General features: G+C 38.4%; 3 protein-coding genes across 4 annotated transcripts; 1 reads left to right on the top strand and 2 right to left on the bottom strand.

The window, feature by feature from the left end:
* Positions 1-54148: 54148 nt before the first annotated feature.
* On the top strand, positions 54149-281741 carry CASK (calcium/calmodulin dependent serine protein kinase; the record flags this gene model as incomplete). Of its 2 annotated transcripts, XM_082337800.1 has the most annotated exons (26): positions 54149-54207; positions 116461-116573; positions 149037-149142; positions 158187-158264; positions 159585-159657; positions 185108-185210; positions 197245-197420; positions 199590-199712; positions 202116-202199; positions 203806-203905; positions 218029-218150; positions 234492-234569; positions 235891-235971; positions 243255-243443; positions 243963-244041; positions 248864-248949; positions 250841-250909; positions 256790-256858; positions 258208-258243; positions 261056-261252; positions 262541-262656; positions 267713-267793; positions 267885-267965; positions 271919-272121; positions 274288-274371; positions 280427-281741. In XM_082337800.1, the coding sequence occupies 26 exons, from the start codon at positions 54149-54151 to the stop codon at positions 280601-280603; spliced, it is 2763 nt and encodes a 920-aa protein (XP_082193926.1). In that variant the 3' UTR covers positions 280604-281741. The 2 variants fall into 2 exon arrangements, with proteins under 2 accessions (XP_082193926.1, XP_082193927.1); XM_082337801.1 differs by lacking the exon at positions 256790-256858.
* On the bottom strand, positions 167772-170225 carry GPR82 (G protein-coupled receptor 82; the record flags this gene model as incomplete). The annotated part of the gene is made up of 2 exons (XM_082304947.1): positions 170075-170225; positions 167772-168859 (listed from the first exon to the last, which is right to left on the bottom strand). The coding sequence occupies exon 2, from the start codon at positions 168825-168827 to the stop codon at positions 167772-167774; it is 1056 nt and encodes a 351-aa protein (XP_082161073.1). The 5' UTR covers positions 168828-168859; positions 170075-170225.
* Positions 179352-182727, bottom strand: GPR34 (G protein-coupled receptor 34). The gene is made up of 2 exons (XM_082305054.1): positions 182664-182727; positions 179352-180896 (listed from the first exon to the last, which is right to left on the bottom strand). Exons 1-2 carry the CDS (start codon positions 182668-182670, stop codon positions 179731-179733), a joined length of 1173 nt encoding a protein of 390 aa, XP_082161180.1. The 5' UTR covers positions 182671-182727; the 3' UTR covers positions 179352-179730.
* Positions 281742-288358: the final 6617 nt, after the last annotated feature.

Here is a 288358-nt window from a genome sequence, read left to right as displayed (position 1 = left end):
GCAAAGTGTTGGCTTGAGCAAGTCTTACAACACATCTGTGCTTCAGTCCCCTGTCTGCAGTACCATAGTAATAACAGTGGCCCTATACAATCCTTACGGATTAATTAGTTACCATTTGCAGTGGACACTGACAGTTGTACTGCTGATAAATCACTTTTTTGGAAAGAGTGAATAAACTCCCATACGAAAAACCTAGCAAGTGACAATTTGCTGATATACAACAAACAGGCAGACAGCCCAAATCCAGAAAAATAAAGAATAAAACCCCCTAATTTTGCTCATCCTCCCATTGTGTCCATCACGAGCAGCAGAGAGAGGAAGAAAGGGTTACATTTGTTCCCGGTGAGAAGCGATGAGAATATTCTTGCCTTGGATCTGCCAAGCTTGCAAGGCAGATCCCCAAGCTGGATTTCCTCAGGGAGCAAATGTTAACGAACAAACAGAGAGTTGGACAGGCTCTCTTTCTTGGGAGAAGAGCAGGGCTTCCCTCAATACCACTTTGGAGAAAATAGTTTGCATGAGGCCTAGAGCCAGGGGCCAGAATATAGCCTAATTGGGCCAGAATATAACCTAATTAGGCCAGAAAGGGTGATTAGCTGTTTATTTTGAAGATGTTCAAGCCATGCACTCACATTATACACTGCCCTGGGAGAAAAAGGATGCTGTTTATACTCCCAGATCTAAGGGATAAGCAGAGCTTATTTTCCCCTACAAATGAAGGCCTGTTCTACTTGCATTCCTTCAGCTGAGATCGGATCTGTTTATTTTCACTCATCTGCAGGAAATGGGAATATTTCAGTCTATTATTCTGAGTTCAGGGAAGCAGTTTGTATTGCTTAACCACGGGCAAAGGCAAATTAGTCACAGCTTTCACATGCTACCTCAAAAGATTTAATAGTAGTACCATTAGCGGCAAAAGGATTTACAAAGACCCATAGTGCAAATTCTGCTTCTTGAACCTTTTCCAGAAGGCATGAGAAACTTTGTTAAACCCCCCAGATGACTGGTACTCCATCATGGGAGATGGAGTTGATCAAGTTCTCCCACTTCCCAGCAGGCACCTCCATGTATTGATGCTGAGCTGAGGGGTTTAATGCAATATTTTCAAGCTCTCTGCTTCTTTACTCTGTTGAACTAGCTGCTGATTTGTGAGGGTATCTGGAAGCACAGCACTGAAAAAGGAAAATGCTGGTGGGAGAGAAGAGAGGTGCAATGAGGCTTCCCACACATGGCTTCTGGTCAGACCAGTGGCAACAAGACAAAGAAGTCTTCACAAGAAGTACAGCGTACCCTACCAAAAGCTACAGTGGGATCCCACTTCTGTGATTCCAAATATTTGTTTGAGTCGGCTTCATATTTAATTATAAAACAATCCCCTTTTGCTAGAGTTTGTTAACAGGATTTGTTTGCATGATTTTATCTTTTATTTTTAATCATCTCTTGTGCTCATGAAGCCTTTGGTAAGATTCTCCACTGATAAAAGTGCTCAGAGTATAGCAAATGGACTATGAGGTGACAATGTATCTTAAAGAGGGTTTTAATTCCTTTGAAGTTAAGCTTTTTGTTGGTCGATTAAATCACTTTAATTGTATCTTACTTATTTTAAACTTAAATCAAGACTGTTTTCCAGCTACTGGAACTTAACAATTCCGCAGAACTCAGGCAACTGCAAGCGCTGTGAATGTAAATTTTATCTGTTGACTACATTCAGCGGAAGAAACAATCAAGAATGCACCAAACATCAAATACTGCGATGAAGACAGAAATTACCGGCAGCCAATTATAAAGATATGGAGCAGCAGAAGGTACAGTGTGTTCCATACATTATGGGGCTGCCAGAATAGGCTACTTAGGGATGTACAATAATAATTTAGATTGTTGATCACAATAATCTCATGCTGGTCATAACTGTCTGGCTGTTATTTTATGCTTCCCCAGCCTGTTTGCTGAATCTGTTTGCTGGTTTTTATACTTGTTTATAGTTTGCAAACTGTTTGAGGCAAAGTGAATTTTGCTGTTTGTTTGCACAGTACCAGCTCTCAAGAAGGGGATGAGAACCTCAGTGATCTCCTTCGCTGAAAATAATTAAAAACTCCCTAATGGACGCAGTAAAAATTCTTCTCTAGGAAAAACAAACTCAGCTAAACTCTAGCTAAATTAACCGATATCCCTCATGATCCACCAATTTTCATGACGGATTATGCGGAAGCTTTATGAAGTTCAAAAATAGCACTGTGTTCCTCCCTCCTTCTTATCCTCATCACAGGGTCCTGCCGGCTATCAGAAGATCAATCTGCCGCAAGCAGACCTTCCCCACTACAATGAACATAATCCTCCAGTTCACTGGTTTAAGTGAGTCTTGAAGGATTATTTTTCAGAGTAATGAGAGGTTAGATGCTTCCCAAGATAGCTAGACAGCCCTCATGGGTTTTTAAGATGAGCCAGTACATAAGAAGTTACAAAGTACCATAGCCTTTACCTAGGTATTTTCCCCTTTTCTCGCAAAAAGGCCAGGTGCTCTGAGACATCCACCTTTCTGGGAGCAAGTTTCTCAGGCAGATCCCAGAGAAAAAAGTTCTTGAGGTGCAGATGTTTTTCTTGTTTGTTTGGGCTTTTTACCAAATTCATTTTGTCTCTTTATTCGTCTCTTAATTTTGTCTCTTTATTACAAAAAAAAAAAAAAAAATTAAAATTCTTTTCTGTTCCATTTTCAAACGTTGCCTGTGATTGCCAGGGCAACAAAACATACCAAGGTAAGATCACTTTATTTGCAGGGTTTTCTTAGAATGGAGAAGTGATAGCCCACAAGCTCGCATGCATGGCATAACCATGCATCCCGGTGGCCTGGCACACTGTTGCCATCCCTTGCTGTTTGAACAGCAAGAGGACTCAGTCCCTAACAGACTTCCAAAGATTTTCCAGAGTCCAAAATCACATGCAGGTAAGTCCTCCTTTCATGGATCCTTGTTTTCATGGACTCCTTGGCTAGTCACTGCCTCCTGTGGCACACGTCCTGGTGAAGTGGCTCATGAGTCATGCAAGTGGGAGAGTGACTCCTCAAATGCTCGATAGCTGTATTTTCCAACATGGGAATGCCCCAATCTTGCCCCCTGCAATGCAAGTAGCAGTTACTGCTCCTGGAGAAGTTGAGGACAAGCAGCCACAAAAAGCAGCTCCCCCATCCCCACCTACAGTCCCCCAGCAGAAAAGCTCCTGAAAGGAAGGGAGAAGGTCACAGCTGAACAGCAGCAGCATCCTATTCCTCTCTTCAGCTGGCAATCCCTTTGCCCAAAGAAAGCAGGCATTAGTTAAATAAACCAACACCTTTCTTGTAGAGTTTTGGCTGTTTCTGGTGTCCCCCCTTGCATATGACCAAAAAGAGTCCAACACAGACAGTATTTTAACCAGAAGCTTGATGTGAGCTATTCTGGGGTAGGAAGATTTCAGTATTTCAGATTTTTCTACTGTTCATAGGAAAAAAGTGGTTAAAAGCTGATTAGCTAGTTACTTCTCCTGCAAGACCTGACCCACAGGGACAAGCATTCCTAATATCTACTTGAGATTATTAAGTAATTTATAGCCTCACTAAAAATTGGACACATTTCTGCAGAATTTACTTGTAGGTTTTTTGAAACATTTTGAGAAAATCCATGGGAGTACAGTTGATTTCTCCCTATACACACAGGAATTTATGTTAAATTGGCTAACAAAGCTGCTTGGATTGGAAAACAAATTAATCCACCCAGTCATTTATAAAATGCCCACAAGAAACAGAAACATAAAAGCTTTTCTACATTTAACTTCTGTGAAGAGAGAATGAAACGTTCTTGTCTCCAGAGATCTTCCAGTCCCCACTCCCATCCTTTGAGTTTTATCTTCCCTCCCCAGATTCAGGTTTTGAGGAGCAAAATTAACTGTTTTTATGAGAAGAGGTGATAATGGCAAGAGGGGGTACTGTCAATCAAGGACCAAGTCCCTGGCCACATGAACATCCAGGTCAAAATGCTCAGCGCAACCGGACAGGCTGTCCAGAGGCTGCTGGGGAAGAGCGCCCTGCATGAGGCTCCCCCGCAGCGTTGATGCTTCCAGCAGAGCAAGCATCTGAAGTTCTGATAATCAATGGCAATCTAATCAATACAGCGATGGGGGGTCTATGCTGCTGTCCATCTCAGGCAAAAATAGAAGCTTAAAAGCAGAAGTTTCTCTCCAGTGACTTGGACCTCTTGCTCACATGAAAGTATCTGCATTTAGCAAAATGAATCCGACCCTTTCTTAAGGCTGCTTGTATTTCCTGAGTTGCTCAGGAGGGAACACTCTTTCCTTTCCCTTGCACCGCAGCTGCCCAAGAGGAGGGTGGGTGCTCAAACTTCGTTTTGCAATAGCAGTCCCCCTGACGATGAGCTCTGGGGGCAGCACTTGCCGGGATGAAAGGAGGAAGAAGCTGCGTGTGTTCAAGTTGAGGGGTTCTAGCGGAGTCCAACAGAGACGCAGAGGCTTAAGAAATTCACCTCAGGGGAAATGCTAGGCTGTATTTTGTCTGAAAAAAACCACCCCAGCTGTACATCATGGATGTGCCCGACAATGGAATCTGACCAGCAAAATTCATCCACATCTGCTATCTTTTAAGAAAGGGGCAAAAGTATATTTGATGCGTCATTCAGCTATTTACACTTTGGAAATCCAGCTCCCAGGGAGTTATTCTCTCATTCTGTTTTATTAGTTTTCACTGTCTCCCAAGATCTGTGCAGTTCAGCTCCATGGTAACTCAGGAACTTGCTTAGTTGCCTTACATATTGATGTATACAAGGAAAGCACAGTGCTAATACACTGTTTGAGCATCTCTAAAATATATTTAAAATATCTAAGATGTGTGGCAGAGTAGGATTTATATAAGACACAGAATAGTGCTGCCTTGCTTTAAGGTCATAGCAATTGTTTCTTGGGAAGTTCTACCAAGTCACTCTTGGCTTTGCAACAACTAAAGTTGTGACAAAGTTTTGTCCACACTGTTAAGCAACATTCATTCTCCCTGTCCTACAGAGATTACAATAAAAAAAATACAAAGTGATTAAAAAGGGGAAGAAAGAGGAAAAATTACTTGCCCTACAGTAATTAGCTGTGTCTAGACTTACCAGCTGGGTGCTATTGACATAGCCCAGGATATGAGCCTTGTAGTCCTTATTCTTTGCTCGTCCACAGCACACCCTGACAGCTCAGCCTGCCAGGCCTGGGCTTTTTTACAAATGGCAGCAGTGCGTGATGGGTTGGTGCATGTCCATGTGTTGCCCTCGCATACGTACCCAGACTCAGAAGCACTTTAGGCGACAGGAAACATAGAAAAGCCATAACAACTCTCACACAGATCTGCAGCCAGATCCCTGGTTCCTATGCTTTCATCCTGATGCCCAGTCACCAGGTGGCTAGCTCCGTACGTGACATAAACTGTTCAGTCACTTTGAGTCTCTATGTGTTTCTTTTTATGATGTATGATGCGGTCCAGACAACAAAATGCACAAGCTGCAGTTCTGGAAGCATTGTGGGGATTCATTAGTTAATGCCACAAGGACGTGGTGTGGAACATCTAAAACCTTAGCGGCATTCTGCTCCTTCTCACTGTTGTTAGTTTTGAATATCCTTGGAATTACTTTTTTAAATACCGTAGGGAAGATGACAGGAAAAATATAAAAGACTACCATAAAAAAAAGTTTTTCCCACATGTTTTGAGGGAGGAAATAAAGCTGCATGTTACCTTTTAAATATTTGTATTAAGCATGCAAACTTTCAAAGACCAGGAGAGAGATCAGCTTCTGCTATTTCAGCTGCAGTGAGTGACCTGCATGGTGATAGGAGAAGATGAGATACTTGTCCAAACACAATGGCAAGAAGCTAAAAACCTGTAACAACATGTTCTGAGATCCTCTGGCCTGGTTAATTTTTCAAACTGCAGTTCTACTTTGAAAGCCCGCCTTTGAAAATTGCTAATGAGTAATCAATGATGTCAAAACACACTACCTGTTGTGCCAGTGAGCTTTTCATCTACTGCCATTTGGATTTTAATGACTTTCTGATGTGTGCCAATGCAAAGCAACTCATACCACAAACTAGCAGCTTTAACTGTTGCCATTTAACTTACGGGATAAACCCTTACAGAAACACATCACTCCAAGGCAGCTGGCAAAACAGATGAGGTGAGGTACCTGATGTCAAAACAGAGAGAACAAACACTGAAGAGCTTCTCAGGCCTGTGAAGGCATTTCAGTTGAATATACCTACAGCTGCCTTTGAGCACAAAACCTCTTCCAATAGTGCCAAAGGGTCAGCAATGTGTCAGGGGGCGGGGGGGAAAGACCATTGCGGCTGGCTAAACATGTCGGAGTGAACGCAGGATCCTGACCCCCTCCGCTAGCAGAAGTCAGGCAAGCACAGGCATCAGTCAATGATTTCAAATCTGGAGGTAAAGATCTTCACTTGGTAGTTTCAGAGAGTTTCCAGCTAATCTACGTCATCCTCCTGCTCTGGCAGTCTTTCCATCTGAAAGACACTGCTGTACAACATCAGGGTGACCTCAGGTGAGTTTTAGTTGGTGATATGCAACTTTCTGGCTGCTATAAGGTCATCTGTAATCCTATCAGCTAATTTCTGAAGTTGAAGCAAAGTCAAATGCAGAAAAAGTGAAAATGGTTGTCTTCTATCCATGTTTTAAACTCTATATGGACCTCTAAGATGAAGCTCTTTATTGTTATTGCTATTACTATTGTTATTATATTTTTCATTTTGAAGTACCAAATGATAAGAAAATAACTAGGAGTTCAAAATTAGTTCAATTAAAAGAAGGGAAATTCACCCAAGTATATATGATATATAATTATACAACATGTATAACTATACCTACTACTACAGACAATAAATTTACATGGTCAGGATCCAGATCCAGCCTATGTAGATAAAACCAATGAAAGAAAAGGTACTTTACTCCTGGAGACATCTGTTGTCTGCTACAAAGCAGGGAACTAATTTCTCATTAGACAGATCTTACATAAAATGTTTGGCATTATTTGAAGCATCCTGCATTCTGCATCTTGTTTTAGCTACCTGACTCATCAATATTTTGCTCTTGTAGCTAAGGAGAGCCACACTATGCTAAGGCAAAAATAAACAGTCATCTGATCTGTAAGTAAATAATAATACAGTAATGGTAGTAACCCATTATTTAAGGTTCCAGAAGAATTTTTGCCTTAAAGTTCCTTACATTAGAATGCTTCAGCGCATTTTTCTCTGTACTGCTCCATGGTTAGTTCCCAATCAGAGGAAAATATTTGGAAGGTGCAGGTTTTAGGAGGAGCTGCTCTTTCAGAACACAAAATCAACAATTTATAACCTTTCACACTGAAAGTTTTGCCCATTCATAGTCCAAAACAGACAAAATTGAGCAGAAGTTCTCTCACTGGCCATGCTGACAATGAAGACATGGAATATTTTTTGCCAAGAGCCCTGGGGAGGATTTGTTACCAAAGTGATCTCCACACTCAGTATAACTCCATGAGAAGTTTAGGGAAAGGGTACAAGTACATCACCTGTCCTATTTCAAATTCTATCATACTTTGATGTCTGGAGATACATTATGTATGTCTGGGGACTTATATTAATAAAATTTACATAAAAGTCCCCTGTCTCTGCCCTTGTACCTCTCTAATGGAAAGTGAAGTCCTCAGCCTCCAAAGACCATCCTGAAATCCACCTCTAGCCTATCTCCTTTTATGAATATTCTTGGCAGATGTTGGTAATGAATACACTCAAGCAGTCATTTAAATTCTGCTGCTTTCTCAGGAAGGGAATTTATTATAAATTATATTTGGTAGCCTCTACTAATTCATTCATTCTCCTTCAAATGCCAGCTATAGCCTGATCCCATACCTGTGTTCGTGTGAAAAACTTTCCCTTTAAGACTCCAAAACTCAGCAGTGAAAATACTTGAATTGTTGATTTTATTTTCTAAAAAAAATTATGTTGAAAACAGCACATTCCCATGCAATGTTTCCACCTTGATTAAATTATACACTTTCCACTGGGAAAAAATCCATGAGGATATTAGACATTTTCCACTCTCTATTTATGGAAGCATCAGTCCATCTTCCTGAGGTTTCTCCGCAGTTCAGACGAGGGCAGTTTGCACTTTGCACCAATCAGCTGTTTACTGCCTTAACAAAATTGGGCTTCTATGTAATGAGTCACAGGCATGGGAGATTCAAAGATCAGTTCCTGGGTCCCAACTAAGGGAGCACTTAAATTATGCTTAACTTAATTGTTTAAGTGTATCTAAATGCTTCTCTGGGTTGGAGTTATCAGTTTAGACCACAACTTAACATTCAATGGACAGTAAGTTTCAGTGCAAATACCGTCATGCAAAAAGCAAATGCACGTACTCTGGAGTGACATTTCATGTGACAGCTAGTTAAGAACTTCAACTGATAGATGGCGAGTATGTATGGGCACGGGGGTAAAACTAAGGATGTTGTAGACTTTGCACTGCCTGCTTCCTGGATTTTTAGTACTTGTTTCACCTTTATTAAACACCTTCATTGTTTTGAAGAACAATAAATTCTTGCAATTAAATCTGCCTTACAGTTATCTTGTTTGGGAGGTTCTTTATGGATCACAGTCTTTTCTGAAATTACACTGTGCAAATATTATTACTTGTGAGGTGAAATTATGCTTAGTGAGTAAACCAAATATATGTGCAAATAAATAGACGACCTTCACTGAGCAACTTATTTCTGAATACATTTGGACATATCCATTAATTTGGCCTTCTGCTGGCACTGAACCATAATTTCACCACCTCAATAACACAATGAAGAGCAAACAAGAACATAGTCCCTGGGTTTTAGTGCAGATTGTACAGAGTAGCACCTAACTACAAGGCCACAGCATGAGATCATGGTCCTGGCAAAGACTGGAAGGTCCTGTTCTTTGAAATTAATGATTGCCAATGCTGAGATTTTCTTTATGAAGACTTTTTTCAGAGTTTGTTTCTCCTGTTTCAAGTGGAATATTAAGGAGATACTATTTCCACCAGTATTGTGGTGGTTAATCGAAAGGTTATGAACATTTCCTTCAACTTTCTACCTCTGTATTTTATCCCGTACCCATTCCACCTACCTTGAGATACCTGAGATGTCTACTTCAGAAACCTCAACACCCAAGACATATCATCTGCCATTCAAAACTTCTTGTAGTCACCAGCTCTCCTCACTGGTCCCAGAGATGTGTTTTTCAGCCTGTGACCTGCAGACCCAGAGGCAGCTATGAAATAGTTCTTGATGGGGTTCTGAAAGGTAACTAAGAAAAACAATCCCATAGTCTGCGAGACGAAATTCACTGTAGAAGGGCAAGTTGAAAGGAAAAAAGGCCAAGGAAGACTTTGTCTGCTCTTAGCCACTTCAGTGGCTAAACCTAAGCACTTGATCCTGGCTTTGCTGTGCAATTAGCCAATTCTGGACACTCTGAAGAGCAAAAGACTTCAGCAGTCCTTAGGCATCTTTGTAAAGCTGTCCACATTTTTAAGCAGAACATGAAATATCTTCTAAGCAGACTTCTCACCACAGTTAATTGCATCCAATTGTTCAGAAACATCCACGTGGTTATCATCTCATAAGCACAGTATAACAGGTAGTAAAAATCATTAAAACTTACATTTTGCCTCTACTGAATTCCTAAAATTACCTTATTGCAAAGCTAGTTACAAAACGAAGAGGGAGAAAGCTGAGGACAACTACAATAAACTCTAAGGTCAACATTGACAGAAACAAGGTGGCTGGTGTCAGATTAGATAAACTAACTTGTGATTGCATACCACAATGTGGCTTCATTAAAAACACAAACGAATTTAAGCCTGAGGTTATGAAATTGACCTTAATTTCTCTTCATAATGACATCTAAAAATTTCAGAAAATGTTGGCAGAAAAAGAAACTAAAGACAACACTGTAAAGAAGTTCTTTTTTTTTTTACGACATAATCACAATTAGGTTGAAAATCAGAAATATGACCTGGCTTCTAATTAATTGGGTAAAATTAAGTAATTAGGTAAAAATTAATTCATGTTACCTTGAGCTTGAAAGAAAAAAATATATAACTAAGTGGAGAAACGCACTTTACCTGCTGTGCTCAGCTGAATTCACATTGCTGTATGTTCAAAGGTACTTGTGGGTTTTATATGAACCATGTCATTAAAGGGAAATCTTTACTTCTAAGCAAAAGCAAACCAAGGATCTAGTGCAATCACTGGCCTTCTGATTATTCATACTAGTTATCTCTTAGGTCATTGCCTTGCCAGCTCTGTTTTGGACTGTTTCAATCAGATATTTCCAAGATCTGCTACTGAGGGGCTAGATCTAAGCATTATAAATTCAGGTTATTCCACATAACTCAGCTGCAGTGCCCCCTTGGTTTTCTTTTACTGAGCTGTACAGACGTAGCCTGGCTAACTTGCTTTTACAATCTCAACCTTGCTGCTCTGCCCTCAGTTTTCTAGTATAGCACCCACATACACTACACCTCTGCTATAGTTATTTCTTAGGGACACATCAAAGGGTTTTCTTTAAAAAGTGATCAGAACTTAAGCATGGAAGGCTTCGCTAATACAGCCACATCAGTAAAGACCATACAGTATAGGAATGCTGTTACACTCTTAGCATAAGTATGAATTTTGAAGGTACGGTTAATTTTGCTTGGGAAAGTAGAGCCACAGGAAAGCTTCAAGTGTTTTGCTTTGTTTTAATCAAGCTAAGCTACAATAGCAAAATTCAAGTTTTGTAGCACAAACAGTGGGATTTCTTCAGCTCATTTCCACCGGTTGCACTGTGACACCCTTTTGCTAACATGGTTTTGAGAGCTAAAACTTTTCTCTCTGACACCTAGAAAGCTGGCTTCTGTCTTAGGCAAATGCCACACATCTGAACACAAAGATCATCCTAGTATAGTTTTAGATATGAGACTTCATTATTAAACATTACAAAGGTATTTTATCTCTGTCTGACAAACAAAGAATATTAGAAAAGATGAACTGGAGTAACTGAGCCGCAGAAGGGCCTAAAAGGTTCATTAGATAAAAAATCAACATGAATTTAACTCCTAACCCCAAAAGATAATAGCAGGTTGCTTGTGTTTGCATTTCAGACGGATTTTTTTTCCCAGATTTCTTTACAGGTTAAGAAAAAAAGACTTGGAAACAGTGACTCCTAAAACAAACTGAACAAAGATTTATGTCTGTTTGCAGAAATATTAGTTCTCAGTGGGTATGTCTGCATTCAATATTTTCTATATTATTACATGGTTTTGCTGTTGCCAGAGTCTGTTCAGCTACTCTAAATATTTTTTTTTGCTTAAGGATATATTTTATTTCTGTTGATGGGAAAATCTCAGCCTTGTAACTTCCTGAGCTACAAATTCATAACTGACAGTCAGACATGAACAGAATTTCTCTCTCTCTTCACCACACTCAGAAAGCAGAAACATGGAGACGATATCTTAAGTATTAGCAGGGAATACTGATGTTAAAGTGTTGTTTCAAAAACTGCCAGGAAGAAACAATTAAATTCATAGGTATTTAAGAAAGAAAATGGAGCAAAAAGAATGAATTAATCTATTTCCAGCCAGCAAACGTGACACACATTAAAAGGCCAGCAAAACCAAGCTCATGAAATAGGATTCCTCTAGATGGAACTCTTGAATTTGAAAGATGACAGTCATGTAACAAAAGCATTGAAACTTAGGAAATTATTCTTTTCCTCCACCGATTATTTCTCCTACTGAAACACCTCCTTAGAGGAAAATGGGCTTATCTCACCTACTCAGCCCATGGCACGATGAGACACAGCTCTCCTGTGCAGAAGACTTGAATTTAAAGGACTTGAATAATGTGGTAAAATAAATGAAACGATGACTACGATAGAGATTTTGACAGGTGCAGAGAGCTGTCTATATGTGTAGCTCCTTTTAGAGTAGGATTAAAGCTGCTAATCAAGGATTTTAGATTTGACTCAGCTCTTGCCATTGAACTTCCTACTAACACTTGCAAACCTGCCTGGACTGGAAACAGGATTTATTTTTTTTTTATAATCTTTTAATTATTATGTAAGTGAAGCAATTACACAAAAAATACTTGGGACGTCAATGGGCAACAGAAAATCAAATTTAATTAAATAAAACAGAATCTTTGTAAATACTATGAAGTACTGACACAACCATAGAAGAATATTACTTAGCGACTTTGTCAACAGCATCAGAACAGTTCTGCAATAATCTTTAAGACAAGTGTGATATCTTTTAAAACTAATCATTAAAAATACATGGGAGAAAAAGAAAAAATCTCTATATCTACAGAGTTTCAGCTCTGGAAAAACACAAAGATGCCAGCAGTAACACCTAGACACCACAAATGTATTCAATGAGACCGCAGAAGCAGATGAGGCAGAAGTGCTAAAATGACAAAGAGCTTTGCAGGATAATACATCCCAACTGAAGCACTTGCAAGGTAAAATACAATAATATGAGGCAGCTGCTCCTAAAGCCTCTGTACTTGCACTGAGGAACCAGGTATCAGCTGGATGTCAGGCCCTTGAACCCTTCATCAACACTGCAATGAAAGTAACTGCCATAACCAAGATCTCCGCACTTCAGCACAGCACACGGTGTGGAAATAATAGAGATATATTAGAATGTGATAACAGGTAGCAAATGTTGACTTCTGCCGGTGACAGTGCAATTTTTATTCTTTGCATTTTTAGCTTCACATCTTGACTGCTGAAAAACACTTTTCTTGGGGCTATCTTCGAAACATATAGAGAAATCTTGTCTGGCAGAAAACATAATGTGCATGACCTACTGTGGTACATACAAGCATGCGCTGTACTCTCTCATAGCTACCTGTTTGTTTCTGGCTGTTACTAGAGGTACCAGTTACCCTCCTAAACTTGTACTGCATATGTTACACATTTATCTTCAACAGATCGCTTTTCTCACTGAGTCTCTCACAGCAGTAGCAATGCTTTGCTTCCCTATTTCTGTGAAGTGCTAGGACTACGTCTGGAGATGCCGGTAGCCAGATATCCTCCGTGCATGGGCCACGGTCCTGGAGCTGCCTTTTCCCTCTCAGGGCTCCAAAGAGGATCCCAGCTCCTGCAGTCAGTGAAACTTACAGCTTGGATGTAACTCACAGCAAAAACTGAAAACTAAAAAAATGCATGCACAAAATCATTTAAAAGACACCCCTACACAACACATGCAGCAATAGCATCCCAGCCCACAGGCATCCCAAAACATAGTCCCTGAGAGGAGTAAATTACCACATGTAGGATTATTGCTCCAATGCATAACAAAAAAACTGCACACAGGAGAAAATGATGCAGCAGATCCAAAATATATTAACATCTATTTCTGTTTCTGACATAAACAGTAGGGAGGAGTAGAGCCACCTACATCCCTCTGAGGTGCAGCAGAGACCTCTGTTACTGCTGCCAGAGGAGAGTCTTTGCCCGTGGGTTCCATCTTGCGCCCTGGCACAGCAACTGGTCCCAGCTCCGGTACAAGCTGAGCCAGAGCATGGGGTGGGCCCTGGGTGGCACTGGTCCAGCCCTGGGTGCTCAGCGAGTGCTCCTGCGCTGGCGGGTGCCAAGCCAACCAGTACTGTGCAAAGTCTGTAATTGCCTGCTACCCCGACGCACAGCAGCAGGCGACAGGGGTGGTGATAGTTTTTCAGAAGACATTTTGTAATTGCAACTGTGTGTTTCATACACAGCAGCCAGATGCTTGGGGGGGAGAGAGGGGAAAGAGCTATAAATCTATAAATAAGTAATGGAGCGTTGGGCTATGAAATTCGTAGATTAACATAGGAGAAATTCTCTCAGCGGCTGCATTAACGCCAGCACAGTGTTCAGCTGTTTATCACTTCGAAATGGCTCCTGCCTCTCACCACAAAGGCCGAGCGGGGCTTGCCTGGACTCTTGTGTGCTTTTGTCGTGTTCACCTCTAGCCATAAAGAATTAATTCATCGCTGAGAACATACAGTCAGGATCTCTGGCTCCACTAATGCCCGCTTAAATAATATGACTCTGCCCCACCTACCGCCGACCTCTTTGGTCTCAGAGTGCAGCTTGGTCCTCACTGCCTGCCTGATAAGTTTTGAGGGAACAAGAGGCACAAGGGGCCACCTCAGACCTATTTCTGCTCTCACACGGTGAGACCACACTTCTCATCAGGGACCCGAAGGTCACGGCAATATCCCACATGCTCGAGACAGGTCTGTGAGAGGATTTATCAGTCTCGGAGAACACCATGAGCCACTCCTGGTTGTCAAGCAAGGACCGATTCAAACCTGCAGAAGCCCTTCCAAATACTGCTTTTTCAGGGAGGAATTTAAAACTTCTTAAACACTGCAGCACCCAGCTGCATGCTGTGCAGGCTCAGCAGGTGCCGGTACTGTGTCCTCTGGAGAGCTGCTGCCATTACCTGCAGCCACCCAGCAGAGCCACGTCTGAAGCGGCAGCCATCTTCCCAAAGCTGCTTCCCCACGGCCTCCTCTGCCCCCCACTGCCCAGGGCACCACTGAGATCCCTGGCATCCCCGGGGCAGCTGCTTACCATGGTGAGTGGCTCCAAGCCTGTTTCTAACCCTTCTGTTGCAGGGACAACGCACGCTTCACCTCAGCCAGCTGCCCAGCTCGACACAAGACCTTCCCCCAGGTTTCCTTGAGGAGGGCAGACCCCAAGCGCAGCACGGGGCTACAGGCTCTTGCACAGCACACAGAGGTACCTCGCCGTCCAGCACCTTGATCCTACGGCTCCTCTCCATCTACATTTATCCTGTCCCTTATCCGTTTTATAGTGCTTCTCCAACTGATTATCATCTTCCATCATGGAAATACCATACGCTTTGTAGTTAGTCACTTTATTCCTCTGCCAAGGATGCTCTCAAGCTCCTGTCACTAGAAGCACCCTGTGTTCTCTTCACGCCACAGATCTTTAAATGCAGTAGTTACACACTACTTGAGCCGCACACATTTCTTCCTAAAATAACACAGGCGTCTCCATAGACCTTCACTAGGCCTTTGATGCACTCCAGGCATCTTGCTTTTCAGTCTATTATTCAGCAGCACAACTAAAATAATTGGGCCTTAGTACTGTCTAAGTCTTCACAATTTTTTTGACTCCTAACAGGGTGAGTGGTCAGGTGTGATACAGAGCTCAGAGGAAGCTGGAAGAAAAGAGAATACATGAGTATGCTAGGAATTAAGCTGGTTCTTGTTGTTTGCCTCTGTAGAGGGGTGTAAGGCCTACAGAGGAGAAAATCATAGATAGTACCATTCTGAAAACAAGTGAAAAAGATGAATGAATGGAAAAAATGTAAGTCAAAGCCCACAGAAAGTGTGGAGATCCTGAAGCAGCTTTTCATTCCTCTCAAAACGCTAGGTAAAATCCCTGGAGATTCCCATCTCAAGCAGACCAGCAGGGAAGTCCACAACTGCGGTGTGTGTTCCAGCTGCTTCGCTGGGTGCTGCCTGATCTCGGGCAGGAGCACGAGGTGCCCAGGCATGAGTTACTGAGACATCTATGCTGCTCAGGTGGAGCACTCCCCATTTTCAACCATGGTCCTGAAATCCCAGTTGCCCACAACACGTACATGTTGTACTTTGCATCTAGTCTTGGCTATGGAGCAAATTAGTTCTCTAGACAGGGAAATTTGAGTACAGATGAGAGGCTGGAGCTGGTGGGGACTGACCCCTCAGAGTACATGCATGCTAAACATGATGCCTTTGGGCTGCTCCAGTTCTGCAGGAGTACCCCAGCAAGGCCCTCATCTTGCTGCAGTCCCCCACAGCCCTGAGCTGTGCCCCCAGGTACTGTGACCTAATACAAAAACGTGGTAACAGCAGGCTGCAAACCAGCCTTCCCATTGGCTTCTCGATTTTCTGCCTACACATGGCACATGCGCAGTGTTTGAGACCAACATCTGGAGAAGACAGGGAGCTGCTTCTTTGTGGGTACCACATTTATAGACAGGGATTTGTAGGTGGGAAAAACTGTTCTGAAAAAAATACAGATATCAGGACTCAGCCTATGTCCTTTGCTAGGGCCCAGGAGTATCCTCCACTTGGACAATAGGGTCCTGGCATATCAGGGAAGAATATATCTTGTGATGCATGTGTTGTCATCATTCTGAAGTACCCTTCCACTGCTACCAGAGCTCTGGTGGCTTGGGGTTAAATGTTTATTAATCAAACAGAATAAAATCATTACTATCTTTTTAATGCAGTCAACATTTGAAGTATTACAACCTAAAGAGACAAATAAAAACACTGAAGAGGAAAACCACAGAATATCTGTTGAAAAAGACCCAGGGTTTGAAATAGCTTGTACCAGTTGTAAACATATTCCACCATCTAGCTGCACCACTGTCTCCAAGGATGCAGCCATGGGATATGCTCCTTACGTAGTAAGCTCCAGGAAAACATTTCTGCACTATCAAGGTGCGCAGGCTCACAGTAAAGCCAGCTGGCCAGACTTGCCCTGGAATCACCTCTTGTATGATCCCACTGAAATTAGTAGGGTTGAACACGCTTACAAATCAGGAAAGCAGGATGCCCACTTGTAGCTGTCAAAGTTGAAAACTAAATCTGATGATCACAGCCAGAAATGTATAAAACTTTGGTTAAAACATTACAGAGAAGTCTAGAGATGGTGTGGCAAATGTTCATGCTGGTTACTCCAATAAGCCCAGAGCGCTTCTGTTTAGGTAGATCATTTTTCCCCAAGTTTAAATCATCAGGACTGCAAGCAGAGTTTGGAAAAAGGGATCCAGTTTCGCCTGTGGCTGGCAGATAACTGAAGTCAGGAAGTTTTTTGCTGAAGTCAGATTAGCTGGGTAAGAGGAGCTGGGTGAGGCCATAGGATGGCTCCTTGAACAAATTGTGACGTACAATAACACCCAAAGCGGAAAATGCTCCATCCTAAAAAAAAAAAAAAAGAAGAGAGAATGACTCTTGTTTTATTAGGTGTAAATCAGAGGTGATATTAAATCCATATGGTAAAGGTTAACATGTAAGAAGTATTGCATATTGATCGCAGCACTTTAGAATTGGCCCATTTTTCATTAGCATTTTATCGGCTTCACAATAGGCAGCAACACTGATACCGAATGCCTAAGAATTAACTGCAACAGTAAATGATAATGCAAGTTTTAAAAAGATAATAAGGGTTTTCTTACGCTTGTGATGATAACAAACAGCAGAGATCCCTAACAGCAGCATCAGTTCCATCTCACAAATAAGGAAAAATTAACATGGGAGAAAGAAACTATGCAGATCTACCAATAAAATCATAAAGCTGATAGTAAAATGATCCAGCAGCAGAGGAAAAAGCAAAATCAATAGCAAAAACTTATTAATTAGTACCTTCTCCATTCCACTGCATATATGTCAGACTCCAGTTCTTGCAAAAGCAGTAAAGCTTGTGGTATCAGGGCTCCGGTCTCTGAAACTCATCTTTCTATGACTGAGCAATTGTCCCCGAAGGCCACTAAATTAAATAGAGGGAGACAGAGATGGTAACATTTTTTTTCCCAAGGACATAAGTGGATTGTAAGATTAGACGTCTCCCTGGCACTGCCCTCAATGGAACTGTAATGCCCTGCTTCCCCCATATCTCTGCATATTAACATCCCAAACTCTGCAAAATACCTCCCCGATGGCAAACTGGACGTGGCGGTGTCCCTGCACGCTGACAGGAGTGAGCTGGGATAGGCAGGAGTTGAGCTTCCAGCCCCTCTCAGCCCTTCTGAGGTTGGTGCCTCTTGCAGCACGGAGCAGTGGTTGGTCCTCAGTGCTGGGAATTACCCCACTGCTCAATCCTCAGGCTCACACAGGGGTACCTATGCTGATTTGTGTCTGATTTGCATTTCACAGGCGTGCCTGTTTAAATAGAAGTAACTGGGACTGTGAGCACACAAAGTACACATGATAAGGAAGGTATCAGTGAGTGAAACCGCAGCGTGCAGGTCTACCTGGACCTGGACCTGTGCACAATCCTGTCAGCTGAGCAGAGCCCACGCACACGACCGATGTCAGTCCTGGCCACCGGCACGTGCCCCACAGCAGCCCCAAGGCTGGGGGACTCTGAGTCCCACCAGTGGCCGGGGAGCAGAGGCACTTTCTAAGCCAGGGAGAGCACAGCAATGGCTGGCATTCAACAGGCAGCCGAGCTGAGGATTTACACCACAGCACAACGATGAACTCTATTTTGTTCTTTGTGCCTCTGCCAGCAATTCCAGGCAGATTCTTTTCTTTTTACCTCTTGTCTGCTGCTGAACACTGCTCTTTTCATAATACTGCCTGTTATAGCCCAAGCTCTTTCCCAAGCAGTAATAGCTAGGTCAGACCCCGTTGTTGTGCATGTAAAGCTTGGAGAAAATCTCCATTTGCACTGTTTTCTACCCATCAGCACTGAATTTCACCTGCTGTTTTACTACGTGGTCATTCAGTGTCACAAAATCCTTCTGCAACTCTCCAGACAGCTTTCATTTGCACTGCCCGCGGTAACTTAGTGCCATCAGCCAGAGATGAAGTTACTTTGGCAAGTTATCTGAAATGTCGTCTTCTCCCGACAAAAAAGTCATTCTGTCAAATAAACAGTCCCTCTTCTGTGAGCACGCCACTCCAATTAATGGAGGTTAATTGCGTATAACAAACAACCATTCAATGTATTCATTACACTAATGAGATTTCCTTTTTAGAGGATTTATTAGTTGAAAAATACAGTTTTGTTCACTTGGCTTTTAACTGCAGCAAGGAAATGTGCTTGAATTTGGGAAAATCTTTCATTCCAAGAGAAAATGACAAACTGCTCTTAACAGAAAATGGATATTTATCCACTAGTTGACACTTTAGATCTCCCTGAGCAAAAGATCAAAACAACTACTTACAAATGCATTAATTTACTACGTGTTTTGTAATATATATAGATGTGTGATACTGCAGTTGCACCCACACGTTACATTGACTATAAAGTTTTTTTAAAGCATAACTGACCCTAAGAAGGCAATCTCTCTTCCCATGTCACCACCAGGTTGCCATCACAGAGCTGAAATGACCTAGTTTTAACAGCAATGTGCTGGAAAGCCAGTGGTAAGTAACAGTTAAGACACTTTCAATTCTCTTACTTTAAAGTTTTCACAGTTAAAATAATTTGACGGATTAAACATTGTCCATTAAAATTAAAAGGTGTGTATCATCAGAGACAATTACACTGGGCTGGGTTTGGCACTGCTACAGCCAGACCACTACGTCTTGTTAATTTACAGTTAGGCTGTGTATTGCTGTTCTCCTCTCCATTCATACCCATGTTTTCAGTGCAGACTATACCTCAAATAAGAATCTAGTGTTTTAATGATTAATAAAGGGATATTCAAACTATTTCATAAGGAAAAAATAGATCTTCGTACACAGATATTAGCAAGCCCTTAAAGAAGGAAAGAAAATAGATTGACTATGATCTTTGTCACGTGTTCCTAAGCCCATCCACAGCATTTTCATATCCTGTGCGTATTTGTGCATCTCTCATTCTGTTTGCACAAATGTTTGTGCTGATCCCTCTTCGCTGGTGCATGCCACATAGTAAACTGTTATCATAAACAAGGCTCCATCAGGCCAGGTGTTCTGCAAAGATCTATAAAGACATTTTATCCCAAGAAATTTGAAACTAAGAAATTTAAAAAGTGACCATAGTGATAACAACTTTAAGTCTTATGCACATGGCTTTATGGTATTTACCTGCCACTCGTTTAGATTGCACTTGCCCTCGCATCTGGGTCAAACTCCACCTTGAAGGTAAGGTCCTCCAGTGAGCTTGTCCATGTACATGTGGACATGTAATCATCACTTTTTAAAGATATGTAAAAGCTGCTTGACATCTTATGACGGAAATGCTCTGCAGTACTTAGAGCAATTTTGATTTGATGATAAAAGAAGGCATATATAGGATGGTGAATACGAAGGGAGAGAAATGGTAAAGGAAAGATAATGAGAAGCCCCGGCAAAAAGACAGATTAAAAGCCTCAGGTACTCCACCATGCCAACAAGCCAACTCATTCTGAGTCACCTCCACAGGGCCAGTTTCACTTATCTTTTCCAAATAATGTGTCTTTAGCTTTCAAGAAGGGCTTAGCTGTGAGGACTGAAAAACAGCATGGGCCACAGGGCACAGAATGGTGCATGAATGTTTGTAAGAGCATCCACTTAGAAGTAAAAACTCATTTTCATTGTAGGTGTAGGTTCATTTCTCACTTCAGCTGTGTGTGAAGAAAAGACCATTAAGAGCACAGGCATGAGCTATGAAAATATTTGACTGCAACTAATAAGATGCTAAACTGAATGAAATGTGATGGGAAACACATCTCTTGGCATGGATTCCACCACTGCTCCATTTAGACTGAAGAAAGCAAATACCAGCTTCAACTCAATTAGTTTACTCCAGCAAAAACCTCTGTGACCTTATTCATCCTATTCAATTTGCCTTCTCTTCACGTCTCACATATAGCTCCTGCTCCGTGAATGGAGAGAAGAGCGAGATGCTCCCTGTCAATTTAATGACATGGTATTTTTACCAAAGTTAAGTTCCAATATGCTGTTCCTGATCATTTTGATGCAGAATTAGCTCTAAATATAATCCACTTCTCTCAGCCGCCTTCCCCAAAGTCTCCCAAGTAGTCACATACGCAGCCAGTAAAACAAATACGAAACATTACTCCATCCGAACTTGTATTAACAGATTACATCCTGAGGGTCTGCTGCCACTCGGGGTAGTTTCTCAAAGCTAGCACTTCCAAACCAAACCTTTATCATGTGCCTTGGATATGCAATACCTTCTGGGTGAATGGGGTTAGGAACATTTTATTAATGCTAATTAAACAGCAAGAGTAGAAAAGGCACAAGATGTTCCAAAAATGAAACATTTAGTAAGAGTAAATAAAAAGAAAAAACTGTAAAAAAAAAAAAAATCCTCAATCTCACTTGATTAGGTGATACTTCTTTAATCAGCAAATTGCAATCGTGTTTCAGACTGAAGATTGTTGCTACGAAGAGCATAAGAACAAACTAAATCATCTAGCACTTATTTAAAATGCTGCAACACCAGCAGGCTTATTGTAATATAATAGAGCAGTAGCTCAATTACACTCTGAGATTAATAATTATAGAACATAATCAGGTTTTCCTTATTTAAAATATTATTCAATACATTGTGCTCCTTAAAAGCATCTTCAAAGTCAATCTAGGGTTTGAAATAAGTCTTGACGGAAAGGTATCAAAACCCTGGCAGGAATCTGGAACAATGTACGCTGCCCCTCAGAGATCACATGTGGCGTGGTCCCTGCAAGTCTTGCACTTCAGGAGCAAGGATCTCCCTTTCTGATCTTAAGGAATAAACACAGGAGAGATTAGGGAATGGGTATAAAATGGCATTAAGTAGTTGCTGTGAAAAGGATTTGCAATATTGCCTGGGACAACGGCCGTTCTGTAGTAAGTACCAAAAGAAATCAACAGAGGTCAGATACCGAACCTCACCAGGAGGAGGGAGAGGAGGGTATTTCTCCACAAGCAATCCAAAAAAACTGTGATACTGACATACCAGCAATCCCTGTGAAGCCAGAGCCTCAGACAATTAAGTGTGAACCTCCAGGATGACCAGTCAGTGACACAAGGACGCAGTGACACTGTTCCCCAGGTTTCTTTCTCCCTGGACGGTATCCTCTCTCAAGCAGGAGCTGTTGGTCACCGTGTGCTCATACCGCAAAAAGCCCAAGCATGTCCAGTCTGGGGGAAGGTGTCTGTGGGCTATTGCAACACAAATGGTGTGTAATAATAACTATTATTTCTGGAATATAGTTAAAACTAGCATGGGAGCTCTTAAACTATTTACTTTAAATGTGAGAAAGGTATATGCCATGATTTCCTTACCTGAGTCAGAGCAAGAACGGTGCCCAGATTACAGAAAGAGAGATGGAGCTACAAGGTAACAAATCCCTTACACCCACAGCATAGGGGATCAATGTCTGCTTTCCATCAGTAGGAACTGACAGCATTTTAAGGTGTTAATTGTTAGTACTGCCAATTCTGAGCTCAATGTCTTCTGCTGTAATGAGCCCTGCTTCAAATTCCAAAATGCACGCACATTTTATAATGGGGTGTGGGAGAGTTGTTAATTGCTCAGCTGAGCTCTTCAGGAAAGCATTTCTTACATCTGAGTGTGCATAACTCTTGATCATTTTATTCTTTGCCTTGTAATTCCCACTTCTTTTTACCGTATAGTAAATACCCAAAGTGCTTTATAAACTTTGCACCTAATGTTACTAACCAAGACATGACTTTGCTTTATAAGCATGTGGGAGAGTCCTTCAGTTTCCGTGCCTTCAAGGTACATCTTGCTTATAGACAGGACAAAACTGTCACCGGGTTCTGGAGTGCTCAGCATCCTGTTTCTCTGGTATTAGCAGAGATTCCCAGACCCTGCTCCTGGGACATCGCAGTCTCATTCAGCACCCAAAAGCTGCTTGGTGGTGCCCAGTGGAACCCAGGTTCAACCCAACACCCTCCTCAGATTAGCCTGGGGAAAAACCCCACACCTCTCCTCTCTGGAAACAGCCTGTGACAGCAGTGGAGCAGAAGACAGCCCAACCAAGTATCTTCATAGGGAATAATGATAGGTTACAGCAGACACACAAATGGAGAAAATAGAATACTTGAGATTAAATTAATTAAATTCATTTCTGCTACAGCTTCTGGCTTCAGCAAACTTGGGTTTTTACATCTCACCAAACACACAGCTCTCTGGCCTCCCTTCTTTGTGTTCAAATTGTAAGAAGGCCAAATTTCTTGTTTGTTCGTACCATCTGATCAGCTTCCTGGCAATAGCTGTCAGCAGTGGACTTCTTTTGACATCATTTCACTAATAGGGAAAACTTGCAAAGTATCAGTGCAACATGGAGCAGAAAGCATTTCAGATTTCATTTTAGAAAGCACGGAATAGCATATAGCATCCACTGTGTAATTCCCCTGTACAGTCTCTGTTAGCTGCTCAGACGTGCTCGGTACTTGGGAAAAACTTGAAATAAAAGAGCCTTTCCTCTTGTGACTTGATCCAGACAAGCCTGGGCTGATTGGGGTTACTGGTGGAACTGAAAACAGTTTTGCCCTCTGCCTTTTTTAAAATAGCAGCTAGCCATGTCAGTCCAGCTTTGCTTGTGACATGAGTAGGAGCTACAACGGGGCCACTTTCATTGTTTGTTTTTTAATTTCCCTCCATCAAACTGCATTTCCCTTTACCTTCATATCTTGCCTGGCAATCCAGTGATTCACAAATGTATCTTTTTCATATCTTCAGCAAAGATATTTTAATAAAAATATTAGCTTGACTTAGGTGAACAATGCTAAAGTGTCCTTCCAAATGTAAGTCTGAATTGAAAACCAGGAATTTGCTTTGATATTCACAGTGCCTTTCGTCCTTGTAAATATTCATATAAAGTTTTTTTTCTCTACAAAGGCAACCGATATGTTTGCAAGTTCCTGTGAACACACTGGCACTTTTATAAACAACAACAAGACAGTCATCTAATTACAGAACAAAATAAATGGCAGGGGACTTAAATGGCTATTCCAGCATCAGAAATAATAAAGTACGAATGGATGGCAATATAAATATTACCACATGAAGGGGAATAAGACTGTGACTTGTACTCACCTCTGCCAATATATTAATCTATACCTCACATGTATTATTGTTTTGGTTATTTAAATAAACAGCTGGATTTCTCCATCTTCAGTGGCTAATTTGGAAAGAGAAGATTCCTATTCCTACATCACATGGGTGAAACTAGAGAGGAAAGGGTAATTCTGTTTTCAGAAAACGGACTGATCTGTACCGGATCACTGATTCTGTAATAGAGCTCAACATATAGTCCCACATATCTTTTCATTTTCTTTTTAGCTTTTAGATTTAATTCTTTCTCTTTTTTTTTTTCTTTTTTTTTTTTTTATTTTTCCTGTCTGAAATAATTAGTCATGTTTTGCATGTGAACCTGGAGAGTTCATCAGCTGGAGCATACTCATTTAGAAGTTCAACTAGAAAAGTGCATTCTTGAACATAGACCCATTCCAGAGAGTCAGTTCCTGGTGCCTTGTGGAAGACAGGGAAAACACTTCATGCTTTGCAACTTGCATCTTGAAGAGGGATCGCTCACAGTGCCCGACACTCTTCTGCACTCATAAGAAAGATTGTCAGGTTGCAGACCCGGGAAGGGCCTAAACTTTATTTCTTCACTTGAGGTGTATGAAGTGGGCAAGAAAAACAAAGCACTGTATGGAAGTGCTGTGCAGCACGGGGCTGTGGCAGCTCACGGTGGCTGTCCTCTCTTTCTCCCCACTGTTGCCACAGCTCAATGATGAGCTGGTGTGGTAGGTTGACCTTGGCTGGACTCCAGGTGCCCATCAAGCCGTTCTATCACTCCTCCTCCTCAACTGGACAGGGGAGAAAAAAAACATGACGAAAGGCTCGTGGGTCGAGATAAGGACAGGGAGAGATCACTCACCAGTTACCATCACAGGCAAAACAGACTCAACTCGGGGAAATTAATTTCATTTATTACTAATCAAATCAGAGTAGGGTAATAAGAAATAAAACCAAATCTTAAAACACCTTCCCCCCACCCCTCCCTTCTTCCTGGGCTCAACTTCACTCCCAAATTCTCTACCTTCTCCTCCCGAGCAGCACAGGGGGACGGGGAATGGGGGTCGTGGTCAGTTCATCACACGTTGTCTCTGCCACTCCTTCCTCCTCACACTCTTCCCCTGCTCCAGCGTGGGGTCCCTCCCACAGGAGACAGTCACCCACAAACTTCTCCAACATGAGTCATTCCCATGGGTTGCAGTTCTTCATGAACTGCTCCAGCGTGGGTCCTTTCCACGGGGTGCAGTCCTTCAAGAACAGACTGCTCCAGCATGGGTCCCCCATGGGGTCACAAGTCCTGCCAGCAAACCTGCTGCAGCGTGGGCTCCTCTCTCCACAGGTCCACAGCTCCTGCCAGGAGCCTGTTCCAGCACAGGCTTCCCAGGGGGTCACAGCCTCCTTCAGGCACATCCACCTGCTCTGGTGTGGGGTCCCCCACGGGCTGCAGCTGGATATCTGCTCCACCGTGGACCTCCATGGGCTGCAGGGGGACAGCCTGCCTCACCATGGGCTTCACCACGGGCTGCAGGGGAATCTCTGCTCCAGTGCCTGGAGCACCTCCTGCTCCTCCTTCTTTACTGACCTTGGTGTCTGCGGAGTTGTTCCTCTCACATATTCTCACGCCTTTCTCTGGCTGCAATTGCACAGGGGTTTTTTTTCCCCTTCTTAAATACGTTATCCCAGAGATGCTACCACCGTCACTGATGGGCTCAGCTTTGGCCAGTGGTGGGTCCATCTTGGAGCCAGCTGGCATTGGGTCTGTTGGACATTGGGGAAGCTTCTAGCAGCTTCTCACAGAAGCCACCCCTGTAGCCCCCCTGCTACCAAAACCTTGCCACACAAACCCAGTACAGCTGGCTGTTTAAACAGTGCAGAAGATGGGACCGATTTGTGAAATTCTTTTCCTGTGGATCAAAATGCTTTGTATGCAGTCTTTTTGACAGGTAGAAGCTCCTGTGCACTCCAAGGCTTCCTTTTCTCCTTTATTTAGGAATTCTTGATTTTAACACAAGAATATTGACTGTTGCAACCATGACAAAGGTTATATGGTGTCAATCTCAGATACGATGTAGAAGGAATTGGTACAGAAAAGACTGCAGGCAAATTAATGCACGCTGTCAATCTAAACTCACTGTTGCCAGGCATTTATACCCCGTATCGAAATTATATTAATTTTTGACTGTCCATACTGCCAGCCTGACAGATGACTGGTTCATGTCATAGTTGTATTTTCTTCTCATTAAAAGATACTTGCAAAAGCATCTTTAAGCAAATATACAAGTCGCACGACAAGAAAGTGGTGTCTTTCTAACAACCTTTGCTCTGCACATTTCTGGCAGTTTTTTTCACCACATTCCACATCAATAATGCAACAGCAACCAAAAGGCCATGTAGGCATTTAATCTGTGAGTGCTGAGGGCACACAGCTACCGGCTGAACACTCTGCAAACATTCTCCACCATGTGCTTCCACTCCAGGGAGTTGCCATTGGAGACTCCTCAAAGTGTAAGTTAGATTCATTTTAAAATATAGCACTTTTTTACACCAAATAAAACAAACTCTTAGCTTTATTGAATTATATGAAGTGCTGCAGAAAAAAAAGAAGAAAAATTATGCCTTTAAACCATATCCTTGTCTCATCTGAAAACAGCTACCAGAAGCAGACTAAAACTTCCAAGTGATGGCATGTAAAAGTACCCTTTGTCCAATTTGTAACTTATACATATCTACATAAATGTATATATCATCTTTCTTACTGCACCCAACAGAGCTACATAACACTGATGCCAGCAGGAGAGAAGGAGCAACAAGAGACAGTGCAAAGAAAGGGAGCAAGGCTCTGAAATTAAGAGACTGAAGGACAGACTCCATATCTACTCTCATCCAAGCCGAATGGAGCAATGTAAATTATTTTCTCCAGTGGTGTCTTCCAGACACAGCTGAAGGTGCTCTGTTTGACTTTGACCTATGCTTTGAGATTGTTCACTTAGTTAGACCAACACACAAACACAGAAAGCAATTATTTTTGTGAAACGTGCTTCAAATAGTGAAATATTATTGACTATAACTCCTATCCCATTATATACACATTGCCAAAGTGCAATTAATCATATGCAAACATTATAAACATTATTGTTGTCAACATTTAAAATCTATATAAATGCTTTTGCAGGTAATTAATATACGAAAAGCATTCCTTCAGTTAAGGAAAGAGAACACCTAAGGAATAGTATGGTAATCTTATATTCTCTCAAAGGCAAAACTGTAAAGATTTTAGTGGTGACACTGTCTCTGTAATAAATGTAGGCTGCCTGAGCTAAACACATGAGAATATATATATAGCACGAACTTTTAAATAAAAGTTAGCTTGTTGCCCACAGAAAAACAAGAGGTTTTTCTCCCTTTTCTTGCTTCTTCTGGTACTTTCTGACTCCTGAGTGCCAGGAAGTAGAAAAGGCAATTAATATTAAAAATTATTGTCATTACATAGCAAATAATATAATATATAATGCCCCTGACATCAAATCTTAGATAAGAATTCGGTCCACAAGAGGACCCTATTGGAAATGTTACTGTGCAGCTGCAAAAAGAGAGACACAACCCGTGGTTTTGCTTCTCAGTCCCAGGGGCAGAAATAAAAATAGAAACTCCAGGGGGAGCGGGGACAGAAAAGCTCGGAGGGTAAGGAACTGGGCTGCCTTCACCTCTTCCCTCTTGCAATGTCACAGTAATCTGCTCCTGCTGTTATCCTAAGGATGTGTCTATTGCCACGGGAAGGTCCTTGGCATAGCACAGTTTGAAAAAAAATACTGCGGTTTACCAGAGGGAAAAAATACTGAGAGTAATGAAGTGAAAGGATAGTCCTTTCTGCCCATGTATATACATCCTTATACTTTATCTGCAGTATTTCTAGAACACCCAAGAACTTAGTCTTTGCGTGTTCCTTGAAAAAAGAAGTGTACATAAACATACGGCAAACATGTTCCCGGAAAGAAAGATAGCTGCTAATAAATGGGCTCCGAATTAGGTGACAAACCTGCTGTAGGGGGAAGGACTGGAAAGATCAAGGTATACCCACACTGCTGTCTGTGACAGAGCTGCAACTGCTCCTGTAAGTGCAGCAGTGCAAATCTGGCTTTGTGCTAACTGCTTCTTGGGTGGGTTTGGCAGCCCGAGCTGTACTCGGAGCTGCTACCACCGAGCTACAGGCAGCAGCTGTGAGAGTTAATTTAAGACTAGCTTGAGCATCCTTCCAGTATAGTGCTGCAATAGCACTGACTTCGGTGTACTGTTTAGGCAGCATTACAAAAGTATAAAAGTATCATATATAAAATAATGATTAATGTACAGTACATAGATGGGTGATCCTTATTTACTCTTTCACATAAAACAGCACTAGGACGCTGTCAGTAAAATAGAAAACAGACACACCTAGGACAGACTTTTGCACATGAGGCATAATTAGCTGATAGAGTTCCTCTGTAGTGTGCATTACTATGCCCAAAAAATCAGAAGAATTCCAAAAAATGGTAGACATTTGTATAAACTGTGAGAAGAGGGGAAAAGAGACAAATCACACATAAATATTGAAAAACACTAGTGCTAAAGGCAACAGCAAAAACTCTCTTTTAACTGTTAGGATTTAGGAAGACTACAGACAATAAATTTCATAGTTGTTTCTCACACCATTTTCTAAATGGCTTGGTCTGGGCTGGTCTCAGAAACGGCCAGCATACTGGAATAGAGGAGTTCCCATATGGGATTTGATACAGGAGGTGCTAATGATGCTGGGAATGACCATCACAGTTGTTCAGCAAGCATTCCTCAGACACAAAGCAAGTCTACAGATGCTGCTTGTGAACACAGCTCTCCTTTTGTCCTGAGATGTTGAGCAGTGATACACTCAACAGCTCACTCTTTTACTGTATTGTTTTTATCGTCTTTAAAGGTCTGAATATGCCTTTCCATCTTTCCGGCAGTGCTTTTTCTTTATTGCTTGCATGAGTTGTTCCATTTCATTATCCACTGGCATAGTAAATCTTCCTTGTTTTGACAGGGACTGTTCTGTTACAATTACCTGCTGTCGTTGCGGTTCAAGTGCAGGTGCTGCCAGCTGGACAGAGCCGTAAAGCAACACAAGTGAATTCCCCAATGTTGAAGTTTTTTTGAAAATACAGGAAGCAATTAGCTATCTCTATATTTAGAAGGGTGCTTGTATTGCAATGAGATACTGCCAGCCTGAGGTTGGGGGCAGACAGAGGGTTGATGCTTCCCAAACTTTAGAGTAGTTTAACTCTTTCATCGCATTTAAAAACTCTTCATCTCATCTGCAAAATTCATAACATATAGAAATAGGTGACACTTCGCCATGAAATAACATGGGGATAAACTGTACCAAACCTTTCAAGAACAGTATTCCACATCATTCTTAGAAGGGGAAACAAAAAGTCCATGACAGGCGGCAGAACTGACAGAAAGTGCATGTTTTTCTGAGGGGCTGAGCACCTCTTGTTTCAGCTACCCTGAGTAGGAATCAGTAGGGAACAGAAACCAGGGCTTACCAGCATTACAGGTCTGCATCCAAAAGCAGGGAAAGGAAAGGGAGAGGATGCCGGAGATGGCAGCATGGGCTCATGCAGGTCATCTGCTCCACTACCAGGGATGGAAGAGGAACTCCCTCACACACGTGCTGGAGGGACAGCGGGTGGCTGATGGAAACCACTGGACCTGGACTGCTGGAGGAAAGGCTTAGGACACATGGGACACCTACCATCTCCCTAAATATTTGTTCACACACTGTAATTACAAAAAAAGTAAAACTAATACAGCCTCATTTTAAGAAATGAACAAACACAGCATAATATTTCAAAGTTACTTTTGAAAAAGATGACTGGAACACATTTGGAGGCCATCATAACCCCAAAGCATATTACCATTAAACCAGACTTCGCAACCAAATGTGCAGCTTCGGCAGCAGATGAGTACAGACCAGAAAGGCTGAAGCCATACATGAGAGGCCATGCTCCTACATGTGGGATAGAAGACTTGGAGAAAAAGAGGAATTTCAACTATAACATGATAACTGAAGCTAATCAAAATTTAGTAATTTAGCATGGTTAGTACTTTTTGCCAAATTAGTCTTAGTTATATAAATTATCCTTATTTGCCTTAATAAGACATAGGAACATTTTTTGACATTCTTTGCAACCAGTGTCTGGTGAGCTAGTAAGTCTAGAAATAATCATTAGTATCTGAAAAATGAAAATTAACCTCTTGCTTGTTTGTTCCGTCTAAAAGGTTACTTGTTGATCAAAACTGCAATATCCTTTCCTTTTTGCAGACTATACAGTACAAACAGAAATATTTTCCTTCTCCAAAGCAGCTTGGGTTTTATGGAAACCTAGAGAGATTCCTGTAATTTTTCAACTATTACAGTCCCCAAACATTTTACTCTCGAACATGATTATTAGATCCACCAGTTTTGTCTTTCATCTATGTGTTCCTAACAGATGAGCTGGTTTTGTACCTCCTCATAAACTTACAAATTAAACTCCTACATGCTCTCCTGCTTCATAATTTGGTGCTTTGGGACAGCGCTGCTGTTAGCTCACTTAAGAACAAAACCATTATTCAGATGAGCTACAACTGCCTTGTCTTCAAACAGCAAACTGCAACTTACAAATTTGCATGACACTCAATATTTAGCTTAAACATTGAGTACCACACAATACAAGCTCAACCACTTCAGTTTAACGATATATAGAAGAAATTCTTTCCAGAGAAGAAGAGTGAAATTTCTGTCAGAAGTCTGGGGTAATCTTGTGTTAATGAAGATGTTTTTGATGGGTCTTTTATAGTCAAATTCGTCACCGACTGCCCCTTGCAGCACTGACAAGTGAATAGAGGTAACTATTCTCAGGGGCAGCATACAATTGCCACTTTATACAGTATAAATAATTGCTTTGGCAGCAAAAAAATAGTGAACTGTTGTTCCCTAGACTTTAAACCGGACTATTACTTTTTTGACATAGAGAGATGTACTGTAGCCTCTCACTGGAGTGCATGATCCAATAATGAGGCCTAAGGATAAGGAGGCAAGTTAATCCCTAACTCCTAAAGGCAATTAGGGTACCCAAAAGTACTAACTGCCAGGATGCCTCTAGTGACAGTCTAGTGACGCTCAGTAGATAGCAAATTCAGGGACAGCAAATGTCATGCCTTTGAAAGGTACAACATATGCTCCAGGCCCAAAGCTACCAGCCAGTCTAGGGGAAAATATGGGGGTATTGGTCTCCTTGCTTATGCAGCAATGAAAGTGTGCAGAAGGCAGGCTAAACCTTGCTGTTTCCCCAACCCTGCACACCTGTTAAATGTGGTCAGTAATTCGCCTAAAATATTTAGCTCCATTTTCTACCTAACACTCCATGAGAATAGCAATCTGTAGAGCAGGCTGCAAATGTACACAAGCAATAACTATCAACACGGCAGCAGCTGCTGCCCTTCCAGAGGGATTGATGTGCCCAGGGGAAGGAAGCCGTACTGGAAAAGAAGGTTTGGTCCTTCGGTTTCTTCCTAGAGATAAGAGACACATGTGAAACAGGCCAGCATGGGTCAGCTAATTAAGTAAACTCAATCTCCTGGTGGTAAAGATGAGAGATTAAGCTAAGGAGCCATACAGCCAAGGAGGTCACAATGTAAATGAGACCTTACCTGAACAAAGCCTCCATTTATTTAAATAAAAGTCCTTATAGAGATCTTTCTAATGGACCGATGAACTGCTCCTGTGTCCTAGCAAGAATGACATCCGGACAACCCCGAGTTCACAAAGGTCAGAACAACACTAGGCTGCTGAATGGCATACGGTAGTGAAAGCAAAAAAACCCCAACATGGTATTTGTTATACACTCCGGAGGTAAAAAGTGGAACTTTGATTACAGTAGAAGTGCTCTCATTAAAATCTTGCTCTTTCTGTTTCAAATGCTTATTAGTCGGAATACAGGGAACTACATGCAGGTTTTGATAAATCAAACAGCACTGCATTTATGAGGGCTTATGATGCAGCAATGCCATTTTAATAATAATAATCATGATTATTGTTTTACTTTTGAAAAAAATTATTTCTGAATATGACTTGTAACTCAGTAAATAAGCCTCTTGTCTAGATTGCAATTTAATTTTTCAAAACAAATTACCAACTGTTTTAGAATTTGAATCAGTTGCTATTGAAATATTTGCAGTGCTTTATGTACATCATTTTACACAGGATTTAATTTCATATGGGTATGTATCCTAGGGAAACAATGCCTATTTTGTCTCTTTGGACTGCACTTGTAGGTGACAGGTATGGCTCTTTGCACTCCCACCAAGGAGAAATCAGTTAATCAATCAAATCACCATACCAGAAGGGGTCTAGGTACCCAGCCAAGTTAACAATGTCATCCCAAACTGATGCCACGAAACACAGCACTCAATTCATCTCTCTGAAAGGCACAAGATATTTGGGAAAACGCACTCACATGGTGAATGATGTCTGTAGATGTACATCTCCTTGCCCTGGCTTAATCTTTACCACCCTTAGCTCCAGGAGACCCATTTCCACCCACCTCTGAATTAACAAGCTGTTATACTCACTGCATCTGTCTCCCTCCCCACTTCTCTCTCAGTGTGGATATCAGCTTCAATTTGCTGACAACCCACTTCTTAATCCTGGGATGAGAATTTCTGAGGTTCAAGCATTCTTTTTGCTTTCAAGCCTTGGGAAGAGTAAACATTCGTAGACTGGATGAAGTCAGGCATGTGGGGTTTTTTTTCCTTACTCTGCTATTTTTCCTTAGGGAATGATATTTTTCACATTGTTTCTTCTCCCATGTAATTTTCCTTTACTGCTCTCTTCCAATTTAACTCTTGGATATTAGGTAGGTTAGCAGTGAATAGGTAAACTGCAAGTCATCCAGTATTGTAAAGATATTGTACATATTACTGGCACTTCCCTCACTCTGCCCATTAGAGATATTCCTCATCATCTCTTCAGTGATAGGATACACAGAAAGCATCACCAAGGGTGCTAGACAAGAGAATCCCCAAGTTTAGTGGATAAATCAGAAAAATTAAAACAATATAAACATAAACTTCCATACTTTCTACAAACTACCATTACTGCCAGCAATACGTTTTGAGATGATATCACAAATATCCAGATAACCAAGGCTTGTAGCAATCTTCCTACCAAACAGCCAGAGAGCATACATATATGAATATCTTTTTGACAGTATTTGTGCTGGAGGAAAAAACCAACATTTTTCTCAGGCTTACCAAAAAGCAATTGGCTTTTTAAAGCACAGGGTTTCATCCATGGGGGTTTATTTAGGGGACTTCATTGGTTTTAGTATTTTGCCATTGCATGGTTTGTATTGATACAAACAACATATTCTATGCATATTTCAAATTTTGTCTTTGCTCATTGTGAAATTAAATAGCCTGATATGAAATTTGAAATTACATGCTTTTATTTCTGTGTAAACAGGATCTCCCAATAAAGTAACCTGTAATGTAGTTATGGAAGGAAATTATTTTAGCAATGGCAATTCTCAGTTGAATCGGTCTGCTCCCTTTATAGATTGAGTCACCAAATCTTTGTAGACAAATGTTAGTGTTTACTACTTTTTGCTTTTGCAAGTACTGCATACACCTCTGGGAGCCTAAACTGGGGTGTCTTTATAAATCATTAGACTTCAAGAATTGCAATGAGACCCATTAACTGCATCCTAAAGTCATAAATCCTGCAGGATACATTTGCATCTGACAAAGCAATACATCTGACATAGAAACGACAGAGGCAGTCCGTCTGGAGCCTTCTAGTCACCAATTTTACAGTCTTGTTTTGGTCCAGAGCTGCAGTGTCCTAACAGCACTTTTGGCCAAGGGTTTCTTGAATGCACAGCAAGTTGGCGGCATCTATCAGTTCAGATCACAAGAGCCAGCCTAACCGATCGCTAACCCCCCCCCCCAGAAACAGTGGACTTGGGACCTGAATCTCCCAAATCCTCATCAAATCAGCTGGATTTCTGGGAGGGGAACATCTGAAGTCGGCACCACCAGACAAATGGAGATCCTCCCTCCAGTCTGCCAGACAATGGTTAAAGCGGCTGCTTTAACCTTGCTGAATCTGATTTAATCACAGCAGGTGAGCCTCATCTTCTAATCACTCTGTCATAGAAAAGACTTTGCGGCACCATCTTAGAAACCCTCCTGTGAGAGGAGAGGACAGGTAAAGGGAGAGACAAGGGGGCACAGAACAGCACATGCACCATAGCCCTAAAGAGGCTGGAAGGTCCTTACTATATCCTCATGTCAGGCGACTGCCTTCCCATCATGGTCTGTGGCCTCTTGCTCATGGCATTTGCCTCTGGTACGGCTAGCTAGCTGAACTGAACCACAACAATCATCCAGGCTGAACTGTAGGTAGAGATGTAATTGCACACATCCTGCTGCCACCCTGAAAAAACTCATACACTGTAGGCTGGAGTGTTTCCAGGGCCTCGGGCAGTGTCTCACTGACAATGCTTCTTATGTTTAGAAGCCACTCTCCTTTAATAGCCAAGTTAAAATTCCGTGTAGTACTCTTACAGCTTTCACTCTGTGACTTTTTGATGACTCAGCTATTAAAATCTATAGACTTTACATGCGCCAAAGGTGTAGCTTAAAGAAAAAAGAGACCCCAAACCCCTACTATTGGTAGGTGGTAATGGCTAAGTTAAAAGGGGTGATATTTCTCAGAAAGGATCGCTCAAAGGGAAATTAGGAAACTCTGGAAATCTGAACTATCCATTAAAGAGAAGGTCCCAGCAGTGGGAGTCAGGTGTAACAAGACAGACACTGATGTAGAGTGAGGTTCATGCAGACTGCCAGGTAAGCTGAACAGAGAGAGAAGGGATCAGAAGTAGGTATGAGAAGAATGTAAGAAATGAGTTAAACATTGGAATGAGGCACACGGAATAATATGGGAATATTCTATAGAAAAGATTTTAAAGTTCAAAGGTGTACCTTTGACCAGGACTGATATGGACAGAGAGCCATAGACTCTGAGATTAAGAGAAAAGCATTTTTATTTATAGGTCCAAGTAAGAAATAAAGCTATACATTTTTGGACCAAAGAGAGGACAAAGAAATCTAAGGAGTACCAAAAACCTAAAATTAAACTCTGAAAGGCTGTAAGTATTGGTTTTAAAATACAAAACTAAGAAAAGGCTTGGTATAAATATAAGACTTGTTTCCATAAGAGAAGACCAAGCTCTCAGATTAGAATCCCTTCATATTTAAGGACTGAGGCTGTGAACATCCTATAATAAGGACTCTCACTAACTTACTTCCAATCAACTTCAGGTCTCTCAAGTACAGGCTATAACATGTGATAGAGGATGAAGGTGTTTCTAAATGAGCTTTAATGCCTGCGGAGCTCCAGAATGACACTTTTATTCCTCCAGGAATGCTGTGCAAATAGCTAACTGGGCTTTTGGCAGAGGTAGAGTGCACTTATTCAGTGCAGCTCCATACTAGAGAGCAGCAAATGGCTGAGCAGAAACATGCCCATGTCTTCTCTTCTGCCTAACATCTCTTACTTCCTTCACCCTGGTGGAGTGTGAGCACTCCGCTGTCTTTGGAGCGCAGAGGTGGAGCATGATCAGCTCCGGCAGGAGAGCAAAGGGGTCCCAGTTCAGCTGCCGTGGTGCAGCTGTTAGCTACACCTGAGCGCTCGCTCCTCTCTGGGGAGCTGTAACGCTGGTACATCCTCGGCAAAAGTCCCTACCTACTGGAGAATATAGCAGAAGATAGGAACCACTAGGGGTTTTTTTTTGCGGGGGCAGGAGGGAAAGGATATAAATGTGGACTGAAGAGTTACAACAAGCTACTTAAATGCAACTCTTTAAATGCTAGTTGATCTATGTTTTAAACACAAAACTGAATACTATTCCTCATTATGAGAAAAACAGAAACTCTTCAGCGCACAGCAAGGTCTCTACAACCTTTGCTCTCCATGGGTCCGTGTGTGACCCCGTTCTGCTGAAACCTAACGCTTTCACAGGGGCAAGGTGACTACTTTTAATAAGGTGTTTAAATAATATGGTGGCGGGTGGGAGGAAGGTTTCTATAACACCCAAATTAGGAAGCTCGTGGTTATTTATATCCAGTTACACTGAGCTAGAGGCAGGCCCAGGCAAATGGGGGTTCACAGCTTGCAGCCGGGGCAGCCGCTTCTGTATGATGGTGTAACCTGAGGTACTGCTGCATCATATGTGATCAAAAGGACTCAGGTCACCACACAAGCCCCGTTAGTTATGTATTCTGCCTGTCCAGCACCCTCGACATGTGAATCTCTTTCTGAAGGGAATATATGCTAAGAAAAGTTTTCAAACTGAACCATATAATTGACGTCCTCTCATGGTCTGTACTGCTTAATTTTTGCCTCCACTCCAATTACACCAAAAAGTGAAAGCTGTCTTCCAGGAGATTTATGGCCTTTATATCACATTGCATTGAGCCCGTCAAAATTTAAGATCAATTGACAAGACACAGCGCATGAGACTTCTTAGTTTGTGGAGATCCACACTATTAGGGAAATGGAAAAGACAGACATAAACTCAGCAGTACAAAAGGACAAGACTACGAACTTGGACACATCTTAGGCACTTTCTGGTTTTTTCTTCTCCAGGATGGAAAACCCAGCCATTAAAGCAGACGTGAACAAAACAAAGATGGAGACAGGAGTCTCCATCGTTCTGTGGGATAACCTGTCATTTTGCAAATGATTGTTTGTTTTAAATGGAAATACTTCTGACCTCTGGTTTGTTCAGATAGCTACAGCCATGGTTGTGGTGCAAGGGCAGAACCACTTTGTTCTGATGTTTATATGACAGTTGAGGATTTCTGGTTATTAATAAATTGGCCATAGCTGTATTTCCTTTCTTTTATGAAGTACTTTACTGAGGGAGATTTACCTTGAGGCAGATGGCAGGGATATATAGGTCATGTGCTCTTCAGCGCTGCTAAAGGAACTCCTCTTATGCCTATACGTTGTCTGTCTCCTGCTGACTAAGACTGAGAATAACTATAAAAGCACTCATTATACACTGAAATATCTGAATCTAAGGATAAACATACTGCCTAAACTAATTATTATGTTCAATTTCATATACCCCCTGTGAAAATAAATTTTCTGATTAAACAAAACGAAGCATCTGATTGTCCAAAATATGAAAGTGACACAATCTGCTGGGTTTTTTTCTATTGTTCATACTGATTCCTCTAATTAGCACCTTTGACTTCCAAATGGGTAGACTAGATGACACCATCTAATCTAGGATCATGTCAGCAGCTGTTGCTAGTCCCAGATGCTTCACATGAGGAAGACAAAATCCTCTTCTTTGTGCAGAGATGAAATAGCCAGTCCGCTTATTATTTTAATGTTTAAGTCCCTGAATTATGTTCATTTTTACTATCCTTCCTCTTCAGTCCTATGCATACTGAAGTATGTTCCAATCGAGGACATAAACATCTTTTAACTTCCTCCATCTGGTTCTACTCCTGGCCTCAGGATTATAGTCTGGTATTGCATCCATTGCTATCCATTATCCATTCTGTCTTTATTTAAATATGATAAGTTTTATCTTTTTTGTTTGATGTTTGGATTGATTGAACATATCCTTGCACTTGTATTATAATTAAAAACACAAGAACATGAAATATCTTCCCTTGACTATTTTAATGTGCATTTCTACAGTTAGCCAATCACTTCTCATCTAGATAATCCTAATTTCAAGTTTATATGGAAATTTTTCCGTATTGTTCTTCCCAGTTGCTTCTAAATTCTTCTTTTCTGCTATTCATTCCTTTTGCATGATAACCAGAATGGAAATGTTCCAAATAAACATACCACAGATTTATTTAGCATATAAATCCATACCTTCTTCCATGCCACTCCTAGATTTACACTGGAGTTTTCACTCAGAACTTTCTTGTTTACTGGTTGCCATTAACTTTGAGCACTGACATCTGTATAAGCAGTTCAGGCAATTCTTCCAAAATGCAACACCCACATTAATTTTCATCTGATGCTCGGTGACCTAGCTTAGCTATCTCAGTAGTGCTCTTCGGTCTTCTCTTGTTTTAATTATCCCAAACAATTTTGTCATATTGCAAACGTTGCCACCTCACTGATCATTCTTTTACAGACTGTGAATTATATTAATCACTGAGTACTGGTACTCAGCCTCAGGCCATTCCACCACTTCTTTTGACATTTCTTTTATCTGTCTCACCATGTTTCTATAACAACTTTCTCTTTCCTCACAACAATTAGCTTTTTTCACAGGTTCCTACAAAACATTTTTCAGAAATAAAATATTTTTTATCCATTTCTGTAGAAAATCTTGCATTTTCTTTGATGGAAAAATGTTTGTTCCTACCACATTACATCCACTTAGGTGTCTCATACCTATTCATAATTGTTTAATCCAATTTACCCAGCAGTTAAGGAAAGCTCACAAGGGCTGTAATCACAAGATTGTCCAGAGCACTTACAATCTGTTCAGCTGTCTAATACCTCTGCAGTGTCTCATTTCCCATTTGCGCTGTACCTCCCTGGAATAACAGCCAGCCCGGTGATGCAGGCAGAAGGCTCGGAGTCAACACTGGATTCTTGCTCCAGCTCTGCCAGCTACTGGCAGTGTAACCTTAAGTAAGTTTTCTAACCTTTCCGCATCTCCCTCCTTTCTCCAATGCAGATGGTGCTTAACAACGTGACAGGAATAGATTTGACAGATCTCTGTGCTTGTCTTGGTGCCGATTTCCAGCGGCTTGTTAGATGTCTCCATCAGAGCATTAGAAGTTGGGGTACATGAGTGCATAGCAAGCAGGGTGCCCTGCTCCCCTGTACGTCTCTGAATACCCCACTAGCTTTCCAAGGATTTCCTTTCTGGATGGGACAGGGAACACTTTGCGGGCACCAAGTGGAGGCTGGCTCTCTGGGGCCAGACAGCGGGGCTTCAAACCACACGCTTGCAGGAGCAGGCACATCTGGAAAAGCTACACATGAATTTTTTATGAAGCTTGATTATTAATGTTTTGTAAAATGCTTGGAGATCCTTGGTAGGAAAATTTTACCACCTGCTAAGTATTAGCCTTCTATAAATATTTCCAAGCAGGGCAGAGTTGCCAAACGTTTCAGTTCAAGTTTAACTGTTCTAACGCTGGGCTGGGGGGAATTTTCACGACAACCCAAATCTTCTTGCTGAACAAATGTTCTACACTGCTCGTTTTTCTGGTTTCTGTCTCAATAGTCCCCATTGTTTCCTGCCCTAACCTGTCCTTTAAATGGTCATTGTAATCATGGATATAAAGATTTTTTGACAAATGTGTATCTTCTTTCTCAAAGCCAGAACTATTCAGTCTTAGTATTAATGCACCAGTACACTGCAGATATATTAGTTTCAAGGTCTTAACATACGTAATGTAATTAGAGAATCTGAATAATTTGTTCTGGTATTGTCATTTTAACACTGTATTTGTTTTCAACTTTATGAAGTATTGCACAGGACCCTAACTGCAGAAAGTCTTAGATAAATTAGACCACTTGAATTTTGAATTTATTTACTCAGTCAGTAGCTTGTAGCAAAGTTCATAGCAGTAATTCTATTGGGTAAATTATGGTTGTAACTTTTTGGCAGCTTAATTTAAAATATTAGTAGCTGACATCAAAATTAGTGAAGCAATTTAGTCCCATTCAAAATGATGCAAGACCAATATGCAAATGGAAGACAGGGAGCTTTAGAAATGTAGAACTATTACTATTTGAATACATATGTATTTAAATTTGTATTTAAATAAATACATCACAGAGACACCAGCCAATGCCAGTTGGTCCTCCTACAGTGTAGGCTGGCTTTGATCTCCATGTTCCACATATTTCTTTGCTTATTTCAGCAGAACTCTTGACTTTCTCTCTGCCAAAGCACCATCTAAATGGCTGACTTCAGAGCAAAGTTTTTATCTTCTTTTCCACACACTGGTACTTGAATCAGAGAATATTATTCTGATTTTGTACTATATTTGTGTAGGACACTATTTTTCCCTTATCTCAGTATGCTGTGTTAAAGAGAGAAGAGTAAAATTGTTTGATCGTTCATGCTGAATTCCTGACAACAACCTGTCATACTGTAAAGAAGATCCCGCTTGGGTCACTTTTCACTTAGCATCTCTCCCATAAGCATACTAAGAAGCCAGGGGTAAAAATACACAGAATTGTGTTCAGGAGTAATGTTTTCTTCATGTTGTATCTCCAGTCTACATGACCTGAAGATCTACTCTAAAGGCTTGGTGTTCTGCAGCAAGAAGCAGCAGCAAACAAATAACTACCCAGGACAGGCTACGTGCTGAATTTGGTGGGGGATTCCTCAGTTAGTATCTCTCCTGCATTATCTCCCTCTTGGAGTGAGGTCTTTTTACTGCAGTGGCTGAAAATGAGCCAGGCATGCTTTCAGAGTGTACTTGAGTTTGGTATCACCATACAGAAGGCTGATTCAGTTAAACAGACAAAACAAAGTTTTCAGATACTTAAACATACACTTAATCTTACAGATGAGAGATCCCAAGTTTAAGGAACAGATTATAGATGTGATCTTTCAGTGTGCTGCAGGATTGAACCCCAAGGGTTTAAGATTGTGTGGGAACAAGGCTTTTTCTATGCTATTTCTCCTTCTCAAAATGTTTTCCAAAACATTTTGCCTATCTATCAAAGAATGGCAAAGGTGCTTAAAATTGACCTTGAGTCAAACAAAGAGAAAAAAAGAAGATTTAATTTTTAGTCAAGAACTAAGTTTAATCAATTCTTTTCATAAGATTAATTTAGGAGAGTCTCATGAGCAATCTTCTGCTATATTTAGGGCTACTGTGTCATTTGTGTGACATGAAAAATCAAAGCATAAAGAGGAAAAGGTAAAATGAAAAATCAGGCAAATGCATAACGTAGTATCTAAGAAACAGAGCAAATGATGTTACCAGCCTCCTCTTATTTGAAGTGAGAGGTTAAACCTAAAAGAAAACAAAAAGCAGAAGTTCTTTTGAAAATCTTAACTTTTGATTTCAAATGTAATTCTAGTAAAACAAGGTTATGCTGAGTAACAGCATACAGGTCTGCTGAGGGTAACAGGGCTGCTGAGACCTGTGACATTTTCACATTGAAGATGGAATCCCTTGAGTGTTGAAATGAAAAATTTTTACTTACAATTAAATTGCCAGCATTTTTTGCCTATCCACAGCAAATTATTTCTGTAAACATTTTCAGCATTGGGGAGCATGTTTCAGAGATGAGTGATAGTTACGAGTGCCATCCATAGACTTCAAAGTACAAGACCTGAGAACATTTTCTGCGCCGCAGCTGCTGTTAGCTGACAGTATCAGCTGTAAGGCTGGACAGTGCAGGGAACCGCAGCTTTCCAGAGCTCTGGAAAAAGCCAGGAGCTGGTGCAGAGAGCCAGGTTAAGCCATGGCGGTCAGTGAGATATCAGACAGGGAATGAGTCAGATTGCACTCAAACATCTTGGCTCTATATGCTTACAGAACGAAGCCTGGGACCAAAAATAAAATTAACTAAGGGTATAACTTCACTGAAGACTGCAATGGACAGCATAGATATCAGAGCCAAATTTAAATTAGTGAGCTTTCAGCAGAGCAAATTAACCTGTGCAGAGCTTCGTGCTGTCATATACAACTAGCTTAGCATAGGAACATGCTCTCAGAAATTTAGTCATAGCTGCTTTAGTTTATGAGGTTTAAACTAAGGCATATAATCTTGCAACTGGGACGTGCCGGATGCTTAGGGACCAATAGACATCCATTCCGGTTGCAGCAGTCATGGAAGAAGCTCATGTGTTCCGTCAAAAGGAGCTGGGTAGCTTCAGCAATTTAAATAATAAGTCTTCATTAATCCAGCTCATTTTCTAGAATGGTTTAGGAAATGATCACATGAGGGAGGTTGATGTTATCATTAGTATACCTAGCCTGACAGACAAGAAAGGGTTTAAAGATTCCTTGGAGAGACGAATGTTGTAGGCAAATTTGTGCCTGAGGGAGCCGCCAGAACCAGCTTTCTAGGCCTGCCGCTCTACAAAACAGAGGACACGGCAAAGTGCTTGAGAAATGAGCGCCACCGCTAGTGGCAAAGCTTTTGAGAAGGTGAAGGAGTTAGAGAGGCCTGTAAAAGTAATCACAACACAAAGTTTTCTGCCACCCGCTCCGAGAGAGGCAGTGGCACGAGTCCTCTTTGAGCCACACGGCAGCGGCATGCATGTCGCAAGTGTCAACAAAATGCCACTGCCCTCAAAAGGAGAGGGAGGCAATGGTCGACAGCCCCGCAGCTAGAAAGGTCCACGCTCTCATTCCCCAGAGTTCAGTTTTAGCTGAAAGTGACTGTCAGCCACAGGGACCTTGGAAACAGTACTTTAAAGAGGGATATTCAGCTACAGATATGGGATTTGCAAGTTAAATGTAAACCTAGGAAAGTTTTGGTGGTCGGAGGCATGCTCTCCTATTTAACAGTAGGGCCGTGGTTCAAAGTCCAGAGTCAGATTTTATGTGAACCAGGCAGATAACAAGCAACAGGAAAAACAGAATACGGACTTTGATTATCAAAACTGTTCTTACAAACAAGCTTCTTACAAAAAGTAATTAAAACTATTTACATACTGTGCCCAGCACATTATACTGTCTTCACCGATAATCTTTATTATGCTAGAGCTGGGGGAAGCTCCTAGCACCAGATGGATGCTTAAAGACACTGGAGCAGTCATTTTGAAGATGTTACTGAAAAATGATAAAATGGACAGAGGAAACTCATTTAGGGATGGAAAACTACGAGAAGGACTAGAGATTTGTCCCCATCCTAAATAAATGATGCCATTAAGGAACTGGTAAGATTTGTCACATGGCACAGCAAGTACTTGTTCCCAATGCAAAGGAGAAACAAACTTGCATGTCCTGGCTGGAAAAGGAAAATATGCCATCAGCAGTCCCTTACTCCTAGATATCTATTTAGAGTATTCTCATTTTCCTGAGATAGCGTTGCTAAAAAACATAACCGCTTAGAAAGATGACATCGCAAATTTGATTTGATATGCTAGGCCTGGTATACCTGATACAGTAATGTCTGACATTTATCAGGTTCGTGTTTAACTATTCTGCTCTGAAATATAAATTTAGTCATATAACCACAACGGGCATTATCTCCAGCCTCTGAAGGCTAGCAGAAAATATGTTAAAGAATACACAGGAATGGATGCCAATTCTGATCCATACTTGGTACTGTTAAATAACGGAGTGGTAGCAACGTAACATGACTTGTTACATGCTGACATTTTATTCAACAGAAAATTGAAAACAAGAGTGCCTGCTCTTGAGTGCCTGTTAGGAACTCAGGTCAAAGTCACAGCAACCAGCAGATATATGGGAAAAGAGGTGGGATGGGGGGAAGCTAAAAGGGAAACATAATCTGGGGTACTGGGAGCTGTCACCATTTTGTAAAAAACAACTGTGCGAATATCTATAATGAAAAGCAATGACTGCAGACAGCAATAATGTCACAAGAAATATCCTGTGGTCAGAGACAAACTTGACACACCAGGTGGACATATGCAGAGGAATAAGTGACACTTTCTCCAAAGGAGGTGTACCAACACAGCCTTTTTACCTGAGAAATTCTCACAGCGAACAGCCGCAGCAGGTTGAGATGAATTAGTTTCAGGACACGGCACAACTGGAACTAACAGACTTGCTGCCATCTGATAGCAAGAGTATTGATACTCTGGGAGAGATTTCCAATTCCATGAATCAGTGCAGAGTACCTCAGAGACTAATTGAACGCGTGCTTGTTCATTAAGTTAGATTAAGTTAGTATCTGAACTTCCTTATTATGTTAATGTTTAATTTCAGGATGCAGAGGGAAGTTGCTGAGAACCATGGCTTTAAGAGGTTCTGGCTTGAACCAGTTGTTAAATACAAAGTGCAATGCTCTTGTTAAGAGCTCACACTCCCAGTAAGGCAGATCCCTATCAAACTCCATGGTGCCTGCTGGTCGCAGGACAACCCAGACATAAGGAGACATCTTTTTCACTTCTGTGGAAGGTGAAAGCCAGACCAGGAAAAAAATAATACATTTCTCATTACTTTTTAAAAAGCTAGTAATTTGCTCCTTTTCTTTTAGGGCACCCATTACTATATTAATGGAATAGTTTAAAGCATCCCCTCTGAAAGATCAAAGGCGAAATATCCCTATTTTTTATAAGGGAAACCTAGGAACTTTGCTGGAGCGACTCGCTGCCTCCCCAGCATATCTAGAGTGATTATGCCCCAGAAATGCCTGTATCTGTTGACTGGCTATAAAGGAAGCCCAGATAACTAGCTCAGAGGTAGACCTCTATAGCATTGGTGTCTAAGGTTACATGAGATGATTCGTATCAGAAGCTCACAAGAGGAGAAAACAGAATTAATGATCACTTGCCAAAATCTTGGTTTACCTGACCAGCTGGGCACTGCTGTAGCTCTACAGCAGAGGCAATAGTAGTGTGTTTCCCTATATGTATTCCATTCCTGGTGTGCCTGCCCTTCACATTCTTGAGTTGACATGCTTCTGGACAGGTACAACTACTGTGGGCCACATCTGCTCTGTGATTATCTTCATTATCTTCCAAGCAAAGGCACCAAAGGAGGGACAACACAACCACCATCAGGCCTAGTACTATGAGTCACAGCTTGTCCACTCATGGTACGATTTACCCATTGTTCTGACAATTACTGTAAATAAGTACTTAGCAGTTAATTATTAGATATGAATGCTACATTAGACTTTTTTTCAGATAGCATCTCCTTTCTTTTGACACAAGAAAACACTTGATCGTGTTTTGTTCTTATTTGAAAGAATCAGTTATTATGACTGAATGCAAGCCTCCTGTCTAAGAGTTGTCCTTTATCCAAAACTGTAATGATTGAGCACAGGCACACCCAAACCCTGTGGGTGTGGAGCACATAATGGACACCATGGTATTTGTAAATCTTCCTCAAAGAGAACGCAAACAGAAAGGGAGTCTGAGGGACTTGAATGACACATAGTGACAGCATGGTGAGGACACCAGTGTGTATTCTTGCTCTGGGCTGGCCTCAGAGATGCTTCTCTGTTCCTGTGCCTGTTACAGCACACAGGTTTGGGTGGACTGTCAGCAACAGGGATGGCTTTAATTAGCCTAAAAACACTGCACTGTAAAAGTGGGTAGTTCAGAGTCTGAGTGACAGGCAACAGAGCTATCTGTTCCATAGGCTGGGGAAGATGAGAGATGTTAAAGTAGATCCCCCTTTCTTCATTATCAGAGCCCTAATTTTCTTAAGTTCCTTCTAAAGAATCCAATGCATCCATCCAGAGCCCAGCTCTACAGCAACTAAAGCAGAAATTACTTAGAATTCATCAGAAAGTGTTACTTCTGGCTCTTTTCCTCACAGAGAACATAATTACTCCTAAAGCTTTGTCCTCCTTCATTTACAGTAAAAATATAATCTTCAGAATTTAGTTCTGCTAGATGCTTTTGTGTTACTTGTGCTAAGGACATCACCAGCACCAGACAGAGCTTCTCATTAGGAGTCATCATCCGTAAAATACATACTAAGTTAGAATAGGTATTTGCAGTTCTTTAAAAAGTGTTTATATATTTCCATGATCCTTGGTTTCCCTCCGCTCCTATGATAACATATGGATTTTACATTGGTGAAGGAGCAGAGAGATGTGTTTGATGTTGCTGTACACCTGCCACTGTGAGAAAACTGAGGGCAAAATTTTGTCTCCAGATGAGCACTGATGGCCGAAAAAACCTGAAGCTGAGCATATTGGCCTCACGTATAATCAGTGAGCAAAGCATCACCAGGGACCACACTTCACTACAAGGTAAATAACAATTTGTTCACCTGTGTGTCAATCTCCTGTCCTAACATCAAGATCCTTCTCCCACTTCTTCCCACCTTCTGTTACATTCTCCATTGACATTCCAATAGTGAGAGCAAATAGGGCAGCAGTCCTGAAAATAGTCTCACACATAGCACACAAATGCCTTTTCCAAAAGAAAAAAATATTTTGCCTTTGTGGAAGTATTTTTTCCTCCTAAATGTAAAGGCACCAAGTTACTCATAAAAATCTCTGCTGAGATTCAGCCCATGTGCAGCGCACAGGTGATCATCAGGGGAGTATGACTTGAATTTCTTCAAAATAAGAGTGCCCTTGAGCCCATAAAGGAAGAGATCAAAGAAATGCTATGATGTGCTGGGTTTAGAGAGAGCTATTACAGAGCGTGGTTTTGTTTTTTCTCTCTCTGCTGTCTCCAGACTTCACTTTCACGACAGCTTTTTAGCTACAGCCAGAGTGTCAGGCTCCCAGCACAATGCTGTGTGCAGTGGACACTGCCTGGGATGAGGATGCCCACGGCCAGTCCCCTCGGATGGCTGCCAGAGTGCTGCTGCCAACATAAGCCATAGGAAAAAAGGATATTTTCCTTCCAGTTTCTCCCTCTGACAGACCTGAAGAGAATTTCATGGGACACAGAAAACCATACATCTTTGCCCTCTGGCACTTTTTTCCTGCTAAATTTCAAAGATCTGTTGCAAACAAATCTATGAATTGGATTTCTGCAGGCAGAAGATTTACAAGAAGCTTTCTCAAAGGCAACTTGACCAGTCTGAATCAGGAACTCAATATTAACTCCTCCCATTGCAGATGGTTTTGTTCTTGAAGGATAAAAGAGCCTCGAATTTTGGGTGTGAATAATCACACAGTGTCAGCATAACACTTCAGAAAGGGAAAGCGTAAGGAAGAGGGAGAAGGAAGTGGGTAGTAACTAAGTGGGCAGGCAGAGTGGTGTTTGCTCTCTTCTGTGAAGCTATACCCCATCTGAAAAAAAAGTGGGCTGAGAAAACCAGGAGGAAAGGAAACAAAGCTGGATGACAAAGAGGAAGATTGAATACTTGGCAAATAATTATTTACAGAATTAGTATTCTCTTCTAAAGTTATAAAATGTCATAAGCTTGGCTTACCCTGAGGCTATAGGATAAGTGGTAAAGCCATAACTATGTCTTAGAAGTCTTCAGCTGTAAGCCTTGTCAGCTTTTGGATTGTATTACTGCACATTAATAGAAATAGTGATCTGGGAAATGCAGTAAGAGAAAATAGGTATCATCTCAGACCTCATAAATAGGGTTTGGAAAATAAATTGGTGGCAGAATGAGGACAAAATAAAGGACAAAGTTGGGAATGAAAAATGAAACATAGGATGAAACTGAAAGGCTGAGAATATAAGAAATGCCCTAATGGGTCCATCTAGCCCTACTTACCCAACAGGGGATAAACCGAGATCAATAACGTGGCCTTCCTGGGTAAGGATATTCTTTGCATTCCAGGTATGCTGACTCTTGTGATTTCCCCGAATGTGGAGAAGCTGACTGCATAATTTGTAGTGAAAGACTGTATTTACACCTCTAAAAATGAAAACGGAGCAGTGGCAGTACAAGATAATTTAGAAAGTGCATGAAAGTCTAGCCACTACCTGCAGTCAGTTCCCCTTCCACTTCCCCAGCATCTACATTTGTCATACTGGGGATGCTCCGAGGCACACTCCTGCCTATTCCTTCCAGTATTTGTTTATAATGATACGTCATCCCTGAAATGGTCTAATTCCTTTTTGAACCTGCTGATACTATTGGTGTCCACAGCCTCCTGTGGCAGCAAGTTCTCAAAGTTCACTACCCAGTGTGTGTGTATTTATTTTTTAAAAAGTACTTTCACGTATCTGTCTTAAACTACCTTCCTACTTGTTTTACTGAGCAGCCCTTAGTTTTAGTAGGGCAGGGTTTGGTGAACAACAGTTCTGCCTTCACCTTATCTACAACCTTAATGATTTTGTAAACCTCGACCATATCGTACCTCAGGTGTCTCCTCTGCAAACTGACAAGTCCCAGCCTTTTGCCCTCTCCTGGCAAGGCAGAAGGCTCATCCTTGGTTTCTTTTCCTTGCCCTTCTCTCTCTGTTCCTTTGCAAACTCCTTTGTGTCCTTCTGGAGACAGGGAGGCCTGAAACTTCCCAGCCCTCCAGCTGCAGGTGCACCAGAGCTTTATATGGAGACAAAATGACACCTTCTGCCTTGTTTTCATGCCTGTCCTGACATGCCCAATATTTTATTGGCTTTTTTTGACCATCGCTGCACCCTGCAGCAATGGTTTCAGAGAAGTGCCAGGGTCAGTCTGAGGGCTCTTTCCAGAGCTGCAACTGCCAGTTCCAAGTTTAGCATCATGCAGGGATGGTGTAGATGACGATTTCGTCTAGATGCAGTATTCCTTGCCATTTATCTACACCAAAGCTCCTCTGGGCACTTACTCTGCTTTGCGGGGCCCTTCTGGAGTTCCTAACTATTAGGGTGGCACCTGTCTACTCAAAAGAGCTTAATACATTTCTACAAAAGATAGTAGGAGGGTGAGAAATGCAAGAAAGAAGAAAATAAAAATATGAAAGGAAAATATAAGGTTTTATTTTTTTTATTTCAGTGCTAGTATGTAGCATTTTGATATTGTCATTATGATGTGATTTTTAATTATTTTTCTGTATATAGGTACATGACTGTAGCATATGGTTCCAAATTTCTGTTTAGGATAATGATGAAAAGATAACTGGAATTTTGAGTTGTTTTTATTACGTGGTTTTATCCCCTGTACATCTTGTAAGCTCTTTTTAATTTAAAAAAGTTTCAATAAAAGCATCATGGAGAGATTTCCTCCACAATTCTTCTTATTTAATCCATACCCATCAATGAGGAAAAGCTGCAACTGGGGAGAAAAGAAATAAGCATCTCCAGTAATCCAATCAAGATTGTTCACAGGTACACAGTACGGAAGGAAGGGGAAAATAATCAGAATGGCAAGGAATAGCTCAAAAAGAAACTCCATGAAGTACGGGTTTGTGTTATTTTTAAGTTTCCCCCTCTCTTTTGATGTTGCCAGCTGTTCCTACCTGGGACTATTTCACCTTTGGAAATTTATTTTGAAGGGTGACCGTGAGCTTCTTTGGCAGTATCAGATAGGCTCAGCTGTGGTTTAGTTTACTACCTATCATCTTCAGTAGTGTTCCTGTAATTTATGTTTAATTATGACTAGGGTCTAATTACAGATGAGGAACGTGACTTTTTCCCTTACTATTCCTTCACCAAGACCTGGCTGATTACTTGACCTGGCACTCTGTCCCAGCTGGGTGGCTGGGTCAGTATGAGCCGAGTGTCTGGCGAAGGTGATGTGGTCACCATGTCTGAACAGCAGTGAAAAAGAATTCCTCATTCAAAAGAGGCAGCTCTTAGCCGGTTGCCTGAGGAAACGACATTTATGCTTTCCCATATTCACGTATACGTACAAGCCTGTATCTTTCCCAGGAACTTTTGAACCTGGGGGTCAATTTCAACAGGATTAGATGGGGGCAAGGTACAGATCCCAGAGATAAGCTCCAGCTGTCCTTTGAAGATAGGGGGCTGCAGAAAAGAGACCTGATGATAGTGCGGTTAGTGAGGAAGGGTGGCAGTGAAAGTCCACTTCTCATCGAACAATGGAGAACTGACACCATGGAGGAACTTAAAAAAAAACTCCACTAAGGAGAAAAATGCAGTTGGAGATTTATCTTCCTAGACAAACATCACTCACCTGTTAAGACATGCATTCGTGGGAAACCTGGCCTCCTTAATTACGGTGTGGCACAACTTATGCAGTATGCTACACCTGAGCTCTGCAGCTGCAGACTGCCCTATCACACAGTAGATTGCCAAGCTGATTTAATTATACACTTTTGTAAGAGGTTATCCAGGCTTATTCAAGGTTGGCTGATGGCTTTTTAGGGTTCTTTTGACCGACATTTTTTACAGGGATTGAAAACGTCCATATCTGTCATGATCAAAACGTTGCCTCTTTTCATTGCAACCAAAATACATTTCTATTGCCCAAAATATGAACTATTTTCAGTTCATAGAATTTGCACTCCTAAACAATACGGCGGTTTTTCAGAAATCTGGTAGGCCTCCCATATTCTCTCTTATGAAGTACTAACAGTTCATGCTCATCTTCAGTGTCAGTATCATCCTCAAACTTTGTAAGAGGGGGTGAATTAATACCTGGGTTACAGATCAAAGTACCCAGGGCCCTGTTATAATTGGAATCTGAGGCACAGAATTTGGTGCTTCCTACATCTTTCGAATTATAGAACTCTGTCAAACCCTTAACATTTCTTGTTCATCATCATGTACCTTTTACATCACACTTTTAAGTGGAAACACTATAAAGGCTGTTTGGATGTAACTGGTAACTATGGTTCCATGAACAACCTCTGAACAACTTACCTGCCCTGTGGGTCACCAACAGTGTGCAAACCATACATGCACATCCTGCGAAGACCGCAGCCAAATAAAACTTGAAAACTCCATAAAATTTTAAGAAAGGGGTTTTCTAGTGCCCAAGCCCACACTCAGCTATTTCTTAGGACTTTAAAATAAACTTTTGAATGAAACAACAATAGTGGTTTGCCTAAAAATACACCACCTTAACCTGGCAGTTCAGAATCTGACAGACAGGCAGCTCAAACACGTGCAGTGGTTTGAGGAAGGTTACTAGGGATTGTAAAGCATTTCCTTCCTGCGAATAGTCCGTGTCCTTTTCTTGCTATTTCCCAATGAAGAAGTCCCTCTCCCAGCCCTGAAACGACTGATGACATACTTTTTAATACAATGTTAGATGTGCATATTTCAGAATTTAACTTTTAAATTAAACCCAGAATCTATAAGGAGATGTATTGGATATATGGGTGAAAATCAAGAATGCCTGCCTGTGCAAGGGAAAGGGAATGACTATTGTCAAACTTGTGGCTGAAATTCATGATCACAAGCATATCTGTATATGCGTTGCTTGGATGGTCATACTATTGGGTATTGGCTGCTGCAAACCTGGCAAACTCATGCTCATATTTTCTTGAGCCCATTCAATCTGACACTGAGTTACAGCATAGTTCTCACTTGCTCTAGTAATTGCTGATGTAGTGGTATCCTTGCTGCTTTTGCTGGTTCAGTATGCAACATTTTATGATACAGATCTGCACACAAATCCTAGTTCAGACAGATTCTTCTCATGCAACTGAAACAGTAGGTAGCTCCCATTTTCACTCTCCCCCTGAACGTGGACAGCTGACACGTTTGTAGGCTTTGATAGATTTGCCTTGCTTCTTGCCAGCCAAAGCAATGAATGCTACAGCTGCTCTCATAAACATGTCTTCTCTGCTCCAGAATGGAAAAAAAAAAAAAAGAAATAGGAAGCTCAGCCCATCAGGTGAAAAAAGCAGCTGCTACCCTCCTTAGTGGAAGGCAGTAGGACCCTCCAGGTAGGCTAGATGCCAGGGAATGAACCACCTCTTTTAGGGAAAGCCCATTTTGTTCAGTGTCTTCCCAGAAACTACCTTCCCACAACAGCTCTAACTCTCCAACCTGTGCTCTGAGACCCCGTCCGTTAGCAGAAAAAGCATGTTTATATGTGCTGTGTCACGTCAAAACGGAGCCAACTGCCCTCCAAAGCTCTTAAAGGGTTTGTTCTATTACAATGTTTTGGCCCAAAGCTCCCCATGCATTATGCTTGGTACTCCTTGTTTTCAGTTTAATCGGTCCCACCTGGGTGGTGTGGCCTGGTGTGACTCTTAGCGCTTGGCACCCGGAGGAAGGCGAGACCTCCATGAAGTGACGCTGCTAGAGCGGTAAGAGCATTTGCCTCAGCTCGGGAAGGGATCTGTTACGAGCATTTTAATTCCTTGTGTGTTTTTGTACCGTTTTTTCTCATTACCTTCTAATGAGGGCTCTGCATAGTCAGATGACAACTTCTGCTCAAAATATAAGTGAACGCTCACCCATATTCTAAAACTTACTGCTGTCAGGCCTATGTGGTACTCAGCCCGATGGCCTCGCAAAAGGAAAAAATGGTTGCCCACACGTTTAGCTGTGTGAAATTTAGGGAACAACCTAAATGTATTGGCTTTTTGTTTGCATTCCAAATAGCAGATGGCATTTAAATATTTTTTAAAGGTTTGTATGGTGTAGAGCACAGCCTCGTGGGAATGTCTCTCACCCTATATGCTACCACTGTGCAGGAGATGATAGATAGATGTAATTATTTTCATGGCTTTTCCTGATTTATTTTTTTCTTTTGAATTTGTCTGGAGACAGGAACAAGGTGTTCTTGGGGAAGTGTCGTCAGCTCTGCATTTTAAAGCTAACCCTTAAACGATTTCATCAGATAATTCTGCTTTGACAGGTTTCTTCTGTGTGGGGAACAAATGTATAATTTGTTAATGAGTTTTAAGAAGTTGCATGTGTGCTGAAGTACTTTGGCAAAAATAAATACTTTGTCAATTGCAACAGTTCCTGACTAATTCTCTCAAAAGAGCTTTTCTTTCTTCTACAAACTATCTAAATCAAAACTTGGAAAAGCACACAAGCGCAACTTATATCTCTCTCTTGTATATTGTTTTCTGTGTAACGTTAAAAATCACAGAACACAATCTATCAGGTGAGTACTTGGTGTTTTAAAATTCACCCGGTTGTCTCAGGCATTGTTCCTACGTAGCTATTAAGAGAAACGACAGCCACGACTTACTCGCCCAACTGGAAGAGTGTATCCAAGAGCACTCTGAGAACGTTCTTTTAATTCTCTACTTTTAAGGCTAATAAGAAGATGACTGCTTTCCTCATAACAAAGAGGGATCAAAGGGTGCTCCAGAAAACGCTTATATCCTTTTGGGGGAAAAAAAAAAATAAAATAAAAAAAAAGCAGCACTTTAACCGCCCCTGGACAAATCCCTACAAGCCCAGTTTTGCACAGAGGTTCTTTATTGCTACCGCCGAGTTCGTGGAGAAGCGACGCCTGTCACTACAGACCGCGCCTCTGCGCGCAGCTGAGGCGCCGTACCCTTCGCCTACGCCGCGGCCTTCACGACCCACCGGGCGGGCGCCGAGGCTCCCCGCTCCCCATCCCGCGCCTGCCTGCGCCCCACCCGCCCCCAGCTCCGGGGCTCGGCACGGCGGGGCCGCCGGGCCTTTCTGCCGCCGGGCCTTTCTGCCGCCGGCCCCCTGCCAGCAGCTGGCGCTCAGGGGCGGGCGGGCGGCCGCGGCGCTACGGAAGGTCGGTACCTGAGCCCGCCCGGCCCCGCTCGCCGCCGCTCCCCCCCCGGCGCGGGCCCGGGCCCGGGCCGACCGCCGGCACCGCCAGCCGCCCCGCCGAGCCCCCTCCCCGCCCCATGACGTCATCCCAGCCCGCGCCTGCGCACACCGGCCCGACCGCCCCCACCCCCCCCCCAAACGGACCGTGGGCGTGGCCCCGCGCGCGATTCTGGCGGGGCGGGGGGTGGAGGTGGGGAGAAAGGGAGCGGAAGCGAACGCAGCCCCCCGCGTGCGTGCGTGCGTGCGTGCGTGCCGCGCCTGCTCGGCCTGCCGGCGCGCGCGCTCTCCCCGGCGCCCGCCCCCGCGCGCGCGCGGCCGGGCCGTGACGGCTTTGCGTGACGGCGGCTGGGCGCGCGCGCCCGCCCTCCAGTAAAGCAAGCGCCTATCGCGGCCGCTGCCGCCGTCGCTGCTCCTGCTGCTGCTTCTCCTCCTCCTCCTCGCGCCTGGGAGCGTAATCAACGGCCGCGCCTGCAACTCCCCGCCCCTCCCCCTCCCACTATTATCCTCCCTCCCGGCGCGCGGCCTCCCCCCGCCCGGCCGGGAGCGCGCGGCCGCCCGCTCGGCGAGGGAGCGAGACGGCGCTGCCGCCGCCTGCCGCCGGCCCCTCGCCGCGCCGCGCCGATCCCCTCCATGGAGCCCGCGCCGCCCCGCTAGCCGGAGCTGCCCGCCCGCCCGCGGCCGCTGGGGAGTAGCCGGCTGAGAGGGGGAGGGAGGGGGCGGGAGGGGGGTGGGGGGCGGAGGAGGAGGAGGAAGGTGGGGTCGCGGAGTGTGTGACACGCGCGGGGAGCGGCGGCGGCTGCGGCCCGCGGGAGGAGGAGCGGGGAGTCCCGGCGCGGCCGCGGGAGCCCCCGGGCGGGCGGCGGCGGCGCCCCCGGAAGGTGGCGGTGGCGGCGGCGGGAGCTGCCGTAGCGGTTGGGATTTACCGTGGTGGTGGCGGTTGGCGCTGACCGGCAGGGGAGCGCGCCGCGCGGCGGGGACCGTGCCCGCGGCCCCCCCGCCCCTTCCCTCCTTCCCTCCCGCCCCCCCCCCCCCGGGGCCGCCGCCTCTCGGGCTGATCCCCCCCCGCCCGGACCATGGCCGACGACGACGTGCTGTTCGAGGACGTGTACGAGCTCTGCGAGGTGATCGGCAAGTGAGTCCCGCGGGGAGCGGGAGGCGGGCAGGGCAGGGCAGGGCAGGGCGGGCGTGTGCGCCAGCGGGCAGAGCGGGGGAGGGGGCGGCGGTGCCCCCGGGCCCGGCCCCGGCCCCGGCCCCTCCCGCCGGGCGCGGCGGGGAGAGGGATGCTCTGCTCGGCACCCACCTGAGTCGCCGCCGCCAGCGGGTCCGTGGGAGCGGTGCGGGGTCCGGGTCCCCCCTTTTGGCCGGTGGCAGCGACAGGGCGGGCGCCTCGGCCGCGCTGCCCACCTCCGCTATTGCATGGGAGGCGGGAGGGGGAGAAGTGACCCGATGTTTCCTCAGCCACCATGATTAACCACCTAACCATCATTCAGGCTGGCTGCAGCAAGCGGCAACCACTTCCCACCCCTTTTCTTCTCCTCCTCCCCCCGATATCCCATTCCTGGCACACCCATCAAGGATTGCCTATTGGGGAAGGGAAAGGGAAGATATCTCTGTGTAGATCCACCTATCCACTGGGTGTCTGCACATTTGTGCGCCAGGTGTTGGTTTTTCCTCCTCTTTGCTGCATGATAACCAGCTGGTTAGCGGCAGCAATAGTGGCGCTCGGGTAGCGCTCCGTTTTCGTCCAGATCTTTCCCTCCACTCTCGTTCGTGTGGACACAGAGATGTATGAGGCAGTGGGAGTGCGTGGCCTTTTGAGTCTTATTATGCAACTGCTGTGTAACCGGTGTTCGAGGCTTGTATCAAATCTAGGAGTTGAGGTAGTTGCTAGCGTTCCCCAGCTGCCCGTTTCGGGTAACCACTCTTGTAGGGTGGGTGAAAATGACAATTCAAGTCTCAGTCTGTGTAATCGCACCAAGAAAATGCACAGAATCCCCCAGATCAGATGGTGATAAAGAATTAAAGCTGAACTCCGTTCCCCCCCTCCATATTTTTGTGATTGCCTGGTTTTGAAATCCATTTCTTATTTATTCGTCATCTTTCACGTATTTTCTGTAGTTGTGTCTGTGTTGCAAAATGGACATGAAAGATGTAGCAATATTGTGGCTTCCTAAATTTTCTGTCTGTTTCTGATTCCAAAGCTGAGATTGCTGTGGAAGCCTTAGTAGTGACACTGTTCAGCGTGTTTGCAGTTTTTTCTTCCTGACAATTAATTTTATAAGAATAGTTGTTCACCGTGTTTTGATTACAAAAAAAAATTTTTTTTTTCTGCATGTTTTCTCTTGTCTGGTCTCCACTGGTGTGCTTTTCAGTTTATATCAAGTGCTGTCTACTTTCAAAGCTAGGGCTAAAAATATTCTAGAATTAATCTTTCCTCAGGATTATACTAAAATGCTAGTCTTGGACTTAGCAGGTGACTTTGTTGTCGGCAGAAGTTTCAGCACTCAGTTCTGTCATTTCACAAGTTGCTACTACCTTTCTCTTAACACAAACAAGTTTTTAAAATATTAAGCTTAAAGGGCCTTGTTTGCTTTCATAAATGGTAAGCGATTGCTTTACCTTAATGCTGGTTGTTGGTGAGGAGCTTCTGTGGCCGAGAAACAAAACTCTTATTAAACGTGTTTTGAAGACAATTTTTGGCACACTCCTTTCACAAGTGGTTTTATGCTAACCACTGCAGTTCACACACTGTTTTATTCCTACCTGATTACCGTTAGAAAGAAGGTGCAGTGATTATGCATGACCACACACCCTTTTAGAGAATGGATGATTCACAGAGGTCCAGATGTTTGCACGTCTCAAATGAGTTTTTGTTTTGTGATCAGAGAATTTGGAAGAGAGAGCTCAAAAACTGTGGATTAGGTATTAGCCACAGAAGTTCCACATGAGATTTAGGTAGTATAGATAGTGTTGTGATGTAACTAGATCTAACAGATAAATATTGAATCATAGTAGCATAATGATGCCAAGAGCACTGTAGCAAAAACAGGGTGGATCACTGAAAATAGCAGCAGTGATGGTGTGAAGTGTTGATAGCTCATTGTGATTGCTCAGGCTTTTCCGCACAGATGCCATGTCAGTCCTCTAAAAAAAAAACATTTAAAACAAATATACAATTTCATGTACAGTTGTATAAGTAGTATTCCTGTTTCTTTGCAATACTGCGCAGGTGACTTCCAGGGAACCAGGGATGCAACATCTTTACTGAGCTTACAGATTCTGGGTACCACCTTGCTTGTCTTTAAGCAACTTGAGGAAAGCTGCTGTAAACCTGCTTTGAATGGCTGCATATGCATCTTGCTAAACATCTTTCAGTGAAACATCCACTGAATGTCTGCACGTTCCTGTGATTTATTATTGATTGATACAGTAATTTAGTTCTTGCAAATAGCACATCTGGCCCTGATATGCATTTCAGACACATGAAATATTAAAACTTGTAATTTATCTTTCCTAAATAGGTAGTTACCACTGCTATTTAAGGTAGTAAAAGGTATTTTCACAAAGGGTGTGGGAGAGAGATCTTTGGCTGTAAAATGTCTGAATATTTGTCTAAGAGAAGTCCCAAAGTTCCCATACAATTTACTAGAGAAATGAGGAGATAGTTTCTTAGCTGACAGCATGCGGTCCAATTTGTTGAGGTGTAGTCTGATCTTTAGGATAAACTTTAAATACTTTTAAATACAATAAACTGATAATACTTACTTTGTGTAAATGCAGTGATAATAGCTTTTAGTGTGCTGGAGTGTGGAACAATTACAATGCAATAGTATATGAATCAATTGATTGGAATGACAGTGATAAACTGTTTATTATGTGGCATTTAATGTGTTTAAGTTCTGCAGGCGTGCATTTTTCATTTTGAATGGGTGCAGGAGGAAAGAAAGGCCAGGAGGGATAGAGAGAAATTCTAGTTCATGTTTCCTTTAGAAAAAAATTAAGGGAAATCTTCATTTGCATATGTTTCCAGTATACATTTCCATCAGTGAAAGCTATATAGAGATAAAAATTGGAATAATAATCCCAGTTTCTTGTTGAACTTCTTAAAGTGGCATTTATGACACTAATATTAGTCATGTAGTTTTTCTTTACCAGACGTGTTACGTTCTAGGTTACTATCTTGTCGTCAGACTTGGCTGACACAAACACACTTCAAGCAAGAAGTAAATTGGGGATTTCTATATTGGCCTTCAAAAATGTGTTCACGTATCTTGGGATAACTGGCAGTGGTGAAAACCCCAGGTGTGCCCTTTTTTTCCAAACTTGCTTCCAGGTAACTTTGAAGAGAATCTCCCTGTATATTGCATTTGATTGACAGTTCACAGATAATAGTGCTAAGTGTACTTCTTTACTTTTTACTAAAACCTTCATTCAGAATGCATTGAGTAGTTTATAAAACGTAGTAGGTGTAGAGTTGAAACATCTTGGCTGTTCATCTGAGGTGAAAACTGTTCTGAGTTTATCATAGGAGCTCCACGTACACATAGCAGTAGTTTTCTTTATGTCAAAGAGAGAATGCCTGTCTTTAGTTGGTATTGAGTCTAGAAGACCAAAGCATGGCTTTTAGGGTAGGTAGAATCCTTGTTCTGCAAGGACTTTATTTTACATTATCTGTTTTTGACTTTCTGTACCTCTTAAGATTCATGTCGGTTTATGTTAGCATTAGAGGGGTACCATAAAGATTGTCTGATCTTTCTAACATCAGGATTGCAAGTTGCTTAAAAATGTCTCCAGATTTTTTAGTTGCAAATACTATGTGATAAAGTTGATTAAAGTTTGTTTGTGTTAAAAAGGGTATTTTTCGCAATTGAAATCACTAGTCTTCATATTAATAGTCGCTTAAATTGCAAATTTTTGTAATTTTGTCGTCTGCTTGTGGACCATATATATGTACCATCATTGTGCATAGTAGTGGTGCAGTCGTTGGTATTTTTAATACCAAAGTATAATGTGATGGTTGGTGCTAGTACTATCGTAGCTTTCAGGATGTTCTCTGCAGTACGACTGGGTTCAGTCTAGTCCTTGTCTGCACTGCACACCAAGGATTTTAGTTCATTTTCATCCCTCCTTCCCCTGTGATGGGCTGATTCTCTCTGCTTGGGCTCTTCCATCTAGCAAAGAGGAGTTAAAGTGCCTGGAGCCTGCAGGTGTTCCTGTCTTCCGCAGCCTACCAGCACTGCTGGAACACTGCAGGAGATGCGAGGGGAGGATGCAAGGTCTTGGGGAGGGAAGTGGGACAGGGCGTTTTTTTGCATTAGAGTATCAAGGCTCGTATCCCATTGAAGTCAGACAAGAGGAGGGTGGTTGCTGCTCCATCCTAAGCTATTACCTTGAGATGGTGATGCTTTGGATTTATGCCCCAGTCTGGGAGTGTTTAGGAAAGGGAGGAGAGAGCTCATGGATTCCTTGTCCAAGAATGATTTTAATAATTTTAAGTACTGTGATAACAAAACTATCTAGAAGTATTTTGATGGTTTCAGTGATGATGTTTTTCATTATTGCCTCCATTTTCTCTGCCCAGGAGCGAGAATACTGTTGACTCTCAAATGTACTTTTTCTCTAGTACACCATTAAAATTTTGTATCTCCTGTAAAACTGATGCAAATAACTGATGGGTATAATTTTGACAAACCAAATGAAAATGTGAAACAACTGTATTATGTACTCACTGTCTGGAAAGCGGGGAGAGGGAACGGAACTTCTCAGGGACATGGAAAGTGATTTGTCTGGTTTAGCTTTTGCATTTCTTAGTACTGTTTGAAATACTAGTGTACTAATAAAACATTCTCAGCTGTTTTCTCTGTTACAGTGCTCAAGATGAACAGATTATAATGAATATTTGATTTAAGCATGAGGTCATAATGTACATTGCTTCAGGAAAATAACAGTAGATTATTTGTAGTGTATAATTGCTAGAATATCTCCTTAGCTAAGTTATTCTGCTATGAATTTTAACTGTAATAGTGACCTGTTTCTACTTAAGAGGTTCTGTCTACTTAAGAGGTTCAACTGTAGCTGAACACGGAGTAGAATTAATATACCTAGTTACAGAGTACAACATTTTAATCAGTACTCTCCTTTCCATTTGTGTGGCTTTTTCTAGTGTTGTTTTGATAAGCAGCTGCATTCTTGCATACATCCTTATGATGTGAACAAGACGGCTGTAATGATTGGGAAGTAGAGGCTTGCTTAAGAGGGGTGTTTGAAGGAACTTGATCTAGGACAATACAAACTGAGAAAGATTGTGCGAGGGCTTTGCAAATATGTTTTTGTGCTTAAACACCCAAGAGAAGGAAGCCCTTGAAGGTAAGACCAGATGAGCAAATGTGTGCAGACTAGTCCCAAATAATTTGAGGCTGAAAATTAGAAGTGTTTTTAGACCAATTCACTACTGATATTCTGGAGCAGCTCTCTGTAAGAAGTTGTGGGACAAAAAAAGCTACCTTGTCTTGAAGATTTGCAAAGTTAAGAGTTTGATCTTTTTAATAAAATAGTATGAAACTTTGTTGCCTTCAAGAATGGGGGCTAGGCTTTAGGACCCAAGTGATCCCTGATAATCATTTCAATTCAAACACAATGCTTGACATAAAAAGCTTCAGGATAAAGAAATATTAGAGAAAGAAAAGACCTGTATTTTATGTCAATACCCACTCACCTACTTAGCCTTCTGTCTGATACACTGGCCTTTTTATAATCTCTTATACAGATGTCATGACAGTGCAAGGTAATCGAGCAGTATTAACACTAATATGATGTTTCCAAAGATCACTTTTCAGAAACCTGTAGTCATATGAAATGTGCCATCTAAAGAATGGTGACTTCAGAATTGAAAGTGGTTGTTGTTAAAAGTAGGGGTTTTTATGCCAAATTATGGAGTTAATAAAAAAAAAAGAAAAAAATCAAAACCCCAAAAAACCTCTTACAATTTCTCCTTTTTCCAGGAGTGAGTACTTTTTTTTTAAATATACAGCATGAAAATGTGTATACAGGATATGTTACATGCATGGCCAGAATTATCATCCCTGGTCATTTAAAAAGTTAGACTGATCTCTTAAGATAGTGTACTAATCAGCTAATATGCCCACTGAAAGAACCCCAGGAAACCCTTTTTTTTTTTTCTTTGCATATATCAGATAAGCATGTAAGAGGATACCTAGATAAGGCATCCAAAGCATGGGAAGAGAGAACCTTTACTTCAGCATAGCTGTAAACTGAACCGTGTTTTAGAGTGTAGGGTTAGTAACTTCTTTTAATAAACTTCTGCTGTATTCAGAGTGAGTTACAATGTTTCGTGGGAGATGCCTATCGATAAAAGGAATGCCTCCCTTGTCGGAAACAGAAGTGCAGAGCAAGCTTTGGCATTTCAGTTACAATAGTGTTACTAGTGTTTAAGCCCCATTTTTACCAGAATCTTTGTTTTTCTTAAATGAAAGCAGCTAAAAAAGGTTTGGAATAATTTTTGGAGCTTGAGTAGAAAAGACCTTTGCATTATAATAAGGGTTTAATTTTTCACTCCAGTTTGTATGAGAAGCAAAGGCGTCTTCTCAGAGAAACAACTGGAAAACTGTTACAGGATCAATTTAGGACTAAAAGGACCAAGGACTCTTTCCTAATGTAGCCTCAAATGACAGAAGTGACCCTCCCTTGGTTAACAAGTGCCTCGCTCTTTTACTTTCATAGCTTTTTGCTGGAATAGGGTAAGAAGGGCTAGCCAGAAAGTTACTACATACCTTCTGTCTTTTGTTGCAGTATTCAAGGTACAGTGGGGCTGTGCTTTCCTTCCAGGCTTAGGATTTGTCAGAATTTTTATATTGTCAATACTTTGTCAATTTCTGTATTGACTTAGCTTTTTCAGAACCAATAGTTAAAACATGTCTTCACCATGTGAAGACACTTGTAATTGGTGCATAGTTCTTACACATTGTGTGCTCCTTCAGTTCTGTATGTTTTCCTTCCACCAGAGGTTTTTAAACAGCATTTGGTTAAACAGATTTTCACTTGGCTACTTCACCTGTTTCTTTGGCTACCCAATGGCATGTGTAACTGCTTGCAGGTACTCTGATTTCATTTTTGGCTAACATCCCCGTTTTTTTTTTCTGGGTAGTGTGGATACAAGCAGTTACTCCTAGCGTTTAATGTTGAGTAAATTTCCTAGGATACGTGAATTAAGCAAGCTGTAAAGAGCTTGCCTCTGAACAAGTCTTTTTAGAAGTAAAAGCTGGGGTATAAGTCCTATATGGGCATTTAAACTGGTATAAAATGTGTTCTGTTTCAGTTCAGTTGATAAAGAAGTGCTTTCAGCTAAGCTGAAAACCTAGTTTTATCTCATCAAAGTGTCAATCCTGCTGTAGTTGAGATTGAGAAACCCTTACAATTTTAAAGTGTGGCTTTTCTAGGGAACACATGATTCTTAAGTAACTTGTGACTTCATTGAAACTCGCTGTTACCAGGGTTTGGAAGGTAGTTCACATTCAGAAATTTTTGATCCAGAGAGCTCTAGGGTTAGGGAAAAAAGTCTTAGCTGTAGTGAGGCTGAGGCTTCTCAGGTACAGTGGCCTTTAAGATATTCAGAACTTTATGAAATCTATCTCTAGATGTCATCTTATGTGGGTACATAAAGTATCCATTTTTCTTTTGTGCCTTCAGGATTCATTATGGGCTTTCCCAGTATTAGAGCAGTTGTCTTTTTAAAAAAAAAAAAAAAAAAGCCTTTATAAAGGTGGTCCCAGGTTCATCGTTTTTTGTCACCCTGAAACTTCTCTTCAACTCTTCTACTTTTTTGGAGTACGTATTGCTCTTTCCAGAGGAAAATAAAAACAAAACAACAACAAAACACAACAAAAAAAACCCCAACAAACCAAAAGAAAAAAGTTCTTAGTATTTCTCCTAAAGGGAAGTTTAACTTGTCTTGACAAGATCCTCTATCTTCTTTATTCTCCCAGTTTTGTTTTGAGGACAGATTCTATGCGTAAAACCTTTGGCTGCATTCCTGATGTTCTACCTTAGAGAAGCCAGCCAAAAGGGTCTCCTATTTACTTCCACCCTGCTCCAGGGAAATCCTGCAGCTGTTGCTGCAAATGGAGTTGTCAGCTGCCCACTTTTCTCCCTTTTTTTTTGTCTCCAGATATTTTTTCCCGATACTGAACAGAGGGGAACAGTTCTGAACAGTGGGAAGGCACTAATTTACACTGGATTAGAGGCATCTATACACCTGTAAATGGAAGGGACAGTGAAGAAGTAAGTGAGGTAGTCTTATCTCCCTTCTCCAAACCACCCCCCTACCCTCCTCTTACTGGTTAGGAAAAGATGATGTAGAAGGTGGGGGTGAGGGTAGCCTAGGAAGATTACAAAAAATTTAGGGAATGATATGTTTCAGGGATAGGATCTTTCCTGCATCAATTGTGATCTGACCTAGTAACTTTTCCTGGAACAGCACAGATCTTTGTGGAGCACTTTAGGTTTGCCAGTGTTGAATTTGAATTCAGCAGGACGAGATAGGTTGGGTTCAGATGGGTTTAGATTAAACATCTGTCTCATTAGCACTGGTCTAGCTGTACAGAGCAGCTAACAAGGGTGGGAATTGAGGTAAAATCCTGCATCTCTGTAATCTTGCAGCCTCTTTAAGTATATCATGACTCCTGAAGGAGAGCTATATCGAGTTGTAGCAAGTCTGTAGATGCTGTAAACATGGTGGTAGTAGCCTTTCTCCTCTGTTTGCCCCCGTGTGAGGCACTGTGGGAGTACATGAGTGCAATTTTGTGATGTGAGTTGAATTAAGTTTGCTGCTGCTGGAAGAGGGAGGTCTTGCTCTCTTTATGTGTTTCCATGCCCTGCATGATCCACCCTTCCTCTTTGCCAGCTTTAGCATTCATCTGATCTATATAAGCCAGGTGCACCACAAAAATATTCACTTGTGGATGGGTTATTCTTCTGCTGTTTTCACTGGCTTGACTAGACCTACTAGCTCAAGTTAGAAGATTTAGGGATGGAGAGAGACAAGGTGTGCAGGACTCCTCCCCTCTCCCCACCTTTGACAACAATGAACTATTAAGTTAGGCTGTATCATAAAATGCTTTGTTGGTTTTTTTTAAAGCATGTTTGGCTTTTTTGCATAATAAGCAGGAAGATAGCTTCCAAAGTCTTTCCTGCAATAATCCAGAAAATGGTAAGGAAAGGGGAGGAAAAAAGGGAAAGAGATTTTTTTTTTTTTTTTTGGAAAAAAAAAAGTTGCAAATTAACAAACAATTATTAGCACACACAAAAAAATAACACTTAGTTGCTTTTATGTTCTTAATTTGCTTCTTCCTTTTTTGTATACACAGACGTTCCCCGTAATTAAAACCAAGCACTAACTTTATGTCAGGGTCTCACCTCATTCAGGATTTAAATAGGATACACAGTAGAGTCAAATTAAACTTAGGAAGGCAACTGTAAATCTGGAATTTTTATTTTTTGAATATTTGAATTAACTCTTTGAAGCATATTAGCTTACAACATAGATACTCTTCAAGTGTGCATGTATTTCTGTTGGGTCCTTCAGGACTTAAATATTAGCAGTTGGTTGTACTCTGAACTGCCAGCATGCCTAATGTTTGTCAGTGCTTCTAATATTTGTAGAAACCCAATCTAAGTCTGTTACTTCTGGTTCTGATGTGATTATGTGCAAAAGTACTGATAGCATATTTAGGAAAATTCAAAAAATTCAAAACCAAAATTTTCCTGAGCTGCCTTTTTTCAGATTTTGTTTTGCTCTAAACCTAAATTTAAAATCTATTGCATTGATCAATAACTTGTTTCAATTAAAATATTTGCCTCCTTTTTTTTTTTTTTAGAAGTTCTGTGTTAGTATATCTAGATCAAGTTTAGATTGAAAAGTACCAACTTCTGCTTACAGAAAACAGTTTTCCTTTCTACAGCTCCCAAACTAGAGGTAATCTCTTCCTCCGTGTGTTCCTGCAAGCATTTTAATTCCAGAGCTTCAGCACTACAGAGATGAAAGCAACAAAAGGGGCTTTCAAAACTGAAGGTCAGACAGAACTGTTTTGCTCAGTTACAACTACTAGATTAAGGTTTTGGTTTTTTGGGTGTTTTTTTTACTTTTTCCTCTGTGGAAAAAATGGTTACCTGTTGGCTGGGTTTCTCGGATGTTCAGCCCTTAAGGTTCAATTATCTTTAAAAGCATAAAGTAAACAGGGTGCTTAAAATATCAGGAGCTCTTTTTCTAATCTTAGATCTCAAGTGTGTCAATTTTTTTTATCAGCTGCAGGCACTTCCAATTGGAAAGTATTCAATACTTTACAGCTGCCATTGAGACAGGATGCTTTCTCAACTCTTGCAGATATATCTTCTTTCTTGGATTCTTAGTTTCTAAGTTGTTTGAAGGTTTCAAAAGTTGGAATTGTCTGCTCTGCTGATTAGGGATGTTTTCAAATAGATTGCTGGCTGTAGAGTTGGTTTCCTTGGGTTGTGTGTATGAAATACTTACAATTCTCTCAGAACAGGGACTGGGAATCAGATTTCTTCTTTTTTGCTTAGTGAGTATGATCATCATGGATGCTTCTTTTCCCTTCTTAGTGATCTGGTGAATATAAAATGATTCTATGAAACATCAGCTGGGAGTGTTGAGAATACCTTTGTTTCCCTTATCTTCTAGCCTGGAGAGTGCTTTTTCACGTGCTGTGTGTTAGGGAAGGACTTGAATATGTGCCTCCCAATTTCAGAGTGAATTCCAAGCACTGATGAGTGAGTAGCAGCTGCTGCTGCACTGGGCACGGACCGGCAGGTTGGGTCTGAGAACGTGTCCCAGTTAGTAGCTAGGCAAAATACGTGGCAGAACTGTTGGCTTGGGTATTCTCCTTAGTTGTGAGATACTGAGCTATTTGTTGCAGTTGGACAATGCTTTCCAATATGCTAGGATCCTTTTGTTTCAGAATTAAACGGCAAACTCAGAAGTGGAGAATTTCAGAGTATTCTCAGGGATGCAGTTTAGCAGAAAGGTCAGATCAGTTTATGAAACTTTTGTGATTCTTTCCCTGAATATTTGTCATTTTTCAGAATAGGGCTTAGTTTCCTATATTGCTAATATATTTTTAAAAAATGTGAAGTGTTGTGGAAAACTAAGACTTGAAAATTCTCTTCCTGAAACTGAGCCTATACTCAACTTTTCAGTATTTATTACAGTTGCAAACCCAAGGAAAAGCATGAGAATAATACCTTCCTGAAATGCAGTTTCAGATACATGGCTGGAACATTCAGAAACCAGTGGTGACTTCTGAGAATATTGATACATGGTAGATTTAAACATGCATATGTTGTTGAAAGCGGTTTTAAAATACTTTTTCTGATATGTGCTAAAAATTGATCTGTGAAGTCATTGCATTTAAAAATAAAGCCTTACCATGGTTTACACCTGCTCTTTCTAATGGGTTTCCAATTTTTTTGTCACTGTTTAAAAAAGGAAAAAAAAAAAAAAAAGAAAAAAACAACTTGAAATGTTTACTGTTCGAACAAAGCTGTAAGAATTACTCAGGACTTCCCTTTTCATTTAACTTCTACTCTCAGCTGACAGCTTGAGACTTTGCTGCCATCTCTAGTTTCTTGATGAAATTTATCTTGAGCTGCTATTTGGTCCCACATTTTCATCTGTACTCTTAAAAAGACAAATTTTGGCTGAATTTCATGACTGCTGTTAGAAGAGTTTGTTTTGTAAAGCCTGTATCAGTGAAGAAGGTAGCTGTGTCCTGTGTTTATTTCCTTTAGAAAACATCAGGGAGTTTCTCTAAAGAGAAATATCTTGTATTCTTTCTTGCCTCATCTTCAGATATAACTGTAGTTAATAAGTAAACTTTTAGCACTTTTTTGCTCTCATTTTGACTGTTAAAAATTTGCAAGTCACACTCCTGTTACTATTCTTATATGATACAATGCCTTAAATTTCTAATCTTAGTTTATTTTCTGTAATTTTAAGAGATATTTCAGAAAGATTACAGTTTAGTTTTAGAGGTGAATATACTTATACCACTTTTATGCATATTTATATCTTTTTTTAAAGAGCAGTTGTGTTCATCTTCCTCCTTCCTATACCTTTGAGTGCTTTCAGAATATTTTGAAGAAAAGCTTAGAATCATAGACTCATAGGATGTCCTGGGTTGGAAGGGACCCACAAGGATCATCAAGTCCAACTCCTGTCCCTGCATAGGACAACCCCAAAATTCACACCATATGTCTGAGGGTGTTATCCAAATGCTTTTTGAATATTGTCAGGCTTGGCACCGTGACTGCCTCTCTGGGGAGCCTGTTCCAGTGCTCCACCACCCTCTGGGTGAAGAACCTTTTGCTAATGTCCAACCTAAACCTCCCCTGGCATACCTTCCTGCCATTCCCTCCGGTGCTATCCTTGGTCACCAGGGAGAAGAGATCAGTGCCTGCCCCTCCTCCTTCCCTCGTGAAGAAGCTGTAGACCACAATGAGGTCTCCCCTCAGTCTCCTCTTCTCCAGGCTGAACAGACCAAGTGACTTCACCTGCTCCTCGTACAGCTTCCCCTCTAAACCCTTCACCATCTTTGTGGCTCTCCTCTGGACACTCTCTAGTAGCTTTGTGTCCTTTTTGTACTGTGGGGCCCAGAACTGCACACAGCACTCAAGATGAGGCCGCACCAGTGCAGAGCAGAGCGGGACAATCACCTCCCTCGACCGGCTGGCGATACAGTGCTGGATGCACCCCAGAACATGGTTGGCCCTCTTGGCTGCCAGGTTATAATGCATCTGACTGTGCCTTCTCTGTTGGTTGGTTAGTGAATATAGAACAGTTTTATTTTTTGCTAGTCTCTTCAGTACCAACATTTTCGTTCCAATTTGTCAATATATCTTAATGTTTTTAAGGGTTTCTCTGCCAGTTTTCATTCTTTCAGCATTTCTTTTATAATATAAAGCTCCTAGGTAGCTCTGCCAAAGCTTCTTTCTGGCTTTTTTCCCCCACTTTGCCTTCCATTTCTTTTACATATCAATACTTTTATGCATTGTATAACTGTATGTGCTGGCATACACTGAGATCTCGTTTAGTTTTCTTCAGACTCACTGGCCTCCCAGCAGGCTGTATGATGTTTGTCAATCAGAATTTTGCCTCCATGGAAACTGGCTTGCTGCAGAATTGAACTACAATTTCAGTTTCTGAAATGAAAACTAACAAAAAGTTTCTCTAGTCCTCATAGTTACAAGAACCAGAACCTTTGAAAAAGTGTCATTATTATAGTTTTATCTTTGAATCTGCAGCCAACTGCAGACTGTAGTGTTGTGGCCTGGATTGTTTTCCTTAGAGGGAGTGGTACACAGTAACCTGTTCTGTTACTGTCTCCTGACAGTCCTGATGACAGTTCAGCTATTTAATATGTGATGCTTTGTTTGGTGTCTTTTGTTTTTTGTTTGTTTGTTTGTATTTTTCCCCATAATACTTGTAAAAGCTGTAGGGGAAAGAGCTTTTCTTTTAGCAGGTTGCCTTTGACTCTGCAGCATGGAGAAAGTAAAGTTTTGTGGCTTCACTGCTTCTGCCTAGAATTCAAGGAAGAGAGGTAGTTCTCCGCACTCTAATTGTGTCCCTGTGAGCATATGTGGAAGAAGGAAGTTTACCTAATCTTTTCTCAACACAGGGGAGTAAGATCTTGGCCTTGTTTGAGCAATGCTTCCCTACCCAATTAGTTTGGGGGAGAAGAAGGGTTCTTCAGCACACAAGCATGTTTTATACCTATTGAGTACAAACCTGCTCCAATCTTTCCTGTTTACTGTAACTAGCAGAAAATATTTTTTATATTTTTCATATTTTTCTACTTTATGTAATTTCTGTGGCTTTGGGCTTTTTCTTAATCTTCAAAGAATGATTAAAAAATGCTTCTTTTTTTTTTTTCCCTGCTATTTTTGTTAAGCTGCTGCTGTTTTACAGGATAACTCTTGAAATCTCAGGAAATGGAAACTTGTATGCCTACTGCCCGTGTTTGAGGTCCTGTTACTTCCAGAAATATAAGCCTCCAAGGGAAAGGAGAAAGTTATATCTCCCAAGTCTGAAACTGTAACATGTCTTATAGAGAAGTGTACGTGTTCTGTGGAAAATGTTACGCCAGTAAGCTTGTTTGAAGGGGTGTGATCCTGCCCTGTTAGTAAATGAGAGATGATATCAACACGGTACTTTTTTTTTAAACTTTATCCACATATAAATGGGCTGGTGGTAAAGTTCTTCATTCTTTTCCCCCCGTTCTCCTTCACTTCTAGTGAACATAAATATGATGTGTGGAAGTGTCGATCTGCTGGAGGGTAGGAAGGCCCTACAGAGGGGCCTGGACCGGCTGGATTGATGGGCCAGGGCCAACTGTATGAGGTTCAGCAAGGCCAAGTGCTGGGTCGTGCACTTGGATCACAACAACCTCATGCAACGCTTTAGGCTTGGGGAGGAGTGGCTGGAGAGCTGCCTGGCTGAAAAGGACCTGGGGGTGTTGGTTGACAGCCACCTGAACATGAGCCAGCAGTGTGCCCAGGTGGCCAAGAGGGCCAATGGCATCCCGGCTTGTATCAGGAACAGCGTGGCCAGCAGGACCAGGGAGGTGATAGTGCCCCTGTACTCGGCACTGGTGAGGCCACACCTCGAGTACTGTGTTCAGTTTTGGGCCCCTCACTACAAGAAGGACATTGAGGTGCTGGAGCGTGTCCAGAGAAGGGCAATGAAGCAGGTGAAGGGTGTAGAGCACAAGTCGTATGAGGAGCAGCTGAGGGAGCTGGGGTTGTTTAGTTTGGAGAAGAGGAGGCTGAGGGGAGACCTTATTGCTCTCTACAACTACCTGAAAGGAGGTTGTAATGAGATGGGGGTCAGTCTCTTCTGCCAAGTAACAAGGGGTAGGACGAGAGGAAACAGCCTCAAGCTGCGCCAGGGCAGGTTTAGATTGGATATTAGGAAAAACTTCTTCACTGAAAGGGCAGTCAGGCACTGGAACAGGCTGCCCAGGGAAGTGGTTGAGTCTCCATCCCTGGAGGTATTTAAAAGACGTGTAGATGTGGTGCTTGAGGACATGGTTTAGTGGTGGACTTGGCAGTGCTGGGTTAATGGTTGGACTCGATGATCTTAAGGGTCTTTTCCAACCTTAATGATTCTATGATTCTATGATCTTCTATCCTATCAGCTTAAATGTTATTTGGAAATTTGTTGCTTATAAACTGTCAGAAAATATGCTGTTCTTTAATGACATGGAAAAATCTTTTGATCAGCATTCTTTGGAGTGGCTCAAATGCACAGAGGTGTGCTAAGTCCAAATTCATGTTTGGCCAAGTGCTAATTAAGTGGTTTTCTTGTTAGGAGTTAAGATCCTGCAAAACATGCAAAAATCCTGTATTCTTGTCTGCTTTAATGGATATGAGCTGACTTGTTATGGTCAGTATCTTGCTCAGGAGCAAATTTTTGATCCTGGCGTACTAAATGCATACAGTAGGAATGAGAAAGTGGACGATATTGATCTAATGTGAAAGCATCGTTTATTTTTTGGTGGTTGGGGGGGCGGGTTAGTTGTTTCAGGTGTTTTCTATATGCTGCCTAGTCCTGTTTCTCAGTAAAGAATGTGTAATCTGTTACCTCCTCTTTTGTATCAGATAGGTTGGGAGGGGCTATTGCTCAGTATCAGCAAGCTAGTCATCAACAATGTAAATATGCTGGTACGACTCAGAATGATCCAATAACCAAAACCCTCAGAGTATTTATGAATGTTTGGTGCCATTCAGAGTGGACTGAAAAAATCATGTTCAGCTTCTCAGTATTATGTGGGGGGTGACTTGCTAATTAAATTTGATTAGCATGTGCTCCTTCATCAGTTAAAATGGTTTCTCAATTTACGTTCTTGAAAAAATCAGTCTAGTAGTAGAAGATGCTAACTGTAGTCAGACAGTTGTCATAAAAACAGTTTATTTAAATTATAGTCCATGTTTGTAATGTTTATGTATGTGAAAATCTCACAAATTTACATAGGTAATTCTGTAAAATAGGAATTATTTCCTTGTGAGGAAGTTGACAGCAAATATTAGAAAATGTTCACAATATTAATATTACAGATCAAATTAATCTTCATCTTGTACAGAAAAGAGTTTCTGTCCAAATGTTCACTTTCAAAGAATTTTACATTTCATAGTAAAATGTATATAATGAAGTTGTAAAAAAATTAGTCAAGCAGTGTTCCTTCAGATGTGTTACCCCCCTTCTTGTCATTTCTGTTCATGCTCTAACTGTTTTGGGGCCTAGACTAGACTGAAAAGAGTCAGGATTAAAAAGAGTGTCTGTCTCTTCCCCCTGCCCCTTTCGTGAATTTCCCACTGAGCCATTCTCTTCAGGAATTTTGGACAGTTTTCCAACTACAGCGCAATTACTCTTAAAACCTTATCTGGGTAGGAATCAGGGAGGACCAGAAAGTAAATTGCTGTATGAACAGCCATGTGTCTTCATGGAAACAGTTAAGCCAGGAAACTAGTTTATCAGAAAGATTATGTGTCTTTGTTTTTTAGAAGGAAAGCATGGATGATTTTTTTTTTTTTTTTTTTTACCTCTCAGGCAAGTATTTTCTGCTTCTCAGTGTATTATGTGTGGTTGTCACACGACATGCCTTGGAGCTGGAAAACATTAGTAAGGGAAGGGGCTTTTGGTGTCGGCTCCCTTTCAGTGATGCTACCTTAGTGATGCATGAAATGTGTGATATTTGGAATCTGTTTTGTCACAGAGGAGGTTCATATAGTAAACAGATTTATCTATCCCTTGACTGTCCCACGTGTAGAAATTATTTTGGTAAGCAACAGGCCAGCACCTTCCTTGAATATTCCAAAAAAGCCCAGGAAGAGGAGGAGAAGCTAAAAGGACCAGGAGATCATTAGCAGTTTTTGAATATACATATTTTTTAAAAACTTCTTTTAGTTTGGCATAATCTTCCTCCAGCTTGTATTTGAAGCCACATTCAGACTAGACCCTCAATAATAAAGTAGTGGTTTTAAAGCTTTGTTCAGGGCAGATTCTTGCAGAAAGGCCAAGACTGTAAACGTGGAGTTTTCTAGCCTTCTGAAGGGAGTCCTTTCTCCTTAAGGTAGGAAATGAGCAGTCAAGTGGAAATAATAAATTTTGAAAGTGTATATCAGCCATTAAAAAAACCCATGCTGCTACCCTAGACATATGGTTAAACTATGACGTCTGTGAACTATGTAAAATACGTTCTAGGTATCTTAGAGCACTCTTTTAATGGATTATATATTCTGGTTTTGGCCATAGTGGGATCTGGTTTTGACTGTAGCAGTTGGTGTTGAGTAAGGTTTCCGTAACAAATGGAGGGATCACCTTCTTTATATTCAGAGGGAAAATACCCTAGGTCTAGAGGAGACCATGTCTATTCTGCATTCCAAGTCTGCACCCAGCGGGGAGAAAAGAAGCAAGATTTGAATCTCAAGGGGTGTGCGGAGGGTTGCTTTATTTCTTTCAGTTGCACTTTAACCTAAAAATGAGGAAGGGGTCTTTGATTCAATTTGTAGTATGTGTTTGCATTGAGAATCAGGAAATGGGATCTCCATTAGTTTCATTTGTAGGGGCTAGTTAAGTTCTAGACCTGTTCAGCTCCTTCTCAATTGAACATGGAGAGAAAAAGCAGATAATAGTAGTGACCGTTGTTCTGCCTAGTTCTTACTAACATATCACTGGGTCTTCAGGTAGAAGTAAATGAGACTTGTTTTTTGCAAGGTAGGTTAGATTTGAAATGAATGCTTGGACAAACTGATTAAAGAAAACTTTACGTAGCTTCTGCAAGTCCTTATTTTAATTACTACATTAACTTCTGAAATATGGCCTAAGCTTACCCAGGAGAGTTTTAGAATAAGCTGGTAACTGTCTGTGGGTGAAAAAAGGGCTTGTTCATTTGTTTATTTTTAAAGCATATGCATAGCATAATTTTTAGCATGTTGGGAAAAAAAGGGAGAGTTTTTTAGAAACTACTTGGCAGTAAATCCTTCCTTTCAGCATTCAACCTCATTCCAGCTGTGAAGGTTCATGCAGTACAGCCCTGGAACTTTTTTCTACTTGTTGCAGCTGTACTGAAGTTGCATCTCTGCAGAAGACTGTGTCAGATTAATCATCTGCTACCATGCCTACCGAAGGCTTTCACCACCAGTCAGGATACATGGTTCAGTTCTCTTTCGCCAGTTACTTGTTGCCAAGATTGAGCCTTATCTGCACCCAAACTTGAGGCAGGTAGATGGACTTACTGTGGTATCTGCAAACCTTTTTTTATTCAAAATGTAACTGGAGAGAGAAAACTACCTGCTTAAACACTTTCATGCTGTTCTGTCCAGTCAAAGGATATAATTTTTGCTTTTTTTGTACCTATCACTTATATTGAGCTGCTGACTTATCTTAATTAGTATTCTGCCATTGCTGCTTTAAGATGACTGAAATGATTATGTTTTTCCAAATATCCCCAGTGCAGATGTTTATGAAACATATTCGCATCTCTTATGGGTTATAAGGTATAAAAGCAAATTAAAAGATTGAGCTTTTATATTGTGACAAACTGAAGCGATTATTATCTGTGATTTAATGACACTGAGTTCATAATGGGGCTTTTTGACCTGATAACAGTAAATGTGCAGTTTCTAGGGATGAAGTTCTACATTTAAAAAAAAATACTGCTTAATATTTCTAAAGTGTGATTTAATTTTTTTCCCCACAGAATAGGCTTTAGTCGTATAATGTATTTTCTAAAATTATTGGTCAGTTCAGTCACTGCTTGTATGGATGTGTCCAGGAAAAATATACATCTGTGTGTTAAATGGAATTGATTCAGGACTACATTTAGACTAAGAATCTTGCCCAAATTTTGCTTTCAGAAGCCTAGCAGAGCCTCAGTTGTAGGCTGTGGTTTGCTTTTTATTGTTATTATTTTTTGGTTTTATTTATTTATTTATTTAAAGCTTCGTATGTACTTAATTTCTTGTGGTGTTGAAAATAATTGATACTTACATTTTGGAGCAATAAATTAACAATGTGCTTCAGCAAAGTCTACAAACTCATGCTACAGATCTGGTCTGCCCAGGTAGTTGCTTAGGATTGGTTTGAGCTCTGTTGTGTTGCAGCAGTGAAAGCAACAGTGCAAAACTTCTCAAACCTTGAATGTTTTTACAGAAGCTTTCTCAGGTCATGTCTGGCCATTTTAGAGTATTTTGAATGCGGTGCAGAGCTCATCGAGCATGGTTAGTTCTGATCAAAACTGTGGGAAGGGGGGATGGGGAGGGAGAATAGGAAGCAAATTCCTTTTGTCCAGTGCATGGTTAGTGCACCAGCCCTGGCTGTTGGAGACCTGAGTTTGACTGGGTGCCCTGAGTACTATGTTAGAAGTCAAACTTAGATGTGGAGCTCTACAGTCCTGGTGTTCTAGCTGGGTGATGGTGTGCCCAAGAATACACTATTGCAGGGCTACAGGTAGTGGGGAATTTAGATTGTGTTCTTGCCTGTGAAGGGAACTGCACTGTACAGGTTGGAGCTTCTAATGCTGTTTATGCATCTCATTGAATGCTGCTGTAATGAAGAGTACTTAAGTCTTTGGAGCAGAAGTGTTAGAGCCATCTAGGATTTCAGTATATCCATAAAAGTATGATCTGCTCCTTCTGGCTGTTTGTGTACAGTTCAGCTCATGAATGCTGTTTTTTGGTTGTTGGGTTTTTTTGTTTTGTTTTGTTTTTTCCTTTGGACACTCAGATTGATTTAATCATTTTTTTCAGGTGAACTGTCTTATATACAATAATACAAAACACTAGTTCTAGCTCATATAAAAAGACATAAGGTATATCATAATGGTAGTAAAGGTAAAAATTGAAGAATTTCATTAATTGTCTTCAAGACAGCTTTAACAACTTCAGAAGAAATCTTAAAAGGAAGATATAGAATAAATGTCGATATTTAAATGACATGAACATGAAATTCTGTGAAATTGGTTATAGCTGCATTCTAGATTCAACATACAAAATTTCTGTAAGGAGGATAAATATAAAGAAATGAAGATTGTAGAAAAGAACATGCAAATATGTTCTAGAGAATACAAGGTAGTTTAAAATATAAAAACCCCCTCATTTTCTCATTAAGAATTACAATATTATAACATTTCACGGGACAAGTATGAAAAAGCACCCATTGGTACACATAATGTTAATACATCAGAAAAATAAGAATTCGAAGAGTTCCTGTAGCAACTTTTAAATATAAGACTGATTCGTTATTTATGTGTGTTTGATAAGTGAACGACTTCAAATTTTAGAACTCCTATAACAAGCTGGGAAAACATATATGTTTTGTTTAAAAACTAAATCCTAGTTAAAAATAAATGCATAGCTTCTTGGGGTTATGCCTTTTTTTTGTTCCTGAAGGGGAGGGAGCAGGAATCTTTGAAATCCTGGCCAAGTGGATTTTGGAAGCTTAGTTTTTAAGTGGAGCATGTTCCAGCCAGTTCTGCTCAGGACTGTGTTTGCAGTAGCTCCAGGATGAGAAAGCAGGGAACAGAAGTTGGAATTGGAAGTTGCTGAGGGAGAGATTCCTACCAGGGTGAATGTGGGAGGAGGAGGGAGGGACAAGGATGAGTAGAGTAGGTGGATAAGAAGGAAGGAATAAGGAACTGTGTTTGAAAAATGAAATTGAATAACCAGCCAGAGGAGGAGGATTTGTGATTGCCAGCCTGCAAGGACAGAGAAAATGGGTTCAGGGAGGGAAAAGGAGCAGCAAGTAGAAATTAATTTACATGTTAATAACAGAATGTTTGTAAAGGTGAGAGGGGAAAACATCCCAGCTGAACTAAAGGTTGTGGAAAAGAAACAGCTGGTGCATGGGAAGGCCTGGGGGAAGTGGAATGGAAGTGAGATGAGAATCGTGAAAGGCAAGATTAGGATTAGTCAGGTGATAATCGGACATGAGAGAGACTATTTTAGCAAGGCGGAGTAGGCAGGCAGGTGTAAAAGATTGATTTGTGATTAGGGATGGAATGTTTGACAAGGTTATTGCCATCAATTCTTTCTCCAATATTCGGTGGCTTTTAAGTAGAATGTTTTTTAATTGCAGTGACTTATTTCTTTATTTGTGTGCTGTGTAGCATGGTGGTAACAGTTGACTTTTGTCAGCCATCTCAAGTTGCATTTTCCCTGTTTCTTAATCCTATATTTTAACTGATTAAATTACTTCTTTTGAATCCTGATTCTTGCTCTTCCTTCCTGCTTGTCCCCAGTGCTTATGGCACAGCTTCTTTCATTTTAAACGAACTGGGTTAATTTAAACATTTCAAACATTATGTCTTGCTAACCTAGCTCATTCAGACTAAAGCAGGTTGGGGAACAATTGCATGAACAGCCAAGGTGAGGGATGAAAGCATGCTTCAACTCTTGACAGAGGAAACAGCAGTTGGTTATAGCTAGGTTTGACAGCTCTGTGCCAGCTTGGATTCTCTGATCCTGTATGCATGCATCTTACTGCAGCTATCTTGTGAATACATATAAATTCACAATTTAGTAAAAGTTATTTAGTTTTTTTTAATACCAACTCCATAACATTATGCTAAGGTTATGCAGATTTTTAATATTTTAGAAATATTATTAATATATTTGGTGCAACCTAGCTTGAAGATGTTTTCTGGACAAAATTTGGTGACTCGCTCCCAGTTGACAGACCTCTTATTTTCAGACAGTGAAGAAAATAGAAGACTTTTTTACCTTTTGATAGTCAGGCCTTTTGGTTGGTTTGGGTTTTTGGTGTTTTATTTTTGGGGTTTTTTTTGTGTTGGTTTGTTTAGTCTCCTAAAGCTGAGTGCTCAGTATATTCTGTGTTAACACTGATTCTGAGTCCTGTGGATATCTTTTAGCTACATACTTGTACTTCTATTGTCTTTCTTCTGAAAGAATTAGGTTTCTCCACTTCTTGAGATTCTTTGTATTTTGTTCTTCATTAACATTTCCACGTGATGCATGTAAGTCATTGGTTTAAGGGGGGGGGGGGAATCCTGTTAGTATTGCAAACTTAAAATTAGCCATTACTAATTAGTAAGTGTGACTCTTAAAATTAGCAAGTGTGACTCTTTCCACCTTTCCTGTGACGTGCAGTGTGAATACTATAAGCAGAGCAGCTTTTTAAATCTACCATCTAGACTTGAACGAGGTGCATAGAGCTCAGCATATGGTTGTTAAACTGGCAGTGATTTCCTATATCATATCCTTGCAGTCTCCTTCAGTAAGGGTAGGATTGTACAAGGTTACCAACAGAGAGAATTCAGCTTGCAGCACTGCTTTTGTTGATGGCACATTACAAAGAAAGAGCACTCGATTAAACATTCCTGGAAGGATGTTGCCATATAGAAATACCCATTTTACAAATATAAACCTGGAAATTACCTTCTGCTTAAGTACTGCTTTTCTGTAAAAGAAACTTCTGTATAGATATAATAAAAAAATTTAGCCATTGCTCATGTAGTATTTTTGTATACTGGCTTAGCGGAAATCAAGCATTGTAATTTTTACATTTCCTTCTTAAAAATATGCAAGATACTGTGAAGCCACTCAGCTTTCCATGTCTCTGTAGAATTGTGTGATGGTCTTATCTGTCACTGAAAAAGAAGATTTCAGTGTATGGATGTAGTCAGTTGATGGGGGTTTTTTGTGTCAATCAGACAGTTGTTTATATTCAGTCAGCAATAGGAAATGGGGCTCTGTCCCTCCTCCCCACAGATTTTTTTTGTCTTTTATACTGCTGGAAAGAAGCAGGTGGTTGTCAACTCTCTGCCTCAGACTAATGAGACTGGAGATGCTTCATGTATTATATAGTATGAATGCAGTACAAACTCTCTTGCTCCTGGCCTCTTTGAATGTCTGAAGATTTATGGGTGAGAAAATTAAGAATATCCCTTTAAGACTTTCTTGCTGTGGCAGTTTTCTTTCCTGTATGGTGACCCATCAGTCCAGAGACAGCAGCATGGATAAATAAGATGTGTTCCATTGTGCCTTTGGCAAAACAAACAAAAAGCCCTGAAGACTCAGATAAGTGAATGAGGTTTTGGGAATGAATGAGTTATGCTGTGAATGCTTACTACATGTATGCTGTTAGGCCACTGCAAAACATAAAGTAAAATTGATTTCATAGAATCTTTCAAATTAAAGGGCCCTTAAGAGGTCTTCAGTCCAGTCCGCTTGAAGTGGATGCTGAAGGCTTTCTCCAGTTGAGTCTAGAAAAGGATGGAGAGCCGTAATTTCCCTGGGCAGCCTGTTCCAGTGTTTAATTATTTTCCTAGGGAAAAATGTTTTCCTTATATTGAGACAGAACCTTCACTGTTTCTCTTTATGACTGCTGTGGCACATTCTGCCACTGTATACCTCGGCAAAGAGCTTGGTTCTATCTTCTCAATAACCTCTTAGGTGTTGAAAGGGAGGAGTGGCTGGAGAGCTGCCTGGCGGAAAAGGACCTGGGGGTGTTGGTTGACAGCCACCTGAACATGAGCCAGCAGTGAGCCCAGGTGGCCAAGAGGGCCAATGGCATCCTGGCTTGTATCAGGGACAGTGTGGCCAGCAGGACCAGGGAGGTGATAGTGCTCCTGTACCCGGCACTGGTGAGGCCGCACCTTGAGTACTGTGTTCAGTTTTGGGCCCCTCACTACAAGAAGGACATTGAGGTGCTGGAGCATGTCTAAAGAAGGGCAATGAAGCTGGTGAAGGGTGTAGAGCACAAGTCTTATGAGGAGCGGCTGAGGGAGCTGGGGTTGTTTACCCTGGAGGAGGCTGAGGGGAGACCTTATGGCTCTCTACAGCTACCTGAAAGGAGGTTGTAGCGAAGTGGGGGTCGGTCTTTTCTCCATAGTAACGAGTGATAGGACGAGAGGAAACGGCCTCAAGCTGCACCAGGGGAGGTTTAGGTTAGACATTAGGAAAAACTTCTTCACCGAAAGGGTGGTCAAGCATTGGAACAGGCTGCCCAGGGAAGTGGTTGAGTTTCCATCCCTAGAGGTATTTAACGAACGGATAGATGGGGTGCTCGAGGACATGATATAGATGGACTTGGCAGTGCTAGGTTAATGGTTGGACTTGATGATCTTAAGGGTCTTTTCCAACCTTGATGATTCTATGATTCTATGAAAGACTACTGCTAGGTAGCCTGTTAAGGTGTCTCTTCTCTAGGCTATAAAAGCTCACTTTCTTCAGCTTGTCCTCATAGGCCAAATGTTTGAAATTTAATCAGATGCTAGATTTGTCTTTTTTTTTTTTTTTTTTTTTCTTTAGGGACCTTTGGTCCCTACTTGCAGTTGGCACATCTGCATCTTTTTTTTGTTTTTCTTATGAAAAAAAAATCATGGTAGATGAGGGGACAGCAAGCAATATTGTCTGTCTAGCCTTCAGGAAGGCCTTTGACACTGTCTCCCAAAAGACCCTCATAGAGAAGGTGAAGAAGTATGGGATAGCTGAGCAGACAGTGAGGTGGAGTGAAAAGTAGCTGAACAGCTGGGCCCAGAGGGTGCTCATCAGTGGCACAAAGTCTAGGTGGACACCAGTAACTACCGTTGTACCCCAGGGGTCAATACCGGGTCCAGTCCTCTTCAATATCTTCATTGATCTGGACGATGGGGCAGAGTGTACCCTCAGCAAAGCTGCAGATGACACCAAACTGGGAGGAGTGGCTGATATATCACAGGGTCATGCTGGTGTCCAGAGAGTCCCCAACAGGCTCACAGGAACCTCATGAAGTTCAACAAGGGGAAGCGTACAAAGTCCTGTGTGTGGGGAGAAACTATCCCATGCCCCAGTACATACTGGGGGCCGACCAGCTGGAAAGCACCTTAGCAGAAAAGGCCCGGTGGTGGTCCTGGTGGACACCAAGTTGAACATGAGCCAGCAATGTTGTCCTTGTGGCAAAGAAGGGCTAACGGTATCGTGGGCTGCCTTAGGAGGAGAGTTGCCAGGAGGTTGAGGAAGGTGAGAGAGGCAGTGGGCACAAACTGAAACACAGGAGGCTCTGTCTGAACATCAGTAAACAGTTTTTTTTTACTGTTGAGGATGACCGAGCACTGGCACAGGTTACTCAGAGAGGTTGTGGAGTCTCCATCCTTGGAGATGTTTAGAAGCCAATAGTCCTGAGCAGCTCGCTCTAGGTGGCCCTGCTTGAGCAGGGAGGGTGGACCAGATGACCTCCAGAGGTCCCTTCCAACCTCAACCATTCTCTGATTCTGTGTACATGATTTAGAGAAATAGATGGTATGTCTCATGTTTTTTATAAGCTCTGTGGCAAGTTTCCTCAGCAGTAGGCTGAAGGCTTGAGTTTTTTATTGGATCCAACCCAGGTTTGCATGTGGCAGCTGCTTTTGATGTTTCTGAGAGTGGAATGGCCTCTGAAACTATATTCAATATCTTGCAGTTTATAAAAATAGTGGGAATGGGATGCACAGTTCTACATGCTCAGGCTTACTCTGATCAGAAATATGTTGAAAATCTGGCTGTAATATACCTTTAAGTTTGTCATCTTACGTTGGATCTTTCCTTTAGTACTGAAAGTTATGAGACAGTATAGCAGATCCTGCTAAACTTGGGGGGCACACACAATTTCCAAACCATTTGGAAACATTTTTTATGATGCCTCAATTCCTAATTGCTGCCTCATTCACTATGTATGTATGACAATGCTTTCTCCCACAGCGTGGTGCTATTGTGTTTAGCTCTGTAAAGCTAGTAACAGAACTGCAATAAATCATTCTTTAAAAATATATAAGACAATAGTGCTACAGCTAAGAAGGATCCTCTTATTTTCCTCCTTCTGAATACCACATTCCAGTTAGGTTTGTTACAATAGAAGCTGTAAGCATGGACAAGGTTTGCCTGGGATTATGCGCTAGTAAACCTAATTATTGTTAAAGTTTTAGTGGCTTCACGGCCTCCTTTCATTTTGCATTGTAAACAGAAGCAAGAAGTGGAATGTTTTTCAAAGGTAGTCTTTCACTGCATCTGTCACAGAAACATGAATGAACATGCATGTTCCTCATAGGTTTTCTTTGTGGACTTCTATAGAGAAGGGAGGTTAATAGCAGTAGATGAAACACATGGGTAGAAGGTTGTTTTTTTCCACGTCAGTCTCTGCTAAATTAATGTAGCATTTGACTAAGTCATTAGACCACCTTTACTAAACCAGAAGTGAATATCCTTCTGCACAGGAGTGGAAAAAAATGAGCTTAACTTAAAACCATTATTTAATTTTGTTTAATTATGAAGTTGATTTCCCCTTCCCTCCCCTTCAAATGATAGTGGAATTTAAACAGAAACATTAAACCAGTGGGTTGTTATATTAAGATACGCCTCACATTGAAAGTGAGATGTAGTGAACTCAGGTCATCATTAATTGTTTTATTTCCTGTAACAAAATGTGCCCTGTTGCTTGCAGTTCATAAATAGTTGTCAGTTCTGCTTGTTCTTTTTCCTTTTTTTTTCCTTTTCTTAATTGTTAATCAAGAATTTGTATTTCTTAAGACTTTGATTTACACTAATGTGGCCATGAGTGATTCTAATAGAGTTTTCTTTTGCTTTTTTGGCATGCTCTTCAAGTACCTTTGTTTTCACCCCGTTGCACACACTGAGTTCAGATTCTTTTTTTTTTCTTTTTAAATCTTTTCATTACTTCTCTTTTTCTGAGTTGCATCTTTCTGCCTGCAATGACATCTGTGCAGCAGTAATGTTTACTCTTCTCTGTGGGTCTGTGATTTTAAGCCTCTCTCCTGTTACTGAGACCCAGTGCCAAATACCAAAATTAGCTTACTTAAATCCAGTTACAAAAAGGTATTAGTTCTTGAATTTGACTTGCTGATTTAGTATGCATATACAGGCTTTTACTTGAAGGTGATGTAATGAATGGCTTGTTGGCTGTGATTGTTCAGTTTGTTTGAATTCATGACATCCTTTAATGTAACATACTCTGTAGGTATTAAAGGTGTGAAGGGCTTCAAGATTAGTGTTGGCAACAAACTTAATCAGGTGTTGCTTAAGCTTTAAAATGTTTTGAAGAAACTGAGGCTCATGTAGTTATTTTTAAGTTATTGCATCTTAAATAAACAAATCTCCAAATAACTGTTAAATACGCTAATAAAGCTTATCTGGCCTTCCCCGTGTTTATGCTATAAATAGATCTAAAGCCAGTCCTTGGCAGCAGGCCGCTTAACAGGCTTCTGTGTGGCTTTACAGCTAGAGCTGTGTATGTCTGGGAGACCCACCTGGTGAGTAAGCTCACTTCTTAAATGGACCTTTTTTTCAATGGTGAAAGTAAATAAGAAAAGAAGTAAAATTTATAGTCATGGGAAAAGAGGGAGGGGGCTGGATCCATCTAGTGATTTTAGCTCTTCTGAAATTTTCAAGACTTAACAGCGTGCCTGTGCTACCTCAGTAATTAGATGAATAAACTGGTCGTCAAATATCCAAGGAGTATTCTGTTTTTCTCTGAGCATACCACACTTAAAACATCACAATTGATATAATTCCCTCAGTGGTTGAAAAAGACATAAGTAAAAAATTGACATGTAAAAGAGCATAAAGGATCACCTGCTCCAAGTTCGCTACGCAGAAAGAGTAAACATAAAATAGCCTTCCCACAGTTATACTGTACCTGAGCATGTGTCTCAATTTAGGGCACAAATAAGGAAATTGGAAAGAATGTCCGCAAAATTTGCTACACTAGAATGGGAGACCAGACATCACCTGGACTTTTTTAGATATATAATTTAAATTTTTAGAGCAATGTTAAGATAATGAGAGGTTAGATTGAAATACTTTTCTTAGTGAGAGATAGAATTTTAAAATGTTTTTCAGGAGACCATGATGCTATTTCTTTCATTTAAATGATCTTGTAAGCATTTGATGAATAATTAGGTCTTTAAAGGTTTAGATTTACTTCTGAATCTGCTTAAAATGAGTATACATACATATATAGAAGTGGCTGAAGTGCATCAAAATTGTTCTCTATTGTACATTATCTGTAAAAACAAAACCCCAAGATATGTATTTGAGATTATATACTGTACACTGTAATTGTTTTATGCAAAGCAGCATGTCTTGTTTTCTGCACGGTACAGTGACAAATGGAGGGAGGAATTTCATGAGAGACAAAGCAGCTTCTTGATTAACAGTGCCAAGATTTCTGTTTAACTCCCAATAGTCTTGAAACCTATCAGTTATATGCTGTCTGTAAGCTGGTTTTGCTTTTGTACCTAGTACTGGAATTAGTTGTAGTAGCCACGTGCTTAGAAGTATTGACTTCTTAGGACATTAGGCATGTTTTCTCTGATTTCCAACCCAGTCACACAGAACTTTAATTTTAAAACAAAATTACTAAAACTAACATCTGGGAAACGAATAGTATCTCGTTATGTTTGTGAGCTAAAAAATAACTAGTATGGCAGCAAATAACAGTTTGGGAGAAGTCGTTTTTTTTAATCTGCGTTCCTTTGTGCAGAGAGTGTTATTAATGCATACGTGCATTTCCTCTGAACATAATTTGTTTGGAGTTTAAGGAGATGGCTATAGCCTTAATGCCAGCTCTGATACAGAAAATTCTATTGTTCTATAACAAAACTGTTTTGTAACATAATTATGGCAAAGACTTTTAATATCGGTACATAAAGACAATTAATTTCATGAACGCACACACATGCCCATCCTGAAAAGTACTGCTTTTGCAAATACAGAGTGAAATAAAGAAATTAGTTTCACTAATAAATGGAGAATGTATTATTTGGGCATTTTACTTAGAACTTTAATTTTCTTCTGTTGTTAGATAACTGAGAAATAAAAAAGATACAAATTTTGCCAGCTTGGCTTTACATTGATATCACCATGCACAGCATTCTAGAGTTGTGTTCTGTAGTATGTAGTCTGTATGCATGTAATAGTATCTCTGTGAAAAATGTTGAATAGAAGTTTGTTGGAAGGTTCATCTTAGAACAGTATGGAGAAAAAATAACATCTGTCATTTCTTTCTTGCATTGTTTTGGGAACTCCATGTACTTAAAGTTGGACCATATTTTGTGAGGCTTGAACTTTTCCAAGACACATAGGACTATGTCTTGTTTGCTTTATATGTTTCCCCAAACTGATGTATTTTACCATATACATTATATCATCAATGTGATCTGTGTACGAAATACATACGTAAGAGAGATTGATGACAGGAGCATCACTATCAGAGGCAAATGAGTATTATAATTAATCAGGTTCTGTTGTTTTAGAAATAGTGTAACTTATTAATAAGGGCAATGTTTAAGTGAGTTTATCCTGCATGCAGTAATGCTTTATAGCACAGTGCTTGAACAGTAATTTTAGTGGTTTCATTTCTTTTAAGGTTCTCTAAACCCAAGGTTGTGGCCTGAGCAGATGCTACTTATGAATGACCAGATTGTTTTCAATTAAGTGAAAGCAGAAATGAAATAGTTTCCAACTCACCTACCAGTGAGCAGTGATTCTTTAATATAAAACAACAGTGCTACTGTTTTTGATTGCAAGCACAATGGTGTAAGTTAGATACAATGACAGTGTTCTTGACAACTTTCTTAACTCTGAATTTTTCTTCTTTATAACTTTACTTGTAACTGCTTCACTTATATTCCTTATGGATCTGTTAATCTTTCTGTTCAAAACTGAAGAATAATTCGAGATACTGCATAAAAGTAGATGCGAATATGTACCAAACAACTCACAATCATTAAAGAGCCTGTGGAATTCCTGTACGTTTTCCAGGTAACTTTCTTTATTGCATGCTGTAAAAAATTGCTGGACTACTATTGTATATTATAATAAACTGATCTTCATACATCTTCTCCAATAGCTAAAATACATGTCAATGTAATACTGAAATGCTTTTCTAAAAGCATGATTAAAAGTGCTTTTTATAATATTCCTGTGCATGAATTATGACCTAAATGTTAGTCTGTCTAAAAAGTCAAACAAACAAAACAAAAAACCCACAACAAAACAAACCCCAAACAAACAAACAAACAAAAAACTACAACAAAACAAAACCCCACAAACACACACAACACACAGTCCTCCCCCAAACTAATATACACTTTGTGTTGAAGAGCCATGTTCCATGTGTACGGAAGTTCTACAGTGGTTCAAGTAATGAAATAACATTAAGGGAATATGGTGACCGTAAGGAATATATGCAGAACTTAGTTCCATGTATTTAGTTTTAAATGTGTCTCAAATTAAACTACTTTGCTCTGCAATGGGCTTTATTTTGTCGAGGCCGTTAAGAGTAGCATCTTATTTTCTGTGTTAGATAGACAGACCACGATTCTCTAAACTCCTCTTTTGTAAGTGTGTGGCTTTTTTAGCATGTCCATGTCGCTGACAGATGGTTAAAACTGAACCAGAGGAGAGAGTGCCCTGCTTTGTGTCAGTTGATGTCATCATTCCTGTCTATGAAATTTTGGGAGTTAATGAGAGCTACTTAATTCTGTTTCTGAGACAAAACTATTGGCTGCCTAGAATATTTAGTAGTTGGAACAAATGTTTTAGCCTTACACTTTGTTTGTGTTTTGGGAATTTAGTATTGTTAGAGTAACTGCTTGTTCATGCTAAAATATTCTAATAAAATTGGAATGCAATCAGTAAAATGCATGTTGTTATGGGATTAGAGTTACATTAAACTCTACTGTCAGAACTGATTAGAGGAAATATTGTCTGAATGCTTTTTTTAAACCTGTATGAGTAGGACTTATATAACTTCTTCCTGCAAACACTATTCTTTCATAGCTGTTACAGTCTAAGCATATTACATTATTGCTAGAAGTATTTGCTTAATTTCTTTAATATTGGTAACAGTAAGGCTGTCATTCAGATATACAGGCATTTAGTAGATTGCATCATTTCTAGATTATGACTTATTTTACTCCTGCAGTTAAAATATTTTGGGTAAATTGAGTTACCCCTTGTTCAAATAGAATACTGTATTGTCTTTTCTAAATACATAGGGGTAAATATAATGTATCTCAAGGTTATTTGCAGATAACTTAGGGTTGATATTTTCAGTATAAAACATTCTTTCAATGAGTTGCATTGTTTTTACTAACAACTGTGCCCTGCTGGTACTTGTGCTTATGAGTAAGTTGAGAAATGTTACATCTAGCAAATTTGGCTTATTGCTTTTATTAACAAAACAAGACTCTGTTTTAAATTTCCACCATTCTAACGTTACTGTGTTACTAGTATTGTCTGTACATACCTATGCAGTTTAAAGCTGATCAAGCATTCAGTACAATACCTTGGTTTTGTTCTGAGCACTGGTAAAGAGCAGCTTGCCATTTGCTTTGCAGTCTGACCTTTCAAACTGAAGAACAGAATGAGTTGTACACCGATTTCCTTGGTTTTGCAGAATGTATTTAAGTTGCATCCTAGCTGAAATATCTCCTCTTGGTATCAGATTCTTACAAATCCTGATGTCGACTGGTGTCGCGGATGGAGTGAGACAGAAGCAAAAATATGCTTTACTGATATAAAACAGGGAGGAGGATAAACATTTATTTAAATCAATAAATCCTGTTGATTAGGATTTAGTCCCATACTTCTGGTATACATAACTCGGGCTTGGGACCATGGCCACTCCGGGATTCTTTGACCACAGGTTCGGAGGAGTAGCATTGTCGGGGTTCAGACTAGCAACATGAACATGGCATTTCTGTTTGCCATCCTGTGGGGTGCTGTAAGAGAAAATAAGAGACTTGTTTTGGTGGGGAGAGCACGAACATGTTAACCCATTAAAAAGAAAATAAAATCCATCGTGCACTAATGCTATGTTTTGCACCACTGCTATCGATAGCTTCCCAGGCAAGTGGGCCGTGAGGTTTAGTTAAAGTCATAGGCACAGTACCGATGGATGGTAGATTGACCATCACAGGCTGTCCTGACCGTAAGGTTGTCGGATATTCTCCTTTCCCAGAAGGTGAAGCGCTAAGCTCATTTTTTACAGAGAATGCCCGGCTTACAGGGCTTCCAGTAGGCCTGTATCAATTATTTGATGATTAATTGATGGAGTACTTTGGGAAGTCTCATATCCCATTGAGTCTAATGCAGTTTGAGATTCTTTATCAATAAGCCATTACCTCTTTCTACCATCCCATTTGATTGGGGGTAGTATGGGGTGCGGAATACCCATTTAATTCCCTCGTGTTTTGCCCAATCTTGCACTTCCTTACATGAAAAATGTGAGCCATTATCACTTGGATAACATCAGGAGTAGGTAGATTTGAGAACCAAAATGATAGCCTTCGCACTGTGTTTCGCCCATTGGCTTTCCGACATTTAGTCACCGTAAGCAAGCCGGAGAGTACTTCTACTCCTGTGAGGATGTATCGATATCCCGCAGAGGATTTGAATGGTCTGATATAATCAATTTGCTATGTAGACCATAAAGTTTTCCCTTCATTGATATGTAGAGGTGGTGCTTTAGCAGGGTGATCTGCTTGTAATTTCAATCTACACTGGGGACATTCCATAAGAATAGTTTCACAAGTTTTTCTGTTTATAGGCCAGCCTTTACTCTGTGCAGCAAAGTAAAGTGCTTCTTTACCTGTGTGGCGTAGGTTTTGATGTAACCATTGTCTCAATCGATACCACTCAGGATTTAAGGTGATTTTCCTCATTTGAGTTAGCTCGTCTACCTTCTGATTCCACTTTGTGGCTGGTTGATTATCCTTAGCATGAGCTTTCACCCATCCCATCTTTAAAGGTGTTTTCCGGGCTATATGTAGTAATAATTGCCAATCTTTGTTTCTCCAAACTGGCGATCTGTTTACTTCCCAATTCAAGGTTTCCCATTGACAGAGCCATTGGGTGGCACCAGCCCACAGCATAAGAATTTACAGATATGATTTTTGCTCCATTCTGTGCTGCCAAAACAACTGCTCTTTTCTTCTACTTGGGCACTGCCTTCACATTCCTCTATTACTTGTTCACCGGTGGTAGCAACGGCCTTATGTTGCTATTTACCATTTACCTTTTTTTGCTGAAGCGTCCATAAACCAAATCTTTTCTGTTGGTGTACCCTCAGTGAGGGGCGGTGCATCCAGAATGAGTGAAGGTTTCCAAGGTTGTTGTAATGCTAGGGGGCCTGTGTTTATGGGCATCTGCAGTTTAGAAACCTCAGTGTGTCCTTCAGTTAATTGTGTATTTTCTGCAACTCCTGTTAGGTAGGCATAGCATTTTCTGATAGTGGGGTTCTGTGCAACTCCTTCTGGGGGGACGGTCCCTTTCAGGATTGCTTCTAGTAAATTAAATGGTTCTCTAGTTTGCACAGGTTGTCCCTGATCCATTTTCTTAACTTATTTAACTGCTCTGGCTAAAGATAAAAGTCCCTTTTCAGAGTATCGTTGTTCTGTTTCTTTAAATGCAGTTGAGTTAAACAATAGAGGTCTTACTGGCCCATGGAGCAGGGCCAGTAAGCAGCACAGGGTCGCGGGGATGTGCTAGTCCCAGTGACTGATATGTTTTTAATTCTTCAGTTAAAGTTTTGTCCGCCTCTTCGTGTTCTAATTTCCACTCTCAGGGTTTGCCTTTCCATAAGAGTGAGTATAATGGACGGGAAATTATAGAAAATCCAGGTACATGCTTCCTCCAGTATCCTAAAGTTCCAATTAATAGTTGTAACTCCTTCCTTGATTGGGGCATTTGCAGCTCTTCGATTTTTCTTAAGATATCTGGAGGAATCATTGCACTGCCTGCTATCCACCAAGTACCTAAAAATTTTACCTCTCTACTTGGTCCCTGACATTTTCCGGGTGGAATCTTAATTTCTGCTTTATTTAGTGCTTGCCATACGGCTGCTGCCGGTTCCCCCACCTTCTCAGGGGAAGTTCCTCCAATCAGGATATCATCTATATATTGGTACAGTTTCGCATCTTGGGGGAGTGAGACTGTCTGTGAAAGTTCAGCAAGTGCAGCATGAGCAATTGTGGGTGAATGTTTATACCCTGTGGGAGTCTGTTAGAGGTGTATTGTATTCTCTCCCAAGTGAAAGCAAACTTCTCTTTAGCCCCCTCCTTGAAGGGAACCATCACGAACGTATCTTTTACATCTAACGCCGCCATCCATGGATGTGCAGCTGCCTGCAAAGCAGCTGTTACATTTGCAGTGTTGGGTACAGCCGCAGTTAATGGGTCGGTATTAGCATTTAAGTGCCGATTATCAACTGTTAAACGCCACCTCCCTTCTGGTTTCCGAACTGGCCAGACAGGTGAGTTATATGGGGAGTGGATTCTAGAGATAATTTGTCGTTTCTCCAAATCAGCTATGACTTCAGAAATGCCATTTTGTGCCACAGCAGCAATCGGATATTGCAGTACATGAGGAATTTTTGAATCAGGGAGTGGAGGGGCTGCGCCAAGTGCCCGCACTGGAGCCTCCCAATTTCTGCTGGAGTTGGGATCGATGTTTGAGCTGAAAGGCCACACGCTGCCATTTGGCAGGTGCCAGGTTCATCCATTTAAAACAACGAGACCTAAAATATTTTCATTATGATCTTTAATTGGAAAGCGAGTAGTTGACATGCGTTCCTCACCTGGGAGCCATAAATTGACCTTAGCAGTTTGACACTCAACACTCGCTCCGTGCACACCGGTAACCTTAATTCCTTGCCATCCGGATCTCACGGCCAGCTTCTCGACATCTTGTTGTGTTAGTATTGAAATTTGTACTCCCATATCAAAAACTTCACCAATGGTCCTTGAGGACCAACTGGAATTAAGATGTATGGACCATCATCACTTGTCCACTGACAAGCCCCCACTTTCTGGACAGGCAGGCCCGATTGCCTTCCAGACACTACCTGTTTTTTCACTTTATGCCCTGCAATTCCCCCCTAAGGGGGGGGGAAGGGATTGTCTCCCTTTCTGGGGACTGGTGCCGGAGGAGTTGAAATACGCTCCTTCCTTTCACTGTTTTCTGAAATGCTTCAATCAGACTCAAGGTAATGCCAGTAGGTTGACTGTGAATTTCGGCTCTGGGAATACCTAGGGCTAATGCATTCCTCATTTGCAGCTCTTCAACAGCTTCCCAATTATGCCAACTGTCACGAGCCCATTCTTCAGAGAAGCTGGGACTTGGATTCACTCCATGCTGCCGTAAATCATCGGTGATACTACCTGCCATCCTGCCGACTACGCCAATTTGTCGCATATGGCGTGAGAAGCAAAAATATACTTTATTGATATAGAAGAGGGAGTTAATGAAGTTCAATGGTAAATGCGATAGTGGTTTAACAAGATCCAATGGTGAGGTACACTTGATTATTTACCGCATAGAGGACAGGGTCAGACAAAACTGTCAGGGAGACACTCCCATTAAGTCATGAGGTTCAGAAAGGACCCCCTAGCTTTCCAAACTCTTTTCTCAGAGAGGAGTCTAGGTGCGGCTGGATCCAGTCCTAGTCCCAGACTTGGTCAACGGTTTATGTCTAAAGGATTATATATGCGCAATCATTCCTTTATATCTCTGAGCCAAGATTTCAAAGTTTAGCATGCTATTAGTCACTTACTGAGGATCTGTTGTGGCAAAGAATCTCTCAACCTCGAGGAGTAACCTTGAGAGGGGTCCCTACTCCAGGGGAGGTCCTGGTGTGCAGCCCGGTGCCAGGCAGGAAAGCTCAAAGGGCTCTTGGGCTGCTCCCTATTTATGGGGGTAAGATGATTGACTCTTAGTCATATTTGCATACCAGCAAGATGTCTGGGTCCCTGCTCTAGCAGCCCTTGGCTGCTGTGTTGCTGTCCATCCCCAAGTCCAGCATCAGCTGGATGCAGCCATCAGGACCCCCACTGGTGGTTACTCCTTATGTGGGGTGGGGGGGCACACCGCCACAACTGGGGAGGAGGAGAGCGCAAATTAAGTCTGTTACTTGAGAAGCCATGTCTGGGACCAAAACTTCTGCAAACTTCTGTAGTGTACAGTTAAACAAATTCCGCTAACGTTTTGAAGTGTCATTTTTTGGAAACTTCTTCTGTATTGGTTACCAACATGGTAACATAATTAACTAACTGTGAGAATGTGAGCCAGTAAAAGGAATTATCTTAATATATCTATTTTTTAACATGGATACAGTGAATGTGGATAAATTCCATACAACTTGCATGCATCTTTCCCTCTAGATGGTCCAACTGTATATATTATGCTTTAGGGCATATACCTGTGACCTTAAAAAATAGCCAGTAAATAAGTTCAAATATAAAATCCAAATGTTTAAATTGCATAGTTGTTAGCTCTCTCCGTGGCTTAGTTTTTGATTGCTCCCACTGCTTCTCTCTCAAAAAAAACCAACCAACCAACCAAAAAAAACCCAAACAAACAGAAAACCAAACTTCTGTGGAGCTGGCTAGCTGTAAACAATACATATATGAGCCAGGTGGTGTTACTTGATCTAGAGTCCAGGAATGGGTCTCTGGTTGTCTCTTATTTGGCTGTTCAATAGTTCAAAGGTCAATTTCTAACTTCTTACATCTGAATGTGCAAAATTATTAGCTGAAATAAACAGTTTAATTCTTGCTTGCAATTACAAATGTAATGTTCCAGGCTGTATAGCAGATTATCTGTAACAAGTATAGTATGGGTAAGTATTTTAAACATTGTTTTCCTAAATCATCTAAATTGCAGGTTGGTGTGATTACAGAGGGAGGAGGTGAAGAGCCAGTCAAATTAATTTTTTTTTTTTTTTTTTTTTATAAAAAGGGCATAAAATAGCCAAAATTAACTACGTGTACAGAAGTTGGAGTACAGAAAACCAGATTTGATCTCTTGAGGTCTAATAACAGTGGAGATATGAAAGAGCGTAACAGCATTTCTGCCCATAGATTACATAGTGCATCTGTTGATAGAGTATCTTTAGAAGATTGCTGCAAAAGCACTTAAACGTTAAAATTAATTTAGTGTTCCCCTTGTGAATTCTGTGGAAAAAAGGGAAAACCAAGAGATTAATTAGGCGATGTAAATAAATTTGAGATAGAGCATACTGAACTCTCCCGTCATTTTTTATATTAATTCTTCAAAGGGAAACAATTGAATTTTTATTATTTCTTAAAATTTTTCATTTGTCTGATATTTTTTCTGGGGTTTTTTGTTGTTTTTTTTCAGATGTCTGCCTCACAATAGTGTGACTTAGTGTTTCAAGTCACATCAATAGTTTAACTTATAATGGTGTTTGAGAGAAGAGGATGGCTCTTAACATGGGGCTTTATCAGAAATGTGTAAGCCATACTACTTCTCTGGACTTTGTCAAAACCTTTTTAAACGCTTCAGAATTTACCAGTCTAATATATGAAAATTAGCATACACTTTCCCCAGGAAAGATACGATGCTGTAAATCCCATTCTATTTGCAGTGTAGGTTGTTTAAGTATGTGATATATTTTTCCATATTTCCAGTGTGAGTTTTAGATTTCTTTGTAACAGAAAAATACCTTTTAAATTAGCAGACCTGCAATGTGGGTGTGTCTCTATTGGTGTTTTATTTCAGATCATGAGTGCTCTTTTGAATTAAGTCTCTTGATCATCCAACCTTAAAGCGCTTTGCTGCATTCCGTATGGTAGAGTGACCTCAGAATGTGTGAACTAAATTCTTTTTGAATTAAACTAAACTGAATAATGCGCTCTGAAGGTGAACATGATGCTCTCCAGCTACTAATAGGTATTTAGTCCATGGGACCAGGCTAGAGCTAGTTCAGAACAAAACCTCTGAAAACACTTTCAGTGTGAACGTTTGGATTCTCAATGATCTCTCACTCTACCAATCTATTCCTATTGCACTGCACCTTTTGCTAATGTAGGCTTGTGCTCTGGTACATAATTTGAAATGATTTGACAGGAGAGGAGTTGCAGAATGTTCATCTTTAGCTGTCCTAGCAAATTTGACAAATGGTTTTATCTCTTAGGTTGTCTTTCTTTTTGGATATATAGTACCAAAGTTTTGATACAAATTCATTTACTGAAACATTTTAGAACATGAGATTGCAGTGGTAATAAAGTATGAGGGATGTCAGGGTGGGTAGTGGTTGTATTGCTTTAGGTATCTGACTACTACCATTTAAAGGTAGGGAGCTATTGCTATTCTGAAGGGGGTGGGAAAGGGCAGGGATAACCAACTTATTCCAGCATTACCTTCACTGTAGCTCTGCTTTCCAAAGAGGGAAAGCACATGGGTTTGACCTGGTTAATTTGGACTGATTTTAAACCTCATCGCATGTTGCTCATCTCAAATCAGAAAAACAAAGGTGAAAGTTTCATTATTAATGCTCTATTTATGTAGAGCTTGCCCTTCACTTAAAGATAAAGCTGTGCATTGTCTTGCATTACCGGAGTGTGGTTTCTTATTGAAGTGAAACTGTTGTGTGGGGTGTGTGTATGCTTTGAGGGGGGGCTTCAGTGTATAGCAAGCTTGCTCAAAGGCAGTGCATCTGTGCTCCAGGTCCTCTGTGTGGCAGTGGGCAGATTGAAGGCCTGTGCTGTTCTGTGGGTTAGCTGCTTCGAGCTTCTGAAATGTACTGTGGAGAAAAGTGAGGCAGCGACTGACAGCTTTTAAGCCAAAGTAAACCAGGATAGCCAACTTGTGTGACGAAGGCCAGATCTGATGGTTAAGACAGCTTTATCTGGGCCTGGGAAACACTGACAAAGGACAGTCCATCCCAAAGTCAGCGATATTGCTGATAGATTGCAGGTGGGTCTAGTGGTAGTTATTGGCTCAGCTGCAGTGTCTTGTATTTTGGTTTAGCAGTCACCACCTGGGATTGGTATATCACACCCAACTGGGAATGAAAGTGACACCTGAGAATGCAGAAATTTGTCACTCTTGCATAAACACCTTTGAAACTACTCTTGTCTGCTTTTATAGTTTTAAGGAAGAACTTTCAAACTGACTCCTTTTCCTGGGATTTTGGACTTTACATAGCTCAGTGCACCCTCCTGTGCTAGCCAGGCTAGATATTGAAAAAGACGCTAAAGAATTTGTTCTGTTTACCTTGAGGTTTATCTTGACAGACGTAAATATGGTAACTTTTGCTGGGGAATTTACCATCTGGAAAAATTGATGGGGATGGTAGCTTACTGTGATTTCTCCAGGGAAACTGTTCCGTGCTCCTTTGTGTTGCATGCAGCTGAATTGTACGAGGATGACAGACGGCTTTTGATAAACAGCTTTTGATTTGTGACATTCCAGATGTTGGCTGTGATGTGTGTCAAGACTCACACAAACTTGATTATGAGTGACGTCAACACAGTTGTGAAGAGACAACTTAATATGTAGTTGGGTTGTCCTGTAATAGCAGAACAAAATACTGTAGTTTAATGTGCAGTGCATTGTATAATGTAAATATTGTAGTATTGCTAGTCTTTTTTGTCAGTTTGCATTAATTTTTTGAGAAGATGATGTGATGGATTATGTCAAAGATTGGAAATGGATCTGAATTAAATAAGGATACTACAGAAGTAGTCAGCATGGATTCGCCAAGGGGAGGTCATGCTTGACCAACTTGAGAAACTTCCAAGATGAAATGACTGGCCTGGTAGAGGAAGGAGAGCAAGGGATTTTCTCTACCTAGACTTCAGGAAGGCCTTTGACACTGTCTCTCAAAAGATCCTCATAGAGAAGCTGAAGTACTATGGGCTGGCTGAGCAGACAGTGAGGTGGCTTAACTGGATGAACAGCCAGGCCCAGTGGGTGGTGATCAGTGGCACAAAGTCTAGGTGGACGCCAGTATCTACCGTTGTACCCCAGGGGTCAATGCTGGGTCCAGTCATCTTCCATCACTCAGATCATTAATGAAGATGTTGGACAGAGTGTAACCTTCGCAAGTTTGCAGATGACACCAAACTGGGAGGAGTGGCTGATACACCAGAGGGTCGTGCTGGCACCCAGAGAGTCCCTGACAGGCTGGAGAAATGGGCTGACAGGAACCTCGTGAAGTTCAACAATGGGATGTGTGCAATATCCTGCACGTGGGGAGGAGCAAACCCATGCCCCGGTACATACTGGGGGCTGACCAGCTGGAAAGCATTTTTGCAGAAAAGGCCCGGTGGTGGTCCTGGTGGACGCCAAGTTGAACATGAGCCAGCAATGTGCCCTTGTGGCAAAGAAGGGCTAACGGTATCGTGGGCTGCCTTAGGAGGAGTGTTACTAGCAGGTGGAGGGAGGTGATCCTTCCCCCCTGTACTCAGCCCTGGTGAGGCCACACCTGGAGTGCTGAGTCCAGTTCTGGGCTCCCCAGTACAGGAGAGACATGGAGCTACTGGAGAGAGTCCAGCGAAGGGCCACAACCAAGATGATGAAGGGACTGGAGCAATTCTCATTTGAGGAAAGGCTGAGAGAGCTGAGACTGGAGTCTCCATCCTTGGAGATATTCAAAAGCTGCCTGGACACAATCCTGGCAACTGGCTGTAAGTGGCCCTGCTTGAGCAGGGGTGTTGGACCAGGTGGCCTCCAGAGGTCCCTTCCAACCTGTGAAATACATTTTACAGTGGAAAAAACAGATGTGGAAACATGTAGAAATTTGTGGGAAATAACACTGGATTGTTTTAAATGGTTGCTTCTGCTTTAAAAGAAGGTTTTTGCAGAGATCGTTTAGGAAACTTATGTAAGTGGTAGTATATACTGAAGATTAACCAAATACTGCTCACTTAAAATTATTTTCCTTTTGTTGCATTTGGCATGTGACTTGCAAGATTATTTCAGGAAGGTGTTATGCCTAAAATAACTTCTGAACTTGCATAATTACAGAAGTGCAGTGTGGGTGATCTAATTGAGAATGAAATACAGGGTTTGGAGAGCTTTTTTTAATGATCATCTGATTGCATACTAAAGCATATTAAGATTTCATGACTCTTCTAATAGCTGTTTGTAGGAACAGCAAAAAGGTTTTGTTCCAGGGTTTTGTATTGTGTGATTCTCAGCTATTTTGAAATGGCTTTGAATGATAGGTTAATTCTTTGCATCTAAACTTTAGGGAAAAGTGAATTAGCTTTTGACAGAAAAGAAGTCATGGAATGTCAATTTTGCTTTTATACTAGTGAGATCTTAGCTTTACTTTTATAATTAAATTTCTGGCTGGAATAATCTTAGTGCTAGCAGTGGCTGTAATTTTAATTTGTGTAAAAGAAGAGACTATCAGTATAAAAGAGAAGCCAAACCTGTTTTGTAAATAGGATTTTTCAAATGTTTTTAAGACCTGTCTGGTTCTGCTAACAATCTTTTGTCCTTTAACATTGACAAGCCCTCTAGTTATGCTTTCATTTCTTTATTTCAAGCTGATTGAAGTAACATGTTTTTCTGATCTGTGTTTTAGGTGCAAAGAAGCAGTCTGAACTCTAACATGTACAAAATTGTTAAATAATGCAACATAGAGTGTGTTTTTAGTTGATAAATATCTTAGTACCAAGTCATGCGTAAGCATTACATTCTCAGCTTTGCTAGTTACATATCCAGGAATAACCATTTTGTTGTAATTTCTGGATAGCTAATTGGCTAAATATGCTTTGGCCATAAATTGTTTTATTAATATTTAAGCTGTGTTTGCTAAAATTCTGAACAGTGCTTGCAAAAGCCACTTGCCAGCAGCAGAAAAGAGATGGTTATAGAGGCAAGGTAGTGATAAAAGCTGCAGATACATGCAGAACCTGGAACTTACATTTCAAAAATTCTTTTAAAAAAAACAAACTCTTACCTGGAAGAAATTTATTTTCGCACATAATTTAGTTTGGTACTTGTGTCTTAAAGCACCAGAAGCAACACAGAACTGGTTGACGTTCTTCAGAGAGAAACTGGATGTCCTGCAGTTGTTAATCTTGGTTGAACTTGTTGATAATTATTTGAGCTGTGAAGATTTGCATCAAGTTTTTTTTAACCCTTGTTGCTTCGCAGACCTATGAACACAAGTGTAGTAGAGGCAGTTGGTGAAGAAGGAGAATAGTTACATGCTACTTGTTCCTGCCTTAAGGAGGTGTCCTCGTCCTGTTGCAATACTTACATATGGGACTGGGATGAAGGGCTCTCAAACCTGCTGTATAGGCAGAGATTCAGTATGCCCGGCATTTTATTGTAAATAGCCCATTCTGTGTTTGGCAGAACGGTTGTAGAAGGGGATTAGAGGCCCCTGACAGCTATTAATAGAGCGCTGCTCCTACAGTATGTCCAATGCATAACCTGCTCTCTGGTTGCTCTTGGGAAGCAAAGTTGCTGGGAAAACAGGCAGTCTTGAAAGACTTCTGTTCAGATACAGGGTGAATGTTTTTGTGCCTTACATTGAATTGTGAAGACTATTTAACTTTGTCATTCAGTCACAGTTGTAATGTTCAGCCACTGTGGTGTGGCCTATGTTGATCTTCAGGTGCAAAGAAAGATGCTATGTGTAAGGCAAGCAGTCATTAGTCAATTACTGAGGGACCTTTTCGTGAAGATTTGTAGAGAATATGGTAGTTTTGGGTGCTGTAAGGTGGATAAAAGAACTACTGTCATGGTTCTGTCAAACTTCTTGACCATACAGAGGAGCAGAATTTTAAGAGCTTGCTACGAAGCTCTCCTAATATGAAGGAGGTCTGAGCAGATTCTGATCTGTTGCTGTATAGGCAGCTCTATTCATTTTCATAGCTTTCAACGTAACTTTTGCAAACAGTAGAAGAGTAGAACTCTCTGAGAAAAGCAGCATCATCCATTTGTATTTTCTCTATAAAGAAAATTTGTGATATCCTTATTGGTAAATTGGTAAATTTGTGATATCCTTATTTCTTTGCCAGTGTATGTGAAAGCACAGAAGCTAGCTTTTTCTCTGTTGGTATCACAGGACTGCTTAAATTTTGCATGAAAAACTCCATAAACTGCTGTTTTCTTCCCCCAAAGTGGTCTTATTTGCTCTCAGTAGAGCAATTGGAAACTTAATTTAGGCAGATTATGATGTAGCTTTTAAAACGTTCGGGGGTTTTTAAAGAAATTTTAAAAAAATATGGGGATTCTGCTATAAAATATTGGTAGATGGCAAATTTCTATAGCTCTACATTTCACTCATGCCTCCTAAAGAATTGAGAGGTGAAGGAGCAATGTCCCTTGTGATTCTCTTCTGTAACTGATATCAAGGGTTTACCTGGGGAGAGGGAACGTGAATACCAGATATTGCATACCTACACCATGCTCTTGTGAATATATATGCATATCAACATAGAAACATAACTGATTTTCAAAGCCTTTAGCACGCCTTTTCTGTAAGAACTTCAGAAATGAGACTTCTGCAGTACGTAGTTTTATTTGTTTTTAAATCTTGCCTATGGATTTAAATAACTATCAGCTATTGAAAATAGTCTGTATTCTAAATGTATTCTGCTGTTTCATTTCTGCTGTCTGTAGAGGAATTTTTTTTTAACTTAAATTCAGTGCCTGGTGTTCCTAGATAAAGATCTGATGCACAACATAAAAATATTGATTAAAATATTTGTGTAGGATTGTCTTTTGTAAGATTGTGATCTGAAGCTAAACCTTTTTCAATAGATGGGAAAGATGGATAGGGAAACAGAGGAGATTGGGCATAACTGTGCATTCTAACCAAAAATCCAAATCTGTGCTTGACTAAAATACAATAAAGGAAGTCTTTATTATAAATCATTAATATAGACCTTGCAAAACTGGAACAGGCTCCTTGCGTTGCTTTTTAACTTGCAATTTGTAGAAGTGGAGTTTTCTGTGTGCTAAAGACAGTTATTCTTGAGAATTACACAGCAGTAATTGCCAGGAGGAATGGTAAATTTCAGTAATGCACTGGGTTTACAGTTTTATTGGGATTTAATTTTTTTAACTTTCCTGAAGAAACAAGAAAATTTATATCCTTGTTTTTCTATTTGTACTAATGCACAGATTTTAGCTAATGGGTGAAAAGCATAAAGAACGTAGGACCCCTAGTGAAAAAGGTTTATCAGTTGACACACTGACAAGAGGTATCAAAGTCAATCCTGCTGAATTGTTTTTTGCTGTTCTGTGAAGCCGAATCTTGAGGTGCTTCATAGACATGAGCACTTTTTTGTCTTTTAGCAATCTAAGGTCTGTGACTGATGAATTTTGCTCAGCTGTAACTTTTACAGGATTGATTAAATTATCTGATCAGCAACTACGTTGTTGATAAATGCTACTGAACACTATCAAGTTTAATATCAGGTCTTAAATAATTGGGGTTTTGCCTCATTGTCAACCCATGACACAAGATGGTTTTGTGCTGATGTGCTGCAATAATTAAAATATATAACTTTAATGTGGTGAAAATTTATACTTCAGACATCTGCATTTTATGCAAGAGGGGGTGGAACTGAAAACTTTAAATTATGCTTTTATCAGTCTTTTTTTCAGAATGAAATAACTCTATCTGGTAACTTTCTGTTGTGACCATGAGTTAGCTTGCATACTTGGGCCTTGCAGAATAAGAACTCCAGTACAATTAAATATAGAAGAATGATCTGAGCTATTTAATAATGGCTCAGTAATTCAGTCTCAAATTAAGTATTTTCGGAGAAGAAAACTAGATTTCCAAAGTGTTTGCAAAAGATTTGACTTGTACATATATTGGAATTGCTTTGGCATACCACGTTTTAACTGTGTGTGTACATATATGGGGGCGAGGTTTGTGTGTGTGTATGTGCATCATGTATATCTATGCCAGTTTATATTATTATTAATGTACTCATTCAGCTACCTCAACTGAAACTCCATGGAAAGGCTAGATCCAGCTTGGATATCTCCTTGAAGTTGCTGTTATTTTGAGTGAGTGTTATGAATATTATAGCAGTTTTGCCAGGGAATTGGGTATAGGAATCCCTCATGGTATGCAGGAGTCACTGCTCTAAATATGTTGCCACATGTTCACTCTAGTGTGAAACTTAGTTTAGTACTATCACCCAATAAAGTTTCTGTCTGCAGGGGTATTGCTGAGCTTCTAATGAAGCCATAATTTATTATAAGAGTTTATCTGGGGATGCCACAGACACTAAAGTAAGTTGGAAACTAAAATATACAGCTGAGTTAGGAGCAAAACTTTTATTCCAACAGTTATCTGAACAAGTAGATTTTGTATCTAAATGACTGAATACAAAACAGCCTGATTAAAATTCCCTTTTAATTCTGGTATTGCAAGATGTCAAAACTGACTTTCTGACATCAGTGTTTTCTTTTGTTGCTCTGTATTTGCCATCATTCATTGATTTTTGTGCCTAGCTAGGTGTGCTAGTAAACTACAAAAAGTATCTCTTCTGCTCTCATTTCTGTGCTAAAGTCTAGGGTTGTGATACTGGTTTTTTGCCTTGCTCCTTCCTCTTGGGATCCTGAATTCCACCATCTCATGGTCTTGCAGCAAAGGCTGCCCCTCACCTTTTTGAGTTCTTTGTTTGTAAGTGTGAGGTTTCAACAGACCATCTCCGCTCATTGGTTCCTCAGTGACTTGTGTCAGGAAGTTACCATCAATGTAGTCCAGAAACCTCCTGGATTTCATGCACCCTGCTGCTATGTCCCTCCAGCAGATATCAGGGTGTTTAAAGTTCACCATGTGGACCAGGGCCTGCAAATATGGGGCTTCTTCCAGTTCTCTGAAAAAGACCTCATCTGCTTCATGGGACCTCACCTGGAGTACTGTGTCCAGTTCTGGGGTCCCCAGCACAAGAAAGACACGAACCTGGTAGAACGAGTCCGGAGGAGGGCCACGAAAATGGTCAGGGGGCTGGAACACCTCTCCTATGAAGAAAGGCTGAAAGAGTTGGGGTTGTTCAGCTTGGAGAAGAGAGGGCTCCAGTGAGACTTTATTGCAGTCTGTCAATGTATAAGCGGGGCTTACAAGAAAGATGGAGAGAGACTTTTTACCAAGGCCTGTAGTGACAAGAGATGGGGCAATGTTTTTAAACTGAAAGAGTAGGTTTAGATTGGACACAAGGAAAAAGTTTTTTACTGTGAGGGTGGTTAGACACTGGAACAGGTTTCCTAGAGAAGTGAATACCCCATTACTGGAGGTGTTCAAGGTCAGGTTGGATGGGGCTTTGAGCAAACCGATCTAGTGAAAGATGTCCCTGCCCATGGCAGGGGGGTTGGACTAGATGACCTTTAAAAAACCCTTCCAACCCAAACCATTCTATGATTCTGCATTTTCCTGACCAGGCAGTCTGTAGCAGACACCCACCACAATGTCTCCCATGTTGGTTTTATGCTAATCCTGACCCATAGTCTGTCACCTGTCTCCTCATCAGTTCCAAGGCAGAGCTCCATACATGAAGCTGCTCTCTTACATAAAGAGCAACTCCCCTTCCTTACTATCCCAGCCTGTCCTTTCTAAAGCCTTGTACCCACCCATTCTAGCACTCCAGTTGTGTGAGCCAGCCCACCATGTTTTTGTGAACCAAATGAGACTGTAGCCCTGCACCTGCATACAGACCTCTGACTCTTCATGTTAATTCCCCGTGTAGCATGAGTTATGGTACAGGCACTTCGGAGAGGCACCTAGTTGTGGTGATTTCCCAGAAGAGGTATGAGAGCTGTTCCCGTGCTGTCCTGTAGGGACTTCCTTATTTATTAAGCTTGAAATCAGGCATTACAAGGTCTCTGCTGTCTGTATCACCGTGCTCACTTTGGTCCTCATTTCCCTTCCCTGTCATTCCTACTGTAAAACTCTCCTTTACTAGGATGACCACCTTGTTGGCAAAAACGCTTTTTGCCCTACATGGATGGAAAGTGTCACTTCCTAGAAGTCCTTGATCCTCAAATAAGCCAAATAAATCCTTGTTGCCAACTTGAGCTGCACAACTGCTTGCCCAGTTAGTATGATTTTAAAACTGCTCGATGGCTGCTTGAAGGGAATAAGCATCATCATAAGCTTTCATTAAAGTTTTGGGGGTTGTTTTTGGTTGGGTTTTGGTTTTTACTTGTACATGTTTGACGCAAAGTATTGAGTATCAGGTATTTACATTTTTACATCTTTATAAGTAATGTTGTACAGTTATTTGAAAACCCTGCCAACAGGAAGTTGCTTTTTGTGGTTGAGCAATACTCTCTGTATCCTCTGCAATCTGTAGCACTTCTCTTTCTCTTTTTCTCTCTCTCTTTAAATTATTTTGACTAGAGAAGCATAATGAAGAAAAAGTAGTATAATTTGATTTCTTCTTCCCGTTTCCCTCTCCCCCATCCTCAACTGCCAGCACTCTTCTCCTCGTTCACTTTTCCCTAAATGTTGCCTTTCTTAGCAGTTTACTTCTGGTTCTATTTTGTATAGCCCTAATTAATCTAAAAATATGGTTAGACTTAAATTTAAAATGAAATTTCTAGTATAAAGCCAGAGGGTGCTATGGTAGTTTTCTGTAGCACGTGCTCATACGTTTAATCAAAAAGCAATTGGCAGTTTTAAATCCTAGTTTTGTTCAAATTTGTAACCTCACTGTTTGAATACTTGGGATTCTTCATAGCTCTGAGAATGTGCCATCATTCAAACCATAGTACTAGCTACATTTTCTGGTTTTGCTTTCTTTAAAAAAGACAGGGAAGTTGATGTGGATATGTGCTTACTCCTTCATGTGTATATAGCTTAGAACAAAGCTGGAAGCTGCATTTCTACTGCTGGGCTCCTTGCTGGTGACAGCAATAGCAGCTGCCACCAGCTACTTGTGGCAGCCAAGCAAGCTAAACTTGGGAATGCCTCAAATAGGCAGTAGCAAATTTCTTACTGACCAGTCTCCTAATTCTTTTTTAGGACTCCTACCAGTGTCACAAGATTTTTTTTTTTTTTTTTTTTTTTTTTTTTTTTTAAGAATATCAGTGCACAAGTGGCTTGGTGCTTTTGAGACAGTAAATTGGGGAATTACCTTGATTCTGTGGTCCAAATCAGGGACCACAGCATTTATCACTGCAGCTGAAATCTCTTTTAGTTTGATTTGAATTTAGAGTGACATAACTGAAAGACTACTTTGATTGTTTGCTTGTTGGTGTGAGAATATGTAAGGAAACAAACAGAGATCTACTCTTGGACCCAAGGTGTTGCTCATCTGCCCCATTTCACTATTCAGTCCTTAAATAAAAAAAAATAAAGGGCAGCTGGAAACTAGTGAAATGTCAGATGCCGTTCCTGACCTGGACTATGAATTCAACTCCCTATTTTTGTCAATGTTCCAAAGGTCAAATAATCACTTGCAGGAGTCTGGGATCTTTCAGCGTGTGTACATTACACAATCATGCAGAGATGGAGTCAATGCTCTGATTCCTGCTAATTTCATAGTTCCAGGAGTAATTTGTTGTTTGGTCTTTTTAAAAAAGCAGTACTAAAAACCTTATCCTCCCCGGCAGGTTGCTAGCACCCCTGTGCTATCTTCACATTGGTACTGGCGCAAACTTTAGTACAACTGTATCTCAGAGCTGACTGGGAAATTGATCCAGGCAGCTTTTCCTTTTTTAGAATCATAGAATTGTTTAGGTTGGAAGAGACCTTTAAGATCATCAAGTCCAACCATTAACCTAGTCCACCACTAAACCATGTCCCTAAGCACCACATCCATACATCTTTTAAATACCTCCAGGGATGGGGACTTAACCACTTCCCTGGGCAGCCTGTTCCAATGCATTGACAACCCTTTCGGCAAAGAAATTTTTCCTAATATCCAATCTAAACCTCCCCTGGCGCAGCTTGAGGCCATTTCCTCTCGTCCTACCCCTTGTTACTTGGCAGAAGAGACCGACCCCCACCTGGCTACAACCTCCTTTCAGGTAGTTGTAGAGAGCAATAAGGTCTCCCCTCAGTCTCCTCTTCTCCAGGCTAAACAACCCCAGCTCCCTCAGCCGCTCCTCATACGACTTGTGCTCTACACCCTTCACCTGCTTCATTGCCCTTCTTTGGACACGCTCCAGCACCTTGATGTCCTTCTTGTAGTGAGGGGCCCAAAACTGAACACAGTACTCGAGGTGCAGCCTCACCAGTGCCGGGTACAGGGGCACTATCACCTCCCTGGTCCTGCTGGCCACACTATTTCTGATACAAGCCAGGATGCCATTGGCCCTCTTGGCCACCTGAGCACACTGCTGGCTCATGTTCAGGTGGCTGTCAACCAACACCCCCAGGTCCTTTTCAGCCAGGCAGCTCTCCAGCCACTCCTCCCCAAGCCTGCAGTGCTGCATGGGGTTGTTGTGATCCAAGTGCACGACCCAGCACTTGGCCTTGCTGAACCTCATACAGTTGGCCCTGGCCCATCGATCCAACCTGTCCAGGTCCCTCTGTAGGGCCTTCCTACCCTCCAGCAGATCAACGCTTCCGCCCAACTTGGTGTTGGCTGCAAACTTACCGAGGGTGCACTCCATCCCCTTGTCCAGATCGTTGATAAAAATATTAAACAGAACTGGCCCCAATACTGAGCCCTGGGGAACACCACTTGTGACTGGCCACCAACTGGATTTTTGTAATGAAAAAAAGGAAAAATATTAAATGTGGCTTTTAAATAAAGGCTTTACATTTAGTTTCAGGTTTTTAACAGTTCTATTAAATGTTTAGCAATTAGAAAAATAATGTGGGTTTTTCAATAAAGAAATTGTGAAATGATCATAGAATAAATTATGCTGTATGTGTACTAATAATTGTCTTGTAGATGATTATAGTTCATATAGGAATAATTGTCCTGTAGTTAATATAAGATATTTTGTATGGTAGAGTCTTTCTAATGACGAGATCATGCTAAGGAGAGAACTTTAACTTTAAATTAGCACATGAAGAGAAGAGTTGAATTTAAAATTCGTTAACAATTGTGTTACAGGAAGCTGATATTTCATGTTTAAATACATAGGGCGTTTGTTACTTTTGTGAACAGTGGTTAGTTTTCCTACTATACTCTATAACAATATACCTTCCAAATATTTAGTAAAGTAAGTAGCCCTGTTTAGTTTTAAAGGTTTTTCTTGTGGCTGCATTAGCGTTTTCTAAGACATCTTTAATTTTTGAAGTTAGTGAGAGATGACATTTCTAAATAAACTACTAAAAAGTAACTTGTTTAGGAAAAGGCTGAAGTAGTACAAATGATATAGACTAATGTTTTTTAATAGAGATATCTAGGCTGTTGAAATGCAATCTGTACTTTAAAAAAATTAAAAAAAAAAAAAATCCACCCTGACTTTGAACAGTAGTTTATATGCATTAAATTTATAAAAATACAAGGAACTACTGTTCAGAAACCTAACAGATCTAGATGGAAGAGAGAAACTAGAATTTCTTATCTTCTTTGTGTCAGATTTTTCATTCCAGTACATTGTTGAAAGCTTCAGATTTCAAGAGGTCAGAATTCATTCATTTCTCCCCTGGAGAGAGAATTCAACAACCTTCTATAAATATCATAACCAGGAAGTTTTTTCCCAATATTCAGCTGAATGTTCTTAATAAATCCCATAATCCTTCTATAATTTAAAATGTTATGAATCACCCTAAAGGCTGATGATTTGAGTCATAGATTAGATTTCTGAAATATCAGAAGTCTTCCAACATCTTTAAAAGAAAACCTCAAGTATTTATGTTTTCCTTCACTTCATATATGATCTTGATGACAACTTATGAAATTTAATACTAATCTGCATACTTTTGAGACACACAATACCGCCTTTCTTTTCAGGATACTTTTCATTTTCCTAACACATGAAGGTGTTTAGCAGTTCAGAGGCCAAACTCCTGTAAGAAGTACAGGAAGCTGTCTGTCTGGATCAAGATTCTTTGGATAATTTAGCTTTACTGACCAGTGCCACACCAGAGAACTTTCTCACTTAGAAACTTGGTCTCTCTTGCTGACTGCAGTAACTTCTATTTATTGGTTCCAAAGGGTCTTGTGACTTTGTGTGTACACAGAAATATCCTTGAGGCTATTATTTTAAGTCACAGTTAAACTGAACTGAGATTTTTTTTTTTTTTTTTAAAAACACAAAATTTAAATATTGAGCTACACAGGAAGCAGTTTTGATTTAACTTATTACCAGAATAAATTCTGTTTAGATTCAGCTATTGGTTTTGTGGGAGATACCAATTTCTAGTATATGAATGTGTTTTAAAAACATTGGTTTGTTTGACCATTGCTATCTTTCAAGTTTGAGACTTAACTATTGTATAGTGGTAGCAAATTAAATGGGAGTTTTGTTGTTAGTCAGATATAGGGAAGAGAGAGGCCCTCAAAGAATTTGTGAACTTTTTGCGTATGTTACAGTATAAAGGTGACACATTTTTAATTTTGAGGAGCTGTCATATGTTACCACAGATATAACAACAGTATTTACAGGAGGTTATTTCCAACAGAAATGTTAAGTTTCTCCTCTGCTTCTGTAGTGGCCCGTGCAAGTTAGTTGTACCTTTTTCCATTCTCATGTACACGTAGGGCACTTCTGATTTTTGTATTGCAGCAGTGTTGAGGCAGCTGAATTGTGATGGTGTATTCTAAGCAATGAGAAAACCCCTTCTATCAGTCAGATCTGCTAGTGCTTCCCTTTCACTTCTCTCTTGTAGTTTGGGTTGCTAGTTTCTTTAAAACAAAAAGATTACAATATGATAAATGTAAAGTATTCCATAATGGACTAAAGAAGAAATGAAGACAGAGCATTCAAAGAGGAAATACTGAAAAAAGTGAAGTTTTCTCACTGGTCAGTTTTGGATTAGTTGTCTGCAGGTTATTTTAAAAGAAAAAACACTAAACTGAACCTTGCCGATTAAAGTGTTTTGATGCAACATTTGAGGATAATTGCTGCAAAGGAGGATCTGGACATCAGCCAGAAAGGAAGAAAAACAAAGACTATAGTAGCGGAAATTATGAACTTCTAAATATAGGATCCACCACTTGAGAATGGAAAAACTAGTAACAGGCTTTGGGGTAGGCTAAGGCTGGTTGGTTGGAAACAACTGAGTAGAAGAATGCAGCTAAACTAGGGAGCCATATGGTGTAGGTGTGGAGAAGGCAAGTATAGGATTGTACCAGGCACAATATTTCCAGCAGAGAAGAAGGCATCGTTAACATTGTGCAAACTTTTGCTAAGACCTCATCTGGAGTACTACTCACAGTTCTGGTTGCTTTTCTTAAGAAAAATTAAAACTGGAACAGGTGCAAGGAAGAGATTCTGAAATGAGAGAGCCTATCATTAAAAAAGTGCATTTTGTTAGGCTTGGTAAGATCTGTGAGAGAGAGAGAAGAGGAAGCAGTATGTAAGCTCAGTTTTGTTAGCAGGACTAATAGATATAAAGTGGCCATTAATAATCTTAAAGTGGAAATTTAAAATAGAACCACAATGCAGGAGGGAGAGATGGTAAGTCTTTTTCCTTTCGGTTGTAGGGAGCAGTTAATGCATGTAAGTTCACCTGAGGGTGTAATCTCGTGAAGGAATTTTTGGCAACAGTGGTGGCTGACATATTCCCATTCTTCTTTCTCATCTTGCTCTGTGTGCTATGTGTTGTCGAAAGCACTTGTAGTTGCAAGACAAAATATGCACGGTGGAGCCAGCTATATGTGGATTTACCTAAGACTTAGTTAGATGAGTTCCTTTGCTTCATTGCATGATTGCACATATGCTATATTAGTGCGGGTCCTACAGGTGGCTGCAGGACTATATGAAAAATCGTTGTGGTCTGAGACTAGATTCACTTTTAGCAGCAACGCTGCTTAAGCACCCGCTGTGTCCTAGCCGTGTGTTCCTGGTCTTGACTGTCTTGACACAGCTCTGTGTGTAGCCATGCCTTAAGCCAAATCAAGCAATTGCTCTGGATGAAAAGTAACACAGTAAAAAAAGGGAGAAGTGGTTTGTGTGGGATATTTGGGTGGTTTTTGTTTCTTCTTTGATTTGGTTCAATGTAACCATGCCAAAGCTGTTTCAGGACAACAACATAGCTAGAAGCGTTGCTGGTTTGGCCAGTACTGCTGCGGAAGAAATGCTGGTGAAGCCACAGCCTGAGAGGGAACAAGGCTGTGTTAATACAAGAATGGGATAAAAAGGTTCTCCGAATAGGAAAAGAGAAAAGTAATGATCATTGTCTCTAGCTGATGAGGCTGAAGATACTCCACAATCTTTCTTTATTCTTTTGGAGGCAAAGCTATTATTTTTAATATACTCGCTTTTATTCCTGTGATTGAAGTGTTCTTTTTACCACATTCATTCATTCTTGCTGCTTTTCTTCTCACTGTTGAATGATTTCTTACCTACTGTAGTTTTATAAATTTTTTTCCAGATTTCCTTCACTGCCTCCTGATCTTGTGTACTAGGTCTTTCTTCGCAAAGAAGAGAAAGGGGAAAAAGATTTTGTCAGATATTAAAGGAGTCTTTCTGAACACTTTTGAACTGATGCTCTTGATTCAGATGCTGGTGTGTTGTATTATTCTGTGAAGTGTTACAGAAAGAGTGTAAAAATAAAATTTTGGGGATTTTGATTCCATGCTTTTATTGCAGTATTTCCAGTGGGAATTTATCAGTGAACAAAGCTCTCCTTATTTCCCCCCTCTTCTGTTCAAGAAGTAGCTTTTGTGCTTTGATTACCAGTCTCCACCTGCCCTAAATCACTTCTTGCATGGGATGTAGTTTCTCACCTGCCTTAAGGTGAACCAGAGGGAGAGAGGAGAATCATTTGTCATCAGTTTCTCGAGTTCTTCACTGATGAAGGGACAGGATGTTTCATCTCAGCTTAACAAACCAATTTTCATTCTTCTTTCTCATCAACACTTAAAAAACAGCACCATTTTCTGAGACCCTTACAATTATTTATATCTTAGTCAAGAGAATGTCTCATAATTTACCTGTGTATGCTTAGTACACACATGCCTTGAATGCTATGCTAGCAGCCTCCGTCTTCAAGAAAGTGACCGATTATGTGTCCCATTTCCAGACGGATGAAAGAAGGAACAAAAAATTATTTCTATGTACTGATTTAGGAACGTGAAAATAGTGTCCCATGTCTAATCTTGCAGCAAAGGCAAATTAGTAATGAATCATTGGAAACAGATTATCAAGGAAGAAATGAGCTAAAAATGGAATCTGTAGAGCCAAGAGCCTGAACTCTTTTAAGAAGGCTATTTGGGAGTTACTTGAATTTGAGGTCTTGACCCTTCTCTTACAGATGACCTTTAATGAGCTGAAAAATAGGACATAAAGGAAGGTCTGAGGACAGTCTCTTGAAAGAGCTATTCTATGTCAATACCTATTGCTTCTATTTAAAACAGTCATCATACTGCAGTATCATCCGAACATGAACTTAACATGATGTACTGTAATCTTGCTCCAAAAACGCTTCAGTCTTCTGTATGTATCATGTGGCCCTTCATGTGGAAGCATGCCCCTCGGAACGCCGCCCAGCAGCTGATGTCTGATCTTCTTCCAAAAACCTTATAGGTCTTAACAAAGTACACGTATTATTACTATTCCTGCTACGGCTGCAGCTTTCAGACCAAGTCTTTTAAGACCATGAAACCTGTTACTACAATAATTATTGAAAGCAGAATTTGCTTGCCTGTATGCTGAGGTGAATAATTATTTGTAAATGGTTGTTTTCAGAGAGTGAGGTAGTTTCTACTGTTTTCTTTTTTTTTTTTTTTTTTTTTTTTTTTTTTTTTTTAAAAAGTAACCAGGTAGTATAATTTTTGATGGCAACAAGTAGATGTTCTGACAAAATTTATTCAGCATGTCTCTTCAGAGGTAACCTCCAGCCTAAATTCTTCTATGAGTCTATGAATAAAATGGGAGACTTTACAAAGATAAGGTCAGTGTTAACTGATAATTATGGAATTCTGAAAATGAAGGGTGTTGTAGTATATGTGAACATAAAAATATTTTCTGAATAGCTTGCATGTGAAGAATGTTATTCATGACTGGTGCTGAAATTTTTATTTTATGGTAATAGCACAGAGAATCTAGTGAGCATCTTATTTCAATGTTCTTCCTTTCCCATCCCCTCAATATCCCATCCAGTCAATGTAAAATATGAGTTGTTTACAAACTACAGATATATTAAAGATATTTTTACATACCAGCATCTGTTCATAGCATATGTTTGCCTAAGAGATTTGGTAGATAGATACCTAATATATTAAAATGTAGAATGACTGAGAAATTCATTCTTGCATTTTTGCTTGATAAGAAGAAAAATCAGGCCACAAACTTACCATTTCTGTTGACAGAGGTTATAGATCAGTTAGGGATAGCCTATCCACCTTGCAGGTTGGAGACAGGAAAGACAGGATAGCAGAAGAGATCTCTTTCTGCCAGTGTTTTGCTTTTATGGTGAGAAAAACATGTAAACAAGCTTCTGAATTATACAAGAAAATCTTAAAATTGAAAGTAAATATTTTCTCCAGGATGTTGCATAAATTCTAAGCATACCCTAAGGTTTTCTTGGGGAGTGTTTCACTTTCACAAGCACTGGAGTGGCTACTTCTGTATCTTCCTGTGGAAGGAAAGAAATTGTTAAGAAAAAAAAAAAAGGGGGGGGGGGGGGGGGGGAAGGCTGGAAGCTCCTCCTGTCTGCTCTCTCTTTTTCTCTGGGGTAGCTCTGCCAACATTTTGGCACTGAACGTAGTTGAGTGGTCGTCTTTTCAATTTTAGTTTTCATTTCTTCCCTTTCTGTATCAGATAAGACTTTGAGGAGGGCTGAAAAAGCTGGTTCTAGTAACACTGCAATGAGGGGAACGGTGCCTGAAGGGCAGTAGGTTGGAAGGAGCACCATGACTGGGTTTCTGGTCCACACTAGCAGCCTCTGCCTCTGACGGGAGTTGCTTCTGACAGTAGAAAGACTGAGTGATAAGGTCATTCTGGTTGTCTGATTAGCTCTTACGACACACTGCATTGATATGACTATGCTTTTTTTAGCATGTTCCCCCACCCTCGCCACCCACCAGGCATTTCTGTGTCGAATAACCAAAGTTTAAGTTACTCCGGGGTTGTTTTTTGACAAGTGTTTTCCCTGAAGTTTTTGTTCCTATGTATAGAAGCTTGCTTAAGCCTTTAAAATAGATAGTAGTTGAATATTTTTAAGGTGTAACAATAATTTCTTATAAATCATGTTTTATCACTTAGCTAATATTTTTTAAATTCCTTAAATGCTATTATTTTAAAAATGCCTGCCATTTCCAAATCTTTTCTTGACTTTGGTTTCACTGTTTTTAAATGACCTGTTTCAAACCCTACCACTTTACCCAGTGGCCTTCCTCCAGTTATTTCATTATTTACAAAATCATTAGAAAAGAAAATCTACAATGTACTCAAATACTATGTAAGCACTATGATTGAGTACTTTCAATGGTGTTTAAGTGATCGTGTCTCACAAAAATGATCATGAATCTGAAGGAAGACTTGTGAGTTGGTTTAATTTTTTTCCTACCTTAGAACCACAGCTTCAGTACTCTGTATATTCTTTTTTCTGTTGGATTAGTATTAGAAAGTATGTATTCATATTGAGCTGAGATCTAGTGAACTGCTGTCTTGTGCTTTGTTCTTTGTATGCTTTGTCCAAAAGCTGAGTTAAAACACAGACTTGGTTTTGAAGATGTGAACTGTTGAAGCAATCTTGTCATAGAAACATTGCTGTTTGGGAACTCAGATTTGTGATTTGTACTGGGATATCTAATTCTCTAAAGAAGTATCAGATCTTCAACCCAAATGCCACAGTCATAATAATGCAGCATTTTAAATTTTCCTTTGAGAATAAAACAACAAATGTCTACCCAACATTGCCAGCGACAGTTTTTTAAATGTGGATACCCTCTAATCCAGTGTGCTAGTTCACAGAGACGTTCAATCACAGTTTTAAGCTGCAGTTCCATGTGCAAATGAGCTGATATAGTGACTAACTGCAGGTTTAATTAATGTTGAAAATACTTAATTTTCAAAAGAGGTTCACTTCAATCAAAGGGAAAATTAAAGAACAAGTATATATTATAAATGGAATGGATGAGTGAAGAGGGAGAGATCTGTCTCTTTAAAAAGTGGTTGCAATTTGCGTTCTTTCCAACAATTTTCATCAATTTGGATACAGTTGTTTTGGAAGTATTAACTACATTAGTACAAAGCAATGTTATCTGCTGCTTAGGTAAGCAAATGCATAAATGGTGGAAAAAAAAATATGTGTAGTATACTTTATAGTATGTATAGTATACTTTTATAGTACCTTAATGCAACAAACTAACATAATCCCTTTTAGGAAACATTGATCTTCCATTTAAAATGTTGAATAAAGGTAACTTTAAGACCTGTATTGTATGTTTCAAGTTCTTAATAGTTAACCCCTGTTAAATAAGGAAAAGGAATCTAAGGCCTTTTACGTCTAAATGGAAGCTTATTTTTAAAGGAGCACGCTGTTCATCTCAAGAGATGTTTGTTCACTATTGTTGGTTTTACTGACAAAACGTTCAACTTGTGTTTCTTACTTTTTTTAAAATTAAATTAATGAAACTGAATTTGAGAGCCAAAATGCATTGATTTATATTAAATTCCTCAAAAAATTGTGACTCACTTGGGAGAGATGTTGAGCAAATTCTTGGTGATCTGATATGTAAATGACTTAAAAATCTCAAGTTTTGGGGTTCTGAAGCATAGGGGTTCAGAAAGTCTTTACAGCATCCGTCAGTAGGAATTCTGTTCCCACACGTCAGCTTAGTTCATTCAGGACATGGGAAGGGAACAGGCAGTAGTTACTGGTTGCAAGTATTTGTGCTTGTTAGGAATCAATAAGGTATATTTTAATCACAACCAGTTCTCATTCTTGCACACCAACATGAATTGGAGGAAAGGGGAAAGGAAACAGAACAGACAGGTAAACCAACACTATTCTAGTATAAAAAAATAAAGTTTGTGGAATACTGGCTTATGATTTTTATACTTGAAGTCCTAGAAGTCCTAATGACATACACTAAGTAAAATAATTTAAAGTGAAGGAGATGCTAAATAGTATAAAAGGCTTTGATGTTCTCAAATTTTTAGGATTTTATTCTAATTCAGGTGTTGTACTTCTGAAGGAGAGAGTAATTAATAATTGATTTTCTTCAAGTTTGTGTCTAGCTGATATAAAATTAACTGTTCTGTGCTAGACAGTAAAGCTAATCGCCAGAAAATATTTTCACTAGGGTTAAGGCTACATCAGGACCTGCCCTGCTTACTCAAAATTTTGGAAGCATGAAAAGAACTGGTTATGAGGCACCTCTTCAGCATTCCTATCCACTTTTTTATGGCCTACATGTAGTCAATAACCTCCTTAATAATGTATTGTAATACTTTGATTTCGGTCTGCCATAGACAGCAAAAATCGGCATGCATCCCAGCTTCAGTTTAAGAAAATACATTTTGCTTTTTGGTTTACATTGCAGGTGGGACTCAGAGTATTGCAGGTGGTGGAATGTGCAAAAATTGAAAATATCAGTGAAAAAATAATCTATCCTTACTACTTGTGTATTTTAATGATTCTCATACTTTGAGCTAGTGTAGTCTGTTGTGTGCATGCTAACTGCAGTGAAAGATTTTGAAAGCTTGGAGGGAGGTGGGAGGATGGGTCTGAAACCAAAGATTTGCATATCTCAGCAGGTATGTCTCTTAAGGGTAGCAGAGAGAGAAATGAATTATAAAACACATTACATTATAATTTTAGTTTGTATGGCTGTTACAAGGTCTTATTATGCAACTTAACTCAGTTCCTCTATTTTAATAAATAAGCAAGTAAGTAGTCTGATCTATCTATAACAGTTTTGATGATCTGTATCTAGAGTTACAGTTGTTCCTTTCTCTGTCTGTATCACCTCTGTATTTTATATCTGTATAATTTGAGCTGCAGGGTTAGTAAAATGAGCTATAGAAATTGTCATTTAGTGAGGATGTGATATGTTTCCCCAGTGGCAGACACAACTGTTGAATAGCTCCTTGTCTCATTTGAGAGATGAAATATTGTAGTCAGTCTTCTGACTGAGAAGAGTGTGATGTTACTGCTGGGACTGAGGGTGGCCTGAAAGACATTTGTTACTTAACTTCCAAGTAAGGTTTGAAACTACTGTGTTAGGAAGCATGTATTTGTGTTTTCTGGCTCAGATTAATCAGTATCACCATGGGCTATTATAACTTTGTAAAATTGCTGTGTTTCATTGCAGCTGTGAGGAAAAAGTCAAAAAGCTAACGGCAACCATAATTTATTTAAAAGTACCTTTCTGTTACTTGGCACGTGGAAGTGATGCTGTCTGCTTAATTGATGAGGGCACCTCTCATGACTGTTTTAAAATTGCCTAAAATTGGAAAATTTAAGCCTTTATTGTGCTGCTATTGTCATGGAATGTATCCACCTAATGTATTGTCATAACATATAGTATTTTGAGACTGTGGCTTGAATATGAGAGAGCTAGTTTTGAAAAAGTTGCAAATCTGAGGCTTATAAATAGCTGAATTTTTAGGCTATGTTGAAAAATCTTCTGATTTCTATATGAAACTCTAAATTGGTGTATTTTTTTAATAGAATGAGTTCATTGTGGGCATGACTGAATTCTTGTCTTCTGTGCTTTACAGCATCTTTTATTTACTTAAGAGGCTTTGGTATTCCTCATTCTAAGTAGAGAAGGCTCTGTTAAAACCATAGCTAAGTTTCAATATAGGTTGAACCATAAAGGTTGAGACTGTACGGATGTCTCTTGTGCCCTCCCTGTTACAGAACTGAACAAAATGCTTAGTTTTTTTGTGCTAGACTTAATATGCAGGAAGCAAATCGCTCAGGTCAGGGTTCTAAAATATTAATACATAATGGAAAGAAAAAATAAGTCATGGTTATGGGAGAGAAAGGTAGGGATAACCATAAGTCTGATCCCCCTTGAGCTGCAATGTGTATGCTCCTTTTTAATTTATGATTCCTCTATCTATCTGTCCTTGTCTGCTCAAAGTGTGTACACATATTCAGGTGGCTGGGCAGACTCTCCAGCCCAGACTTGAGGAAACCAGGAAATCTAGAAGTAGCTTGGTCAACAGCAAGAAATATAAATATTCATAGAGTTTATGTGAATGAACAGAAGTTAGGGGTCTACCTAGAACTAAGGGTATGGTCTTGTCAGGTGTCTCTGCGCTCTAGTGATCTGCCATTCTATATCAGATTATGTTAAAAGCATTATTTAATGTCTTCAGAAAGGCTTTGTGTGAGGAAAAAACAATGAGAATGAAAAGCAAAAGGATCATTTTAATGAAATGCATTTAGTTTCTAGTAATTTATGGCAATTGTGAATGAAAACAAGTATTGCCAATGTTGTTCCAAAGCTGAGGTTTAGGTTTTAAAATGTTTTTAAATTACCATAATTTAAATGTGCTTATACTATTTTAAAGCAATTTTACTTTAACAGATGCTAAAAGAGTAAGCAGAGACTTGGGATAAGAAGGTGACACTGATCTATATAAAATTGGACTTTTTAATAAAAGATTACTTTTTGAAATGTGGGGGACACAATAGCTGTAGTCCTTCCAATGCCAAATGAAGTCAGCTGAGGCTTTTCTATTTACAGACGTAAGTGGATTTCTATGTATTAAGAGTATTAACTGAACATCTTTTTAAAAACATCCCTGGTAACTGTTGGTAAAAGACCAGATACTGAATAATAGTGGGCTGTGGATTCAGAGGAGAAACATAGCCATCAGTATGGGGGATTTCACTGTATGTTAGGAGCGAGGAAAGAGGAAAAAAACCATGTGTTTTCTTGTATAGGTAGTTCTGTTTGAGCGCGTCAGCATAATTCACATGTATATAGCTAAAAATATTTTTCTTGTTTGTGAATATTTAGATTGTGATTCATAGACTGGTTTTGGTATTCATGTTCTGTGTCAGAAATGATCTTATTTCAAGAAACCTTTGCAAGTATGTTGTTTAAAAAGTACAAAAATTGGATTTTAGATATGGGAGTACAGGTTTGGTAGTGTGATGAATTACATACTTTGAATCATCTGGTATGTAACGGAATACCAAAAGCCAGTTATAAAGGTTTGAAGTGCCCTCAGAGGGAAATTTCTCCCTTTTCAGGGAACCTTTTATTTTGAGAATTGTGTTGCTTTTCAATTGCATTGCTCAGAAACCTGTAAACTAACTTCGAGTTCACTGCTTGAATGGAAGAATTTGTCTTTTAAGCTATATTTAAGCATTTATTTCACTCAGCAGGTGAATGTTCACTCAATAGATGAACTTCTGGACAGAGGCTCTTTCCATCCTCAAATTTTCCCTTATGTCTTTTTGAGAAGACTTTAGAATGGATTTCTTTAGAACTGTCATGTCAGTCATTAAATAAGTAGCAGTAAAAAGGGATTGATTTGCCACAACTGTTGCAGTCTTGAAACAATCCTACTCTGTTTTCATAACCTATTAATTTTTCATGTTTGAAAGCCTGAACTACTGTAATTATCTGACTGTATTGTTTGTTGTTAACATTGGATGGAAGATTTCATATTTTAAGTCAAGGCACCAAGAACTTAAATCTTCTACTAAAAGAAGCTTCCAAAAATGCATATTGGTGGTGATGGTTTTTAAAAGGTTGCCATTGTTTTAACTTGTGTTTTGGCAAATGTAATTTCAATTTTGAAAAATAACTAGCTTTTCGTTAGTTGAGTGCAATACTAACATCTGTTTCAACTAATTTTAATAAATCTTTTTATCTGTAACTTTTGTAGGGGTTCTTTAAGTGCCATAGATGAGTGAAAATTATAAGCTTTTGTGGACTTTCAAAGTATTGTAATGAAGGTTGTTTTTATCTAGTGATGTCAAATAAGCTCAAAATAAACCTAGTTTGTATAAAACAAACAAACAAAACTAAACAGCATAACTTAACAATTCTGTTACTCTTATCATTGTTTTAAAGGAATATCCTTTCAGTTGTTCCAAATAGTATTTTCTAAACTCTAGCTTAGGACTGAAAGAAAGAATGTGTTTCTTGCTTCTGGTTTTTTTTTTTTTTTTTTTTCTTCTTTCTCCCCCTATTTTGATTATGCATCAAAATAAAGTACACTTAAAATTTAATAATAACGTAGGTATATTACACAAGGTTTCTAGGAGTATAGCCTTTCTAATGTGGCAGGGTAAGAGAATATGTCTTTAATATAGGAAAATACAAAACTCATTTGGTGTTCTTTACACTAGTCTGTAGTTAAAATTATTGATTTTACATTTAACGGGCAGCAAGGATGAGAGGCATAAGCTTCTGTGTAAATACTGCACTTGAATGTTGGAATCTAAACTTTGTTTAGAAATAATGGAATTGTAGCTCAACGCATAAAAGAGAATGGGTTATTTATTGTTTTTTTCTCTGTGTGTGTGTTTCAGGGGTCCATTCAGTGTTGTGCGGCGATGTATCAACAGGGAAACAGGGCAACAGTTTGCTGTAAAGATTGTCGATGTAGCAAAATTCACTTCAAGTCCTGGATTAAGCACAGAAGGTAAGTACGAACAATTAACCAAATTCTAAGCAGACAGGTTTTTTGATTTGTCAACCTTTTCTGTGTTTGCTTGCTTTGCAAGATCCTTTCTGGTTTATATTTTGTAGAAGTTTTAAAGCAAGGTCTTTTATCTCACCTTTAACTTGATTTAACTTAGTGCATACATTTCTAATCTTTAGTAGTTCCTACAGCTATTTAGTTGTGATAATAAATATGAGAAAGAATAGTAGCCATTGCTATTTCTGTTTGAATTTTTTTAACTGAATTTCTTAAAGAAAAAAATTAATTCAGAATCAAAAAAAGCATACAAAGGAAGTAAAGTAAGAACGCATCAGTTTTGTTTTTACTAGTCTAGATTTAGCAAGTAATTTGCTATAAAATGGGTGAAAACTTCAGATTAAACTGCAAAATTATATAAAGAACTGTATACGTTTTTCATATACTCAGGATTTTAAAACAATGCTGCAGAACTGCTACAGTGTAAATAAAAGGCTGTAACTCTTAACATTTCCTATTTTAGGGTAAAGCAATATGTCTTTTACAAGTTGAATATGCAACTTGTGTGTGCATGAAGTGCTTCTTTTACACTATATGAAAATGAGCATGGCAGCTGAATGACAGTCACTGTGTATTCCATGTCCAGTATATTTTTGCTGGAGATCATAATCTTTTGTACGGTAATGTTTGTTGGGGATTCCACTTGTGCTGTGTAAGTCCTTATGAACCCAAGCTCAGCAGCAAAAAAGGGTCAATGGCTTTTTTGGGTAATTATAACAACCAGCGTTAAGCCTTAATGGGTAGTTTGATTGACAAGGTAAATCTCAGATCTTGCTTCAGACTTTACCAAAGATTTTCATTTAAACCTGATAGTTTCTTTGCTAGTTTATTTTTCCTAGTCCTCCAACAAAACATAAACCCCACTTTCCATAATATTCAGCTTGTATATAGCCACATTGTGGTTTTTAGCAGGTTATACCTGAAGCATCACATTTTGAGGTATTGTATTTTTACTAAAATGATTTGGTATCTTCTTTTAGAAATTCTGTCTGTATTCTAGCCTTTTTCTGAGCCTCATCTTAAGTACTGATGCTAGGACACATTTCCACCTTTAGTGGAGTACTGCTTTCCTCACTCCATGACAGTAAAATTCAACCTTTTGGGAGAAACAGTAGACAAAGGAGTAGGGACTCATCAGGAGGAAAAGAGAAGCCACCAGGAATTATAGGTTCACTTAAAAATGCAGGATAGCTGTTGATGGTTTGCATTTGCTACCTGGGTCTAAAGAAAACACTTGGGAGTATACTAAGACATTCTGTTTTTTTTCATTCCACTTGTGTTATATTGATATACTTAGAATTGAAGCTGGCAGGTCATTGAGTTAACAAATCATAAACACTTTCTGGGTTTAGTGGGTTTTTTTGTTTTGTGGTTTTGGTTGGGGGAGGGGGGGGGAGTTGTTCTTTGTAAGTAGTTTGGGGGCTTTTTAAAGTTTTGAATTCCTATGCATTAGATTTGTAATATTAAGACACATAAGTTGTATAAGTGAATGTGGAACAAGTCCTTAATTCTACAGAAGAATCTGAGCCTGTTTTTCACAAACTCTTTCCAACTTGTGCACTCTTTATTTTGTTTTTTTTCTCTGCAGTTGGTTTTTTTTGGTTGTGGGGTTTGTTTTTTTGTGGTTTGTTTTTTTTTTTTTTTTTTCCCCCCCAATTTGTTTGGCTTATTTCTGATACAGCATTCCTTAAACACATTGGTGGGCAGCCATGATGGTGGTACTTGGATAAAATAAATATTAGATAACTTTCCTGGGAGGAAGCTGTATTTGTAAATTGTGTTTAAGTGTAAGCTGGAATGGAATGGTAAGATTAATCCTTAGGAACATTCTTTACCTCAAAGTTTTGCCCTCTGCAAGACCATTTTGGTCTTGAAGGTTATCTTTGTACAGCTTTCCACCTCCAGTCTTTCTGTGAGGCACAGGAGTGGGAGAACAGGACATTCTGCACATGAGGGAGCTGATGGCAATTCCTTCCATTAATTTCATATACATGTAGAGTGCTGAGAGTTAAAGGGCCCAATATGCCTGCACATTTATGATTATGTTCTTGAGTGCTTTCGTGTAAGTGCCCATGTGGGGTGAAATGTGTTTATTGGCAAGAACTTCATCTTTACATTTGTCAGCAGTGTACTCTTGTGGCAAAGGCAGCCAACTGCATAGTAGACTGTTGCAAAAGTGTAGCCAGCAAGTCAAAGGAAGTGATTACTCTCTCTGTCCAACCCTTGTGAGACCACATCTGGAGCACTGTGTGCAGTCTTGGTTTCTCCAGTACAAGAACAATGATGTACTGCCATGAGTCCAACAGAGGTAGACTGAGAGAACTGGGGTTGTCTAGCCTGAAGAAATGCTAAGGTGAGATTTTAGTGCTGTCTTCAACTACTTAATAGAAGGGTGGGCAGAATAGGACAGATGGAGCCAAACTCTTCATATAGGCACACAGTGAAAAGACAAGAGGCCATGTGGACAAGTTGCAACAGGGAAAATTCTAATTAGAGACAAGAAAAAAAACCAACACCCTGTGAGTGGTAAAACTCTGCTACAAGTTGCACAGAGAGATTGTGGAGAACATCCTCAGAGATGCTCAGAACTGGGCTACGCAAGGCCCAGTTGCCTAATCTGCTTTGACCTACTTTGATTCTGTGATTCTGTGGTGTTAGTATCAACAGTCTGCATGTAATCTGTGGGGCAATTTAGCTTTAATACTGTTTAGGGAGAAAATTCAGACTTAACAGTACTGTGCTTTAAAAAGAGTTTCAATGTGTTTCTTTCGAGGAGGTTGAACATGGACACCTTTTAAAAGAAAGACTATTTGCTAGTCTAAACAATTAATTAAAAAAAAGTTATACTGATGTCTTAGGTTAATGGTATCTGCCTTACCACAGTAACAAAAGCAATCAAGCGTTGAAAAATTGATGCTTCTCTAGGCTAATCTGTGTTTATCAGTCAGTACTATCATGAGCATTTCTGGTATATGATAGAGAAGCCACTAGCTTGCAAGGCAAACTTTTATCTAGGGTAGCATTCTTTCCATAAGGCTGCTCAATACATGTAGTGTTTATAGACGCAGACATCTCAAGTGATTTTTGTCTGTGTGCATCTCTGCAGTGGTTTGGGCAACATGAAAAAAAAAAATAATGCTATGTAACGATGCCTGACAGCTAACAAATCTAATTTAGGCTAAATTCTATTGGATTTAAGTATTAGTATTCATGGTCTTGCATACGGTGTGTCATCAATCTCTGTAGTGTTGTAATTCAACCATATTAATGAAGTATATTGACACCTTGTCACTGTTCAAGTGGCTGCGTGATCTACTGGATTAATGCTGGCTATTTTACATGATGACAGATTCTACTACAGTTCGCTACGCTTTCATATCGCAGATATCAAAAAAAATTCAAAATATACATAAGAAAATGAAAAGCTTGAATATTTTTAGATATAAAAGAGACTATTTTGTACAGTTCAATTTAGAGGATTCATGTGGAAAAAGTACTTGATGCTCTTAGAAGCTAGTTTACTAATTAAGATCTAATAAAAAAATCAGTGTAAATAAACTTATTTTCAAATACAGCTCTTAGTTACTATACTCAGAACTTTTGGTATAGGAGTTATTTCTTGCAAAAGTATCTGTGTGTAAGATTCTGTACCTCCCTCCCTGTTTTTTTTCAAGGATTTAAGCAAAAATGCAGTGTCAGTGTTGAGCTCAGTCTTTGAGTGAAAAATATTACAAATCTGTATGTCGTCAAACTTTATGATACTATAGCATATGTAGACTGGATTTGAAGAAAGAGCAAGTGACTCTTTGCCTTTGGTTTGGAGACACCAACTTACCTGCAATTTCTGGTAGTTGTCAGTTCTGTGTTGGTACCATATTTCACAGATCAAGGGAAGTTGCTTCCTTCTGTGTGGCATTATTGGGCCCACACCTGAGCTATTGTGTGGAGTTTGGGGCTTCACAATTTGAGGGATGCTTAAGAACTGAAAAGATCCCAGCAAAGGACTATCAAGATAGTCAGGACCCTACAGCACATGATGGGCAAAGAGAGGTTGAGGGAGCTGAGTTTGTTTAGTCTGGTGAAGAGGAGGCTGAGAGGGTGATATAATAGTAGTCCACAACTACTTGAAGAATTAAAAAAATGGCAGAGCCAAGCTGTTTTTAACAGTGACAGCTATTACAACGAAGAGTAATGGCCAGAAATTGTTGCTTGAAAGGTTCAGGTTGAACTTGAGGGAAAACTTGTCCGCTGGGGGGGTAGTGCAGCAGGTACAGGTAGCCTAGAGAGGTTATAGGACCTCTGTCCATGGAGGTTTTCAAGACTTTGCGAGATGAAGGCACAGCTGTCCTGATCTAATGTTAGCACTAACCTCGCTTTGAGTCAGGGTTGGATCAGATGACCATCAGAGGTCATTTTTCACCAGAATTTCTGTGATTTAGTGAAAATATGAGGAAGGCACCATTAAAGGTTTTCTTTCATTGAAGGTAGAAAATATGAGGATGTTTCAGAGAATGAAAAGCTGCATCAGCTTGACTTTACTTTTTCTTTTATTATTGTTTTAACCCTATGAGAAATCTTAATCAAAGTATTTAGTGATAGTAGTGTTGCAGATATAACTCTGTTATACAGGAGCTTTCTTGAAAATACATTGAGTGTGTATGTCTTGGTACTGAAGAGGTTGAGGTATCTGTTTATAGACTGTAAAAATCACATGGTAATAGTGACACCTCTGTTAATAAGAAAATGCACGAATATGGAATTTGGAAGCACAGGTGTTTAAAATGTTGGTAGCTGCCTGTCATGGAGTTTATGTTGCTCGTCTTTTAAATACTACTATAGTTTCTGTGTATGCTATACTAATAATAAAGCAGGTTGGGGTAAAAAGGTAGGAAGCACTTGAATTTACCATATAGCTATGGCAATACAACATCAAGTATAAAAAGAATGCTTTTAGGAAAAAAACAAACAAACCAACAAACAAAAACCAACAAACAAAAAACCCCCCAGGTGTCAAGGTCATGATGAAAGGGACCTGTACTAGAGTTTGTGCCTATCAACAGGACTTGAAGACTGATGCTTAAAATCACTTTTTATGTTTGTCATTTCAAGAGTCTACCTTTCTGGGGAATGCATAGTTCCTAACTTAGTTCTTCCGCTTCTTTCACACGTGGGTAGAACTGTTGCTGTTTTGGTACAGGAAATGTTACCTAAGCCTTTCTGAGGGGTTTGCTCGTTTAATTAATGAAGGAGTTGAGTTTTCTTCTTTTCTTTTTCTGGAGAAGCCATAAGCTGGTTTGGTTGTTAATTCAGTTCAACTAATTTGTACGTATAAATTTCATAAATGTCTAACTGTTTTATAGTTCTGCTATAACTTTCATAAACAAAGTGTCATTAGAATTAAATACTTATGTGGAGAAATATGTAACATAAGAAATGGAACCAAGTTTTTTCCCCAGAAGACGTTTCTCTAAATGTTGAAGCATGTTAACCATATAACAGATAAAATGAATCACAGGAATGCATGGAAACATAACAAGGATTTCTTTTTCAAGACTCCTTTTTTTCTTGCTACTGGAAGTCAGTTCACTGCAGAAATGCTGCATGTGTTTTTTTGGTTGGAAATACAGAATTCAGTCTTGGGCAACACTTCACTTTTACATAAAATATAAGTTTTAAATATAATTTTTATTATATACAAAATATTTTTTTTTAAAAAGTGTAAAATACAGCGTTATATATTAGGGGCCTTTTTTGGTGCTGTTTCTAGCATGTGGCCAGATACAGGCTTCAGGAGTGGGATACTAAGTGTCACTGGTCAAATTGTCAGTTTTGACCTCTTTTGGAGTCCCGCATGCAAATTAGATTGGTCCAGGGAAACAAACATGAAGTTTTAGAAGGAAATATGGCCTTTCATCCAGATCATAAGCAAAGAGTAATAAAGATCAACTATATGGTATTATTTTATTTCAAGAACATAAAACTTCTTGAAATTTGATGCAAGGATATTCATGGCAGTGTTGACGTAATGCTTTCCCTTTCCATCTTCAGAAGGGAAAGTATAATTTGTGAATTTATTACACCCACTTTAAAGCACAAAAGAATATTTACCTAATTTTTTATGAACTATTGCTTAAATAGAAGGAAAATAGTTAAGTTTTTATGCGTTACAAGCAATTGGTTCTTTATTCCTCCTAATCAGTCTCCAAAACAAGGACAGCTTTGTTTGCTGTATGACTTCAGTCCCTTGCATTTAATGTGTATCTGTTTTTACTGGATTTACTATAGTACTGTACACACAATGGCTTTGGAGGAGCGTACCTCTTCTCCTCCCTGCCCCCTTTTTAATCTTTACTACTTGGCTACATGTTGCTCTGATAACTTTGTTCATCTGTTCTTGGTTTCACTGTAGTGCCAACATTGTAAAAATGACTGTTATATTTAGTGGCTGAAACCACTACAGACTAGTTGTGCATTACCAGATTAGGTAGGTCTTTACATAACGTTATCGTGAAACTTCTTTTGAGGGTGGTATCATGCAGCTGAGCAGCAAGATTAGTCAACGCATTTCCCGGTTTTATAAATGTAAACAGTACCCTTTATCAGTTTCGAAATGCAATTATATGAAGTGTATTTGACTGTCATTTTAATAATTATTCATTCTAAGAAGAACATATTAAAGAGTATTAATTAAAAATTACTGTTATCTTGAAATCTTTAGAACACATATAATAACTAAATAATTATGTAATTAGTACTAAACAGAATTTATACAGCAGATAATGTATCATTGAACTGTTTTTTTTTTTTTTGTTATATAACTAAGTACGCAGTTGACCTGGATTTTTTTTAAAAGTAATCATAATTGATTGAAAAGTGCTCCTGAAGTAACATTGCTATAAACTTTTCTTTCACTTTACATCCCACTTCCATATATGTGGAACAAGAAAATATGTTCATATATGTGAACAAGAAAATAAGATCTATGCAAATGAATCCTGTTATGAAAAGTTTCTTTAAACTTCCTGTCATTTAAATCAGTGAGAGTCAGTGAATATGATTTGTCACTTTAAAAGTTAATTCTTCTTTGTACATATAAAATAGGGCTTAGTGACCATTTGATTAAAATCTTTACTGAAATAACTAGTATTGTTAAATATGGGATTCTTGTTGGGTAATATGTAATATTGAACCATTTTTCCAAAGAAATACATGTAATTTATGCACTTCTTAGTCATCTCAAGTCAGATACTTCCTACTTCAGGAAAACTTCTGTACAGACTTGTGTTTATGCATCACTTCCGCTAAATCTGGACAAAAACAGGCTGGTCCTTTAAATCTGTTGTTTGAATCCCATCTGTACCTGGGAACTCACAACCATTTAGAATGCAAGTTTCAGTGAAAATTAAACTTGAAAATAAATTCTTAATAGAGTTTTTGAATTTAGGAAAAACATTTTCAGATAGTGCTTGTGGTTCAGCATAAATCACAGAACCCAAAAGGTAAGCTGCAGTTGATACTATTTATTCCAAGCAGACTGGCAAAACGATGTCTGCCAGGTAATTGGGACATTCTGTGGTGTACTGAATACCTTACAAAAGTCTTGGGAATAACTGTTCTAGGTTTGTTTTGTGGGTTTTTGGGGGTTTTTTTGCCAGTGGTAAGCCTGCCATTGAAACATCCATCCCAGTCAGCTACAGTTGCATCCTCAGTCAGTCACTATGAACCTGATACTGCTTTCCAAACAATATCTTCCAAACTGTAATGAGAAAGATTGTAGTTGAGCAGGCATGCTCGACTAAAAAGCATTCTATGCTAATCCTCTCTCTCCCCAGAAAAACAAGGAAAAAATATCACAGACACACTTCGCTATTATTGAAAAATAAGCTTTAAAATCTCATACTATTTCAATCTTGTCTGTCCCTTTACTAAATACTTAGTTGCATGCGTATGGTAGTTTAAGAGTATGATGACTTAATGTGCTTAGATTTGGTAGTTAAATATGTGAAGTACTCAGTAAAGGAGATGTCTAAGAACTCTGCTTTGTGTCAATCAGAAACAGGCCGGAAGCACCTAAAAGGATAACGTATTGTTGAAGAGTTCATTGCCTCTAAGTGTATATACACAGATGTGGGTACATTCCATCAGGGCCCAAAAGTGCTGATGGAGCTGAGAGATACTATTGCGAGGCCATCCTGGATAATCTTTGATCGTGGTGATTGGGAGAGGTGCCTAAGGACTGGAGGAGAGCAAATGTCACTCCTATCTTCAAGAAGGGCAAGAAGGAGGACACAGGGAACTACAGGTCAGTCATCTTCACCTCTATCCCTGGGAAGGTGATGGAGCAACTAATCCTGGAAACCATTTCCAGGCACAGGAAGGACAAGAAAGTCATCAGGAGTAGTTCACCAAGGGGAGGTCATGCTTGACCAACTTGAGGACCTTCCAAGATGAAACGACTGGCCTGGTAGATGAAGGAGAGCAAGGGATTTTCTCTACCTAGGCTTCAGGAAGGCCTTTGACACTGTCTCCCAAAAGATCCTCATAGAGAAGCTGAAGTACTATGGGCTGGTTGAGCAGACAGTGAGGTGGACTGAAAAGTAGCTGAACAGCTGGGCCCAGAGGGTGCTCATCAGTGGCACGAAATCTAGGTGGAGGTCAGTAACTACTGTTGTACCCCAGGGGTCAATGCTGGGTCCAATCATCTTTGACATCTTCATTAATGATCTGAGCGATGGGGCAAAGTGTAACCTTCGCAAGTTTGCAGATGACACCAAACTGGGAGGAGTGGCTGATACACCAGAGGGTCGTGCTGGCACCCAGAGAGTCCCTGACAGGCTGGAGAAATGGGCTGACAGGAACCTCGTGAAGTTCAACAATGGGATGTGTGCAATATCCTGCACGTGGGGAGGAGCAAACCCATGCCCCGGTACATACTGGGGGCTGACCAGCTGGAAAGCATTTTTGCAGAAAAGGCCCGGTGGTGGTCCTGGTGGACGCCAAGTTGAACATGAGCCAGCAATGTGCCCTTGTGGCAAAGAAGGGCTAACGGTATCGTGGGCTGCCTTAGGAGGAGTGTTACTAGCAGGTGGAGGGAGGTGATCCTTCCCCCCTGTACTCAGCCCTGGTGAGGCCACACCTGGAGTGCTGAGTCCAGTTCTGGGCTCCCCAGTACAGGAGAGACATGGAGCTACTGGAGAGAGTCCAGCGAAGGGCCACAACCAAGATGATGAAGGGACTGGAGCAATTCTCATCTGAGGAAAGGCTGAGAGAGCTGAGACCGCTCAGCCTGGAGAAGGGAAGGCTCAAGTGGGATCTCATTGATGTGTACAAATACCTGAAGGGAGCGTGCAAAGAGGATGGAGCCAGGCTCTTCTCAGTGATGTCCAGTGACAGGACCAGAGGCAATGGACACAAACTGAAACACGGGAACTTCCATCTGAATGCAAGGAAACACTTTTTTTTTTACTGTGAGGGTGACGGAGCACTGGCACAGGTTGCCCAGGGAGGTTGTGGAGTCTCCATCCTTGAAGGTAATCAAAAGCCACCTGGATATGGTCATGGGAAACGTGCTCTAGGTGGCCCTGCTTGAGCAGGGGTGTTGGACCAGATGACCTCCAGAGGTCCCCTCCAACCTCAACAGTTCTGTGATTCTACAAATGCAGCTTCCTAACTTCGTGATGGGTAGACGGCTCTTCTGTGATGCACCTGGGAGCAGCTGAGCAGGGCATTATTTGGGCTCCCCCCTGCCCTACACACCATTGTGTCTCTGTGCTCCTTTGTGGGTGTGCAGATGAGGTTTTATCACATAACCTAACAACATTTTTCTTTTCTAAAACCCTAGTTTAATTATAGCTGCCTTATTGCTTAAGAATGCAAACTATTTGAGAAAAGCAAGTTTGTTTGAAAAGAAATCTAGGTTGGAGGGGGAAGCAAGGATATTTCTGCTTTGGTGTTCCTAAAGTAGTAAGCAATGCCTGGAGCTTTTATTAGTACAAGAAGCCAAATGACAAAGGTGTGTTTCTTCACCCTCTTTGCAGAGCAAAGTCATAATTAAATTTATGCAAAGAAATCTGGAAATATGGTTTTTAAAAGATTTAGTTTGAGAATGCTCTCAAGTCTTCATTCTTAAACATTGTCTTTAATCTCTTTACAAAATGCATGAGGTATGTCCAACTTCTGTTCCGAAGAATGAAAACGCTTTCCAAAACCCTTCTGTCTTTGTACACAGTCTGTACTTGTCTAACAAATCATGATTCTTGCCAATGGTCCAGAAATAGGCTTCTAACTGTGCTTGCTGTAATTCAGGCTGGTTACAAACATAGGGAAGATAATAAGCATCAGCTGTATTTTCAAATATTTTCTGTTTGTATGTGAGCATGTATTCTGTTCTGGTTTGTGCAATCAACAAAACTCAAGATTAATTGCAGCTGAGCTGCAATTTCTGTTAATTCATTGATCCAAAGAGACCCTTCTTTGACTCTTAAATGCTGGGTTTTGTCGTTTTGTGAATCTAAAAATATATGTCACTGTGATATGATAAATAATGATCCTTGTGTAATATCACTCTTCTAGAACTGCTTTTCATGTTAGAATGACAAACCTGATCTTCATGGAAACTTTTATTCTAACATCTGCATCAGGAAATACGTATGACTAATACATGAAGTACATACAAGTTGAGAAATCTCCATAGGGTGTCATTATGTGGGAGAATGGAAATACTTTGACGAGAAGAAAGATCAAAATGTATGGAGTTCAGGAAGCTGTCAGTATGTCAGTTGCTTGTGAGAATTAAATGCTTTAGATCACATTAGCACATATTAACTTGTACAGATGCAAAGGTATCCGCCTTTCTTGAGTATAAGTCAATGGGTTTAGTCCAGTTGTAACAATGGCTATGTTTTCCAGGATAAAAAAAAACCAACCTGTAATCTTTTTGAGTAAAGAAAACCTTTGGAGAAAAGAAAAAAAAACTGTTCAGAGAAGCAATTAAGTCTACCTGATGTGAAGGCAGATGGAAGTGTTTGTTGTTTGGAAGCTATCTTGTAAAACAGTTTAAAGAAAAAAGATCTTGGCTAACACATAGAGTGGAATACTGGAGATTTTTAGCTTCTCAATGAAGGGAAGTATTTTGATTTAAATAAGTCAAAGACCTGGAGGTCCTGAGGAGAACTATGAACTTAATTCTGTTTCTTAAAGACTTTCTACATTTTATCTGCTATTCTAGTTCTACCATGTCAAATATTATTGTGTCAGCTGTCTTCCAGTATATTAATTATTTTAATAGAATGAAAGAAGTTAAGTACAAACAGTAAGTGACTGTCTATACAGTTAAATTTAAGATAAAAATCCACTTAAAAAAAAACTTGAATGAACATATGTTATATGAATTCAATTTTATCTTTAACTGCAATACTGCATTGAATTTCTTCCTACTTCTATGTTTTAAAACTATTACATGTATAACCAGTAACTTTAAGAATTTGACTGAGACAACTGTCATTCTCCCTGCTGCAGAGTAATGGAATGGAAGATGTATGATTTTAAAAGACTTCTATCACTTAACTACCTAGAAGATAGAAGGATGAGAATGTTACATCATATCTAACGAAGCATTGCAAGATACTTGCATTTTCACAGGGTTATAGCCTAGCAATTTTGGGTTTTTCAAGTGCCAAAGGCTTTAGGGAGAGACCTATTTAGCTCTGTGCATTACTGCTGTCTGAGCACTCTGAAACAGCACTTACTGGCGCTACAAGTCATTTATTTTAATGAAGACACTTATCATGGACACCTGGATAGCCTAGTCAGGCTAAATGTATTGTATATACTTGATTTCCTAGTATGAATCCAACCAACAAATATACACAGGGACAGTAAGTAAATTGGCAATGTAAATAAAAATACTGTGATCTGTTGTTGGTTTACTTAAAATCTATGATGGAGATTTTTCTTGGGGGTAGTTTTTTAAGATCATACACGAGTAAGACTTACAGTGTCTTTCTCAGTTAGGGGAGGGGATTGTTCTATGTATTTATTTTGCCTAAAATGTTCAGTGGTCAAATTCTTTCTTTTTTGAAATGAAACTGGTGCTAAAAAGTAATGTTTTATTCTCTCAGAATGTCTTAGCATTTGTTAAGGCACTTAAATGAGGATATATTTTTAATACTTTACAGAACTGAGAAATTCCTTTAAAGATATATTCCAAGTTCCACAGAAAGTTACTAGCAGAGTCAGCGATATAAAACCCAAGCTTCTTGATTTTCTGTGGTTTCCCAGAAGACTAATTAAATAAAGTTAGGTTAAAAAATACATTGTTTGATCTATGTGACAGAACCAGTTATTGTAAATTTCTTAATATCTGTCATTTTTAACATTGCCTGTGGTATAGTAGCAATTAACAATTGCAGGTCCTGCTGGAAAATATTGCCTTAGTTTATAGCATTGTAACTAGTGAAAATGGCTTATGAAGTACTAGTTTGCCTGAGTAAGGTACATTTTTTTTCCTTTGAGAAATCAAAGAAGTATTTGAATCCAGGTTCCCACCACATAAGTGTTTATTACAATGTGTATGTGTTACACATCAGTGTTTTCAGGTCTGTACAGGTTATCATCGCTGTATTCTCTTTTGTCCTCTCAGTTCTCTTTGAAAAGCTGTGCCAAACTGGAGCCTGCGTTTCCAGCACAGGGCTGGACAAGTGGGGTTGATTTGTTTGGAAAGAAGCTTTTCATCTCTGATGTTGTAGTTTTACAAGAACCTCTGTTCTTCTTGTGCTGCAGAGTGATAGGGCACCTACAATCTCTGTCTCTCAAAAGCTTATCTGTTTGAAGGGAAAACCAGTAAAGAAATTAGTGTGCCCTGGAAATGGAGGGTGCTAACATCTAGGATTATTAGATGCCACTTACCATCTGTGCAGTGTGTGGGTGAGTCTCACTGCTTTGCCTCCCCTCCCCTTCCCCCAGAATAACACTGGCTAAGCTGATTTAACAGCTCCGGGCTGCTGAAGGGGGAGGGAAAGCCCTGTTTCTTCAACCCAGGTTCCTTACTATGCAGTCCTGTTGCTTCATTTGCATTGGCTTTGGTACTTCATTGACCTTTGGGCTGATTTATTTTAACTCAAGTTGGGGAAAGAAGTGAACAGAGGACTTGCACCCTAAGTCTCCTAGTCTTTATTCTCTTGTCAATTGGCTTGCTTCCTTTTTTAAATGCACCTTATTTAGAAACCTGTTAGGGTTAGAGAAGAATTACCTTGTTAAGGGGAAAGCATAAGCAAGCATAGTTTGAATTTATTCAGCTGGGAATTTTGATATTGTCTTTAGAGGAAAATATTTCTGTATATTGTGTGTTAGTCTAGAATCTGAGAAAATAAACAGGTGTCGGATGCTTAGAAAACAGAAGAGAGGTTCACTTCTTCTAAGGGCTACCAGTGACTCTGTTTAACACATGAGTGCAAGCTGGGGTCGGAGTAGGAACTGTAGGAGCATGTCTTGTAAATAGCTGTGATTGCTACCTCAGTTCCTTCCTAAATAGCTGATAGGCATTGTTTGTTTTTTCGTTTTGCCTTAAATAACAAGCAAGCAGGCTAGCTGGAGAAAGTGCCTGGACAAGGTAACATTAACAAGGGGGTGAGAGGAAAAAGCCTCAAATCTTATCAAAGCTGCTATCCTTATCTGTGCTACTGTCCGTCTGGTAGGACTGGTCAGCAACTAAATACCAATTAAGGATTTGAAGATACGCATTCTGTTCTAGAAATTACCTGGACTACCAGGCTTTTCCCCCTCAATTTCCTATTTTTGATATGTCCTGTTTTGTTTGTGAATGTGGAGCTGTCTGTATGGTTGGCTCTTCTTAAGGACACTGCCTGGTTTACTAAAGGCATGCATTCAGTTGGGATTTACTGCTTTGGTGTCATCATCCTCTCCCTCCCCCATCACATGGCCAAAAGAAGAGTTTACTAATTTGGGGGGGATTTCAATCAATTTAGTTTATTGTCAGGTAGCAAACTTTTAGTTACTGATTCTGGTATTGAAACAAACACACACACTTAGGCAAAACATCCCTTGCCTCCCCACTTCCTGGTCTCCGTTCCCCTGCCCACACGTAGCATTCAGTCCCTTCGCAGAGGCCGTGGGCAGGCGGGAGATGGTCTCAGTGCACGCTGGTTCCTGCAGTGGTAGCAGCCTCTCTGGAGCTGTACCTCTTGGCCCTGCTCGGGTTGCTGCTCTGCTCCAGCCCCTGTCTTCCTCGCCTGCTCCAGCCTGCTCCTTTTTTCTTCTGGCCTCTCACTTCTCCCACTCTGGCCTTGTTGTTCCTTTTATTTTCTCTTGGTTTTCTGGCGTTTACTGTCCTCTCTTAAACATGTTTTCACGGAGACTCTATGAAGACCTGTGGTTCAGAGGCGCCACACGTGGCTGAGAGGGCTCAGGTGTGTCCTGTGGTGGGTCCGTTGTCTGGCATGGGGCAGCCCCTCATCTCATCCCACTGAGGGCACCCACACAGCCCCCTGCTACCAACACCTCACCAGCTATGCCTAATACACCCCCACACACCACACCACCGCTTTTTTATGAATTTGTATGAATTTGCTCTTCTTTTGCCTCTGATCTTTGCCAGTCTTGCTTTTTCACTGCCCTGTTTGAAGGCATTTGCTGTTGTCAGGTAATGTCGGGGTAAATTGATTACAGGGGAAGTACAGCTGGGGTTCGGTGCGGGGTGCTGTTTTGTTCCTTGCTCATCCCTTCGCGTGTTACAACATAAGAGAAATTTCTACCTTGGTTCTGTTGTATTTAGTAACTTCCCTCTGCAGAGTATAGTTTGTAACAACTTTTGAGGAATTATGGGCTGTACTCACTAACAGTCAAAGCTGTTCACAGCTTCAGGACATGGTAATCTGAGTTGCAGATGCTGATCTGAGGACTGAGGGCACATACACATGCCAAGATAGGTAACGATTTTTGGAAAAAAAATTCTTTTAATATCTATTCTGGTTTTTTTATAAAAATAATTTACATTTTGAAAACTTCTTCTTTTTAGGTCTTCCTTGTAGTGCCAACTACTGCAAAAATCAGATTCTTCAGTGATATAAAAACTAATGGGGAGACATAGTTTCTTTATAAAATTGGCTATCTTCTGGGTTAGTATTTTAAAATGTTACATTGTAGAACAGAGTTTTAGAGCTGGTCATGCTGTGGCGACAGTTTGTTTGCTGATAGGAAGGCAGGTTCATATCCTGAATCAAATCTGTACCCTCATGTGACATTGCAGTGACTTGATTTCCCCTTGTTCTCAGCACTGTTCTTCACTCTCACCTTTGCCTCTTGCAACCTGACTGCTGTATTTGCCCAAGAGAAGTAGCTCCTCTGAAGAACGTCATGTCAGTGAAGAGGATTCTGATACCCTTTGTTTTTATGAAATTTTGATTACTCTTCCTAGTAACAAGCCTTGGACCTTCAGTTTCTGTACATGCTTTGTTTCCTCAGTTTGTTGGCTGTATTCGTGATCCAGTGGCCCAAAAAAGAAATGAATACAATTGGTCTGGCTCTGAGGTTACTTGTAAAGAGTAGGAACTGCAACACTTGAGGGTCCTGGCTTTGCTGAGATAATGCCAATTTCAGGATTTGCTTCATCTGTGTCAGAAGGTTCTGTTCTCCTGTATCAGTTAGTACAGAATTTCCGAGTTGTGCATCACCTCACATTTGCCACACTTATGTTTTGTAGATGCTGGGTGGCACTTGTGCGTAGTTTTGTTTCACCCTTCCTGTTATTAATGAAGAGCTTTCTTACAGGGAAGGTAAGAGTTCCTTACCTTGCCGAGCGGACAAGATTCTGGCTTAGCATTCCTACAGATTGAACTTCCCACTACAGTTGTCTGGGGCTGTGAGAGCTTAAGGAATCTTGTTTCTTTCATAGTTGGATGGAGTCTGTCTGGCAGCAATTCTTGTCCTGTGTTAATAGGTAGTTAATTGGTGCTCACTTAGGCCTTTGCATATAGAAAAAGTTGAACCTATTGAAGAAGGACCCAACTCCCAGCAGAGTTTAGAGGTTTAAAGGACTGCAATGGGACAACACTTTTTTTTGCAATGTGATATGTGTTATTACTTGTTTGTGTAAATGGTGATCTGGGGAGCTGTCAGTTCTCTGAAGTGGTATGGGGAGGACAGACTTCCCTACAGTTAATTCTCCTCATGCTGTTCTTTAAAGATATGGTGTTTCATCAAGTATTCTTCCAAAGATGAATTCCACCCAAAACAGGATGTTAGCTTTTACCATGGAAGTACAGTTTTTTGAAAGCACAAAAGAGAAGTTTTGTTTTACATCACAGACCTGCAGAGGAATCTTTTGAATAGTAACAAGACCAGATTATTAAGGCAGGCCCAATGCTCTTTGCACTGATGTATCTATAGGAATATCCATTCCCACACACTGACTCAAGAGGAATGATGACTGCAATAAAGGTCTACTGTAACACTATTAAGGTGGACCACTTTTCAATTGTAAAAATACACTCTAAGGCAGAAAATATGTTGATTGCCTTGTTGAGTAGTATCTGCAACCTTAATATTTGCTAAACAGCCAGTTGGAGCTCCATTCACTTTTTAAGCAAGTGATACGCTGTGCTTAAGCGTCCATTCTTGACAGAGGTGGTCCTGCAGTTTGAGGGGATTCCACTTCCAAGAAATGGTGATTATGAGCTCCTGGAGTCTGTCAGATCTGATTTAAAAAATAAACAAACAAAAAACCCCAACAGAAACCCCCTCCTAATTTTATGAAGACTGATTTTTTTTTTTTTTTTTTTTTAAACTATTCATGAGTTTCTTGGAGCAGTGAAGGCTACATGTATATTCACTTCTGCTCTCTTCTTTACACCCTCTCACTGCTCTGAAATTCCTTCAGCATCTGGTTAGGCTCAAAAGGGAATAAAAAGAAGTGTCTTTACAATGTTTCTTTTGCTGTAATTGTAGGGCATGCATTCTGGTAGCACTGACTGGCAGATTGTTAAAGCTGGGCAATTGTCCTTTCACAGCTACTAGCATGATCTAGATGGGCATGCTTTCCCTGTTTGCTCTTTGGACTTGCTTGTGGGCATTAGGTGGTTTACATGTTGTATTTTGATGTGATGCCATAACATGGCAACCATTGTAACAGCATGCTAAAACAGGAAAAGGAGCAGTTTTGTTTGTGTAGAGTAAGGTATGTTGTTCCTCTACTATTGAGATGTAAATTGTAATTTTCATTCGGTGGTAGGCTTTTGCACAAAGGCTAACCCAGAAGAGTGTTTTGAGGTCAGGTGGTTTGCTTTGGTTGTTATAGCAATGGAGTTTATTCTGTCCATCTGAACTGTTTCCGACAAGGATGGCGTGTTTCATGTATCGGGACTTCAAGAAAGAGCTTGTGAAAACAAGCAAGCTCTGTTCTAGGCCTTTCTTTCTTAAGCCTGCTGTCTGGGCAGGTCCCTGTTGGATCCTGTTACAACTCTGTGGCTCCTTAGATCTTGAAAGATGATAGAAAGCGAAATTTTTTTCCCTTTCATCTGATACTATGCTGATACTTTTATTTCAATGTCCAAGTCCATTCTTCAACAGATTTTAGCCACTCAAAGAGTGGTCAAAGTCCAACTCAAAGATCAGTTAGTGCTGAAGGTCTTGTAACTTACAATAATAGGTGATTATACTGAAAATGTGTTATGGTAATGAGGGATGTGTGTATACAAGAAGTGGAAGAAAATTTTTGAACTTTTAAAATTAGAAAATGGAAGTTTTAGTAAATTTTCTCACAAGTTTTTTGTGCTTACTAATTATGTGTAAGTAATAGATTTGTATACTAAAATCCTTTCCCAAACTAGAGACAATGAATCAGATTTCATTGCTATTAGCAGGCAACTATTTTTATGATGTGAATTTTATAAGTATTTGGGGAACCTGAAGACAGATTTGCAGTTAAAAGATAGCAAAACAAAGAAAATAGCCTGTAGGAGAAATTATTCTTATATTTGTGCAGTATTTACATTTATACTTACAGTAAGTTAAAGTTCAGTCAATGTTTTCATTAAAATCCATGGGCCATTGTAACTGTCCTCAAAGTTTAATTTGGCATACAATTTCTTAGGCTTTTGGTACATTTATTTTTGCAAAAACTCTTAAAAATGGGTTATGACAGATACGTTGTTGTCTGCTTTCACCGTTCTTTGATTCCAGTATTCATTGCTGGCAACACATTGCACTTTTGTGTCTATCGTTGTTAAGTCGGCACGAGCATCACTTGAATAATATTGCTTGTGGTAACAAAAGGTTAAAATGGATTCCAGTTTCATTATTTTCTTTGGCATTTGGAAAACAAAAGGTGAAAGATGATTTAATTTAATAAAGCACGTCTCAAGAAGGCTGAAAAGTTCAAAGCTTTAGGCTCAGGTTCAATGCTAAATGTTCAAAGGTTTAAAAAAATGTGTTGAGAGCTTTAATTATTTCTTTTTGCAGATTAAGAATGTTATGATGCAGTTTATTGTGTTTTAAAATCCCACTTACCTAGAAATTATAAATAGGCTTTCCAAACTGACTGTAGTATGGGGAAAACATAGGATATATATAAACTGTATGAATTCCTCTGTGATCTGAGGCCATTTTATTACCCTAATTAGTTGTTCATGGATGAAGATTTATGCAACAGGATGATTTAAGCAGCCAAATGGAGACTGAAGTACTGTAGCTATTAAGAAAAAAGAAGTGCAATAGAACAGGTACAGTGGGATGTGTTACAAAGCATGTGGATGTGCAAAACATTTACAGTGTGCTTGTATCTGTCAAGATGTGTGAGCTCTAGTTCAGCACCAGTCCAGAACTGACCCTTTGGAGGGTATCAGCTCCATTTTCTTGGCACTCCATTTCTGGGAGTGTTTATTAGCGTATCCACAGCTTGTGTTTAGCTAGGATAATAAATCCTCAAGAATGAGGGTCACGGTGACTTTCAAGTGACCTTACATGAAGATAGCTCAAGTCCACCATGGTTTATTAATTCAGGTATTGACTGGGAGAGACTGTACTGTATCATCGTGGCCTGAAGCAGCATAGCTGTTTTGCATATACTGCGTTTAGGCTAATAAATTCTGCTAGACCTGAGCTGGCTCTTAATATTGTTGGAGATGCATATACAACCTGCATAAACAGCTCACGGATTTGCAAATTTGACTTTTTATGTCAAAGTCACAAGTGCATAACTCATCTTCTTCCTATAGTGGTGAGTACACCCCTCCCTGCCTCAGTTGCTTGGTGTCTTCTGCCTACTGCAGTAGTCTGGAAAAATGAGAACGTGGTTGTGCAGCATGAGACACACTGAACAGGTTTTTTCACCAGAAGAGGTTTGTGAGGGAAGGGAGGTCAGGGTCGAACTAGTATTTGCTTCCTTCTTCAGGGAAGGGGTGGGGACTACATTTTGTCGCAACTAACTGTACTTCAGATTATTTTTAGGATCTGGACAATGCTGCATTCAGCCTGAGAGTCATGTGTTGTCATGTTAAGACATGGTTCTGATTTTGTTGTGCAGACAGGAAAGGTGGTCTAAAGAATGTGTGGAATGGGTCAAGGCTCTCTTAATTCAGCCGACCTATGTGATTGTTGTGATTTACATTTCCAAGTACCTCATCTTGTCAATGAAATTATCTATCCTAGTGGTGTTTAATGTAGACAGATTTTTTTATTTTTTTTTAACTTGTGAGGAAAAGAAATTTTATTCTTTCTTTTAACAAGAGAACCCTGTTACCTGTTTCTTCCAGTGCTCTTATAAAGCTCTGTTTTGCAGAGAGGATATGGATTATTATCAGTTGTTCTACTTCTGTGGACTTTAAAATATAATAGTGGACATATGCTTTGACCATTTAATATATATGCAAGCTTATTGTTGCTCTTGCACTTTAGAGGAAGAAAAACGGGCAGAAATTGTAAGGTTCTGTTCTTACTCTAATTGATCATCATTTCACGTTTGGATACCAAAGAAAGAGAATGGTACTCATGCTAAGCGTGCAGGAGTGAGACAGTACAGGTTAGTTGTTGGAACAAATTTGAGTCAAGCCTTTTAACACCTGAAGAAATGAAGAAGGTTCATTCAGTTCTGAGAGTGTTTTACATGCAAGTACTATGAGTGTAGGTACTTAAATAATCTTTGCTCTGTCAAACAGGAGGAGCAATCCATTATTCCCAGCTGGTTACTGCAAGGCTTTATAGATCAATGCCAATCCCTCAAAATACACTGTAACAGTGAAAGAAACTGTTGTGTATTACTAGGTGGTTCTTGCCACTGGCATCACCTGGAATTTCAGAGGCAGTGGGAAACTCCCTCAGAAATTAGTTAAAAAGCCATGCAGATATACTGTTTCCAAGTCTGTGTCTCCTGCTTTCTGATATAATTTCCAAATTCACAGATTGGATTAGGTGACCAAACTGTTTCTAACTCAATTTTTGCTAAGTATGAATTTTGGGTATTTTTTGTTCCTCGCTCATCACCAGAAAATAGAGGGGAAATAAAATACTGTTTTTTTTAATGCTTGGGTGAGATTAAAGAAGTAAACTCTTCATGTCTGTATTGGTGAAAAGGAATTGTCCTTTAAATATCATGAGAGGTGTGTGTATATTATCGAAGAAAATATTTCTCAGATGACCTCTTAATTGCAAAAGCATTCAAATCAGTTCATAGGCAAACTTGTCATTGGATAGGTTCTTTATGGGGATATGTTACCTCTATCAGTTTTGATTAGTTTACAGAGAAAAGCATAAGTGACTATTTGTAAAATGTTGCAGTATTTTCAGCCTGTTGTACAATCCAAGACAAGTTAGGCAAGTTAAAACCTTAGTCTGTGACTTGAATGTTGCTAGAAACAAATTTGAGCTCAGTTGCACTGGTTTCATCACTAACATTTGATTTTTGTGGAATGAAAGGGGGGATGTATGTTAAGGGCACTGGTTTCAGAGGCTTGGAGGAGTATTGCAACTGCAGAAGCAGAAAAGGGAAAATGTGCTTTTTAAAGCACTTAATAGACAGTATTTAAAAGTATTTTATAAATACGTGGAAGTAACAACAAGTCTAGTTTGTTGGTTCTTAGCATGAAATCCTGAAAGTGCTGGTAAAGAATACTTTCTGTAGTGTTTTTTTTAATTACTGAACTAAGACATGCACACCTGTTTTACAAAACTTACTTTATAATGTGTCAGTTAACAAAGAATAGAAAAAAATTCTGTGACTTTTGGTAATAATAGCAAAGAGAAGCATGTGCAGAAGTGGAGCAAACCAAAACAAACTATTTTCTTTTCCTCAATTACTACTGCTTGGAAGGAGTTTTCTGGTTCCTAACATTGCTCTGTCACCGAACCAGAACACCAGTTTTGTTAAGGTAATTGTTCCCCAGCATGCAGACATCACTCGGCTACAGGATTTCCTAGTTAGACAGAATTGGTATCGTCCTTAAAAGTTGCCAGGTAGTTCTCTCTTACTTGGGTGCCTCTCCGCAGTGCACTGTAGGTGCCGTTTGTCCAAGAGCTCAGTGTGCCATGGAGGGAGCTTTCGGTACTCCGGCTGTCTCAGTACAGCAGCACAGAATGCAGCTTGTGCTATTTTACCTACCTGAGAAAAACTGTAAAGTAACCTGTGCTGCATGCCACAGCTACCACAACTAAAACCCTGTCACTCAGTGAGCTGTGTGACATTGCAGAATTAACTTCATCGGAGTAACTTGATATTTTAGATGCTGGTTTTGCCTGGGTTGTCTAGGCTTGATATGGGCAAAATAGACTGTTTCCTTTCTGCCATTAGTGGGCAACTGGTTTCGTATTGTCTATGCAGAGCCTGGCAGTTTAAGACCAAGGAAACTTTGATCAAAGCAAACAAACAAACAAACAGGTAAATTTTGTCTGTAGGAGAAGCATCTTAAGCAGTCAGTTCCCTCTTCTGAGTGCCTTTCTGCCTCTTAGTGTTCAACAGCAGCAGTGTAATGGATTATTTAACCCTTCCTAGAATAGGAGCTAGGGATAGTTTGTCTAGACTAGCTGAATCTGTTAAGAATAGATTTCCTTTGTGTCTTTCAATTTCCAGACTTTTTTTCTGTAAAATTGAGATTCTTTGTTAATATCAGAAAGTAAATTTCCCTGTCATTATGTTCAGGAAAAGGCTAGGCCACAGAAGAAAAGACATTTCAAACGAAAAGAAACCTGCAAATGATATAATGATCAGCATCAGAAATAACTTCTAATTTTTCAGGATCAAGTAACTTGAATCTTTTCTTGATAATGTTCCATTGCCTTTGAGGGCGCTTACTTGATGTAATGTCATGTACGTGAGTAGTAAAGCCTCATTTGAAGGACTGCAAACTCTAGGATTTAGTTAACCTGATCCACGTAAGTGAATTTTGGCCAAAATATTAAAGAGCTGGCAAAGTTTGGTGTAAAAATTTTCTGCCAGTCTGAATTTAACATTGATAATGATGCTCTTAGCTCATTCTGAGATACACATTACCTGTATTGCCGTGGCCAAAGGCTGAAGAGAAAACATAAACACATGCATACATGCACATACACAACCCCTGCAGCAAAAAAGAAATCCCTTGAAACAAACAAACAAACAAAAACCAAAACAAAAAAAACCACCCTGTGTGATTAACCTTTAAAAAAGAAAAATTCCAGTGATTTAAACTGAACTACTTGCAAGTTCTAGCTTTCTAAAGATTTTGCTGAACTTCAAAGCAATAAACGCACAGCTCTGTTATAGTTTTGTGGATTAAACAAAGAACTTCTGGCTCACAGCAGCAAACTGTGTTTAAATGTATTCTAGTTGTGTAATACAATTACCGATGTGTGCAGTGTAATAGATTCCTGGTGTAGTCATCAGCTGTGAATGGCTCCTTAGGCATAGTGGAGAGAATGGTCTTCCGCAGGATCTGGATAAAAGGGTGCTTAGCCCTCGGTGTACCTTAATTATTTTAGGGTGGCATACCTTTTTTTTTTTTTTTTTTTTTTTTTTGTTCTTAGGTCTGAACTGTAATCATCATTAATCAGCTCAATGGTATAAAACTGGCCAAACGTAAAGCTCTCTGCGGCTAAATAAATGCAGCCACCTTTTGTATTCAGTTGCTGACTACATACCACGTCAAAGTAGGAGCTGTGTTGCCACCTAGTGAGAAATCTGTAGGCATGCATGATGACTTGGAGTCGCATAAACATAGGAAATTGGAAAGAGCAATAGGACCTGACTTGAAAGAGCTGGGGTTGTTCAGCCTGGAGAAGAGAAGGCTGCGGGGAGACCTTATTGCAGCCTTCAGTACTTAAAGGGGGCCTACAAGAAAGATAGGGATAGTCTTTTTAGCAAGGCCTGCTGTGACAAGAGAAGGGGTAATGGTTTTAACCTAAAGGAGGGTAGATTTTGACTGAACACAAGGAAAAAAATTTTCACGATGAGGGTGGTGAAACACTGGAACAGGTTGCCCAGAGAGGTGGTAGATGCCCCATCCTTGGAAACATTCAAGGACAGGCTGGATGGGGCTCTGAGCAACCTGATCGAGTTGTAGATGTCCTTCCCAGTTGCAGGGGGGTTGGACCAGATGACCTTTAAAGGTCCCTTCCATCCTAAAGCATTCTATGATTCTGTGATTCATTTTTCAATTTTAATTTGAGCTTCAGTTAAATATATGAAAGTATAAAGCTATTGCAAGCTAGCATTTCCTGATAATACTGTGAAATCTCGTGTTCTTAGTTTTCTGACTTCTTTAGCCTTTGGGAGGACAGCAATGTTATAGACAGTTGTGATTTGACATATTGTCAAACACTTTAAGCCAGTGCTGCTGTTGAGAAGAGCAATGCTGCTGTAATCTGGCCATTTGTTTCTATTGCTGTGCTATCAACACTATTGTGCTCATAAGCGTTTGTGCAGATACCCAGAACTAGCCAGAACTAGTCTGGTTGAAAAATAGCTGTAAGGGGAGGGGAAAAAAGATTGTTTGCAGTCAGGTCGATCCTTGATTCTGTTTATTGTGCAGTTGCACAAGCAATTGCACTAGCATGAAGGGGAGAGATGGTGAAGGAGGAGAGAATGAGCTGACAGAAGAGGGAACAATTGCTGCTTTTAATGGGGCTGCTAGTTTTAAGTGTTTATCAGTTAGTTTTCAGTACAAGAAAGAACAATCTTGTGTAACTTAATGAAATTATGACCTTCCAGTCATTTCAATAAAGAAGACCACTGTGACCTTACAGCTGAGCATTTTGTCAGTTGAGTGCTCCAGCTAGTGTGTAGCATTCTTTTGTCAAATACACACCTTGTGTCTAATTGTTTTTCTGTTCTATTTCTTCAAAGAAGTTTCACAGTGTATTCTGACAGATCAGCTGGGGCACATAGCCTTCCACTTCCCTCTGTTAAAGAATTCATTGTATCACAGTGTTTAAAATTGTGGTTTGTAGTGTAACAACATGTGGTCTATGGTAATCAGGAAGGTGTTGGGTTTCAGACTATTATGCAGTGCTGTATAACAGGTGGGAACATGGGATTTAATGTAATATGGTTATCGGTAGTGAACCCACTTTCATAATTTGATTGATCACGGCTTGAGAGTCAATGACTATTTTCAATTTCCTTTCATTAATTATTGAAAACAGAGCAATGTTAGGAGAAAAGGAAAGTGTTTCAGATCTTACAGCAGAGGTTCCAAAATGTCTTCAGCAGCAACTCCATTTCTGTTTGGAAGTCCAAACCCCCCTTATTCCTTTTTAAATTAATTTATGGAGTTTATAACACTATTTCTGATGATCATGTCCCTACTTGAGTTTGTGAAACACGTCTGAAACTACTACTTTGCAGCAGGGAGAACTACTAAGAGTGTTTTGAAATACAGATTGTGCATCTAAAAAAAGAAAAAAAACAATCTAGGAAGTGTTGGTTTCACTTGTCTGTGTTTCCCCTCTTCTTCCTCTGTTCCCCCACCTCGCTGTTGAGTATAAACCAAGATGACATAGAATGTAGAAAATCTTAGAGGAGGGATATGGGCTTATCCAATCTTTGTTCCTGCTTGAGAAAGATTAGATTTTATTTTTTTTTTCATTGTGGTGGGTCCTTTGTAAAAAGTTGCTAAGAATTATCGTTTAATTAAATGAAATTAAATGATTTGGTTTTAATTATCTGCAATAGGCAGCTGTTAATATTCTTTCAGACATTCTTAAACATTTTTATTAGTTCAAGCTGATTCATTACCCAAAATATACCATCTTATTTATGAAGCATTACTTGTTTGTATGCCAATAAAAATGAGGAAATGAGTAAAAGGAGGGGGGGTTTGCTTTCACAAACACAACCATGCAAACCAACTTACCATGTCTGTCAGATATGTGATTCTGGACAAGTTTGGTGGATGTATCAGAATTCGTGAGAGAAAAGGAAAGTTTTTTTTTCACACCCACTTTCGTGTTCTTCATAGCTAATGGAGTATGAACTGAGGAAGGAAAATTGCCTTTTAAGTCTCCCAAGACACCCAGCTCCAGCTAAAAAGCCATTAACATGTTTATATTTATGTCCAACTGCTGAGAAAGAATAGAGTAGAAAATGGAAGTTATTCAGAATTTAGCAAGTGTTTATAAAGTCTGATTCCACGAAATTGAGATTTCCATAGGTTTCTGCATGGGGGGGCTCAGAAATAGATTCTGTTTGTTGAGTATTGGCTGTAACTGCATTTTGTTTCTCGTTCTTCATGTTATCATTTTTATTCCAAATGCTACAGTAGTATTAAAACAAAAGATACTGACTGGAGATGGATTATCTCACATTGTCATTGTAACTTGATTACAATGGTGTTTTTATCAAGGGCCATTCGCAAGCTATATGCATTTGCTTCTTTTCAGTATATGTTTTAAGCACATTTGTTAAGGTATGGATTGATTATACAATAAAAGATTTGGTGATGATGGAGACACTTTGCAGGGAGAGCTGTGTACGTGTACTTGTGTTTTGCAACATCCTAAGCAGCTCCGAGTGCTGGCTTTCATAGTCTTATTTGCTTTCTCATTCCATATTTCTTTCCTTTCTTTTAAGCCAGCTTCTAGATCCAGTTCAGATTGCTCACTGAGTCATTTCACACACTAAGACTGCATGACACCGAGCCAGTGGGGAAAAAAATGAATGTTTTTTTTAACTGAGTTAACACTGAAATGGTTTGGTGTGTGGTGTGACAAGCTCCAGGCTGCTGCGCAGTGGAACAGAGGGCAAGAATGTGCGTGGGATGAAAGGAGAAACAGCCAGCAGTTAAATCAGCTTGGCTACCACGGAGCTTTAGCCACCCCAAAGTGTGTGGGAGGGGAGGCAGGAAAGCTCTTACTACTTGTTGAGGCAAGGCGTCATTAACTGGTCAGATATATCTGTGTGATGAGGAGTCGGTCGCATATCCCAGGAAGGCAGGCATTGCGGTTTTAATTAAGAGAGAGGGAAATACTCTCTTGTGGAAGAAAAAAATAAAACATCTTTGTGGCAGAAACGTCACTGTGGTTCTGTAGTATAGGAGTTTCATTACCAATGTCAGTATATGATGTTCCAAGCTCCAGCTGCTCATTCCTGTTGCAGTATGTTGGCTGTGCTGAGAGCTTTTATGACTTCCTTGCTATATTATTAATAAGGCCGAAAAGTAATTTTCACAGAGGAGCAAGAATAAGCAAACAGAGAGGGGACAGGGCAACTTTTTAAGCTAGTATTGCCCTGAAAGTTCACCTGGTTTTGGAAGCGTGACCTCATGTAGAGTACAATTGCTTAAACTAGAGTTTGCTGTAGTGCAGGATGTGTTGTGTGCTTGTTATGCACTGTCTTGAGGCAGAGGTGTATAGCTGTGTGCTCAGCTTGGAGGTAGTCACCTCCTCTGGAGCCTCTTGAAGCGTGGTCTCCAGTGCAGTCTTGGCTACTAGAAAATGTAGCAGACCTGTATTAAATGTAAGTGGCAAGTTTTTGGTAATCGGAGGCTGCAGGGGTGGCTTCCGTGGGAAGAGGCTCGGGGCTGCCCTGTACTGGACACAACCAGTTCCAGACAGCTCCAACAGACCAAAGCTGAACCCGTCAGCCATGTGTGTGGTGCTTCTGTGAAAATATATTTAAGGAAGGGTAGGAAATGCTGGAGTGAGGCATGGGGAGTGTGGAACAAAAAGAGGGAATACCAAGATCAGGGAAGGAGGAAGAGGAGGAGGAAGTTCATGGCAGAGCAGATATCCCCTGCAGCCCATGGAGGACCCATGCTGGAGCAGCAGAAAGGTGTGAGAAAGAAGGAGCAGCAGAGAGGAACCACTGTGTACTGAGCATGACCCCCTGCCCCCTGTACCATTCAGAGCTGCGGGGTAGAGGAGTCTGGAGTGAAGGAGTGAAGTTGAGCCTGGGAAAGGGGGAGGAAATTTGTTCGTTTAATATTTATATTTTTTATTCCTTTTACCCAAATCAATAAGTATTTATTTTAATTGACAATAAATTAAGTTAACTTTGTCAAGTAAGGCTATTTTGCCCTCAATAGTAGCTGGTAAGAAATCTCCCTGTCTTTATCTCAACCCATGAGCTTTTTTGTTTCTGTTCTTCATATTTTCTACCCCCTGCCCTGCTGAGAGTAGAGAGTGAGCAAGAGCCTGGGTGGTAGTTTAGCAGCTAGCCAAGGCTAATCCAGAAGACAAAAACCAATGTATTCGTAGACTGAAAGGTCTGCCTTATACATGCTTCAAGGGGTTACTTTGAACTAGGACTAGTTTGGCCTTGTGGCCTGTTCCAGACTGGAGCGCATGAGGGACATTTCCAAAGCACATCGTTCAGTTTGGTTGTATCTGGAAGAATTCTAGTTGGAGTGGTCAGCAGCTTCTCCATGATGTGCACTGAAGGATGGTAGGTGAGAATGACACAACTAAATGAAAAAAGCATATTGATTTCCCTTTAAAACTTAGTACTACCACATCTATTTAAATTATACATAATCATAGTCTCACTATACAAAATATATAGAAGTATTTTAAGGAAGAAGTTTACTACTGATGTAGATACTTCCTTTCAAAACAGTGTCATACCCATGCTGTGGCTGGAGAACTAACCCTGTAAAAGACTGAGCCTGGAAAATCAGAATGCTGTATGTTTAAAAATGATGTATGTCTTCCATCTTGCTAAGAAACTTGACGCCGTCCTTCCCCAAAAAAGATGTGGCTGCTACAGTCTGTGCATGTCACTTTTAAGATGTTAAAATGGTGCTATAATCCAGGCTGCTAGAAAGCATCTAATTCTTCCATGCCATGGCAGAATTCTTCCAGGATTACCATGAGCATACTTTCAAAACATGTTCAGTATGTTTGAGATGTTTTAAAACCTTGGGTATCAGATTTTAAAAGGAAATTAGGTGTTTGCCAGAATTGTCAGAGATGCATGGGATATTAGGTAGTTAACTCCCATAGAAATTTTAAGTGATGCTCATGTTTTATATTTTCTACCAAAGACCAACATATCTTTCTTTATGGTTATTTAGAGGAGTTATCTTTTTAGTGCTTCCAGCAATTCATTTTCAGTGTCGCTATCCAAACACAAGGCTGCATTTTCTCTATGTGGTGATTATCGCTGGGAATTCCCTTTTCCATCTTCGAAGTCTGAACTTTCATGCCATTTTAACAACTTCAGTGACTCTCTCTAAATAATTAGCCACGTATAAAATGGAAACTTGAACGTGTCTCCAGTTGCTAAAAAAACTCTCAAAGTTTTGTAAATAGACTGAAATTCTGGAACATTTATTGGTAACGGTAGTGTAAAATGACAGCTTTTAAATGATTTTCAAATTATGATGTAAAGTATCAGACTGTGTGCTAAGCAAGTTAAATGAAACACCACATCTTTCTCCCTATTTCTGGTTGTGTAACAATACCTTTCATGCAGTTGGCAGAGAAACTTTTAAAGCTTGTGCTTTTAAACCTTGCTGTGCTACTTATTATTGCTGTTGTCATTACTGTTTAATTTTGAAAGAAGTGCTGACAGAGAAGGCTTAAAGAATGGACCGGAAAGTCATTTCTTCAGCCATGTCAAGAAGAGAAAAATTAATAGATAAAGTGTTCAAAAAGGATTCAAATATAAAGTAAAATAGTCCAGCAATTAAAAGATGACAGTTTGGTTTAGATTTTAAGACCTTGTCTTGCCTTAGGGTATGTTCTTTTAGCTAAATTTTGTTTACTAGTGAAGGAGACTGTTCTAAATATGAGATACATAACCATTAGTAAATGGTACATGTCACCTCTTGCTGCTTACTCTATTGGCAGATTCTAGAGTTGTCCTGGAGCTCTTTTAGGTGTTTGGGATATGAAAGGCTTATTTTGATATGGGATGTGCAGGACCTTTATTACTACGTGACGTGGCTAAAATACTCAGCAGAGTTTAGAAAACTTAACAGGAGGTAGCAAATAGTTCATACGATGTTACATTCAGAATAAGTTACAGATAATACAGTGGCTCACAAGATAATAATGGGATTTTTCTTAGGAAATCTTCAGTCATCTCCTTGCAGCCAAACATCTGCTTGGTTTTATGTTGTATTCAGAACTGGAGCAGTATCTGTAGGCACTTGGGATTTTAATTACCTCTTGAGGAACATGTGGAGATGAAATTTAATTCAGTCTATTAAAAGCATTTGATAAAGGACTGAGTAGATGACAATGTCATTTTTTTAAGTGAAACCATGAAACATATGTGCCATCTCTGCCTTTTCTCCTCCGTCCCCTTTCCTTTTTACTGGTCTTAAACATGACATATTTTGACATTTGGTTCACAGTCCAAATGAACTTCAGAATCCGTCATCTCTTTTCGGTCCTGTGGCTTTGTTGAATCAATGTGGTATGTACTTGTCTGTCTCTCTGTACCTAGTTTTCTTCTTCTTTAATAGGCCTACTGTTAAACAAGTCCCTGCTGTTTTTAAAATAGGACTTTGTTCTGCTCTTAGCCCCAAAACCCCTTAGTCACACAAAACCTTGTTCGGTGACTTCTGTTCATTTGTTTTCCTGTTTGGAGATTTTATTTTCCACTTTTTGTTTCTCCTTCCTCTGCTGCTGATGCTCAGTCTGTGAGCAATTGGTTCACTCATGCAATATTACACAAAGGAACGAGGTAAATGGCAGCATATATTTTCTTCCTCACAGTTCTACTTCCCTTCAAAATATAAATAAAGCCCACAAGAAATTAATAAAGTAAGCAGCCAAAATAAACTGTTTTGAACACAATTTTTACCTGTGAATGAAGCAGAACTTTTCTGTAGTTTCCTATTGGATTTTCACTTTGCTCTGCATCTAAAATAGGTACCAGATATCATGGTGAGGTGTGGTAGCATTAAATTCATGATACAGTGACACAAAATAAAAGCACCATATTTTCTGGAGATCAGTCATTCACAGAATCACATGGTTTTCTGTTCTCTTCTGCTATCCGCTGGTATGCTTACCTGTGATCCTATTTAGGAAAGACAGGATGTAGAATCATAGAATCGTTAAGGTTGGAAAGGAGCTCTGAGATCATCGAGTCCAACCTGTGTACTTCAGTGAAAGACAAGGAGAACCTCACTGCCTAGAAAAGAGGTGGTAATTGTTTAGTGGCGAATCAATGCCTAGGCGTGATGGAAGGGAATGTTACAATACGGTTTTAGTAGTTCCTCTGCATAAAGGTGGTGTAAAGACTGATATGCGAGTATTTTTTAATAGTGAAAGGCATACTGCAGTTTTCTTACTTGACAGAAACTCTGTATAAAGGACAAATTTTACATTCATTTCTTTATCTAAATTTCGTCTGCATCAGAGACAGTTATTTGCTTCTTTTTGCTGCTCTGTCACCTGCACTTCCTCAGGCGACATTACATAATGGTTTCCAAGGGGTTGCTCTGCTCATTTTGCTTTTAGATTATATTTGCAAGGAGGGAGGAAGCACATAATGCAAGTGTAATATGAAAGTTCTAGTAAGAAAATTCACACTTTGTGAATCTGAAAATTTTTCATTAATTAAAATTCAGTCATTTCCAAATTCTGAGTGTTTCTTCTGAAGTTATAGATGAGTAAAAGATCAAAAGGCTAGCATAAATCTGAGTAACCTGTTAAATGCTTCATATGAAAGAATGTTCATCGCCCTGCTTGTATTTTTGAATGTTATTGATTCATGTTAGAAATGTAATAGGGCACATATGAAAATAGTGCATTTTAAATTTCTTTCTAGTGTAGCACAATAATATGTTAAGCATTCTAAAACCAAGAAACCATATTTACATTTTCCCATAAATACATATGTAGGTCATTCTTGAACAATGAACAATTGTATGGAAAGAGAATAGACATGTAAAATGTCTACTTCAGAATACAGACTGGTATTTTCCCCTCTTCTCAAATTATCATCAAGGCTATTCATTCAGGATTTTGCTATTTTTCTAGAATACTAGTGGTAAGTTAAAAGAAAAAATGTTTAAGGATGATTAAATAACAAAAATACCAAATGGTTTCAACAAAGAAAAAAGAAAATTAATTCAGTGCGGTTTGGTTTTTTTGCATTTCTATACTAGCAGAAGGATTGATTTATGATCAGAAAAAGTAAAAGTGTTGTTTGGTTAAAAACAAAATCTCTCAAGCTTTGAGATATCTCACAGTGGTTTCTGCTCTTTCTTTATTCACAACCGTTTCTGCTTTTCTCCCTCTTCTCCAGAACAGAGATGCAAGCTAATATATGCTGCTAAAATTTATGGCAGTGTCATTTCATATATTGTGATTAAAAAAAAAAAAAAATCACTATTAAAGAAGTAAATAGCAAGAAATTTAAACATAGTAAGAAAACAACTTTTCTTAAGAGGGTGATCCGATACTGGTATAGGTTTCCTAGACAGGTTGTAGAGTCTCCATTCTTGGAGACGTTCAAAACCCAACTGGATGTGGTCCTGGGCAGCCTGCTGTAGTTGACCTTGGTTTGAACAGAGGGATCAGACTAGAGACCTCCAGGTTTTAATGGTTCTGTAGTGTGGTGAAAGAGCCAGTCTTCTGTATTTGGAGATAATTTCACGGTGATGTTGGATATTTAGGATGAAAATCTTGGTGTAGTCTGCATATGTGCATTAAAAGAACTTATTACCATACAGTCTTTCAGATTATGACCAAGGAGATCTTTTACTAATAGGTGAAATCAAGAAAGCCTATTAAGTGTTGCGTGTTTATATTTTGAGATCTACATGAGTTTTTTAACTTAATTTCACACTTAAGTTCTGAAGGAGAATAATTAAATATCATCTCGTCAGTGTTCTTGATAAAGATTAAAGAATTTATTAGACATTTCAGATGTGTACATGTTTCCAAACATTGTGTTCTAATTGTTTTAAATTTTTTTTTATTCAACAGCTTGATTATATAGCTAATACACTACCTTATTATCTTCCACAGATCTGAAGAGAGAAGCCAGTATTTGTCACATGCTGAAGCATCCTCATATTGTTGAACTATTAGAGACATACAGCTCAGATGGAATGCTTTATATGGTCTTTGAGTTGTAAGTTTCTCTCTTTGATTTTACCTTTCTTTGTTGTCATTTGCTAAATAAAATCCTAGAAGTATGTCCATTTCCACCTGTTTGTTTTGTAGCTCAGAAGTCTTGAGTGGTATGAAAATATTTATTTCTGGCAAGTGCAGTTTGTCCCAAATAAAAAAAGTTGTCACACTGGCTAAATGACTTAACATCAGGCTGATTCTTTATAGCAGGCTTCCTAAGGGCAGACATGCTGTTCATTGATGGCTGCTGCGTCCCTAACAGCATGCATAAGAACAAGTTAAAAATCTGCTGATAGCCATCATCTTTGGGTAACTGATGGTATTCTATTCCAGTTGTGAAGTTTTGTTTGTTTTTTTTCCAGACTATTGTTTCTTTAGCACTGGTTTTCCTTTACTAGATAAGAAAGTAAAGCATACTGGAGTATTTAAGTATTCTTGTAAATCGATATACCTGTTCTCATCAGATGAAAAGAGGCATTGGTCTAAAAGATATGTTTTGGAAGCTTGAATGTAAGAGTTTAGTTACTATTGGCATATGGAAGGGTGAAAAAACATGACCTTTCAGCAGTGTACAGGTATTTTTAATCGACAAGAAGAAACAAAAGGAGGGGCAGCTCCGAAATTGCCACATTCCTCCTTCAAGGGAAAATTATTAGTCCTTCTTTAGTTAGGTTTTAGCTAACTGGGAAGGACAAAAACAGGCATGCAGAATGCTAATTTATGCATCTTCTGTATTCGGTCTTCCTTCTCTTCTCTGTACCTACCAGCTCTTCTTTTTATGTTCCCCATATATGCATTCCTAGTGTGTCTGGGTGTATGTGTTTATACCTCTTTAATTTCTCTGATCTTCCTGCATTATGTTTTCTGATGCATTTCGCCTGCTTACATTTGGAGCAAGCCACATCATGCCAGTGTGTTAGGTCAAATTGGCATGTCCACTAGAGCCAAATATTTGACTTGAGACATGCACTTAAGAAGTACTTCTCACATATTAGTTTTACCATTGAAGTAGAGAAAAAGTTAGGTGGTAACAGAAAAAAAAAAAAAAAAAAAAAAAAATGTAAAGCTGAAAATTGTTGCATGAAAGTCTTCTGCTTTTTTCTTTTAGGTGAGTTTATAAACTTACGATTTGAAATAATTGTTTTATGCTTTCCTTTCTGTAATTTTTGATTCAATACTGACTTTGTTTTTTATTTTGTAAATACCAAAGCATGGACCAAGGGACTTTAATTATCCTATTATGAAATGATTATGTACACCTTGGGGAGACATACTGTGATAATTAACAAGATTTTGAAATGGAAAAAAGGTTTTACTTCTATTTTTACCATGCTGGTAGCTCAGAAATATGAGACAAAAGCAGTAATTATTTTTTTAATGACAAGCCTATTATCATTTATGTTTGTATACATAAAAAGTAAGTCTGGACAATTACGATTACTACACAAATACTGTACCTGACTTCAGGCCACATGAAAGAAGGAAATATGAGGCTAAATTATCTGAAGGATAATAATTCTTCACCATCTCACATGTCTTGTCTCCCTTGCACACTGCAAGACATCATTCTTTTGTAACAAACAGTGATAGAAAATGAGACAGTAGAAACACCTGTGCTCAAAATGTAGCAGGGAATGGAAGAGTTATGGGCACAATGTGTTATGCTGGAGTGGATGCTTTGGTAAAGCGATTAAACAGAAGACTGATATTTGCTCTGGAGTAAGACTGCATTGTCTGAGTTTGATTGGATTAGTGGCATACTATATAATTGTGACCATAATAAGAAACTTGTATTTAGTAGAAAAGCATCTATGTATTTTTAGATAATTTATTTTCCCACGTACTGCTTTCTGTTCATTATGCTATTATTATAACAAACTTAACTGCTTTGCAACTAAGTTCTGTCTATAGTGATAAAATATATTTTATTAGGGTCTAGTTATTCTGAAATGACAGAAAAGGGGAAGACAACACAGATCTGCAGAGGAGATAGAAGCCCAGCTGGTGACGGGCTATTTGTGGACTGGCAGATGCTTTGCATGAAAATTAATTCAGGTCCAGCACATGAAATGCATGCATTAACCAAACCTAAAGCTTTGTGCCCTCAGTTGCACGTAAATGACACATAGGTCCACTACTGTTTCATAAGCTGTGAGCTACATGGAGCAGCTGCTAAAATGACCCTGAATATCTTGCCAAATCTATTGTTACGAAAAAGCACAATAAGCAAATGCAGCATATATCTCATAACAAGAAATTTTACCACTCGGGAAAAAATACAATCTGTGCCCAACTTTGAAAACTTTTCTTACAGTAAACATAAAAAAAAAAATCAAGTCACAATTCATAGAAGCACTGATGAACATGAACAGTAGCAGTGAAGTTTAACACCAAAAATTTAGCTACGTTTTTAACACTATTTATACACAAATTCAAGCGCTCTTTAGAATGGGGCCATCATGTCATGTTACCAGTAGGTTGCGATTAACCATTAGGTACTGCTGTAATAAACTGCATAGAAGCAATTGGCCGTAATAGATGAAGTGCATGTGTAGAGTAAGAAGCAGACCCTGTCCCGGAAAGTCTTATTCTTAAAGTAAATTTATTATTTTAAAAGTATTTAGATGTTATTACATCATGAATGAGAGAGTACGTGCCTGTGCCAAGTGATTTCCCACACTCGCACCCCAGCTGCTCCCCAGAAGGGTAATGGACTCTTTGCACTGATGGAAGAGATCCATTGGAGGCTCTAGAGAGACCTTGCACTGAGGTAGGGCCAGCGCTAGTCTTTATCGTACAGTTGCAATTTTCTTTCCCATTCTGCGGTGTTATTTGCTGACAGCTGTATATGAAGTGATCCATCATGAGTCTTAAGTGTGACCTTTTACCTAATACAAGCATGTAGTCAATAGAAGTACATCAAACAGATATATTTTACCGTGTCAAAACAGATGAAAGCAATCTTTTTTTTTAAGCCTGTGTCTTGCAAAGAATGAAATAGTATGCAAAACTCTCCTGCTATGTAAAAATTCCATTTATGAAATGGGGTGCAATCTGGTTCCTTTTGTATTTGTTCAATAATGTGCTATTCTAGACAGTGCTGTCCCTGTCACATGATGTTTGCTTCGTAGTTTATGCATGGGGGGGGGGGGACACGACGACACTGATTTTACATAGAATGCTGTTTTCTGTTTGGTGTATAACTATCACTTTTGCTTTTATATTCTATTGCTTATTACATTTGTTTTCTAATGACCATTGGTCTTTATCAATGAGAATACTTTGAGAAGGGTCAGCCACTTCCAGTATTTCTAAAACAAAGCAAATATGCCATTTGAAGTGTCTGAAAACCATGTTTTAGAGTTAGAGTACATTATATGCAGTTTATCCTCAGTATAATCAAACCATGTGGACTGAGAGTACTTACCTTTCATGCTGAAGAGCTCATATACATGAGCAGTGAGTGAATTGCAGATACCTTAATCTGGTCATTTGCAGAATATTGTCTCACCACTATACATGTGTGGTTTTGCTTTTCTTAGTGCATTCTAAGAGAGATTTATCTCTTGGGATGTTAGAAGAACTGATCTTATTTAGATTTACCAGTTATGCCGTATATATATAGTTATAGAAATATACCTTTGCCATTTAACCTAGCTAACATGTAAAAATGCTTTAGTTTTAAAATCTCAAGTTCATAAAAGCAGTACTTTAAAATGGTTGCAGTTACTTAGGTTTACGTTAAGCATAAGCTGATGAGCATTTAAATGACTACATTCAGTCATGCGGCTTTGTTGAAGTGTTAAGAAAAAAAGAAGAAAAAATGAATGCTATCTATTTATTCTCCTTTGTTACAATACTGTGAAATAGCACAGCTTCTTAGTTTATGGAATGAAAACTTGTTTTCATTATTTTACTTAACCATGTTATTTTTAAATGCAGTAGTCCATCTTTTATATGGCTTTACTGTACTTCTTTCATAGTGGCATAATGCAGTATCTAAGATAAAAATAAGTCTTAAATGTTAACTTTAAAATCAAAAGAAACTGAAATTTTGTGTTTTTCACACCAAAACAGGTTGCTGTGATTACTGAAAGAAAATAGTTTCAGATGCTTCTAGGTTTAACGTTTGGGCCAGACTTTTGAAATATCCAACGAAAGGAAAAACTTCCAAATTCATTTTGAAAAGCTTACAATACACTTAGAGAAGTCATTAAATTAGAGATTCTGTCTGTCCCAGCTTCAGATGTTTAAAAATTACACTCTAAATCTGAGGCATCTCTGTATGTGCTGTTTTTTCCTGTGGACTGAAAGGGAGCCTAACATGACTAACTCTTATTTTTAAATGCTTTAAGACAATCAAATTCCACCAAGTATTAAATACTCCGATATCAAACTCTGATGTAAAGACAGATTTTTTTGACTTGATAAAACTCGTGTTTACATTGTGTTTGTATTGGGGATTTTTTGGTTCTTTTTTCAGTGTGTTATGCGTCTTCAGTACATCGTAGCCTCGTTACTTGTGGACACAAAGTTTAGGCAATTATCTGGTCTGGGTGTGGTGTTTCTCTTTTGTCCCTGTGAACTGTGAACTATTGACTGCTTACAGTCAAAGGAAGCAGTAGAGAATTTAAAGCTAACTTATGTTTGAGGAAAGAGACATCAGGTTTTCATCTTACGTTTGCTTAATATTTGTTGATTTCATTCATTTGATGGACAGGAATTAATAGGAAACCAGACTTCATTAGTTTTCATGCTTAAAGAGCAATCTTTGGGGGTTTCCTGTTGACAAGGCAAGACTTAGAAATCAGGATTTTTATCTTGGATGAAATTTTCTCTCTTTTATAATAAGTAGCAAAATTTGGCAGAGCAAGAGAGAATTCAGAGCATTGAGACATTGATGCATTGACATTTCAGCATTTATTATAACTAATTATCACAGGCTATTAAGTTGCATTATTTTAGCAAAGCTTCAGAAGACCCACTTTTAAGCAAAATTAACTGGTAGAAGTCAATATAAAATGTTAATGCGTATACTTGTATTTTCAAGAGTTTGTATAAATATGAACTAATTCACACAGCATTGCTATAAAGTGAGTATTTTTGTGTGGCCTCATGAAACTCGCTGACATATGGAGGTTTTAACATTAAATTGGAGTATGGATTAAAGATTTCAGGTTAGGTATAGAACTACTTTTATATTATCACCAAAACCAGTGCTTTTTAAGGATGCATATGTTCATTTGGTCATGCTATTTAATAATCAGGTTGGACCATTGCTATGAAAACAGTAGTAGAGAACTGTTTCCAAGCATACCTGGTTAGAATTACTTACTCCTCCTAAGATCATCTTCTACACTGCAATTGAGGAATTAAGTATTACTCAGTGAAGTTTGTCCGTTGTTTGTGACTAAATGGAATGAGCCAGTTTATGAATAGCACTGAAATTCATCTCTTGGCTGCCAGCAAAATCATAAAAATATCTCAAACTAAAGTACTGAAAAGCCTCTAAAGAGATGCTGAGAAGGTAAACTCAGGAACATCATTTAATTACCTGGAATGAGCTAAACCCTGGATGCATGGGCAATATATAGGAAATAAGAGTTTCTGTACTTTTTGGTCTTAATTTTCAGAGGTTACTATATAGAGCTTCAAGAAAAGTTACATACTGTATTTTTAAGTTAATTTATGACTGTTTGTAGTAAGTGAAGATGGCAAGTATATAAAAAAACTGCCCAACTGAAGGAAAAAATGCCACTGTGTACAGACCTTTAACATACGTGGCACGAAACTCAGTAAACTCAGTTATGAGCAATATGCCAAGTCTTTTTTTTTTTTCCTTTTTTTTTTTTTTTTAAGTAATAATTCAATTCCCTAAAGCAGTACTTCTCAAGCTTTCTGATTCTTCATCATTAGATAAAGTTGTAGGCCACATCTTATTAGGTCATCTGCAAATTCAAAGCTATCATACCCCAGTATTAAAATGTAGATCTCTTCTGGAGTATACTGTATATTCTTCAGAGTGACTGTTAGCCTCAGAACATATTTCTGCATTGAATATGACTCAGGAGTAAACTTTCTGGGCAGGTTGCAACTTATCAGCTTTGTGCAGAATACTAGAAAGATTTTCAAGGTGCACAGTAGCACTGATCAGAGCTAGGGAAAGAAACATTTATCCAAAGGGCTGAGATCTAGGCACAGTTCTGCTAAAAACATGGAAAAATCAATAGTAGAATATGGAAAATTGGGGGACGTAGTTCGTACTGATACCCCAAGCAATTCAGATGTGGAGGTGTTGTCTATTAACTCCCGGTTCAGAGTTGCTTTCGCTGTCGCTTTCAGTGTAAATACCATAAACTGTCCCAGTCAGTTTATGTAGCTTCCGTGAGTGCCCTCCACTGGTATCAGATGGTTCTGTCTCAGATTATGAGTGTGCTGTAATTTTACAAACTTTTTTTGCATCATCCACTTATGTCTTCAGCATGTGTATATCTCTCTGTGTTTATTTTAGTGGATTTTAACTTATCTTAAGGGTTGTTTTTTTTTTTTTTTTTTTATTTTTATGGTTTCACATGCCTAATGCTGATAGTCCTTACAAAACCTTGAGACTTCCTGAACTTCCATTTCATTGGTATCTCAAAACGTTAATGCTCTTGCATCACATAAGCCCTTCAGTTTCTGCAAAGTCATCTTATAAGTGGTTGTGATATTGCTGAGTTTTTAGTGTGTTAGTGTGCTGAATTCTCAGGTGTTTCTTATAACTGAGGCTGGCTCTTGCTTTTGCAGCCTCAGCTAGGTAAAAATCAACATCATTGGGGTGATATAAGCCCTATTTATACATGAAGAAAAATCTACTCTTAAAATAAGATTTTGCCTCAAAAAAGTAGTCAGTTGAAGTCAGAGATTAAAATACACCTGCTGCATATTTGTGCTTTTGAGATCAGCAGAGTTCATCTTAATGGAATAAAACTTTCAAATGTTACTGCTCACAGTCTGTAGCCATTTTTAATATCAACATAATTTAAACTAATTGAAAAATCTTTGCAAAAAAGAAATCAAACTGCCACTTACTGTTACAAAATATAAATGAAAAATGCTGGTATGTATAACTAGGATGTAGAAATACATGTTAATGACCGTTCTGATTAGAAACACCTTGTTTAATAGAAAAGTTAGTGTAAAGGAATGACTCTCTTGGCTCAATGTCTCAGCAACTATTGATACTGCTAAAAATCCTGAGTGGCTCTGGGTCTTTATTCATCCGTAGTTCATAGCGAGTGGAATTAGTCCCCTAAAAGGTTCTGCTGCTTCATGAGAATGACACCTCCTACTTTTTGGTAGTTAATCATACATTTTGTATGTTCAACAGTGCTTGGTGTTGCTCAGGTTTCAGTTTTGTTTCCCATCTAGCTGAAATAAATTGTTGGGAGGAAGCATTGAAAGGGAATGGACATGAGCGTTTTCTTCCAGTAAGCCAGCTAAATCCAGATTTATGCTGTTCTCATTGAACCTGATCCCACTGCCACGGTACAGTACTATGTATAGTGCAGCACAGTCTATTCTCTGCCTGAGTGATATTTAGCTATGTATACAGACTAGCTGTATGAAATTGAGCAAGACAGAAAAACTACTGGGAAGAAGAAACTACAGAGGAATACACTGATGCAATGATGAGCAGTCTTGGTTTGGCAATACGGGTTTCCGATTTGTGGGGCTTGTTAAATCCGAAGATGGTACCAGGTGCTAAAATAACTGGCCAGGAAAATTTTTTCCACCTAGTTACATGAATGTGCATTTCTTTTGGTCAACAGTCTCTCTTATAGTTGTCAGTGCTCTATCCACATGATAGTGTATTTTGCATGGGGATACCTTTCAGATTTATTTGGGAATTAAAGCTTCTGCACATTGCTTTTGAGTCCCTAAGCAGAACGTTTGCATTGCAGGTGTGTAACAAAGCAAAAGTGATTGTATGCTGACATTCTGGATAGCTTACAAAAATGGCCCTGATAATGTTGGCTTTCTAGATACCTTGCAAATTCTGCTCTGCTCATCCCACCCCCATCTTTGGTGGAGAGGAAAAAGAAAAGGTGTGAAGGCTGAAAATGACATGTAACAATCAATATTTTTGCAAGTGCCTTGTTAAGCATGAATTATAATATGTGATTTTTATTGTTCCCGTTAACTCTCGTTACTCTCTCCTCGCCCCATCAAGCAATGAACATTTTTAGATATAAATCTGCCTTAGGTTACTTACAGGAGAAAGAAAAGGAGGGCAGTTATGCCACACCAAGCTGCTTTGGTTTTAGAGAAATGGTAGTCTAATTTTAGCCTGAGGACTATTAATATACGTGCATCTAAAAGTGTTATACTACTCATTGTGGGAAGTTAGGTTATCAGAAAGACTACAGACAATTAGGGAGAAAAGGAACAAAGTATCAAGTATCAGAGCTAGTGATGTAGTACGTGTGCTGTCACTGTTTTCAGGTGCCTTCAGTGAGGCTGTGAGGTGTAAAATATTTTCTTGGCTCCTTAATTATCCTTATGAGAATGCTAACTGAAAAGACTACACTACATTTCTAGATATTTTTTAAAGTCTTCATTTAAAATTCAGCTTGAGTAAGCTTTTTGTATAACTACAGTCTTTATTATAGACTTGCACTTGTAATGCTTTTAAGAACACACTTAACATAATATCATGTATTAATTGTTAACTTGCAGAGCCTTCTTGTACAGGGCATTGACTTTCAGCTGTCTTGCACACTAGGTTCAACAATCAGTTTAAGCAATAGAAGAAATGTTTGGTTTTGCTAATGTTTTGAGAGAATTGTTATATGACCTGCGGGGCATGAAACAGTTAACCTGTGCAAGCCATATTCTATTAGATTACCTATTAAATGCTGGTTTAGTTAGTAATGCATTGTACATGTATCCAGAGTATTTTATGTAGGATTTATGTAAGTGGAGTAAATAGATTTTTTTTGGAGCATTTTTATGTAATTGATTGTAGTTATCTGTCTTAAGCATTTTTCCCTTTTTTGCCTGCAGTATGGATGGAGCAGATCTGTGTTTTGAAATTGTGAAGAGAGCAGATGCTGGATTTGTGTACAGTGAGGCTGTAGCCAGGTATGTATTATAATTTTAATTAATCCCACAGGATAAATGGAAAAGAATGGAATATACTGTTGTACAATCTGGTAGCTAAAAGTTGGAATACTATAAATATTCCTGTTTCCACAGTCTGAATGTTTATTGCAATAATTAGCATACTAAAAGTAGAATTTTGGAGCATTTTGTCATTTGCTAGTTGTATATTTGGATGGAATTATTGAATAAAAGAGTATTTCACATCCAATACTTCATTCTGTGTTTGCTTTTTGTGGATCTCTCATACGATGGCATTAGGTGACTTGCCTGACAGGTGTGAGTTTTATTGGTCCTGCTAGATGGAGTAGTCTTTTTCTTTTTTCGTTTCTTCTTTCTTTCTTTCCCCTTTCTTTTTTATATATCACTTTATTTATGGTCACTTCAACTTTTCACTTACAAGGTAAACAAAAATCAAAGAGTCTATATAATTGCAGAAGGACAACAAACCCAATGTCCTAGTGGCATGATAATTGAGCTCAAAGCCCATGAGATTCTTTGTTTGCTTTTCTTGACACTGCAGGTTTTTTACCACCAGAAGCCAGGTTGGAGGAGACATCAAGAGGTTTCTACTTCAACCTCCTGCTCAAGGCAGGGTCAACATTGCATTTGGATCATGTTGCTCAAGGCTTTGTCTGGTGGGGTCTAGAAAACCTCCAAGGATGGAGATTCCACAGCCTCCCTGGACAACTTGATCCAGTGCATAATTATGTTCCTAGGGAAAAATGTTTCCCTATAACCAGCTGGAACCTCCAGAGGACAAGGATTGCCTCCCATAGCCCACTAGTAATGCTCTGCTTGATGCAGCACAAGATGCTGTTGGCTTTCTTGGCTTTCTAGTGTGATCAGTAATCTGTTAGGGGATACTTTGGACAGAGGGGAGAGAGAAGTTAGTCTTCAATATGCATCAAGCAAGCCAAGATCTTGGTTCTATCCCTTTCTAGATAAATCAGGCATGGATACTCACTTTTTTCTTTTCTGTGTTTTGTTATACAAAAACCTGAAGGCTCTTGAATTCCTTGTTATATGAAGCAGAATTCTTGAATATTTAAAACCTTTACAAAATGGAAAATGCAGATTTTCCTATTCTAGTTTTCCTTGGCTTCAATGAGAATAATCCTCAAACTTTAGATTTTATTATTCATTATTATAAACACAAAGTCCATTCTGCTGAACTCTGTATATTTAAGGTTAAGTTGATTGATTAGTTTTATATAGTTTGACTCTTAAAACTTAGTTTGTTATATGTGTATAGTAATTTTTCCTGCAGGTTTGTCATGTTAGATGTCTTTGTTTTTTCAGTCATTACATGAGGCAGATACTGGAAGCTCTACGTTACTGTCATGATAATAATATAATTCACAGGGATGTGAAGGTAAGGGATTTTAAGTCTTCTTTTTTTTTTTTTTTCTTCATCACAATAATACAAACTACTGAATTTTGAATTCTGTAATTTAGAGGAAGGGGGAAGCTGCAGAAAAGGAAGCTGTATTTGCTGAGTGTGTGTTTACTCATCCTGTATCATGTAAGATTAAAGCCCATCTCTAATTCTATCAATATAGAGCATTTAGGAGGTCTTTATTCACAGATTACATACGCATTTGATTGCAACTTACTTTGAAAGTCAGTTTAATTTCTAGTTTTTTAATATTCATGTGAAATCTGCTTGCATTTCTTTTCTTGTTAGGAAAATGTGTATATAAATGAATTGCATAAATTAAACTGGAATTGGTAGATTAATGGCATCGTTTTGATAGCATAATAACAGTCTTCGTCCAAACTAAGATTTCAGAGAGATGCACATGCTTAAATGCTACAGTACTGGTAGTACTATCTACTTTTTGCAAGCAGTCTTAAGCATGTATTATTTTGAAAACTTCTCTAATACAAACAAGTTTGGGAGGAGAAATACAGTGTTTAAGAAGAGTATATGTACATGCTGGTGTTGGTCTGGTGAATTTTATACTATTTCTATGGATATTTATGGAACTAGTTTATCCCAAAGTACTCTAATATAAGTATTTGGGAGTTTTGACCTAAGTGGGTTTGACTCTCTTCAATTTGAACATACGTATTCTTTGTTAATGTCATTGTCTAGGATAGCTATTCCCACTTGTCTTCTCTAAGAGTTTGCTTTTATCCAAAGTGAGTCAAGCACTATAGGAATTAATGAAAATTCTAACGAGCTCTGATGGTGCAGTTTGAGAAGGGAATCTTGGGGTTCCGTGAATAGAGAAGATTGAGAGAGGGTAAGCTGTGCTTCAAACTCCTGTAGGTGATCTGTGAGGGAAGAGAGTATGGACGGATGATTTTCATTTAAGGAGTCATTTGGTCTTGCGTACACAGGCATTGCAGACCTTTCCCAATCTCTTTTTCCTTTCCTTCTAAAAATCAAGAAAATTATTCTGTGTAATAGGCTTTTTTTTTTTTAAGTTTGATATTTTAAAAGTAATTTCTTACAGCAAATTCTAAAGATGGCCTCTTAATTCGTGGCAGAATGTCTCATCTTGTTCTGTCTTGAAGGTTCTAGATTCTTTTAATTGTTCATTTTTGGTACCACATGAGCATTTCAGAATTAACATCATCTTTACATTGCTGTGTCTTCCTGAAAGCTGCATCAGTTTTTGTTGGGCCATGTTCTTGAATGAAAGCAAATTTCAGTTGCAAGGGCATCTGAGGGAAGCCCATTTTACTGAGTGTAAAATAAGAATTTATTTTGCAGCTTATCCAGACTCTGAAAACTTTAAAATCACTGGTTTTATTAAATACTATCCTTAGAAATAAACCTGCTCAATTACATGAGTGAGTAAGAATTTTTAATGTATCAGTCTAAAGTAGTGTAAACCAACAGACAGTGTTTCATCTTGGCAAAAGCAGTGCAGAAATACAACTATAGCGTTCGGGTGTAGAACATAATTAAGCTAACTGCAGTATCCCAGCTCTAGATGTCACTGTAGACATTGTTTTGAAAGGAAGTAGGCTAAATGACCAATTTCCAAATTATCTGAATAGATGAAAGTGAATTAATAAAAATCTGTAAGGTTGATATAGTCATATTGCATTTTTTCCCTCTTAAGCTTTCTGTGAATGTTATTTTGAACAGCAGAATGCTTGATCGTTATCTGATGCACAGGAAAACTTGCGCCTTATCGTCCCTGTAAGAATTAGGTGTCTTTTAGCGACTTTTGTGCTCCCTAAGCTCTCGACTGATTAGGAAGAGTTACAGGAATACGTCAGTTTGCTGTAGTCTGGTGCCAGAAATTACGATTGCACTACGATTGCAGCTTATGATAAATTCCTGTGTGCTCCAGAATCGCCTCCGATGACAGAATCAAAACATGAAAACTTTCACAAGATGGCCTGTAGTTGTCTTAATTTCCTTCACTGCTCTGTGAGACCAGACATTTCTTGAGCCTCTGTATATCATTTGACCCCCTTCAACATTGCTTAAAAGCTTTATAATCAGTGACAATTGCATCTTTGCTTCACCTTCGGTTAATGTGATCCTGCATTTATTCACTGCTTGGAAGCTGAATTGTATAAGGAAAGTAGAAAATGCTAATGCAGGAAGGTGGAAAACTCAAGATAGCTATGCATAAGAAATGTGAATGTCAAGAACTTTTTCCCCTTACCACAACATTCATTCGTATTCTGCCAACCTAGTGATATAGGACTCAGCCATTCCTTTTATTCTTTCAGAGCCTTGCTGTGTCAGAAATACCCAGAAGATGACTACCCAAAGTAGCAACATTGAAATGGGGGCTTTTCCAATACAGAATGTTATTACAGAGTAGTTCATATACAGAATTATCTTTTTGTAAGAGAACAAAAAAAGGGAAATGGGAGTAATGTGGGTCTGAAATGAGATGCTTGTCTTTTTCCATAAAACCCTTGCTAGAGCTGGAGCATCATTTGTCACTGAAGTCAGCCACTTTCTCATGAGTTGTCAGTATTAGACAATAATGAAATTATTTTGTTAATATAGTCATTAAAAAGTGATGAGTGGGAGAAGACCTTTAAAACAGGACAAAGAAATAGGAGAAAAATGGCTTATCTCTTTCTTCCAAGTCTCCACTTCACCATTTTCTGTCCTGCAAAATAGTGTTTTCTCTTACTTCACCTTCAGGAACAAGAAAGTAACAAATTGGGTTAACTCTGCATGAAAGTGGTTTTTCTCTTAACATAAATACAACTGAAGATAGTTCCCTTGTATATGAAAACACATTTATCATGGGCAATAATGCATGCCTCAAGATTTAATGGAACCAAAAACAAGTAACTAAAATGTGCTTATAGCTGTAATCTTTCTTCAAGAAAGTGAAAATTAATAATATGCCTCTGCAGCTCTTAACTGCGAAGGTTACCACTGATCATTGAACTTACCTTAAGTTCTGTGCTGTAGAATTATTTTAAAAATTATGATTTTAAAAGCTGGAAGTGGTGGTTTTGTTATAAATAGTTGAACTTTAATATTTCCAGTCCGTATGGCAGCTAATGTGGTGTAGAGTACCTGAAGCAGCATTGTGCATTTCATATTTGGTCAGCATTTGATATTTTGAGCTGTTATACTCTCAGCATGTGGGAAAAGTTGCTTTATCTTGTCTTGATAGTTTCACTGAGTTACCTGTTAGAGGATAGACTAACATTGATCTTAGTAGAAGACTTTTGTGCTAGTTACTGAAAGTAGAATGTGATTCAGCTCAAGAAATAGGCTGTTTAAGCATTGTATAAGTTATGAAGCAGGATAGTGTTCTATAAAAAGTGCATTTCTTCAGTGTTCACTGCAGATTTTTTCACCTGTTCATTTTTGCCATAACTTCAACGGAATGTTCTTTTGTCAGTAAAACATGAAGAGGTTTTACAATCTTCAGTTAGCCTATGTTGTGATGCTTATGTAGCATTTTATATAGTTGCTGAAATCTTGTTATAAAAATACCTTTAATATAACTGATACAAGAGTAATTTAATCACATCAAGAGCTGTAGTTGCTGGGGTTTTATCCTTACTTCACTCCAAATACTCCAACTTTGTTCTATGATTTCCGTATAGTTTGCGTACTTCTGCATGTTTCTGTGATCAGTAAAATGATTGGTGTGCAACTGGAGTCAGGGCAAGCTTGTTGGCTAAATGCAGACATCCAAAATTTTTATTATAGGTTTATCTCAGTAGGTATGAATGCTTGTTTCCAACATGTGATCATCTAAACAGATAAAACTGCTAAAGCAAAAATACACAGATTCTGCCTTCTCTGCTGTTAAGATTCAGTTCAATATTTCTGTGACTGGAAGCAAAAACACTTCTTCCAGAGAGCAGGACTAAAGTGTTATGCACTGTGTTGTGTGTCATATACAAATCTCACTTGGTCCAGGTGACTCGGGGCTTGATCTGAGAATAGATTTGCATGTCGATTTATGTGCTATACGGAACTTAGTTAACCATATGAATTCTGAGAGCGCACTGAGTTACCACTTCTGTCTTTCATTGCCTAAACTACTTGTAGTTAGGCACTTCAGATTTTGCCAGTAGAGTTCAAGACTCTCAAACTTATGCTTTTAGGTATATCTAGAAAATGAGTAAGGCTTGTACATATGTGTTTGTGTATGTTTATGTAAGTGTATATTCAACTATATAAAAAACAGCTGGAGTAGAAGCTGTTCTTTAAGACCATCTTCTCTTTCTAATCTTTGAATATCCAAAACAAGAAATCTGTAGCATGTTACTTTCGTTCTACTCTTTTCACTTTGGCATGGAAGCTGATTTATGCTTTTTGGGGACAGTCAGTAATAACTGATGCTTTTTATGTATTTTCTAGAAATGATTAGATCCTTGAGATCCAGTAGCAACTGCTTTGTGAGGATTTTGTTATATATTAAATTCTTAAAAGGTTCTTAAGGCTGCAAAATCAACAGCAGCGGTAGAATTAAGGTATCCTATCTGGCCACGTTTTTCTGAGGAGCACTTCCTCATTCAGTGCAGAAGTTGAGAGGTTCCAAGAATAAAGCTTTCAGTATTTTTTCCTCTGTGTTGCTTCAAGTGGTACTTTTTTCCCCCCATTTATGTCCACTCCTGTACATACGCTTCCTATCTCAGAGTCATTTTTTGTTTTGTCCTGCCCTTTTCCTAGTGTACTGTTAGCTGGCTCTGGATGTTCAGAAGCAGTTTTGCTGAGAAGTATATTTATGCCGCTTGGCCTACTCAAAGCTCAACGTCTACATGCTTTCTGATCAGGAAGTTTATATATTCCAGTGATTTGCCCAGCCAGTCAGAAAACATCTATCTTCTGATCAATGAGCTGGCCACCCGTGCAGCGCATTTGAACCGGTTAACCAGAAAGCAGACAGACACTTTTGCAGTCTTTTAAACTGCTTTGCAAACCATGTGCTGTGCATATTTGCCTTAGGGTTTTGTGTCCCCTGTTACGGAAATTAATTATTTTATTTTTTTATTATACAACTCACAAGTCACCTGCTAACTTCGTAGTTGGCACCAGGATGTCTAAGCAGTGCAATAAGTTCAGTGCACGAGCTGTGTTTTGCTGAAGTGTTTCTCTCTCTGAAGTATTTCTCTCTCTCTTTCTCCTGTCTTTCTGTTTTGGAGGATTTTTCCTCCATGAACTTTTCTGTCAAATGCTAGACCAATATATTACCAATTTGTAGTTTCTCAAATTGCCTGTACTGCACAAAAGCTTTTCCACTATTTAAAACAAGAAAAACTTCGATGCAATTCAAAAATTTAAAGGAGATATCATCTTGAACAGACTACATAGGAAAAAAGTAAAGTATATATTATTTTTTTGGTACTATGTAGAAATGGTGGAATGGGATCTTGCTAAGAGTCTATCACAAAGTTATATTTGATTAGTAGTTCCCAAAGTTTCATCCGTTTTCTTGCCTTTTTGATAAATGCAGCACTGGGGAACAAGTGGTTGTGACTAGAAAAGTGGAGAAAGAATGACTTAAGCCTATGTTACCATCAAAAACTCTGTATTAAGAAAAACATGAACAGGCAGGCACTCTGCTGAGATATCCTAACAACTGCGTTCCCTATAAAATGTATTTAAGGAAGGACAGAAGTAGTGGCTTCTCAGTTCGGGCCTGTGCAAATTATGAGAACGCATTGGTAGTAAACATCTTTGCTCACCCGGACTTACAGCTACTGATCTAAAACTAGTCATCTAAGCAGCACTGTATTGTCTGGAGGACTTAAACTGCTCAATTCAGTCCTGCTGTAGGTACTTGGCCATTGGTTGTGTTGTGCAGTTCAACACCCACCCGCACAAACCGGCTGCCCACAGTCAAGGACTGTGTTCGCAGAGCAACTTTCCTACAACGCTTTGTAGAATGAGGCCCTGAAGCTGTCCACTTAAGGTTTTTTCCATAAGTCATCTGCTAAACATCATGTGGGAATCCTGTGAAAGGAGCAATCACTAAATTGTATTATCACAGATAACATTGTATGTTACCTATGATTTTCTGTCTTTTTCACTTGCACCTTTATTTAACTTCTGTGGAACACGAAGCAGCTGTCAGATGATATGAATTCTTGGGGTCCCTCCTAGAGAAGACCTACTATTTTCTGTCTGCTGGCACGTGGGTTGGTTTAGTGTACCTGTCATGGAACTCAGTAGTAGGGTTGGGAAGACAGAATTTCTCACTGCATTTTATTGTGATGTTTTGGATGAGTGATAGGATTTCTCAGGATACATAGCATTTTATAGCCCTTTTTACACTCAGTAAACTCCTCTTGATCTCAGTTGCAGAGAAGATGTACAAGGGAATAGACCACTATGTAATCTTAAGTGTCTTCTACAGAAATGATTCAAAGTAATTGAAACCTCTACTTAAGTCATCATGATATTTTAACAATACAGTTTAAAAAAAAGAAAGAAAGGGAAAAAAAAACCACAAAACCTCCTGTTTTACACTGCTCTCATGCTGTTAGTGATCATTAAATGTTTATAATGGAGTATATTTTGTATACCAGTAAATAATAAGCATTTATGCCTTCCTAATTAAACCATAGAATTTATCTCACAAGATTAGACTAGGAGTATGGAAATTCCAGTGATTTGTTTTGCTGTTTTGGTTTGGTTTTGGTTTTTTGGTTTTTTTGGTGTTTTTTTGTTTGTTTTTTGGTTTGGTTTTTTTTTTTTTAATCCTGAGTAGTACCAGAGGTTAGAAGTAACTGTGTGTATGCATTTCATCCTTTTTTTCTTCACTTAATATTATTGTACATTCAGATATGTTGCAATTTTGTAGATCTTTTGTGCTCTTCTATAAATGGTCTGGATTTAAACATTGTTGTGAAGGAGGTGTCTTCCGGAGCAGCATGTGTTAATCCACCTTTGAAGGGGAATAAGTATGTAGCACTTTTGGGTGAGTATGGTATCCTGAGTACGCAAAGGCTGTGTACCAATAAGGAAGCCACTGCCTCAGCTGTTGAACATGACTGCCGCGGGTGGATAAGACTGCAAGAAAAATGTTTCCTGACCAAGCTATAGAGCACGTTATAAAACCCATTCTTCCTTAACACTAAGTAAAATCCTAGGCCACCAGAGTTTCTCTTTGTCTGTGGAAACATCACCCCTGAAGGTTATCTGTCATCATCAAAACTTTCTCTTCAGAGTCACCCTCTTGCAGATGTAATTTCAGTAACACTGTGGCCATGATAGGAGATGTCAGAGCAGGGTGATAAATTAGTTAAATCTTAAATCTGAGATTTCTGCTATTTTACTACAAAGCTGTAGTAAAGCTTTTTCTGTGAAGGCTAGAATTAAAAAAGTGCATCATTTCTTAACACAGTTTTTTACTCCTAGAAAAAACAGTTACTATAGCAAAACCCTAATGTGCTGGACATAGCTGAAGTAGATAACAGCATTTTTCAGTAACTTAGGAATAAGATGTCATCAAGAACTTTTCTTTATGTACTAAAGAGTTTTAGTATCTCATGATGCATTACCCATTAAAAAAAAAGGAATCAACCTTCTACCCAAATATTCCTGAACAAAAAATGTGTGTTAATCTTGAACATGTTTTATAGTTCTCTGTGCCTGCTTCCTTAAGCCTTTGATACGTGGTTCAGCCATTCCAGAGAAAATATCTGTGCTTTGTTCAGCCTTTTTTATAAAGGAGACCTGTGTCCAAAACCTGGGACTCTTTTACTGATGATAAAAGAGAACTGGGTCCTCAACTTCAGCCTAGTTTCTTCCTTCTTCCTTGATTATTTACATAGAAAACACTGTCCATAGTTCAAACATAAAATGCCTTTTGCATTGCATGGATAAAGGGGTATTACACAGTTCAATGTGTCAATCACTTGGATTCATTTGGATATACACATCAGATTTATTATGGCTAATGTTGATGTAGCAAGCAAAATCATTTGAAAAAAATACAAATAATATGTTATCATTTTATTTAAATATTTACCATTTCATATCAAAGTCTGGTTTTAGGTATTTAAAATGAGTTTATTGTTCCTTGTATTCTACTAAAATCTTTCCGTACTCCTTTGCATTTCGGGAGTCTTTTCCATGAAAATATCAGCTTTACATTTGTGGTGTTCTGGTGTGGATTTTGTAAACAGGCCATACAGACTTTGCTTAAATGTTTTATCTAGCAGAAGGATTATAACTGGATCTAAACTACTCTTAGAAGCAGCAACACAAGTAAGGAAATTTTTAATTTCTACTAGATAGTTTAACCTTGGGCAGTCATTGTTTGTAAGCAGTACATAAAAAATTGGCCTAAAAATATGGTATGGAAGAAAGCAGACAGTTAATATCATCTGGATGACAAGAATGTGTCTTTTCACTTTTCTGTAAATGAGATGTTTTTCTCCAATACAGGTATTCTTTTGTATTTTACTCAGATGTCTGGTAAGAGAATAGTATGACAACAAAACCGTCATAAAAGATACAAAAAAACATGCAGTGGCAAAAGAAGCTGCAACCATTGTGGTAAATTCACCAGCTTCTACCCTCACGTTGTAGCAGCTGTGAAATTCTTCCACAGTCTTTGTCTGGACATTATATGTTATAGCTATTACCGTTATGCAGAGCACAGTAAGCCATATAATGATGCAGAAATATTTAGCAAATTTTGGCTGACGAACCTTTTCAAGTACACATCTGTAAAAGTTTTCATTAACTGCTTGAGAGTATTGTGTGTCACTGGTTTTCTTCAGTGTTGCATACTGACTTAGAGCAGTTGAACATAAAATTATAATAGTAACATACATACTGACATGCATAATGAGAGTCCCAAGGTGATTTGCTATCCTACATGCTACAGAGTTATAGGTCCATTGGTACCCTCTTGCAAAATACACAGCCAGAAAAGGCATAGTGGTACATACAAGTAAATTTGCAGTGACAAGGTTTACCAGGTAAATGTATTGTGTTCTTTTTGTGGGTGCTTGCCTTGAAAGTATCCAGGCAGTGAGAATATTTCCAAAACTTCCAACAGGAAATAGGGAAGAGTAGAGGACTGGCAGAGCTACAGTAGTAGCTAACGATGGCTGAAGAAGACATGTTGAATTTCTCATTTATGCCGGTATTTCTTGAATGAATGGTCGAGCTGAAACACAATTAAAAGAATTATTCTTCTGTAATGTGCATCTCTCTTATTTTTTGCTCTTAGTTTAACTGTTCCTTTTTCTCCCCTACTTTTCAGTGTTACTAACTGCTGTTTGTCCTGTGGGGTTATCATCTTGAGTTTGCCCGAGGTTGCTGTTTGGGTGTTCTCTTCCACTGAGATGTTGTGAAGAAAAGTTGGCTGATGTTAAACCCCCAAAGATTTTAGGTGCATAGAATCTAATAAAATAAATGCGGAAACAGAAGGTTCAAGCTAGGGTCTGACAATAACTTGTGTGGTCTTGGTTTCTTTCTCAATCTTCTGGAACATCTGTAACCTACTTTGGAAACCACTTCTAGACTATTTTAAGTTAAATAAGCAAAACAAGTGCAAAGTATTACTTTAATTGCAGAAATGAAGAGGAGTATCCTGTACCCCCATTTAAGTGCAAATTAAACCGTGCATGATGCAGGAATCTGGCTAGATGCATTTATTTTGTGCTGATGTCTGTATCTAATATTACTTTCTTCAGAGCTCTAGTCTTAGATGTGCATTTTGCATAAACAATTCAGTCTGCATTTTTAAACATACGAAATGGTTGTTGAAAACTGCAGTATATTTTTTTTTTCCGAGTTCAGTTTTCAATCTTTCCTCAATTTCCAGACTGCAAATAAGAAATCAAAGCTTTATACAATGACTGCATGTAAAAACTGGCATTTCAGCTTACTAACCTGTAGTGAAGAGACTTTTTTCTTGTACAGATGCTATTTTAGCGAAATGTGTCCTAGTTAGCTTTTTTCCCATATAAAAGCATATGGAAAAAATTAACAGATTTCAATCTTACAAACTGATAATAATTTTTTTTTTAAACAGCAAATGAACTCGGATACCAAAGAGGATTCTGTGTAGCTATGATAAAAAACCCAGACAGCAAGTTGATTAGATGACAAAAAGTTGTAAAAGTCATATTTAAAAATTATACTGTAGGCAGTGTTTGACAACTTGCAAATTAAAATAACTTTTATAGCTGTTGCCTTTTAGTGTACCCTAAAGCCCCATATGGATTGTTGAAACAAAATGTATTAAATTCTTTTATTACGATGAGTTAAATTCACAAAGTAATTGTTGAATTCAGTCCTTTAGAAGTCTAATCACCATTTTTGTGTCAATGCCCAAATTTTGTCAGGTGAAACAACATAATAGTATTTTTAAGCTTACCTGTGCAAGCTGCAGGCACCTTCCTTTGCAGAGAGGAAATTTTTCTGCCTGATGTCCTTTTTATCTCCACTGCTGCAATGAAAAGGATGATATTTGAATCTGGAAAGTACAGTTAAGAACAATATCTCTCTGACATAAGTAGGTTTTCAGAATGTATGCTTTTCTTTCACAGTGTCAAAAAGCAGCTAGGCGTTTAAAGTTCAGACAAGATGATGCTGTCTGTGCAAAAAAGACTTTGAAATTAGGTCAGGATGCAGCTCCATTAGACAAATTTAAAAAAATGAGATAGTGTGGAAGAGTGATTGTAACAGTCCTTTGGTCATGTAGGTATGGCACAGAAACACCTTACAATCCTTTATATAGTGTTTTCCTCTTTCTGGAGGGTGGAGGGATTGTAACTGTCATTCTCCTTAGGACTGCCCACTTTCCAGAACGGGGCGGGGGGGAAGTTCTATTTCATGCATGAAAACTTGCATTTTCAATGACATTTAACTGTTCTTCAGCTCCAAGAGCTGTCACAAAGCTGACTGTCTATTCCTGAAGCCCACGTGCAACAATACCGTATCCATGTCTGTCCTCATATGAGTGACCAAAAAAAACCACATCTCCTATGCTTAGTCAGGTGATGGATGGTGTTGAAGCAATTTACAGCTGATGCGTTCTAGGCATCAGTTGGGGAAAACTGACTCTGTGTCCAAGAAATATGGTATTTTATACAAATCATCCAGAAGTGTGCACAGGACAGTTTCCTTCCTCCGCAGGAAAGGTTTGATCACAGATCAGTCAAACTCTGTTTAGCTCTGCAGAGCTTGAAACCTTTAAATTTCTTTCTGTCTGATATGTCTGTGGTTGTCAGATACGGCTTCTCAACAGCTGTAAATAAGTTCCTTTATGAGAACAGAGGAGATACCAAAATTGCGGAAGTTTTTATATGGTAAGGTTCTTGTTTTGTTAGTTTTGCTTTATGTTTAAACATACACTGTGAGAATCTACCTCAGTGATCTACTATCAATTTTATTGTTCAGTCTCATTATTAATTTTTTTTTTTTTTTTTTTTTTTTTTACTAAAATGATGGACATGTATGCTGGCCTCCTATTTAGACTACATAGTTGATCTCATTTAAGATTAAATTTAAGTGAGGGAAACTTGCTATGGAGTATTAGTAATTAGTTTGTAATGCTGTAATTAGTTTCCATGTACTTTAATTCTTGTTCCTGTTAGATTTAGTTATACCTTTTTTTATTTTTTCCCCTTTTGAATGTATACCTATATTAAAATTTGTTCTAACAGAGAACCTTGTATTAATTAAATATTTAATAGTCTCTTATGTAGTCTTAGAAGTCCTTGTTACTGTGGTGTTCCATCCAGGTTTAGACACAAGAATGCATACCCTGAAAATCTGTTAAGAGGAGACATGCCAAAAAATGGTGTGAGCAATTCCAGTTGGTTATTAAGTGTAGCCTGTAGTGTTTATAATTCAATAACCATAACTCTTGCTGTAGGAAGAGATAATGCTACATTTTTTTCTGAATTATTGTATGATAATAGATTATTATATTGAATTACAGTCTATCAGACTTCATTTTGGAACTGATTAGTGAGATGAGTAACAAAGGAATGGGATATTATAAGTTTTAAAAACAAAAACAAAAAAAAAAAACAAACAACCCCAGAAATACAGTTACAGTTGGTTCTAAGCTGTAGTAGGCACCTTCATTATTCTTTTAGAGGACTATTTCCATTCACCTAGCATAAATGGCGTATTTTATCTAAAATATATTTGATGATATTCAAATGGTACAAGTGCATCTTTTACGCGATTCACTCTTAAGTTCTTCATAATGACCTTCATGTGCATTCTTCACCTCAATTATTTATATTTTCTGTACACTTAAACCATGAAACCATGATCACTTTCTAATTTATACGTTACTGGAGTTTATACACCAGTAAGTGGCATATGTTGCATTTTGCCATTGTATGCAGACAACTTATTTTGTGGCCCAAAAGCACAAAACCAGGGAAATTCCCAGTGGTGAAAGGTATTTCAATCAGCCATTTCTAACCCATAGCTAGCACGTTATGTAATGTAATCGTACATGACAGCGTGATCTGCTTGCAGGCTGCCTGGCCGCTTCCTCTCCCCTCCGCCTGCCTGAGATGATAGCAGGCAGCCCAGTCAACCTCATATCTCCTTGTGCCTGTCACAAACCAAATGAAGAACTGGACTGTTCCTCTCTACAACACAGTATATAATGTGTTGGCAGCAGTTGCTCCTTGTAGGATGGAAGAAGGCAGCAGCTCACTGGCTCTCTCTATGCTGTGGAAGGCTCAAGAGATGCACTCAGTCTCTGCATTCTGAAGGATGGAAGGCAACTGCTGAAGATAGGGCACAAAAAAGTGTGTGACCCTGGTTATTGCTACTATGAGTGCTGAGGATGAATCTTACTGAATAAACGTGTAGCATGCACCAAACATGCAGCAGCCTTTAACTTGAGATTTACTTTCATGTACTTGGAATTTGATCTACTGTATGGCATTTAATACCAAGATAAGTCTCTCAGATAGACTGGCTACTACACAAGGGCAATCCGTATTTTCTTTCAAAAAAAAAAATTCACCAAGTAGCTTGCCTAGAACTTAAATTTTTGGTGCTTAGTTTTTTCGGGGTTTTTTGTTGGTTTGGTGTTTTTTTTTTTTTTCCCCTTAAATATTAAAATTGAAACGTTTTTTGACTGCATAAACTCTTAAGCCAGATGCACTACACAACAACCATTTTCAGTTGGACATCTGTATCAGGAGAGTTGTTGCAGAGCACCATGGTTCCCCTCTGCCTGCTCGTCAGCTTTCTGTGCAGGGGTCACCCAGTGTGTGCGCAGCTCTTCTCCTGACTTGATATAATGAGGATTTTAGCTATAGTCAGTATATGTATTTAATATTGTAAGAAGTGCTCATCAAAGGAAAATCATCTAAGCTCATGTTTAAATCTACTGTGGTTGAGTCAAGCACTATGCTGAATCAGTGAAGGTAAAATATTTGGCAGGTTTGAGCTGGGTCTGTGTTTGCTGTTCACTAATGATTTATTTTCACCAGTTTTAGAACTGCCCTTGTGGTTCAGCAAAATAGACCCAGAATGAAAGTTCTTCTGTTGTTTGATGAATTACAAGTACATGCAGTATAACTCTGTGGCATCCTTAGGGGTCATTAAAATATGCAAAGTTAAGTGTTTCACAGGCTCCAGATAGTTGTTTTACATAGACAAAACACAAGCCAAACAATGTCTTCTAGGCAGGAAAACTTAGCTTGAAGTTGACAGTAGTAACAAAAATAATCTTCCAACATTTTTATACTTCAGGCCTTTAATGCTAAATACTTTGTATTTTTTCCCCAATGACATTCTTTGTGCAGCTCCCAGAGGTCTCTCTAACTGTATTTGCTTCTAAAAAAGCAGTGGCTGTGTTTTGGTCATGATGATTTTTACTTTTAACTTCAGAAATCAGTTTTTAATGTGAAAACTGTGTTGATCATCATAGTCAAACAGGAAGCTTTTCTGTGGTTTTCTGCACCATACTATAATTTGTGGGTTTTTAAAGTTAAATATGTTTGTGTATAACAGCTTTTTGGCTTTTCCAGGTTCTTCTTAAGCTTCCATGAAAACACAAAAGTAATAAAGCAAAATTAAAAACCTAAAACTTGGCAATAAAAGCAAAACTGATACTTAAAAGGTAGATTCTGTTGGCTGCAAGCTGTGGAGTTCTGGCTGCAAAATTAATTCCTTGCTTATAAAGAACGTTTCTATACCCCCTGACAAAAATGATCCTGTCTTTTCATCAGACTTCTAATTTGTTGTAGACCGTGCTTATGTTGACATCTTTACCTAGTGAGAATTTTTGTGGAAGGAATAGCAAGTATATTTTTCTTTTTAAAGCACAGTCATTTATATCCATGGTTTGAAAGTTCTATGAAGAAGGTGGCCTTGCTTTGTAATAAGTGCAAAGGTGTACTACCCCTCTCTTTATGCAAACTTAAAGGAGCCAGGACTCACCATTTACAGACAAAAGCAAGATAACTTTTGAAAGTAGCATGTACCGAAATATATTATTGTGGTATATTTAAAATAATTGATTCAGCTTGTTAAACCATAGGCTTGTAAGTAAACCCTAGCTTTTTTTTCTTCCCCTCCTCATTTTGTTTCTCATCTTGCAGTACTATGATACACAATTAGCCATTTCTCTGCCATTTATGTTCTATTTCTACAGTTCCCACTCTAGCTGTGCAGTTTGAATGTTAAGGCTTTTTCCAGCTTCATCCCTTCCCCCCAGTTATTTTCACTCTCATGATGTCTGTGAACGACTTCTGTGCAAGGATTTTTCCTACCTATTCCCTCTCCAAGCAGTGAGTGGTGACAGCTTTGTAGCACTTTCTCTGTTCTCTTGGATTCCACAGAGCCCTCAGCAGTTGGGATTTTGTGTAAGGGATGGAAGAAAGGCTGGCAGAAGGTTCCCAGTGCTACAGAGAATACGTTGAAAATATATTTTTCGATTGGTGGAACATTATCAATGGGTTCTTTTTCTCTGTACGCTTTATTTGTACTGTGCAACACAACTCCCTCCTCTCCACCCAGAGTCTGTAAGTGCTTTCAGAGAGAGCATTAAACTAAAGCGTCCATATGCGGATTTTTGCAGTTCCAGGAATAATGTGACTTTCACTTGTTTATCAGTGATGTAAGTTGCACTCCTCGTTTATGGCTTCATTGACTGATGTTGTGAGGGAAGTTGTTAAATTAAATTTTTCCATCTTGTTTTATCAAAACGATTGATACTTGTCTGCTCTCGTGAAAAACAGCAATTTGCAGGTTAAAACCGTAATTACAGTTAATTTCAGTGTGAAAATGAAAGTCGATGTTGTGGTTTAACCCAGGTAGGCAGGTAAGCCCCACACAGCCACTCACTCACTCCCCCTCGGTGGGATGGGGAAGAGAATCAGAAGGGTAAAGTGTAAAAACTTGTTTATGATTTCTGTCTCTTCCCCCCCTTCTTGTGGCTGCTCTGCTGCAGAACAGTGTGCTGCTTCTGATGCTCCCCTCTGTTACCTCTAACACGCCCTGGTCAAATCTGTCGTTATCTTGAACTCTTTGAGGCTCATGTTGGGTGCCAAAAACGGTTGTTGTGGTTTAGTTCCAGTAGGCAGCTAAGCCCTGCACAGCCGTTCACTTACTCCCCCTCCAGTGGGCTGTGGGGGAGAATTAGTAGGGTAAAAGAGAGAAAACTTATGGTTTGAGATAAAGAGAGTTTAAGAAGTTTGGGGGGGGGGGGAAGAAAAACAAGCGATGCAAAAAACCTCAATTGCTCACCACCAGGTGACCGATGCTGAGCCAGTTCCTGAGAAATAGCTGCCCTGGCAAACTTCCTCCCCAGCTTTTATTGCTGAGCACAAGGTCATGTGGTGTGGGATATCCCTTGGGTCAGCTGGGCTCAGCTGGCCTGGTTGGGTCCCCTCCCAGCTTCTTGGGCACCCCCAACCTGCTCACTGGCAGGGTGGTGTGAGAAGAAAAGGCCTTGATGCTGTGCAAGCACTGTTCTATAATAACTAAAACATTGCTGTTCTGTGATAACTAAAACACTTTTCATCACAAACGCAAAACACAGCTCCGTACAAGCTACTATGAAGAAACTTAACTCTATCCCAGCCAAAACCAGTACAGCTGTTTACTCAAACCAGGTATACTTTGATATGTTTATGATTCAAGTTATAAACTTGTATCTGGCAAACAGTATTGTTTCTTGGCTTATGCTTTCCATTCAGTTTAAGGAATATATGTATGAAAATGTAGCTATTAATGTATTTGTCAAGTCTAAAAAGTATAGAAGTGACTAGCCAGCACGTATACTTTATATGCATTTTGTAACTAGTATTTATTCTAATGAAGAATATGCGCTCCTTTTTACATAGTAAAAAAGAGGTGACATTTTGGTACACCAACTGAAATTTGAGGATGTGTTGTAAATTTGAATAAAGAAGGAAAACGAGGTTCATGCAGGTTATGTGGAGGTGTGCACTGAGTTAGCCTCTACCTACAGAAAGAAGAATAAATAGAATGATTTTCCTGTTGAAATTCAGCTGAAGACTCAACTAATTACTATAGTTGGTCCTGATAGCACTTAGGAAGCACTGCTAAGACGAAAAGTAGGAGACACTATTAAAGCAACTAATTATACGGTCATTTGACATGTCACAGTGTAACTTTCAGCAGACATCCCAAGATGCTTCAGGACTGTTTGCTCTTCAGTAATATTGGTTTGCAGAGCCTGGCATTTTACCCTCAAATCTGGAAAAATTGATTGCAGAAAAAAAAAAAAAATATGTAAGCGTTAAATATTTTTTAAAAATAGTAAAGATACCTGCTTCTTTTTTTTTTTTTTTTTTTTTGGTCGGTAGTAATTGTTTCTTACATGACAGTGCTGTCTAGTTTCAGATCCTTTTCTGACCCAGTTGATATATCTGGCCTTTAACATCTTGAAGCACTGATTTACATAGTTGTGGAAATCCATAAGTATTTTCACTTGTCTAGTTGCTTTTTGGGGTTGTTTTCTTGTTCTAACTGCTACTCCCTTAATGTCACACTTTGACAAACATCATCTAGTCATACCTGTTCCCCTCTTCTGTGCCATACCTGCCGTTATAGACTTGTGCTCCCTTTCAGATTGTCATTTCTGAGCTAGAGAGTTGATTTATTTCGTGCAGTCTGTATAGAATCTGTATCATATAAATTATACAATAGCACAATGGTGACTTCTCAGGGTTTTTTCCTCCTAATTTTAACAGTCTGTTTGCTCTTTTATTGCTGTTGAGCAGAGAGTTATATCTTGAACTTTTTTTTAGGTTTGACTACCCTGAATAATTGTGTGTTGTTTGAAAACTTTGTCATCTCCTTACTGTCACTTATTCCAGATTGTAGTGTTAAACATGTTTGTAAACGCATCTATTTGCAGATTCTTGGGGAGTATCATGGAGAAAAAGGACTATGTATTTTTAAGCTTTCTTTCTGATTTTTAACTAGTTCTAAAACAAGGATTAACATGTAACATCCTAGGGTTTCTTAGAGCCTTTAGTAAGTGACCTTGCTGAAATCCAAGTACAGCAGATCACCTTTATCCCAGTGCTTCTCAGCTCTTCCAGAGAGCTCCTCTGTTATTGATTTTCTGGTACGTGGCTTCTCTCAAACAAATCTATTCACTTTTTCCTAGGGTACCTTATACACCCAAGCTTGCCTAATTTTATTTGTCTTTATAGGTGCTATGGATTTGCCTAATACAAACATTAGACTGTAGCTCCTGAAATCTCTTTTTTGCTGCTTGTGTACAGAGGCTGGTTTAAGTGATAGATTATCCTGTATTGAAATGCTTTTGAAATATTTTAGTGTGTAGCATGTAGTCCTGGGAAAGTGTTACTCTTCAATATTTCTTCTAAAATGTTTTTTTCCTGAAACCTTGTCTGCTGATATTGTGCATGGCTTCCTTGGTGCTCCTTCTCTACAATCTGTATGTAGAGAGAGCTGTCATGTAGAACACATCTGATCATTGCAAATAGGTATGGGTGTTAAGGCTTTTCTCTTGAAGAAAATACTGACTAGATAGACTGTTGAAATTATTAAAATCAAAAAGCCCAGGTAATACTATTCACATGATGGACCAGAATCTTGAACTTGTACTGCAAGACTATTTTCCTGTTGTCCTTTTATGTATTTAGTTGCTTACAAAATAATATTATAGTAACCAAGTACACGTTGCATAATTTACAAAAGCATGCCCAGAATACTGAGGCGGTCTGTTTTTTGTGGAATGCATTGCTATTTGCCTTTGGCTTTAAAAGTCAACTTTGTTTGTAGCATTGAAGCCCTGTATTATTACTTGATCTTCTGAAGAGATCTGAGTCTGTATTTGCAATCGTGCAGTATCTGTGAACTGCAATCCTTGTAAGTGAAAATTTTCATTTAAATGGAACACTTTCTTCAAAAGAGTTTTAGAATTCAAATGTTGTTCAAGTCTCACCTCATTGTTCGTGTCCATCCTGCCCCGTGTTCATATACACGGCTAGTCACTGTAATTTGTTTAACGTGTTTATACAGTTTCACCAAAACTGAATGAAGTCAAATCACATAAAAATTAAACCAAGTTTATATCTAGCAGAGATGAAGTGTTATGTTTACTTTGTTCAATAAGAGTTCTGTAAAACCAGAATATTGTACAGAATTAGTAAAAATCCACAAGTTTTGACACAGATTTGGCATTAAAAGTCACATGATCCATCAGAGAAGTTACTGGTAGTTGTATTAAAACCGACTTCTTTACACCAGCTTACTTGAGCAATATTGCTTGTGTGTGTTCAGCATAATAAATCCTTATTTTATGGAGCTTAACATTAGTGCCTAATTCGTTCACCTTTCTGCCCTGTCATGCCCAACATTTAAGTTGTTCGTGGTATAACTGCCTCTTTACCCGTCTTTGGGTCTAACAACTCCCACCTTCAGCCCCCCGTTTTTAAACAATGTTACAGTTTGAAATTTTTATTTGTGCCTAAACACATAAACCTGTTTGGTTTTAATCAGAGAATATAGTTGTATCTATGGGACGTTGCTGTTATATTGCTATTTACGTAGCATCAGCAATTATCAAGATTATTTTAATCATGTGAAAAGAGAAGATCTTTGCCAGCGTGCAGCTGAAATGCACGGCTTCAGAAATCTGTAAGTAGACCAGTAACTGAGCCTTAGCAAAGATCAGAGCTGACGCGTTAGGCGTTGACGAGAGCTGATTTTTCTATTCTGCTCGTTATGCTCAGTTCTGTGAGTTTATTTTCCTGTTGCACTACTTTGTGTAGCTGCAGTCACCAAATTTGTCAGTTTGAAGGAAATTTTAGGTAACTGAAAATACCCGTATGTCATCTCTCCTCCTTTATTTTCTAATTTTCCGAAAACATTGCTTTCTTTTCCACAGGTGTCCAACCTTGGCATTCATTAAAATGTTGAAAATATAATAAGAGGCTTAGGAGGCTTGAATATTTTGATTTTGCTGTTTAATAAAACTAAGTGTATCTTCTGTAATTATAACTGAATTAATAGCAGTCGTATTTTTCACCTCATTTTTAAGCCACATATGTTGCTAAATTCTCAAATATTTCCTTGGAAAAAATACTTCTATAAGTGTAGTTAAAATGCTGATCTCTTTGAAACCTATTGAAACAGAGAAGTACATAAAATCTGTAATGGTTTATATAGCTCTTTTGAATAGGACACAATTTACTTTTTGCAAAACTCATCTATTATTTACACACACAAGTTGGTAATATTAATGTCTGTATACAAGAGTCCTTATACAGGTTCAAACCACTTCGTGGAAATCTCCTTAAACAGTTAGTGTTCTAGTTTAGTCCAACAGAAGACGTCTGAGAACTTCCTATTTTGTTTTCTTGGATAAACAAGAGTGAAATACTTCTGAAAAGTAACTTCTCGTTTTCACAAACAGAAGTAAGACTTCTCATTTTTTTAACAGGAAGAAAGAGGCAGGATTAGTAGCTGTACAATATTGCCTTTGGTACATCTTAAATTGATGTCCTGGACTGACAGAGAGAAACTAGCATCCATTCATTTAAACAATCAAATCAGAGACTTCCTCTTTAAAAAACTTGAGTAGGGAGTGGTAGTAGATAATCGCTCTTGTGTATATTGTCCAAGCTTTATTTCTGAAGTGCTGTCCAGAGTTAGGCTTGCATCTCCATGAAGTCTTCTGCAAATAAGTTGGAATACAGTCTTACGGACACTTCTGGACATTAGGAAATACATAACTGGATCTAAGCAGCTGTTAAAAGATGAAAATATGAGCATCACCTCATTGCATTTGTGAATTATTTCCTTCCAATAACAAGATGGATTTTGTAACTGTGATGTAATGTAGACAAACCGGAACACGTGGTAAGGAACAAAACAGATGGTGAAAATAATGAGTACAATGAAGGAATTCCTTGCTGTCTGGGTGTATTTTCCTGCGTTGGGAAAATTTGCTCTTTTCTTTGAAATTTTCAGAAGGTTCTTGGCAATTTTAACATATGAAAGTATCAAAAGGAAAAAAAATATCCAAAAAATTATTACAATAATATAATTTAAAATTACTTCTGTCATTGCATTCTGTTTATTTCGGTAATGAAAGCACATAGTAGAATTGCTGTCCTCACTCTTAAAGAAAGCTGGTGCAACTACTATTATAAATCCTGCTAGTGCAAGTGCCCACACCATGCAACAAATACGTACGCTTCGTGTAGTAATTAACATTTTAGGGTGCTTCACAGACTTATTTATTTTTATATAACGATCTAGACTAATTAGTCCCAACAGTACTATGCTAATATACATGTTCATATAAAATAGAGTTCCTACAATCTTGCATAAAATCAGTCCAAACATCCAGGTGTTTTTGGCAACATGGTGGAGAATTCGGAAGGGAAGACAGAAGATCAGCAGAAGGTCTGCAATGGCTACATTTAGCAAGTAAACTTGGATAGAATTCCTTTTCTGATGAATGCACAGGAAAGCAAACAGGGCTGTAATATTTCCAACCAATCCAACAACAAAAATAATAGAGTAAAAAACTATCAATGCAAGTGACAGTGAGTTGTCTTCTAAGGGACAACTGGCATTGTTTTGAATTTCTGAAGCATTTGTGGCTAGGTTGGTTTGGTTGCTCCAGAAGACTTCCTTGTATGGCGGAATGGTCAGTAAATCAGCTGAAGCTGCAGCCATCATTTGTGAGGATTTTTTTAGCTCTTCTGTAGGAATGCAAAGAGAAATTTTAAGAATTAAATCACCATGGGACCATTTTCACATGTTTGCTTGCTTTATTGCATATGGTCTTACGTGATATAAATGTAAAACATAAAAACATAAACATATTATATGTGATATAAACATAAAAGGCAATAACTAAAAAAAGCAAATGCACCAAAATATTGCTGTAGCGGAGTAGAAGAAGGACTTTCAGCCAGATATCATGATATGATGTAAGTCTAGAATAATTGGTTCCCTGTTTTTCTTCTCGTGAACTAGGCAAGCACAGATGGTACAAAGCACTCACGCAGATAACTGTTTTTGTAATTACATCTTTATTACTGCCTTGTATTGTTTTAAAAATTAACTATTATGTTTTGCTGCAAATTTTAGAAATTTAAATTTTTTGTTTTATCTATAAGTAGAAATAATTTTTTTAAGTTCTGATGTTAGGATTAGTCTTTCTGACACAGTAAAGTTTTTAATTAAGATGCAAAAAAGGGTAAGCATAGCTAAGTGAAGTATTCTTGGTGTTGATACAAAGTACATAGAAATATATCAAAACAATTCTAAACTCATCAGTATTCATTTTAATTAAGTACCCAGGTTCTCTTGCATGAAAGTCACTAGTTTTCAATCAGAAAAGCAATTGTCAATTAATATTTATTTGGCTATGTAATCTCTTATAAGTAACACTGTGAGTCACTACTACTACAGTAGCTTGTTTTTTAATAATTTATATCTTCATGTGAATGTAAGTATTTTTCATTTATTTTTCATTTTATATATTTACATCTTCCTTGTTTTCATTTCAAAGTTTTTAATTTCAGTAAGCTTATTTTTGACCAGGAAGGTACAATCTGGAAGATAAAAGTCAGTTTTGACCGAAGAAGGAAAACCGAAAAAGTGTGTGGTTAGGAGAGTAGAATCAAAATGAGCTGTTTAGAGAGATAATTAAGACTGATTAGTAACGAATCAACTTTTCTCTTCAATTTGTATGTCATAGTGATAAAAGATTCCATAAATAAGTTTATTTAGATTTTTTTTTTAAAGGAGCAAGTTTTTTTCCCCTAATCTCACAAAAACTTCAGATTTGTTTTTGGTACCCTAAACTTAGTTGCCTGACAAAGTAATAAGAAAAAAAAACAACAAAATTTGCATGCTAGGTCTTAAAAATGCAAATTTACATTTAAATGTATGATATAGCTACAGCAGTAAAAATGGCAGCATTTCTGGTAAAATTCTTAGTAAGACCTAATGTACATACAGAGTCTGAATTATTGAGAGGACAGTCTAAAATATTTTAACGTCCTACTTTGGCTGATCTTAGAATTGCATTTAATTTGTATGATATGTTAGCAGTTTTAAAAATATTTCTGTTTTCATATTTGGCATTTTCATATTGTCAGGGGAAGCAGTAGTTTTAAAAGTTTGTTTAAAGAAACCGACGCTTTCAAATACATCTTGAAACGTATCTACTACTATAATTTCTTGTTTATGTTGCTTTTCTATAAAAATGCTTGACATCGTCACTGTCATAAGTAGTGAAAAGTTTTAGGTCAATGAGAGAGAGAAAAATTAATTACACTGCAGGTAAATTAGAAACATAACTTAGCTATCATAAGTTTTGTCATCTGTAAGCAAGCAGGCATGCTTGAACATAGGTATATTTAAGAAAGGGTTTGAAGCTCAGTAGTACCTTTGCAGTTATGAGAAATTTTAATAGAAATTTGTTTTCCTGTAGCTTAAATATAAAAGAAGCCACTTACCATTCATATATTGAGAACTCCTCCTGATTTTTAAAACCACTGGTGAAGACAGGGAGGAGTAACATGCAAGTCCTCTTATTAGAAAGCTAAAGCACTGGCTTCTCTATGAAAGTGATGAGAATCAGCTGACACAGTACAATTAGCAACAGGGGGAAGTTTAACTAGTGTTGCAACTGTTTTTTTAAAAGATATTTTTAACTAGCAAAGCTCAGTCTATTGAAAAGATCAATTTTGCTGTTAAGTTCGGCTTTGCTGGGAGAGGTTCTATAATAAAGTTTTCTCTGAGTTTCACTCTGAATTGGAGATATGGATTTTTTTCTCAGAAACTTTGTTTCTGTTGAGCAATGTCAGTGGCCTCCTTTTTCAATGACAATTATGTTGGTACAGCCTATCGTCTTTTTAATACTGTCATGGAAATACTATGACTTTTTCAAATGCAGAGTAAAGAGAAATCAACCGGACAGTGAAAAAGTACATTTTGCTTATGTTGGTGTAGTTCTCCCATCTACCTTCCTCCTTGCCTGGGGTTAGAAATTTGAGGCTGATCTTTTTCACTCAAAATTACAGCGATGAGAGAATGTGAAAGTGCCCAAAGTGTGCAGCTTAACAATTTCAATAAGGCAGAAGTGAAATACAATGCTCAGATATAATACCACCTGGTACTACTATTTTAAATAGGATATAAGGGATTGAAATTGCAAATTTATAAATGGATTCTAGAAGTCCTGATAGAAGGTACGCTAAATTTAATGATCATCTCAAGAACATTGTCTTGACTTAGTATTCTCCTTAGCGTTTGAAATGAGAATTTCCATGTTAACTTTCTTAATACATCATCCGGTTAGGAGTCAAGCTTTTATGGGATTCTGCAGATTTCAGTTAGAATTATAAACAGGCTATGCATTTTTACTTGAAGGTGCTTGTTCTCATACACTTGAAACTTTTTAAAAGAGTGGTTACAGATGATGACTTTATAGGTAGTCAGACTGAGCTTGTTGTAGCTCCTTTGCACTGTTTTGAGTTCCTAGTTTTGTAATTTAAGCAGTAATGTATTCCCAAGAAGCAGTATACAAATTTGACATTCTTCCTTTTAAATAATGTGGTTGACTGCAAAGGGAGGCTTTGAGTAAACGCAGGAAGTCACTCGGTATTAAATGCAGTAGTGTGGCTATGTGTATTAAATCCTGTCGCGGTTTAACCCCAGCCAGTAACTAAGCACCACACAGCCCCTCGCTCACTCCCCAGTGGGATGGGGGAGAGAACTGGAAGGGTAAAAGTGAGAAAACTCGTGGGTTGAGATAAGAACAGTAAGTAAAATAAAATAGAATAGTAGTAGTAGTAATAATAATAATAACAATATAATAATAATACAATAATAATATACAAAGCAAGTGATACTCTATACAATTGCACACCACCCACTGACCAATGCCCAGCCCGTCCCCGAGCAGCAATTGCTGCCTCCCAGCCAGCTCCCCCAGTGTATGTACTGAGCATGACGCCATACGGTATGGCATAGCCCTTTGGCCAGTCTGGGTCAGCTGTCCTGGCTGTGCCCCCTCCCAGCTTCTTGTGCACCGGGCAGAGCATGGGAAGCTGGAAAGTCCTTGACTGGTGTAAGCACTGCTCAGCAACAACTACATCCTCAGTGTGTTATCAACATTATTCTCATCCTAAATCCAAACCACAGCACTATACCAGCTACTAGGAAGAAAATTAACTTTATCCAAGCTGAAACCAGGACAATCCTAAATTGTGTTCTAATAGATTTTGTCTAATGTTCTAATAGATGTTGCCGCCTCCTACACCAGTCAGTATCCATCCAAACTGTTGTGTAATACCATTCCATTTTTATACATTACACCTCACTCTTATTAGTGGAAAGACTGTGCCTGGAATCCAGTTTAGAAACCTAGACAATTTCCCCCCCTTTCTGGAATACTTATTAGAAACATCACAGGGATGTTCCTTTTCTTTTATGCAGTTGGGAAGTGATCAGTGAATTCTGTGATTAAGGCTCAAAATAGCGTTTTATGTTCTCTGTGTGAAGGTTAAGATCCCTCAAAGTTTATCATAGGCAGGATATTTTTGCTGGAGAATTGAAACAGTATCAGGCTTAAGGGTGGAAGGTAAAAAGAAAAAATAATGCCAGTTAAGAAATTATAGGCATTAATTTTAATCTTCATTTTATTGTGATTCACTTTGTGTTCCTTGCAAGTTCTGTTAAGTCTTGAAAGGATTTTGCTGTGCCTGGGACTTTTGAAAGGGAAGCCAATGAAGAAGGAGGATTCTATGCCAGGGAAAAAAATCTGAAATTAAGAAATCCTTTCAAAAAAAACCCAAAGATTCTAGCTTCTGTTCACAAATTTGTGAAAATAAATTCTAAGATGCAAATTGTATTTCTCAGGTAATCTAATAATTTGTCTGGGTTTTTGTCTTTTCAGCCACACTGTGTACTGCTTGCCTCAAAAGAGAATTCAGCCCCAGTAAAGCTTGGTGGCTTCGGGGTAGCAATTCAGTTAGGAGAGTCTGGGCTAGTTGCTGGAGGTAAGAAATTTTCCTTCGAAGTTATATAATATTATGCATGTTGTACTGCAGAGTTCTGTTCTTCTGACGCAGCCTGGCCTACAAAAGAAGAGCTCAAAAATAATCTTTCACTAAAGACTGTGTTAACATTATAAATGCACATAGTTAATCTAAATTGCTAGTAGAATGCACGATTGTTGTGCATACATATACTGAGTATTAAATCCCTCTAAATGTTACTCAACGGGAGCTTACACTGGTTTGATCAAAATAAAATTGAAAAAAAAAAGCAAAGAATTTTCCATTTTAATACAAGCTGTGGCATTAATTCTTCCATGCTTGACAAAGCAAATCAAATAATAATGCTATCAGGATTGAAATGTATGTCAAAGCAATTGAGTAAGGACTTACTACAGCATCCTCAATGCTCCCCTATGTTTCTTAGGCAAATTCTGTCAGAATGCTATGCTGTTTAATAGCAAAATCTTAGAGTTTTCACATGTGACTCTTTTCTGTGTTTTAATATTTCATTGTAATTATTGCATAAGACATCAATATCTTGATATGTATGTATACTTTTTGACTAAGTGTGTTTTGTTTTCTGTGGATTTTATTTCCTCTAGCTGCCTTCCATATTGTTCCAGACAATAGGGTTATGCTTTAATCAGCCTGCACAGATGAAGACCCAATGAATTTTCTGATGCTTTCATTGCCAGAGTAGAAGACCACAACAAAAGATTTTGTTAGTTTTAATTTTTTTTCTTCAAAATGAGTAACTTCCTCTCAGTACCATTCTTCTTCAAAAACTCAGATTTCCTAATCTAATTACTTAAAGGTCTGCGTCAATTTGGCTTTTATATGCTCTTTAAAATAAAATATAAGCATACCAACAGCTTCCATTCTCTTCCAGATATCACTAATACCCATGAAATATCCAGGTATCTTATTACTAGAGACCTAGATACATCTTTTCAAAGAAAATATCCATTCAGTTAAGCAGCTGTTGTTTCCTTAATAAAAAGGTCACTCTTTTCTTTGCTTTTCCTGTGTTTCTCAAATTTTTGTACCTCAGCCACTGCTTTTTTTAGTGATAGTTCCTACACTTTTGTTCCTCTCTTTTTTTCTTCTTTATATTCTCACTAAGCAACTTTATCCATTTCTTCTGTTTCAGCTGCTCTTCTGGAGGTAGTCAGATACAGTTTACTTTCTTTCAGACTACTAGCTGTCTCGCAAGAAACCTCAAGTTCAACTTGGAAAAAAAATCCTGCATTTTTCCCCAAATTTGTCATGTCCTTCCTTTCCTGTTACCATTCACTGTTCTGCAATCCCACTCATCGTTCATGTGCTCAAGCTCCAGGCAGTTATCAGTACTGGTCTGGCCTTTCCTTTTCTATGTGAAAATGTTTTCATTCTTTTCTGGTTCTGTTTGCAGTACTTATAGAAGCTTCTTTCTTAAGCCTTATCAGTATAATATTTGTATCTGTATCTTTTGCCTCATCCATCTCAACTTCTGCCATATCTGTCTGCCTTCATATTTTTTTTGTTTTGCTCTCTCTCAACTGTCATTTCCAATTTGTAGCCTTCTCATTAGCACTTGTTACTTTCAGCTTCAAATTCTTCTCGCTTTTAGTAATACCCAGAATAATTCCATTTCATTTATATACCACAGAAGGTCTCAGTTCTACTACTTGTTTTAAGCTTTCTCCTTAACAGACTCTTTATCTCTTTCTCCTCATATTCCATTCCAGTCTTTATACCACAAACTATGTCTGTTATCTGGCAATTCTTTTCCTGTCCAGAGTCCTACCTGAAGGCATATGACTAGGCAGTCCCCTACACAGCACTTGCAAGATTTTATTTCTTCAACTTTACAGTATCACCCCATATGTGTTATATGAAAGTTAACAATACTGTCTGTTTGAACTGGGCTATAAATTTCTTGTAAAAAAATTGTTTATCTACATATTTGTTGAAGTTATCCATATGCCCTATGGATAAGTTTTGTTTTGTAATAATAATAATAATAACAATAATAAATTACAGGCGCTACTTATTTCTTCAGTTGTTTCCTAAATGAAATAGAAACTCTCCTTGTAGAGAATTTTGAGCAGTGTAATAACCAACCTGTTCACTTTCACATTCTTTTTCTAATTTTTAGTGAAAAACATTGATTGATCTTAACATAGTCAATTATTTCCCTTTCAGCATGGCAATTCCTGTATTTGGTGGTTAACACATCAAAAAAGAAATTCTCTCTTAAATAAGAGATATTATGGCATTAAGGTTCTCTTACTGACCCTGTGCTTCTAACCCATTTCAGTGCTCAGTACACCTTGAAATTTTTTACAATACTGAAAACACACTGCCTTATACTTACAGAAAGTGCAATACTTATTCATCTTTCTGTATCTAGGTAATGTGTATTACCATGATACCCTAGCAGAATGTACTCATTACTGGTGTAAATCCCTATGTAGATGACTCTGGTGTTCCAGAACAGAAAACTTTTTCTTTATTTCATGTTGCTTGGAGTAGTTTATCTTTTAAACCAGAAAAGGACAGATTTCCTTTAAAAAAAGAATGTCAATATTGAAAGTAATGTAACTGTAGTAAAGTTGAACTGATAGGACTCTTCCCTTAATCTTGCATAAAAACCCAGCCGTTATGCAAAAGCTCTTCAATATCTATGGTGATCACTCTCTTTTGTGGTAGTATTTTTCTCCTAAAATAGGAGTTGCTATATCTAAAACATGCAGGGATTACCAATGTTCTAAAAATTTTTTCTTGCTTTCATGCTTTTGCATTTGTGCCATTTTTCTTACCTTTTTACATTGACACACCTGTGCCTGATAAGACCAGACTGTGCGTAGCCCAGGAAAACACAAATGGAAGGGAATTTTCTCCCTCAGTGTCATCAAAGCCTGCCTTCTAGGGTGCAGCTTTTGCTTTGTTTAGGACTGCAGAATTTTTCTGACTTAACAAAAGACACCTTTTTTCCAGTGTGCATAAATTGGGGTTTTTTTTGGGGGGGAAGGGATTTTTTGTAATAAAGTTAAAATAAGTCCCAGGTGTTGAAAGTAGACCAGAACCAATCTTTTGATGTAAGTCCAAAGATAGACTTGTGTTATTTAGAAGGATTATAACTAGTGTTCTTTTGAGCAGATAGAGGATTATTTAACAGAAGTGTAAGGGAGCTCATGATAACAAGCTATGACATCATACTAGATGTCATTAATGAAAAAGTCTGTGGAATAGATTTTAGGAACATGACTGTATTTTATTAGCTAACAACCCAGTGGAGTTTATTTTTAAGGGAGTTTAATTATTATTAAGTAAGTACCAAAAAACCCCGACATAGCCATAACTCACTTTTCATAAGACCAGAAGGGAAATGTAAGGAAATAATTTTTGTTCCACTATGTTTGCCCGTAAGCTGCAATGCAATGAATAAGAAGCATGTGTCATCTTCTGAGTTACAGGCAATTGTTTTCATGAGCTACCAGTCCCTGAATGTCTCTTCTTGCAGTTCTTATGATCAGAAGTGGAAAATTTTGCTAAGTGTACTCATTTGAAGCATTGAAGTAGGTACTTTAAGATGGAATTCTGGCGGTATACACAGTAGATACAGATCATCACACATCATAATTTATAAGTGAACTCTTTTATGAAACAGGATGTAGACAGCGAAGAGCCATGTTTGCATCATTGTGATGCAGCTGGAGTAGTGAAACCTCTGGGAAGACAGTGATTTAACAGAGCAATCTCACATTATGATTTCTGTCTTCTTCTTTGGACAATTTCTCTTTCAGAATGTTATATGAATTGTCACAATATTTTCTTAAATAAATGTGACATCAGATTTATCATATATCAAATATCTTGGATACTAGATCTTGGGAATTTTAGTTAGTATCTGGTATAAAAGTCTGAAGGAACAAAAGCCATTGAGTCCACAAGTGCTATTTCCTCCACTTAATCTACTTATTTTCTCCTGGTTTCAACTAGTGCAAAATAAGATAGCTGTATAGATCTAAATGGTATGAGGCTCTATGCTAACTGTCAAGTCTTATCTACGGATAGTTAGCTGCTTTTCACTTTTTACCTTTAGCAGCAAAATGTCACAGGTACCATGATGCTAATCCAGTCCAGTATTGATTTTTATGTATTATTACTTAGCTCCCCTAAGTTGCTTCAGAATCCTATAGGATCTTCAGGTATCCTAACACAACCATCATCATCTTACTAGAAAACATCTTTTATGTGCTCTACTTCTATTAAGAACATCTGTATCAAGTGTTCTTGGTTCTTCATCAGCTAGCCTTTTAGACTGACTACAAAAATAACAAAGGAAGGCATTACAATAAATTTCCCTGCAAATAAGACTATGGAATTGGGGGGGGGGGGGTGGATCTTTTAAGTTCCTTATTTTTGTTTTGTTCCCATCAATGTAAAAATGATCATAGAGTCATAGAATGGTTTGGGTTGGAAGGGTCCTTTAAAGCTCATCTAGTCCATCCCCCTGCAATGAGCAGGGACATCTTCAACTCGATCAGGTTGCTCAGAGCCCCGTCCAACCGGACCTTGAATGTTTCCAGGGATGGGGCATCTACCACCTCTCTGGGCAACCTGGTCCAGTGTTTCATCAAACTGGATCTTCTTGGTGGTTTTATAAACCCCAGTTTTAAAATCATATTTTTGAAATGTTGGTTTTTTTACACTGCATAGACTTTTTTTCCTTTTTATCATCAGTGTCTGAATGATATAGCGAATCTTTCTTTTCTTTTCCAAGGAGAGGTAAATGTTTGTAAGCTGAGGTCCTACACTAGTATTCTTCTTTCACTTAAATGGTAGTGTTTCTTTCCTCTGCAAGGCAAGAGCACTATTTCACTATTTTTTTTTTTTTTTCCCTAGAAAGCTTTGCCTCTGATAGACTCTGTTTTATTTAAAAGATACAACTGTGGTTTACTGTCTCTCAGAAATTCCACTTAACATCTGGGTTGATTTGAGAGTGCTTACAGGAGGCTAATGTGTTTAAAAGTCAGTTTAGGTTTACTTCCTCCATCATAGTTTTATGGCTGGAAAGGCCATTGAATCAATTATTACAATTTGTCTGGTTAACATGTGATCTTTGCTTTGTTCGTTTTCTGGACACTTAATATCCAGTTGTCCAGTTGTCTGCTGATGCATCTCTTAAAATACATTTTCTCCAGACAATCTTCTGTGCTGAAGCTGAAGTGCCTTTTTTTTTTCCTTTTTTCCTTTTTTTTATTTTTTTTTTTTTAAATCTACTCATCTTCTCTGTACACCTGCTTTAAACATCTCTATTGTCTGGAGTAATGTGGAAAGGAATTAACAGTAGTAAAGTATTGACCGATCTGATCTGTTGTGTGTGATTTTTCGATTCCTTCCACATTATTCTGGACATCCCACTCTTTTAGAAACTCCTTAATTTATGAACATATTTCTTATTACACTATTGTGAGAGGTCAGATGGTGATGTTTATTAGTACCTCACATTTTTTTCCTAAAAATTATTTGTTCCAGTTATTTCCTTATACATCGTTCAGATACTACTGCTGTTGAAAGACTCTCCTTCTGATATCTTGGTCATCAGTCCCCTGCCTTAGGGATGACAAAATCTGATTGGGTCTCTGTATATACTCTTCTTCTTGTGGAAAGCATAGCCCTATTGTCTGGAATAATATGGAAAGAGTCATAGAAACTAAATTATCAAAGGTAAGTCAAAATTTATCTTTAGTGCTTGTGAATGATATCAGATTGGCAATACCTGAAGACTGAAGCTCTCTGTTTATCCACAGGAAAAATGAGCAAAATTAGCAATTTTATAAATTTCCAGACTACCAACATGCCTCAAAACTGGCTGATAAGAAAGCTTACCTCTAGAAATAAGATGTCTAATGTCTGTACCTATTCAGGCATTGAATGCTTCCTAAGTCAGCAAACACTTTGATGTAGTCATTTATTTACAATGAATTGGATGGAGGCAAGTATCACATTGAATACATACCACTACCGAGTCTTCATATACTGATGGTGTTTCGTTAATGCTAGTCTAGAACAGATAAGAAGAACCTAGAAGCACATAGACAGAAAATTGATTCCAGTCTTCCATATGATTTCTTCTCACATACAGATACAACGAAAAATCATGTGTGTATGCATGCATGCAATATTTATTTAAATAAAATAATGTTATTTTTTCATGGGCAGTCATTTGAATATATCCATGAGTGTTCTTGCATCCTGAAGAATAAAAGAGCTGTGGAAGGCAGAAGTTATCTATTAAAGATAGAAAAATGCCTTTGCTTACTGTTCTTTCTCACACTGCTTCCAAAAAGATGCAAAGCTTCTCCCAAAACACCAAAGAAAATTCAAAAACTTTTAAGAAAAAAGTATTTTAAAACAATTGAACTGTTGAGAACAATTTTTAAATTTTACCTGGATGTGTTTAGAAGGCAAATTTTCTACTAGATAATTTTCAGGAGAAGTGATACTTGGTCTAAAGAGCAGTGAGTATCCATGATTATAGAAAACTTTGCTCTGTGTAGATTTTGTTTATCCTGTTCCTGATATTCACCTTAAAGTTCTTGTAGTTGCAACATAGGAAAAATCCCTATCTACATAAGTTCATGTGTGCACTCCATTCATTTTGCTGAGCTAAGTGCAGCTCAGCAGTCCTTGCTCAGGTCAGTTTTTAGAATAACCTCAAAATCATAATTTGCTCCTTTGATAAACCCAGTGAAGTGGTTAGTTGTCATGAGGGTGACCACTGCCCCAGAAATGACTTTAGCCTTTTTAAGTTTCTAATACATACACACACATATATTTGCATTTTTTGACCCTGTTTAACTGGACAGTTCAGTCTCAACCAATTAAGTTTCTGTTTGTTCTGGGTTTGCTTTTTCATGGAGATGAAATTGTGATTTCCACCACCATCACTGCCCCTCCATCTGAAGTGTCAGGATCTTGTAATCTGCACTAAAAAGGTTACAAAACCAAATAATTCTGTAATTGTTTTCACTAATTATTATCTAGCAGTGGTAATTGGCAGGATTTTATTAAGTTAGCCTAGCCTTCTTTCTCATTTCATTTATATTTATGGAGTTCTCATTTTAAATTTAAAAGTGAGTATTAAGGTTTAGTAGTACTGATTTCTCAGCATGATATTAAGTAGCATCCGTTTTTCATCTAGTTTATAGCAGCAGTCTGTTGAGGTCTTAAACAGCTGTGTAGAATGTTACCTAATACTGAACCAGTCTAGTCCTTCTGCTTAGTATCAAGCAGTTCATTAAAATGCATTTTTATGGTATATCGATTTTGAACCAAGGCAACAAAGATCCAGTTTTTCCACCTGTGATCTGAGTTCTTTAACTTCCAAAGGAGGAGAAGGAAAATTTGGGATGATCAGAGAGGGGCAGTGTTTTTTAACCATAACTTTTAAGTCTGTTAGTTTGTCTATAAGAGCTCTTGAGTACTAAGTACACATGCAGCCTCACATTTTGATGTGGTGTCACCAGCTAAAGCAAAATAGAAACCTTGAAGTATCAAGAGGCTATAATTTGTCTATTGTCACATAGGAAGTAGGAAATAAACCTCAAGAAGCTTGTTCTGTTAGAAAAAAATGTCTATGGAAAAAAATTATATGAAGAAGGTCATTGATAATGAACAGAGTGCTGGCAGTGGATGGCTACTGCATAAGAAATGCTTGCATATTATGCTTTGTCTGCAATTTTGATAAGTGGACTGTTGCAAGTCATGTTTGCTACTTGTTGATATTCAGTAGTTTTGTAAGTATTTTTATATTTCCTTGCCCTGTGGTCAGGAAGTGAAGTAGAGGGGAAAAGAAAATCTGAAGTTGTTGTCCACCATCAAGACCCTGCTTTGCAAAATTTAGGGAAGTTGATTAATGCTCAGTTTCAAGAAACTGTTCTGTTCTGCATATATTTATAAGTGTGTATAAATAATGAAGGATTTTTCTTGCTTATCAATTTCTGCAAAGTAATTTTAATTTGAAACATTATTTGGTGAAGGGGAGAAGGAAGCAAAAAAATATGTGCTTTTGATACTCTCTTGACACTGTAGATTACTTACTTTTTACAGCCCATGATTAAATCAGGTAAGGTGATATCTGAAAACTAAAAATGAAAGAAACAAGCTGTATCTTTGGAGGAAGTTTCATCTTATTTTCCCCCATTTACTCAGTATTCTGTATGTTAATACCAGCATAACCACGTGTGGTGGGTTGACCTTGGCTAAGGGCCAAACTCCCACCAGCTGCTCACTCATTCCCCCTCCTAAACAGAACAGGGGGAGAAAATAGGATGAAAAAGCTCATGGGTCGAGGTAAATACATGCAGAGTGCTTACCAGTTACCATCACAGATAAAACAGAGTTGACTTGGGGAAAACCGGTTTAATGTATTGCCAATTCAAATAGATTTGGGTAGTGGGAAACAAAAACAAAAATTAAAACACCACCTCCCCTCCTCCCCTTCCTAGGCTCAACTTCACTCCTTTGCTCTTGAATCCCTTACTCTCCAACCCCAAGTGGTGCAGAGGGATGGGGAATGGGGGGCTGTGGTCAGTCCATAACAGCCTCTCTCTGCTGTGCCTTCCTCCTCACGCTTCTCTCCTCCTCCAGTGCGGGTCCTCCCATGGACTGCAATCCTTCAGGACAAGCTTGCTCCTGCATGGGTCCTCCACAGGCCACAGTTCCTTCAGGGAATATCCACCTGCTTCAGCATGGGGTCCTCCATGGGCTGCAGGCGCATACCTGCTCCACCGTGGCCTCTCCAGGGGCTGCAGGGGAATCTCTGCTGGAGCACCTGGAGCACCCCTTCCGCTTCCTCCTGCTCTCACCTTGGTGCTCGCGGGCTGTTTCTCACACTTTTTCCCATACTCCTCATTGCTGGGCAATGTTTTTCCCTTTCTTAGACACACTTTCCCTGAGGCACCACCATCTTGGCTGCTGGGCTCAGCTGTGCCCTGCAGTGGGTCCATTTGAACCAGCTGTGTCCAGCACAGGGCAGCACCAGCCTCTCCTCACAGAGACCACCCTTGCAGCCCACGCCCCCCAGCTGCCAGCACCTAAACACCTACACCAAATAATGCTATTGTGTTGCTTATATAGCATGTGCTGCTGCTAAATATGCTATTTTACACCATAGGAGAAAATGTAGCATGAGTAACTGTTTGCAAGGACACATTTTCCTCAGAACAAGATGTTCTATTGGTCGGCCTTGACTGTACTGCAAATGCCCAACAGACTTAAATGCATTGGCCAAAAAAACGCAAAACTAAAACCCAAGCCTTTAGGTCTACTGCTCACAGCACATAGTATTTTTTTTTACCATGTTCATGTCTGCAATTGTTTACTTAAAACACAAAGAAGGTCCCGAGCTGAGAGGAGTGGCACGTAATTATTGGAAATACACATTAAATCAACTTAGATGTCATTCGATACATAGGATTCTTAGTTTCATTAACTACTTGATCCAGATGACTGTGTATCTCCCTCTTTTAAATAGCTTTGTTTGTCCTTGTCATATCTTGTCTTCTAGTGGTTTCTGCTGTTTGTCTTTTGAATAATCACTTTTCTCTAGACTTCCCAGATTTCCTAGCAGCAATTAGAAAGCCTGGTAGGAAGGCAGAATCTTCAGAGTATATATGATTTTCCATTCATATTGATAAAAAAGATTTGAACGAGCTTTATTACCACAAATGTTTTTCTCAATGTGTAAGAAAGGTTACACCTGCTCCAAAATTGTAAATGGGTTCCTCTGCACTGAAATGCCAGGAAGTTTACCACTGAGATAAACAAGAATTGAGTAAGCCAGGCTGCTCTGCGGTCTTACATGATGTCTTCTGTACTAAAGATTTCCAGGCTGTGGTATGCATACCACTAATGTCACATGAGCAGGCTAAATGATGTACAAACACTGTTTGAACAGGCAAGTGTTGCTGCTTATGTACATGCATAGCCTGATAAAGAGCTGGAAATGCTGATGCTTTTGCTGTCGCAAATGATGGCATCTTAGGGGAAAAAATAGTTAGGAAACCCTTCTAGATAGAGTTTTGTAGGCACATGGAAAAAAAAAAAAAGGGCAAAAACCCCAGAGTTCTCAGCAACTTGTGCATACTGGACATACATACTTTCCGTTTTCCTTCCCTTCCCTTCCCCATCACCAGGCATCTAAAAGAGAAAGACTTTGGGTCATCTAAGGAGATAATTCTTCCCCTCATATTTGTGAGCTTGAAGATTTGGCTTTGAGGTTTATCAACTAGTCTGAAAGATACATCATAAGCCTATAAATTTTGTATAACCAACATGAAGAATTAGTAATCTTTCCCCCTGTCCATCTCTGTCTTTCTCTGTCCAGAGTAAATGTCCTTCCTCTTCCCCCAGTGATATGAGGGATGAGCTGGACTTGCAGCATCTAGCTGTTTTACTCTTTTTTTAGCCTGGGAAGGAACTGCCCCTTTGCTATCACGTCAGCCTAGACTGCATGGACTTTTTAAGATGCTGACCTAGCTTAGTGATCAGGTAGCGTTCCTTTGTCACAGGCAGATTCCTATCATTTGTTTGGCAGAGGGATTGCCTCAAACTGGGAATGAAAAGGCTTAACACATAGCCAGGTGAAGTTGTTTGACAATGGTGCTGTTTCTCCTTAAGAACAGTATGGTGAAAAAGCTACTGTCTTTCTGTCAATTTTGTAATACTTGTAGATGCAAAAAGGAGTGAGTGGGGACTAGAGCATGGTTAGATCATATTCCTGTATTAGGTGGTATAAACGAAGGATGGTCTTTACTGAGTAAGCTGCTGCCAGATAGTCTCCTAGGTGTTTGTTAGCAGTGCTGTGGCTTAGCTGACTCACATTCAAATGGTGTGCAGGATAGGCTAGTCTAGCAAGAGTCTCTTTAAAAGACAGGACTGAATGAAATACCTTCCATGCAGACACCTTGGATTCTCTAGGCTGCACTGTAAACTCTCCTAGCCAGCACAAAGGTGCTGCAAGCCTTGAATGGAGCCTCTGAAGTCCACTGTAGTATAAGTGAGCAAGAATAATTTATGAAGGTGATACAAGTGGTAACAGTTTGCTACAGTTGTGGGGTTTTTTCCGTCTGTTGGTACTTGGTGCAACCAGGGTAGTCCAAAGACTACAGTATTTGTAAGTGTCAGTGATGCCCTGAGCATTCAAAGCTTAATTCTTGCAAATCCTTTGCAGTGGAAACAAACATCTTTACAACGGGAAACATTCACAGAGAGAGGTGAAATGTTTGTTGCTTTTATTTGGCTTAATGTGTTACATAGAAATTGAATTAAGTCATTCTAATCAGTTTACCCACTCAAAAGATTAGTTGGTACTAAACACATTTTGTTTCCATGGGCGTACATTCATTACCAATCCAAAATCAGTACTGTCCCAGAACCATTACAGTGTGGCACTCATTGAAAGCACTCTGTGAAACAAATTAGTGTTATCTTTTTATCTGCAGTAAGATATTGCCTACTTCAAATAAATGAACAACACATTTACTAGCATTTTGCCTTCTTGTTGGCAGTTTCAATAGACTGGCTAAGGCTTGGGCAGAGTATGAGACCAAACTATGCTCTTGCCAATTAGAGGCAGCTTTTTCAAGTAAGCAGTGTAGACTAGAACTCTACAATATCTTTGTACATGCTCTCTGGATAAATAATTCCTGTTTCAAAGGTTGTCCAATTGATATTTTTATTTTTATATGGCATGGTTCACTGAAGAATCTTAGTGCTTTTATATGTCTTGTTTCACAGTCTGCAGGGTAGGATACAATATTCCTCAATTTATAAAAGTGTAAATCAAGCAAAAGGGAAACTACTGATTTGTCACACTGGATACGTTTAATAAATACTAAACTTAAGGAAAAAAGAATTGTGTTAAAAGTTTAACCCATGAACAAAACTTATTAAAACTGTTTCAGTTTAATGCAGTGATATTCTTCATTTCCATGTTTGACACACATCACTTTGACTCAATGCTGTTTTTATTTCCATTTAGGACGCGTAGGAACACCTCATTTTATGGCCCCAGAAGTGGTAAAAAGGGAACCTTATGGGAAGCCTGTAGATGTCTGGGGTTGTGGCGTGATCCTTTTTATCCTGCTAAGCGGTTGTTTGCCTTTTTATGGAACCAAGGAAAGATTATTTGAAGGCATTATTAAAGGAAAATACAAGGTAAATGATGGTATAACTGAGTCCTTTTCCAGTGAGATGAGCTCTGCTGCTAAAATTTCTGGAAGTTGATTTTTGTATTTAGCCTGATTTAAATTTGAAGCTTATAGAAATCTGTCTATGTTACACAGGAAGAGAGATGAATTTTTCTCTCCAGTCTATCATGTTCCTGCTGTGTTTTCTATCAATGTTAGGAATTCGAATATGGAAATATTTTTGAAATAATAAATGGTGCAACAACTAGGCCCTAATTGTACATTGAGCTCAGTAGGATTACATAAGGTTTAGCTGTGAAGTATAATATACTGTATGTTACCTTAGGTTTATAGATAATTTAAATTTTTTAATCAACGAAAAGAATTGTCATAAAGGCTGGTCATCATATTGCCTTGATTTAAAACAAAATGCATGTTACTGTAAAAGTGTAGTTATGCATTTTTCTTTTTTAGTACAGTATGTAGTAAAGTGCAGCTGATGATTCAAAAGGAGCCACTTGCAACTGAAAGGAAATCAGTATGTGTGCAAGATAAGCGTGTTTCACAATATAAGCATCCTAGAGCCATTATGGAGGCAAATTTAAAGCTTCAACTTCACTATTTTTGCAGTTCTGTCGAAGATCGGTTTTGCTCTACTTTGCAAGTGAAAGGAAAAGTGGAAACTCCTAAAACTGTCCGATAGTCTGTAATATGGTTTAGGAAGTATTTTATTTTATGAACTTAACATTAGTCTGCTAAAATGTAAGTGATAGCAGTGGTACTGCACTTGGTCAGGAGCACATTTTTCATTCTTTAAATTCTGTATTCCTAGAAACAGCAGGATTTCTTCATGACACTAGTTTTGGTATTGCATAGACTGATAGACATTCCAGTTTCACTTTATGGAAGATTTCTTTATGGAATCTCTTAGGCAGCTAAAACCTTCTGGAAGCACACAAGTTAACTTTTCTTTGTTTAAAAAAAAGTCATGGCCAGTACACTGTGTCTTCTCAGTTCCTTTTCTGTTCCTGTTTCCACAATAATATGTCTATTCAGTGAAAATAGTATAAGGATTTCAAAACAGTCTTGCTGCAAATTTGCAGTTACCTTCATTTCATCAGAGCTGAAAAAGAAATGATAAATCACAACTATAAATGTGCATTTCATAGCCAGATAATGTTCCTGAGTGCTCCGATTTAAAGCAATCATTTTTCATAAAGACTGATTTTAAATAAAATGAAGGCCTTTAAATCAACAGATTATTACATTGAAAAGAGTCCGGTTATAATTTTGAATTTTCGTTTAGTACCTTGTAAAATTAGCAGTGTACCATCTAAATAAAACTTAAGTTCTCCATAAATTAAAGAAATACTAGAAATAGCTTAAGGATAGAATGCTTTATCACAGAAGGAATTTTCTTACTTTAGTATGGCTTTATCAGGTGTCCGTCATCTTGACTAGTTGGACACAAACCTGCGTATGCACAAGATGAAAATATATTCTAAATCATCCTTCACATTGTTGTCTCCTAAAGATACAGTTCTGCTCTAAAAAGTGTTGTAATTGCTTGTATTGTTGATCACATGTCAGTGTGCTTTCCTACCTGAGTGACTGAAGATGCTGAACTGTTGTAAAGGTGAAAGGAATTTATTGGGAAGAGCTGTTGTCCATGATACCTGAGGGACAGGACCAGAGTAGTTCACAACAGGCATTAGCTGACTCACTTATTACTCAGCATCACTGGCATGAAATTGTGGGTTGATATAGATAGACTGTCATGCCATTCCTTATATTGATTTCAGGAGCAGATTTAATTTCTACATTTATCATATGCATGGTTAACTGTCAGACAAAGGCTAATTATTTTTTCTTTTTCTAGTGAAGGGTCACTTTTATCTGAACAAAATGTAGCATAGGTAAAAAATTATCTTGTGATTATAACATAATACCAAGGATATATCAGCTTTTATGTGATGCAGTGCTCATTGTTTTCAATGTTTTATGCCATTTCGATAGTAACTAATGTACAATTTTGTAAGTTATTAAAAACCTTAGAAACTTCCTTTTACATTTATTATGATAAACTGTTTACAAGTAGCAACCACGGTTAAATCTCTACAATTACTTTACATAAAAAGTAGGTTCTTTTCTATATTCTTATTACTTATTTAATTTCTTTTTTCTTCATTGTAATCAGATGAACCCTAGGCAATGGAGCCATATTTCTGAAAGTGCCAAAGATCTGGTACGCCGCATGCTTATGCTGGATCCAGCAGAAAGAATAACAGTATATGAAGCACTGAATCATCCCTGGTTAAAGGTAGTAAAAGCAGCTGTTTACATACCAGTTTCCTCTTCCAAGGGAGAAAAATATTTATTTCTTTGTTTCTTTGAACTTTTCAAAGTAGACATGACATTGTACAAAATGTGTGATAATATGCTTTAAATGCTTTGTAAGAATAGAGCCTGAGATTTTTATAATTGCCAGGCTTGAACTCTTGCCTAACAGCAAGAGCAAACTCACTTGGGCATCTTCGGCAGCATCAGAATATAGGGATTAGGGCTGCGTAGAATAAAGCTTGAGGAAGGCATTCATGTGTCTTTCTGTGGCTCTCAAACTCCAGAGTAATTTCTGATCTCCTCTTTGCTCAATCGTATCTAGACCTCAGTAGATTATGCTACTTAACTGTGCTGCTTTCTTACATTAGATTCCTGAAATATCCCACCAGAGTGAAGGAAGTATGTAGTGGTGTATTGCTCAAAGGTCGCTGTAACTACATAAAATTGTACGGCACCTAGTAATCAAATTATTTTTCAGTGGTGGCAGAATTTACAACACCGTTTGAGCCAATGGTTGCTGGACAGTGAAGGTTAAAACAGGAGCAGAATAATATACACCTAACTTCTCAGCAGTCCCATTAGTAGGCTGTGCTAAACATTGGAGTGGGAGAATGATGGGTGTGTTGCAGATTAAAAGGTGGCAAGTACTGGTTCAGAGCATTGTATTTTCTTTGGCAGAAACTGATGAATTAACTATTTTTCTTTGTTTTCCTCTATTTCTTTCCTATAGTGTGGGCCCAGGGTAGAGAGAGTCATATCATTAACTTAAACAAGGCACTTATTTGGAAAGGGTGCTATTCTGGTGTCTGCTCCTGGACTGTTTATATGTTCTACATTAGACAAATATTGACAGAAAAAAAAAAAAAAGAACCTGCGAAGCACAGGCTCATATGTTCTTCTTCTCTCTCCAAGTAAATGGTCTAACTACTAGTGAATGGAGTTGTTCTTCCACTTCTCTGCTCTCTTTCTGGCTCTGACTCTTGTATTCCAAGTTGCAGAATGGTCTAGTTTATAAAAGGAGGGCAGGAGTGTGCACCTCTTGGGAATAACAGTGGTTAAGGCATTCTTCTGAATACTGTGAAACCGCTGGTTCAAACCTTTCCACTCAAAAGGAGCCAAAGTTCTGTCTGTTCATCTGGGGCATACGTAGTGCATCAAATATTTCAAAGAGCATAGGAATGGACACCATGTTTGGGAATCCCAAATGGTCATACTCCAGTGATTGAGTCTGTGGTAAACACAGGTGATCTGTTTTTACCTGCTTGTAATTTGACTTTTTTCTCACTTTGTGAGCTTACCCACATTTAGATGCCAAAGCAAGTGTTTTGTTGAGGGTTATTTTGGCAGAAAACTTTGCCGGTTTTGTTGTTTGAGCAACTAAGCTCATTAGGCTTTTTAAAAAGATAATTCTGTAATGTGAATGTGCAAGTTCTGCCTACATAGTGTAGCACTTCTGATGTCTGTGGTCTCTCTGATCTTGCCATTATTTGTTGAAAGACAAGGCAAGGACAGAGAAGATTTAGTTTGAGACAACTTTGTTTCCAAGCTTAGGCCAGCATTGTGTCAGTTAGTCCTCTCTTGTTTTTGCCTACGATAAACTGCCTTCCCTGCTGACTCAGAATTTTCTTTTAAACCATTTATAGACAGCAGCCAAATACAGCATGAGACAGAGACATCTTTAGTGCCGTAGAGAGACTGAATTACTTCTGCCAGTGATTTCACTCTGATTCAGGAGACGCATGTGATCAATATTGACATTAAATGAATACGTGTACGTAGCTTCTGTGATGATTTGGGGCAGGGGAAGAAAGTAGTCAGCTGCTGCAAGTTGTGCCCCTACTGTCCACTGTTCATTGGCAAATTTTTCATCTGCGTCCACAATGGAGAATTCTTCCTGTAAGCTCGCACCTGGTGTCACCAGCCATCGAGCTGGCACTTCCTGCTCTGTTGGACACGTACCCCATCTCCCAAGCTTACCTGATGTATCGGGCACCCCATAAAAGAGCACTTGAACATGTTGCTTCACTGGGATTTGTGAATCCCAAGAAGCAGAACTACTTTGTGCTTGCCAGCTTCAAAGTTCAATGCTAGCCACAGACTGACTAACAACACAACAGTTAAAACAAAAGGCTACGGTCTTACTACAAAGTGGGAAACAAAATTACAAAAAGAAAATATCTCTGGCCCAAGTTAAGAATTCTTTCAAAATATTTTAATCCCTCTCAATTTCTTGAAGTTTTCCTTAAGTTGCAACAAATCCTCATTTTCCTTAGGATACTTATTAGCTGGTACATTTCCTGTCTAGTTTCTTAATGTCGAGAGAATATTAAGAGCTTGTATTTAATGTTTCTTTTATTTTGTTTTTTTTTTGTGTGGTTTTAAGGAGAGAGATCGCTATGCATACAAGATTCATCTTCCAGAAACAGTAGAACAATTGAGAAAATTCAATGCAAGACGAAAACTAAAGGTAAGATGAATGTAGTGTTAAAACAATATAATTAAGTAACTTGAATTTTGTGTGATTCTGTATTCATTTTAAAAGTGCTAAGAGAAATCTATGCTCTGAAGTCAGCAATAAAATAAAAAGTTGAAACAGGCCTTCACAGTTGTTTGTTGCAATGATGTCTTGTTAAGAGTGTTCGTCCTTTCTTTCTTAGTGCATGGTTTTCAAACTAAATTTCAGTGCAAATTGTCTGGTATCAACCAAGGTATGTGTGCAGGTTTTGTCTAAAATTAATTCAGTAATTCTGTGTAATATGAATTATTGAAGAGGAGAGAATAGTACAATGGCTTCTGTTATTATTGTGTTACATTTATAATAAAAGGAACATAATAATGTTTTAATGTCTTTTTTCAAGAAGAGCAAAAATGTATTCTTCGGTTTATCCCTTTTATGTTTAACTATACACAGGATTATTTCTCAGCTGTATTGAAAAGAATGTTAACATTTTAGCCCAAAAGAACATGGTTTGCCTGCAGGTCCTATCTCGGAAAGTTTAACAGAAACCCTTTTAAATTCACTGAAAGGCTGAGAAAATTTTAACAGAAACATGCAGCGTTACAATTCATGAGGGTTTTTTTATAATGTGTAATAAACCATAGAATCAGATACACACACTGAGTTGCTGCTTTGCAAAAGTTTAATGTAGCTGCAAAAACAACTGATGATTGGGATGTAACAGTTGCCGTAGTTCATGATAAACAGCACTTTCTCTTAGGTGGTTTGTATGTCTAGTAATGCTTTCATTAAAATGTTAGCTAGTACATTTTAGAATATGACCTGTTTTCCTGCTCTAGGCACAGTTTCAGATCTTTCCCAGATTTCTTCCTGGGGAGGCCACTATACTTAGTCTCCTGAGAGCTTTTATATCTGTGCTATTTGTTTTCTAACATTTTATCCAAAGCACTGTTCTGCAGAACGTTTCCTGAAACTATTTGTTGTCCATTTTGCCTACTGCCACAACTGTAAAATATTAAAACCTGAGTGGTTAAACTGTAATTTACTTGAACAAGTAAATATATGTCAGAGCAGGTAACCATTTTTCTGGCTTTCTAACTTCCCATGTAACACTCATTCTGGGAGTCTGAGATTACATTTTCATATAGATATATTATGGATGTCAAATATCCTAGTGCTGTCAGTGTCAGATTCTGACAATTTCTCAAATAACAACATATTGTCTTGCTTTAAAGAGTGCCTTTTTATACGTGCTAAGCCACCCAGTCTAGATAACAGGGAAAGAGAAATAAATTAGTTATCTTGTTTATATTGTACTATGGGAATTTATGTCTTACACTTACTATTTTTAAATGCCTTCCCATAAAGAATTGTTCTCATGAATCCCTCACAAAGAATATATTTACTGTTTATTAGAGTAGTGTATGACCAGCTCTTCTGTTAGATATGGTCACTGGTAACAGTGAAGCAGAGGTGAAGACTATAAAATTTATTTACTCTTCAGTGAGAAGGTCAACACACAAGAAACCTCGGGAGACTGAGTGATCCAAGGTGTCTGGAAATGTTTCATTATCCTTCTTTGTGTAATTTAGACTTTGTGGTTATTTTTATTCAGGGGGCAGTACTAGCAGCTGTGTCAAGCCACAAATTCAACTCCTTCTATGGTGACCCCCCTGAAGAGCTGCCAGACTTCTCTGAAGACCCCACCTCCTCAGGTATTTTAACAGAAAGTATATTTACTGCAGTCAGCCTGTCTTAATTCTATACTGACTAGAGTACTAAGTGTTTACTAATTTCTCATGATTTCATAAAGTTGCATATTAAGTTAACGTTTAAATGTGAAAGCATAAATAATTTTCAGTCATAATGGTGTTAGTGACTGGAGAAAATGAAGACAAAATCTCTGCACAGTTTTAAGTTTCTGCAGAAATTCTGTCTGATTTTTTTATTTGTTGTATGTTCATTTAATTACAAATAGTGCTATAGCCTCATATTTCTCTTTATATTACTTGAGTGTAAAAGCTTATTGAAATTATGTCTTGAATTCTTAGGCAGCAGCAAGGTTCTCATACCTTACTAATAGTTATTTGTAAAAAGAAACCATTGTGTACCAGAGTTCCTTGACCTCCTGTTTTAGAGAACAGTATGATTAATATGTTTCCTCTTTAAAGCACACTGGACAGTATTTCTGATACTATAACTGAGACCCCCAAATCTTCAGAGAGAGACAATATATGTACTTCAGAGACCTCCCAAAGTACTTTAAAGGGGAAAATAACACCTTTGCTGTGCTGTGAGCACATAGCTAGGCCTTGGGCAGCACAGTGATATTACTCCAATCAGTCCTTTTGTCCTCGGCCCATATTCAGGACTTCAAATAACCTGGCAGTCCCTATACTAACACAGCGCTGTCATAGTTATGTATCTTAATTTTGACATAACATTACTCACAACATTTGCAGTGCAAAAGTCTGGGTTGGTCTATCTGACCTAAAATCAGGATTTAGGATCAAGTTAAATGGACTTTTAAGAAAAATCTAAGGCCAAGAGGCTCTCTCTTTTCTTTTTCTAAACAACTAAATAGTACTGGCAGAATGTTTTAGCTATACACTGACTTTACTAGAAGATATTTCAGGAACTTAATTACATGTGCTGAACTGCTGTGTGATAATTTTCTTTCCCAATATTTTATAGGTGAGAAAATTACTTATTGACTGCATATGTTAAGTGTTCCTTTTCTACTCTTTCATATGAGCAAGTAATTTTTATAAGTGATTTCAGTGTCATTAATATAGGAATTGGGGGCAATGTTTTTGTTGAAATTCTTGAATTTCAATTCTTGGAATTCAAGTTTGTGTACTTAAAAGATTGCTTTGTCCTTAGAAATGCACACTGCTCATAATTTCCACAGAAGTGAATGGGAATCTCAGATCATTTATTGCAAATAGGTAATCACAGCCTCATGGCTTAACTTCAGGCAGCCAGCTTTTGAATACTTGATGTACTTGTAAGTAAGGATCCATATATTCTTTTAAAGAAAGAATAAGTTGGTTTTACTTCACCCAGAATTACTTGCAGTGCTTTAATTTTTGTTTCCAGCTACTTCCCCCACTTCAATAAAATGAATAGGCCAGTGACTACTTTGCTAATCTAAAAACTGCAGTTCCTCTTTCCAGTTTCAGTCTCACGTCAACAGGGCATGTGTCTTCCTCATAGGATGATGTAATTACAGATATTAGTATACAGCAAAGGTACAAGTTCTATTTTTTCTGCTCAGAGAATACATGAATCCAGTACACATGTAAATTCTACAGAATATCTGTGCTGGATCCACTGTTATCTTGTGTTCAACGCTGAAATAACTGAAACAATAGCTTGGATTTCTCAGTAAAGCGTAGTTGTTCTCTAAAATAACATTGTTGATCTCACTGATGGGAGATCACAGTGATCAGGAAACCATACTAAGTGGGTAGTTTTCATGACGTTTCTGTGACCAACTCCATTAGCTGATAAAATACTTAATATCACAGGATAAACAGTGAGGCTTGCAAGTAAAGATACTGCAACTTTCAGCTTCTGAACTGCTAGATATGGAAATCTATTTTGTTTCCTCCAGAAGTACACTAATAAAGTTTTCAAATATTTCTGGCTTGTTAAGATAGGCTCTTGTGATGATTCTAAACTGAACTAGTTTATAGAAATTAGACATAAAACTCTTGAATTGCAGTAGAAGCTTGACTATCTTAAGGTTATTTAAGTTTCCTTCCTAACATCTCATTATGTTATTCTAGATCATAAACTCTAATGAAGAGCATTTAATATTTTAAATGTTGCTGCCTATTTAATCCTCCCATAAAATTTCATGAAGCTTACCATTAAAATTAAATGACTTGTCAGAAATGGGCAAATGTGGAACTCCTACTGAGATAAAGATGCAGAAATGTAAATGCTTATTAGGTTATGCAAATTTTATATCCTGTTCTCCTCCAGGTCTTTCTAAACACAGAAACAGAACATTTCAGTTCTTTTTTCCAGATTAATCTAGAGGTGTTCTTCCTCAGAATTCAGTGAACGTGGACCCTTTGAGCATCTTCCTTTACTACCAGAGTAATAGCCTAGGATATGAAGGCACTATAGGTAGCAAGTCAGATGACTTTCTTAGATGCAGAATCACAAAGGATATTCTTGTCGGAGAGCTTTCCAATCAGGGTCAGCAAGTTGCATAACTAAATTCGATGGGAATGAACACACATAAATTTCATTTAAAGTCAACCAGGTATTTTTCTGTACACATCTTCCTTTCATTCACGCAGAGTGTATTAATAACTCTTGGTTCCCACAGCTTGTTCTGGGTGATCTATTTTCTCTTTCGTCAGCAACTGTCCTCTGGAGGACTTAATCCTGTTATCACTCTGTTGGTAACATGGCAGAAGTCAGTCTTGCTGAATTTTGAGAGAGTACGATAGAGGCTTTTAAAATTATTTGAAAAATTAGGTAAATATTTATTAAACTAAAATATTACTTTACTGCTGATAGGCTGTGTTCAGTAACTTCTTTAGTAAAGCCACTAAACAGCTGAAATGACAAGCATCTTGCAAATGTTTTTTGCTAGAATGTAAAACATTTGACTTTCAGGTTGCTTGTCTTCATGATGTTGTAAAATGTTAATTTCCCAAGGCAGTGAATGTTTTGGGTATTTTTAATATGCTGAAACAAATATAAATCAGAAGTTAGCAATCAGCAACCCTAAAGGCGAAATCTGGCACATGAGAAAAATTGGCCCAGTAGAGGGTATTTGAAGTGGACCATGAAATTAATTAGGTGCTAGAGAAATTCACAATCAGTTTGCTCTCTGCTGCCCTTCCCCACCCTACTCCCTGCCCTCTCCCCGACCCTCCCTGGCTCTCCTATCACCTGACAGCACACTAGATCAAGACAGAGGATGTCCTCTGCTTGTGTCATATGCTGACGGAGAGTACGGAGGTATAATTTTCAAGTGTGTCGATAACAATGCTTCAGGCTGAAGAATGAACATCACCAGTGTAAAGCTTTCCGGTTTTCCTCCTTTTGCTTCTTCAGCCCCCCATTCTGCGGCAGCCCAAGGAAAGGCTGTGGAATTGTTTGATGTTTTGACTTGGGAAGCTGAATTCAGGAAGACTGTTTCGTTTACTTTGGAGTTTTCAGTAGATTGAGGATCTTTAGGTTTTTAGGCTGACAGTTAGAAAAGCCAATAAATTGAAGAGGTTTTTTATAACTTTGTATTTCCAAAAACCTTTTTGTAGCCACATTTTCAGAACTACTGAGTCAGTGTTAGAGATCATGGATAGTCCATAGTCTTTGGAAAACTGCGTAACTGATTTTTCTGTACACATCTTCCTTTCATTCACGCAGAGTGTATTAATAACTCTTGGTTCCCACAGCTTGTTCTGGGTGATCTATTTTCTCTTTTGTCAGAGATCATGGATAGTCCATAGTCTTTGGAAAACTGCGTAACTGATTTTTAGATTAAAGCAAATCTTACCTTTTGGTTAAAGGACTTTATAATGCCTGCTTGAATTGCTTGGTTTATAGTGCTCATATTCTGAAATGTGACCGACAAGTTTCAGAGTAGCTTTTTGCTGCAAACAATTCTAAATTCCTGTAAGGCATTTTATAATGCTGTGTTTCAGTTTAACCACAGAGAAAGTACAGCAGCATATTTTATAGCAGTCTGACTGACCAAATGTGCTTATGTAGCCTAGGCTAACAAATTGCACTGTTTGCAGTACTTCCTGAACATTTATGTGCTTTCTGAGCTCTGTGGTAATGGTGTATACTTTTGCATTGCACAGAAAGCAGGCACGTTAAGTCTACATCAGTGTTTCTAGCTTGTTTTCTCAAACTGCAAGGCACAAATGTCATATGGTATTTTTATAAGTGCATTTTGATGTTTTGTCTCAGGATTGCTATATGTAAATTGAAATGTTCGTTCTTTTTTATCTTGTTAGAATCTATATTGTCATATCAAATGAGAAAATTTTAACAGTATGAGATCCTGATTTTCAAATTTGGAAGTAATGGGAAAAAAGCTAAATCTGGTAGTCTTTCAGAGTGGGATCAAACAGCAAATGCATGGCCAAGTTGTAAGATCAGTGTTTCCAACATACATGGAACTAGCTTCACTCACAAGTTAGTAAGTGGTTAGTAGTTTCATGGGATTTCAATTCCATGAAATATGGGCAATATAAGCTCATATCCTAAAAACAATCAGTCTCATCAACATGAGGAAGAAAAAAAAATGCTGTTGTTATGCAAATATTACCACTGATTTTTGTATATATTTGCAGAGTCTTGTGTAACATTTTTAAGTATAAGTGCTTGGAAAACAAATTACATTCATCTTATAATTTACTGTTATTAATTCCTTATCTAGTATTACAGGTATAACTGACTATCAGTTTTGAGATCATGAGTTTGAGTGTTTCCAATACTCCATTATTATCGTCATGATTTTTCAGCTATTTAATCTTTGTTCTGGTATGTTTAAATACAAAAACTTCTAAGTATATAAAGTCACTGTTAATAAAAATAAAGTGGTTGTATTTCTAAATGGTTCTCATAATGGTTCTCACTGAAACTTTTGTAAAAGAATTTATTTCAATCTAATATTGCTAAATTCTAGTTAGTAAATATAAGGATATTGATTAATATGATGTTACGCTTTGTCTGCAGTATATTGAAATAGTTTGTCTGTTCACCTCTTACGATATTCTTACTTGAAATCATTTTTTGGCCATGAGTTTTTTAAAATAGTTTAACCAATGTTGGAAATAGTCTGGTATTACCTAACACTGCGTACATGTGCTACCTTCCCAATGCCAAGTGTTTGTTTTCCTCCCATCCCAGTCCGCAAGTCCCATTTGCTTCACACATAGAAACCATATTAAAAAAAGGGAGGGGGTTCTTGTCAGTTTGTTCGTACTATTTTGTGCCTAAACTAGTGTGCTAGGTTGCAGCTTTATAAATCGCTTGTTCTGAAATCTTCATACTGTTTGTTGTTTGTCCAAATGCTGCCTTCCTACTAGGACTTCTAGCAGCAGAAAGTAGGTATCCCTTTGTTTTCCTTTAAGGCGTATCATTCAGCTATGGTGTATGTCTTTGCATGTTTAAAAATCAGCTTTCTTCTCTTTGCTATTTCCAGTTTTAATACTGCCTGTTCAAGAAAAACAGCCCATATGTTTTTGACTCTATCTGTCTATAACTTTGAAAGTATAATTATCTAGAAGTAATATGATTTCCAGGGAATTCTGAAGGTTCTAATTTAGAGGCAGTATTAAAATTACCTGGTTTTTTTTGTTTTCAATATTTGCAACACAACTGAAATAAAATCTAATTTTCATGAAATTAATAAAGGATAAAATGCTTTGGTTTTGTGTTTTAGTTCCAAAAGTAATATTTTCATGGACTAATGGGCTTTTTTCTCCTAACAGTAAACATATACTGTAGTAGTAGTCATATATTAATTTCTTGCTATACCCTTGCATGAATTTTCTTGATCATTCTGTGTTGATGTGATATACGATATATGCATATGCTTTGTGTATATGCATTCACCTGATTTAAATAACTATCCGATATGTGTCTCCTTAATGAAGGAATATTATTGACATGTAGGGAGGAGGTTCTGCTGCTAGTTAGCTGCACGCTTCATGAGAGACTGAAAGCGCAAGCACTTCTAAAACTTGCAGTCTGTGCTAGACAGAGAAGGTGTGAAATGCTAGACCCTTTGATCCAAACCGCAACCATTTCAAAACCAACAAATTCAGATTTTCAAAATACAGCCTATAAAATGTGGGGTTTTTCCTGCAGCATTTTAAGATTTGTCGGCTAACAGTTCTTCTTCCGTCCTAGGACAGGGGAGCAAGATGTATGTCCATGTCTCCATTTCTGATCAGTCATGGATTTTGTTGTTGTTGTTGTTGTTGTTGTTGTTTGGTTCATTCTTTTGACCTTACAGGTTGTGGGGGCTATTCCTTGTCCCCCTATTTCCCCATCTCAGAATGCCTGTCCAGTAGTGTGAGAGTGAGAACTCAGTAGATTTTTATATAAAAGTTCTGCAACAGTATTATTTTTGTACAGTTGTAGGGGAAAAAAGAACTCTCATACAGAGCCTCTGCCACTGATTTTTTGTTTTTTGTTTGTATGTAGAGACTTTCTTCAGCAAACGTACTGACTGATAGGATGTGCTGCCCTCATAGTGGTCAGAAGTATATTCCATATATTTTTGCAATGAGGAAGAAAGTATCTAAGGCAGTAATAGTGAAGGGCATTCATTTGTTAAAATAGTTATTTGTTTAGTTGCATGTGAGTGTGCTACTTGTAAGGTGCCCATCTGAACTGAAAAACAATACCTTCTCACTACAAATTCCTTTACGACCACACTAGACTACCTTCTGTCATATTTGTGGCTAGTTTTACAGTGAGAGATAACTGGGAAAAGGAATTGGCAAACTTTGTGTAAAGGTCCCAAGTATGGAGACAGGAGAAAGCTGGAGACATGCATACACACAGTGCCCCTGTGCATGCAAAACAAAACAAAGACTACCTTCAAAATCGAGCATCAGTTTCTCCCCCCCCTCCCCTCCTTTCCTCTCTCTCCCTCACCCCCTCCTTTTTTGTATTTCCACATATAGTACTGTCCTCTGCATTCTTGCTTGTGTTTGGGGACACTTTGTCTCTTGTTTTCTCTTCCCCCTGCCCCTTTCTTTTTTCTTTGTTTAGTCTTTTCCTCTTTAGCCCTATTTTTCTCTCCTGCAGCTATTTCCTTTGGTTTTCTTCTCTTTTACATGCCTGCCTTTCCCTTCTTGTATTCCATAGGTGTTCATACCTTCTTTAATTTAGTTGTAAATCCCAATACCCTTTCATCACACCAACTCTCTTCTTTCTGCAGTTTCACTGTAGTCTCCATAAACCTCCATCTTGCTAGTTCTCTCCCTAGACTCTTCCTGATTGTTATATATATTTATATAGTGTGTGTATATATATAATTACTGTCTTAATTGCTTCCCAGTAGCATTCACAGAACTGTGTGTCTGTAAGGGAGCTTATTTGTAAATTTTAGAGAGTGTCTAAACTTGGCTGTTTGGTTTCTGTTCAAGAAGAAAGAAGTAATTAAACACTATATAGCTCAAATTTGAGGAGGATAGAGTCCTTACTTGCCTTTCTTTTTAATTACACTGTGTGTATGTATGTGAAACATGTATCTCCCACCTTATCTTAAACGATTATAAGCGTGTTGGCTGTCATCTGTCCTTACAGAGATAGTTGCTCTGGAATATAGTGAACAGCAAAGAGCAACAAATTACTGCGTGAGGTTAGAGGCGTCTCAACTCCAGTGATTCTTGCAGATGTATTTTAAAGTGATGAAGAGCATCTGGTCCTCAGTTGGCTTTCTCTTAATCGAAGAAGTAACATCAGCACAAGTAGTGGAAATGCCCTGTCTCTGTAAAAGATTCTTTTCTCGCCTTTAATGGAAAAAGCATATGTTTAGTATTTTCTTTACAGGACCAACAGGAAATAGAGATGTTCTTTCTTAAACATTTTTAACTCCTGTCCACTGCTACTAAGACAAACTTCGCCTTGTATATAACGTGGGCATAGTATTTTTTTATAATTATGCTGATATTGAGCCTAGACTTTCATGTTTGGCTAAAGTGAACAGTTTTAAATATGCATATGATTGTGGTTTCAAAGCCTCAGCTGACAGACACCCCTTCGTTTCCACAGCATTTTGATATAGTGCTTAATTACCTAATGTGTTAAACAATTATGCCTTTTAGGGTATCGTAATCAGATGCCAGCAAGACAAAACTACTGGAGGCATGGATTTATACAGTTACCACTAAATAGGTTATTTAAAGGTATAAGTGTCACTGGAGTCTTAAAGCAGAAGCAAAGAATCTTTGTTTTATTTGACATACATGAAAAATAAAAATAAAATCCATGAAACTTGAATGTCACATTACAGAGTTGGTAAAAATTATCTCATTGTCACTGCACCAGATGTGCTCTATCAGAATCTCACAGTATTTATATTTTTTTCTGAAAAAAATGCAGTTTATAATAATTCCCATGCTTGTTTTTTATGAGATTGTATCCAGTGACTTCATTTAGTCATTCTAATATTTGCTCTCTCTAAAATCTAACAATTTCTGATGTTTTTTCTTCTGTCCTTGCGGTACATGCTAGCCTCAGACCTCTTCATAAACAAAGTGAAATGTAAATCCTACCTTCTGAAATGCCTGTGCTTTGAGAGCAAGGGTTGTTTTTTAATTTCATTCCAGCAGCTGCACACAAGAAGGCAGCCAAGAGGTGATTTTGAGAGAAATCAGCTTGTGTTGATTGTAGATTGACTGGCATAAGTATTGAATTGTGATACATAGAGAAATTGCGAATATAGCAGCTAAGCTTTGGTTAGTCATTTACAAACCACTGTAAAATCTTCAAGGCATAGTTAATTTTATACAGTTCTACAAATCTAAGGGGTTTAGATTTTGTCAGTGTCTCTTTAATAGAAATATGCTATTATTATAATGGTTGCTATGAGGTCTTCTGCAGAGTCATTTCCTGGAATACTAATTGCAGAAGACTTGCAAAAAGGTCACGGTTTTATAGTTTTGTATTTAAACAAGGTCAGGCTTCCTCTCGAAGTTTTCATTGCTCAGAAGAGCGTTTATGGCTGACCAAGACATTAATGGGCATTCGTAATAGTCAATATTAAAAAAAACAAAACAAAGAGTTCTTTTACCCCCTCTCAGAATGTGTTTGTAGTCAGGATATAGTCTTTGTGTTTTGCAGCAAGATCGAAGTCTTCTTACCTGAACACTCTTTAGTCATACACTGTCACAGATCCCTGCTGCAGGAAAAGAAGCTGGTGATTCTCTGTACTGCCTGCTGCATAAGAGAAGTCGTCGGTTGTACCTGCCTTGTTTGCTGAGCCTCAGAAAAGCAAACTTTTGGGGTGTTTTGTGGTGGAGACATATTACTATTGGAGAATATGTAGACAACTCTTGGAATAGTATTTTAAAGATTTATTCTCTTTTATTCTCTTCTTTCCTCTTCTGGGGAGAAGTGAACAACTCCTACCTAGCTCTAAAGTTCAGTTTCTCTAGCCAAACCACCTGTTGCAGATTAGAATAGCTAGATGCCAGGGTGTAATAACAGCACTCTATTTTACCAAAGCTTTGTCTACTTTCGACTTGATGACCCAGTGTCCGTACCACCTTCAGGTGCTATTAAGGGCACTGTATGAGAACTACAAAGACTAGAGATAGAATTCAGCTGTAAGAGAGAACTATTTCTGAATGGCCATCTCCATAAATGAGGGAACAGAACCTGCAGGAAATACCTATGATAACTTTGACTACACACTGGGTGAAGAAATAATCCCAAGTTATTGCCTTATAAAGCAAACATGTCTAACTGACAAGTACTAGATCTGCCTCGGTGTGCAGAAAGCTACTCAGTTCATGTCCATCTTCTTAGAAGCAATTTGGTATCATCCTTAAGAATTCATTCCACTAACTATAAAAACATTTCATGTACTAGTACTGACTGCAGAAGACTGTCATAAGCATTCTGACTTTTTTTTTTTTTTTTTTTAATATAGTGATAGCCCATACTTTTCAACTTTTCAGAGTTGTCAGCTCCAAGGGAACTGTGAATAGTTGCAGCCATCTTTTCTTAGGTAATCTTATGGGAATACAAGAAAGACAAGGTTGTGTGCAGGGCCCAGAATATCACTGCTTATTTGCACACTGAGAACATATATGCAATTACAGTAGGATCCACAGTTACCACAGTCTTCTCACAGAACCATGTTTGGTGCAGATTTTGTTACTATTACTGTGAAGAAGAGTCTTCTACTTGTATCACTGGAATTACAACCTTTCCTGCGCAATCGTATGTGTATATATTTTTATAGTAACTTAAGGTGCAGGGTTAGATTTATCTCACCTAAGTGGTTGGGGCTACTTGAAAGTTCTGTGGCAGTAAACAGCATTTTCTAACAAAGTTTACTCTAGGGAGTCTTAAAAAACAAACAAAGCCAGTCAAGTTAGTCAACTTTCTTTTTTTCCTGGCTTCCTAATATTTATGTATCATTCTAATTTTTATATTTATAGATTCTGTCTGTAACTGCTACAGACCATGAGAAATCTGAGTTTTTAGATTGTGTGACTGTATAATAACTCACGTAAGTCCTTTCTTTATCATCTGTGCTGAGGCTAAAATGGGTGCATCTGCAATGATGAAAAGAGATTAAATCCTATTTCTAGCAGATACAAGCTTTAATTATAAATATTGAGTGCTTTTACACTTTCCCCAAAGGTGAGAAATTTAGCTTAAATATGATAGAATATGAATCTTTTTAGGGACAGGTGTGCCGTAAAGATTGGTTAATTTTATTTTATGTAGTATCTTTTATCTGTATTTAAAACTCTTCTGAAAGGTACTCTTAGGCTTTTAACTAGATGTCTGTAACAGAGTTTAAGTGTTCACAAAAATGCCTGTAGAATTGTGCTATCACTTTTTTATGCAATAACATGCTGTCAATATATTGCTACTATGCCATTTTCTCATGCAGGTGCACATTATTTGTAAATGCAGGAAAAGACATGGCAGTAGATACAGCATAAGATTGTAGGTAAAAAACATAAAGTAGAACTGTGATTTTGAGGGATTAGCAAAGTCACCGTCAGAACTTCTCATCAGATTTGTTAAGGATATTCTTGGAAACTCTCTTTTACAGCCATCTATTCGATGTGAGCAATGGACAGGAGTAAAAAGACCTAATGAACAAAGCTTAATGTTTTGGAATTCCCAGATATTCAAAAGGTTTTTGAGATGCAAATATTAAAAAACAGAACTTATTTCTGTTTGAAAGACCTCAAAGTATTCCACAAAATAAAATTCCCAAAGTAAGTAATACTGTCAAATAAATAATGTGGTCATCCAGAGCATTCAGTGTTTCACAATAATACAGCACTGCAGACAACTTTGAACATACTTCTGTTGTGTTTAATCCCAATCGGCAACTAAGCACCACACAGCCGCTCGCTCCACCCAGTGAGATGGGGGAGAGAATTGGAAAAAAACCCAAAACCCATGGGCTGACATAAAAACAGTTTAATAGGACAGCAGAGGAAGAGAAAATAATAATAATAATGATAATATACAAAGCAAGTGATGCACAGTGCAATTGCTCACCACCTGCTGACTGATGCCCAGCCCATCCCTGAGCAGCAATCGCTGCCCCCCGGCCAACTCCCCCCAGTTTATATACTGAGCACGATGCCATGTGGTATGGAATAGCCCTTTGGCCGGTCTGGGTCAGCTGTCCTGGCTGTGCCCCCTTCCAGCTTCTTGTGCACCTCCAGCCTCCTCACAGGCAGGACAGTATGAGAAGCTGAAAAGTCCTTGACTTAGTGTAAGCACTGCTCAGCAACAACTACAACATCAGTGTGTTATCAACATTATTCTCATCCTAAATCCAAACCACAGCACTATGCCAGCTACTAGGAAGAAAGTTAACTCTATCCCAGCTGAAACCAGGACAACTTCTCATTGGTTCTGGCTTTGGCTCAAGTTTTAGTGGTTATGAGCAACATTGAGCAGTATTAGAGACTCTTAAGATATCCAAGCCTTTTGAGCTTTCCTTAAACACTCCAAATACACAGAAGGGGCTTTGAACCCAGAAAGCAAAGTTTTGCTAGAAAAGAAAATAATTTAAACTCTGAGCATGACAAGAATAGAAATTAAAAGAGAATTCTAACAAATTTCCTTCTGCCAACTGCATCCTTGAAAATCAAGCACTTTTCTTCAGGCTTGAAGATCTCTAAGTTCATCAACCTTTAACTGACATACTGAAAATGTTACAAGAAACTCAGTGCAGTCCATTTTGGGTCCCTAAGTAATGTTCTTCTTCTTGCCTTTGAGGCTTAGCTGTGATCTCTCCATGCTTTTACCAGAGGATTCCCAGTCCCCATATTTTCTCAGGTTTCCTACTCTGTCTCCCAGCGTGGAAGTTGTGGAGCAGGCAGAGGAGTATGGACAGTTCCTTTCAGCCAAGTATTCATTACCATTATTCATTATCAAAGATGGACTGCACCTGACCCCATGCACTGCAACTACGATGAAGCAAACCATTAGTTTTCTTTGCTGACCAGCCATGACTTTCTTAAAGGAACATAAATTAATACATCAGTTGGAAATAAGTAGTCAGATGCATTTAATGGGAGAGAACTAAGGAATTCTTATTGCTCCTGAGCCATGAGTTGTGAGTGAGGGGAATACTGTTGTTCTTAACCTTGGTGTACAAGGAACTGTGAGGAGAATCCTAGGTTGAGATTTGTACTAAATGTGATGCAAGAGTTTCTAGACTTGTAACTTATTTGTCCTTCTAAGCCATGAGGTCACAAGTCTTGTATAGTTGGTTTTGTGTATTTTGTTATGTTTATTCCTGTTTTTCAAGGTTTTTAGGGAAATAAGTGAATTTAACTTCTTTCCTTGTGTCATTAAGAGGGGGTTGGGTTTTTTGTTTTTATTACATTCTGAAAATGCAATGGATTACAAAAGGGCTTGCGTTAAGGAAGGCTGATAAGAATTGTTCGTACAGTGGAGGATGGAATTTCAAGAAATGTAACGTTTTTTTAGATATTATCTATCGTGACAAAAGGACACTGGCAAATGAATAAGTAAACAGAATAAATGTATTAAGGAGAAATTGGTGAAATACAGAATGTATAGAATTCTATATCCAGAATCAAGAATTTATTTATGAAAAAGCATTCAGCAGTTCACTGTCAGACACCGGCATTTTTGCAGACTAACGCTGGATATGCTACAATCTTTCCAGATGCTTATTCTACTGTGGAAAAACTGAAGACGTGAGCTGTGGGTGTTTAGATAAGCCAAAGTTAGCATTCTAGTAATGCACACAAGTGGCAGCCACCACTGATATCTGATTTTTAAAACAAGTTGTTCCACAAGGAACCAATATGGACTGGTTTACTATGGATTTGTGTTGTGTTTCTGTATCCTCCTCTGCTGTGAGTTCAACTCTCCTCATGGGCTTCCACCTTCCATAATACTTACTGTTTGTCCTTTTTGTCCGCATATCCCTCACTTCTCTTTTCACCGTTACACCATATAAGAATCATCCCTATCTTCCTATGACCCAAAACAATCCACTGGTCAAAAGGCAGCAAGTGCTATAACTGGGTCTGAGATAACCAGGCAAGCAGAACAAACAGAACAAAAACCGGAGCTCATGTTACAGCCTTTTTTATTGCTCTGGAGGACACGGCAGTCAGGTCTTTAGCTCTCTTCCCTCCTCTATCCAGATACTGATTTTAAAAGAATTTGTGAGAGCGTTTGTTCTTTCAGATTTTTACTGATTTGGAATATGTATTTGAAATTGGCCAGCAGTTCAAAAAGTGAAAAAAGAGAAGGTTGGGGTGAGAATGGTGAGGACAGGCACTTGGGCAGATAATCCAAATAACTTCATAAGATGTCGTTGGAAACCAGGCTAAAATAGAACAAAGCTAAGCTTAATAAGAACAGGTTTTAACCTCTCTTCAGTTGAACCATTTCTTGTGTATAATTACACTATATATGGGCACTGTTGATATATGTAAAGTTTATTCAGTGAGTTTTCCTGTAAAAACTTCAGCTTTTTAAAGTTCCTGTTCCAGTTGTACCAGATGAAGGGAAAGTTTCCTTTTCCAAAGTTCACTTTACCATGAGTCTTTGCTTTATTGATTTTTATTCTTTCTTTTTTTTCCTGTTTATTGCCCCATAGGAGCAGTCTCACAGGTGCTGGACAGCCTGGAAGAAATTCATGCACTTACAGACTGCAGTGAAAAAGACTTAGATTTTCTTCACAGTGTTTTCCAGGATCAGCATCTTCACACGCTACTAGACGTGAGTTTTCTGTGATAAACAATTTGAATGCATCTCTGTATCTGTTGTTCATTGGATAATATTTTGGCTTATCCAGAATATATTCTTATTTTTTGTTTCATACCAAAATAAATTTATTTAGGTGTGGAATGTAACAATCAACTAGCACTTTACACAAAAATACATTTTAGGACGATACGTACAGAATGTTTTAGAATTTGTAAGTGGTTAATGACTTGGTTTGAATTAATAGCTTTGCTTTAAAATAATTTATCAGAATAGGCTTTTTTTCTTTTGATAAGGGCTGGATTTTGTTTTTTATTTTAAACATGAATTGTAACTTTATAACTGTACAGATTCATTCCTTTTTTGTTATTTTTAAGTAGTGTAAAAATGTAATATAATAGAACTTAGACCAGTCGTATGGATATTCTTACAAGTATGACATTTTTTGTGTGAAACACATAGGTATACTTGTTTCTGTCCTGTTCTTGAACACAGTATGTAATGGGCTCAGTCATTTAAGTCTGTATTATTCTGTGGTTCATGAGAGCTATTAATCCATAAGACAGCAGCAGGTATTCTACAAGAAAGTGTGCAAAAATTACAAAGCTGGAAGATACAGGTTAGTGCCTCCTGGCAGGCATAATCAGGATCTGGTTCCCATTTCTTCACAGTCTATCTGTAAGCATAGTTCACTGTATGGCCACACGTACAGATCAACTGTGATATCAGATGGTTCATAGATTTTTTTTTTTTTTTTTCTTCCAGAAAACTAAAGCGCTTTATTTTGCAAAAATAATTTTGAAAAGCAAGTAGTCTGATGTTTGAGAGAAAAATGCTTGCACGCTTCTTATCTTTCTGTGCCCTGAGGACTTCCTGTTTTCAAAGTTTCTTGTTATCTTGTCACATGCAGAAATCCTGTTTATATTTCCCAATAGTTTTTTAACCAAGAAGGCCTAACAAGCAAATACATTGTATTTTCTCCAAAATTGAGTGAATTTGGGAAAACATACATATAGTTTTGAGGCAGAAATATTTTCTGAACTTCAACTCTCTTCAAAAACAGGGACATCCAGCATCACTGCAGGCTTACACTCCATCCCTCACATTCAGTGCCAAGACCCTCATTGAAGGACAAATTCAAAAGCATATCATGCTGTCATTGATTTCTGTGTCTACACAGTATTGGGGTCTAAAATAAAGGTCAAAAAGAGGCAGAAAAAACTTTTCCTGATTTTTTTCTGGGATATATGGATACTTCATGTTGAAGACAGAGGACTTGCTTTCAGGCAAGACAAACTTTTTCTAAAGCAATCTACACGTTCCACTGAGAAAAAACTCACAATGGAACCAAATCCACAGAGGCATAGGCTATGTCCACATTAGCAACTACTACAACATAACAGTAGCAGATCTGTAGAGCAAAGCAGTTGCCACTGAGGACCCAGTGTCGACAATTCTGTGTATTTTGAGGGCCTTTACTTTATACTAGCTATGCTGCAGTCCTGTGGACTGAATAACTACTGGTAGGTGAACAGCATCTTCTGTTCTAGTGTCATTTGAGAGTAAATATGCTCTGGTAACACTGTGGTGTAGGTGGGCATAATCAGAAGATTAATTTCAAAAATACACTCCTGAATCAAACCAAAATGCTCATGTGACCATATAGATGATGACCATTTTATTACTATGTTTTAAATTTAACAGCTTGGATACCTCAGTGAATATCACAAATCTAACAAGATGTCTATGCATTTTACCCAGTGAAAGACATGCAGGAATAGGAGTCATTCCAGCTAGCTGATCTGCAGGTAGATGATTTTAGTTGTAGAAACTTTAAAGAGTTTCTGAAAAATTGTTGAATGCTTTAGTTCCTAGATGCAGATCTGAATGTAAACGGTGCCATAGTTCCTTTGGTGTCCAGACTCTTTAAAATGTAATAGATGATTTGTACACTTCTTACAATTTGTTTAGTGATGGGTGAATAGTGGGCCACCTGGATTCTGTGCATCCTTCCGCCTTAAAAGATTCAAATCCACACAGACTTCCTTCCAGAAGAGGACCCAGCCGCAGGGTTCTGAACTGGCCTGTATGGGAACATCAGCCTTCTGGTAGAGCTTCCCCACAACATAGCTGCCTGGAAGGAACAGCTCAAGGAACCAGAGACAGTTAGCTGTTAAGTGACAAGGGCATTGCTCTGGCACAAGATTCTACAGTTCTAATCTTTGGTTTTGATAACTGTTTATGCATTTTACATTAAACAGCCATTAGATAAAATTATATGAAGCATGCAGGAAAAAGGGATTAGGAGCTCATGACTTTCCTAAATTGCATCTCCAACAACTCATCTTGCAATTTGCATTAAAATATGAATCTTTTTTTCCCCAGTGTAAGTTCATCTAGCTTGTGTTCCAGATGCTTAAATTGCTCTGTCTTTTTATATTGCATGCTGTAGTATAGAAAGGTAATCAGATAATATGAATGAGAAATAAAAATCTGGACAGGAAGAGAATAACATGAGTGTAATAATAAGAACTGAAACACTTGTGTCACTCGTGCGGGAAGGTTTTTAGATATTTATTAACCATTATTATGTTGTCATATAACTCTTGGGCTTTGGTAAACCAGATGGCCTTAGTTTAAGTATTTTGCTGTATGACTGGTCTACCAGACATTAACTCACATTTCCGCAATGCTTTTGCTTTTTTCTGTTCTTTACGGTACCAGTCTGGTTCATAGCACTTCACTAATGATCTAATATTTCTGTAATGATCTGCTGTAGCCTTTTAAACAAGAAAAAACTGAAATGAATTCATACCATTTTGCCATTCTTTTATTTAAAAGTCGTGGTCATTCTTTTAGACAGAAAGGGATACATTTAGATGCACACTATACTAACATATTTGTGAGAACAAAACGCTATCAAAAAGCATTTTTGTTTTATTATGCTATGTGGCAGGGGGATGATAGAATCTTCCTGAAGATACTTTGATTAGAATAATACAAAATAAAATTCTAAAAGATTGCAATGTCATGATATACATATTTGAAAGACTGAAGCAAGTTACAGACAGTGTTATTTGAAAGGGCAGCTTTTTCATTTCAGTAACTTGAATGTGGGAGATTGATTTCTGTTTATGCATTGATACTATTCCAGTTTCTCTCAGAACTCTGAAAAAATCATCAGTTGTACTTGGATGAAGTTCTGTCAGGAAAACTGTTTATTCCTCTCAGGGTATTTGGGGTTAATGAGGCCACCAGAACAAGTCACCTATAAAGCATTATATTCCACTAAGTAGGAATTTTATAATCTGTTGTGAAGTTGTGGCTGTCACTTTGCATTAAAACTACTGTTCTTCTTCCTTGGCCTTTTTCCACAGTTAAATTTGTTCTCATGTTCCTACTCTTTCTCAAGAGTTATCCTTATTTTTAGATTAGGCACATGATGATAGTTGACTCCTGCTGCCAAAATACCTTCTTTTGCTTCTGAACTAACTCTTTTCCTGAAAGCAAAAAAAAGAAACAATCTTTGTGTTATGCAAGTTACCCACGTGTCGTTTTTTTCAGGTAATATAGATCACAAAATAGAAGTCTTCTGTCGCAGTAATTCATTAACTTAGGTGTTTTGCGGACAGACGCCTCCCATCAATTGTTTTTAATTGATTCACTTATGTATGTCTGTTTAAATAGCTATCTTAAGACTCTTCCACTTTACTTGGGTGTCAAAGCTGTTCAAAACAACAGGGAGAAAGGTGCTAACTACTTACAAAGTAATTTATATTCACTCTGGGCCAAATCCTGCAATATACCAGCATATCCTGATGTGGGCTTACTGAATAGTTTCATTGTGTGATTTTTTTTCTTAATTTTACAGAATCCCTCTATTGTGTTGAGTGGTTTTTTTCCTGTACAATTAAGTATTAAAAACTTAATTTTGTTTACTGGGGATAGTAAAGAAAAGGGCCTTGCAGAAACAACCATTTAGAAATATTTATCGCCTAAAAAAAAGTTACTGTTTAATAAATGAACTTTCTTCTAAAGTCAAAGAGTAACTTTGGGTTGGACAGATTTTTTTTTTTTTTTTTTCTCGCTTCTGTTAGAAATTTGATGATCAAAATTTTGGTGAATGCTGTAGGGCATTCCTGTGTGTGACTTAGAACTGTCTGGGTTTATGCCTATATAAAGCTTTTTAGATTGTTTCATTCGGCTATCCAATTTAAATAATAAAGAATGTAATAAAGTTAAGTAAAGGATATAAATAACTATGGAAAAATGGAGGTGAATTTAAGTAGTGAAGCAGCTTTTTATTACCACTGACAGATTTTTAGAAGCCTTATCAAATGCTTTGATTAAGATTTTTTTATTGACTTTAATGAAAGAGGTCCTGGGAGTCGTTGCTGTCTTGTGTCAGCATTACTGATAAAGAAGTTGGAAATAAATGTGAAGAGGCTACTAATTTTGGAGGCATTGGCGTTTGCTGTTTTCTGTATCATGACAAAAGATTTTAATGATTATTTGTTTTGAAAAGTATACTGGGCTTCAAGGCTGTGTCTAATGGGGAAGATATTTACACATTGTGTTTCATCTCTATCAGTGCATCAAAGGAAGCAAAGTTTGCTAAAAAGTAAAACCAGAAGCTGCTATTTTATGCAGCCGCCTACACTGAAGGAGACACGAGAAATCTTTCTTCTGTTGAGTCAAGTAGTTTGGTCACCTCTCCAGGGACGCTTTCTTGTGGGTGATTCTGAATGCAGATGTCGTTCGATTTTCAAGTGGGATTTTCGCTCAGCAGGAGAACAATATCAGCTTTTGTGTGACTGGGGCCTCTCTATGCTACTGGCTTTGTCTGCGTCTGTCTGTCCTGAGACAGTTCTCTAGGCTGATATCTTTTGGCTGTTAATTTAAGAAGTGTGTTACATTATTTTCATAGATGAAATCGTTAAGGTAAGTGTTGTTATTTCTGCAAGTATATCTGCAATAGAAGCATTATGAACTTTGAAGAAAGTTTATTTTACCTTTTGCTGGCATAACGCATTACACACGGTTTTAACTAAATGAGATTAAATAAATTTTGGAGTAGCTTTATGTGTCATATCTATATGCGTAGCCTCTTCTTCCCTTTAGAGTTTAATTTATATTCATAGTGGATGTATTTAAGGCATACTGATTTTTTCAAGAGAATCTTGCTTTTATGTCGCTTACCCTTTGCTGCTAATGGTAATGTTTCAAAGGAACATGCATCCGTGCACACTTCAGAGTTCCTTTAGTGTTTCTTTTGAACTCAGTCATCCAAACAGATTTGGTCCTGAAGTCCAGACTTTTAAGGAAACGTATTTTCTCTTTCGCTGGAAAGAATGTTATTGGGACCTCAGTTTAACCTCTTGCATGGTTGGCTAAAGCTTTCTACTGAATTTCTTTTGGTGTTTTCTGTTTACCCTCTGAGTGTTGGACATTGGCACGGTAAATTTGAACATCTTTTGTAAACGTATCAGTTATTCAGCAGCGTCCAGCCATGGTTGATACTATAGTTCTCTATTGGAAAATGTTACAAACTCTTCATACATTTATCCCTGATTTGCTCTTTTCTGAGCAAAGTGTATTAATTTAACAATCCTATTATATCCTTTGGAAAAAACAAAGCAAAAGACATTGAGACATTTTGATTTCTGTTTTCAGGACGCTTTAATTTCCTTCTTCCTTTCTTTTCATTTAAATCATGAATAGACTGGTGGAATCTATCATATGATATAGAAAATAAAATAAAACCAGCATCTGTGTATAAAAAGCTTAAATATTTTCATGAATAATCTAATTTTTCTATGTTTTGATTTGAATAAGAATGGCTTTCTATGTGAATCACATAGTGTGGTTCAGGTTTTTTGGATCAACATTGGTCCTTACCCTCTTGAATACTGATTATGTTAAAACTAATAAGTGGAACATGTTTTAGTGAAACATGAATGCATTTCTTTTCCAAAAACAGATCAGAAAGTGTATGTGTGCTAGACATCTTGCTAAACTCCCCCAGAACATGTTATGCTTATATGAAATAATCCTTTCTCATTTTTAAAACACCTTGTTTTCCTATTTTTAATTATCCTTTAATTGATATGTTTGTAAGACAAAAGCAAATGGAAAATATTTGTTAAAAAAAAAGAAGAAACTATGTTGGCAGGAAAGCACCTTGCTATTTGGGGAACCAAGTCTGGCTTTTATCCCAGTCCAGCAGAGGCAGCATGTTCAGCCCCAGAGAGTGGGAGGGACTGTCTCTCACACTGCAATGGAAACTCCTTTCCCAAGTAGTGTGGAAGAACATTGACCAAGCCTTAGGGAGAACTGTTTCAAGAATTCCTTCAGCAGGTGGGCTGGATCATCATCACTGGTGCAGTATGCTTTTTCTCTAAAAGGTAACTTCTCTGGAAGGCCATATCTGAAAGATATGCTTCATTGCCCTTCTTTGGACACGCTCCAGCACCTCGATGTCTTTTATGCTTGCTTTTATCTGATCAGCTGCTTGGTGTCATCTTTAAAAGGTGGTTTGCATTGGTTTTGTTAAGATCAGCTTCAGTTAAATATCTGATGCAGCAAAAGAAAAGTGACTATGTTATTGAAATAATGGGATTTTTGCATCCTTGAAATGACAAATATGTTAAAGTACCTTGTGAAATAATGATCTAAGCCCATGTATTTCACAACAGTACTACCGGTTCATTCCAGAATGAGAGGGGTTTTTTTTTTTATTGGGACTATTGAATTTCGTTGTGTTGATTTTCTGACTGCTATTCTTGTTTTCTTGGTACTGCTATGTGCAAAACAGTACCTTTATCTCATCCTAGTTGTACTTCTTTCGTCTTTCCAAAAGAAGTTAAGACATTTGCAACGTGAACAGAGAAACGTGGTTTGTGATACAGGAATGAAGTTGAGACCCAAAAAAAAAAAAAAAAATGGCTGGAGAGACTTGTGGCAGAGTTCCTGAAAAAGAAAAAGATTAGGTTGCATACTAAAGATGTCTTGTAGTGTATAGTGTAGGACCAAAGGGTGCCCTGGATATCTGCAGTCTGCTGCATGGCAGCAGAAATTGAAGAGTTCCCACCTCCTTTGAGGAGGCAGGAAAACATCTTAGTCTACTTAAATCTAAATAATTTTTGTTTTGTCGCTATGGTTTTAAATTGTAGCATATATTTATTTAGTATTTTTCAATCCCAGGCTTTGCTTACCACACTTTCCAATTTGAGAGAGCATATGTTTACCTACATATATCACATATGATACAGACTTTTGCAAAATTGCAACCTCTTCTTCTTTGGCAAGCTATGTGCATGTACTGTCTGGCATATCTTTCAACATCTGCTATCACTTGTTGAGAACTGCAGCTTCTACAGTCAATAGATTTTTTTTTTTTTTTTTTATGATGAGTGTTAATATGGGGTTTTCTTAAAATATGAGACAAATTTTTAGGTTAGAGTCCTAATTTATAGTGGAATATAATGCTGTCAGATACTAGAGTCTGGACTTGATTATACATGAATGAGGCATTTAGGGGCACCTGAAATTGAACAGAAGGAAATAATGTCTTACGTGATTTTGAGGAGTAGGATAACTATTTATTATCAATACTTCTGTGACACAATTAAAAAAAAAAAAAAAAAAGACTTCTGGGTCAATATGAAGCAAATTAAGAGGCACAATTTAAAAGGACAGTCGTGGAAAAAAAACAGCACACCCCCTGCAGTTTATTTTGTAAGAATATAGTCCTTTCCTCAGCTCTTTTAGCTCTGAAGTGTGAAGGCTTTGAATTCACAGAGTAAGTGCATAGCACATGGTAGTTTCTGCTAAAAAGGAGTGTGTTCTACAATAGAGCTAAAATCTTTTCATAGCTCATGTATGCTGAAGGTAAAAAGTTAGCCCCTTGCAAAGAAATAGAACATACAAGTCAGATATTACTGAACATCTTGACACTTGACCATGCGGTCTGAACCAGTATAAGCATAAGTGTGTCTTTGAATTTGTTTTAACCAATTTTAACAGTTTAAAAAATAAAATTAGTAGATCAAAGATTGATTTAGAACAAACTGTGAAAGTATTTGATGTTCTATGAAGGCTGTAAAATGCAATGTGCCATGTAATACACGTAAGGAGAAACATTTCCTTTATCGTTTCAAAAGCTAAAATTGCTGCTTGTCCAAACTAGCAGTATAACTACAGTTAAAAAATGGTTACACCCACATATGTAAGCACAGTGGATTTAGTGTATGGCGCTGCACAGATTTGTATAGTCTTATTTTCAGATTGAACTTTGTGTGATTTCCCCACAGTTCATGACTGCCTGCAATTTCACTACAGAACTGTAACCTGTTGAGAGAATTTAAAGTTGGATACTTTTTCACTTTTTTAAGTTTTGATCAAAAGAGAGATACAACAGATATCCCAACATTTAGCTACATAACAGAATGGAAAACCTTTTCAGTGCTCTGTGCCTTAACCTTCTACTTCCCCTGGTGTTTCCAAGCATACAAACTATGTCAATGAAAGATTTATTTGATAAAATATTGAGTGGTAACGTATGTAATGACACTTGGCATCTTTGCCTATTGCCAACACTGGCAAAGGGCTGTCTGCTTTCTTTCCAACTGTCATGTAACCAAATTGCTACCAATAGACAAACCCTGTGAAGGCCATGAGGAGGATTTCTTTCTGGGTTCCTTTTTACGCCTTGGATTACTACACAGGCAATGCATACACAGTCCTTTGGCTGTGCACTTCTTAGGGACTGGGGGGATGTGTTTTCCCTCTGAAAGGAAGCCTATGATCATTTCAGGGTTCCACCTTAGTAAAACAGATACTGCATCTGTCACCTTCTGTCCTTTAATTTATATTCATCCTCAGTAGAATGAACCTTGATCGTTTGTGCTTTACTAAGATGATGTTCTGGCAACTCAGTAGGACCACATCTGACAGGCAGTGTTTATTGTCATGTATAGCACACTGAAAGGTCAAGGAATTTTATTCTAGCAGTTCTTGAAGTAGATCAGTTAATATATTTCCTCCTTCTCCCATAGTAAGACGTTAACCAGTAAGAAACATGTAGTATCCTCTGCGTGCATCAGAAATGTGGTCATTAACAACCCGCTAACATTTATTAAACATTTTCCAGTTTGCATTTAGCTTCATTGGTATATCAGTTTTGCATGGTCAGAATTTCAGGTTTTGTGTATGCAGTGCAATGAAATTTGTCATTCATGCTCTCTGGAAGACAGTTGTTTGCCAATCATGTGCAGTGGGAATTGAATTAATGCACAGAGAAAAATGTTTTGCCCAGTTTGGTTGGATTTCCTCTCCTCTCTTCTTCTGCCCAAAGGTTAAGTTCTTGATTGAAAACAAAACAAGCAAAGAACCCCAAATGTGGAATGGCCGCAAAAAAATGAAGAAGCTTGGAGTAAAAGTTGAAATTCCATAGGCCTAACTGAGTTTACCTGGCACCATTTTTTCTTACCTGCTGTTGTAGGTAAAGGCATAAGAAAATCTGGTTTTATGTTCATTTCAGACACAGGTAGCAGCAAGTGTAACTCCATTTTACAAGTAACAGATTATGAATATGTAAGAATGCAGATGACTTTTAAAAACAAATTACAGGTGACCTACATTTTGCAGATAAAAGTTGCTCTAAAAAGTAAAATAATGTGTGTATTTCAGTTCTATCACATAAATAATCAAAATTTAAAAAATGAAATTTGGGGTTCTCTTTGCTACTATAAGAATTTTTTACATAAAAGATAATTTGTGTGTTGCATGAATACGAATATGTAGGAAGAAATTAAGTATTTCAAATTAGCATAAGCTCTGTCAGGGTTACTGAAAGTCTGAGTGCCTGAAGGAAGAAGGTGCAATGATGGCAGCCGTCAGTTCTGTGGCACGACAGAAGCAAACTCTTGTCTGTTTTGAGAGAATTAATGTACTGCTTCAGACTGTCTTGTTCTGTGAATACTGTGTCAGAGAATCTTCATTTTAGCTGATAAACGGCTTCCTGAAACCTTCTATTGAAGTAGTTTTGTTCGCTGTTTAATTGCACAGCATGGCACTGCGTAAGGAACTTGAATGGAAAGGTTGATCGTACTCCTATTCCACACTAAGTGTATCACACAGAAAAAAGTTGGAAACTGTGGAGGACTGTAACCTGTAATGCTCTAGGGGTCACAAAGTAGAGTCCTAAATATGCTTCAGACTCTCATACAGGACAGGACTGTAACGTACGCTGTAGAATTATGTTGGGAAATGAATGTTAGGTCACTGATGCCAAAATGGTAACAGTGAGCTTCAGGCACAGTTCTTAGCAGTGAAAAACAGAGGGTTTAAAAGAAGTTGAAGATAAAGCCCCTGCTGACTGTGACCTTGTTATTCAGTGTGTTTTCCAGTACAATTTGTTGCCTTCAGGGATGTGTTTCCTTGAGGGCATAGAATCCCAAGGAAAGAGGCACCCGTGGGAAGGTTATAACATTTTGCATGGAAAAGGAGATGTGAAACAGAACTGGCAGAAGAAAGAATGAAGTGGTCTATCAGTTGTCTAATTGGCTCCTTAATTTTAGCGCTTCTTTGATATTACTGCTCGTGAATATTATTTCATTCAGTAGGTCATGGATTTCTTTCAGACTTGCAGCACATGAAACCTCTGGGGTAAGTGGAGTACCATGACAGGGAGCTGGGAAAGGTAACAGAGCAACAAGCGTATTTGTTAGTAAATGTTCCTGTGCAAGGGGCAGCACCTCCACCCAAGAATTTTTAGATGGTGCAAAAACCTAAAAGTGATTAAAGGTAAATGAAAGTCAAATATATAAGGACATGTTTTAATTACTATTTCTAGATGTTTCAGTTTGGGCATTTAATACTTGAGGTTGGCAGCCCAGTATCTGTCTGAATTGTAACTGAATCCTCACAAAATGTGTATTTGTGTTGAAAGATCATGGGGTTTTATGCTCTAGGAGTTCAGTATCTCTTGTTTTAACAAAAGTTTCTCATTTGCATCACAGAAACTTACAGGTTTTGGATAGATAAAATACTTACTGGTTTCACTGTGTGATCTAACTTTCATTACATTCAAGATTAGGCCAGGCAGTGAGGCTAAATTTCTGCTAGTTGTCATGTATCTAAATTTTTCAGTGTGCCATTGAATGGGGGTTGTGTGCGGACAGTATTCTGACTCCTCTTACAGGAAATGGTTAAACAGGAATTTCTGCACATCTGAAAAACCAGTCAGAAGAGAAGGGTTTGTTGTTTTGTCTCGCCTGCCTGATTGTGGATTAGGCTTTGGACTGCCTGCTTTTAAATATCAGAAGAAGTTCCCTTTATACAGGCAGAAGACAAAAAGTCTCGATTCCTATGAAGAAAGCTGATTAACTGATAGTGACACTGCTTGACATGTTGTGGGTATTCTCTTCATAGCATTTGTATTCTAGTGTGCAAAATTTAAAGTAAAACTTGTCTTTTTGAGAAGCAGTACTATTCTGTTAATTAGCTATAATGTCAATTTATGTTTGTTATATCAAGTTTTGTTAATGTATCGGTTGTGATTGTTAAGCTTTTCTAGAGCAAGCTCTTAATTTTGATTTTCTGTGTAGCAAATGCAGAAGAACTGGTGCCAAGGAGTGAGACTGAGATACAAAGTATTCAAAAGTCTGGAAATTCCAAAGGTTACAATTGCTGTGGCATTTTACAACATTTTTTTTTTTTTAATTATTAGAAATTTTTAATTATTATGTTTATGCTTATTGCCGAGTGCAGTTGTTGGAGGTTGGGCTACTGGGGGACGGGGCAGAGTTATTTGCTATCACTTCAAAATAGAGCGTCCCAGCAAAAAGAAAGCCCATCGTTAGGGCACATACAGATTTTGCCCTGCTGAAAGTCTGTTGGTGTTACATAGAAAAGCATTCTGTTGAGGACAGTGAAGAATGAACCAGTTAATTCTGTTCCGCAAGAAACCACCTTTGGTATGGTCCCTGAAGGACTTAGGGTTGCAGGGCTGCTGAAAGACAACCGCATTGTAACCAGGCTGGTTTTCTGTGATTAAAATTGTGTAGCTAACTGCACGTAATAATGTGTTCTGTACCACAGGAGTATATAAAGCCTGGCTGTAATTGTCATTAATGTTTACTTTAAGCTATGATATGTGCGAACAGGTTTCATTCAGAGTTTTCTTAAACATTTTGTAAAACCTTGGTGTAAAGGTGTGTTGGATTCTTATGTCCAAGGGGACAAATGTTCTTGTTAATGTGTGTAAATGAAACTTCTAAATTCACATGCTTTCAGAGACAAATTATGGAGCTGTAAATTCCTTCTTCTAAATTGCTTCTACTATAGCTATTATTCAAGTGCAAAAATATTTGAAAAGTATTGCAAAACAGTCTTTTTGCAAAGATTGCAAAGAATGTAGGACTGTTTCACTAGTTCTGGTGCATTAATGCATAGTATAAGCTTTGCTCCTCTTACCAGCTTCTGTTGTGTTCTGGCAGAAAGCTTCTAATCATCTTCTGTAACCAGTAAAGACTGGTTGTTAGAGTTAATGTGGTTTTTTGAAATAAGCCTAATAACACAATGCTAAAAAATTCTGTCCAGACTGAACACACAGTTACTAAAATTGAAAATGAGAGATACAAAATAATATCCTGGATTCATATTTCTGTTTATATGAGTATATACCAAACAAGAGACACTTTATAACCAGACTTTTTTTTAACACCCAAAAAAATTCTGTGACAGCATTCTTGAAATGGTATATTGAAAAAAATAAAATATAAGGCAAGTACTAAGAGGTACTAATACTTCCTTTGTTTCTGGGTTTACTACTTATTACGTGACGTGTTTTTAAACATACGTATCTTGGTTGTATGTTTTTATTTTTGCTTTGACTACATAAACAGTTAATGTAGAAATAGTACTTCTGATACAATCTTGTACGTAATATTATTTTAATTTCTCCTAAGGGTGCATTAGAAATACGTAATGACGTGAACCTGAACAAGAGAAATGGTTCATGGGGTGTTGCTGTGTACGTATCAAGTACACCCTTAATTACCTGCTATGTTGATATTTCTGCTTTAATTCTACTCAGAATTTGTCCCGACTACTGCCTTTTAGTCAGATCATGTGATAGTTTTGTCATTTAAACTGAATTCCCTTATATTATCAAACTTCTGTCTTCTTTAAGCATCTCATAGTATACTAGGGGGAGCAATGATTGATCTTTTTGGAAAGCTTTGTCTGAGCCCTCTCTGCCTCTTGGCATCCTTCCTGTATTTTGAATGTAGAACTGCACAGTGATCTGTTGTGAGCACGCCACAAACACGTATGACAATCTTATTAATTGATATTTTCATTATGGTATGGCATTTGGCTGTAGTCTTCCCTGGGAGAAACTCGTACATAGCTGACTTTATGCTTTCTGGCTGCCCAAGATTCCCCCTTCCCCCTGCCAAGATAGTTCCTCCTCTTTTAAGTATTACTTATATTCTTTGTTCTTAGATATGTGATCTTTTATTTGGGCAGAAAATACACTTTTCTTTTTCCTTGCATGCAGAGGTTAAAGTGATGGTAACACAGAAAGTGTATTTCTTTTTTTCGTAAATCGGTATACCTTCATGAAATGTCCCTGGTATTAATTAGGAATTTACCATTTAAAATATATTTGGTTGGAGAAGTTCAAGTTTCTTATTAGATTTATTATGGGTTTTGCTTGCTTCTTGCTTTGTAGTGTTAAGGTTGAATAGAATTTTAGAGAAAAACACATTATAATCATGGTAAAAATGTAATGTGGTATAGGCTGTTTGCATAGTGTTTCCATTAGACACTGGAGTGAGTGCCTTCCACTGTAATGAGCTTTGGAGGCAGAGTACGCAAGAAGATTCTCTAGAAGAGATCTGCTCGTTCTAGTGAAGCTACCGAAAACAGAGCCATTCTCTAGTTGAGGCTGTCTTCTGCTCCCAGAAACAATGAACGGATCCCGTGGCTTGGGTAATATATATAGGCTTTAAGCCTTAATGCAAATATGAAGGTTTTCTTTTAAGTACTTTCAGAGTCCCTCCTAATAGTTTGGTGCCTTGGAACGAAATCTCATTAAGTAGCACTCCTGGAAGATGAAATTTAAGTGCTGTGCCTCAGCATGAAGGCACCACGGAAAAATAAATGCACCCTTGTTTAGTCTGAACTTTGCCTTGATTTTTTTCTAAGCGTTCCTAGAGGCACTTTGCTTCCTACTTTCCTTTTTGCCTCCATCCTAGTCTCAGAAGATAACTTATCCTCTCCCTTGATAGCGAGAAAAAATTGTTTCTGTAAACTACCGGTTGTTTTGGATCACAATAACATAGCGACTTGAGTGAAATCAGCAACTTCAGCGACTTAGCTTTTAAACAATTGCTAGAAATAACTAATAAAAATATTCTTATGCTAACTTTTCTGTAATTTCATTAATCTTAAACAGGATGTGTGTGTGACTCTCTTAGAAGAATACATTTAATAATATTCATGTTGGGTATCGTGCATTTTCAACAGCTCCTACTGCGCTTTACGTGGTACACAGTGCTTGATGCAGTTTCTTAACAGGTGTATAAATGTGATATTTAATAATTTGGGGGTTTTGTTTTGTTTACTTATTTAAGAAAAGGTAAAAACAAATAATTGTATATGCAACTGAAGTGTCTCCTGAACTATAAGATAGCAGGAAGCTTTTATTTTAAAAACTGCAACAGTGGTCAAGGCTGCTTAAACTGTTGAGTAAGTATAGCAGTGTTTTGGCAGCACAAGGTGAAGCTGTTGGATGTGGAAGAAACTGATTCAGCTTGACTTTTCTACTTTTCATTCCCGAAGACAGCAGTATAACTGTCCTGCAAGCAATGTTTTCTGGAAGTTACATTGTTTCCTCTTTTTGTATTTATTTGTGTATGGACTTGAAATGTTCAACATGTGCATTAGGTTGTTAAGGAACACAAGGAAAATTATTATGATATTGGATTGCATTTATTGCAATTTACATCTCTTCTAAAACAGAATGGTATTTTGTGTGAGAAAGAGAGGAGGGCACTTCTGTAGCTTGACAAGATTCCCTTTTTCAAACATCTGAGGCTGTCCTCAGCCAAACGATGGAGCTGTAAACTTCTCAGAGGAAGCTCCTGAGAACTCCTTGCTGAGCAGCTTAAATGGGGGGTTCTTATCAACTCATCCTTTACAGTGTTAGGATTTGCTGAAGTTGTTAGAGTCCCTTGTGTATTTTGAATGTTTGTTTACATACACTATTTTGAATTTCAGTTGAATTTTGAGTATTTCCAAAGTTGAGAGATTCCACAATTTCCCTGGGCAACTTGTTGCAGTGTTTCACCACCCTCACTGTGATAAAAATTTCTCTAATATCCTAAAAATAGCTATTTGTATCGCTTTTCTGTCTTATATTTCAAAGCAGTCTAACATAAATAGGAATTAATTACAGGCATGACCATCTTCATGTTGTTCGAAATGTAAGCCAAAAGTTTTTTTATTTGAAAACAGTACTTATTACAGTGCCTTTTTATTCTTAAGTGTGCATTTATTTCTTTAAAACATGCACAATATTTTAGGTTTGTATGAAAGAGAGCCTGTAATGTCTATCTCTAATTCGAAATTGAAGACAGATCTCTCTCCTGTTCTGTTTTGCATAGTTGAGGGAGTTTTAAAAGTTGTTTGTTGTTTTGTTGGGTTTTTTTAAATAATTAACCTGGAAGGTTTGCGATTTCCTATTTAAATAAATTGACATTCTTCTGTCCAATAGAAAATCCTAGTAGAATAAGGGTACTCTTTTTTTTGTGACCCTCTTTGTTGGAAAGATTTGTTTTTCTCTTCTCCAAAGACTTAGGCTTTTGTAGCTTTCTATCTTCAAGAGCATTTTCCTGTATTCTGAGGTTTATTTAAATTACTGTTTGGAATGTTTGATGATTGATTTATTGAAAAATGTGGGATATGCAGATCAATTTGATTTTTAGAGCAGAATGTATCATTTACAGCATTTATTCCAGATTCATAGGATCACTTCTGTTCTAGAAGAATATACTTTCTGTAAATCTGTGGAAAAAGCATGGGAGGTTTGCAGAATCCCTTAACCTCTTGAACTTTCCCATGTCATCCTATGAACTCTGAATCTATGGCACTGTTCAAATCAGGAAATGTTTAAAAATGAAAAGCCAAAACCCTAAGCTGCTAGATTTTGTATACAAAACATCTGTGGGACTTGCAGTTTAACAATCGTCTTAATCATGGTAACATAAGCAGGCTATTGTCAGTGCTCATCATTACTTTATATAAAGTAGCATATGATTTCAGTAGTTTGTTTTCTTGTTATTTCAGCTTTATGACAAAATAAACACAAAATCTTCACCACAAATCAGGAATCCTCCAAGCGATGCTGTACAGAGAGCCAAAGAGGTAATGGCTTTAAAATATATTTTTTACTTTGAAAGTTTGGTTGTATTTAAAGTGGAACCTTTTTTTTCTTCATTAAGATACTGATATGTATTCTGGTTCATAATCTGACTTATTTCTGGAATTCTGCCACTGCTTACTTAAGTTACATAACATGTTGCATAAACTTGCAGAATTCCATTATGTCTGTAAGGGTTATATATATTACTCAGTTTCATCATTTAACCTTTGCTGCACCAACAGTGGTCTTAAAAGGAATACTCCTGCTGGGTAAATGCAATATCTTTCATGTTCGGTTTATATATTACTTAGTCACAAAAAAAAGACATGTTTCTAGGTGTCAGCTTTTTAAATCGAAAAAACAAGTTTATCATAGATAGTTCTAAGAGCAGACCTAGAAATGCAATGAAGGTGGCCCATTAAGGTGAAAGATAAATAGACACAGATGTTCTTAATTCTTATACCTAAAAAATAGTATTTTATTTGTTTATTTATTGCAAGTAGTAAAAAAATACAGTTGTATTATGTATTATCAGTAAAAATAAGTACAGTTGTCGGGGGTAATGTCATTGGAAAGCACTGTTTATAGTGCTATTAAAATAGAATAAACAGGAAGACTACAACATTGTGTAATAACTGCAGTAACACTGATAGGCACCCCAAAGTCCTATTCTGCAAAATTTGCTGGCAGTTAATCCTGGGAGGTGCTTCCCAAAGCAAAATACTCTGCTTTCATTGTCCAAGTAGTTGCATGTGGAAAATAAAGGTGCAAGTATCAGGTTGCAGGCAAAGGTCTCCTGCCTCCTCCTTCCCCCAATGATAAGCTGAAGCATGGCTCAGATTTCATAAAATCTGGAGCTTGGACGTGGGGTAGCAGATGGACCACCTACACTTGATGTCTTTAACAATTTAATTTGTGGAGAGAAGGCTTTATGAGTATTTTTAATTCTGCTTTTAAACTGATTGTTTTAATAAGTTGAGACCATGTGTGAAAGTAGCAATTGTTGGTGGTGTCACCCATAAGTTAGCACTTCATTTTTGTCTCCATATATTTAGCTGTTGGAGGAATACTGTCAATTGAAAAAAGAGCAACTGTTTCCTTCAAATTTCCGCTTTAATCTCTCTCAGAAAGAAAATTGCAATGAGGTATTTTATTCTCTTGGGGGTGGGGGGGCACATTCTCCTAAGCCCTTTCCTGTGAAAAACATTCTTTTGTATAATCATTTGGAGATATTCTGACTGACCAGAGAGGTTTTCATTTCTTTGATTAATAGCTTTATTTAAAAAACAGTTACTCTGGGCATTTCTCCTACTTGTTTTGCAGGTATTGGAAGAAATTTCATGTTACCCAGAGAACAATGATGCAAAGGAGCTAAAGCGTATTTTAACACAACCTCATTTCATGGTAAGCAAATGCTACTCTTGTAGAGGGTTTTTTTTGTTTTGTGTTTTTTTAAATATTCTTTATATTAGAAAACATAAGTTCAGTAAGTTCTCCGTGAAATCTGCAGGTGATTAAACTGCATGCAATACAATATAGGTATTAATAAATATTTCTCATCTGCTGGTCTGGCAAAATAGTTTCTAATACTACTGCTATTGGTCCCCACTACTGTGCTGAAAACTGTCAGCAGTTTGGAGTAATCTAATTATGGAGCAGTTTCACTGTCTTTGGGAGGAGCTGCATTGCACATAGAAAGAAGAAAGAATCCTTTTGGATGTTCATAGGTAGAGCTGGGCTCCTCCTCTTTCTTTTTCCCAAGGTCTTCTTAGGATAAAGGTATGTGATGTCGTTGCAAAATAAGTGTTTATTTATCATTATTTTACACTAAATCAATAGCTTGTACAATCTAGTGAATTTGTGTTACATATCAACTCCTACTGTGTCTGTTTCACAAACTTGATTTTGGGCAGTAATTGTCCTAAGTTCAGGGATGAGACTGCTTAATAACTTGGTTCCAGTTACTGAAGTCCAGTCTTTTGACACTACTTGAAGCATTTCTTTTGTTTGTGCTGTGGATGAAGTTCATAAGTTAAGAAATAAAAGTGTTTACTTAAATCTTCTATGCACTATTGTCAGTTTAAAATCATGAATTTGACTTTCCCTAACACAAGGATTATATGCAGGGGGCTTTGTGGAATTTGCTCACCTGAAAGCTGAATTACTGTAAGTCTGAAGGATAAACCTAATTTCCAGGAAAGAGTGAGCTGAAACCAACCTCATATTCAGGTATAAGATGAAATCTGGATAGCTGCATGTCCCAGTGTGTTCTTTTGATGGCCACTGTAGCTTTGGGTGCATTTATTTTAGTACTTTAAATCAGATTAGTAATGTGTTTTTTGAAGTGAATCTCCTGATTGTCCCCTTACAATGCTTTGGCTTGTATCATGTCAGAGTCTCAAAGCATGCAAACTAGACTCCTTTCAGATAAAATTAAACTCAAAGATGTACACCAGAAGCTCAGCCAGTGTAATCCAGCAGCTGATGGACATTCAGTCCACAGGGCAAGATGAAAGCTGGTCAGAAGTAAAAACTCCTGCAATGCGTTCAGTGTGTACATCAGGTCCTCACTAACCCAATTGTTTTACTTGTCGATCCATTCCTATTTCATTGCACTAATTGCTAATGCAGACATTGGCTTTTTATGTTGTACTCAGCAACACACTGATATGTCATTGCCTGGAGATGATACCTGTCCTGAAGTCTGTAACAAATCTGATTCAACATTTAACAGGAATACTTGCTTGAAATAGAACATAAAATAAGGTGGAATGGTACTCAGCCATATTGTAAGAAAAAAACCAATAAAAGGAAAAAAACCACGAACAATACTCTCTGGTACTCAGCTTCTTTATTTGGAATCTGACAGGTTCATTTGATTTACCTTTTTTGTGTAATTACCACACAGTATTGCAAAAACATAAGGAGAAAAACTTAAACTGTGGAGAAAGCATTTTTTAAGTATAAGTTCTTTTCAGAGTAGGCATCAATAAAAATTATTGTGGCATGTAAAAATTTAGCATATCAAATCAAACGACAGGAAAAGTGAGTTGGAAATCATCTTTTATAGGTATCTCTATTTCCTTATAAATTTAAAACCATCTGTCAGAATTCTTTTGCTGCAATTCTATAAAAGGTATTTTTTAGTAAGGAATAAGCCACAATTCCATAACAAGTATTTTTGATGAGGAGTAATTTCAGTAAGTTAGTCTATGGCATCCCAAGCTACATTGCTAATTGATGGAGTCCCATCCCTCCTCCGCGTGTTTCATCCTCTCCCTTGCAGTTGTTCTGACATTCATCTGAAAACAAAACAATGATCAGTTTAATAAAAAGAATTAGGGACAACTGGAATACTGCCAGAGCCAGAATGAGCAAGGGGACAGAAACACACAGTCCGGGATAGGGAGGAATGGCACAAACATGTAAAGCAGCAGTTTAAATCAGCATATGTTGCAGTGGAACCATACCTTTAGGATGCAGATACCAAAGAGTCTCCAGATGTCAGAGGCAATCCCATCATTCCCACTCCTGCTCCCAGACACACCTTTCATAAGGTAGCAGACCTTACAAAATTATTCTTATGTATGTGGCATTCTGCCAAACTTTCCTTCAGAGCCAAAGCCTTTAACATAGATACTCTTAGGAAAGCAAATAATTGTATAAAGCAATATTGCCAGCCTACACTCGGTGTGTTTACCAAGCCTTGTACAGAGCAATACTCTGGTAAGTAAGTTGCTGAGCTCTGATGCACAGAGACTGAAGCAATCAGGTATAATAAGTAGGATCATGTGCACTAACACCTGTATGATAACAGAGTATTTTACTATTATTTATTTTATTATCTAATCAGAAGACAAAGGAGTACAGTCTGTCTCATTTACTTAAATACAGTGTTAGTGGTTTAGACTATGTATAGACCTTTACAGAACCAAAGCCAATACCGTATGCGTTTGTAAGTACTCTTAACTGGGACTGAGATCTTCAAGTTCAGAGTTTTTTGTTGTTTTAGTTTTGTTTTACCCTTGTGTGCCTTATGGGTACAGGAATAAATTATAAATCTAGTCTGTACATGCTTAACATTTTAATTTAAAGAAATGTATGTGAATTTTGCATAAAGGTCTTTCAGTAGATAATTAATTTAAGAATTCTTTAAAAGATTATAAAGTACCTCATTTGTGGTGTACAAATTTCAAGGAGCTTTTATTCCATTACACAACTTTGAGTAGTTTTTCAAATGCGCCAGTTTTATCTGTAAAAGGTTCTATTATATATGTTTAGTATGTGGCAGCAATTGAAATGTTTACTGTACTAGAAGACTTTTACTTAATTACATATTGAAGTTTTATCCATCATCCTGTGCCTTCCTATGCTGTTCTTTGCAGACAATGATCCTGCGACATAGAAAGCAGTTGTTCTCACTAAACTTATTTTCAGCAAGATTATCATGTTCTGCAAAGGAAAAAGAGACGCGAAAAAAAATCTAAATTATCAAAATTAACAGAAATGCATGAAAACAAGTATCTCTAAATAAAGTCCAATAGCAGTCTTTATATTAAATGTTTTCAATATTTAAATTGAGCTTAGTGTACTTTGGTGTTTCTGCATTTGTGTTAATTTTTGTTAACACGTTCAGAAGTCAACTATAATTAAGAACCTTTAAAAATGTTCAAATTACCATATTTTAATCTCCTACAAGGTGTATATTATTGCTAAAAATATAGTATAAAGCAAGGCAAGTATTTGATGTGAAACAAATGTAAGGGACTGATAAGATATGTAATATTAAAGCGTGGAGAGTACAACAGATACAGGCAGGTGCATGAAGTTGAGTAAGTAGCTTTGAGTAGATTGAGGTGAAGGAAGCACAGAAGATCATCCTACTCTGTTAAAGAGTGCTTGCGCACAAAGCCAAGACCACACACACTCCTAGAATGGATATTTTTTGTAAACAACCAGAGCTAAGGCATGACTGCACATAGAATCATAGAATACCAGGTTGGAAGGGACCTCAAGGATCATCTGGTCCAACCTTTCAAGCACAATCTAGATGAGATGGCCCAGCACCATGTCCAGCTGTGAGTCTTAAACATGTTCAGCGTAGCGGAGTCAACCACTTCCCTGGGGAGATTATTCCAATGATTGACTGTTCTCATTGTGAAAAATCTACCTCTCGTGTCCAATCGGAATCTCCCTGGGAGTAACTTGTACCCATTACCCCTTGTCCTCACCATGTGACTCCTTTTAAAAAGGGAGTCTCCATCTTCTTTGTAGCTTCTCTTTAAGTACTGGTACATGGTGGTGAAATCGCCCCTAAGCCTCCTTTTCTCAAGGCTGAACTCTCTCAGCCTATCCCCATACGGCAGGCTTCCCAGACCCTTGATCATCTTGGTGGCCCTTCTCTGGACCCCCTCCAGCCTGTCCACGTCTTTTTTGTATAACGGCGACCAGAACTGTATACAGTGTTCCAGGTGTGGCCTGACAAGCGCGGAGTAGTGTGGGATAATGACTTCTTTATCTCTGCTGGGGATGCCCTTTTTGATGCAATCCAGCATCCTATTGGCCTTCTTGGCCACAGCAGCACACTGTTCACTCATGTTGAGCTTCCTGTCCACCAGGACCCCCAGGTCCCTTTCCACGGAGCTGCTCTCTAGCCAGGTGGATCCCAGTCTGAGCTGCTCTCCTGGATTATGTTTTCCCAGGTGCAAGACCTTACACTTGTCTTTGTTAAACTTCATAAGGTTCTTGTTAGCCCACTCTTCCAGTCTATCCAGATCTTCCTGCAGGGTGACTCTCCCTTCTAGAGTGTCCACTTCCCCACTCAGCTTGGTATCATTGGCAAACTTCATCAGGCTACACTTGATCCTGTTATCCAGATCACTTACAAAGATATTGAATAGCGTTGGGCCCAATATCGATCCCTGGGGGACCCCACTTGTGATGGGTTGCCGGTTTGAAAAAGAGCCATTTACCACCATCCTTTGGGTGCGGCCCGTCAGCCAATTCCTCACCCACTGGACAGACCGCTTGTCCAGGCCATAACGCATCAGTTTCTCCAGGAGGAGGCCGTGGAGAACCGTATCGAAGGCCTTGGAGAAGTCCAAGTAAACAACGTCAAACCGCTCACCCCATGTCAACCGAGCAGGTCACTTTATCATAGAAGGTCACCAGATTTGTCAGGCACGATCTGCCTTTTATGAAGCCATGTTGGCTTTTCCCAATCACGTGCTTCATTTGACTCGTCATGGCCCCCAGGAGGATATGTTCCATGACTTTCCTGGGGATTGAAGTAAGACTGATGGGCCTATAATTACTTGGATCCTCCCTTTAGCCCTTCTTGTAGATAGGGGTGACATTTGCCTTCCTCCAGTCCTCGGGGACATCCCCCAATCTCCACGACTTCTCGAAGATTATGGAGAGTGGCCCCGCAATGACATCAGCCAGTTCTCTCAACACCCTCAGGTGGATGGCATCAGGGCCCATCAATTTGTAGGGGTCAAGCTCCTGTAATAATTCACATACTAACTCCTTCTTCACTGATGGTGGGTCTATGTTTGGATCCTCCTGGATTTTTGTTCCCAGCGCCTGGGATCCAACAGTGTTGGCAAAGACAGAGGTGAAGAAGGTGTTGAGAACCTCTGCCTTTTCAGCATTGTTGGTGACTGATTCACCTCTATGGTTTAACAGTGGGCCTATGTTTTCCTTCTGTTTCTGCTTGCAACTTACATACCTGAAGAACACTTTCTTGTTATTTTTAAAGCCTCTGGCCGGTTCCAATTCAACTTGAGCTTTTGCCTTTCTAACTGCATGTCTGCACACTCTGGCAACGCCCTTGTAGTTCTTAGTGGACAATCTTCCACTTCTACCTCTCTGGTACGCATCTCTTTTGGTTTTAAGCAGACCCAGGAGCTCGTGGTTGAGCCAAGGAGGCCTCTTGCTCCGCTTACTTCCTTTTCCTATCAGGGGATAAACTGGTTTTGTGCTTCCAAGAGAGTATTCTTGAAGAACTCCCAGCACTCACTGGCTCCTTTATCCTCCATGGAAGCTTCCCACAGAATCCCTCCCAACTGAGCTCTGAGCGAGCAGAAGTTTGCTCTTCTAAAATCTAGAACCCTTGTCTTGGTGCTAACCTTCAGCATGCTCATGGATGCTCTTGTCTTATTTGGGACAACTGCAAACAGTTTTCAGATACTAGAATAAGAATTAAGCTAAACCCCTAAACCTATATAGGAGTATTCACATGTAAGTTTACATCCAATTAAATAAATCAAATTAAGAATTGATTTAATTAAAGTGGTTTAACTTACATGTATGGTCCAGATCTCTAAATATAAAATGATGTTTCAGTAGTACAGACTAATGCAGAGGAATTGTTGCAAGTTTCAGCTTAGTGGTTGACAAAATAAGATAAAAACCAGAAAACACAGATACAGTTTAGTATTTAACTAAAAATAATATTTGTGTAGGTGAGCTTGAAACACTAGAAAAACAGGAGGGAATATGGGCAGAGCATTGCTGGTTTAGGGAATTCCATTCCATTGTTATAATGCTGAATTCCCAACTACAGTTTGAAACTGATTTGAGGAAAGGGAACATAAAATGTTTATGAAGTTATGTTCTATAACATGGTACATTTTAGAAGTGCTAGCTTAGGAACAAATTTAGGATTTTGTAGAGGTCTTGAAAATCCTATTTCTGCCTTGGATTCCACTTTAGAAATACATCTTCTAGGGATGTTTTTTTATCACTTTTTTGCACTTTGAGTTCTGCTTAAACATTGTAATTGAAGACTAAGACATTGCAGAGGCAGATTTCTCTGCCAAAACAAATTCTAGATGGTCAATCTCAAGCCTTGCAAAATTGATGCATTTTGCAAGTTAAGAGCTATGAGCATTGAAATGAAAATTAACAAGATGTTAACTGTAAAAGAGATTGACCTAACTGTGGTTGTGGCCGATATCTCTACTTTTGTAAGAACTAGGCTTGATTTATCAATCCCTGTCTGAGAAACCATTTGGGTATAGAGGCAGGATCTATCTCTGGTCCTTGATGAGTTAGTATAGGAGTAGAACTAGCATGTTCACATATAAATCATATTTAGTTTTTGGACAGAAGCAAGCTAGCTATAATATACTCATTATTAAGAGTTGAATGCAAATGTGAAATGGATGTGATATGGGACTCTTAAAGATATCCTGGAGAACAGTGGAATGTCATACCATAAGAAAGGCTGGTACTATTGAATACTGCTTTGCAAATGTTCCCAGTTTGTCCAACTTGTATCTCATAATACTGTGTTACACTTTTTACAGTTATACAGGCGTCATGTCTTTGCCCTAGCTTAGAGTTCTTACACAGTCAGTTGTTCTGCTTATCAAAGATATTTAAATACATTTAATCAATTATGTGTTTTACCATTCTTTGCATCAAGAAACTGAATAAAACTACAGTAGAGAATCAGGTTTACTCATGCAGATTTTAAAAGCTAGATATGTGTGTATACGTTTACAGTCTGCTGAAGTTTATCTTAGACTTCTTTAAGGGAAATGTTCCTGTAGAGAAACTGAGGCACAAATATCTTGAATTTCCTTTAATTTCTGGAAAGCTTCACAAATATTTATAAGAAATGAGTGGGGGGTATCAGAGATAATGGAAGTCTGATATTTTCTTGCTGCAATCTCCTCTAGGCCTTACTTCAAACTCATGATGTAGTGGCACATGAAGTTTACAGTGATGAAGCGCTAAGAGTTACACCTCCTCCCACCTCTCCATACTTAAACGGAGATTCTCCAGAAAGCGCCAACGGCGACATGGATATGGAGAATGTAACACGAGTTCGACTGGTGCAGTTCCAGAAGAACACAGATGAACCAATGGTATGGAGGGAACCTCAGTATTTTTCTTGACTGTACTGATAAAGACCAGTTTTATTATTACTTTAATGGCAGTTTCTGCACTTTGAAGTTGGCTTGCCGGTATAATTGGAATAGTTCAGCAGCCATTGTAAATACTTATACTCCTGTGTATATCGTTAACTTAAAATACTACGCGTGCATGCATACTACTGCTGTACAACTAGAGCTGTTTTTGTTTAAAAACAACCTTGTTGTAGTTATAGCAGATTAGGCTGTAAACCAAACTGGACACTTTGCTCTTCAATACAGAATTACATTTTTAACAAACCGGAATCTTATATGCTGATGTATTAAATTATTGCATCTTCACTTATAAATAGCATCTGTTTTCATTGCTCATATTTAAGTGAGTGGCAAAGTTTTTATTTTAACCTTAAAATTTATACCCTGCCTTTAAGCTTTTAGGAAACGTGACTGTTCCTAACCACTCAAGAATCACACTGCTTAATGTTTTAAGAGTATAAACATTTCTTTTTGTAGGGAATCACTTTAAAAATGAATGAGCTGAACCATTGCATTGTGGCAAGAATTATGCACGGAGGAATGATTCACCGGCAAGGTAATTATGTGTCATAAATAGTTTTGTCTTCAAACACAATAATGTAGATCATTTTGTACAACCCAGGTAACATTACATTCTCCTCATTTTGATTGCTACTATTGCATAGTAGTGTACCTGTGTATCTGGATGGAGTCCTGTTAACTGCCTCTGTTACCTTCCAGTTGCAGATGTCTTCAAACATTTTGAGATGAGGGCCCACTATGTTTCATTTAGGCCTTAATTAGGATAACAGGAGTATAGCTCAGTAAGAGAGTAAAAAGGCCAATGATTTCTGGAGCTGTACTTATTTAATCCTCTGTTTTAAAAAAAAAAAATCCTTAGACTAGTTACAGTACTTTTCCTTGCAAAAATGGAAAAGCTTCGTTCAACAAAAAAATTTAAATTTCTCCATATATTTTCACACAATTCTTGAGGATCTTTGTACTTTTGATGTTGAGGCGCATAAAAACAATTTGTGAAATAAAAATATTTCTTGTACCTAGAAATTGTATCTTTATTTTCAGTTTTCGCTGCTATAGCAAACCCTGCAGACACGCATCTTTTCTCATCTCCAGTCTACTCCGTTTTTCCATTTTTTGTGTCCAGATCAGATGTTAAAAAATAGCTAGGCTTTGTCCTGCTTTAAACAGATAAACTTCCCTGCTAGGTTGTCAGCTGCAAGTTTGGATTGCACCCTTAAAAGAGTTACTTTAGTTTTTCCAGTTTGCCATCTTTTTCTTTTGATGAACACAAAAATTTTCACCATTTGTCAGACCAAAGTTCCTTCTAGCCTACTATTCTGTTTCAAAGGAAGCTAGGAACAGGTAATTAGGAAGACAAAACATGAAACAGGGAAAGGGTAAAGCAATCCTTTCCCTGATATATTCACTTTGTCTCCTTGACATGATCAAAACCGTCAAGAAGCAGGAAAGATGAAACTTCATACAAGCAAAGATGCAATTCATATAGACTTCTGTGTTCCTTTAGAGGACGCTCTGAACTGAAATTTATTTGGCTTCTAAAAGTGAATTTTAAAAGGAGATTGCTCCAAGATTTGCAGGAAGAAGGTTTTCATCCAAATGTACTTAGGTAGTGGTAATCTTCTGCAGAGCATTTTTTCACACGACTGTGTTCCATAATGGGGGTAATAAAACTTTTAAAACCAGTTGAAGCTGGGTAAAAAAAATCCAACTATGCCCATTAGTACTCTGTTCTTTTCTTTTTAATTATACAGTGTCTTTTATTTCTAAAAATTTTGGAAATTTAACCCATTTTGTATGTACTTCATCCAACTAAGGTAGCTCTTCTGCACATAGGTTTAGTTTGAAAATTAACTATACTTCAGTGTTTCTGTAGTATTGTCATCTTTTTTTTTAAAAAAATGTTTCTAATTTTGTTAGTTCTCTAGATGCCTCTTAGCTTCACTGCTTTGTTCAAAATACCTACATTTAGAATAGTTTTGCTGAATAGAACAACGCAAATGTAAGCAGACAGTGATCTCGAGCACAACACGTCTTTGAATCCTATTGACAGGGTCTGTGGCTTTAATTTGTTTCAGGGGTTTTCTGTGTTGTTGTTTCTGCTGTCTCTTGCTATATGGAAAACTGCCAGGCAATAACAGCAATGACTAGATAATAGATCTACTGGGAGGGTTACAGGAACTATATAATTTCAGGTCTAGCAATATTAAGTACAACTGCGTAATTCCCAATCACAAAATAGTAGCTACTGTGAAGTCTGCCTCCTATCTCTGTGCCAGCTGCATCTAGTCCTGCTGATTATACTCACCCTTATTCAAAAGGTGGGGAAGTTGAAGTAGGGCGATAGGCTTGTAAAGATGCTATCTACTTGCACCTTCCAGAGGACTGAGCTCAATGAAAATGAAACACCAGTTTCAGTCATTAAAAATTGTGGGGGTTTTGACTTGTCTGCTTTTTTAGAATAAGTAAATGAATTGTATCTTAGATCTCAGGCTTTTAATTATGCCTTGGCTTTCACCTTTGTGTCTATGCCTTAACTTAGCTCAGTTGTCCATTCACTTTTCACCTGTGGATTCTGTTTAGACTACTCATACTGTTAATATTATTTTCAGGGGATCTGCATATAGCCTGAGCAGCTCTCAGTATCTTAACCCATAGGTTTTTTGCTGGTGACTGGTTTTGGGGCATACATGCTTAAATGTGAATTCATTCTTAAAATGCATTTAAGAAGAGGTCCTAATATGGAATTTTAAAAGATTTCCAAAGAAGAGAGAGGACTTATTGGCTGCCTGTTTAACCTCACCAGAAAAACAGCAGTTGTACATTGTCTGTACTATATTTTCGAAGTGACTTAATGTAAAACTCACACCAATTTTTAAAACACTGATACCCCGATAACATTTATTCAATTCTAACAAAATTTGTGTGATTACTTGGTGAAAATATGATTATACATTCACAGCCTTTCACTTTCCAAGCTACAGAATTTTCTTTTTGCTACAAAACATGTTTCTGAATAGGGACTCCAAGAATTTGTTCTGTCTTCTTCCTAATAGGGTAGGATTTTTCATACTTCTGTGCAGAGCAAGAGCACACACTTCCTAAAACTGTCTTCACTCTGACTTGCAAAGACAAAAAAGGGAAGCATTTATTCCAGAAATACATCCAGTCTTTGTTATTACAGATGTGTGATACATCAGTAAGTCGTGAATAGGTTAAGTTCTAAATAAACACTGCAATGCCAATAGAAAAGGAACCAAAAGCAACCAAAATTATATGGTTAAGCATAGGTATCATGGGAGCTATAAATGGTATGGAAGACTCATTATTCAAAGATGTCAAGAATACTCTTTTCCAACAAGAATATTTATAAAGAGTAAAAAGTTTCTACAAATAATAAAAGCCTCTTCCCTCAGACTGAAAATCTCTTCCTATGGTTTATCAATGCATCCACCCCCCAAAACTGAATGACCATCTACTGCGAAATGTCCATTCTTTATTCCCAACTTTTATGTATACTGCTCCATTCCAGGCATGAATAGAACAATATTCACTTCTGTCAGAGTAACAGAAATGGGAAATGCTCCAGAAGAGGGGATTTTATTTAAGTGCACTATTGAAATTATTTGATACAGGGATATTACTGATTCTCATTCTAATATTTGATTCAATCAGATTTATATTTTGAATAATGCTAAAGAATCTTTATACTATTCCAATTTAACTTTGGCATGATACAGTCAACACAGCCTCATTTATTTTTTTTTTTTTAACATTTTTTTAAGAATTGGGTATTGAATGCCTTCCTGAGAAAGTCTGCCAAAACTGAACTTTCAGAGTGTTTCACTAGAGATTTGGTCATTAATATTCTAGATGTGAACTAGATTAATTTGAAATTCAGATGCAGGACTGTTGCATTCACATTCAGTAAACTATTAATTGTGATAATTTTTCCACTGAAGAGTGGAAGAAGAATTGTGATGAGTCCTTTTTTATAATTTCACTATCAGCAGATCAGCTCCTACAGAATTATTTGAAGCATTTAATGTGGCTGAAGAACTCACTCTTGAGAGTACTGAAAGTTTTTGTAAACTTTGGTTTCTCTCCTGTAGCACTGCCAAGTGAGCTTCTGTTTCGCAGAAGAGAGCCCAAAGGGAATCATAGCAACAGAGCTTTTCAGGATTCTTCTCCTTGATTCAGGCTGTGCTTGTGTTTAGCAGGCACACAGTTTGATTTTCATACATTTGTCCATCTGAAAGTTTTGCTTGCATGGTATTCTTTGGAAAAACTGACTATCTTGGTTCAGGAAAAGAATTTTCAGGATTTTTCAGGATTCTAGTTGATTGACTTTTTTCAGGTAATTTTCCATAGATATGTTTTAGTTTAGGAAATGGTTGCCAGTTGCTAGTTTTCCAAGTAAGATTAATTATATTAGGTACAGTAATTGTATTAGGTACAGTATTTAGAAAAGGATACTTGCACAAATTATTTAAATCATACAGCAGAAAGAAATATATGTGAAGTAAATGGTCTTGTCATATTTTATTATGTATGAAAAGCATCTTCTGGCTAATAATAAACCATGGAAGTTTTTTCGGAGAACTGCTAGAGAATTAGGTGGGCTTGAGCTACTCAAGTCAGAAATTATCATCCAAAAAGAGCCTTCTAGGTTGCTTCTAATCCTGAAGATAATGAATTCATTCACTGCCTTCTCCCTGTTCAGCTTGTGTAGTGTTTTAGAGCCATGTTGTAGCATGCCATTCCCATCCCAGCTTCAGCAGGTTAATTTGTGACTTGCTTAAGCTAAGTAGATATTTGTTTCATCATCTGATATTGTAGGTAGTCACACCAATCATTTACATTCAAGCTGAAGTCAAGGGTACATACAGAAAATGCATATTGTAACCATGGCAAATCAAAATCAGAGAAATGAAAAAATACAGCAATCTGACAGATAAAATTAAGACTATGCCCAGAAGCCAAACTGCATTAAATAGTCATCTGATAAAATACTGCTTGAATATCTCTGTTGAACGTTTCCAGCTGACTAGTTGCAGGTGACTTTCTTTTCAATGTGTGGGTGTTTGCAGTGTCCTTGTAAGGGACTGATGTTTTCCCTATGTACTTTATAGGGTGCCTGGGCATCTCATGCTGGTCTATTGCCTGCACTCTGAAAGACAGATTGGTAATCTTTGGTAGCTAATACATAGCTACCAAAGTCCTTTTCTGAATGTACCCAAAAAACTTATTTTAATGTTGTTTCATATTTAGGCCTTTGTATGAATATTAGTACTGTTTTACAATTATCTCGATTTGTAAAAACATGTTTGAGGTGATTGTGTGTTTTGTTAACTCCACAGGTACGCTACATGTAGGGGATGAAATCCGAGAAATAAACGGAATCAGTGTGGCAAATCAAACTGTAGAACAACTACAAAAAATGCTTGTAAGTGCCTGAAATCTTTCTCATGTTCTTTATAAAAGTCCCTGTCTTATTTTGTCAAAATAACTTTTGCTATTGCATTGTGATTCCCCCTTTTTCTTCTATTCTTGATAACGTACATGTGCAGGTAACACAAAGTCTTCCTGTGTTCAGCTGTTAAAGCCTTCTACAGGCTCTTCCCTGTTTTTTGATAGTGGCTTTTTTGCACATTATACTCAGGAATGGTATAAGGCACCTCCAGGTGCTATTTTATTTATTCCATCTAGTCCCACGGAAAAGATCATTGGCACTCAACAAATCCTGACAGATTTATGTCTGACCAGCTCTTAAAAAATCTTGAGTAATGGAGGTTCCCCAAACTCTCTGGGCAGTTGACTTTAGTGTATAACTCTTCTGCGTTCCAGAAAGTTTTTTCTAATGTCTGAGTTTCCATTGTTGAAATGCAGGAGTTTCTTCTCTTGTCTCTAGTAGATGTATCAGAAAAAATACTGCTTTCTTCCTATTACTCATCCCAAGTTAGTCTATAAAGATTGTGCCCTTATTTTAAATCTTCAGTCTACACTAAGTGTAGTCACTGAGTATACTATGAGAGAAGAGAAACATGCCTTATACCAATATGCCTATTGGTATAATTGCTACACAAATACAAAGACAATAAATCATAGAACCATTCAGGTTGGAATTAACCTCAGGAGGTCTCCAGTTCAATCTCCTGCACAAAGCGGAGTCAACATTGAATTCAGCCCAGGTTGCTCAGGGCTTTGTCTGGTTAAGCCTTGAAAATATCCAAGGACAGAGATTTGACGGGACGGGTGCCTCTTTGGGCAACCTGTTCCAACACTTAATTATCATCACAGGGAAAAATGTGTTCCTTATATGTAGCTGGAACATCCCTTCTTTCAATTTCTAACTATTGTGGCTCATGGTTATTGATGTTACAAAGAAAAAAAAAAAGATATTTTGAGCTCAGACAGTCTGGCTTTTTGCAGGAAAACTCCATCTTGGGCCTTTCTAGTAGAGTCAATTTGATATTCCATAACACTTGCAAATTTTTCTGCATGCAACCGTAATATTGGGATCTTGGATGATATAACTATTCCTTTTGTTGTGTCCAGAACTATACAGACAAGCTTAAGCAAGTCCAGGAATATAACATTTTCTTGGCTCACAATAAGCCAGCCAAAGAGAGAAAGGAGAAAAACTCCAAGATCACCTGAAGTGATCTGCTTACCTTTCTGCCCAGATCAAGTCCTGCAGCTGTTAGCCTTTTGGTGGCACTTATATTCAAACTGTCATTTCAGAAAATACGGCTGAGCAAATGTTGCCACAATCTGCTGCTATTCTGCAGTTACTAATTGTTATGACTATTCTTATACTATAGTAAATGCAAACTAGCAGACCCATGTTCTGTTCTGATGAAAGACTATTTCTTACATTTCTACCTTTAGTAGAGTAACATGCAGCTTTCCAGAAACTGTGAATATGCTTTTGCCATTTGATGTGTATGATGAAAGGAAAGAAAATATCTCTTTAGTAGCAAAGACTATGTGGATCACAAGAATATAGCTAGAAAGAAAAGATTGACATGGAAGAAACTTACACATCTGTGAATTCCTCACCTTAAAATATAGCTGTAGGTTCTAGGCATTCAAAAGCTGGTCAGGCGAACAAACTAATAATGTATGTTTATCTTTTAGATTAATGAGAGATGATCTAAATGTTTGTTTCTAAGTGAAATGACAAATAAGCCATAGCATTTTAGCTTTTTTGAATATTTACTTCAGGAAAACATACTGCTGCTCTCAAACTAGGATGCTTTCTTTTCAAGCATTACTGATTTGGAGATTTAATCTTCAGTGTCTTAGTCTCTAAAGAAGTGCTTCTCTTTTGGCAGAGGGAAATGCGTGGAAGTATCACCTTTAAGATTGTGCCAAGTTATCGCACGCAATCTTCATCCTGTGAGGTAATGAATTTAATGAACCATCCCATTTCTTCCTCAGTCCTGTAACTAACTGCCTGCTGATGGCTGAATGTTACTGCTTTCTGGGAAATTGTTTCTGCCTGTCCTGTTAGATCACGCACACCAATTTTACAACAAAGATAACGGAACACGAGTAGGTCCCACCTACCTACTCAGCCTTGCCTTCATATTCATCTCATCAGCTCCTTAACTAACTCTTTACAGCCTATTAAAAAAAAAAAAAAAAAAAGGAGAGGGGATCCTCAACTCATGCATTTAGGAAGCCCCTTTTAAAAAAATTACAATTTAAACTCATTTTCCAAGAAGTCTGTTAAAGTTCCTAAGCTGAGGAGCAATCCTTCTTTTTTAGGCATTAAACATTATTTTACTGCTTTGGGCTGTTAAGGGTTAATTGAAGAATCTGTTTCTGTATAACCCTGTTGAGGTAAATTTGTGATGGTTGTCTGTAACAGTTACACATGGCTTAATATTATGTTTCCATGAAAAAAAGGTATTTGTCATTACAGAAGAAAAACAGATTTGCAGTTAGTTCTTGTTGAACTAGAAAATTGGTATTATGGTTTTTGCACAGTAACGTTTAATTCCCTTCTGCTCACAAAGTTATGTTCCAGATTGCAACTGAGGGGAATTAAATTCTAGAAAATGGCTACTTGAGAGATACTGTTCCAATTTAAGCATACAGATGGCATATGCACTATGTAGATGATGGCAGTCTTTCTGTGCCACATGCTTAACTGCGCAAACAGTTCCCAAATTAGAATTCCAAGAGTGAAATCACAACCCCTGTTGAAGTCAAGCACCTTATCTTAATTAGAGCTGTGATTTCACCCTAATTGTTTTTGTGTCTCAGCAGATGCTAGAACACACAGAAACTGCTATTGCGATTGTCAGAACAATCTGTTTGAAAGAAAAAAATTACTGCTTTTTGGTTGCCTTCTGCATTTTTAATAGAAGTCAACAAGAACTAAAAGGTTTTAGAGGCAGAAGATTTGACAGATTTTCACCTATGAGGCCAATTTTCTTAAAAGGTATAAATCTGAAAGCAAAAGTCTTTCATGAGATGAAAAGGCTTTAAAAAAAAACTTCAAACAAATTCTACAGTGTGCTGACAAATTTATGTATTGACTTCTGTGCTGTAAGTAGCAGTAATAATAAAAGATATCTCACTTCCCAGTATTAAAATACAGAAATTGGTGAAACTGTATACCTGCTGGGAAGATCATTATTTGGAGAAAATTATTCGGCATGCAGCTTTAAATTAATACCATTAGGTGTCATTTTAGTAGTAGCAGGTCATCTCTTTTCCTTAGCTTTGTGTCCTTAGGTTCTTCATGGCTATTTATTTCATGGAAGAGAGGAAAATGGACTCTTACCTTCCTTTGGAAAAAACAGCAAAACTAGAAACGTGTGATCAAAGACAGAGGAAAAAAAATAAGCATGTCTAATTATCACACTTTGTGGCATTTAGAATTCATTTAATCAGAGGTGGCTGAGTCTGTTCCACCTGCTTGGCCACACTATGACTTTGGCTAGATTTTCAACTATTACAAAAAGCCAACCTTTTAAAATTATCCTATTAAAGCATCACTAGTCCTTTGGTACAGAGAGGATTGTTTTCACAGAATTTTTCAGGATTGTGATTCAGATGATGAATCAAATTCTTAACCATTGATAAAGGCTAAAAATGAATGTTGAATGACATTACTAAGACACAAAAAGCTTGCTTCTAATGCTCTCTAGCAGGATAAATTCAGAGATATTGGGTCTTCACTAGTATAATCTTACTAGTTAAGGTATTTTTTGGCAATATTTTGGTATAAATTTATGTTTGGTTCCCCCCCTTCCTTCAGTCATGGACTGGTGCTCATGTAGTATAGTTTTAGCAGAAAAGGAATATAAAACAGAATTGATAATTGGGGGTTTTTTGAGACTCCTACCATGATCATATCATTGGATTGCAAAACATCTTGTAATCTTGAATAAGAAAAACTAAATATTAGTAGAATCAGAGGCGATCTGCCTTTTGTATAGAATCAGTCTACATGCCTTTGTAGACAAAGGTGAGGGAGGCACGGGATGTTATTTTTTTAAATAACTGAGATTTGCATTTCACTTGCCATGTTTTTCTTCTTTTGTAGGCGTTTAAGAGAAGTGTTGTAGTTGTGTTTCCTAAATATTAAGCCACTTTTGCATATTTAGGGAAGTCTTGTCCCTATAGTATGTAATGGTACTTCAGTGCCACTAGGCAGTTTCCAAAATCTCAATTTAGTAATTTCAAGTTTCTTCGGGATTTGTGGCTTTTCCTGCACCCAAGCCTTCCATTCAGTTACCAGGCCTTTTATTTCATGGAGTAGACTTGAAAACATAATACTTAAGAATTCTCTTGTATAAAAATTTGATCAGCTGATCTACCATGAGATGACCTGTTTCATCATTCGTGTGGCAAATGGCCTGAGTTACTCACATGTCTAGATAACGCAATGGCCAGGATGTGTTTTCTGCTTCAGATACCCAGGAAATTACAGACTTAGATAAATATGAACTTAAGTAATTATTGCAATACATTCTTATGGCTGATGACTGCATATGCTGTTTATGCATTTCAGTTTTATCCAACTGAGTAAGCATTTTGCTTTAGCTACATTTGCATTCTTACTTCGTACTGACAAAACACCCTGAGTAACTTTTTATAGTGTCAGATATGTGGGAATGGAAAGGGAAGTACTTTTTTTCGTTTTTTTTTTAACCAAAAAACTTTCCTCATAAACATTCTTTATGTTTCAGATTGTCTTTGTGAAATGCTTACGTTGTTTCATTAAGAAAAGCCTTTTATTTATTTATTTATTTACTTACTTACTTACTTATTTTAAATCTGGTGGTAATCACCATGGATTTTTTCCTTTAGTCTTGCAATGTTTCCGTTAGTGCTCAGACTATAAGACTTTTTATAGTCTTGAACCTTTTTTACATTTGTATTAAAAATACTGCCAGAAAGATTCCTTGAGCAAGATTGAAATTGAAATGTATTTTCAGGTATTTGGAAAGTGTCTCATTTTTTTTGTAGATCTGGCAACAGTGTCATTAATCTAGCTGTTCTTGTCAGTATCTAATTTGATCAGGCCACATCTAGTAGACGTAATTGACTTCTGATATAGGATTGCATCTCAAATGCATTTATTTATCATTCATAATCCACACCTAAGAACAAGGAATCAACAGGAAACTAGTTTTGCCATCATTTGGAAATAATTGTGATTGTTTCCTCTAAGGTTTCAGCTGCGGTGCTTGAACTGAAAAGCAAGATCCGAAAGACTGCCATTTTGTTATTTGGCTTGAGGCTAGACAAGATTGGGAAGTCTAGATAGTCAAGTTATACTGAAATATGATGATAACACTTCTACACTACTCAGAATCATTGGATCCTCCAAGTGTTTTTCTGCTCTTATCCCCAGAAGGACTAAGGCTTTTTCTGATTTACTGGAGAAACAAATTCACAACCAAAGCTGAAATTTTCCAGTCCAGTTCTAAGCAGTCCTAGCATTCTACAAGGATCTCTCTACTCATTGATTTGTCTCATTAGACTGTGAATAATACAGTTTTTCTCTTAACTTTTGAGTCTGGTATTTCTAAATGCCTTTGAAATTGTGGCTGACATGCTAAATTATTTAAAAATTGTACATATGCCTCTTGACTAGCTTGATAGATTAATTTCTTACAGTTAGTACTGAAATCACCCATAGCACTGAAAATGTGTATTTTCCTCAGTATGTTATGATGAACATTTGCTTTGAGTAATATGCTGTCTTCTGTTGAGAATTGTTGGAGGAATACAAATCAAAACATTCTCAAACCAAGAAAATTTCCTTCAAAGGGAGAAGCCTTCAAGAGAGGCCGGAAATAGCGGCATTCTCCAAGTTACTCTAAACTTGTTTTTCTCCAAATGACTTGGGTGCTTGCATCACTTTCCAAAGCTTTCCCTTGCTAAACCATCACTGACTAGCAGATCATAACAAACTAGGTTTAAAAGAGAAAAAGAAAAAAAAGGTAAAATTAATTTTTCATCTCTTCTTGAAGGTGATAAATTGGCAAAGACAGAATTGCAGAGCAAGCAGAGAATCTCTTTATAAAAAAAGTAATTCACTGCTTTTTTGGAAAAAAGTATCTCCTAGCTGCTATTTGATAAAGGTGATGTTGATAATCCTGTACACACAAAAAAAGGAATAACGGTTCCTTTAGGCTTTTCTTTTTTTTATTTTTTTTCCAGTAATGAATAGCTTATTTGGTCTCATTTGACCATTTTAAACTTGTTATACTGGAGTGAGTTTGTAAATAGAAATAGAGCTGATTTCCCCGAGTCCATTACATGTTGCAAATAGTTGTGGGAGCCAGATGAGCATTTTGTTCTCATGCATGTAGCAGAAGTATACAGACCTACATACTTTGAACCACAATGACTTTACAGCCATAATATTGTCAGATCTGTCCTCAACTGTGTTAAAATCAAAACAGGCATCTAGATAGCAACACATGGAACTTTCTGTGAACTCATATCTAAGAAGTCCACAAAACAGTGCAAAAGGTCTATACGAGTTTGTTGCACATCAAGTGTGCAGGCGGCAAGAGTGGTAAAGTATTGCCTGTCATTTTAACTTTTCTTGGTGCTTTTAAATAGCTGTGAGTGCTATCGCATAATTAGTATAAGTTCAAGGATATTAGTAGAGGACCTTTACCTGATTAATGTTGTTGCATGAGCAGTTTAGCTCCAATTCTGGTTTTTAATTTGTTCACAGAGGACACTTGTATTGATAAAATGTGTCAAGGATAACTTTTTTTTGTTTGAAAACTGTTTTAGCCTTTTTTTTCTGCTATCCTTGATGTTATGCAAAATTACCAGACATTGCTAAATTGACCTTTGACATGGAATATTATATTCCAAAATTCCTTTGGGGTTAAAGGGGATTTTTTTTTTTTTTCTCCCACAATGTATGATTGAATTATTTTATTTCCTGAAGAGGTGGCTCAATTATCTGGTCTTATGGAATTAAGTACTATGCAATCAAAACAGCACGTTAAAAAGATTGTTCTACAAGTGACTTTCTTGCCTCTGCAAAACCCAGTCAGAAATTCCTGTTACCCTTCCTGTAGAGTTTCCCAGTATGCACCCTGCGTCTGCTGTCTCCTCGCTGAAGTGCAAGACCACGCTGGTAGTCTGAGTGAAGAGCGGTGGCTTTTTTAAAGTGATATATTCGGGCAAAGTTCAATGTTTGTAAGCCTATAAGAATGTTGGAGGAAAAAAAAACCTCAGTATGCTGTAAAATGGATGAGGAGGGAGAAGAGAGCATCCAACTTCCTTCTCATGTGTTAGCTTCAGTGTCTTTGGGACACTGCAGAGAGATGCATCTTACAGAGTAGAAACTGATCAACGCTGACCTCCACCACATTGCTGAAAAAAGATTTAGAAGTGTCTTTAAAATGCAGTGTGTGCCTCATTCTATTCAAAGTATTATTCAGCGTATAACTTTCAGGTAACTACCTTTAACAAAGACACCAGTATGACTAATGGCCTTTAGCATTGTCAGCCACATGAGATCTAAGAGGTCCCAGATACTCAGTACTTAAAAAGCTGTTTGATTGCTAAGGCAATATAAAAATAGTTATTACCTAGAATGCATCAAAATGTCAAACCTGAATCTTAAACTATGAAAAAAGTTTTCAGATTTATGGAGTTTGTAGTGTGGAAGCTTTCACAGATGAAGCAGCTAAGCAAATGGTTGTAAGGCTGTGGATGTAACTGTTCTTTTAAATATATCTGTGTTCCTGTGATAGTGTTGTGTTGTTAATGAACCTTGTGTCTTATTTCAGAGAGATTCCCCCTCTACATCCAGACAGTCCCCAGCTAATGGTCATAGCAGCACTAACAATTCTGTTTCGGTAAGATTTCCAGTTCCACACAGAGAAAGTGTGAAAGTTTTGTTGGTGCTCATCTGCCATTACTGTTATACTTATCGTGTGGTCAGTGGAAAATTTTGTCCTGCTGATAGAACCAAGGTTATTACATATGTAACTCCCCATTTTCTTTTTTTAAGGGTTTTTTCCAACGTATTCTTTTCATTAAAGCCATATAGTGAGTTAAATGTTAATAACTGTAATGTGACACTTCAGTCATCCTTAAATCATTGTTAGCAGTTTCCTCAAAACTAAGCAAAGGTTTAAAGTGGAAGTTTTATTTCCATCCTGAACTTTGGAAGCAGTGTTTGAAGAAAGAATAACTGTGCAGTTGGTATTTCAAGACATTTTAGCTTCTTTTAAGTTTTGTGTTTTGAGAGACCTCTGGAACGTGTACTGGTTTCCGCTATCTGAGTTAACGAATTGGTGTGCCCTCTGCTGTTGTGGTACGTGCACATACTTTGTGAAATATGAGCCTTGCCTGGATATGAAAAGCAAAAGGAAGTGGCTTTAAACTGCACTACAAACCAAGCTATTATCATCACATCTTTAACACAAAGTACTTCTGTTACGTATGTATTCAGGTAGAAAGGTCGATCGCCTGTTTTTCTAAAGTGCATTAATGTTAAAATTTGTGTTGTTTATCATTTGTCTTTGTTTGGACCAATGTAGTAACTGTACACGCAAGTTCCTTCAGTAAGAGTGCTGTCAGTGTCATGAGTTCATGGGACTAGCTAAAAAAGAAACCCAAAACTGAGTAACTACTCCTTTAACTATTAAAAAAATTACAACTTAGAAATTATTTGCCACAAGGTAAAGTTCTTATTAATTAATACAATGAAAAATAATTGTGCATGAAAAATTTCAGAAATTTTTGTGAATTAAATTGAATTTGTTACACGATTAGTAGATATAATTTTATTCCTCAGCACAATTAATCACATTATACATTTTTAATAATAAATTTTTTAATGTTTATAATAGTCATCCTTCTCTTTTGAAAACAAGACTAAGTATGAAGTGGAAAAGGCGTTCACATAAAGAGCCTCTTTCACTTGACGGTGCTTTTGTGTTGAAGATGCTGAATTATTTATTAAAAAGCACATTCTCTATCTGCTTAAACTTTTTACCTGCTTTCTTCAGCTTGCTGCTAAACAGCCTGGGTTTGATTTTCCTTTAAGAAAAAAAATATTTCTAAACATGGGTCAATGCTTTATACTTTTGTCTGACTTACCATTTTACTGTAATGTAGTATGAATCACTAACAAATGGTGTTGTATGCCCTTAAAAAGTAAAATGAAAATTTCTTCTCCTGGGTTGACTTTATTCTGCAGGACTTGCCATCGACAACACAACCAAAAGGACGACAGGTGAATAGATATCCTCCATGGGAATTTTTGTAAACTTAGCTGCTAGTGAACATCCCTGCTTATCTTTTTTCCCCCTCATATTCTGTATGTGCTGGACTAAAACATTTAAGCTTGGAAAATTTGTTCCATTTTTTTCATTTTTCTTTTTAACTCATTTGTTTGTGGCTAATTCAAAATAGCATTTTTTTCGTGTATCCATACGTGTGAGAGTTACAAAGTCATTGTAAATTTAACTGGAGATGTAGTTTTAGTTCAGAATGCATTAATAGGCTTACTGTTGTGCAGTGACCTGTGCAGATTTTCATCTTGGAGGAAAGCTCAAATTTATAATTTAGCTGAAATGGAGACAAGTATGGCAAGTGTCTTAACACTCTACTCTAAAACATTGTACTGACAAAGATTCTAAAGCTTGAGTTGGTCTATAACTAATTATTAACATTAAGAAAGCTCTTCAAAGAAAAACAATAAGGACAGTTTCTATTAAGAATTGATAAGTCTGAAGATAGCCTCTTTTTTTTTTTTTGTTTCAGTCCCAGATTCAGTCACCTCCCTTAACTTTGTTACCTTGACGGTAGTACATGTTGTCATGCACTAAAGAAAGATCTTCCTTCTCCAGAGAATTCCAAGAAAGCCCTTAAGGGCTCTGCAGAGGATTCCCTATGATTCCCCTTGCAGTTTTAAGAATTTTTTTTTTTTTTTTTTTTTTTTTTTACTGCAGCCTCCAAATCAACACATACCATCAAGTGATTTCTGATTCATCTTCAATAACTGCTCCATTTATATATAGCCCTTTCAGAATCTGCCTCTGAATCTTAACCATGGACTCAACCTCTTACTCTACCAAGGGTTTTAATAATAACTTGCAGTTCCCTTCAAAAGAGTCAATGGACTCCATGACCTGTTGTCTTTGACAATCTTTTTATATGACTGTCTGGTTAAGTTGGCTGGAATATCTATTACAAGGGTGGATTAGTCTCAATTCATTTCCCATTTTTAAAGCTTACAGCTATATGGTTCTTTCAACTTTCTGTTGTCTTCTGAAGTTTCCAGCTGCCTGAACGTAGTCCTGGAAGGGCTCCATAAAAGACCTTCCAAGCTGTTGTGTTACATTTTGGTTTTCCTCTCCTAAGGTATTTTTCCCAGGAGAAGAGAGTTTGTTCAAGGCAGTATCAGAATAATGGTGTTCCTCATATTCACACCATTTATAGTTACCTGTTTTTTTCAAGTCTTTTCCCATTGAACCAGCGTATTTTTCTGGTAACTTGTCATCCTTGAAGACAGTAAGGGCTTGGTTAGCAGATGCATTGCTATCTGTAAGGAAGTCTGTAACGTTCCATGAACAGCCAATATATGGTGGATAATGGCTCAAACTGGAGGAGGGACTTGAAAAGCAAGAAAGTTTCTAGGTGATAAAAATACTGCTCACTTTTCTAGGTCTATGTTAGGTAAGGTTGAGGGGAAATAAGGGATTCATTTGATACTGATTACTTCATAGAAAGCCAATTACTAAATAAACGTAGTTAGTTTCAAATTATCCTGTTTTTCAGGTGATTAAAAGAAGTTGGGTTGCTTGTCTAAACTCACACACTCAATGCACAGCAGAACAAGGGTCAGATTTAGTATATTAAAAGTTGAGTTCTATATTGGTATTATCATCTAATGCTCTCACTGTAAACAGATAAAAATGCATCAGGTACAAGATAGCAGTGATTAGCCATTTTAAGTTAATTTATTCATATGTTGGGTTGCAGATTGGATTACTATAGAAATGAACTTTTTAAAGTGCCATGAATAGTGCTAACACTGCATAGTTACAGCTATTTTTGGAGCAGAATTTGAGCAAAGTTGAAAAGTGTTTGTTACAGTTTAAATGAAGGCTATTACTTCACAATGTAAATTTTTTTTTTTAAATCTAGTCAATTTTTAGTAAGAAAATCAGCAGTAGAATATACATGGCTGTCTGAGATGCTATAGGGTGATGTTTGAAGTTCATAAACTGTAGAAATTACCCATCTTGGACATGACATTTAATTCCGATTTTAAGATCCTTGGATGCATCAGGGCTGTAATTAGCAACCAAAACTGGCCATCACTTTTATTTCTATTTTCTAGGGTTGAGACCTCAGTAACCCACAAAGCAAGGATCCGTATATTATTTTAAATTGTGAAGTTAGAATCTGAATTCTTCCTGTTAATGTTCCTTAAAGAATAACTTACTCAAATCGTTAGTTTTCATCTATTCAGGAGTAGACTTTAACTGAAAAAACCATGCAGAGAATTCCCAGATTCCTTCTAAGTAACTAAGTAACCTATCATAATAGGTGCAACACAGGACTTCCTATTTAATCTAAAAAAAAAAAGGACTAAATTTTCAGTCTAAATACTAAACAGCAGTAAGGTAGCCAAGTCCTTTATACTGTCCAATAAAATTTCCTGTCATACAGATTTTTGAAACATATCATGGGACTTCAGTTGGAAAGTACAGTACAGTTCAAGTTGTAAGCTGCTGGCTTTTAGTCTGTAATGATTCATGATAGTTAATATTGATTTGAGGGACTCTTGTTGCTGTTCAGATTTTACAGTATGTAGAAGATATGAGCTTTCAAAATAACATCATATGTCTCCGTTGTTTGCTGGGGGGGGGGTTCTGTTTCATTTTCAGCTATCACTTATGCTTTTGCCATTCTGTTTCTTCCTTTGCTTGTTGCAAACAGTATGTGTAGCTACATGCACAGATCGAATTTTCACCTGTAATTCTTAATACTGTACCAGTAATAATATTGTGGTGTCTTTTATAAACTCTTTTTTATAGATATATGTAAGAGCACAATTTGAATATGATCCAGCAAAGGATGACCTCATTCCTTGCAAAGAAGCTGGCATCAGATTCCGAGTTGGTGATATTATCCAAATCATTAGCAAAGATGATCACAACTGGTGGCAGGGTAAACTTGAGAACTCCAAAAATGGTACTGCAGGTCTTATTCCTTCTCCTGAACTTCAAGAATGGTATGACTTAAGTTTTCTATAAAAATGAATTTACCTTTGCTTTTATTTCTGTCTCTCACGCTTTTCATTGTTGTATAGCTGGTTTTTGTATAATTTTTTCTTTTTTCAAAAAAAAAAAAAAAGTCTATATATTGCCTCAGTTTGTGTGGCATTGATTTTTTTTTTTTTCTCATATATGAATAGCAGTAGGGGTTGCATGCAATATCATATGTGTGGTTACATTAGAAAAATAAACACCTGTGTTAGTAAACATTGTTTTTGCTTTCTGATACACTATAGGAAACCAGCATTGAAGGCTCCACACAAATTGTTTATGTAAGGAGGGCAAATTTCTCTTTTAGGTTCTAAACAGTGTTTTCATTAGTGCTGCTTGCATGCAAGTGCTGCAGGAATGAGGTGTTAGCAAGCTGTCAAGCACAAAGGTCATTGAGGGAATTTTGGGGTTTTCTCTCCTTTTCATTTTCCATGTGAAAGCCAAAAAGTAGAAAGAAATCACAGTGCAAAGATTCCTGAATGACAGGTTCAATGAACAACAATGGCACTGAGTACCACAAAAGCAATGCAGAGCCTTTAACCTTTTGCAGAAGCTGTTTAGTAAATATTTTAAATGTATCAGCACAAACTCTGGCAAGCAGGTCCTGGGCCATGGAAGTTATGACCTGTAACTCAAGGAAGTTTATCAATATGGATAATCTAGCCCAAAATATTTCATACAAGATTTGCTACATAAAAGAACTAGAGTGCTGTAAAGGTTTTAACAGCACCTGTGCCACCTGGACTGGCTAAGGGAGATTTTGCTAGAAGAGAAACAGAAGTAGACAAGACATTTCATTCCATCTCAATAGCTCCCTTGCAAGCCCTGACATAAGGGAGACACTGGTATCCCTTGCAACAGGAACATTTGCAATACTTCATCCTAAAGATCAACCTCAAAACAGTTCCACAGCAGAACACAGCTTGCTCTGAAGGAATTTAGACCATAGTGGTCTTTTCAGACCTCATGCTTTTCCAGTCTAATCCACTGCAAAATGGTCTACAGCCATTTTAGTAGCTACCCTTCCTCCCATGCTCACTTGATCTGTGAGCTTTAATGATCTACCACTATGAAGATATTCTTCGTATCAAAATACCTCTGTATATAAGTGCTTTTAAGTCATCAAGAAAAAGGTTTGGAAAAGTTTTACTGTACTCTTGTACTATTAAAAAGTCTTATTTTTCTGATTCATTCTGTGCGGCTTTTTAAAAATACATTGATTACAAAAAAAAATTTTTCTCCTCTGTATGCCAGGCGAGTTGCTTGTATTGCCATGGAGAAGACCAAACAGGAGCAACAGGCCAGCTGTACTTGGTTTGGAAAGAAAAAAAAGCAGTACAAAGACAAATATTTGGCAAAGCACAATGCAGGTATGCAAAAAAAAAATGCAAGTATCTTTAACAGGTTAATTTTTTTACAATCTAAACCTTGCCATTAATTGTTCAGCTGGCACTGTTATATAAACCTAATGAGTTACTTAGGAAAATATAAGTAGAGTTCTAATTATGCCAACATTACTCTGCTTGTTCTTTGCTATTTAAACATATAGCTTAATCAGTGAGAAGCACGCTGCAACAAAATAAATGCATCGTAATATATCCTAATACAGGCTGAGATTGGTTTGGTTTTTATATTTAAAGGAGCACTAGAAACCAAAAGGATATGAATTTTGCAATCTATGTAACTGTCCTGTGCTCTACAGAAGACTTTTCAGTAGCATCCTTGCTAATATGTGTCTATAGTTATAGATTATATATGTGAAAACATCATGAAAGGGCATTTTTCTTGAAGCGTTACACCTGGAGGTGGAATAAGAGCCATTGCATAGCCAGTGTGTTATTTACAGTTACCAAATAGAACAAACTGTGGAAGTTTATCCTCCTTGAAGTGATTTCTGCCTAAATCCTAAGTTTTGGGTTTCTATTTAGACTGCTGAAAAATTGAATTGTTTTAGAAAGTTTTGAAAGTAGAAGTGTAGAGTAAGAGATCCTTGCTGAGCAAAATTCATTAGTCTTAGCAGTAAAGGTGGAAGACCCCTTCGTTCATGAGTGGAATTTAGTTCTTGTCTTCTTTTAATATAAAATACTTAATGTGTTGAAACTGTTTCTATTGCTTTTGCATTAATATCACATACCGTGATGATAAATATGTTGTTGTGGTCTCTTGGGGACACACAGAGATTTTTATTAGAATTAAAAGATATACCTGTCCAAACAGTGTCTGGGGTTTTTTTCAGTTGCATTCTTGAATGCACCAATTAAACAATATAAATCTGTATTTTCACATTTCTCCTTACCTGTACCATCTGTGTGCAGTATCAGAGTTCATAATATATCAGTACTACAGAATTTATGTTTACTAAAAAGTCATTTGAAAATAAAATCTAAGAAAGTCAAAGAACAGTAATTGTCATTTATACTCCTTAGTTCACCATCATATTTAAGATTTTTACAGCTAAGTATAAAATTACTTGTTAGCCTGTAAACCCTTAGAAGTAGAGATTGAAAGCTTTAACTTGTTTCCTTCCTTTTGCTGGTTTAACATTCTGGTTGGTTTAATGTTTCCACTTCATTGCAGTAGCACTAAACCATGTTTTACTAATTACCACCTTAACAAAAACTGTTGAGAATAAACTGGATTTTATGACCTTAAGTCTTCGACAATACTGCTTTTAAAGTATTATCAATTGTTCCCAGCATACATTCCCACAGCATTGCTACTCCCTGCAGTTGTGCCAGTGTAACTTTGCATGGCCATGCTGTTAACTGGGTTAACCGAAGAACAACCCAACAAAAAACATTGGCTCTTTTTCTTTAGGGCAGTTACATTTCTTAATACAGTTCACAGTGCAGTTACATAGTAATGTCAGTGTGACTAAGCGCAGCAAGCTACAAAGGAATAAGCAAAGGAAAGAGAATAGGCAGGGAAGGAGGAGGAGCAGGCAATACTTTAGGAGCAAAACTAGCTCAGAGACTGAATCAGTTAAATCCCGGAAAGGAAGGCAATCTAGATTTTCCTATCTTGATATAGGGGGGACATTTTGGAGAAGGTTGACAGCACTTTGAGTCACACAGTTTGCCTGCCTTAGCGCTTGCCACTATCAGTGCTGTTAGTCACTTTACATCAGAGCACAGTGTTTGCCAAAAATGAGAAACGTGAACATTAAAAATTATCAAAATAACCATAAAATAAACTGTTCTTTTCCGAATACCATCTGACACTTCCCCCTAAGAAGTTAAAAAGTTAATGAAAACGCAGATTGGAATCAAGATTTCTCTTTGAAATGTTTATTGATCTTAGCGTGCTTGAGGTATTAAAGGTGATGCCAGTAATACTGCAGGGAATGATGCTAAATGTAGGATGTAAAGAGATGCACTGAAATCCTATGGTGCTCGCATGAGTTTAAGTTTAACTAAGGGGGCACTGAATTTACCTTCCCTGAACTACTCTCTCACATCTGGTATTGTTAGTCAGAAATATGGCAACACTGGCTTTTGCAAGCTTTCAGTGCATCTGTCTCAGAATAAAAAACAGATCTTTTCTTCTGTTGGATCCAAAATAAGTATAATTAATTTGGAACTGAGAAGTCTAATCCGGATGTCAAAATGTTGCTCTTATGAGGAAGCAGACTTTATTTCTCTTACATCCTAGTATAAAATTCAATAAATCATTTAGCAGTATGTAATGTATTTGGGCTTCCCTGTTATTTTTGTCTTAGCGATGAGACTGAACTGGAGTGCTGAGAAATGACCTAGTAAAATACTTCATAGTCAGCTAAGATTTGTGTGGCTAGCTAATGATTTGAGAGCTAAGATTTTGGTGTGATATATTGGGATATTACTGGAACTAGAAATGAAATTATTCTGCAAATCAGACATAGTTTATGAAGAGGAGAATATTTCACTTACTTTTTATAATTAAAAGCAAATATATTCCCTTTTACAAGAAAAGTATCATCCCATTTTTCTTTCCTCCATACTTGATATTATTGTGTCCTCCAAGAGACAGTTTCGTGATCATACATCTTATCATTGTAAAGTGAGTTTTAGACCAAAACCCACAGAAAAAATTAAATATTTTCATTATTAGGTTCACTGTCATTTTTGTAAATGCTCTAGAGATACACTGCAGTAATATATAGATAGATTTTTTATTTATTTTACTGAGATGTTATTGCGGGACTTCATAAAAGAACACTCTTCTGAACATACAAGAACTATGCTTCATATTATGCATAATGTAGAAAATTGCCAAGCTTTTATAAAATATGTTTATCATTTCTTAATGTGATTTATTTGCCTTGTGTTTAGACTATTGCATGGTAAAGTTTATTTTGTGCATATACTTTTTATTTTACTAATATATTACAAGCCATATCTCAATGACCCCTGTACATTTTTCATGCTGTCTTACTCCCAATGGCCTCTGTGCATGTAAGTAACCTGTCAAGTGACAATGCCTCTTTATTTGCTTCTTACTGTTTCCTTTCAAGAACTCCTTTTCTTTATTAGCTAGTAACAAAGAAGCATTAAAGTTCAGTCTTTAAATGTGCCCTGTATTCCTCATATCTTGTGTATATTAAAAAATTAATCATTTTTCTTTTGCATTGGAAAACCCTACAATCATTAGTTAACTCCATGTAGACTGAGACACATCTTCTCCATGCTGCTAGTTTGTGATGAAGGCATTAATATGTATCATTTCTGTTGTCTGTTCCTGTTGTTTGTATCTAACATAGTGTGGTTTTGTTCAAGAAGAAAATAAAGGATTGATTATTTTTTTTTTTTTACTGTTTTTTAATGGGAAAAAGATACTTGCCAGCCTAGATGGTCAGACTGGTAAAACTGTTTAACATGTTGTAGATCTTTAGCCCTTTCTAATATGAAATGAATTATTAATTAGTTTAAATAGTGTGAAGGTGCAAAAAGGACAGTAGTAAGAATTCCATGTTTGTAGGTTTGCGGAATGGAAGAAAAATATGACTAAATTCTTGCTTGTAATATTTGGGGAAAGGTTGAAAGAGATTCTTCTTTAGGATGAAATTCAAAATGCTTCAAATGGACTAGTAAGTTTTCATATCTGTATCCTGTCAAGTTCTTAAAGAGTTGAGTATGTCAATTGACTGATTTGTAGTTTGACCAAATTGAAATAGTTTTACTTTTTCTCTAGGGTAAAAAGACTGCCATTGAAATGAAAAAACTGCCCTGTAAAAAGACATATATTAAGTTAAATCCTTTCCTGCTTTAACTGAGACTTTAGTACAAAGAGCTTTCTGGTAGGCTCCACAGTCTTAATGCTGATTTTGGTGGCTGGGGACTTCTAGAGCAAGCAAACTAAAGCTCCCGCCACTGCCTACTTTCCTGAGGGGTTTTGGGTAGGGGGAGAGGGATATATCCAGACTCATCCTAAAAGATGGATGGGATATAGTTGAGGTGAATACACCAGTGTAGGACTTGGAAACACTCAAAGAAGCTCATACTTCGTATGCAGTCTCTCCTTGCTTCTTTTTATAGCACGCATAAATACAGAACTGAAAACTCTTGTTCATTATTCTGCTCACAATTGCTGATTTGTGGAATCTTTATAAATACGATTAACTGCCTCCTGGCTTCTTTTTTCATTAGAATTCTACAAGAATTATCACAGATGATGTGTTATTGGGCACAGGAGGAATAAGCTGTTTTTAATGAACAAAACTTGATTTTTCAATCATTACATACCTTGGCAATTGACAAAAGATTGATAGGCATGATGGAATTCATCCAATTTCAACTGCAGTTGAAATTATTTCTGAAATAATACTTTTACAATTTTTCCCTAAATATGGTGGAGGTTCTTTTATGTAATGCCATCACTTTTCGTTAGAATTCTTCATTCTGTCACAAGTTTTAAAAGCATGTCAATTTAACAGCACGTGTGTTGAAAGAGAACTCTAATTACAATTAACATGCTGATAGTTTTGAAGAATAAATACCACAAAGTATTAACACTCTTCTCTATACTTCTCTCATAGATATTGTTAAAACATGATTATGAAAGTATCTCTATCTTCAGTGTAAATAGATGTTCTCATATTGTATTCATGTTGATCACTGTCTACAGATTTTTCTTTAGTATTGCTATTTCTTAGGAATGCAAACGTGAATGGCATGCCATTTTAGCTATTTTTTGTGGTCTGCTGAATACTGCATGAAAGGACATGCAAACTTTCCTGAGCATTTCAGTAGCTTTGTTATTGCTTTTTAACAGTTTTTTAAATGAATACTTTTGTTAAATTTGCATAATGAAATTGTTTTATTTTCCATAACGTATTACTTTGTATTGCAAATCTAAAACTTTCTAAAATTATAATTTGTAGCACAATTAATTATCAACCTTAATATGCCTTTTTTTCTTATCCCTGTGGGGGTTTCTTTTGTGTTTTAGTGTTTGATCAATTAGATCTCGTCACATATGAAGAAGTAGTAAAACTGCCAGCATTCAAAAGGAAAACACTAGTCTTACTAGGTAATTTTGAGTTATTATTCTGAAAATAACAGCTTAATTTTGAACCCCTTCTGGTGGAAAATTTGTAATTAATTTTTGTGTTGTGGATTAGGTGCACATGGTGTTGGAAGAAGACACATAAAAAACACACTCATCACAAAACACCCGGACAGATTTGCTTACCCCATTCCTCGTAAGTAGCAATGTTCAATGTAGTGCAAAATTGTTTGTAGCATCCTTGACAATATACCCATTGTAGTACTACATGTGTTCAGTCCTGCTGAGACGAATCCTATCTTAAAGGTGGGAACTGTGATAGGACTGGGTATATTTCTTCTTTTGTTTCTTTCAGAGGGAGGGGTAGTAAGTAACGCCACTTTTACTTCAAATGTTTCCTAGTATTCACAAAACTTCTTGTTAAGCATACTTCTCTCTACCCCAAATGTTTGTTAATTTAGAATAAAGGCTAAAACATTTTTCATTTTTTCTCTGCTAATTTTACATTTACAGTTCAGGTAAGACTGGAACAGCCGTGACATAGAAAACTGTATAATTCCCATGAGAAGAAATATAAACTGGATTTAGAGGAAGCCTTTAGTGTGTACCTTACCTGAATGTTTTAAATTACTTTTCACAGCCTAGCCTTGAGGACTGTAAAATAACTTCAGCTTTCCAGAGATGAGACTAAGAAAAAGAAAACGCAATTAACTTCACTGCTTACAAGTGGGTTGTTACGAAGAGCACAGGAGTGTTTTCCCTTCATGACAACCTTTACCAATATCATGGCAGGAATTGCATATCCTACTACATGATCTCTTGGAGATGCACCCTTTTTCCTCAAGCTAGGCATTCTGAAACAAGAGCATCCAGCAGCTAAATCTGTTCACTCTGTTTCAGGCTGACTTCAGAAACACCATACATGGCTCAGAAGTGACATTGATGACCATTATGCATTAATTTAATTTACTTTATACCTTGCTAGTGCTTTACTTCGAAATTGCACTTAGGTGTTTTTCTACCTATAAGGATTTTGTTGTTGCTAGAAAGTGTTATTTTTAAGAACTTCCCTGTAAACCTATTTGGAAGGGGAAAAGGATTAGTTTGCTGCTGATTTAAGTTCCCCAGGCTTGCTCACTAAGGAGTTCAACAAAGACTAGTGCCAGCAGAAGCAAAACAGAAAGACGTAGCCCTTTTGACCGCAGGAACCATTAGATCACCCCAGCAGCCATGTGAAACTGCACTGTTTGTCATGCTACTGTTTATATCTAGACACTAAAATCCTGGATTAGACCCTTTAAAAATGCGGTGCCAGGATTATGTGATGTACATTGTACCTATGTTATTCAATACAGACAAGACTATAGGGGGGGAAGGGAGTAGTAACCCAGCAAATATGTTCTCCATTATGAAGAACTAGAACAAAGAGTAATAAATGTTTTACAGTATGCGTTTCACCCAGTCTCTCTCAAGTACTAACTGTATTGCTGTGGGGAGGTAGAAGCTTGAACTAGTTATTTTATCTTCAAATACCTATTAAAGTGGACTCCCCTATACCGTGACGACCATGCCTTAGATTGTCTGCATTAGGTTCCTGCTCTGTGGAGGCACTGAAATTGCTTCACTGATTAGATAAGATGACTAAAAAGACTAGACTGCAAATCAGGATGAAATTCAGGTGCTTAAGCATCAGTATGAAGTTTAGATGCCTGTTTTAGACATCACCTGACCTCCAGCCCCACTCCAGAAGAGCAATGGTATCTTTTAACTCCTGCATTATATCTAATAGTCCTATGTGAATGTTTCAGATTTAAGGCATTTAGGGCATTTAAAATAGCACTTTGTGCTGGTGTTTAGAGACCCAAATTACTTCCTTATGTTAGTGATATAAATAGATCATAAAATATAAAATATTTTTTGATTTATGTGATAAAATATATCACATACACTTGAAGTATTATGGGAACCTGGTCTGTCTTTCAGCTGACTCTAGGTAACTGAATTTATTCTCTCCAGCTGTCAGGGATGGATTTTACTGCATTTTCTGCATTCTTTTACAAAACCATGGTAGGAGTAGGTAGCTTTTGAGATATGCCTTAATTGGGTGTAGAGTTTTGGGGAATGCTTTATGAAGAAATTATCTACTTACTGAAAACCTGATCGTAAAGGTCACGTCACACACAATGGTAGTTAATTAAAAGGATTAGTAGGCCATACATCTGTTACCACATAGGTCTGCAGAAGCAATATATTCGAAAAATATGTTATTGCTAAGTAGCTTTCATCTCTCTTGGCCACAAGTGATCAGGCCCTCGCCCACTTTTTAGACTTACACTTTCACACTCAGAAGAAGAAAACCTCATAAGAATTTAAGTAAAAAAGGAAAACACAGAAATGTTTTTACAAAAGAAGAGGATTTGGGGGAAATATAAGAGTAGGTAAGTTCAGTAGACCTAGGGCAGCAGTGACTAGTATAGTGATATTATATGGTTTGTATAATCCATTGTTCTTGAATTCCTTAAAATAATAACTATGATCTATAATATTTCTATAGAACTTTTCAGCTTTGAAATATGCTAATTAATCCTCAGAACATTGCTAATTTTTCCTCAGAACAGTAATAGGTATAATTAAAAATAGAAAATTAGTTCAATTTTTGGAGACCTTGTTTGAAATTATGATAGGGTTGTTGGAAGATAAGGGATTAGATTGGGAAGAGATGTGGTGTTTCAGATATGTCACCAACATAAATGTGATAGTGAAAAAATATGAGAGTAAATCAGTATGTGAGGGAATATAAGAAGAAAGATAAGCAAGTGGGTATCGGCATGCCTGTGGGGAAAAGAGGAGCAGATGACCTACAGAATCACAGAATGGTTGAGGTCCTTATCTCTGGAAGTCATCTGGTCCAATCCCTCTGCTCAAGCAGGGCCACCTAGAGCCAGTTGCCCAGGACCATGTCCAGGTCGCTTTTGAATATCTCCAAGGATGGAGACTCCACCAGCTCTCCGGGCAGCGTGTGCCAGTGCTCAGTCACCCTCACAGTGAAAAAGTGTTTCCTTACATTCAGACGGAAGCTTCCATGTGTCAGTGTGTGCCCATTACGTCTTGTCCTGTCATTGAGCACCACTGAAAAGAGCCTGGCTCCATCTTCTTTACACCTTCACTTTAGATATTCGTACTCATTAATGAGATCCCCCCTGAGCCTTCTCTTCTCCAGGCTGAACAGTCCCAGCTCTCTCAGCCTTTCCTCATAGGAGATGCTCCAGTCCCTTAGTGCCCCTTCACTGGACTTTCTCCAGTATGTCCATGTCTCTCTTGTATTGGGGAGCCCAGAACTGGACCCAGCACTCCAGGTTTGGCCTCACCAGTGCTGAGGGGTAGAATCACCTCCCTCCACCTGCTGCCAATACTTTGTCTTATGCAGCCCAGGATACCTTTAGCCCTTGTTTGCCACAGGGGCACATTGTGGGCTCATGTTCAACTGAGTGTCTACCAGGACCCCCCACAGGGCCTCTTCTGGAGAGCTGCTTTCCAACTGGTCAGCCCCCAGCACGCGCTGGTGCATGGGGTTGTTCCTCCCCAGGTGCAAGACTTGGCACTTCCCCTTGTTGAATTTCATGAGGTTCCTGTCAGCCTGTTTCTCCAGCTTGTCAAGGTCCCTCTGGATGACAGCATGACACTCTGGCATATCAGCCACTCCTCCCAGTTTTGTATCATTGGCATCCTTGCTGAGGGTACACTCTGCCCCATCATCCAGATCATTAATGAAGATGTTGAACAGGATTGGGCCCAGTACTGGCCCCTGGGGTAAAGTGGAGAAACTGAATTGTTTAGAAACTATAAAAACTGTGAGATCTGGCCTTTGCTGTTGAAAGCAGCTGATAGAGTCTTATAGTCTTGACCAGGCAAAGGTTATTTATGACCTTCTGTTCTTCCTCTGTTACCTTTTGATATTTACCTTTTCCACATCCCCCAGACTCCTGCTTTTCCCAGCCCCTGTCATTCTGCCTACCCCAAGCTCATGCTTCAGTGTTCTGTATGTGATTTGACAGGTCATCATTCAGTGAATAAGTATTAATAAACCAAACAAAAAGCCATATATAAGCTTAATATTGCTTTTGTACTAAAAATATTTTGTATTTTCAGACACAACCCGACCTCCAAAGAAAGATGAAGAAAATGGGAAAAATTACTACTTTGTATCACATGACCAAATGATGCAGGATATATCAAACAATGAGTATTTGGAATATGGCAGCCATGAGGATGCAATGTATGGGACAAAACTGGAAACAATACGAAAGATCCATGAGCAGGGACTAATTGCAATACTTGATGTAGAACCTCAGGTAACTAGAAGTACATGAAAATGGGACTCATCACAAATCCTTCAACCTTATTTTATTGAGATATATTTATTCTTATTGATTGCACACTACATAAGTAATGCATACAGTAATGTGGAATAAAAGTCCCTGGAACACCAAGGTATCAATCTGTGAAGTAGAATTGTGGTAATCGTCTGGTTAGAAGAACACACAGCAGAAACAAATCCATAGTTTAGCTTGGTATGCAACCACTATAGCTTGAAAATCTACTTACCGTGTAACTTTTTAATAGATTAGTCTCATGTCCAGGGAAATGTATCAAAACAAGTGATTGTCATTGCCTGCCAGGAGTAATGTTTCGATATTTTCAAAAATTTCTCTTTGATGCTGTATTAGAGGGTAATCTTGTTCCCAGCTGACTCTTGTCTCTATATCGCTATTGAGCATGGTCAGAAACATTTGTGGTCAATCACCGATATCGATCCTGTTTGCACAATGACCAGATCAGTGTTGTTACTTTATAAACTCCTGTCTATGTTGCGGTGTTATACTTTTTGGAGGAGGGTAGGAAGGAAAATCAGGCTCTCAAGAAACACTAATAGTTTGTTCGTTCATTATATAAAATCTTCAGTGGAAAATTCTGATACGTTTCCTTTGAAACATCCATATAGTCATGACTTTCATTTCACAGGGATGTGTTTATATGTTTTGTTAGGTGGAACAACATGAATATGGACAAATGCGATGTTTATATTATTCTAGCAGATTGAAGGAAATGGGAAGACAGACAAATGAAAATTGTGACCAGTGTTATCTATTTAAATTTGCTGCTGCCTTTCTTCTTTGTGAATGGATTCAAGAAGTTAAAATTCTTTAAGAACTTCATAACAGAAATAAGATACCTGACTAAATTATTTAAGACAGTTCACATAGTATGCTGGTGTGGTGCTATTTTGAAAAATAAAATCCCACATTTAACAGTTTTCAGGGAGAGCAGCATTTATCGTTAGTTCAAACGGAGCACCTGTGAAAAGCAAACTCTCTTGGTAAACCTTTTCAACTTGCATTATTCAGAAGCCTTACAATTCTCAGAAGCCATTTTAATCTTTGTTAGAATATACTTATATTTGGTAACAGCCACCTTTGCTGCGCTTCCTCCAGCATGTGTCTAGCAAGCCTCTTTCTTAGCCAGCTTCCTCATGCATCCACCTCAGCTCATCAAGGCCAGCCTGTCTGTGGACTTATTCCTAGTTATCTGACACCGCTTGCCTGTTTTTCTTTGGGTACTCTTAAGTTATCTGAGTTTTCTTGACTTTCACATACGGGTTTTATCTCTTGTTTAGAGGAGGTTGTCATAGATGATATATTTAGGTGGGTTTCAAGCAGCAGAGATGAAAACCTCTTTAGCTTGGCAAAAGGATGGATTGGGGTTTTTTGTTTGGTTCTATCTTGTCCATCCATTTGAGTTCAGCTGAGGTATGTTTACTTGCTGTCCTGCACTTCAGTCTAACTTGGATCTGTACCAGAGTTTCACTTACAGCAGCTCTGTGTGTCACTCAGTAAATTATGACTAAGTCAACTTTTTAATGAGAACTCCTTTCTTCTGCATAGATTTGGTTCAGGGGTTTGGTGCTGCATTTACTGCATTAGTGCTATGCTCACTTTTTAAAAACGTCACTATGCTTACTTTTTAGAAACTTCAAACCTCTCACATCACAATTTCATTTGTTTCAGAAAATAATAATAAAAAAGTCTTGGTAGGTGGAAAAAGTCAGACAAAAATTATATTCTAATCAATATGTATTCTAAAATACAGTTGGCTCTTTTCCCAATTTATGACATGACTGAATTTTTTTACCTGGTGTTAATCTTTCAGTTTAAATGTAAACAAAACTCTGCGCTCTTTGAGACTGTGTGGGAAGAGCCTCTGAAAATGCTAAAGCTTTCATTGTCTTGAAAACTCACTCTAATTAAGGATAAATATCTGGTTTGACCACCAAAAATGTAAAATAATGCAAAAAGTTAAGAGTGTGTATTACTAAGGTCTTGACTCCAAATCAGTTAAAAACAAATACCAGCATTGGTAAATCATGATTTTGTATCTTCTGCTTGTGAGACTAAACTTACTTCACATTGATTGTTGCGGGATTCTTATAAAGTATCTGATTTTTTTTTTTTTTCGCCTAGGCATTGAAGGTCCTGAGAACTGCAGAGTTTGCTCCTTTTGTTGTTTTTATTGCTGCACCTACAATTACCCCAGGCATTAATGAGGTATGGCATGTTGCAATCTAATATCCTATCAGAGAGAGAATTCAGGATGAGATTCAAATATGCAGATAAGACTCTCTAATTGTTTCCTTGTCTGTAAGTGGAGAGGCAGACAGACAGTTGTATGACAGCATTATTAAGTTGATTGAGATGTATTTATTGTTTATTAACTGATTTTTCTAATTCAAAATATGAACTTCAAGTTGAAGGATCCGCATGATGTATTCTAAAAGTACATATTCTTTTATTTCATTCCCTGCCCTAGCTCAAAGATCCATTTCCAAATCCTTGACAAATCATTAGCACAAATTACTCAATTCTGAGTTGCAATGCTAGCACTAGATTACAGCTGCCCTGAACTGAAGAAATGGGTGTGCGTGACTGTGCTGTCATCCCACCTTTATCTTTTAGTATTTTTTCTATACAGCACATATATATCGGAAATAGGCTTATTAATTTCAAAGGCTGTTATCTAAGAATTGGAAGCTTTGACCAAAGGGGTAATTTCTTTGGAATAATGTTAAGTATTCATGGAGGCCCACATCCTGAATTTCCTATTTAGTCTTTATAGAGTATCTGCTCTGCAGATTGCTACTGGTTTCAAAGATGATATCAAGCAATTCTGGATTTAGCTCACAACAGGGCAAACGGTATTTATACCAACACTTTATCTGCTCAGCCTTTTTTAAACCATGATATTAAGGTATTTAATCAATTGGATTTGACCATTAATCTGTTCCAAATCTCCTAGATGTCTCCTTGATCACACAAAAATAAAGTCAGAAACCCTGTCTCTGCAGCCTGTTTCTATAGAAATGTAATTACAATATCATAAATATGAAACTATGACATCAGTGCAGAGGCTTGCAGGAAAATAAGGAACAAGACCAACATATTTAAATGCAAATACCCTGAATGATTGTTAAAATAGCAAGTGGAGAGTGAAAAATAATGGCCTTGAGCTGCAATTTTACTGGCAGGTGAGGCATTCTACTAGTTCGCTGTTCCTGAAGGGAGTGATTCTCTCTAACTTGCTTCTGGGACATATATTGCCAGTCTGCACTGACCAGATCCTTTAGTGAGCTACTTTAGCTCTAAATTGGATTTTTGTCAGTTTTCAAGCAGCTCACAAAGGCTCTGACAAACACCAATGCCAGAACAAGCAGTGAAGGCATGTAGCCAGGAAGAGAGATGGGAGGGGGAAGAAGGATCTTTTAACTTTCACAGCAGTAAGTTATGTGATTTCACTGTGTCTTATGGACCCATACCCTAACTGTAAATATCACGAGTGTACACTCAAAGATCTCTCAGAACATCAGAATTTGCAATGTTAGTGAAGTGACAGTTTGCCTAACTGCTGGTGTTGGTGTATGCTGTAAATCAGTACAATCTTGAGAAAATACTAAAATTTTGTATTCTACACTGAATTTGCTTTTGTGCAAGCAAATGGCACAGCATCACTTAAAAAATAGCTAGAATCGTTCTTAGGATGTGTCAGGCAAGCACTGTGCTTACAGCAGCGCTCAGGCAGCCCAGTACCCTGTGGAATTATGTCATTGCCTGGGTTTGTTGCCTCCATACCTGTGTCTCAGCTCCCAGATAGTCTTCCTTGGCCTCACTCATCTGCCAGTGGTACTTAACTTTTACTCTTCCAGCTGTAGAGTATAACACAGAGACATTTGGGACAGTTCATATGAGGGAGAAAATGTTTTCCATGGTACACTGGAAAGAGGACAGAAATGTACCTTTTGTAGTACTGGTGGGGAAATACTTGTTCATGCCAAAGAAATATTAGTAGAAGTATTATGTTCTAAATATTTCCATTCATGCTGTAAGACTGTGTCTTTGTTTTAAGCTCTTGTGACTGAAGTGCACGCAGGGTTTCACTCAGGCACGTGAATTGCTGAACTAAGCATGCTAATTTATGAATCAATTAAACTTAAGGAAAGGGAGGGGCAGGAAATGGTAATAGCAAGAGACCTTACCCGAATACAGGATCCTGTTTTCCAAGGTTTACTGGGCTGCGTGAAGGGAGATATGCAAATTATGTCTGTGTGTTAGCAGCCTGCAAGGCAGCAAACAAGGGTGGAGAGTGTGTGTTTCATATTTCCCATTCATGCTTCCTTTTTGAAAGGTTCATTTGCATAATGAGTATCCCTTTCTGTTTATCCTCTTACCCTGTTTTGTTTATTTTACTTATGCTTTTTGAGAACAGTTCTGTAAATGACTGTCCTTTTTTCCTCCCTTATGTTTTCTTAAATTTCATCTTTATTTTCTTTTCATTTTCCTGCACTCGTACTAATTGTACATAGCTGCCAAAATGGTGCAGAAAATTGCCTGTAAGTACCAGCTAGGGGCTGACAAGGTAGTCCCAGTTGTTTCAGTAGTTTTAGAATGTAGATATGCTTGTTCCCATTCAACATTACTTTCGCCATTGGAATAAAAATTTAATGTAATAATGACTTCAGATATCTGTGCTAAAATTATCTGCTAGTAAAAAGCAACTAGAAAGTAAAATTTCTACTCTTACAGCCGTATATCTGAACTTTGTGGTAAAGTCAGTGCAGAGGCCCCATCTTAGAAGTATCTCTCTTGAGACACTTTAGCCTGTTGTAGACCACACAAAATATCTCAATAATCAAAGACCACACAGCAAGAGTTAGGAGGCAAAATATTATGCTTTCCAACTGAATATAGCAGTGCACTATGAGCAATTCTGCAAAGCACAAAACCGATTTAAATCATATAGGAAATCTCCCAGAGTGTACCCACCTGTCTAATCACAGAGGAAACTTAAATCAGATTGTTGCTGTGCTAAAACAAAGAGAGGAGAGAGCTTATCAGGAGACACTGGAGTAGGTCCTCTTTCCTCCAGCTGTTTTCTACCTCCCATTGCCCAGACAGTAGCAAAGAGGAGTTAACAGGCTTCACTTTTTTGATCTAAATCTTTATTGAGCCATGTGTAAATCTTAATTGAGCCAAATTCTTCTGAATTTTAGCTATGCTTCCTCGCTTCCTACAGCCAAAGAATAAGGAATTTTCTTAAGAAGTTTGCAGTCCACCAGCTGTTTAAATTGAGGAGAATTTCTTTCTGTTGGAGCAAAATTGGCAAAGGCCTGATGGTGTGTTTATACATTGTTCACAGCCTTAGAAGGGAATATTAATAATTTGCTAGGCTGTGCTTTGACTGCCACAAGTGGCAGCTGTTGTCCTATGTACTTTAAGGCCAAAAAAAAACAGCCCTCAGAAACTGAAGATTTCACTGGTGGCCATTATGCATGTGGGAGAGATTTTGTGGATAAAAGCCATGGTTCACTCCTTTCTGTCCCAGCTATGGTGGGGAAGGAGAGATGATTAGGAAAGTGAATGGAATTCTAGTGGTAGGAAAAAAAAGTCTGTTCCAATAATGGACACACTGCAACTAGACCCACATAAAATGCCTATTGCATGAGAGCTGAGGGAAGACGACAAGACAGATGTTCTGCTCCCAGATGTGAAATTACTGAAGTTGTGGCCATTCATTTGTCTGTCTGCAGCTAGCTGAACATTTTGCTAAGTATCTTCTTTCTTGACACTATTGAAAGCACAGCTGCTGGAGAATATTCTTGGAGAATAATCTGGGATGTTCACTATTCAAAATTTAATTAAGAAATTTTAGAGAAATTGAGAGGAACTTACTACAGCAAACATTTTGAGGAAGCATTAGCTTCAAAGATGAATTTTGGCCTTTAAGACCTACAGACACAGAGGAAACACTGACATGGTTTTGAATGTACAAATAGATACTCTGTCACAAACACAGGTGAAATTTGGTCCCAGAATAAAACAAAAATCAAGAACTTGTAATCTCTTCTCTTTTTGCAGAACTTGAGAAAGTTTGAACCTATTTGAAAACTGCTGCAATGGCCTATCCCAAACTTATTACTGCCCCTAAAAGTATATGAAAGGAGTAATGTTTTACATTTCCAACAGGCTAGAAAATTTAGATATTCCCAAATACAACTCACCTTGATCCCAGTCAAGTTGCATCTAGTAGAAGCTAAGTCAGAAAAATATTAAAATTTAATGAATTTTTGAAACTCTTAGTTTTGTGACATCTATGTGTGCAAGGTAAATATTAGTATTCATTCTTCTCTACCTACCAGTTGTTTTTTTTTTAAGATGAGATAGCTGTAAGTTTTTCAGATTTTTATTGTCTGTCACAGTAAGACACTTTAGTGAGAGAAGTTAATTCTCATACTTGTGGGTAAAGATGACACTGATGGGAAATCTGAATAGCAGTTAAAAAGCTACATATAACTTAACAGTTCTAAGGCTTCGTGGGGTTTTTTTAGGTACTGTTAGCCTTGTGCCATGAGATTAAAACTCTTTTAAAGGTGCAGTATGATTTTGCTAAGACTGGCTTTAAATATAAAATTAATCTTAAAGCACTGAAAATATTCTGCTTGACAAGTATGATTTTTTTTTTTTTCCTTAGTAGGTTAATTTAAGCAGAAGAGTTTAGATCCTCTGCTGATATAAATTGATATCTCTTTTGGAATCTATGAGAAGTTCCACAAAAATATTTCATATCAGTATTGATCCATAATGTCCAATTTGTTAACAGCCTAAATTAAACTTGCATGCACTGGTATCTTTTACGGAAGTTCCAGACGTCGCTGGTGATGCGTAATAGTCCATACAAGGAGCATCCCTTGTACAGAAGCAGATGTGAGGAGTATTTGCCTGACTCTGAATGAAATTTGTAATGACAATCAAGTGAAGGCAACATCCCCCCCTCATTTGAGGCTGCAGTTTCAGGAAAGAAGCAGAACTGTAACTTTGGTACAGAACTTCTCCAGAAGTGGCTGGTTTCATAGCTACAGGGAAGGAGAACTGTCTCAGTGCAGGTTTTTCCCTTCAGAGGGCCTGAAGGCCACTGTTCTACAGCTACTTGTCACTGTAATTACAAATACTTGGAAGTTTAAACAGAAAAAAGGGGAGGGGGGGAGTCTCTTATTAGCTGGATACAATTCTGTTCCCAGAATAATTTCTTGTGCAAACAGCTATAGGCACCGTGTCTGTACTTCCTGCAGCCTAAAACTCTGTTATAATAAAGAGCATCCCAGTTGATTGATCAAGTAGGGTGACCCTATAGATACTACAGAGCAGCAGGAGCCTATACTGCTCATATGTAATTTTGCCCCATATCCACCCCAAACCTGTGGGGCAGGTTTAATTTCTAAGGGAATTTGCAGGAAGGGAATTCAAACTTATGATTGCTGCAGAGGCCTGGCAAGAAGCCTTTTGCAGTCCCGCTCTCTCAGAAAGGCAGACCTCACTAAGAAAGCCCATCGCAGTAGCGTTGCTGGCTGCACAGTCTCCAGTAGCGCACCCACAAAGTAGGATGCACTTGTTTCTGTAAGGAGATTGACACAAAGCCATGGAGAGCACCCATCTGCTGTCACTGGCCCTTCTCGAGTGTGGGCTGCGTGGTTCGTCTTCAGGATCTCAGACTAAGAGATGCTGGAAATGGCATGCTCTGAAATAGGAACCGCAGAGTAACGCGGAGTGAGAACTTCCTTATCGGTAAATGATTATTAAAGGAAGCAGACCCAGAAGACTGATGTTGAACAGAAAACGTTACCAAAACCGGGAACAGCTGATACCTGACAATATGCCCTCTCCTGTTTCTCTCATTCTTACCTGGACATAGGCCCAATAGCTCCTATTTGTGCATTTTGTACATTTTATTCACATATGGTCTCCGTTGCTCATGTCTGTGCCGCTTTTCTAAGCTTCCATCCTCTACCTTGCTTTTTTAACACTAGGCTTGTGTTTTGTGTCAAGTAACGTCCATAACTGAGTGCCGTTTGAATGTCAGCTTCAAGAGAGAAATTGTGCCATGTCTCCCATGTGATTTCCATAGATTTAGGTGGGGGATCTAAACCACCTAGGCCTCCCTAAGGCTTCTTTGCCCGTTTCCTTCTCTGTAAGCAACAGTTAGAAAGCTGTTGTAGAAGAGTATGAAAGGATCCAACTTCTCTCTCTCCCATTTTCTTTTCTGACTGCCGAACAGGATGAATCTCTTCAGCGCCTGCAGAAGGAGTCTGAAATCTTACAGAGAACATATGCACACTACTTTGACCTAACAATTATCAACAATGAAATTGATGAAACTATCAGGCACCTGGAGGAAGCCATCGAGCTTGTGTGTACAGCCTCACAGTGGGTCCCGGTCTCCTGGGTCTATTAGACCGGTCAGGAGAGAATTGAAAACAAATCTGTCATTACTGGGAACCACCTCATACATGGAAAACCTCTACGTTATTGACCTTGTGTCAACAGGTCTTGGCCCCTAGAGACTACCTAGATGTAGTGTGACCTAAAATATAATTATTGTCATGTCCGAATAGATAGGAGGAGGGGGAAAAAAAATTAAACACTAATTTAAAGAGACAGTATCTTTTTTTAATCATTTCTCCTAAACTTTAATAAAATGTATCTTTAAATGTATGTATTATTCAGTCCTTTGGAATGTTATATTTTTGGAAATCATAGCTTTTTATTTCAAGGGCCCCTAAAAACTGCACAAAATAGATGCTGCTTTCTATAATCTATTTTAATAGTAATAATAATATGATTCTGTTACCTTAACTTGGGGGTGGAACACTACATTCTTTTTAGAGTCTGATTTTATGGATTGGAATACTTTGCTTTCCTTTATTTATTTGAAGTAATTAGTCTAGTGGTTACGAAACAAATTCATAAATTTTAAAGGCCTTTTTTCGCTTTTTTTTTTTTTCCTAGGATAGTATTTTTAAGTACTTTTGTGTAACATCCAGATAATGTGATACTGTCTCTTTGAAGAACTCTGTAAAACTTTTAGAAATTTGAAATTGGGTCTTGACTCTTAATGCATGTGGACAGTCGCAAGCGTTCATGCTGTTGGTGTATCTGTGTTGATAAAACCTGTAATCTACAGCAAAGTACATTCCGTTCATGGGAACACGTACCCAAGGGAATAAAGTAAAATATTATTCTGACTAAGTTGTAAACCTATGCACATCCCTTGCATTTTGGGCAACTTTATAAAAAAAAACCTGATTTTTATTAATAATAATCATGTAGTGAAATGTGTTTGTAATTTTGTCTCAATTTAATTTGTTGTAAGGTGGGAGGGGGCAATTACTGGTTTCACCATTTCAGATCTGTGTTGTCTGAGAGTATTAACGTTTTAATTAAGTTGAAGCAAAGAAATGCTGATTTTTAATATGTATGTAATTGTTTAAAAATGCACACATTTTAAAAGAAAATACTGTGCAATGAAGAAACCAGTTTAGGCATTGCGATAAACTGACTATTCCAAAAGACTCATCTACAACAGCCCTGTAAATTCCTTTAAAAATGGTAATTGACTCTACAGTCTGACCAATTTTTTTTATTTTAAATATACTTCCTTTTATGTGTTCAACAATTAAATGCTTTTGGGTCCTTCATTTCATCGCAGGGAGTTTCAAGAATATATCAGTGACTTGTGCAGTGAGAAAAGGTTTCTTAAAGTCTGTTAAGGGAAGGCCCTGGTAGGGGCACGGCCTGTAGGCTGTTCCAGCGGCTCTGCTCTGCCTGTATGGGCACAAGTTCAACTAATTTAGGATTAGAGCAGAGCCAAGTAAGAAAATTTAACCATGTGCTGACCTGGTGTTTTGTTTCCCTTCTTCGTGCGCTCACTGGCCAAGATGGTTTGCATTTTTTTCTGAAAACGATTAATGGAAGCAAGCGTTGCCACCTCTTTTTAGGTGTCAGAAATATGGTGTTCCTTAAAATGATTTATCTTCAAAGCTTGGTTGGCTGTGCTGGTGTACGGTATGAAGTTTAGTGTTTATATGAAAATGGTACAGTGTTCTCAAAGGATCTTTCCTCAAAGCTGAACTATCAGCTGTAATTGATCTGTGGGCTGTTCCAGTTGTTTGGGACCGCTGCACGCGTAATCAGCAAAGGTTCTCATGGCTGAACCTTTATCATAGGGGTAATTATCATAAAGTGCATAGGTTGCTAATTTTGTCCTGCCTACTCCTACTGCAGGTCAGGTGGTCAAATCTCTATTCTTGGAAAATCCTTAGGCGAAATCTAGGTCCAGCTAGGCATCCCAGCCAGCCAGGTCAGGCAAGGTCTTTATGCTGTGCAGCATTCACAGCACAGCTTGCAGCCTGCAGCGCAGAAGGGAACTTGATCCATCGCCTCACCCCGCCTGCTGACCCCGCTTATGCTACAGCTGGAATCACAGTGCTGTGACTACGTCCCAAAACAAGTACTGTCACCCAGTCCCTTGAGTTGGTGGCTTGTGGAATGCTGGTAACCAACCGATGAGAAACTGTCTGCGTGGGCCTCGCATAAGCAAGCTAGCAAGTAAGAGGGAACCTATCGGAGTAATAGTAGCTGCTCATCTGTTCTGAATTTAGCCCCTGTAAAAGGGGATGGGTGCAAACTGTGAACTATTTAGTGAGTAAGAGGTAATTTTTCAAGTAGCCGTGCTGTGTCATTTTAGTTCTGGATGAACCTTAGCAGGTGTTCCTGTAGATTAGCGGTTGCAATGGTAGGATTACACACTAGCTGAGCTCATCGAAGTGGCGGGTTCATTCACTCTCAAAACTACCTCTTTTCCCAGTAAAGCACAAAGATGGGAAGACCTACTGAAAAGCAAGCAGTGGAGTGTTTCTGATGTTAGAAATACAAACTTCTTCTCTGGTAAGCATTGGTATCTGACTTCAGTGACACATTCTTCATCTCAAATGTTTATGACAGTAAACAGGTAAAGCAATTTTGATAATTTGGGTATAGTCCACCATAAATGTTTTGACTACACACTTTTGACTCTGTGAATGTGAATTTCTTGGAGTGTCTGTGTATCCAGCCTGTAAGGAAAGAAAACTCATAAGGCCCATGAGGGTGCTTCTGCCTTATGTAGAAGACAATAAGTAGTGATTTAATGTAACTAATACACTTTTCTTCTCTTAAGTGGAACTACCATTCAGTTAATATTACACAGTAGAAAGACTAACTTGGAGAGCTTTGTTTCTTTTATTCTCGCTGTACAGCCTTTTATCAAGAGTCCTAAACTGTAAAGCGCATCAGTTAGCGTTCTGTCCTGCCTCCTCTTTACCACAGACTGTTTTCCTTGTACGAGCCTTCAGTAGCAAAAGATTAACTTGGAACCCCCCTAGGCTTTAAGTACAGCTGAACTGCGCAGCCCAGTGAGCTCCGTGAACCGGTTTCAGCACAGTCCCAGGAAGCGCAGAGCAAGCCCAGGACTCCTCAGTCTGCCCGATCCACGCCTCCCCTGCCTCCTGCCCTGCCCAAACCCTTCTGATGCATCTCTGCTATTTGTGTGGTACGTAGAGGGCAAAAGGCTGCCATAAATTCAGCTGGAAGCTTCGCTTGCATAGGGAAGACTCGTGCAGGCACAAAGCTAATGTTACGATTTTTTTATTTTTTTTCAATCTCCAACTGGAGAAGGGTCCTCCTGGTACTGTAAATATCACTGCATAATTTAGAGCGCCTCTTGGACTTCTCTAAATGTATGCTGAATGTGACCTCAGAAGCAGCCCTGGGATTGGGAAGAAACAAATAATTCTGTTTGCCCCTTTTATACTTTATTTTTGTACAGGGGCTCATAGATTTGTAAAGAAAACTTGATCTTATCAGTATGCTGCCTCTCAGTCTGACTGATGCCTGTGTTTTCAAGGTGTTAAGTTGGTCCAGTATATGTTCATTAACCTCTGCTTCCATTTACTTAATAAAAGTACACTAGGTTATTCAGTGTCTCAGAGTGGTAAGATTATTGCGTGGAAATGGTAACCTAGTTTAGACAGTCCTGGCCGCTGTCATGCAACCCACAGCATGCAACTATTTGAAATCAGAGGGACATTTTTAATCTCATCACCAAAACTGAATTCTTCCATGTGTTTTAGCATTGGTTTTCTTTTTTATTTGGGTCAAGAAAGATGCTGTGCTACTAGCCTCAGTGAAGATATCGCTGCCTACTTCAGAAACTTCATTAGCGAAGTTACTCAGTTGATTTTGAAAGGACAACGTAGAAGATGAGACATTACAGCCTGAGCAGCATTGATCTGGAGTGTATCCTTCAAGAACTGGATACTAGAGCCATTAGGAAAAGTTAATTCACAGACTAACTTCAGTATTTGTTCCATTTTTATTCTTTTCTCTAAGGAAATTATTTCAGAGTGCTATTATTTAAACAAATACTTGGAAATGCTGCAAAAGCTCACGTTGTTTTTTCCGAACCCAGACTGAAATATCAGATGCAAACAGTTCTGGTCCCGTTCTCTTCCATTGCAATTAGTTCTCAACGTCTTTAATGAAGGCAGTTAGAACTCAATTTCAGGCTTTAAAATACTTGGTAGAAGAGGATTTGTGAAAACTACAGGAAAAGTACATTTCTTGACTGACTTGAGGAAGAGTCATCTGCTTTTATAAACTAAATTACAGAGTATGAGCTAAAGCAGACACCAAAAAAAGTCTGCTTTCTTTATGTAAAGCATATTCATTTTCTTAATAAGCCTGTCTCTCAGAATAGTTTCTTCACTACTTTTAAAGAGCTAAGAGATACCCATAACTCATGCCAAGGAGACTGCTGCATTATGTCAAATAGTCGCATATAAATCAAAATCAAAATCAAAACAGGAAATATATCAGAGACAAGCAGGGCAGAAGTAACTTCTCCTGAATGATTGTGCCTTGTGTGCATACCATGAGGATGAGTGCACAAGCTTAAGTTAGAGGAGAGTGTATTTTTTCTAATGCTACACAAAAAATACAAAGCCAGTTCCAACATTTAAATGTTTACCATGGGTTTTTTCACTTGCTGATACACACAGTTAGTGTACCTACAGTAATTTTTGCTTTCTTCCCCTTAAGTGATTTTAGCAGTCTTCTGCTCCAATCCCATGAAAGCTGGACTGAAGCAAGTACAGAAGCTCTTTGACTTCTTACAATTTAGCCTCAGAGTTAAACTCTTTTAAAGCTTCTTTCCCAGAGCTATACATTACATAAACAATTAAAACTTACCTCAGAAATATGTTTCCTGTAGCTGTAATCTCAGTTAAGATTTTAGAAAGTTGATCGCTTTTCATGTAGTTTTAATCTTTCTAAGAAAAAATAAGAGGGGGGGGGTATATGCATGTCGATGCATTCTGCTGTATCTCTTCTCAGCAACTGCCATGGGAAGATCAGTAACAAGCAAATTAAATCTGGCCACATCTCTACCATATGTTCTTGTGATTAACATGTAACTTAAGCCTGGTTTTGTGTTGTGGCAGATAACTGAAGTAGTAGCACATTCCACGCTGTATCCTTGAAAGAGTTCATGTTGAGTATTAGCAAAGTAATTGCAATTTTTCCCTTATCAGTAGCCATAGCTAATTTTTCTATCTGCATGAAGGAAATACCCAAGGGGAAGGGAGGAATTTGCTTGTTTTTAAGTGTCATCTTGAAGTTGAAACATGAGTCTGTTTTTCTCCATTGCCAGCCATCTAGATGGAGTCTTCGCCTTCACTGTTTTTCACAAAATGGTCATGGTGGTGGGGCAAGTGCTGAAAATAGCAGGGATAACATGCGGATTGTGCTGAATGTCAAGAGCTAACAAACCAGGGAATATATCAAAAGCATGACCGGGCTTTTAAGAGAGGGACGCAGCAGAGTAGAGAGAACACCATGGCATCAACCCATGCCCCGATCTGCTATGGGACTAATTCACTGAACGTATGAAAAGAGATTTAAATAGATGCAAAATAGCAGAATTGTCTTATACTCGGGTCCATCTTTGTGTAACGGGGGGAAGGGGGAGCGGGTGGCATCACACTCGGAAACTTGATTTTAAAGTGCGTTTTCCTAGCAGTTGGCAGACGTGTCTTACCCCTCTGTATTACTTAGTATCCTTATTACAAAAGGTCTTTGAAGATTCATCTCTATATTAACCAGAGGGAGATGTGGAGGAGGGAGAGATCGATGAATAGTTTTGTAGAATATTTTATCTTAATAAACGGTAAATGTTACCGGTTACAACAGTGTTACAGCACATAATACTGAATGCTGAAGGGTCCATCCCAGGCTTACGCAGAAATTAAGTTTTTTTACTTTCAGTCCTTTTTCACTAAATTCAACAATTTAGATGTCTAAGCATCTTCTTACTCTGCCTTACAGCCATTTCTGTTTACTAGGATGGATATAACAAAAGCAACAGCTCTGTGTCAAAACCGTAACTCAGTAAAGATTATTGTTTACTAAATCAGTAAATATTTATGAAGTTACCCAGCAGGTGAAAGAAGATAAATTCCACAGGGTTATTTTCTGTTTATTATGAAAACTTTCAAAACTTTTTTTTTTTTCATTTAATGTTAGAAAAAAATGCATACAAATAAACTCTGTAATGCATAAAAAGTAGATTTGTCTCAAAACCTCACAAGTTAGCTAATCATGATGTCTCTCCTGAAGTAAAATATTCTGGTTTTTCACTTATCAAAATAAGCATTTCAGTAAAGCCTTTGGGGTATTTCCCAAGAGTTGGGAAAGGAAGAGGAGAGAGATCCTGCTTCCAGGAAAATACCTTGTCCATTTTAGCAGCTGGAGCAGCTGCCCCTGCCGAGGTTTGCCTCGGAAGGGTTTTAGTGCCAGCAGTTTGAGGGTTCCACTCTACCAACATTGTCTTGTTACAGTTTGTGATTTTAAATTAGCAAGACTTGAGGTAGAAAAGAAGAAGCTTTAGCTTTCTTGTGTGTATGTGTTGCTGGGCTCATGTTTTCCCTCTGGCTGTAATTTGGAGTACTCCTTAAGTGTGATAATAATCCATTGAAGGCAATGGAAAGAGTCCTAATAATTTCAAGAAGCTTTGACTTTCGGTCTAGCCATGTATTTTCATTAATGTTTTAACATATTTATCTGTTTTGATCATTAAAACAATTAGCTTAAAAGTGGGAGATCACTGAGGGTGTTGCTACCTGCTCTCTCATTCCTGCCCTCTGTCCCAGCTGTGCAACAGATGTGTTCCTTTGTAGGCTCCAGTGCTGTGTGGGGTTTGCATGCTGAGTCTCACACCAGAAAGGACCTTTTAGGATCCACACAGCAATGAGATCCTCTCTACCTGAGTCTCACAAACTCTCTTTTTGGTTGCGTGCAGTAATCAGGCATGAGGGAAGGGTAACACTGCTGCTCAGAATGGTATATAGGGCTAAATCCTAGCGACTCTCAGAGTCAGGGCTTAGTGACTGGTGTCTGTTGTCTCCCAAGAGCCTGGCCTTGTCCAGCACAGACACATCTCGACAGTCACTGTGCAGGGAAGTTTGCGTTTGCTGGGGAATTCTTTGGGGAAAGCCCATGTGCCTGTGAGCAGAGCCCCCCCCCAAAGAAACCGGTCGCAAGACTGCTAAAGCAGAGACGAACTTTGAGAGCTTCGGCCCCGGTCTAGGGCAACAGGCAACAAAAGCCGAAAACTTAAAATGCAACAGAAAACATTTTACTCAATAAAATCAAGCATCTTTCTGGATACCTGAGATTAGAAACAAGGTGATTGTAAATTACTGGATTCAGTCCACAGAACAAGGCAGTCTAAACGCAGACTTTAATTTTACCAGGTTTTTTTCCTCTTGTCATTTGAAAATCCCTGAACCTCACTTAAGTAATCCACATGTTGTCTTCAAGAGTCCATGCCCAACCCAATTTGGACTTATAAGGTACCTGTCAATAGAAATTAAACAGTAGGATTGAATGAACAAAGAGAATGGTAGGTTGCCTACAGAGAAAATAAATAGACAAAGGCTCAGAAACAGAGGAGCAGATTTGGGAACCTGTGAGCTGTGCTGGACTCCAGGAGTCATCTCCTGTGCAGGACAGGGTAAGTCACTTCACGTCTTCCTGCATGTCCTCGCCTGCATTGTTGCTTGCTATCTGTTTAGGTTGTAAGCCATGTGGATGAGGACCTGACACCACGTGTTAT

Source organism: Platalea leucorodia, assembly GCF_965183815.1.
Source record: "Platalea leucorodia genome assembly, chromosome: 2".
NCBI classification, from domain to species: Eukaryota; Metazoa; Chordata; class Aves; order Pelecaniformes; family Threskiornithidae; genus Platalea; species Platalea leucorodia.
The sequence above is the reverse complement of the archived record's forward strand: the minus strand, read 5'-3'. Positions and strand labels throughout refer to the sequence as shown.